The sequence below is a fragment of the Lygodium microphyllum genome, chromosome 30 (assembly GCF_053477565.2).
Source record: "Lygodium microphyllum isolate KBCC chromosome 30, Lygodium_microphyllum_v1.1.10, whole genome shotgun sequence".
NCBI lineage: Eukaryota > Viridiplantae > Streptophyta > Polypodiopsida > Schizaeales > Lygodiaceae > Lygodium > Lygodium microphyllum.
Window position 1 is genome coordinate 42,465,406 of NC_141164.1, and position 288,358 is coordinate 42,753,763.

Genomic DNA, 288,358 nt, shown 5'->3' on the forward strand with positions numbered 1-288,358 from the left:
AAGGATCTATCAGTTGAGGAGAAGGCAGCCTACATGGAAGTGGTAATAAAACACTCTGCACTTTTTATTTCTGATTATGAACACATCACAGGTGTGACAGCAATAAAACATCACATTAATCTAAAAGAGGGAGCACGGCCAGTGGTGCAGCGACTACGACGATTGGGAGTAGTTCAACAAAACGCTCTACTCACTGAGGTGCAACGACTTTTGAAGGCAGGCTTCATCTATCCAATAGGGGACTCAGAGTGGGTTTCACCTGTGGTGGTGATACCCAAGAAGAATGGAAAATGGAGGATTTGTGTGGATTACAAGCCGCTAAATGCCGCAACTAAGAGAGATCACTTTCCTCTTCCCTTTCAGGATGAAATACTCAACGAGGTGGCCGGGCATGAGAGATACACTGTTTGTGATGGGTATTCAGGTTATTTCCAGATACGAATAGCTGAGGAGGATCAACAGAAGACCACCTTCATTACACCTTGGGGTTGTTTTGCTTACAAAGTAATGCCATTTGGATTAACAAATGCCCCAGCTACCTTCCAACGATTCATGAATTATGTCTTCCAGCCATATTTTGGGAAATCCATCAGGGTCTTTATTGATGATTTTTGTATTTATAGTTCTAAGGCTCTACATCTAGGGAAGGTGGATGAAGCTTTCAACCGACTCGCACAAATGGGGGGGCAATTAAACCATGAGAAGTGTCGAATTGGCGAAAGCAGTGTAACTTTGTTAGGGCATGTCGTAAGTGAGAGGGGCATTGAAGCAGATCCAAACAAAGTTAAGGCCCTATTGGCGGTGCCATCACCATCTTCTGTGAAGCAACTAACCTCTTTCATTCAGAAGGTGCGATATATGGGGCGGTTCATTCATCTCCTCTCCCAATTAATATTTCCACTGCAACAGTTAACCCACTCCAAGGAGCTCCTATGGAGTGACGACAATGAAAGGTGCTTTCACGAGGTGAAGAAGGCTCTTAGCACCCTTCCTATAATTTTACAGCCTTGTTGGGATCAGGAGTTTTTTGTCAATCCGAGTTTTGGGGAAGATGCTCTAGGGGCAGCACTAATACAAAAGGATGCTAAAACTGGACTAATGAGACCGGTTTACTTTTCTAGTAGAGTAATGACAGCATCAGAACGAGGGTACAAGATGGTCGAGGTGATGGTTTTGTCTCTAATGTTTGCTATAAGAAAGTTTCGTCCTTATCTTCTCCCTAGGCCATTCACAGTGATCACGACAGAAGAGCATTTTCCCTATGCCTTACAGCACATGGATGTTTCAGCTAGAATCGCTAAGCGGGTGATACAACTCCAAGAGTTTGACTACACCTTCAAGGTGGAGGATTCTACTCGAGCTTGCCTAGCTGATTTGTTGACCCATAGATGCCATCAAAAGAAGGAAAAGGAGAAGGGAAAGGTAAAAGAGGAGACACCTCCTCTTGAGGAGCCGCTACGGGTGGAGAATGCCCATGCCCTCTACTTCGATGGGGCCTACAAGCGTATTAAAGACAGAGCGGCAGCAGGAATAGTGGTGTTCAGTCCCGAAGGTGACAAACTTTATGGAGAAGGTATCAGCTTGGAGGATGTCCATTCTAACAATGAGGCAGAATATCAAGCCTTGCTTTTAGGTTTGAGGTGGTGTCTCTCACATGGTATCACTCGGCTTAATGTTTTTGGGGATTCTATGCTCATTGTTAAGCAAATGAAAGGAATTTGGGCTTGTAAAAATGATAACTTAGCAGTGAAAATGAGGGAAGCTAAAACTCTCATGAGAAAGCTACAGAAAGCCCAAATCTATTTTGTGCCAAGGCGCACAAATGGCGACGCAGATGCTCTAGCAGCTGAAAAATTGAAAGAGGTAATGGTGGGCATCATTACAGTAAAGCTTCCCTTGTTTCAGGGTAAGTTTCAATTACAAGATGTGCTTTATTTTCTCGAGCAAGGTGAGGCACCTACACATATGAGTAAAAGTGAGAAAAGGTGGCTGGCTACTAAGGCCACTAAATACCGCTTGATAAATGATGTGTTGTATTGCAAAGGAAAGGATACAGTGCTTAGAAGGGTGCCAACAGCAAAGGAGATTATAGATGTGATTAAGAGCTGCCATGAAGGGGTTTGTGGCGGGCATTTTGCTCAAGAAATAACCAGGAAGAAGATTCTCCAAGCCGGTTTTGTGTGGCCTAGTCTACATCGAGATGTGCAACATTGGTGCCGCACTTGTGACAATTTCCAAAAGGCCGGACCAAGGAAGCTAGTGCATGAGGAACAAAATCCCATAACTACATATGGCCCATTTGAGAAATGGGGGATTGATGCAATAGGGCCACTCCCACGAACTCAATCTGGCAAGGAATACATCATAATGGGAGTGGACTACATGACGAGGTGGGCAGAGGCTTCAGTAACTAGTAGGATCACAGCCCAAGAAGTGGGAAAATTTGTGTTTGAAAATATTTGTTGCAGGTTTGGCACACCTTTGGAAATTATCTCTGATCGGGGTCCTGGTTTTAGGGCAAACCTAGTAGGGGAGCTAATGGAAAGGCTAAAAATCAAGCACAGGCATTCTACTCCCTACTATCCACAGTGTAATGGTTTGGTCGAAAAAGTGAATGGGCTGATTTGTAAGATAATTACCAAGCAGGTACACATGCACCCCAAGCACTGGGATAAAAAATTGAATGCAGCTCTTTGGGCCTACAGGACTTCATTTAGAACCTCGCTTGGCTATACTCCATTTCACCTCGTCTATGGCCAAGAAGCTTTGCTTCCTATAGAGGTGGAACTGGCCAGTTTGCGTGTTTTAGTAGCCAGTCAAGAGAAGAATCAAGATAAGAAGTTAGAGGAAAGGATCTTGGATCTAGAGAGGCTGGAGTTAGATAGAGAAGCAGCAGTCCAACACTATTCCATGCAGGCTGAAGAGAGGAGGAAGACCTTTAATAAGAAGCTGGCTAGCAAACACATAAGGGAAGGATCACTTGTGCTACGCTATGATAACCGCTTCGATAACCGAAAGGATGCTAAACTTGTGTTCAAGTGGGAAGGGCCATTCATGGTCATAAGGAGATATCCAAATGGCAGCTATAAGCTAGGTGACATGGATGGGAAGGTTCACAAGACAAGGGTAAATGGATGGCGACTGAAGCCTTATTTTCAAAGAAATATGAACACTTTGGAGCAGTCATTCAATGAAGAGCCACCAATGAGGGGGTGCAGTCCTCCTTGCTCTATTGGACCATCATTATCAAGCTAGAGGCATGAATACCTCTAGCCTAAGGGGAGGGCTAATGATCCGGGTTTTTTACAACCCGGATTACTACCACAAAATTTTGGCCAAAGCCCCTATCAAGAGCCTACCATATCACTCTGGGTTTACTCTTCAAGCACTAGGTATGCTACATTGCTTCTCGATTACGATAACTCTAGCAAATGGGGGGAACAAGTTCTTAGGAGGCATGTCAATGTAAAGGGTAAAAGGGATGGTTATCTTAGTGAAGATGAAAATGGATTACACCTAGGAGTTGAGTGAATGCATGGATTTTTCAAAGGACTAGCCTCCAACTACACATGGGCCCCGTCTGCATCACTAAGATTTGGAATCTATCACCATCATTAGAGGACACCTCACCCTTGCACACAAGTCAATATCCACATCATGGTGTCATTTGGATCTTGCACAAAAGCTTACAAGCATGGACCCCTTTTGTCACATGCTTATATGTATTTATATACATATGAGGAACTAAAGTCAAAGCAGCTTTTAGAAGCCATTTTTTATAATCTCAATAATTCCCAAGAAAAAGCGAATTTCAAGAAAATTCTCGCGCGGGCCGATTGGTTTCGACCTGGTCTACAAAGTTGCAGAAGAAACTTTTTTCAAATTCCTCACGGATTTGAAGTTACGAAGGCGCAGACTGCTGGCTACATGCAATTTTCTTCTCTCTTTTACCACACCAACTTTCCACTCTATCCTTCTTGTAAATATATTATAATAATGTGCTTTGGGCACCCACCTCTTGTAATCTAGCTCCATTTCTCTATTTTGTCTACCACCACCCTTGGCTTCTTGCATGATGACCAAGGTGGGGACTTGTCCCATTCACTATGCTCCATATTTTCAAAGATGCCATACATCATCTAGGATTATGTTAATCAAGAAGATTAGCTTAATCTAATCCCTCATGGAGGCTATATAAAGAGCCCATGGAGAATGAAGAGGGGGGACAATGACAAGTCCATGAGAGCACTCTACAATATCCTCATCTCTTTGAGGTAAGCTATGAGTAAGTTCTTTTATTATGTAGTATAATGGCAAGCTTCCTCTACCTCTTCTCCTATTATCTCCCTCTCTTCTCATCTTCTCATTCCATGTAGCATAATGGCAAGCTTCCTCTACCTCTTCTCCTATTATCTCCCTCTCTTTTCATCTTCTCATTCCATGTAGCATAATGGTAAGCTTCCTTTACCTCTTCTCCTCTTGTCTCCCTCTCCTCTCATCTCTTTCTCTTCTATTCCAATATGGTGTCTAGTACATATATTCTCTCTTGTAAATTTGTGTCTTGGTTCTCTTGATTCTCTTTGAGAAAAGGGATGTCCTAGCCCATCCTCCCTTTGGCTAGGTGGTGCCCCTCTTTAGTTCGCTTAGTGAGGATTGGAGGTTGGATGGGTAAGAGGCAACCTGTTCATCATTTCAGCCCTCAATATGAAAAAGGGGCTTAAGGAAAGGGGCTATGTGACTTTTAAAAGCACGGGGGGGCGGGGGGGGGAAGGGCCTAAGAGAGCCCTTAGGGAGGAATTTTTAAAGGGGTGGGAGGAAGGCTTAAGGGTCGTGTGAAGGCCTTTTTAAGATAAAGCTTTCTTAAGGGGGGGAAAGGGGCTTATAAATCCCCCCCTTAGAAGCTTTAGAAGCTTCTAGATATCACGTGGGGGGCCTTGATTGTGTGAAGGCGGCCGTGACGTGTCGAATGGCAGCCTGACGACAGCTGCTGGGACTGCGCGGCGTGAGCAACTGCTTCTTCGCAGTGAGGGTGTCTTCAATCTCTCCCTCTCTCACAGAGCCTCCCTCTCTCCCTCTCTAAAATGTTGACGGCGTCCCCTTAAGGCTTCATAGCAGTGCCTCTGTCCTCCTTCAGCAGCACCGTGACGATCCTTCTCTCTCCCTCCAGCAGCACAAGCAAGCTTCTCTCCTTATGGCGGCAGCACTGTACCGCGTTCAAGCCACCTTACACCCTCCTCTCTTATTTTTTTTTATAGGGGGGAAAGAATCCCTCCCACCTTACCTGTCATTATGCATGGCAAGGGAGCCAAGCAAGCTCCAAGGAGCTTGCTGGCTCCTCCGTTCCACCTTACAAGCTCCTGCTCGACACGCCGCCGTGAAGGCGATTTTTTTTTTCCCCTTTTAATATATTACAGTAGCAGTTTTCCCTCTCTATGCATATGGGATTCAATCTGCCTGCATGTCCTAAGCCTAAAACTACCTCATACAAAGAGGCTACATTAGGTGTGATTGCAAATATCTCAACACTTTTTAGCATCTCTGATGCCGAAGATGTGGTGCAATTCATCATTAGATAGTCCCCAGTCAATGATGCCTAAAGCATTGTTCATCTTTTTCCACTACTTTTTCTTAAGGTGGTCTCCTTCAACGATCCCATCTTCATCATCTTCCTTCTTGCTATCTGCATCATCCTCAAACAGGTCACACAAGTCCTTTCGCATACGGTGGTACATGGTCTTCTCCTTCTAAGCATGAAAGCCTTCTCCATTGAACTTGGCTATTTGTTCGAGTTCTGCCATGTTGATAAGCTTCAAATAGTTGAGATAATACCAAAAAGTGAGTTGTCTAATAACACAAGTAGATTAGTGCCAAATAATACTAGTTGAGTATCAATAGATACTATGCTTGAAGATTTGAGATCTTTATGTTGAGCTTGATGTTGTCACTGATTTCTCCCCTTCTTTCTAGAAAAGAACTTATTGGAAACTGAGTGAATCACCAAATCAAAGTTGCAGGAACTTCCTTGAGCTTAGAGAGGCATGAAAATGAAGTGAAAAAAAAGCTTGAGGTGAAATGGATATGTTCTTGGTCTTCTCTTGAATATTTGTGGATGACTTCTCAGCTTACTCGGGCACTTCCAGAGCTGTAGTGAACTTCAGAGAGTGTAGCTTAGTGATTAAAATCACTGTTGATAGCTTCAGTGAGAAGAACCTGAAAAATGTCAAGCTTTGAAGGTTTGGCTATGGATTCTTTAGGGTTTTTGATAGACCCGACTGGTTTTTTGGTCATAGCAGCCTATAGAGGCAACCATTTGATGAATCCTTTGATGGGGAATAAACTCATTAGCCAATCTTCAATTTCCCTATGGTCACAGGGAGGATCACGGCCCATACGCACAACAACAATGATACGACTAGAGGAGGTGTAGATTTGAACAATGAGTTGGAAAATTTGTAATGTCGAGTAGGGAAGAGGCCAATGTTGCAGTATAATGTGTTGGTCTGAGGCGTCTTGAGCAGGATAAGATTTTCCCAGTTCAATGCATGAACTATCTCCTCTTCTTTAGCTAGATCCATGGCCTCCAAGTAGGCAGGGTGATGCTGGCTATGGATGCCATAGAAGATCAAGTGAGGATAAAGGTGAAAGATGAGACCTTCAGCTAGAATTGAGTTGAGCAATGATGAACAGGAGCTCGCAGAGCAGAGAAGGGAGCTGGGAAAAGCTAATCAATGCTCACCATGGCTCTAATACCATGTTGAAATGCATGGATCTAGATCATGGCTATGGTGGATGGAACACAAAGACAATGTTCATGATAACATAGATTAGATAGACCAACTGGTACTCAAGTGAATTAGGTTCCAAGATGGAAGCTTGGACTCATAAACACAATCTTGAGTATGACACTGACTATGAGTGAATGGACAAAGTACATTTGTATTCCATCCTTGAATGATAAGAAGATACATCACTTTATAGGCTCATGATGGTTCCTTTTTTCTCCACTATGCATATGGGATTCAGGACATCTCTTTTTGGAGCATACATTATTTGTAATTTCTCAACATATTGGTGTCGAACAATAAGGTGGACATGGTTGTGGCATGTATATATGTAGCATAAATGCAAGGCGCAAGAAACTCAGGTCAATTGGGATTATTTCAACACTTATCAAGATGCCATTAAGATTATTACTTATAATCTTACACTTGATAAATGTGGGGATGGGTCTACATTGATCAAAAAGGAAAAATCAAAGCTAGTGGATATTGTGGAAATATTTGATTAGTATTGGGTATTTTTGAGAGTTGGAAATATAAAGATGCATGTCACTCTATATAAATACTACTAGAATCGATAGGAGGTGATAAAAAAACATGGACTTTGCAAGATTATCCCCATACCAATTGAGAATCATATCCATTTTGCTTATATAAAGTAAAGATAGAACTGAAAAAAACTCCATTTTCATGCTTAGGATGGACTACATTGTTCTAAGCTACATGATTTCTATAATATTGCCACAAAGTTTAACTAAATTTTCATTTGTGGTATGTGCATGCTGTCATGATGCTGTGCATGTCCACCACTGCCGAAGCCACTTTGGAGTGTCCTCATTCTGTCACTTTTCTTTTGAGCTTAAATGAGGTTTGGAAAGAGAGCTTTTTGTGGCCAACACACTTGTGGATAGCCTTATGGATATTGACGACCGCTTCAAGGAATATGTATGATGATAGTAAAGGCTGCCATACACTTCAAAGGAGGGCTTGTTAGACTGCTACAATAGTGAACATGCAGGCCAACAATTATTGTGAGCATTCCACATAGGAGCAAATCAATCGTCGAGGGTTCCAGAGGTTCATGCATTTCTTGGTGAGAAATGAACAACTGGCAATCGTGATGGCATTGACTTTGCCACAGGACATCACACTTGTGAGGGTAGCCTCTTGTGTTATTCACACCATTCTAATGGCAGAATGGGTACCATTGGAAGAGTCATTAGACTAGTTCATGAGGTAATAGCCTTGAATATAATTGCATCTATGACAATAGAAAATAAGTACTCATAATCAAGTAGGTTTGAAGAGAAAGAAAAAATGAGAGCATTGATGGAGAGTAGATGCTTGAAGAAGGAGCTAGTAAGTTGAAGTCGCATTGAGCTCCAAGGTCAACTATTCACATTTTTGGTGGATGATCATTCCCATCCAAGAGATAAGGAAATTCGTAAGGAGCTTCAAAGGCTTTTGGTATTGATGAAGGATGCTGGTTATACTACAGACATTTGTTGTGTCCTGCATGACATTCTACATTGGAGAAGGGTTGCAAGCTTTAGAAAAGAAAACTAAAATTAGCTATCTCACATAGAAAAAGATATATGATTTTGCGACGACTCAAAAAAGAAAGGCACGTCATGTGAAAAATACACTATCAACCTCCTTCTTCACGAGTTCTTCCAAGGGCTAACATGATTGCTAATGCAGGTTGAAGTATTCACTGTTATACTCGAATAGAAAGCTATACGAACACATGCAAAAGGCCTGAGATGGAGAGTATTTGCTAGATCCATGAAGCAAACAAAGTAAATCTGACAAAGAGGGGCGCATGAATAGCATGACTACCACTAGCTTACGTGCTCATATGGCTGTGATGATAGCATAACTAGCAACTACTTTTGCCATACTATTCATGCTGGCAATGAGCAAGGTGAATGACTGAGAATGGACCATCGTCAGCACCTGCAAGGAAAGTCAACGACCTTGATTTGTTGCAGATGCAAATGAGAGGAGGAGAAAGACAACGTTCCAGGAGAGGTGTAGTGGGCAATGCAAAAAGCCACTACTGGAAGACACATCCATAACAAAGCCACTGCTAGAAGGCACAAAAGGTGAGAGGAAAGAAAGAGCAATTTATTTCTTATGAAAATCAGGGTCGTATATTTTCTTGAAAGCTCCATGTTAAACTAGTGATGAGAGTTATTTTTGGCACCAATGAAGTGTCAAAGAGGCTTGACAAGAGTATGTGTGGTGTATTTTGGCTCAGCAGTGGCATACCTAGGGAATCAATTTGATGGCATAAGGACATATTAGACTTGCAATCTTTTGGTGTAGGTTTCTGGCATAAACAGAGGAAGCATGAATTGCTAAGATGGCATCTGCCAAGGGAGGAAGTTGATGGTGATGCAAGCATTCATGTTGATGAATTGAAAGATAGCACATGCTATAATGAGGGTGATTTGCAAGAAAATGTAGAGAATGCAAGTCAAACATTCAAAAAAGAAATGTGGGGTAAGCACATGTTGGGATGAGCTATGATTCGGTCCTAACAGAACTGAAGCTTTGGTGCATCATCACTTCGGCATTCTCTTACATAAGTATTTTTCGTCTTGTCTTTAACATGAATGCACTCTGAAGTCTTGGTATTGTTGAGGGTCTTTAGCATATTGGATTTGTAACAGATTTTTACATCCAATACACACACTGGTTCTGATTGTATTGGCAACTATACTGGTTATGAGTGCCTTGATTCATGGCTTCAAGTTGGAGCACTATGAGCGTGTGACTGCAGTGGACTACCATGTTATGTGCACTGAAGTCAAAGAGTTGGAGCGAGCATCATGGAGTATGAGGACAGTTCTGAAATGTGTTTAGAATTTGTTGTGAGCACTGAATAGTTGAACAAATTTGATTTTGTGTAAATAACTTTTGTGATTCAATAAATAAAATTGTTTTGAGTTCTCTAAGTGTTTGCTTTCTTCGTGCTTGTGATCTCAAGTAAATAGAGACCCGACGTCTTCGGTAATCAAACTTTGAGATGAGAATTCTCAATCCATCTCACATTTGGCAAACCCGACATGAAGGCTAGAACTCGGATTGCAAGTGATGGATGAAGTAGCGGAAGATGCACTAGATGCAATATATGAGGAAAGGTGTGTATTTGATGGTTATGATGCTAAAGTTTATCTTACATGCTGCAAGTAAGAGATGAAACTGAGGTATCCCAGATGAATGCATGATCAAAAAATTTAAACAACTAGTGATTTGGGATTTGCATGAGCAAATACATGAATTGGACGGCATATATGAAGACAATTGGACAAATTTTGAAGATGTTGTTACACAAATGGGTGATTGTTATTTGGAATAAAAAATAGGGGAAACTTTTGGTGATATAGTTGTTCCAAAAGAATAAGAAGATCAGGGTCTATGGCAACACTCAAGGTATGACGAATATTGGGAGAAAATTTGTGCAAATCTTAAAGCAAAGAAAGATGCATGCCTTATCAAAGATGTTGATGTTCTAGAACCTCATGATGATGAGGACAAAGTTCGAGTTCTCCATGCACAATTGGAAAACTAGGTTTTAGACAATTCTACACATGTCAAAGATATAAACCAAATTGAAGTTGAACAAAATTTTTCATAGGTGATGAATGTCATAACTACCTCCAAGATCAGTTCTAATGAGGATGGAGATGGTGTAGATTGTCTTATGACTAGCTCGAAGGAAAATACTATCTACATGGACTATTCTTAGGTTTTTGATTATGGTTCATATGATTGTGATTTTACTATGGAGGATGATGTGCAATCTCTTGGTGCATTCAGTGAGAAGGTTTGCTATGATGATGCTATGGAAAGGGAAATTAATGTTATTTTTATGATGCATGCTGAGTCTTGTGATGCTGCAATTCACAAAAATCTTACGGAGGGTAACAAGGAGGAAGAGTTTTTTACAAGTCATAATACCCCTATGTATTATATATGTGATGAGGTTTCTTTTGGTCATCATAGAGGTGATTTACATGATTCTTTGGCAATGAAGGAAGACATGGAACTTTTGGCTCTTCTTGATGAAACTTTAGAGGGGTTTTTCATTCTATATGGTAAGAGTAACAATCAGTGTAAAGACAAACTAGATTTAATGCAATAGGGACAAGAGGATAATGAAGAGTTAATGCATTTGCTCGCAAAGGTTCTAAAGGATTTTTCACCTAGCACAAATGTTGTACAAGCAGTTATTCATATTCCAAGTGTGGTTATCGTATCAAATGTGCTACTTATGGATGATGAGACCTCTTACGTTAGAGGGGGTGATGATGATTTGCCAATGTTTATGCCATTTATGGAGATGGATATGGATATAAACGCCAATGTGGTCAAGGCACAAACAAGACTTGTTCCATTGAAGGAGCAAAGAGAATTTGGAGTCACAAGATTGTCTGATGATGACCAACCAACCAAAGAAGATCTTGATGCTGTGATAATCTATGAAATAATACCTACTTTGATTTGTCCATATGATCCAAGAGGATATAGTGATAGCCTATGTCAACTTACCTACTTGTCATATTATCCAGATGATTACCCATATGATCTTGGTGGGAACAATGTTGCAAGTGGTAAATAAGTTGGCCCATCTAGAGGATGTACAGGTTTGGAGGGGGCGAATGTCGTGACGTTGCATGTCCACCACTACGGAGCCACTTTGGAGTGTCCTAATTTTGTTACTTTTCTTTTGAGCTTAAAAGTTGTTGCTGTTACAAAAGATTTAGAGACAAGTCATCTTTTACATGCTGAAATAATTAAATAGGGTTTGAAAAGAGAGCTTTTTAAGGCCAACACACTTGTGGATAGCCTTATGGATACTGATGACCAATTCAAGGAACTTGTATGATGATAGTAAAGGCCACCATGCACTTCAAAGGAGGGATTTTCAGACTGTTGCAATAATATAGTGAACATGCAGGCCAACAATTATTGTGAGAGTTCCACATAGGAGCAAATAAATTGTCGAGGGTTCTAGAGGTTCATGCATTTCTTGGTGAGAAACGAACAACTGGCAATCGTAATGGCATTGAATTTGCCACAGGACATCACACTTGTGGGGGTACCCTCCTGTGCTATTCACACCATTCGAATGGAAAAATGGGTACCATTGGAAGAGTCATTAGACCAATTCATGAGGTAATAGCCTTGAATACAATTGCATCTATGACAATAGAAAATAAGTACTCATCATCAAGTAGGTTTGAAGAGAAAGCAAAAATAAGAGCATTGATGGAGAGTAGAGGCTTGAAGAAGGAGACAAGTTGGAGTCATATTGAGCTCCAAGGTCAACTATTCACATTTTTGGTCGACGATTATTCCCATCCAAGAGACAAGGAAATCCGTAAGGAGCTTCAAAGACTTTTGGTGTTGATGAAGGATGTTGGTTATATTGCAAACATTCTCTATGTCTTGCATGACATTCCAGATTGGAAAAGGGTCGCAAGCTTTAGAAAAGCAAAACTAAAATTAGCTATCTCACATAGAAAAAACTATGTACTTTCGAGGCCCGACTCGAAAAAGAAATGCGCATAATGTGAAAACACACTATCAACCTCCTTCTTCATGAGTTCTTCTGGGGGCTAACATGATCATCAATGCAGGTTGTAGTCTTCACTGTTATACTTGAACAATAAGCTATATGAACACATGTAGAAGGCCTGAGATGGAGAGTATTTGCTGGAGCCATGAAGCAGATGGAGTAAATCTGACAAAGAGGGGTGGAGGAACATTATACCTACCACTAGATTACGTACTTGTATGACTGTGATGATGGCGTAACTAGCAACTGCTTTTTCCATACTGTTCATGCTAGCGATGAGCAAGGTGAACGATTGAGCATGGACCACTGTGAGCACCTGTAAGGAAATTCAACGACCTTGATTTGTTGCAGATGGGAATGAGAGGAGGAGAAAATGTCGTTCTAGGAGAGGTGTAGTGGGCAATGCAAAAATCCACTGTTGGAAGGCATGAAACGTGAGAGGAAAGAAAGCACAATTTATTCCTTATGAAAATTAGGGTCGTATATTTTCTTAAAAGCTCCATATTAAGCTAGTGATGACATTTATTTTTTGGCACCAATGGAGTGTCAAAGAGGCTTGACAAGAGTATGTGTGGTGTACTCTAGCTAAGCATAGCGGCATACCTAGGGAATCAATTTGATTGCATAAGGATATATCAGACGTGCAATCTTCTGGCATAGGTTTTTGGCATAAGAAAAGGAAGCCTGACTGCTAAGATGGCCTTTGCCAAGGGAGGAAGTTGATGGTGATGCAAGCGCTCATGTTGATGAATTGAAAGGTAGCACATGCTATAATGAGGGTTATTTGCAAGGAAAATGTAGAGAATGCAAGTTAAACATTCAGAAAAGAAATGTGGGGTAAGTAGATGTTGGAATGAGCTATGATTCAGTCCTAACAGAAGGGTAGCTTTGGTACATCATCACTTCAGCATTCTCTTACATAAGTATTTTCGTATTGTCATTAACATGAATGCACTATGAATTCTTGGTATTATTGAGGGTCTTCAGCATATTGGATTTGGAATAGAGTTTTACCTCCAATACACATTGGTTCTAATTGTATTGATAGCTATATTGGTTCTGAGTGCCTATCATGTGTTGATTCATGGCTTCAAGTTGGAGTTTTATAAGCGTGTGACTGCAGTGGACTACCATGTTATGTGCACTGAAGTCAAAGAGTTGGACCAAGCATCATGGAGTGTGAGCACACCTCTGAAATGTGTTTAGAATTTGTTGTGAGCATTGAATAGTCAAATGAATTTGAGTTTGTGTAAACAACTTTTGTGATTCAATACATCAATTTTTTTTGAGTTCTTTGTGTTTACTTTCTTCATCCTTGTGATCTTGAGTAAACAGAGGTCCGACTCTTTCCGGCAATCGAACAATGAGACGAAAATTCTCGATCCGTCTCACAACACTTTGTGGGCTAGGTTTTTAAAGGGAGTCATTGAATGTTGTGCTTACTCTATGTTCATGTACATACCGTTTCTAGTGTGCTACTATCCACCTTTAGGATACCTTAAATGTATTACTTCATTTTGTGAAATCAAGGATGTCACTGAGACATGGATACCTCCACTTTAGTTCAATACTAGCTACAATTGGGTTTAACGATTGGTACTAATGAGTACTTACATTATGCTAAATTGTATATTAGTACTAAGTAGGTGTAATGCTAATTAGTGTAATAAATTGTTATTTACTTCTTATATTCACAAGTATTTTCTTAATATTATTTAATGTTCAAATGTTGGGAATATATTCTTAGTATAAAATGGCATTATTGGCTATAAGTGATAGTAGTATTATGGTAGTATTAATGATATCTTTGTACAGTTATAGTATTGTCTTACTAATATACACATTTCTTATTTAGGAGTATAATATATGTAGTAATGTGTTTATGATTGAAACTAAGGTAGTACTAAATTAGGGAGAAGGGCAAGAAGTGAGTTTTTTGAGCAAGCTCTTAAGCGAGTTTCTTTTGTCAATCCCTCTATTCTTATTCCACATAGTTCACTTATTCCAACCTTAGATGTACCCAGCTCCACTTCCACTTCCACCACCACCACCACTATTGCCGCCGCCACTACCGCCCGCGCTTGCTAGCTCTACTACCACTACCACCACCGCCATCATTACCTTGACCACCACCTTCACACACACACACACTCTCTCTCTACATGTAAGTAGCTCATTCTCTTTCTCTCTCTCTCTCTCTCTCTCTCTCTCTCTTTGTCTTTTCCAACTCAAAAATAATTTGTGCTAGTACTTTGAATTCATAGAATCTATATTATATTATATTACGAAAGATGTTTCAACAAATAGTTTTTCTCTCTCTCTCTCTCTCATGTTTGCAATATGAAAAAATTTGTAAAAGTACTCTAGATCAATAGAACTTGTATTACATTGGATTGTGACATGTGTTGCAACGGACAATTCTCCCTTACTAATATATAGATCTCTCTCTCTCTCTCTCTCTCTCTCTCTCTCTCTCTCTCTCTCTCTCTCTCTCTCTCTCTCTCTCTCTCTCTCTCGCAATACAAAAGTATTTGCGCGAGTACTCTTGTCATCCTTTCAAGAAATCAAATTCTTTCTTAAAGCATCTCTGTATGACTTGCAGTCTTGGCGGTCATGATCTATACTTTAGACTATATGCAACAATGAATAAAATCTTCCCTAGGCACTGTCTTCAAAGTAGAAGCTCTCCCTACATCTTCAAGGTTTGCAAGATTGATCTATAAATCCCATATACATTTGATAAAATCATCCATGGATTGTCTTTTGAATAATTTGAAAAAGGCATGAGAGATGGTTGTTTAATCATTTGCACTAACATCCTAATTGACTAGGAATAGATACAACATCTTGCACCTCTTTCTTGCTAGTCTTTATTCCTTACTGGATAGTATCATATTTTAAATTCTCTAGCTCTAGCTATACTGAAGGGTCCATGCCTATAAAATAACTTTCTTTATAAATAAAGAAGATTTCTTTACATTATCTAATTGATCAAACTTCATCTCAAAATCTCCTTATAACTCTGAAGTAGAAAGGCCTTTTGTGAGTTTATGAACCCACTCTAGAAATTCCGGTTGGTTACTTTGTCCAGCATCCTCAATGATTAAGGAGTCACTACAAGGGAATGGGACAATAGCGACGGCCATTTGCAAAGCAAAAAAGCGGTGTCAATATTTGCGTTGCTAATTGTATTAGCAACGCAAATAGCGACGCTTTTAGCGAAACAAATAGCGATGCCGGTCTGAGGAAAAAGTTTCGAAAATCTGAGCGTAACATTTGTCTAGAAAACATTTGCGAGAAAGAATGAAAGAGAGATCGAGAGCGCTTAAAGCTTTGAGGGGGAGAGAGAGAGAGAGAGAGAGCTCATCACCATCATCACCGCCGCTGCCGCTATACACGAAGAAGAAAGAGAAGTGTGTAAGAGAGAAGGGAGGGAAGGTGCAAAGAGAAGGTACAAAGGATTTCATCTTCAGGCCTTTGAGGTAGGTACATTGCCTCTTCTTGCTTTATTTTTGTGTTCTCTTGTTTTCTTTTTTTGTTTTTCTTTGTAAAGAGATACATGGAAAGAGAGGGAGGGAGGAAGGGAGGGAGAAGAATAAAGGGAGAGGAAGAGAGAAAGAGGGAGAGAAAGGAAACAAAGAGAAAGAGGAAGAGAGAAATGAGAGATGAAGGGAGGGAGAGATGAGGATGAGTGAGAGAAACAACAAGAGAGAGAGGGGGAGAAACAAAGAGAGAGAAAACAAAGAAAGGGAGATAGAGAGAGAAAGAGAGGGGGAGAGAAATAGAGAGAGAGAGGGAAGGAAAAAAGGAGGAGGAGGTAGAAAAGAAGGGTGAGGTAAAGAGAGAAAGGAGAGTGAAAAGAAGAGAGAGAGAGGGAGAAAGAGAGATAGAGAGAAAAAATAGAGAGCGAGAGAGAGGAAGAGAGAAATAGGAAAACAATGAGAGAATGAGAGAGAAGGTTAAGAAAAAAAAGTAAAGGGAGAGGGGGGAGAGAGAGATAAAGAGAGGTGGGGTGACATTTCTTTCAATATCTTTGTTTCTTAAGATTTTTATTTTCTATCTTTGATTGTCTTTGCAATGAGATGAGTTGAGTGAGAGCGGGGAGGGAAGGAGGGAGAGAAATAGAGAGAAGAAGGGAGGGGAAGAAATAGAGAGATGGAGAGAAATAAAAAACGAGAGAGAGAGGGGCTTCATAAAAAAGTGTTAAAACCCGAGCATGGGGAGAGAGAGAGAGATATATATAGAGAGAGAGAGGCCACTGCCACTACCGCCATCCATGAAGAGGGAGGAGACAAGTGTAAAGGAGAAGGAAGGAACTCCTGAAGGAGAAAAAAAATGAGAGAAGTATGAAGGGATTCTTCTTTAAGCTTTGAGGTAACTGCATTATCTCTTCTCTCTTTGTTTTTCTCTTTTCTTTACTTCTCTCTTTCTTTTTGTTAATGAAGAGGATATAGAGAGAAGAAGTGAGAGAGATTAAGGTGCACAAGGGAGATTGAGAGAGAGAGAGAGAGAGAGAGAGAGAGAGAGGTTTGCCACCGCCAATCCACCACAAAAAGAGAAGGGACAATTGCAAAGAAGGAGGGAACCTATGAAGGAGAAGAAGAAGAAGAAGGAGAGAAGTGCGAAAGGATTCTTCTTCAAGCATTGAGGTAAATGCATTATCTCCTCTCTTTGTTTTTCTATTTTCTTTACTTCTCTCTTTCTTTTTGTTTGATGAAGAGTGTATAGAGAGAAGAAGTGAGAGAGATCAACATGAGCAAGGGAGATTAGAGAGAGAGAGAGAGAGAGAGAGAGAGAGAGAGAGAGAGAGAGGTCGCTGCCACCGCCAATCCACCACAAAAAGAGAGGGGACAATTGCAAAGAAGAAGGAGGAAACCTGTGAAGGAGAAGAAGAAGGAGAGAAGCACGAAAGGATTCTTCTTCAAGCTTTGATGTAAATGCATTATACCTTCTCTCTTTGTTTTTCTCTTTTCTTTACTTCTCTCTTTCTTTTTGTTGATAAGGAGATGTATAGAGAGAAGAAGGGAGAGAGATCAACACAAGGGAAATTGAGAGAAAGAGAGAGAGAGAGAGAGAGAGGCTGCCACTGCCACTGCCACTACTATTGCCACTGCATCCACTAAAAGAGAGGGGACAACTACAAAGGAGGAGGGAACCCCCAATCTCTGTCTCTTCTCCATCTTGCCCTCCTCGAGCTTGCATGGCAGACACCAAGCAAGCATGTCCCCGTTTTTTGGCCATGGAAAGGCCTCATGCCAAAGCCAGCCACTTGGAGCACAAGGTGGAGCCTCCTCTAGTGCAGCAACAAGTGCTCCCCATAGAGCACAACGACCACCAGAGAAGAAGAGGAGATGGAAACTAGGTACCATTGCCCTTTAGGAGATAAGGAGAATGCAGTGCAGATACGAGCTTCTCATCCTGAAAAGATCTTTTCATGAGGACGTTGTTCGGGAAGTCATGCAAGACTTGGAGCTGAAAGGGATGGAAAGATTTTGGGCACTAGTGCAGGAAGGCCCACCAGTAGGAAGGTAGACTGTTGCAGCTATGATGACAGAAAGAAGAGCCTACATGACGTGATACATGTACCTTCTATTACCAAGAATCTATTGTCGATTGGATAGATGACATAACAAAATTTGCAAGAATCTACTGTCGGTTGGATAGATGATTTTAATTGATACACATGGCTGTACATTTGGAAGTACAAGGATGAGGTACTCGATGTCTTTAAGAAAATGGGATTATAAAGAGAAATGCAAGTCAGATGGTTTGTTGGAAAGGTATAAAGCACGGCTCGTTGCAAAGGGATATGCACAGCAATATGGCCGAGATTATGAGGAGACTTTCAGCTCGGTTGCCAAGATGGAAATGGTGAGAATAGTCATTGCATTAGCGGCTTCTAAGGGCTGAAAATTATGAAAAATGGATGTCAAAAATGCATTCTTGAATGGTGGCTTTCTTGAAGAGGTATGCATGGAGTAGCGTGAGGGTTATGTACACAACTTGAGGTGTATATGGATGCTAGCTAGCAACCCCGTCTATCATGCTAGATCCAAACACATAGAGATTCATTACAATTTCATCAGAGAAATGGTACTTGCAGGATAGATTGATCTACTTCATGTGAAGATAGACGACCAGGTAGCCGTATCTTTACCAAATCACTTGGTAAAGAGAAATTCGTTCATTTTAGGGATCTACTTGGAGTACAACAACTAGTCTGAGCTCAAGAAATGGAGTTTGAGAAGGGGGAAGATGAGCTTGATTCTTTTGCTCTTAAAACACCTCCATCCATTGAGATTGAGGGTGAATACAAGAAAGAAGAGATAGAAGATGGCTTAGACGTAGGTAAAAACAAGAAGGAAGAAGTAAAGCTTAGAGATACTACCACTCCATATATAAGTGTTTCTCGCTCCAACACCATGGTATAACTCTTACAGATGTCCAAATGCTCCCCCAAAAAGACTTGAACAAGTTTGGAATAAGCTGGAGTGAGCAGAAGATCAATGGGACTTATTCATACCTCAGGGTCCTGACTATAATGAAAGCTTGAAGTGAAGCTCTTCTTCTTGGGCCTAACAAGTGATAAAAAAGCTCATTGAGGAATATTTTTTTGAATTGATTATATCTAGCTTTTGCAATCACAAGCTCTTTTTTTTCTCGGGCCTAAGCAAGTGATGAAAAAGCTCCTTGCGAAACATCTTTTCGAATTGATTATATCTAGCTTTTGCAATCAAAGGATTTAGTTTTTTTTTGAAAATCTGATACACAATTTTTAGACATTAGGTGTAGGTGACATTGGCAAATGAATTATGCAAGAATATTTATTGCATATAGCTAGAAGGGTGGCAGGGCTGCATGCCTTGCCACCTAAATTTTTTCCCCTCTGTAACCGTCGCTATTTGCGTCGGAAATTTACTCTGTAACCGTTGCTATAAGCATCGCTATTTGCGTCATTAACCCAATTAGCGATGCTAATAGTGACAAATCGATTGTGTCGTTAATAGCGAGGCGAATAGCGATGACGGGGGTAATTTTTTCCATGAATAATTCTGTCGCTTTAAATGTCGCTATTGGGTCTATATGTTGTAGTAAGTACTTCGCTTATTCGTTTAATAAAATTTTCTCACCCGTGTCCTCTCTCCTGGTTCATTACAACCACCCCTTTTTATATTGCATTGGGTTCTTCTTGGAGTTACCACCCACCTCAAGGAGGTCACTCATGAATATATGTGTGTATCACATGGGTTCAAAATAAGGTATTTTTAAATTACCATTTTTATACATTTTTAACATACAGAAGGGCGTAATATAAAGGGGTCATTTAGAAATTGAACTAAAGAGGGTTATGTTTTATTTAGAGAAAATTCATAGATAAGGATATTTATAAAAAGGTCTTGAATGCATGTGATGTTTTAAGAAACACACACCTTAGCTTTTTTGGGGGGACCTTGCTTTTGAAGACTATAATGTGTTTTTTATGGATATACTACATTTCCTCATGAATCTCAAAACAAGGGGATCTTTTCAAATGGAGAAGCTCATAAGATGCATATAAAACTCTTGTTGCTTCAAAAGAGCAAGCTCCCATGAACTTGCAAGCTCAAATTCTTGCAAAAATTTGTAGCCCTTTGATATCATAGAAGCATGCATTTTTGTCTCTTTCAATGGTGCTTGGAAGGCACATAAGTGATCTTGAGTTCTTATGCTAGTAGGAGATTCCCCAAGCTTCTTGGATCTTCCAAAAAATTTGTGCCAAAGCAATTAGGTAGAAGATGTAGTACACCTAGAGAAAAAAATGCTTTGAAAAAATGTATTCTCAAACTCACATGATTTATCGATTAATACAATTGAAAAGTGATGTTATGTATGCAAGATAATCTATGTAAGAATGAAGGCTACGCATGCATTGAAAAATGTGCCTAGCCTATCTATGTGTATAAATATTATGCAATATGAAAATATATGTTCTTATTTACAATTCCTTAGCCGTTCCCTTGGTTCCTCATAGAAAAATTGAAAGTGCTCCACACTTAGAAATGTGCCAACCGCTCAAAAGAAATAGAGCAATTGGTGCGGGCCAAGAAAAACACATAGCTCACAATTGACTAAGACCCAAACGACCCTTAAGCTCTAATTGTCACCTTTCCCTCTACCCCATGGTCCCTAACTTATACTATAATATCTCAAAATGTGTGTGTAAGGAATACTACATGCATAATTAAAGGTGCTCTCTCTTTTTTATGCATGTGTATATAATGGTATTACATATATCTACAACATGCCTCATATTGTGCAATGCACAATTGAAGTGTGAATGTTCATGATCCCCACTCTTTGGCATGGAAATGTAAAGAAAAGATAGGAGACAACCCATAGGCGAGGTAAAAAGAGTGCGACTATGGGTGCATGTGAACCCTTTACCATGAATGTGCTAGAGTGAGGGTAGGAGAAGATATTTACAATTGTGGCTCTTGATCACATGGAAAAAATATCAGTGCATCCTCAGCCATGAATTACATAGTGTGCTATGAAAGAAACTCATAAAAGTTACAAAAATCATCATAACATAATTTCAAAAAAAAAGGTAAGTTTATTAGAAATCAAAAGAACCTAAAATTCATGCATTCAAGTAATGAAAACTTGTCTCTTTTATACATGGCTAGGGCTCTTTTTTATTTCTTGTAGACATGTGACAATGTTTATATGCATACTTAATAGAATGCTAGATTCTAATGTTTATGTGCATTTATTTATGTACTTAAGTTGGCATTAGAACCGAATGCATTATGAGAGTCACAGTCATACCAAATTTTGCAACTAGATAGCCTAACCATAGGGCCTCCTTGCAAGCCTTAGTGGCTACAATGTACTCAACCTTAGTAATAGACAAGGTCATGCATTTCTACACCTTGGACATCCAAGAGATAACACCTCTAGCAAAGGTAAAGACACACCTAGAGATGGAATTCCTACTATCTACATGTCCTACATAATCTAAGTCAGTGTAATCTACGACTCTTGTATCTTGGCTACCATAGCAAATGCACATATCTGTAATGCCTTTACGGCATCTCATGATATCCTTCATGGTATTGCAATGTTACCTATTAGGTGTCACAATATAACATGCAACAACTCCAACTACAAAGGCTATATCAATTCAAGTGGCTATCATAGCATACATCAAACTATCCACTACAGATGGATATGAGACCTTTGCTATCTCAACCTTCTCATCGTCTGGCAAGGGACAAATTTGAACCAATATGCTTACCATCCAGTGTATGAAACTACTCAAGTACTCTATGAATATACCCCTTCTGGGACAAGAAGAGAAATCCGTTAGAATGATTGCGCATAATGTGCATACCAAGCATGTGTGAGGCCTACCTCATGTTGTTCATCTCACAACTCTTTTTAAGTTAAGTCTTTAAAGTGCCCAGCTCAGTATGAGCACTCCCATCAATAAGCATTTCATCAATATAAAGCACTAAGATAATAAGACTATTATCACAAACCTTCTTCATATATGGATAGGGATCTATATTACTACATGAATATCCGTGTGAATGGATGAAAGCATCAAACTTATAGTACCATTCCCTACGTGTCGGCTTAAATCTATAAAGACTCTTCTTCAATTACACACTAGGTCTTCATTGCCTTTCCTCAAAAGCCCTTAGGCTGATGCATATAGATATCCTCATGTAGGTCCCCATGTAAGAAAGTCATCTTAACATCCATTTGATAAAGATCCAAATCCAATTGAATAACCAAGGCCAATACTAAGCATAGGATAGTCATCTTGACCACATGGGGGAATATCTTGTCAAAGTCAACTCCATTTTCTTGCTTAAAACCCTTAGCAACCAATATGGTCTATATGGTAGCTTAGGGCCACCAAGGGTACTCTTCAACATGTATACCGACTTGCATGGCAATGTATGCTTTCCATCTAGCAAGGAAACTAAGTCCCATGTATGATTTTTCTATAGTGAATTAAACTCTGACAGCATGGCTCTCTCCCAAGAATGAGATTCCCATTCGCGTATAGCCTCCTCATAGGTAAGTGGCTTAGTAGAGTCCGTCACCATGACATAATCCATAGAGAGCTCATAATGGCCAAGAGGATGTAAAGCCCTAGTGGAGCTTCTTAAGACTAACATTGGGGCCTTTATAGCATATTCTCTCTGTCCAATATCATGATCCTACACAATATCAAGTAGATCCTAGGCCACTACATCATCAGTAGTTGTAGCAAGCTATCTCACTAGGACTCCCTAAATTATAAGAGGAGGCTCCTCCTAAGAGATCACCTTGTGTATGACAATCACCTACTTTGATCTCATATGCATATTTTACTCAAGGAAGATAACATCATGACTGTGGATAATATTTCAAGACCATCTCATGTGCATCACAATATCTAAAAAATATATGATCCAACTTATTACTCTTATCTTTCAAAATATGGCAAAAAGTCTCATATCTAAAGACTTGCAAGTGTGCATACAAGGGAGGTTTACCAAACCATACCTCCTATGCAACTCTAGCACCAAAAGCAGTACATGGAGACCTATTAATGAGATGCACAATAGTAGTAAGTACTGTCAAGATTGTGGGAGAGAAGGAAGGAGTCTCACTTGTAGCTTTCTTGCTTGCACAATGGGGGAATACACACAGAGGTGGAGGCTGAAAACAGTTTTTCCTCTTCTTAGTTGTGGAAGCAAAAAGAACTCACATACAAAGAAATAGAAAAACCCTATATATGGGTCTCAAACCAAAGACAACTAACTAAGGTGGCATACTAACTGAGCCACGAAATAGAGTAGATAAGGATAGCTGCCATCTAGCTATTATTCATGGGCGGTGTACCAACCGCATCTACAACTGACAAGTCGGTGACATAAATGCACAACGGTCACCCTGGCATATCACGAGTGGAGCTCGATATCTCAACACTCCCCCTCGAGCTCAATCCCAATTCCTGCACACCAAGCAGGTCTCTGAACTTGCGCAGCTTCTCTGCGCCCAATGCCTTCGTAAATATGTCAGCTACCTGATCCTCTGTGCTGACATAAACTAGATCAATAAGACCTAGTAAAACCCTCTCCCACACATAGTGATAATGCACCTCAATGTGCTTTGTTCTAGCATGATAGACTGGGTTATTTGCCAAGTGTATACTACTCATGTTGTCACAAAAAATGACAACTGGCCCATTTGTAAACTGATGCATATCATAAAGTAGCTTATGCAACCAAGCTACCTCACATGCAGCCATTGCTGCACCCCTGTACTCAGCCTCTGTGCTCGAGAAGGCAACTGTAGGCTGTTTCTTGCTGCTCCAAGTGACTGTATCTGAACCCCAGTCTCATAAAATAGTCCATACTGCAATGTGGACTTCACATACCTGAGTATGCGTCTAGCCGCATCCAAATGCAGTTTCCTTGGAGCCTGCATAAACTGACTTACCAATCCAACAGCATAGCTCAAATCTGGCCTGGTAATAGTCATATAAATCAAACTTCCTACTATGCATCTGTACATAGTAGGGTCTTCCGGAAGCTCACCTGCATCTGTGCTCAGCTTCACATTCTGCTCCAAAGGAACTGAAATAGGCTTACAGCCTGTCATCCCATATTTGGACAGCATGTCCAATCCATACTGCCTCTGCAAGAGCTGTATCCCACTTGGTGATCTAATCACCTCAATGCCCAAGAAATAATGCAGCTCTCCCAAATCCTTCATCTCAAACTTCTGCTTCAATAGCATTTTCACATGAAGGATATCTTCATCACTGTCACCTGTCATAATCAAGTCATCAACATAAATGACAAGCAGCATAATACCTTTCTCTGTTTTTCTCACATAAAGTGAGAAGTCTGCCTTGGAAATCTGAAATCCAATAGTGACAAGATATTGTCCTATCTTGTGAGACCATGCTCTAGGTGCTTGCTTCAAGCCATACAATGCTTTCTTCAACCTGCAAACAAACTCAGGATGAACAGCATGCACATAACCTGGTGGCTGCTCCATATAGACTTCTTCTTGCAAATCACCATGCAAGAAGGCATTCTTTACATCCATATGATGTAAAGACCATCCCTTTGATGCAGCCATAGCAATGACTGCTCTTACGGTTGCCATCCTTGCAACCGGACTGAATGTTTCTTCATAGTCAATGCCATATGTTTGTACATACCCCTTGACTACTAATCTTGCCTTGTATCTGTTCACAGAACCATCTGCATTGTGCTTCACCTTATAAACCCACTTACAGCCAATTGCATTCTTACCTTTAGGCAAAGGTACCAATTCCCATGTAGCATTTGCTTCCAAGGCATCCATTTCTTCATCCATGGCTTTCTCCCATTTTTCTTTTCCCATGGCTTGCTCAAAAGAAGTGGGTTCTAGTTCCTGTATCACCTTGACCATATATGCATAGTGAATGGCTGTAAATCCATCATATTTCAGCCTATCCACAGGATACCTAACTCTGGTAGACCTGCGCAAAGTGGGTTCACTCCCAGGTGCTCTCAAAACATCCCTAGTCTTCCTTACTCCAGGTGTAACAATAGAAGGAATACCCAACTCATCATCAATGCTCTGTTCTGAGCCACTGGATTCACCATCCACATAAGAGTGACCTGCATTCACATCAAACATGGGCTGATCAACCTTCTCTTTTCCTTTTCGTGATACTTGCATACCACTATCTGCATTGCTTTGAGAAGATTCTCCTGATCTCAATCTGCGTGTCCATGGCGAAGAATGTGAACCAGTGCTAGAGGACGCTCTAGGTCCACTAATATTTTGTGACTGCTGCTGTGAATTCTGTGCAGCATTACCATTTTGTGCATCTACATCATCAATCACATTTACTGGTTTATACCAGCTACTCATCTCATCAAAAACAACATCTCTGCTCACTGTAAACTTACGAGTAGAAGGGTTATAGCATCTATACCCTTTTTGCTGTAGAGAGTAACCAATAAAGATGCACTTCTCAGCTTTTGGATCCAACTTGGATCTCAACTCATCTGGCACATGTACATAGGCAATGCAGCCAAAAATTTTCAAATGAGAAATATCTAGTTTCCTACCAGTATACCTCTCCTCTAGATTCATTCCATGTATTGCTACAGTGGGAGTCCTGTTCATTATGTAGACTGCTGTAGCAACTGCTTCAGCCCAATAAAAATCTGGCAGGTCTTTTTCATTGAGCATGGCACGAGATACCTCTCCAATATGCCTGTTTTTTCTTTCTGCAATTCCATTTTGCTGTGGGGTATGACTGCATGAATATTGCTGCTTTATGCCATGCTCCTGCAAGAACCTTGAAAACTCATTTAAGAGGTACTCTCCCCCTCCATCTGACCTTAGGCATTTTATTTGCAGGCCTGTTTCTTTTTCAACCATAGCTTTAAGAGTTTTGAAATGCCCAAAAACTTCACTTTTCTTTTTCATAAAATACACCCAAACTTTTCTGCTATAGTCATCAATAAAAGTGACAAAATAATGACAACCTCCAAGAGATGCAGCTTTAGTAGTCCACACATCAGAGTGGATTAATTCCAATGGCTTCTTACTCTCTTGAACATGTCTAGGAAATGGTTTCCTTGCCTATTTTCCAAACTGACAGGCTTCACATACCTTATGCATTTCTGCAACCTTGAATTTAGGCAATCCTGCAACAATATTTTGGGCCTGCATTGATTTAAGTCGCTGTACATTAACATGACCAATGCGTTTATGCCATATATCAATATCTGCAACTACACCGGTCCCATATGCAAACATTGCTGCACTCAATTCAGACATGTCTGCATCCAACGTAAACATTCTGCCCTTCTTCTTTCCTTTTGCTATCAAGCGACCTTTATTTTTCATATCCTCAACAAAGCATCCATGAGGATTAAATCTGACCTGCAAGCCCTGCTCAACCATTTGACCAACAGAAACCAGATTCTTGGTGATATTCGGGACATGAAATACATCGGACAGACATTTCTTTTTCCCATCCTGCATAGAAAAAGGAATTTTTCCAATCTGCACAATAGGATGTGCAGTATCATCACCAGTCTCCACAAATCCTGGTTTTTCCATTTTCCTTGCATCCTCCATCCATTCTGCATGACCTGCCATGTGGTTTGATGCACCTGAGTCAACATACCATACATCATTGCTTTCTTCTGCACTTATCACAGAATTGTTCATGTGCTGTACCATGAACAAATGCTCATTTCTGTCATCACCCTGTCTACTAGAAGATGCATAATTCCCTTGTTGCAGTTTTCCATTCATGATGTCGTTCTGCTTTTTATAGCAGTCTTTAGCCATATGACCCATTTTACCACAATAGTAGCATTCAACATTACTGTTTGCATTTTGACCTCTTTGCCATCCACCACGACCTCTTTGGCTCCCCCTGCCTCTAGAGTTACCACGTCCTCCTCCATAGGACTGGTTTTCTTGAGTTTGCTGCATATTCTGATTTCTACCACGGCCTCCAAATCGGCCTCCTCTACCTCTGCCTCTACCTCTTCCAGCATTTGAGTAGAAGACAGCTTCTTTTGAAGTTCCTCCTGAAGAAGATGAAACACCATTTCTCTGCTCCTCAGAAATTAGAAGAGCAATCAACTCCTCAAAATCAGGAAATCTTTCACGGACGGAAATGGATGTTCGAAAATGTGCATAATCCTTTCCTAGACCATTCAAGGTCACATAAACTAAATCATCATCTTCCACTGGCGACCCAATGGAAGCAAGTGCATCTACAATCTTCTTCACCTTCATGTGGTAGTCATTGATGCTCATATTTTCTCTTTGCACATTATGCAACTCTTGTTTGAGCTGCATTTTCCTGTCTTGCGTATTTGTGCTATACATTTTTGACAAAGTATCCCATGCCTCCTTTGGCGTACTTGCATCCTGAATATGCACAATCATAGAGTCTGAAATACTGATAGACAGCCAGTACATAACTTTCCTGGCTCTCTCATGCCATGCTTTGAATGCTTTCATTTGCTGTTGATTGGGAACATAAGGAAGAACTGGTTCTTCTTCATTTCCTGCAACAAATTCCCAATATCCTTTTCCCATAAGGAAATTCATCATTCTAAACTTCCATGCTTGGAAGTTGTTCTTGTCAAGCTTTTCAGTGACAATCTGTGAAAGAGAATCAGATGCCATTACAGAACACTGCAAAAAGGTCTGTCACTGCAAAAAACACAGCTTCACCCTCACAACGGCAAATCTGCAAAACTGGCGAAAGTGGTATTTGACCATACAGTCACTTCCTAGTGACGATTTTGCATAAACAGGAACCAAGGATGATTTTGTAACTCCCAATGTCTCTGCACACAAGCATACGATGCAATTTCTGTGGTAACTTTTCACCGACCTGTAGAACAGTGGTCGCACAGCATAAAATTGGGCCTTTTCCTGAGTGCGTGCAGAAAACTTCCGCCTCCAAAACAGGCCCCGAAATGGCCTCAAATCAAAAAAACAAGGTCGCCCAGGGCTAAAGCCCTTCCCCGCAGCATATATTGCCCTCTTGCTTCACCGCGAAGGGCGTCTCAACCTGAGACAATGCACTCTTGCAATTTCCAGCTGTGCTACCTGCAGAGATCTGCTCCCAAAACAGAAAATGAAAGCAACACTGCTCCTCTTACCAGAACACCGCGAGCTTGGCTTGCTTTCTTGAGCTCCTTACCACGAACAAGGCTTTGATACCATGTCAAGATTGTGGGAGAGAAGGAAGGAGTCTCACTTGTAGCTTTCTTGCTTGCACAATGGGGGAATACACACAGAGGTGGAGGCTGAAAACAGTTTTTCCTCTTCTTAGTTGTGGAAGCAAAAAGAACTCACATACAAAGAAATAGAAGAACCCTATATATGGGTCTCAAACCAAAGACAACTAACTAAGGTGGCATATTAACTGAGCCACGAACTAGAGTAGATAAGGATAGCTGTCATCTAGCTATTATTCATGGGCGGTGTACCAACCGCATCTACAACTGACAAGTCGGTGACATAAATGCACAACGGTCACCCTGGCATATCACGAGTGGAACAAACCCAGAGATAAGCAAGGGATAGAGGCTACCAACCTTGGCACCTCTAGTAAAAACAAGACTACCATGAGTGATCTTCCATGAAGAATTACCAAAAGATACATGATACCTATCATCATCCAATTTTCCAACTAAAATAGGACTTTTAGTCAAAGCCAAGACACGAGGTACATCATGAAGAAGCACAAAAGAAGCACCTATAGCAAACTACACTCTAACATCACCTATTCTAATGATATCCAATGTAGTGTCATTTTCCAATTTATTAGAACCCATAACAATATGGTAGTTATGATACCAATATAGTGAGAACTAACATGAAATGAAGCCCTCGGATCAATAAGCCAACACTGAGAACAAGAAGATGGAGCATTGGTCAACTAAGTAGCATCAAGTGATAAAGTAGCAAAAACATAGTCATTAGAACTATACTCTAAGGTATTTATCTTCTATATCTTCATGCTAGACTTAGGCACAAACTTAGTGGACTTTGCATTTTTCCACACTTTCCCCTTGCAATTCTCATTGCATATTATATGGCATTGTAGCCAAATGTGACACTACTACCCATAATAATGGCATGTCAAAGAGGACTTACAACTGCGAGATGTATTATGAGATTTCCTATGAGACTAAGACTTTCCCCTATTGGGATGTGAGCCTCTACCACAATTATTATTGCCATTTGCACCATTTTTGTTTCTAAATGTAAGTGCATGAGAAATAAGGGCTACATTAATGTTCCTCTTGTTTACTTCTTCTTATCTAAAGCACTCTATATATCATTGCATTTAAAATGATATTGTAGAGTATTAGCACTCATAATAGTATGCTATGTATTCCATGACTTTGGTAGTGTAATAAGCAAGAATAAGGAATGTATGATATCCTCAAATGGAATGTCCTACGAAACAAGTTGGCTGAAAATAGAGTTGAACTCATTCAAATGAGTAGACATAGGGGTGCCCTCCTTTATGAAAAGATCCACGACTTCTTCAACCAATATAACTAATATGCTCACTATATGATGCTACTTATCATAAAGATTGTATATCTTCTTCCATAAATCATATGCACTACCATCAATATAGAGATAACATTGAAATATACCCACTTAGAAAAAGATAGCATGATAGTGGACTTGTAAGACTCATCAAGCTCATCCCAATCATCTCTATCCAACCTTGTGCCTTTATGCCCTTAGATTTGTGCCATCATGTGTCGACATACAGTGCGAGAAGGAAGGCTAGGAAGCCTTATAGTGTCGCGCACATGAACAATTGTGTGCCTTGTGCATTGAGAGGCCCATCTCGTGCATGCAATGCTCCATTCACACATCTCACCTCTCTGTTGGATATAAAGGGAAAGGATTGGTCAACAAGGCCACGTTCTTGCCATCATCCCCCTTCAGAGCTTTGACTTCACACCACTTGGTTATGTAATCTGTATAGACCAAGATATATTTTTTCTATTTCCTTCTAGTTGGCGGATCATGGCACGAGATTTGGTAGGGTTTTCCATTCTTTGACAGGCTTCACAACGTTTGAAATAGTCATAGGCTTGTGGAGGGTCTCGACTACGAATATCTTGCGAGTAAGGCCTTTTTGGCTATTGCTTCTCCTGCAAAGTGTCCACCATAGGGCTCATCATGGCATGTTTTAGCATGATTCCAATCACTTCTCCTACCACACATCTTCCCAAGACTTCTTTTTTTCCTTTCTTGTATAGAGCACCACCTAACAAGGTGTAGGGGACTGATTCCAACATAAGCTTCTTCTTCTCACTGTTAGAGATACCAAGGGATACTATTGGGTTACCAAGAGGTTGGCTATATCTGCGTACCATGGGGTAACAGTTTTGACTAGAAACAAGGAAGCATCAAGAAGGTCTAGATCATCCTACTCTTCTTCATTATCACTCTAAGGGATTCATGATAGATGGTCAACTAGGACATGAGAGCGACTATGTTTGGTAACCACTTCAAAGTCAAACTCCTAAAATAAAAGGAGCCATCTCATCATTCTTCCCTTCACATCAGCCTTGTTCATCAGGAAGGATAGGGCTTTATGGTCCACGTGGAAGTTGAAGTGCATCGATAGTAGGTAGTATCAAAACTTCTCAAGGCAAACACCATTGCTAGGCACTCAAGCTTTGTCTCATTGTGTAGTTTCGTTCTCTCTATCGGTTACTTTCTGGCTTGCATAATAGATCACTTGATCTAACTTCGAGGGGCCGTTTTTGCATAATATTGCACCTAGGCATTCAACTGACGCATGAGTATGCACATGGAATTCTTTCGTCCAATCATCAGGAGGCTGCAGGATGGGTGCCTCAATCACACACTGCTTTAAGGTGTTGAATGCCTCATCATAATCAGTGGTCCACGTAAACTCTACATCTTTTCTAAGGAGTTTATGCAAAGGGGTTTCCTTCATTGCAAAGTGTGCAGTGAATATTCTGTAATAGCCCACATGGCCATGGAATCCCCTTAATTGTTTAAGGTTGGTTGGCACTTTCAAGGCTACAATCTTCTCAATCTTTGCATGGATTTGTTGTTATTCCTTGTGAAAAGACAATGTGACCTAGAAGAACTCCTAAGATGATACACTAAAGACACATTTTTTGGGGTTGAGAGAAATCCCATACTCTCGATATCTATCAAAACATTACTCTAGGTGTCCCTAATGCTCATGGACTAGGCTATAGACACAGAAGTCATCTAGGTACACCTCAATGAAGTCATGCAAATGGTTTGAAAATGCAGCCATCATTACTCGTTGGAAGTTAGCAGGAGCATTACAAAGCCCAAACGACATCACTCTATAAGCATAGGTTCCCCATTCTATTGTGAAGATTATTTTGGATTGATTTTCTTCTGCGATTTGGACTTGATTGTATCCACCGAATCCATCCAAGAGAGAATAGAGCTCATGGCTTGCTATTGTGTCCAATAGTTGATCTATGAAAGGGATAGGGAAATGATCCTTCTTTATTTTGGAGTTTAACTTTCGAAAGTCCACACATATTCACAGCTTTCCATTCTTCTTGGGCACTACCACAGTGGGCGAAATCCATTCACTATTGGCCACTGGATAAATAATTCGGCTTCAGGGAGCTTCAATAATTTGGCTTTCACTAGGGCAGAGTAATTCAGATTCATTCGCCTATGGCTTTGCCTCACAGGTTTGGCATCAAGCTTTATATCAATGTGATGTTGACATACTATGGAATCAATCCCCTTCATACCTTTGTACAACCATGCAAACACGTCCAAGTTCTCCTTCATAAGGTCTCATAGGACTAATAGTTCTTCTTCTGGAAGATTTATACCCACCTTCAGGTGACGTTCAATACCTTTAGCATCCACAAATGTTAGTTTCTTTTCACCTTCCACTTCACGGATGAATGTCCCACAGACTGCTTCTGGGTATAGATTCGCGACTCCTTCAAGGGAGTAGTCTCCTCTTTTGATGATTCATTGGAACCAACTTCCTCTTTCAATGGAGGCTTAGCTTGCTCTTTGGGAAGCTGTAAGGGTATTAGAGTGGATTTGGGTTTGGTTTGGGGATGAGTTACTTCTTGGCTTGAGGGATCATCTTTCGAGGATGCATCCAAGAATGCCACATAATAGGGCCCTTCTGAGTTTTGTTTAAGTTGCCGAACTGTTGGCAAGGCATATTGTCATCATCTTCTCGTGAGATATCATGATTATTAGAGGACCAATGTTATGAATACCCCACTTTTCAAACTTCATATGCTAGGATGGAAATTTGCAATTTACACTTGAGAAGCTACTTCCCCACTTTCTGACACTGTAAGAAGTAAGATTTATATAATGGTTTATATTATTTTGTAGACTTAGACATACATAGGGATATTTTGAATATGATGTGACTTATTAATCAGTCCAAAGGGTACTAGAGTCATTCTATTAAGCAGCAAGGAATCTTTTGCTTTTGAGGCTCCTCGAACTTCTTCCTCATCTCTGCCTTCTGCGGAGTGGAAAAGACTCTTCTAGCTCACTTCCATACTCTTCTTTTGCATTATCACCTTTTTCCTCTTCAGATTCTATTTTTGCCTTTGTGGAGGCTCTTTAAGAGAAGAACAAACTCTTTGTTATATTCCTTGCTTCTACTTCTGTCTCTGTCTCTGCTACTGCCATGTAATAGCGGGAATGGTATATCCATGCTTCTATCTGTTTTGTCAGAGGTGATTTCAGAAGTCAATTTGGATTCAAGCGTAGGAGGTATTCACCCATTGACAAAGACTTTGCTTTCTTTGGCAGTTGGCTCCCCACTGTGAGGGAGGAATGTACCTCTATTTTCTTAGGAAAGATTTGTTTGACAACTTCTTCGTCTCCTAATGTACCGTTTGTTACTTCATTGGAAGAGTCTGTTACAACTTCGATGGACATGGATCCATTGCCTTTTTGTGATCCATACAAATTTAACACCACTTTATTGGGTCCTATGCCTAGGGTTAGGGTTCCTTTGAACCAATCCATCCTTGCTTTTGCTTTAAAGAGCCAAGGTCTTCCCATCATAGCAAAGGGTATGAGGTCGCGTAGGAATTTGGTTAGACCACCAAGTATGTGAGCCAATAATCCCTACCTACAAGGGTTGTATTCACGTATGGGAGAATACCCAAAGGCTTTATTTTACTTTGGTCTACCAACCGGATAAGCCACTATGTAGGCTGGATTCCTTGCAAGCCTAGATCCTTCATTATCAAATCCGTCATTATGTTCACTGATGAGCCTCCATCAATCAATGCATTTACAATAAAGCATCCTTCAATCCATATGCCAATCTCTGGTGTTCCCAGATCGAGGAAGGCGTTAGCTATATCTACTTCCTTCATAGGCTATGGGGCTTTGTTGGACTTGGTTGCTGCAGAGGGAGAAATCCTTAAGACTTGTCTTCTTATCAATATGCTTTTGAATTTATTTCAATAGCTATGAGACAACATCAACAAACTGTTGGAATGTTAGGTTAGGTTTAAAGGTGTTAAGGTCTTTGATCAAGTCATATTTTTGATAGGATCCAAAAGCTTCTCAAATCGGTTAGGCAATGCAGAAACACTCACTTTTATCTTCCCTTTTTCTTCAAGGAGTAGCAATATTTGCACTTCTCCTTGAGGAGGTACTTCGGCATCCTCTATCTCGTGGACCTTTTGTCCTGTCTTTGAAATTGTCTCTATGGCTCTTTGTGGCTTTGTAGTACACTATACTACACTGTTCTGTGGTGCACTGGTCTGTTTCTCCCTAGGAAGCTTGAACTTCATTGTCTTGGCAGAGGGAACGTTCAATTTTGGAATTGTGGTGTCCTGCCACTATACGCACACAGTGTGAAAAACTTTAGAGTGCATCATTATCTGACTTTCTTATTGATGTAGAGAGTCAATGTGATCAGAGTCATTAGTGCTAGTGTCTGTGGCGTAGATGGTCCAAAAAAAAAAACTATATTTTTGGATAATTTTAGCATATTTTTTATATTATTTATTGTAAAAAAATCCTAAAAAGCTAGAAAAGTTTCTAGATTAGGATGGCATACAAAAAGCAAGTTTCTTTTTTAGCTAGTTTTGGGATTTTTCATAAAAAAGAAGGATGGGCATCGCGTCACAATTGACAGCTAGAAAACAACACTTCAAACTCAATGAAGAAGAAGAAGTGATTTGGAGATCCCTGACTAGGTGTCCTAGGTGTCTTGGGGTTTTACCCCCTTTCAAAGCCAACGGAGCCATAAGATTTGGATTCTCATTAGTAGAGAGCAAGCTATTGTTTGATACACATTTTTCGTCTACGAGGGAGCTCCAAGAGATCTAATGCTTGGAGATTGCTTCTGAGTAGTGCTAGACAAGGGATTTCAAGTTCACGTATTGATTCGATTCATTATGCTTTGTCTTTATCATGCTTACCTCTTCTCTATTCTTTTTCTTCTCTTCCATCTCCTATCTCTACTTCCTTCTACCTCTGATCCCCAGTGGATATGACCTTTCGACAAAAACCCCTCCGACATTGATGAACCTGATGTGAAAGGTTGTCAAAAGAAGGAAATACAAGATGAGAGAACCTTTGAACACAATCTCTAGTGATATTTTGCAGTAGTTGGTGCTGAATATGAATATGCTTATATAGGTACAACAAAAACAATAGGTGATGCGTGCTTCTGCTCAAACATAAAGTGTTGTGATGAATACTCTACAAGCAGTTGAATGTGAGATGAAGTTATTCAATGGGGCAGGAATGTATCTCCATATGTATATACCTATGCTCAAAAGATGGAATTCTTTGGAGTGGCTCAACTTGCATCGAGCTGGTATTTTGTACGTGTTACTGTACATGAATTGAAAGCATGAATTACTGAATTATACATGCGGAATGCTGACTGGGTAGCTTTCAAGAAGACACTTACGGAAGAATTTTACATTGAGGATACCAGTTTGATTATGCGCAAGACTTTTTAGGAGTGGGTTTTACAACCCAATAAGGATCTTGTGGCTAGAGAATTGTTAAGAGAATTTGAAAGTCGATTTGAGCAATTGGAACTTCCAAAACAACAAGCTCTTGCAATGTTCCCGTTGTTGAGAATCAGCAATCACACCTAATGTAGCCTCTTTGTATGAGGCAGTCTAGGCTTAGGACATGCAGGCTGCAGTAATCCCATATGCACAGAGAGGGAAGATTGCTACCCATCCAACAACTATATAAGCATTGTACTTGACTACCACTTTTCATGTAGAATGAATACAATGTCATGATGCCTTGTACTTTCAGTTAAGTGTCTTGTCATTGTCAGTCATACACAAGATTGTGTTTATGAGTCCAAGCTTCCATCTTGGAACCTAATTCACTTGTGTAACAAACAGTGTCCTTGTCTTCTCCATCATGAGTTCACTCTATGCCTACAAGCCGCCATAGCCATGCTCTAGATCCCGCATTCAAACATGGTATCAGAGCTCAGCTGAGCATGGCTTAGCATGTTTCAGGTCCTCTCTCTGCTCCCTCAGTCTCTCATAATCTCTATCCAGTTCAACTCATTGTATGACTTCTTTTCTCAACTTCATCTTCAGCCAAACTTGTGGCAGCCATAGCCAAACAGCACATAGCTCTGATTGAGCCCCTGGATCTCACACTACAAGCCGTTTCATCCCACGATTCCTTCTAGAAAAACGTTCCTCTACTCGTGGCGCAGCTTCCTATCACATCGCAGCTCAACATCGTGCGCATCAAAAAGCAGCATTGTGTGAATTCGAGATCTCTGTCAGATCTGCGCCTCTGCCTGGTCGTACGCTTTGTGTGATCAGCACCATCCGCGAACAGTCCTGCGACCATAGGGCTTTTGAAGAACCATATCTAAACCTTCTTCCACTCAGAGGGATCGTCAAATGCCTGCTTCTGCGCACTGCTACGTTGAAAAAACCAGTCAGGTTCAAAACCCTACTGTGGAAGCCATAGCTTTTCTACTTCAAGCTTTCATTTCACTTCAATTTCTCACTCCTTTGGGCTCAACCAACCCTCTGCAGTTCTAATTCACTCTGATCTACTGAGTTTCCAATTCAAATCAGTAAGGGAATTAAGAAATCAAACTCAGTTTCAACACCAAGCTTCAAGATAGTATCTTTTTGATACTCATTCAGTGCTAATAAACACTAGTCTTTTTGTGTCTATTGACACATTAAAGTGTAACTCTTCTACGGTGCAAACTCAAAATTTGAAGCTCATTCTCAGTTATGGGAATGACCAAAATGAATTCCTTTATGAAGATGCTTGTTATGAAAAGTGATACAATTCTCCTTGCCAAAATACACTACATAGAAGATGTTACTCTCCCTACAAGAAGACAAGGAGCTGACTATATCCAAATGCCATCAGTGCATCCATTTGAAGACCTTGAAGACATGAAAGTGCAAAAGTTTGAAGACATTCACGCTATCTCAAAGACTGTACCTTTGCTTGAGGGGGACCTTAAAGACAAGAACCAGATGACCAATGCAAGCAAAGTCCATGAAAATGATGACCATGAAGGAAAGATCAAAGAGAAAAAGAAGAAGAAGAAGAAGCAGAAAAATCATGAAGACTCTGAAGCAGCAAGCAAAGTGAACAGCAAGTACATGATCAAAAAGGGCAAGCTGAACTACTCCGACAAGAAGACCTACAATAAATTGAATGCTGAAAACTGCAAGGACCTCCCGGTCCTTGACCCAATTTTTTACTGACTTCTTTAGCCTTGTAATGTCTAGCCCAAATGTCTTTATCATAAGCTTTGTAAACTCCTCATGTAACTTGGCATTACAGTCCCTGTACACTTTGTGAGGCCCCTGTTACAGCCTCTGGATGTCCACCATGTTTATGGTACCCACACTTAGCCTTTTCTGCGACAGCCTCTGGTGTTTTGCCATGTCTGTGGTGTGCCCACACTTTGCAGGTGGTTTTCACTACAGCCTCTACACACTTTGTGCCTTTTCCAGTTGTGATTGAGGAGGGGTGTTGAGAATCAGCAATCACACCTAATGTAGCCTCTTTGTATGAGGCAGTCTAGGCTTAGGACATGCAGGCTGCAGTAATCCCATATGCACAGAGAGGGAAGATTGCTACCCATCCAACAACTATATAAGCATTGTACTTGACTACCACTTTTCATGTAGAATGAATACAATGTCATGATGCCTTGTACTTTCAGTTAAGTGTCTTGTCATTGTCAGTCATACACAAGATTGTGTTTATGAGTCCAAGCTTCCATCTTGGAACCTAATTCACTTGTGTAACAAACAGTGTCCTTGTCTTCTCCATCATGAGTTCACTCTATGCCTACAAGCCGCCATAGCCATGCTCTAGATCCCGCATTCAAACACCCGTTGTTAGGAAAGATGTATTAGATGAATTGGTCAAACACATGTGGGATCATCAATTGAACGTTGGGAAATTGGATGAAAAAGGACAAGAGGAAAGGGGACCGACAGTAGCCCCTAAGCTAGGAAAAAGATGTATGTGGTGTAATAGTTTGCAGCATGAGAGAAAGGATTGTGCTACCTATCAAGAGGCTTGGCACGACAACTCATGTTTTGGAAAGATGGCAAGATCCATGCACAAGAAATGGGATTGCCTCTTGCTTTGAATTTTGGAAAGGGAGGTATACAGAAGTTGTTGGAAGACTTGGCAATCAAACTTCCTACTATCCTCTTGAACATAGTAGGGTCTTCTATCTCATCCCTAACCTCAGCACTTAACTTGACATTTTTCTCCGATGGCACTAAAAGAGGCTTACATACTATCATGCAATCTTGGATAACATACCCAAACCATATTAACTTGGTGACAACCATATACCATCATCACATCTTATCACCTCAATACTAATAAAGTACCTTAGCTCACCCAATTTAACGTGTCCGCTTGTCCACTTGTGAGACACGTCTTAGTAGGCCATCGGGAGGAGAGTCTAGAAAGTGCCACCTAGCACTTGCAAGGAATGTCACAGGGTTTGCAATCTAGGCCTTTCCGAGTCTACCCCGAAGCAGAAGTATTCAGCCGTTCCCACTTAGAACCGACCTGAAGTCAGGGTTTCTTTCCTATCAGCCAAGTCTCTAAGAAGTAGCTAGTGTTAAGCTCGAGATGAACCACTTTGCGTAGGAACAACAGAGTCGAAGCGGATTAATACTGCACTTGGTTCATGGAGAATGGAAAACGAGAGGAATGCGAAGCTCAACCTCTCTGCCCATAAGGCGTAGTCCCATTCCGCTCCCCTAAAACAACATAAATTGGGATTCTAACTCTACTGACTCTAGGTCTTCACAGTTTCGTTATTACTTCTTTTGAGAAAAGTTCCCAGCTAATCGGGACCATCCTTCCGTAGGATGGATCCAAGTCACGTCCACCGCACTTTCCTCGATAGCTTTAGTTGCCTAATTAGGTCCTACCACATTTATGTGCGACATTTAAAATGAGCTTCATTAATTAAGCCTTTTAGGGCACAGAGTTCATTCACATAATTTACAATACATACACAAAAACAAAACAAGCAGTCCTTTTATTAAACAAGTTACTTAACTTATGTTTAAGTTAATCTTTGTCTCCTACCCATACAGGAGAATTATGTATCCCTTCTATCCAAGCAAGATACATTACTCCGAGACAGTGGTTCAGAGGAGTGTTCAGGCCATGGCAAAACTTGGATACTTGCTGTGCAATATCCATAGGTGACACATATTTTAGTAGGATTACAAACTTTGAGTAGTAAGCTTCCAGAGTTAATTCTAGTTGCTTGAGCTTGAAGAATTCATTCATCTTCAAGGTCTGGTAGGTTTGCGGAAGGTATCGTCCACGTGCAGCATCTTTCAACTGAGTCCACGTAACAGCGGCGTCAGAAATACCTTGATCTTTGCACTATTTCTTCCACCATAACCGAGCCTAGCCAACTAACTTCAATTTTCCAATCATTGCTTGATTCATAGAGGCAGTTTTCGAAGTAGAGAAATAGTCATCCATCATCTCAATCCATATCTCTGCTTCTGTTGTGACGTCTAACCCTTCTCCATCAAACTCGGGTGCCTTAATTTGCTTGAGAAGAAATTTATTCTCTTGCATGTTAGCATTCGTGGGTGCAGAAGATGCTTGACAATCAAGCCATACCACTCAGGTTATTTCTGTTTAGGATATGTCTATGAACTGAACATTAATCAATCATGTATCATCATGAAGTTTCGCTTTGATACCAATTGTAACCTGTCTGCTTGTCCACTTGTGGGACTTAGTAGCCCATCCGGAGGGGAGTCTAGAAAGCGCCACCTAGCACTCGCAAGGAATGTCACAGGGTTTGCGATCTAGGTCTTCCCGAGTCTACCCTGAAGCGGAAGTATCCGGCTGTTCCCACTTAGGACCAGGGTTTCTTTCCTATCAGCCAAGTCTCTAGGAAGTAGCTAGCATCGAGCTCTAGATGAACCACTTTGCATAGGAACAACAGAGTCGAAGCGGATTTATGCTGCACTTGGTTCATGAAGAATGGAAAAAGAGAGGGATGTGAAGCTCAACCTCTCTGCCCATAAGGAATAGTACCATTCCGCTCCCCTAAAACAACATAAATCTGGATTCTAATTCTACTGATTCTAGGTATTCATAGTTTTGTTATTGCGTCCTTTGAGAAAAGTTCCCAGCTAACCAGGACCACCCTTCCGTAGGATGGACCCAAGTCACATCCACCGCACTTTTCTCGATAGCTTTAGTTGTCTAATTACGTCCTGCCACATTTATGTGTGACATTTAAAATCAGCTTCATTAATTAAGCCTTTTAGGGCATAGAGTTAGTTCACGTAATTTACAACACATACACAAAAACAAAACAAACAGTCCTTTTATGAAACAAGTTACTTATCTTTAAGTTAATCTTTGTCTCCTGCCCATACAGGAGAATTATGTATCCCTTCTGTCCAAGCAAGATGCATTACTCCGAGACGGTGGTTGAGAGGAGTGTTCAGTCCATGGCAAAACTTGGATACTTGCTGTGTAATATTCCTCTCGATAGCTTTAGTTGTCTAATTAGGTCCTACCACATTTATGTGTGACATTTAAAATCAGCTTCATTAATTAAGCCTTTTAGGACACAGAGTTCATTCATGTAATTTACAACACATACATAAAAACAAAACAAGCAGTCCTTTTATCAAACAAGTTCCTTAACTTATCTTTAAGTTAATCTTTGTCTCCTGCCCATAGAGGAGAATTATGTATCTCTTCTGTCCAACAGAAGTACCCAGTCCAAATCTCATGGCACCGAAATTTCCATTCTTTATCTAGAATAGGATCTTCCAACGTCCCAGATGTTGGGCTCACGGGGATCTCCAACTCCATTCTGGACAAGCAAGGGGTGTCCAGAGCTCTACCTGACCCTGCTATCCATGGCAATGCTTTCCACGCCTTACCCCCCACGGAGAGACAGCGCCTCTTGGAGGACTGGTGGCATGGAGACCTCACTTGGCCCGGCCATCGTCTCTGTTGCATCATATCCCCACCGACGCGAGGTTTGCAACATATGGGACACTAAAGTATTGAGCATTGATGAGTCTTTGATTAATCTTACCGAGGATAATATTGTTTAAAGTTTGCAAATGCATATACACGGTACATACATGGGAGAGATTATGTAAAGTTCACATCGATGACATGTGACTCCTTGCCTCAGGAGAAAGGAAGATGAAGCCAAGAAAAAATGTTGGATAGTAGGAAAATGCTAAAAGATAATTGTCACTTAGAGAAGAGGCATAAATGCTCTTGCTAGATTGATTAATTTGCATTGGAATGATAGGACTTATGTCCTGTATAGTATTGGAACCTTTAGCATATGCCTTAGGTTAAAGGAAAGAATATTAAGTAAATTCTACTCTTTGGCCCCAAGGGAGAGAGTGAATATGCGATGGAATTATTATCGCGTCTATTATTGTATTGTTTGGAAAAAATACAATTAGTTTTGTTGGTTGATTGAACAACACCCTAAATGTTTTTCTTTCAATCAAGGGATTAATGCATTGTGATTTGGATAAATATTCCAAGGATTTTGTTGATGTCAAATGCATGGCAGGGGTCTGTAATGACAAGTTGCCATGGGAATAAATAAATGTTTTTCTAGAATATGATATTAGGGTTGATTGCTTTGATTGTGCTTGAATTTTAATTGGATTAATTACGGAAGGATATTTTGTATGCGTGGATAATCTCCAAGATCACATCGCGGATTATCCTGAGAGGGCACCGCTCGATTCACAGGCCGATGGTCGAGTGGTGAAAAGGCCAACCACGGAAATGTCATCTCACTCCTAGACCGCTTGTGGGTTAGGTGGAGCTCTGGACACCCCTTGCCTATCTAGAATGGAGTTGGAGATCCCCGTGAGCCCAACGTCTGGGATGTTAGAAGATCCTATTCTAGAGAAAGGATGGAAATTTCGGTGCCATGAGATTTGGACCTGGTACTTCTGTTGGATAGAGGGGATACATAATTCTCCTGTATGGGTAGGAGACAAAGATTAACTTAAAGATAAGTTAAGTAACTTATTTGATAAAAGGACTGCTTGTTTTATTTTTGTGTATGTGTTGTAAAATACATGAATGAACTCTGTGCCCTAAAAGGTTTAATTAATGAAGCTGATTTTAAATGTCGTACATAAATGTGGTAGGATCTAATTAGACAACTAAAGCTATCGAGGAAAGTGTGATGGACGTGATTTGGGTCCATCTCACGAAAGGGTCGTCCCAATTAGATGGAAACTTTTCTCAAAAAACGTAATAACGAAACTGTGAAGACCTAGAGTTAGTAGAGTTACAATCCCGATTTATGTTGTTTTAGGGGAGCGAAATGGGACTATGCCTTATGGACAGAGAGGTTGAGCTTCGCATCCCTCTCATTTCCCATTCTCCATGAACCAAGTGTAGCATAAATTCGCTTCAACTCTGTTGTTCCTACGCAAAGTGGTTCATCTGGAGCTCGACGCTAGCTACTTCCTAGAGACTTGGCTGATAGGAAAGAAATCTTGACTTCAGGTTGGTCCTAAGTGGGAACGGCCGGATACTTCCGCTTCCGGGCAGACTCGGGAAGACCTAGATCGCAAACCCTATGACATTCCTTGCGAGTGCTAGGTGGCGCTTTCTAGACTCCCCTCCCGATGGACTACTAAGATGTGTCCCACAAGTGGACAAGCGAACACGTTACACCCAAGTCCTTCATCTCAAACTTCTTTTTCAACAAGTCCTTAACTTCAACAATCCCATTATCACTGTCACTTGTAATAATCAAGTCATCCACATGGATGACTATGATGACCAATCATGGATCTCTCTTTCTCACATAAAGTGAGTGGTCAGCATGGGTAATATAAATGCCAATGTTGCTAAGATACTCTCTGATCTTATCAGACCATGCTCTAGATGCTTGCTTCAATCCATAAAGCACTTTCTTTATCTTACACACATACGTGGGGATGCTGTGAATCCTCATAACCTATTGGCTAATTCATATACACATCTTCTTGCAAATCACCATGTAAGAAGGCATTCTTGATATCCATTTGCTACAAAATTCAACCTTTGGCTACTAAGAAAGCAATCGGTCACAAAGGAAAGTAGAGTTGACTGCATGTTCACTTTAGATGCTAGAATTCTTGCTATAAATGTTGTTATGTATACTAAAGGAAAATGAGTGGTTGAAATGTATTGAACATTCAAATGTGCAAAGGTTGAAATTAATACAATCTAAAGGATTGATTAGTGTGTGAAGTATGTCAATTTGGTAAGTATGCAAGATGGCCTTTTTAATATGATAGAGATGTGAGTAGAAACATACTTGATGTTATGCATATAGATGTTAGGGAGCCTGCATAGAACATATCACTTGGTGGCGGAAAATATTTGGTTATGTTTACTGATGATTGTTTAAGAAAGCTATGGATATATTTCATAAAGAAAAAGAGTGATCTATTTGAATACTTCACAACTTTCAAGGCTACTATTGAAATAGAAATAGGCTTGAAATTTAAATACTTGAGATTAGAGGGGGGGAGGAGAGTACCTCTCTAATTAGTTTAATGACCTATTGAAGTATCATGGGATAAAGACATAGCTCACTTGTAGGTATACCCCACAACAATGTGGGGTTGCAAAAAGAAAAAATAGGCATATTGCAAAAGTTGCATAGGCATTGATGGATGAAAACAATATACCAAAATATTTTTAATTTTTTTTTAAATACTGCTCTCTATATTATGAACAGAACTTCCACAGTTGCAGTTCATGGGATAACCCCCAAAGAATATTGTACAAGTAAGAAGCCCGATGTGTCACGCTTGAAAATGTTTGGCTATATTACATACGTTCATGTGTCATATGAGCTACAAAAGAAGCTTGATCCAAGGGATAAAGAATGTAATTTTATAAGATACTATTTGATGTTGAGGGCTAAAATGATGAACGGGTTGCCTCTTACCCATCCAACCTCCAATCCTCACTAAGAGAACTAAAGAGGGGCACCACCTAGCCAAAGGGAGGATGGGCTAGGACATCCCTATTCTCAAAGAGAATCAAGAGAGCCAAGACACAAATTTACAAGAGAGAATATATGTGCTAGACACCACATTGGAATATAAGAGAGAGAGATGAGAGGAGAGGGAGACAAGAGGAGAAGAGGTAGAGGAAGCTTGCCATTATGCTACATGGAATGAGAAGATGAGAAGAGAGGGAGATAATAGGAGAAGAGGTAGAGGAAGCTTGCCATTATGCTACATGGAATGAGAAGATGAGAAGAGAGGGAGATAATAGGAGAAGAGATAGAGGAAGCTTGCCATTATGCTACATAATAAAAGAACTCACTCATAGGTTCCCTCAAAGAGATGAGGGTATTCTAGAATGCTCTCATGGACTTGTCATTGTCCTTCTTCCCCTTCCCCTTCTTCATTCTCCATGGGCTCTTTATATAGCCTTCATGAGGGATTAGATTAAGCTAATCTTCTTGATTAACATAATCCTAGATGATGTATGGCATCTTTGAAAATATGGAGCTTGCTAGAAAACTTGCCAAATCTCGAATCATAGGCCAGGATAAGATCACCTTCTTTGAACTCCTTGTGCTTGATGAAACTATCATGATAGGGTTTGTGTTGCGCTTGAGTGGTTTCCATGCACTGTAGGGCCATCCTCTGTATCTCATCCAAGCATTCCAAGTGAAGGAGATGGCGTTGCAGTGACTCAGCATCTCCCAAGCGTTTTTTAATTGCCACTCTCGCAAAGAGAGCAATTCCAATTCAACAGGAAAGACGACTTCTATACCATACACTAGCTAGAAAGGGGTCTGTCCTGTAGCTGCCTTATGGAAAGTTCTGTATGCCCAGAGGGCCTCTGTAAGTTGATCATCCGGTCGCGATGATGTGCTGCAATCGTTCTTGTTAGGATCAAGCAGAGGATGCGATTGGTGACTTCAACTTGGCCGTTGGCTCTGGGGTAATAAGGGGTGGACTTGTGATGGCGGATCTTATACAGTTCCGTCAGCTCCTCCATGATTTTGTTGATAAAATGAGTACCTCTGTCACTTACCAATTCAAGGGGACTGCCAAAACGGGTGATAATATTCTCATACATGAACAGGGCTACGCTGTTACTATCGTCCCGCTTCAGGGCTTTAGCTTCACACCACTTTGTAACATAATCTGTACATACTAGGATGTATCTGTTCTATTTACATCTGGTAGGTGGATCAATGGGACCCACAAAATCAATCCCCCACTTCTTGAATGACTTTAGGGGAAGAATGGGTTGCAATGGCATGGCACTTGTTTTGGTGGGCTTCCCCATTCGCTGACAAGCATCACATCTCTTGCAGTAATCATATGCATCCTTGTGGGGGGTCGGCCACCAGTATCCTGCTAACAGAGCCTTCCTGGCTGTCGCTTCTCCTACGAAGTGTTCACCACATGGTTCATCATGGCATGCTTTCAATACTATGCCGATTTCATCCCCTGCAACACATCTTCGCAGTACTTCATCTTTGCCTCCCTTGTACAGTGCACCGCCTAGCAAGGTATAGGGGGCTGATTCTAACAGAAGCTTCTTCTTCTCACAACTTGAGATGCCAGGAGGATACTGTTGAGTTGCCAGGAGGTTGGCTATGTCTGTGTACTAGGGAGCAACTGTTTCAACTAGAAACAAGGAAGCATTAGGAAGGTCTGGATCATCATGTTCCTCTTCTTCTGTTTGAGGGATCCATGATAGATGATCGCCTAGGACATGGGAATGGCCAAGCTTAGTGACCACTTTAAAATAGAACTCCTAGAATAGGAGCAACCATCTCATCAATCGTCCTTAACATTTTCTTTGTTCATTAGGAAGGACAGGGCTTGATGATCTACATAGAACTTGAAATGCATTGACAGTAGATAGTGTCGAAACTTCTCCAGTGCAAACACCATTTCCAAGCACTCAAGCTCTGTCATTGTGTAGTTATGTTCCCTATCAGCAGTGACCTTTCGGCTTTCATAATACATCGGTTGATCTAATTTAGAGGGGCCCTTTTGACATAAGACATCACCTAGCCCTTCGACTGAAGCATCTGTGTGCACATGGAACTCCTTCATCCAATCAGGAGGTTGTAAGATAGGTGCTTGGATATGGCACTATTTAAGGGTATTAAAGGCTTCTTCACAGTCATCGGTCCAAAGGAAATCTGCATCTTTCCTTAGGAGCTTGTGCAAAGGGGCTGCCTTGGTACAAAATGTGCAGTAAATCTTGTGTAGTAGTCCACATGGCCAAGAAATCCTCTCAATTGCTTGAGGTTTGTTGGTGCTATCAAGACGACAATCTTTGTAGGGTCTGTTGCAATCCCTTGTGCAGAGACAATATGACCCAAAAGAACTCCTGAGGAGACGCCAAAGACACATTTGTCGGGGTTGAGAGAAATCCCATACTCTCGGCATCTGTCAAAACATTGCTCTAGGTGTCCCCAATGCTAGCAGATTAAGCTATAGACACAAAAGTCATCAAGATACACCTCAATGAAATCATGCAAATGATTCTGGAAAACAACCATCATTACTCATTGGAAGGTGGCAGGAGCATTACAGAGCCCAAATGGCATCACTCTATAGGCATAGATCCCCCATTCTGTGGTGAAGGTTGTTTTGGATTGGTCCTCTTCTACCTTTTGGACTTGGTTATATCCGCTGAATCCATCCAATAGGGAATACAGCTCATGGCTTGCCACTGTGTCCAACAGTTGGTCTGTAAAAGGGATGGGGAAATGAAGGGCGCATGTTCGTGTCTTAGGAGACGAAAAGACGCAAAGACAGGTCATGCAAGAATTTCATGAAAGCCTATTGGCTGGTCATAGAGGCATATGGGGCACTTTTGCCAAAATAAAAGAGAAATTTTGGTGGCAAAACATGTATAAAGACATTGAGCATTTTGTTGAGTCTTGTCATGTTTGTCAAATGTACTCTATGGTTAAGCATAGAGATGGGCTTCAGCCTACCTATCCTTTATCCATTCACTATAGATGGGTTATTGATTTAGTAACCATGCCTACAGGCCGAATTTGGAACATGAGATATCTAGTACTTGCTAGCGAAGATCTCACAAATCAAGTGGAAGGAAAAGCCTTGACAACAAAGTCTACTCAAGCTGTTTGTAGATTTTTACTTGAAGAAGTATTTTGCAGGTATGGATGTGTTGCCAAAGTAACTGCTGATAAAGGAGAATTGGATGCTGATGAGGCTCGCCATTTCTTTGCTCAATTGGGAATTAAGCTATCTCTTACTTCAGCCTACAACCTTGAAGGCAATGGTAAGAGCGAAAGAGGTCATCAACTAATTCTTAAAGCTTTAGCAAAATCTTGCAAAGGAAAGATGAGGGAATGGCCTAGAATGCTACCATTCGCATTATGGGCTGATAGAACTACCCATAGTGCAGTAACAAGTTATATGCCAGCTGAACTAATATATAGACAGCCACCTATTATGCCTATTGAAGAGTCCATTGTTACATGGAGTATCTTACCATGGGATGAAGGCATGAATAGAGAAGAGTTGCTGACTCTGCGCATAAAGCAACTTGAAAGAAGGCCAGAAGATGTTAAGACAGCCATTGAAAGGCTGAAAACAGCAAGATTAAAGAATAAGAAGAGGTTTGACAAGCATCATCGACTCCGTCCAAGAGCTATTCAAGAGAATGATTGGGTACTTGTCTATGATAGCAGCCTGGACAATCAATATAGTGCTCATAGAAAGTTAGCCAAGCGATGGTTTGGACCATATGTTGTAAAAGTAATACATAATAATGCTACTTAGGTTAGAACTCAAGAAAAATGCCAAAAGTCCACTAGGTTCACAGGGGACCTGAAGTAATAGACTAATGTAACCAGCAAGTGACCTGAGTAGGTCAAAAAGTAACTTGGGCCTGAGCAGGAAGCAGCCCGCATTTTTTGACGCAAAATGCAGGCTGCACAACATGAGTGCAAACTGGAGAGAGCTGAAGCCATGGTGCATGCTTTGGAGCGTGCAAACTAGAGATTAACAAGAGCTGAAGATGAACATGCAAACACGGTGAGAGCTCCACTTATCTATCCATTTGGTCTGACGAAAATGCATGGTATGACAATCTATAAAAGGGGAAAATCTGAGAGAAAAGTATCCAGCCTGCTCTTATGTACATCTTCTCTCATTTTGTCTACCTTATTCATGGTCCAATGAAGCCCGACTTGTACCCAAGTACTTGAGTGACTCTGGGGCAAGCAAAGGGTGAGGATTTTGAAGATGTATGGGCTGTTATAGGCTGAAATAACCAGTCATAAACACGACAACCCACTGTTCTTGTCCATTTTTATGAGCAAACAAGAGATTTATGTGGTTGTAATAGAAGAAAATGACCTCTTTTCATCAGGACCTTACTCATTAATGATTAGAGGAGCTTATTCATGAGTTTACGCACTCTGTTTTAGCTTGATTATGGGCTGGAATTTTCTATTTTAAAACAGGGCTGAAGTTAAAATTATGCTCCTTCAATGCATTTCATGTTCCATTGGCCCAAATCTTGAATGTATTTGAAGTCTACCAACATAATACTTGTTTCCTAGAGTTGAAATACATCTATGAACTTGAGGTAAAAGCAATTAGTACTTGCATTTGATATTCATATTTGGATTAAGAATCTGAGTATATCCTTTATGTTATGGATTATGTATCCAAAGGCATTTGATATAATCAAGCTAGAGTTATTTATCCCATTCATATATGCTAAATACATAGAAAAATCTTGAATTCTTCTTCCACGTCTAAACGGTTTCTAAAACCCAGGTCTTGTTAAATCCCAATCTTTTTCCCTTTCCCAAACTTTGAATCCCATACTCCTCTTCCGCACTAAGCCTCGGTGGTAGACCTTCAACCCTTAACACGACGACAACGTTTTACATCCTCAGTAAGTATTTCTTGAAGGAAAAGAGGATATTTGTGGTGACAGTGTGTGCAATTACAAGAACAATAGGCCAAGGAAGGGAATAAGTCATTCAAGATAAAATATGGAGAAAAAATGATGCGATTTACAAAAATCAATATTTTTCTTAGTTTTGATGGATTTTCGTAATTCTGTCCACGTTGGCTTGTCGACCTAATGCGTTCCAATCGTTTTAAGTACCCAAATGGCTATATTTGGAGTTCAAATGACAAAGTTATGATCCAAACAAGTTGCAAACAGGCATAGAGCAAAAAAAACGAAAATAGTGAAAAGCAGTAGAAAAGCAAATGCCAAAAGCTAAAAGCAAGAAGCCTAATGTGTATGAGTGTGGATAGAAAACTATATAAGGAGATGAGAAGGGAGAGTTAAGGGCCTTCCCCCTTGATTACAATTGTATTTTGTGAGAGAGGAGAGTGGAGGGTCGCATGCTAGAGTGAGCTCTTGTCACGCGGATTTGGAAGTTGGAGATTTTGGGTGTCAAAGAACCGAGCATTGGCTCAAGGTTGTTAAGGTATGAAAATATATCTTACTTGGTTTGTTTTCGAATTGTTGGTATTTTCGTTGTGTTGTGGTTGTGTGATGCTCTACCCACATTCGGGTTTTTGGTTGTTTTGAGCTTCAAGAGGCATTGTATTTTGTTTTGTTTTTCGTGGTATATTATCAAATATTTAAATTTTTCAAGTTGTGTTGTGCATTCAATAAAGTCAATTACCCCAACCAGCACTCCTTATCGTCTCGTTATCAGGTTGTGAGTGAGGCTTGCTCTCGATCACCGCTCGCGTAACAACGCAATCTGGCATTAATACAAGAGGTTTGAGTGTCTTTTCTTACAATGACAAGAATCCTAGATTAAAGATTAGCAAGCTAGGACAGCTTCCATCCGGGAACTATCGGATATAGATCCAATTGTGTAATTTCTTACTCCTATCCCATAGGAGCGGGGTTGAAAATAAGGTATTCCCTAACCCTCGGAGGATATTGGAAATTGCCGCCAAGGCAAGAAGATCAAACACTAAGTGTTAAGATAGGGATCCCCACCTTAGCAGATGTCTCGAGCACTCACCTGCACCTTTGTTTGTGCTCGTAAATTTAGGAACACTAGTTCAAAAAAAAGATTGTGCAACCCCAAAACTCATAAATGAGAATAATGAATCAGGTTGGACTTTTGGAGGGTGCGTCAAACCACCCCCAGCTAGCCACCAACCTTAGCCAAGGGGGTTCTAAATAGTCGTGATGGGAACTGGACCAAACCCGCCACGAGAGGTCTCACCGCAGGTTAGTTTGAATGTAGGAGGATGCTTGGATACCAAGGGGGCTCAGTTGTAAATTCCCTGCCTCCGAGTCCTACTCAAATGATCTATGTGACTCGGGATAGATTCTCGAGGGACCCTTGTTACTAATGCAAGGTGGAAACTTGGTGGAAATAAAATGCATCCTTATGGATTATAGATACTGTCCCTTATGAACAAGACTTGTATCTCTAATAAATTGCTAATATTAAGTTTACTTCCAGAGAACCTATTTGAATTTGTTTTCATGTCAGTGCCATAAGATTATGTGAACCAACCATGTCCTTTAAGAGGCTAATTAAGAAAGTTGCTTTCACATGTCATACCTAAAAGTGCTAGGGCTAATTAGATAACTAAAGTACGCCGAATGAGGGAAGCGGAAGGGCGGAACCCCGTGGCGGGTCTGTCCTACAATAGGGTGGTCCTAGAAAACTGGGAGGCTTCTCACAAGATGTTACCATCATTAGACCTTTGGGCAGCGCTGGTTAATTTCCAAATTCATACTATTTTTGGGGACGGGAAGAGGATTATGCCCTGCGGATAGAGAGGTGGAGCAACGCATCCCTCTCATTCCTACTTCTTCTTGAACCCAAAGGGATATGGACTTGCTTCAGATTGGGTAACTCCACATATAGTAGAGTGACGAAGAAACCTTGACTACCATGGATTCAAGATTCAGGTCGATCCTAGTGGGTTCGATCGCGAACATTCCGTTGCAAGGTGAACTCGGGAAAACCTAGGTGACAAACTCCATGACATTCTGTGGGAGTGCCGAGCGGTGACGCTGTCGTGCTGCTACGCATCCAAGCCGTAAACACCTCCATTTTTTTTGTGCATCTGTGTTATCTTTTCGCATGTGTTTCATTGTGTGTGATTGCTGCATTATCTTCCTATCCTTTCAGTACTCGCATCCAATGTACATACTCCACTTGTGTGTTTGTGTTTGTGTGTGTTTCAATTTGTATGCATGTTGTGTGTGTGTCATGAAAATATGAAAAACTGATGCCAAAGAGTAATATTATGTTGTCAATTACAATGATGAATTCCAAGAAAAGTGCAGGATATCGTGGAACTGAAGGAAGGCTCGGGAATTCGCTATGGATGCTGCGATGAAGTGGTTAGCTGTCATCATTTGAAGCTCATGTTGAATGTGGAGAAGGTTGAGGCAGGAGAATTTTGAAACTCTCTCACCTCAGGAGTGTTCGAGAAATGGTTTTGGAGTATGGAGTGGATACATTGGCTGAGGATCTACTTGAAGGTTTCTCGCGCGTCAAGAAATGTACTAATGACGGTCGTACTCTAATGTCATTAGACCTTCATGTTTTGATAAATGGATTGAGGCATCTAGCTCCACACAGGCTTGTCGTAAATTTGCATGTCGTTGAGGCTTTATTAAGGCATTTTATCTTCCTGAGACAGAATACATTCATTGGATTCGTGCTCATCCGGAGTACACGAAGACCCAAGTGACAAATCTAATAAACTTAGTTGCTCTTTCAAATAACTGGAAGAGGGAAAAACGAGAGCTGGCTTGTTGGAATTTCGGAGGGAAAAGCGAGAGGGATAAGCGCTGGTTGTCATTGTTGATGTCATCGACCAGAGCAAGTCAGACACCAGAAATATTTAGTTTATTGGTTTTTTTTTAGAAGAATGGGTCTCTCCCGCCCCCGGTTCAAAGCTCCTGCTGTCACAAAAACCCCCGGTTGGAAGTTTCTGCTATGAAAAAAAAGAGCCCCAACCATTCCTTTGTGGCTGATATCTCCACCCTGTTGCCATAGCCCATCGCTCCTTATCTCATCGCCAGCCGTTGTACACGTTCGATCATCCTGACATCCCCGCCTCCATCAGCCACCTCCGATCAACCTCTAACAGACGCACTGCATAGCTGCATCTTCTCTCTCCCCCTAAGTCAGCAAGAAACAAGAAAAAAAGAGCAAGCCACGGGTTCCACCATAGCTTTCAAGTGTAGCCAAAGATCTCCTTCTTTCAGGAGGAGGTTGCGAGCCAGGCAAGCTCCTTTAAGGAGGATGCTCAAAGATGACCTCTTGATGCCAGTCCCTGAAGAGATTCTTGGTGCTTGACCTGAAAGTCGCATGGCAGTGCAGAGGATCTACAACGAGGCTTCTTTTGGTCTCACAGAGCCTTCGTCTATTCCTCGCGCTTCCCATATCACACTCTCCAGCGATTCCATGCTGCCCTGTCGGGATCCCTTGACTCCTGGAATACAGGCTTGCCCCTCGATCCATACAAGGTCCGTGTCAAGAAAACTCCAGTGGTGAAGAAGAAGAAGATTGCTGACATCGATCAAGACAAGCTTGTTAATCCGTGGCATCTCGCTGATCCGGATAGTCGTTTTGCAGAGTTCCACAGAGCCCAAATACATTACAAACGTGCCAACCTGTGGATAAAGCAGAGGGACATGAAGAAAAGCAGCCTAGGCCCCATGCTTCAGTCAACATTCCTGCAATTCTTCTTCATGGATTTGGAGCCTCATTATTTTCGTGGGAGAGAGTCGTGAAGCACTTGGCCCAGATTCTCAAAGCAAAAGTTGTTGCTTTTGACCGTCCTGCATTTGGTCTAACTTCTCGAGTGAAGATACCCTCAGCAAATCCAAGCAACGGAGTGCTTTTGATTCATTCAAATCTTTATACCATTGATTTTTCTGCTGCTGCTACTATAGCATTTATAGATTTTTTTTGTAATCCAACAAGGCTATACTAAGTGGCCATTCTACAGGCTGCCTTGTGGCACTTGATGCATATTTAAAGATACCAAAAAGAACAGCTGCTATTGTGATGGTGGCTCCTGCAGTGATGGCTCTTCTTTTGTTGCCAAGCAAGGTTCAAGTATCAAATGATCAGGATCAGAAAAAGCATCAGCATCTTAAACAGGCCAGTACTACTAGCACTGTGAGCAGTGCTGCCTACAGAACTCCATTGTTTTGACATTGTATGGATTTCTGAAAATTGTTTATAGGGATTACTACCCAACAGATTTTAACAAGTCTATGTGCCAATGACAAAACTGATCTTGAACACCTGAATGCAAAGCTGGTTATGAGATACTACAGATTTTTCTGAACATGGACTTCATGTATTTTACTTGACAAACAATATAGAGTACTTTGGCATCAAAAATTTGACTTCTTCTTGTTAGCCTCTTTCCTTGCTATATCGTGAACCCCATGTTCTGCAACTCTTGCATGAACTCTACGACAACGCTTAGATTCGTTTCTCGATGGACTACCAAAAATGTGCTTGGATAGCCAATAGACGGGCACGTCACAAGATAAAAACTCCTCATGAGTGTTGACATGGCAAGCTCAACACATGTGGACATTGATGATGGACCACCTGGCTAGATGGGTCTGTATGTCTACACTAAGCACTTCAATGGTCATTATGCTTTTCACATGGAAACTAACTTATCACTTATTATATCTAGTTTGTTGTACCTACCTAAAGCTCACATAGTTATAGCACCAATCAATTAGTATAGTCAGTTATGCATTATTTGACTTGGTAGGCCACTTTCCTTTATGTTTATCTTATCTATACTTTGTGTACATTATATTGTGTGTGGAAGAAGAAGAAAAACCTAGCAAGACAACGTTTTGGCCTCCATCTCTCTTCTTATATTCTTGAGTGAGCTTCCTCTTATGTATAGGGTGTGTTTGGCACAGCAACTCAAGCAAGTCCCCCTGCTACTTGATCCTTGATATGGTATCAGAGTGCCACCACTGAGAGAGCTGGTTTTTAAGGTTGAAGTGAAGGAGAAGAAGCAAGGATTTGAGAAAGCAAGCAATTGATAAAAATCTCTTTCATTCTTCTACTCTTTCTCTTGGATAGTACATATGGATGCACTGAAATCAAGACAAAATGAAAATCTCAAATTGATGTGAGATTTGATGTGTGAGCAGAGCACTCTATATTATGCAAATAGTTTCTTTAGGGATTTTTTGCTACTTTTTTAGACATCTAAGGCCATTTTAGGGTATGTTATAGATAGACAAGGTTATGGATAGTAGTTTCAGGACATACTGTAATTTTAGCTATGTTAGTTGAAAGTGGGAGCACATGTTACAAATTTAAATATGTAAGTTTTGAGGTGTTTTCTAGGAGGCAAACATAAGTTTTATTTGCAAATAGGTTGTGGATTATATATACTATTAAGCATTCTCAGTTGATGAGAAAAGGCTACTTGGTGTATTGATGTGCACTTTTTGTGAAAGGTTGCAGAAGACTTGCTTGCTGTTTTGTATCATTTTTGTGACAATGGTAGAGAATAGTGAAAATCCCATCATTAAGAAGCTGGATAAAAACAACAATCCATTATGACTCTAGATATTGGAATTGCTACTATGTATGCTAAAGGAAAATGAGTGGTCGTTTGTAGACATTGAAATATGACATACACTTATTGGACATGGAAATCTACAAAGGTTGAAATTAATGTAATCTAAATGATTAGTTACAAGGTTGCTTGCTTTTAGAGTTCTAAAATTTCACAAAGCGTGTGAAGAATGTCAGCTTGGTAAGCAAGCATGCAAGACAACCTTTTTTGCATGACAAAGATGTGAAAAGAAATATACTTAATGTTATGCACACAGATGTTTAGGGGTCTACACAAAATGTATCTCTTAGTGGCACCAAATACTTTGTCACATTTATAAATGATTGTTCAAGGAAGCTGTGGGTATATTTCATGAAGAAAAAGAGTGATATATTTGAGATTTCAAACTTTTAAGATTGTTACTTAAATAGAAATAGGCTTGAAAGTTAAGTGCTTGAGATCAAATGAAGGGAAAGACTACCTTTCTAATGAGTTGATTGGCTTCTTGAGGTCTCATGGGATAAAGAGACAATTTACTTGTTCAAGTATATCCCATAGCAAAATGGGGTTGCAGAAAGAAAAAATAGGCATATTGCAGAAGTTGCATGGGCATTGATGACTGAAAAGAATAACCCAAATTTTTTTTTGGTCTGAAGCTATTCATACCACTGTTTATATTATGAACAAAACTCCTATAGAGCTGCAGTTCATGGGATGATCCCCGAAGAATGCATTCCAGGTAAGAAGTTTGATGGCCCACACTTGAAAGTGTTTGGTTGTATTGCATATGGTCATGTGTCAAATGAGCTGCAAAAGTAGCTTGATCCAAAGGCTAGAAAATGTATTTTTATTGGATACTCTTTAGAGCAAAAAGGGTATTATTGTTATAACCCTATCACAGGTGAGTTTAGAGTGAGCATGAATGTTATTTTTTATGAGATGAGTCGTTGATATGCATCTAGTAGTGATGCATTAAATGATGATCATGATAGTTATGTGCAAAAAGAAAAGCAAGAATCACAGAGTCTTAGTGGACTAGATACATCATCTTATACAACATCTATAGTTAGCCCTTGGTCTGGGAGACTAAGGAGTAGCTCCACATCTTCAAGTGGATCTACAAGTGTTGCAGGTAAAGACAAAGGGAAGAAGAAAGTGTTTGATGGTAATGATGCATCTACTAGTCATTTGGGATTTGATGGAGATTCCTATAGTTCAGAGAGTTTGGATGATGAGCTTGGTATTCCTTCAGTCAGGATGCTAGGTGTACATAGAGCACATGGTAATGTAAAGGCCCCACTAAGTGATATAGTGGTATGTAGATCAAGTAGGGTTAGATACCCTGTTAGAAGATTTAGTTTTTAAGGTTATCCAACTCATCATTATGCTTATATGAAAAAGGTGGTTGAGGATGTTGAGCCTACTTGTTTTAAGGATGCTTTTGTTCATGGTCATTGGGATGCAACAATGGATGAGAAGATAGTTGCAGTAGAAGCCAGTAAGACTTGGGATTTGGTATCATTGACTAAGGATAAGAAAGTTATTTGCTATAAGTGGGTTTAAAAAATCAAGCATAATGCAAATGGTTCCATTAATATGTATAAGGGTAGGCTAGTTACAAAAGGCTATGCACAAACTTATGGCATAGATTATGAAGAGACATTCAGTCCATTTGCTAGGATGGCAACTGTTAGATGCATGATTGTGCTTTGGTAGTAGCCAAAGGTTGGAGTTTGCAAAAAATGGATATCAAGAATGTCTTCTTGCATGGATGAATTATAAGAAGAGGTGTATATGGAGTGGTTAGTAGATTATAAGGATTTAGATCATCCTACATATGTACATGGGCTAAAGAAGATGCTCTATGGATTGAAGTAAGCACCTAGAGTATGGTCTCAAAAGATTAGAGAGCCTCTTGTCAACGTTCGCTTTTATATTTTATGGTGTTGATCACTCACTTTATGGAAGAAAGGGAGATGCAGGTTTGGTCATCATAGTCATCTATACGAGTGACTTGATTATTAGAGATGAGAGTGACACATTGGGATTGCTAAAGCTAAGGACTTTTTGAAGAAGAAGTTTGAGATGAAGGATTTGGGTGAGTTGAGGTACTTTCTTGGCATTGAGATAAGTAGATATGATGATGTATATGGTTATATCCCAAAGACAATATGGCTTGGATATATTATCCAAGTATAGTATGATAGCATGTAAGCCTCTTTCAGTGCCATTAGAGAAAAATGTGAAGCTGAATACTGATCTTGGGGATGAGATAGAAGACCCTATTTTGATTAGGATAATAGTGAAAGTTTGATTTACATAATCACAAGGCCAACTTGAGCTATGATATTGGCCTTGTCAGTTTATGCAGATGCCTAGAAAGCCTCACTTGGGTGCAATTAGATGCATATTGAGGTATGTGAAGTCCACTTTGCATTATGAAACTTTTCATGAAGCAGGTAAGGGTGTAGGGGTGTTCGGATACATATATGTAGATTGGGTTGAAAGCATGTCCTAAGAGAAGATCTACTAGTGGATTCATGTTTTCCCTTGGTAGTCCAACAGTTACATGGAGTAGTAAAAGAAACCTACATTTAATTTATTGGGTAGTACACAAAGGCTGAGTATAGAGGTGCTACTATGGCAGCATGTGAGGTGGTATAGTTGAAAAAGTTATTGGTTGATTTGGATGTATAGGGAGATGTCCAATTACCATTCACTATGACAACATGAGCAGCATATAGCTAGCTAAGAACCCAATGCATCATGCTAGAACAAAACACATTGAGGTGCATTATCACTTTATGAGAGAAAAGGTATTTGTAAGAGAGATTGACTTAGTATATGTCAGCATATAGGATCATATAGCTGACATTTTCACAAAGGCATTGGGTGCAGAGAAGCTTTGAAAGTTTCAAAGCTTACTTGGAGCTGTAGAGTTACATTTGAGCTTGAGAGGAAGTGTTGAAATATCAAGCTTAGCATGTGCAGAAATTGACGATGGACCCACCTAGCTAAGTGGATCCACATCTCTATACTTAGCACATCAATGGTCATTATGATTATCACATGGCCACTAACTTATCACTTACTACATTTGATTTGTTGCACCTACCCACAACTTGCATAGTTATAGCACCATTCAATTAGTATAGTTAGTTATGAATAGTTTGAATTAGTGGCCCACTTTCTTTTATATTGCATCTTATCTATACTTTGTGTATATTGTATTATGTGTGGAAGAATAAAAAGAAACCAGTAAGAAAACATTTTGGCCTCCATCTCTCTTCTTGTATTCTTGAGCGAGCAACAAGTCCTTTGTTGGGATGATAAACCCACTCTCTGAATATCTTTCGCATAGCAATATCATCATCGTCTAGAAAATATTCATCTTTAAGTGCTTTCTTGAAAGTATCCCAACTAGAGTCCTATACAAACAAATCTGTCACTCTAACCTGCAAAGTAGGTGTGACAAGCCATAAGAAATACTTGCTCCAGTTAGTCGAAACTCTGAAGAAGCGCATCTAGCTTTCAAAGCCTTTAATGTAGCCAAAAACATTCCAACCCATCAAATAATTTTCACTTACTATAACCACAGCCTCGATTGCCTTGGTCGCACCATGCGTATGCTCATGTTCTTGATGCAACAGTCGTTGTTGATCCAACTGCTACTACTGCTGCATAGATAATTGCATCTACTGATTTTGCATCATAATGGTTGAAGAAAGACTTTGTAACAAGGTCTTCATCTCATCGGTCAAAAAATAAGAAGCAGTTAATGTTAAAGGTAGGTCTCCCATCTTGATGATCAAAAGCGATGCTTTTCACATCAGGTTCACCAGATGTTGCACGGAATATGTGCAAGAGTTCGTGAAAGTCACTCGTCGTGGGGATGGTGTGCGAGATGGAAGCCCTCCTTTACGAGAATTACTTGTTGCGAGAACACTCTTTGGAGTATGATACACAAAACTTCAATTTTCCAACATCAAATTGTCACAAGGTTTGACCACCATACACAAATATCCATATACAAGTATGGGACTCTCTACTCACTTCTTTCCCAAGACACAAAGTTGGGTAGCAAAGGAAGGGACCCCTAAAAACTCCTCTCACCTACTTTATATAGTTTTTCCACAAGTACTCACACGTGTTTGCTTTTGAAAAGCATAAGCTTTTCAAACGTTCTTGCTTTTCATAAAAGCTTATTAAATCTTTCCCATTTAAGGTACCTTTTGAAAAGCTTCGTGGCATCTACACTTGAAAGATTTAGGCTTCAAAAATAAAAAAACCTTATGCCCTGAGGACTTCAGCTTTTAAAAAAAAAAACCTTATGCTCTTAAGACTTAAGCTTTTTTAAAGCTTAACAAAGCCTTTATTATGTTGCTTTCGAGATACATCATCATCCTGTGTTCATGAATGCCACCATTCAAAATGTTGCCAACTTGCTCGCTGTGATAATGCCGTCCCATGTGTCTATGGAATATTATGTGTACGTTCATTGTGCCCTGAATATACCATTGTCTCTCTGCTTGCATCATCGATCTATTTGCTCAGCTTTCAGGGTGAGGTTGCCATCAGAGCCTGTAATATATCAAAATTAATTAACCAAAGGGGAATTTTTTTTCCCTTATCGGCTCCACTAGCATGCTGATTGACACATAGGAGGGGGAGGATTCCCTCCCCCCTATATAAATGAGGGAGTATGCCGTGAGAGGGAGGACGAAGCCATGGCCGGGATGGTGTTGCTGCCAAGCTGTAGGAGGGAGGACCATGACGAGGAGGATGCCGCCTGATGCTGCCGAGCTGCGGCCTGCCGCCTGCCGCCTCTATACTCTCTCCCCACATGCGCCATCACCGCCGCCTGCAGACTACCCCCCCCGTCGTCGCCATCTCCAATTACTGCCGCCATCGGATGGCTGGTTACCCCCCCTCCTGCCACGTGGGATATGGAAGCTTCCTTGAGAAAGCTTCCTAAGGGGGGGCTAATTAAGCCCCCTTTCACACCCCCCAATATCCCTTTTTACACTAAACCCCCCCTCCCCGGTCTTTTATCCCCTTAGAATCCTTTCACCCCCCTTATATCTTTTTTTTTTCTCACCCTTTTCTTTCCCCCGGGTTTTAATCCCTTAAGCCTTTTTTTTTTTCCCTTAAAGCACCTCCCTGTGGAGGCATTAACCCCTTTCCGAGGAACCCTTAAGTCTTCCTGTGGAGCCCCCATAAAACCCTTCCCATGGATGGAATCCCCAAAATGAACTAAGGCTTGAAAAGCCTTATTACCTTCCCCCCCCCCCCCCCCCCCCGTGTTGCACCCCCTCATATTCCTTTGTAACACACCTCCTAGGCCCCTTTTTAACCCCCGTGTCCCCTTTTTCTTTACACATCTTTTTCACCCGTGCTATAATCCCTTGTGTTACCCTTCAAATTTCCCCCCTGGGTTTGAAAACCCTAAGTCCTTTCACTCCCGTGCCCAAAAATCTCCCAAGGTTCATATGTTGCGAAGCCACACTCACGCACAACCTTTTTGCCGTGTATATACCCTATAGGGCCTTTTTAGGCTTTATAAACCTTTCCCTCTTCGAAGAAGCTAAGACTTTAAAGGTCTTATTATCCCTTCTCGTGGTTAATCTTTTGAACGGCTCCTTGCCTCGAAAGAGAGACGGTGGAAATCCGAAAAGGAGAGTAAAAGCTGCCTTCACATCCGAAGGATTACAACTGTGATGCCGCCTAAGAAAGTCCAAGGAGTAGCTACGGGAGGGTCATCTCCTGGTATCCATGTGGATATCTCTCCCCAAAACCAGGTTTTTCCTTCTTGGTTTTATATCGGTTTTAGTTCAATCATGCAAAGATGAATTGTTAGGGATAAGATATATTTTGTCCTAGTTATTTACGATGAAGGAGTTTAGTTTAACTGAACATGCAAAAATGATAATGTATAAAACATAGTTTCCTTCAAATAGCATCATGCATTGAAACGAATTACTAGCAAGATTAGCTAGCTACTGTAGTAGTATATTTTGGTTAAATCTTGAAGGTATAAAAATTGCATCTTGCACCATTAACTCCTATTCTTTTTTTTGCAACGAATCATCATAGAAGATGAAATTCATGAAAGGTTTCTTATGTTGCTTGAACTCTAGGAAGTTATCATTGCTAACTGCATATCTTAGCAAGGGAAAGATTGTTTATTTGGCATGAGTTTTGTTCGCAAGGAAAAAAGGAAGATTAAGTGAATTTACCTAATCTCAAAGCAATAAAGTTTAAGAATAAAAAATCAATTGTCACATAGATAACAAATCGTGCCGAGGTGATCTCGATATTACCTTCTAAACGTTAACCGAACTAATGTAAACTTAGAAATACCTAAGCTGCGAAATATGCATTGGGAATGATTTAAAATCCAAGAAAGGTTTATACCTTAATTACTTGCCCACCTTCCCTGATTGTAGGGTCAATAAATCATAAATGTAAAAGAACTAGGGTTTGTCCCTGAGGTTCTTAGAGAAAATATTAAAAAGGAGACCCTAGGTCTGACAAATGTCAGCTTAAAGAAACTGAAACGGATTGTTTCATCGCATATTACAATGCAGGACTTGCGCAGCAAGTACGAAGTCATATGGTCTTGTGATTGATTCACAAGAAGAAAGGTTAAATACCCTCAACAAGGATGGCGGATCCTTATGAAAGTTATCTTGCAAAAGGATGTATTCTCTGATATCCTTCTAAATAAGGAAGGTTAAAAACCGAAAACTAAAGTATCCAATGAACTTTAGGGTTGACCAAGTTGGGTTAATAGGGTACGTCCTAACCCAGAATATAAAGGATCTTGCCAAGTTGCAAGGTACTCCGGATTGAGTGCTAGATGCCTTCAAAAGGAAAGGTTCCTTCCTTAGCAGTTTGCCAACAACAAGATCGATTAATGGAAATGTTTGTGCTTGCTAGAGATTTTAGAGCACTGTTTGATTTATGAATTACAAATTAAATGAATATCTATACTTCAGATTGAAGGCCTGAAGGGAGAGGCAGCTTCAGTTACCCCTGACTGCCTGCCTAACCCTAACCAAGGGGGTTGTTGACCGCGCCGAGAACGTGGACCGAACCCATTGTGAGAGGTCTCTCCATTGAGCTCTACTTGGAGCAGGAGGACGCTTGGGTGCCAGGGGGGCTCTGGCCATAAATCCCTCGCCTTCCAGGTCCTTCACAAGAGGCTAACGTGACTCGGGATTGGATCTCGAGGCCCGCATACTAGTCTACGGGCGGAAGCTTGGAATAGTGATCTCCGTGGATTACTGGATAGCCTTCGGGTGGTGGACAAGCCTATGGGCGAAACTCCTTGTATTTCAAAGATAAATATGATGATATGTTAATAAAGAACTTGTTTGATATTGTTTTTCTATGTCACGTGATAAGATTACGTGAAGGAACCAATGCTTAACGGTTTAATTAAAGAAGCTGATTGTTACATGTCCAATTAATGTGTTAGATAATTACATAACTAAAACAAACCAAGGAAAGTACGGAGGATGGGCCATGGGTCTCTCCTATGGTTGGGTGGTCCCGGTTGGCCGGGAACTTTTCTCAAATCTAGAAGAACAATGGGATGATCGTCAAAGGACACCAACAACAAAAGCGTTGACCTAGAGTTATGTCTTAACCGATTTATGCTATTTTAGGGGAACGGAATGGGACTATGCCTTATGGCAGAGAGGTTGAGCTTTGCATCCCTCTCGTTTCCCATTCTCCTTGAACCAAGTGCAGCGTGAATCTACTTCGGACCTGGTGTTTCTGCGTAAAGTAGTTTTCTTGGGTCCAACGCTAGTTGCTGTTAGGTAATGACCAATCAGAAAAACCCTAATTCTGGTCGATCCTAAGTGGGAACGGCCAGAATACTTCTGCTACGTGGTAGACATGGGAAGCCCTAGATCGCAAATCCCGTAACATTCCATGGGAGTGCCGGACGGAGCTTTCTAGACATCCTTCCTGATGGATTGCTAAGATGTGTCCTGGATGATGCTAGTGGACACATTACAGTTGGTATCAGAGCCGACAAACAATGGGATTTTTTTTAAAAATGAGATCTCAATAAAATGAAGTAAAGAAATTGTTGTTGTCCAAACATTTCCTTACCTTCAATGTTGTCTTGCAGAATTACGAAGCATGGAACAAGTTTTTGGTATTTCGGGTCATGTTTATGACTGCAATGCATTCTCCGCTTTATAGACAAAGAATTGGGATGATGAACATCCTGGAGGAGATCTATAATCCATCACCTTTGTACATGGAACGAAGATGGACGGGTGCTTCAGGAATCTACTATATAGCCACCCACCGGTTTGCTTATCTACAGACCAACCTAAAGAGGATCAAGTGGCTGGAAGACTTGAAAGTCGTAAAGCTATTCATTTTTGTGGAAGCTCACGTAAATTCGACTTTACATATTCAAGGTCGGAGGGTTGAGATGAACTCATATGTATATGAGGAAGTAATTTGTGTAATCCTCGCCGACAGGATTAAAGTGTTGGACTGCCATGTGAAGTATGGATTCCAACGGAAAGGATATCCTGAACTTCCAATGACTTATCGATTCCTAAAGATCCATGACCCAAAACCCTACTATTACACAGTTCCTGTAGATAAATGCAATACAATGTTGTTCTCCCCAAACTAAATGTAACAATTGGCTTATCATCACATGAAACGTTGTATTCGAAAGGGCTATACCCATATAAATACAAATAAAGACTTCTTTTTATCAATGTATGGCTGTGCATAAGAGTTGACAAAAAGTTAAGTAGCTACATTGTTTACAAGATAGCTGAATTAAAGATGTAATATAAGCTAACATCGATTATCGTATAATAACATTAAGAAAACCTTTATTCAGGCACAACCCCAGGTACAGGTTCCAAATTCGCCTCCTACATCAAGTACTGCTGTGATCCAGGAGAAGAAGTTCCTTCTCAAGCAGATTAAGCCACCCGAGTTTGATGGGAGAGGCAGATTCGTCCAAGCTGATGCTGAAATTTGGATTGAATCCATGGAGGATTACTTCGAAGCAGCCGGTATTGCACCCGCCAATCAGGCGATGCTCGCCAAGTTAAAACTCACCGGCAAAGCTAGACTTTGGTGGAAGCAATGGTGCAAGGATCAAAGGATCGCAGAGGGATCCGTTACCTGGGAGAAGCTGAAGAAAGCTGTGCAGGGTAGATACTTACCACCTGCATATCATACACAGAAAATGAACGAGTTCTATGAGCTAAAACAGCTAGTACTCACTCTTGATTCATACTACTCTAAATTCGTCTCACTTTTAAAGTATGCGCCACAGATGGACATGACACAGCAGGTGTCCAAGTTTTGTGCGAGTTTAAATCCACCAGTAAATACCCGTCTCAAATCTATGCATCCATTAGATCTTCAGGATGCACTCATTCGAGCGGCGCCTATAATTCAGGAGGTACAAGCTAGACCAAGGGGTAACAAAACTTGGTTCTATAATGACCCGAACAGAGGAGCATTCAGACCTCAAATGAAGAGAGTTCAAGGTCATAATCAAAGACAAAGAAAGAAAGCAAGGAGGAATAATGTCAACAAATTTGTTCTTACTCAAACTAATGGTCGAAACCTCCGTTGTTTCCACTGCAACGAACCCGGTCACTTTTAGAGGCAATGTCCCAAGCTTGGTGGAGGACATCGCCAAGCGCCTTTCCAAGGAACAGGCCGTGGTCAAGGAGCCACTACCCAAGGAAGAGCAAGAACCGCCTGCATTGCCAATAGGCAAAGAGGTGAAGAAGAAGAGGAAGAAGATCCAGCCATGGAAGCAGAATTCGAAAGAGTGACAGTCCATGCCGCTTTACACAAGAAAGGGCCGAATCACCAGTTCTCCGTGATTCACACACCGTTGGACTATCAAGGTAAAGTTTTTAAAACCTTGATTGATTGTGGTAGTACACATTCCTTTATCTCACCGGCATGTGCAAAAAGATTAGGAATAGCCACAGTAGAAGCACCTACCCTGCTTGTGGAATTGGCAAATGGTCGTGAGGTTACTTGTACCAGGAAAACTGCTAAGGTGGAATTATTTCTGGGAGGAAAGAAGACTTCGGTTAAATTCAGAGTCATGAATTTAGGTATCCATGAGTGTCTACTCGGAATGGATTGGCTTAAGCCCAACGACGCCCACATTCACTGTGGAAAGGGTCAAGTTTCCTTTCGAAACTCTGAAAGGGAATTAGTCACAACTCAAGGTGAGGCAGGCGTGCCAAGAATCCAATTGGCCAAAGTATCTCGGATCATAAAAGGAGTTAGAAAAGGATTACCCATTTACTTGATCAAACTCAACAAGTTAGATCAAAAGCAAGAGTCTCATGAAGGACCTTCTTGGCTAAAGGAATACATGGACGTATTCCCTGAAGAGTTGACTGAGCTTCCGCCTCAAAAAGAAGTGGATCATGAGATTAGGTTAGTGCCTAGAGCTGCACCAATTGCCAAAAGACCTTATAGAATGTCCATACCAGAAGCAATTGAGTTGAAGGAACAACTCAAGCAACTGTTAGATCAGGGCTACATCCGGCCTAGCAATTCATCGTGGGGAGCTCCAGTACTATTCTAGAAAAAGAAAGATGGGACACTTCGACTATGTATTGATTACTGAGGGTTGAATCAATCAATAGTCAAGAACAAGTATCCTATTCCTAGAATAGATGAGCTTCTTGATCGTCTTCAGGGTGCAAAGATCTTCTCCAAGATTGATCTTGGGTCAGGTTACTATCAGATAAGGATCAAGGAAGAAGATATCCCAAAGACGGCCTTCAATACAAGATATGGGCACTTTGAGTTCCTGGTTATGTCATTCGGGCTTACAAATGCACCTGTCACCTTCAATAGATTAATGCAGGACATCTTTAGGCCATATCTTGATGATTTCGTGCTTGTCTTCTTCGATGACACTTTAGTCTATTCTAAACAGGAAGAAGATCATGAACCTCAACTGCAGATTGTCCTTGAGACAATGAGGTCACATAAGCTATATGCAAAAATAAAAAAGTGTGCATTCTTCAAGCGTCAGATTGAATATATGGGATTCATAGTATCATCAAAGGAATATCAGTAGACCCAGCCAAGGTCAGAGATGTGCTTGAATGGCCAACACCAGTATCTGTCAAAGAAATACACAACTTTCTTGGATTGACAGGATGGTATAGGGTCTTCATCAAAAACTATGCTTTGATTGCAGCACCTCTGAAGGATTTACTGAAGAAGCAGACTTCCATTACATGGTCAACTCCCGAACAAAATAGCTTCGACAGATTGAAGCAAAGTTTGGTATCAGCACCTATTCTAAAACTTCCAGATCTCAATAAGGAGTTTGAGGTAGTAACTGATGGTACTATTCTTGCCTTGGGGTGTGTACTTATGTAGGAAGGTCATCCAGTAGCATACTCTTCAAGGAAACTGAAGAACCATGAAAAGAATTATACTACGCATGATTTGGAATTACTAGCTATCATCCATGCCCTAAAGCTTTGGAGACACTACCTGTTAGGTAACACGTTTACTCTAGTAACCGACCATAAGAGTCTCAAATGGATATTTACCCAGAACGAGCTCAACATGAGGCAACGTCGGTGGATTGAAGTGTTGGAGGAATATGATTGTGAAATCAAGTACCGACCAGGGAAAGAGAATGTAGTTGCCGATGAACTTAGTCGCAAGGCATTCCTAAATTCCCTAATCTTGTAGAATCCATCAACGGGCAGATCTCTAGCTACAAAAGTATCTATGCCAAACAACCCTATACTTGAGTTAGCTAGAGAGGAAGCATGCCATGATTTGGCCTACCAAACAATGCTAAAGGAGATCTTTATCAAGGATCAGAATCAAAAGTTGCAAGCTAAGTATCAGGAATTTTCCATTGATAATGGACTTGTCTACTATAGAACAAGACTGTGTATACCAGCAAGCCAGTCACTTAAGCAGAAGATAATGTGGGAAGCTCATGATTCCCCTTTTGCAGGACATCCTGGCTATGCTAAGGCTCTTAATGCAGTTAGGAAGAGCTACCATTGGGAGAGGCTCAAAGGTGATGTTCTCAAATATGTCACTGAGTGTTTGTCTTGCCAACGTATCAAAGCCGAACATGTCATGATGCCAGGGAAACTGTAACCGCTTGACATCCCCCAAATGAAATGGGAATTCATCAGTATGGATTCTGTTGTAGGCTTACCCCAAGTCCAGGGAGGATACAACTCCATCATGGTTGTGGTTGACATGCTTACCAAGGTTGCACACCTTATTCCAGTAAAGACAAACTATAAAGCCTCCAACATTGCAAGATTATTTATCAAAGAGATATTCAAGCTACATGGTTTACCCAGAAGAATCATTAGTGACCGTGATTCTCTCTTCACATCACACTTTTGGAGAGCTATCTTTGAAGCTATTGGGACTCAACTCTGTTTTAGCACCGCCTACCATCCCCAAACGGATGGCCAAACAGAGCGAGTAAATCAAGTTATCGAGGATATGCTTAGGGCATATTGCTCTCGAGAACCAAAGAGGTGGATTCAATACTTATCTTTGGTAGAATTTGCATACAATGCTTCTTATCAGCAGAGCATTCAGATGACTCCTTTCCAAGCATTGTATGGTCATGACTGTCAAAGTCCTCTAAATTTTTCCGATCCAACCTTAAGGGTTGAAGCTTCAAGACAGATGTTGGAAGACATGGATGATCAAATAAAGTCAATAAGATAGGACATCCAAGCGGCCAAGGATAGACAAAAGGCATACGCGGATTTGAAGCGTCAAGAAAGAGTCTTCGAAGAAGGAGACATGGTCTTCATTCGCGTACGCCCTAAAAAGAGTTCCCTATCCTTAGGAGATTGCAAGAAGCTAAGTCCAAGGTATTGTGGGCCGTACAAAATCCTCAAATGCCTAGGACCCAATGCTTATAGATTGCAACTCCCTGAGAACTTAAAGGTTCACAATGTATTCCATATCAGCCTATTGACAAAATATGTACCCAACCCTAACCATGTACTTGATGACCAACAAATTGTAATGCCTAGTCAAGGAGTCCTTGAACTAAGGCCGGATAGGATCTTAAAAGTTAGGGAGAGACAGTAAAGATCCAGAACCTTGAGAGAATGCCTCGTCCAGTGGAAAGATTATCCCGAAGAGGATGCCACTTGGCTAGATGAAGGCACTCTCAACCATCAATATCCCTAGTTTATCTCGAGATGAGGACATCTCAATTCCTCTAAGGGGGAGAGAATGTAATAAATTAAAATTAATTAACCAAAGGGGAATTTTTTTTTCCCTTATCCTCCTATCCGCAGCGCGTCATGTTGGAAGGAGGGAAAGGGATAGAGGAGCCAGCAAGCTCCTCGCTGGAGCTTGCTCGACTCCACTAGCATGTTGATTGACACATAGGAAGGGGAGGATTCCCTCCCCCCCTATATAAATGAGGGAGTAGGCCGTGAGAGGGAGGACGCGAAGCCATGGCCGGGCTGGTATTGCTACCGAGTTGTAGGAGGGACGTCCATGACGAGGAGGACGCCGCCTGATGCCGTCGCCTGCCGCCTGCCGCCTGCCGCCTGCCGCTTGCCGCCTCTATCCTCTCTCCCCACGTGCGCCATCACCGCCTCCTGCAGACTACCCCCCCCCCCCCCCCCCGTCATCACCATCTGCAATTACTGCCACCGTCAGATGGTTGGTTACCCCCCCTCCTGCCACGTGAGATCTGGAAGCTTCCTTGAAGAAGCTTCCTAAGGGGGGGCTAATTAAGCCCCCTTTCACACCCCCCCATCTCCCTTTTTACACTACCCTCCCGTCCCTGATTTTTTATCCCCTTAAAACCCTTTCACCCCCCTTATATCTTTTTTTTTAAAACTCACCCTTTTCTTTCCCTCGGGTTTTAATCCCTTGAGCCTTTTTTTTTCCCTTAAAGCACCTTCCCGTGGAGGCCTCAACCCCTTTCCGAGGAACCCTTAAGCCTTCCCGTGGAGCCCCCATAAAACCCTTCCCATGGATGGAATCCCCAAAATGAACTAAGGCTTGAAAAGCCTTACTACCTTCCCTCCCCCCCCCCCCCCCCCCCCGTGTTGCATCCCCTCATATTCCTTTCTAAAACACCCCCTAGGCCCCTGTTTAACGCCTGTGTCTCCTTTTTCTTTACACACCTTTTTTGCCCTTGCTATAATCCCTTGTGTTACCCTTCAAATTTCCCCCCTCGGTTTGAAAACTCTAAGTCCTTTCACTCCCGTGCCCAAAAATCTCCCAAGGTTCATATGTTGCGAAGCCACACTCACGCACAACCTTTTTGCCGTGTATATACCCTATAGGGCCTTTTTAGGCTTTATAAACCTTTCCCTCTCCGAAGAAGCTAAGACTTTAAAGGTCTTATTATCCCTTCTCGTGGTCAATCTTTTGAATGGCTCCTTGCCTCGAAAGAGAGACGGTGGAAATCCGAAAAGGAGAGTAAAAGCTGCCTTCACATCCGAAGGATTACAACTGCGATGCCGCCTAAGAAAGTCCAAGGAGTAGCTACGGGAGGGTCATCTCCCGGTATCCATGTGGATATCTCTCCCCAAAACCAGGTTTTTCCTTCTTGGTTTTATATCGGTTTTAGTTCAATCATGCAAAGATGAATTGTTAGGGATGATATATTTTGTCCTAGTTATTTACGATGAAGGAGTTTAGCTTAACTAAACATGCAAAAATGATAATGTATGAAACATAGTTTCCTTCAAATAGCATCATGCATTGAAACGAATTACTAGCAAGATTAGCTACCTACTATAGTAGTATATTTTGGTTAAATCTTGAAGGTATAAAAATTGCATCTTGCACCATTAACTCCTATTCTTTTTTTTGCAACGAATCATCATAGAATATGAAATTCATGAAAGGTTTCTTACGTTGCTTGAACTCTAGGAAGTTATCATTGCTAACTGCATATCTTAGCAAGGGAAAGATTGTTTATTTGGAATGAGTTTTGTTCACAAGGAAAAAAGGAAGATTAACTGAATTTACCTAACCTCAAAGCAATGAAGTTTAAGACTGAAAAATCAATTGTCACATAGATAACAAATCGTGTCAAGGTGATCTCGATATTACCTTCTAAAAGTTAACCAAACTAATGTAAACTTAGAAATACCTATGCTGCGAAATATGCATTGAGAATAATTTAAAATCCAAGAAACGTTTATACCTTAATTACTTGCCCACCTTCCCTGATTGTAGGATCAATAAATTGTAAACGTAAAAGAACTAGGGTTTTTCCCTGAGGTTCTTAAAGAAAATATTAAAAAGGAGACCCTAGGTCTGACAAATGTTAGCTTAAAGAAACTAAAACGGATTGTTTCATCGCATATTACAATGCAGGACTTGCGCAGCAAGTACGAAGTCATATGGTCTTGTGATTGATTCACAAGAAGAAAGGTTAAATACCCTCAACAAGGATGGTGGATCCTTACGCAAGTTATCTTGCAAAAGGATGTATTCTCTGATATCCTTCTAAATAAGGAAGGCTAAAAACCAAAAACTAAAGTATCCAATGAACTTTAGGGTTGATCAAGTTGGGTTAATAGGGTACGTCCTAACCCAGAATATAAAGGATCTTGCCAAGTTGCAAGGTACTCCGGATCGAGTGCTAGATGCATTCAAAAGGAAAGGTTCCTTCCTTAGCAGTTTGCCAACAACAAGATCGATTAATGGAAATGTTTGTGCTTGCTAGAGATTTTAGAGCACTGTTTGATTTATGAATTACAAATTAAATGAATATCTATACTTCAGGTTGAAGGCCTGAAGGGAGAGGCAGCTTCAGTTACCCCTGACTGTCTGCCTAACCCTAACCAAGGGGGTTGTTGGCCGCGTCGGGAACGTGGACCGAACCCACCATGAGAGGTCTCTCCATTGAGCTCTACTTGGAGCAGGAGGACACTTGGGTGCCAGGGGGCTCTGGCCATAAATCCCTCGCCTTCCAAGTCCTGCACAAGAGGCTAACGTGACTCGGGATTGGATCTCGAGGCTCGCATACTAGTCTACGAGCGGAAGCTTGGAATAGTGATCCCTATGGATTACTGGATAGCCTTCGGGCGAATTATGGACAAGACTACGGGCGGAACTCCTTGTATTTCAAAGATAAATATGATGATATGTTAATAAAGAACTTGTTTGATATTGTTTTTCTATGTCACGTGATAAGATTACGTGAAGGAACCAATGCTTAACGGTTTAATTAAAGAAGCTGATTGTTACATGTCCAATTAATGTGTTAGATAATTACATAACTAAAACAAAGTGAGGAAAGTGCGGAGGATGGGCCATGGGTCTGTCCTACGGTTGGGTGGTCCCGGTTGGCCAGGAACTTTTCTCAAATCTCGAAGAATAGCGGGATGATCGTCAAAGGACAGAACAACAAAAGCGTTGACCTAGAGTTATGTCTTAACCGATTTACGTTGTTTTAGGGGAATGGAATGGGACTAAACCTTATGGCAAAGAGTTTGAGCTTTGCATCCCTCTCATTTCCCATTCTCCTTGAACCAAGTGCAGCGTGAATCCGCTTCGGACCTGGCGTTTCTACGTAAAGTAGTTCGCTTGGGTCGGACGCTAGTTGCTGTTAGGTAATGACCAATCAGGAAAACCCTAATTCCGGTCGATCCTAAGTGGGAACGGCCAGAATACTTCCGCTACATGGCAGACGTGGGAAGCCCTAGATCGCCGTGTTTTGACCAGTGTACCCTGCACATAGATGTTCATTTTTGTCTCTAAAGACGTGACTTCTAAAAAAGTATGGAGAGAGTAATCTAAAGGAACCTCTCTCGTCATTTGTGCTAGCTGTGAGCACACATGACAAAAGTGCATTGTGATGTTAGACCTAAACTTATGTCCACCTTCTCTTTTCACTTTGGAATCCCATTGCAAGCTATAAATTGAACCCCAGTGGTCAAGATTACATATTTACACAGTTGTTCTTGTGCCTTCATCACCAAAAACTAATTACCCATGAGTAGGTCACCTTCATCAGCAATTCCATTATCCATGCACTAATAGGAGCTTTCTCCAAAATTTGGATCTGAATACATAAGTACTTGCCTTCCCTCTTGATCGGTAATACTAATTCCAACAAGTGTCTTTTGTGATATGGGCACATCTTTTGCTCCTCTTGACATGTGTATAGTTAAAACCAACAATGTCCATATACTGGGATCACCTCTATTAGCTTATCATTGATACTTTCTTCAACTTTTCTCCTTTATAGCATTTGCCAATGCTCTCTTGATAATAATATCCATTTATCCTCCTACTATGCAATGTGACCTAGTAGAAATTTGCTATTGAAGATAACCTCCTCTAAGCTCCTAAATTGCCTTACCATGTCAAAGAGATCCAACTCTAACATGTTAAGAGAGAGATTTTGTGTGCTTGAATCATTTACATACAAGGGACTTGATGACAATCATCAAAACACTCCAAAGTGACTTTGCAATGGTGGACGTGCAGCGTGACAACAACATTGGTTTTAACAGTTCAAGTGAAGTAGAAGAAGTAAGGATCCTAGCAAGCAAGCAATGAGTAAGAAGCTCTCCTATTCTTCCACTGTTTCTGAATGGATAGTACTTGTGAGACACCAAAAGTACAGGGGCTTTCGTAAACCACATGTACTAGAATTAACAGAACATTTATTGTTTCAAACATTTTGAGTAGCGCAGCTATAGCTACCTCTCACCTAACCATTGCAACCTCTCCACATAAATGTAGCAAAATCACTGAATTACCTTTCTGGTGTAGTCTATCAATCGCGCAAGGCTCATTAATGGATCCATGATCCTTGCAATGTGCCTCAAGCATACTCTACCTCCTTTGCTTCAATCACCGTGCAAGATATAAAGAAGTAGAAGAGAAAAAAGAAGAAAAAGAGAAAGCAAGAGCTTCTCCAATTAATCTCTCTCTCTCTCTCTCTCTCTCTCTCTCTCTCTCTCTCTCTCTCTCTCTCTCTTGGAAGAACTAAACAAGAATCAAGAAGAAAATTCTAAAGATTACATGCCACAAGAATGAGCTTATCCATTCACTTTTCAATTTTTATATATACCCGTATGGAAGGTATATGTACTTTAGTATATGTACGAAAGCCATTTCCAGATTTTGATGAGCTGGTCTCTCTCATGATTATTGAAGATATCAATATGCAGGGTGAATCATTTGAAAGAAATGGTGAACATTTCCAAGCATTTTACTCAAGTTCAGGAAGGGGACGTGGTAGATCCTCTTTGAGAGGCCGTGCCACGTATGGGATGTGCTGGCGATAACTAGAAAAACATGTTCAATCAGCAATTTGTGAAATGCAGGTTTCAAGAGGGCGAGGAAACTTTAGAGGTAGGGGGAGCTCTAGAGAAAGAGGTGGACGGCAAAAAAGAGGTTCTAGAAATTCAGCTATTGTTTGACATTATTGTGGAAAAACAAGTCATATTGTAGCCCATTGTTATGCTAAGAATGATGATATTCGCAGTGATAAATTACAACAAGGAAACTATGCATTGTCTTTACCATAGAATGAAGACAAAAATCAGTGTTTGTTTGTTATGCAACACATGATGAATGCAGCTCTCATGCAGTTACAGGAAAGGGGACACATGATGATGTATGGTATATGGATTCAGGTGCATCTAGTCATATGACCAGTCATGTTGAATGGTTTGGAGAGATGCAAGACTTACAAAATCCAGGTTATGTGTAGACAGGTGATGATTCATGCCATCCACATATTGGAAATGTTCCTTTGTCCTTGCATGAAGGCCAGACAAAGAGTCTGACAAATGTATTACATGTGTCTTCAATCACAAAAAATCTAGTGTGTCTGTTGGCCAAATGGTAGAGCAAGGGTTGCACGTCCGATTCAATGCAAAATGTTACTTTGTGAAGACTTTAATGATAAGTGCAAGTTGGTCACAAAAGGAAGTAGAGTTGGCTGCATGTTCACTTTAAATCCTGGAATTCCTGCAATGGATACTGCTATGTATGCTAAAGGAAAAGGAGTGGTTGTAGACATTGAAATATGGAATAAATGTATTGGACATGCAAATTTGCTAAAATTAATGCAATCTAGAGGATTGGTTACAGGGTTGTCTTTCTTTAGAGTTGTAAAATTTCAAAAAGTCTATGAAGCATGCCAATTTGGTAAGCAGGCAAGACAACCCTTCTCTCATGATAGAGAAGTGAGCAAAAAAATACTTGATGTAGTGCATACAAATGTTTGGGGGCCTACATAGAATGTATCTCTTGATGGTAGAAAATACTTTGTCACATTTATTGATGACTATTCAAGGAAGCTATGGGTATATTTCATGAAGGAAAATAGTGATGTATTTGAGCACTTCAAATCTTTCAAGGCAGTTGTTGAAACAGAAACAGGTTGAAAAGTGAAGTGCTTGAGACTAGATGGAGGGGAAGAGTACCTCTCTAATGAGTTTAGTAGCCTCTTGAGGACTCATGGGATAAAGAGGTGATTTACTTGCAGGTATATCCCACATCAAATTGGGGTTGCAAAAAGAAAAAACAAGCATATTGCAGAAGTTGCACTAGCATTAATGGCTGAAAAGAATATGTCAAAACATTTTTGGTCTAAAGCTATTCATATTGATGTCTATATTATGAACACAACCCCCACAGCAATTCATGGGATGACTCCCAAAGAATGCTTTATTGGAAAAAATCCCGATGTATCACACTTGAAGGTATTTGGCTATATTGTATATGTTCATGTGCTAGATGAGCTACGAAAGAAGCTTGATCCAAAAGGATGAAAACTGTATTTTTATTGTATACTCTTTAGAGCAGAAAGGGTATCATTGTTATAACCCTGTCACATGTGAGTTCAGAGTGAGCAGGGATGTTATTTTTTATGAGATGATCAGTTGGTATGCACCTGCTAGTGATGTATTAGATGATGATAATGATCATGATAGCTATATGCAAAAAGAAAAGCAAGAATCACGGATTCTTAGTGGACCAAAAACATCATCTGTTACTACACCTAGAGAGAGCCCTTGGTCTGGGAGACTAAGGGGTAGCCCCACATCTTCAAGTGGATTTATAAGTGTTGCATGCAAAGACAAAGGAAAGAAGAAAGTGTTGGATGGTAATGACATATCTACTAGTCATTTGGGATTTGATGGAGATTCTAGTGGTTTAGAGAGTTTGCATGATGAGCTTGGTACTCCTTCAATCAGACACCAGGTATACAGAGAGCTCATAGTAATGTAAAGGCTCCATTATGTGATCCAGTGGTATGCAGGTCTAGTAGGTTCAGATACCTTCTTAAAAGATTTGGCTTTGAAGGTTATGCAACTCACCATTATGCTTATATGGTGAAACTACTTGAGGATGTTGAGCCCACTTTTTTTACGGTGATGTTGTTCATGCTCATTGGGATATGAAACAATGGATAAGAAGATAGCTGCATTGGAAGCCAATAAGACTTGGGATTTGGTACCCTTTCCTAAGTGTAAGAAAGCTATTGACTGTAAGTGGGTTTACAAAGTTATGTATAATGCAGATGGTTCAGTTAGCATGTATAAGGCTAGGTTGGTTGCAAAAGGCTATGCTCAAATATATAGCATATATTATGAAGAGACATTCACTCTAGTGGCTAGGATGGAAACTATTAGGTGTGTGATTAGCTTGGCAGTAGCCAAAGTTTGGAGTTTGCAAAAAATGGACATTAAGAATTCCTTCTTCCATGGTGAATTGCAAGAACAATTGTATATGGAGCAACCAGCAGGTTATGAGGATTTAGAGCATCCCACATATGTGTGTAGGTTAAAGAAGGCACTCTATGGGCTGAAGCAAGCACCTAGAGCATGGTCTGACAAGCTTGGACAGTATATTTTATATTTTTGATGCTAATCACTCACTTTATGTGAGAAAGGGAGATGCAGCTTTGGTCATCATAGTCATCTATGTGGATGACTTGATTATTACAGGTGACAGTGACAATGGGATCGCTGAAGTTAAGGACTTATTGAAGAAGAGATTTGAGATGAAGAATTTGGGTGAGTTGAGATACTTTCTTGGTATCAAGGTTATCAAATGTGATAATGGTATATGGCTATCACAAAGGTAGTATGGCTTGGATATGTTATCCAAGTATGGTATGATAGCATGTAAGCCTCTTTCAATACCATTAGAGCAAAATGTGAAGTTGAGTGCCAACGTTGGGGATGAGATAGAAGACCCTACTATGTTCAAGAGGATAGTAGGGAGTTTGATTTACATGACTATCACAAAGCCAAACTTGAGCTATGTTGTCGGCCTTGTTAGTCAGTTTATGCAGATGCCTAGAAAGCCTCATTTGGATGCAATTAGACGTATATTGAGATATATGAAGTCCACTTTACATTATGAACTTTTTTATGAGGTAGGTAAGGATATACAAGTCTTTGGATACACAGATGCAGATTGGGCTAGTAGCATGTCAGACAGAATATCTACTACTAGATTCATGTTTTCCCTTAGTAGTGCAGCAGTTACATGGAGCAGCAAAAAGCAACCTATAATTGCTTTATTGAGTACGAAGGCTGAGTATAGAGGTGCTGCTATGGCAGCATGTGAGTGGTATGGCTACAAAATTTATTAGATGATTTGGATGTGCAAGGAGATTTCCAGTTATCATTCATTGTGACAACATGAGCAACATACAGTTAGCTAGGAATCCAGTGTTCCATGCTAGGACAAAACATATTGAGGTATACTACCACTTTATGAGAGAGAAGTTACTTGCCAGCGGGATTGACTTAGTATATGTCAGCACACAAGATCAGATAGCTGACATTTTCACAAAGGCATTGGGTGCAGAGAAGCTTTGAAAGTTTCGAAGCTTACTTGGATTTGCAAAGATAGAGTTGAGCTTGAGGGGGAGTGTTGAGATGGCAAGCTCAACACGTGCGGACATTGATGATGGACCGCCTGGCTAGATGGGTCTGCACATCTACACTTAGCACATTAGTAGTCATTATGATACTCACATGGCCACTGACTTATCACTTATTATATTTAGTTTGTTACACCTATCTACAGCTAGCAAAGATATAGCGCCAGTCAATTAGTGTAGTCTATTATGCACTATGTGACTTAATAGGCCATTTTCCTTTATGTTGTACGTTATCTATACTTTGTATACATTGTATAGAGTGTGGAAGAAGAAGATGAAATCAGCAAGGAAACGATTTGGTCTCTATCTCTCTTCTTATGTTCTTGAGCGAGCTTCCTCTTGCATATACAACCTGTGTTTGGCACAGCAGCTCAAGCAAGTCCCCCCACCATGTGATTCTTAACATCGGGGTGCTTAACAGAGGAAGCAACTCAATCAGGCATCAAGGTAAGCTCACTACACTTGTAGGGAGGGATAGTGCATCGGCTATGTGAGAGATAGCCATTAGCGCTCGCTTGAAACGCTTGAAGGAATAAGCAGTGCGTGGGTCTTGGCAGTTGAGCGAGAGCTCCCATTACATTTTAGTTCCGTCTTGTCGGGAAAAGGATTCAAGCTTGAGTGCTTGCATGCTTCAAATCAAGGATCAAAGTAAGGGTTTCATCCTCAGAGCTTAAGATAAATAGGAGGTTTTAGTTTTTTATGATTAGTTGAGTAGGAGAAATCAGTTTAGTACTTTACTTTTGATTTTTGTTGCATTTGGTGTAGGTTAGGATTGAGAAATCGAAGCGAAAAACTTAGGGTTTGCTACTGTAAAACAAGCCCAAACAAGGTATAAACAAAGAAAAAATGAAAAAAATGAGTGATTAGATGTGTTGGAATAGCAAGGGGAGTATCGATGAGATTAAGATTGTGCCCGTAGCAAGGGTTTAAGACCCCCTGAGGCAAGGGAAATCCTCATTTGTCACTTGACATTGTGTGTATGTGTGTGTGTGTGTGTGTGTGAGAGAGAGAGAGAGAGAGAGAGAGAGAGAGAGAGAGAGAAAGAGAGAGAGAGAGAGAGAGCTTGGAGGCCTTACTTGTTGGCAACGGATTGATTGAGCTAGATCAGAGGTTTTTGTGACATCCAGGTATATGAGACCCTTCCTCCACATCCCTAGTTTTATTCTGGAGAATCTAGAGTGTTAGCATTTCTTGTATCAGTAGCTTTTGATTAAATCATACGTGAATATGTCATTTGGGTCATCGGAATCGAACAGCGATAGTAGTGTCCGATTCCTAGAATCGGACACTTCGACCACCTTGTCCAATTTTCAAAATCAGACACTTAGGATCGACCAAACCTGCCACTTCACCACTCCGACAACTCACCCCTGTCATCCAATTCTGAATCAGACATGTGGGAATCGGACACACCACCCAGTCCACAATTGAACACTCAACACGTTGGATCATGAGACAATTGGACCATAGAATCAGACCTAGTGACTTGTCCGATCAGACACCAACCTGAATCAGACCAAGCACTTTTGTCCAATTCCTAGAATTGGACATATCCAAATTGGACCACCCCCCATGCTGTTCGATCAGACGTACCCTGTCTGATCAAGACAATCGGACCTGACCCTGTCCAATTCCTAGAATCAAACACACCCTAAATTGGACACTCATAAATCCAACGTTTGATTCTCAAAATTGGACTCTGGTAAATCGGACATAGCCTGAGAGACAAAATCTAGAAATTTGACAAACCCCGACCGACGTAGAGCGTGACCCACACCAAAAGAACTCACCAAATGCCTTAGAGACAATTACAGACCTAGAAGTCGAATAGCCAAGAATCGTGCTGATGTACATTTCAACAAACTTGACATGCTTAGTGTTGTAGGTTGATTGTAAAACCCCGAATTGACCCTGAACAGGCTAAACAACACATTCTAGACCCTAACAAGCAGCAAAGGAAGGCTAGGAATCGAGCTTAGAGCCCCATCAGGCCATGAGAACAAGTAGGAGTGCGAAAGCTAAATAGTCATCTTGTCTTCACACTTTTACTGTGGTGCAACACCACCTGAAGTACACTTGATAAGAGCTGAAAGCCTGATTGCGCACAGTGCATGAAAAAGAGTACACATGTACACACTAAGTGATTGTAAATTGAGAATTACTTGTAAGTAACAAGGAACACACTCAGACGTAATAACCTAAAGGAACCCACCATTAGGAGAAGACCCTAAGACTTGGTTGGGTGATTGAAACCCTAAGTGTAGGATCCATCTAAAAATACAACAGAGAATCTAGGCGCAGCAAGGATAGACCCCATTGGAGAAGTGCATATATCCAACCTAATAAATCTCATCGACAACTTAGTGGAGCACGAGACTAAAAACATGGCAAAGACAAGCACTAACCATGAGGAGCTCAACCTAGAAAGTCTCCTGACCGAAATCCCAATGGCGGTTGGTTGCCAATTACGACCTAGAGGCCCAAAAAAACCACCACGGTAGGACATCTGAGGGTATCATAGCAGACCTAGGAGAGGAGAGAAAACTAGCATCATGCAAAGCTTTGCGCAACCTAGTGACCTACAATTAGGAACATCAAGCTAGGAACTTGCACGACAGAACATGGAAGTGCAAGAAATATGGCGGTGTCGTACTGCTGCGCATCCGAGGTGTGGAATCCACCAAAAAGTTGTGTGTGTGGGATTTGATACTTTGTACATACTTAGTCATTATGTTTGCACTTTTATTCTGCATGGGTAATAAAGTGAAGAGGGGTTTGGTGCAAGAGGAACTTATCTGTAACACTCTGGTTGGCATACAAGGTATGGAAACTCAATAGGAAGTTCATGCGGTTGGTGTGGCCATCCTCACTTCTGTGATCTTATTTGGACTATCATGGGTGGCCACATGTATGCCTTGCCCTTCTGACCTCACTGGTGACAGTGAAGAGTGTCCCTCGACCAAAGCTCTTTAGCTATTTCTTTTTTCCTGCAACCTTCCTCCTAGCTCTGATTACCTATGGCACTGCAATTCCTTTGGGTCTATTTATACCAGAAATTATAGCAGGGGCAGCTTATGGTCGACTTATTGGCAAATTTATGAGATCATTCAGTGGGTTAGAGCATGAAGATGAGGGCTTGTATTCTTTTCTAGGGGCCGCTTTTCTAGAGCCTATTGTGAAGGATCAAATGCTTGGGGAAAGAAAGAAATAAAGCCATGGATGGCTATTTTGAAAAAGGAGGCTTTTTGGGGGGGAACAGAAAAAGCGGTTTCAGATGGCGGATGAGGAGGATAGCTTCAGCAGGTCCGGGACAACGTGCTAGAGATCAGAGGATCGAAAGGGGGGAGCCAGGAATAGGAAAGACAACAAACTCTGAAGGGCTGGCTCAACGAATAGTTCAAGGAGATGTATCACAAGCATATGGGAAGGACTTAACAGAGATGGCCAGGTAAGGGAAGCTAGATCCTGTAATTGGCAGAGATGATGAGATTAGGCGTTACATTCAAACCCTTTCTAGGAGGACTAAGAACAATCCAGTTTTGATAGGGAAGCCGAAGTCGATGAGGGTGCTGAAGAAGTTGAAGATGGAATAGATAAGAAGGAACATTTAGAAAAAGAGCTGATGGAGGAGACGGAGAGAGATCTTCGGCGACAATCAGAGGATGCTGCGGCAACTGTTGTTAAAGACGTCAGCCGAAGATGTAATGGGAGGAGACTGAAGACGGCGGATCGAGTTGCAGCTACGACGGGAGAGCCTATTATTCCTGCAATTTTCCCTCCTTCTCCTTGTTTTCTACTACCCCTGATTGTCCTCATCTTCCTTCTTCGACATCAACAAATATGTGGTCTACGTTTATCCTTATCTTGTTGACCTTGTGCAGTTCTTCTTTCAGACGGGGCCACGGGTACTGATTGATTAGCTCTACTAATTCAAGCCGAGGTATTAGCTGAAGGAGCATCGAAATAAAATACAAGGAAGGTGACAAGAAGGCGAACGATGAAGGAATCGACCAATGTGAAAGCTGAGATAAAGCTGTAGATGCAATCAGGTGACGCTAATCTGAGATCGAAGGAAGGAATGGGAGGCTATCTCCGTGCGACGATAAAGAGAAGTGACGAGAGACCAAAAGAAGTTGTTGAAGGCTAAAAAGATGGTTGGTTTGGTGCAAGACCATCAAGTTGAGTACCTTGCAGAGTTGGGTGGAGTTGGAGGCATTGCCTACAGGCTTCAAACCAATCTGAGTAAGGATATAAAGGATGACCCTTAGGAAGTGGAGTCACGAAAGACAGTTTTTGGGCCCAATTCTTATACCAAGAATCTTCCGAAAGGCTTCTTTGCTTTTTTTGTGGATGCCTTCAAGGACCTGACCTTGATCATTTTGATTTTGTGTGTAGCCCTTTCTTTAGGCCTATGTATCAAGAGCCATGGTGTGCAGTCTCTCCATTTCAGGGCTTTAAGTGAAAAAAGTTCAGGTTCAAATTATCAGAGGTGGAAGAACGAAAGTAGTGTCTATCTTTGATGTGGTAATGGGTGATATTGTTCTCCATAACATTGGGAATCAAGTTCCCTGTGGATTTATTGTTAAGTCTATGGGTCCATGGATCCATCCTTTGGTTGATGCTGCTGAAAGTACAACGCTAAAATTTCTGTCTGTAGTTGATAACCAGATTTATACTGTAGGTATCTATGTTGAAGGATGGATTCTATGCTCAGCTGAAAGCTTTCTTTCGATCTTGTCATTGCTGCATAGATGAGGTCTCGTTGGGAGCTTGGCAGATCTATTGCTGCTCACAAATCCTCTCATCTTGCTTATTTGTATGATTGATCTTCTATCCTGAAATTAGTCAAGGTCCTCTGTGGTCGCGACTTTGCTTTCGAGAGTCCTTCGACATCTTTGGTGGACCCGACGTGAAAGCGTTGCATTTAAATTTCAGGATGGGAGATACTTCAGCATCCATTTCAGCCTCTTCTACAATTCTTGATTGGCCCTCTACTTCAGCTCCATCATTGACTGCGGCTTCAAGTACTTCAACGGATGATTTAAAGTAGATTTTATAGAATAGGTCTATGTATATGCAGCTTTAAAATCAGTAGACACAATTGTATATGCAGCAGTAGCAGTAATTGCATCAACAACAGTTGTCTTAGCAAAGGCAACTATATTCGGAGTAGGAGAATGCAATCAGCACGGCGATTGAAGCAGTTGAGAATGAGAAGAAGCTATTTTATGGCCGTAATGTTTCAGCTTACTTGAAGATGTATGAGATCAAGATGGGATTTTTTGGAGTACCAGCTGGACTTATGAGTAAGTATTTTCTTCGTCTTGTCACACCTGCCTTGAGGGCCCTGAAAGAAGAGTATTTCCTTGAGGACTTTGGGATGGCTACACAGCGGTCATTCTGAGAGTGGGTCTACATGCCAAACAAAGGTCTGGCTGCTTCAGAGTTGATACGAGAATTTGAAGAGAGGTATAGTCGGCTTGATGCCATTGAACAAAGAGCATTGGATGTTGAGAAAGTTGAGCTTTTCTTGCAAGCTGCAGATCCTGCTTTTTAGGAAGAATTAGAGAGCTTCTTGAGGATCGCACGAAGCCTATGGGTCTTAAAACGGATTGGCAAGATGCCCAGGATGCAGTCTCGATTTTGACCAAGAAGAGGATATGGAAGACCCGCCTACAGAATGGATCTATGACACCGACGCCGTCTTCTGCTCCTATGCCTGCTTCTATCCCTGTTAGTTCTTCTCTTCCTCAGCCAGTTTCTTGGCCTATGCCAGTGCCTACTATTTCTACTCCTCCCGTTCCTCTTGTTCCAAGACCGATGCCAGCTCCTTCTGCTCCAAAACCATCCGCTCCATCGGTGCCTTCCTCTCTTGATGACATAATCAAAGGCATAATGGATTTGACACTAGAGCCAGTTAAAGCAGAATTGGTGGGAAAATTGAAACAGCAGTTTGCTTCGACTGCATCTACTATTTCTTCTAGTGCTCCTACTGCACCTAGGAGAGACCGAAGATGTATTTGGTGTGATAGTACGGACCATCAGCATTGCAGGGATTGTGAATCTTTTCAAGATGCAAGGAGTAAGAATTTGGTATTTTGGGGACAAGATAGTAAGATTTGGTTGACTGAAACAGGAGCTCCGTTTGCTACCAATTTTGGGAAAGGCGGAATGAAGAAATTAGTGGAGGACATGGCTGCATGTACTTCTTATGTGGCAGCTAGAGGAGATGCTTCTGCATATGGAGTCCAGATTGAGAAAGGATCAGAGAATCAGTCAGCATTATGGACTTATGCTATGGAGAGGACAAATAAGGGAAAAATTCAGCAAACTGTTTTGACTAGTGCAGGCTCTAGTATCAGATTTGAGACAGGTTGGGATTCGCCTATTGACAGGTACACTATTTATGCCTACTTGGCTAAATCTCAGGGAGCAGATGTACTTGTTGAGGAGAAGCGTAAGAGGGATGAAGAAAATCCAAGTGCAGCTAAAAAGACTAGAGGGGGTGAGTTTGTTACTCCACCTACTGCAGGACCGTCTTTGAGACCAGGGCTAGAACGACAGATGGAAGATGCTCAAAAGAAAGACAAGAGGCAAGAGCCTAGAGAGAGAAAGCAGCCAGGGTTTAGATTGATGTCCGATATTGAGACATCTATGGACATGAAGAAAATCTTTAATGACAAGATACTTGGCAGTGAGGTGTTTTTTACTATTTCTGAGGTTTTGGGCATCTCAAAAAGAGAGTTTCAATATCAGTTCCATGAGGTCCTGAAGAGGAAAAGACATGCATTGCCTACTACTGATACACATGGAGTTTTGATTGGGAAGTTGGATGAGGATGAGGATGAGGTTATGGTTGAGAATGCTTTTGTTTTTCCATAGATAGAGAAGAGGGTTCAGCCTATGCATTATGCTAAAACTGATGAGCCTGTCTTGATACCATGTAGTCACTTTTCGCGGAGTCATTGGGTTAGGGCAACTACAGAAACGATGGTAAAAATTGGAGAGAAATAGGTGCCTTATGTTTCTTTGGTGGATCATGGTTTAGAGATTAATCTCATAGTTTGTGGAGTTTATGAAAGTAATAGATGGCCTATGGATGTAGAGCATGGGTGGCGTATGAGAGCCACCAACAACACTGGAGGTGATTTGTATGCTGCATGTCCCAGTGTCAGGGTTTCTATTGGAGATGTAGAGGAGGATTTTCATTTATTTGTGCAGGATTCATGCTCTTATCCCATAATTCTTGGACAGCCATTCATTACAGAGATGCGCATGGAAACAAAAGTAATGGATGATGGATCTTCTTATGCACGGATTTGCAGTAAAGATGGCATGAGAGTAGTTCAGTTTATGACTGTGTGTGTGAACCATGTTAGAAACAGGGATACTCTTAGAGATGCACCTTTGCCCACTGTGAGGGATTCGCGTTTTCATTAGGTACCGCTGTTTCGCGAGACGACGGTGGTACAGAGCAGAGAAGATTGGAGTTCTCGCCTCCTTGCAGCAGTGTTTTCTCCTCCAGTTTTGTTGGAATTTCAGCAAACAGTTCGATGAGTTATCAGAAGATTTCTAAGTTGCCTAGAGCTGCCAAGCAATACATATGCAAGAAGGAGAAAAATTTGAAAAATGCAGGTATTTTAAAGGATGATGAGCATATAGATGGGATGTATGATAGTATGATTTATGCAGATACGATGACAGAGATGAAAAATATGCTGAAAACTGATATGCAGAGTTGTCACAGTAATGTATTAATGCAATCCCTGGACATGTTTCATGAAATTGCAGATTTTGTGTCACAGATAGAGTCAGAGGCTGAGGTGACTCAGCAAAAAGTATTGAATGCTGAAGAAATTCAGCAAACAGAGTTTCCGGCTGATTATGATGAGCTTACAGAGACACAGAGGGTTGAAAACTTTCAGCCAACAGAGTTTACTGCTGAAATATTTCAGCATCCAGAGTTTAGGGCTGTTCCTATGCAGTCCATAGAGCAGAGGACTGAGGATATTCAGCCGCCGCTAGAGTGCAGAATTGCTGATTTACAGCAATATTTGAGTAATGCAGAGGATCATAATGAAGCCAGGGTTGACACGAAATATAAAACTGTGGATAAGAAGGTGAAGCCGGTAGTTGTACCGCTTCCACCTAACAGTGATCAACAAATAGAGAGGGCTGCGAAACAGCCAATTTTGAGGAATCCAGAGCATATAGGCCATAAATTTTCAGCAGAGACTCTTGCTGAATTAAAAATTGGAAATTGTGATTTCTTGCTATCCATAGAGAAGCAATGCTTTCAGGAGATGCTTGAGCGACATGGAAGGAGGTTTGCTTTTTTCCCGCATGAGATTGGATGTGTGAACCCGGATATCGTTGCTCCTATGGTGATCTTTACTATTCCTCATATTCCATGGAACCTCCGACCTATTCCAGTGCCTAAGGCACACCTGCCAAAGCTAATTGACTTGTTGAATGAGAAAATCAGGATGGGAATCCTAGAGCCATCATCTGCACCATACGCAAATAGGTGGTTTACGGTTCCAAAGAAGAATGGTACTCTCCGATTTATATAGGACATGGAGCCAGTAAACAGAGTTACTATTAGGAATGTTGGTATAGGTCCAGTTGTGGATGAGTTTGCAGAAGCATTTGCTGGACGTGCCATCTATTCTTTAGGTGATTTGTATTCGCGATATGATCAGTTCCAGCTGGCTTTGGAAAGCAGGGACATAACCACTATGAGAACTCTTATTGGGTTTGTCAGGATGTGTAACTTGCCTCAAGGTGCCACTAATTCTGTTGCGCATATGATGAATGCCATGCATAAGGTCCTTCGTGATTACATACCTCAGCTTACCATGCCTTTCTTGGATGATGTGCCCATTAAGGGGTGTGCACAAGAAGAGAAGAATGAGAGTCTGAATGAGCAGGGATGCAGATACTTTGTGGCTGATCATATTTCAGCTTGTGAGAAGATTTTGGCCAAGCTAGAAGAAGTGAACTTGACACTATCAGGGCAAAAATCTGTTTTTGGAGATGAGGTTGTCATTGTTGGACATATGTGTGGGCGCTATTGCAGGAAACCCTCACCTGAGAAGGTGGATGCTATAGGCAAGATTACGGAGTATTGTTCTACCACTTCAGAGGTACGGAGATTCATTGGAGCTTGTGTGTTTTACATGATTTGGATACCCCATTTTGCACACAAAGCAGATTGTTTATATCAGCTGCTTCGAAAGGGGCAGAAATTTTATTGGGATGAGAGCCACACTAGAGCCATGCGGACATTGAAGAAGTTATTGCAGATTGCTCCTACTCTAAGGAAAGCGAATTATAATTGCGGAAGACCTATTGTATTGACAGTTGACACTAGTCCAATTGGCATAGGTTGGGCTGTGGGTCAAGATGATGCAGATGGAAACAAGTATACTATTCGGTTTGGGGCGAAAGTCCTAAATGAGAGACAGAGGAGATATCCGCAAATCAAGAGGGAGTTACTGGGGATTGTTACGGCTCTCAAATGCGACAAGGAGTACTTTATTGGGGCCTCAATTGTGGTAGAGACAAATTGCTTGCCATTGATAGGTATGATTATGAGTTGCTCTACTCTGGATATAGCCATGCTGAGATGGATTGCATACATGAAGTCATTAAATCCAGAATTTAAACACATAGCAGGAAAGGATAATCCAGTGGCAGATATGATGTCTAGAGCCAGATATGATGATGAGGAGACACTACTTGCAGAAGAGGATGATGCAGATGGTTGATCATGTTTGCCATGTCTATGATATTGTGGCTTTCATATAAGAACTCTATGTTGGAGATTGGTTGCAGATTGGCAAGTACCTTAGTACACTAAGCAAAAGAGATGAATGGACAGATAAAGAGTTCAAGAAGATCAGAAGAAAAGCCTATGGTTATTTTCTCAAGGACGGATTTCTTTGGAAGCATCCGAAGAAAAGAGGTGGATTACCCTTGCGGGTTGTCTGCGATAAAGAGACACAGTTACAGGTGATGAGGGAGTTTCATGAGAGTCCTTGGGCTGGTCATAAAGGAGTGTGGGCTACTTATGAGAAAATCAAGGAGAAATATTGGTGGAAAAGCATGTATAGAGAGATGTTTCTCACTTTGTAGAGACTTGTAGAGACTGCCAGATGTATTCAGTAATACATCATCGAGATGAGCTTCATCCGACCTATCCGCTATGCATTCATTATAAGTGGGTAGTTGACTTGGTTACTATGCCTATGGGTCTATGGCAGATGAGGTATATTGTTTTGGCTAGAGAGGATCTTACCAATCATGTTGAGGGCAGACCTTTGAGAACGAAGACCACTAGTGGAGTGTGTAAGTTCTTATTGGAAGAAATTTTCTGCAGGTATGGCTGTGTGGGTAAGATCACTGCAGATCGCGGTGAATTGGATGCAGATGAAGCTAGGGAGTTTTTCTCTCAACTAGGAATCAAGTTGGCTCTAACCACAGCATACAATCTAGAGGGAAATGGGAAGAGTGAAAGAGGACATTTGCCGATAGTGAAAGCATTAGCCAAAGCATGTAGAGGATGGATTGGAGAATGGCTGAGACTTCTACCATTTGCTTTGTGGGCTGATCGTACGACTCACAGTGTTACCACAGGATATATGCCTGCAGAGTTGATGTATGGTCCGAAACCGGTTATGCCGACTGAGACTTGTACTTTGACTTGGTCAGTTTTACCTTGGCAGGAGGATTTGACGAGAGAGGAGCTCTTAGCTCTTCGGATTCGGCAGTTGGAGAGAAGACCAGAGGATATTCAGCTAGCTATTGACAGGTTGAAGGTTGCTAGACTAAGAAATAAGGATAGGTTTGACAGCAAGCATCGCTTGCGGCCTAGAGCAATAGAAGAGGGAGACTGGGTATTAGTCTTTGATAGCAGTCTTGAAAATCAGCATACTGCACTTCGGAAGATGGTGAAAAGATGGTTTGGACCATACATAGTCAGACATGTCTTTGACAATGCAACATATGAGCTGACAGAATTGGATGGGACAGTGCTTAAAGTGCCGATTGCAGGGAAAAGAATCAAGATTTTCAAGAAAAGAGGTGATGAGGATTATGTATTGGAAGAATTTGCAAGAGAAGAGCAACGAGAGGAAACTCCAGTAGAAGAGACTGATGATATGACAGATAATCTTGCTAATAACCCGAAAATACACAATGAAGAGATTGATCTATTCGTGGATTTTGATGATAATGATCATGGATAGTTGGCCCATCCGAAGGATGCGCATGATTAGAGGGGGTGGATGTCGTACTGCTGCGCATCCGAGGTGTGGAATCCACCAAAAAGTTGTGTGTGGGATTTGATACTTTGTACATACTTAGTGGTTATGTTTGCACTTTTATTCTGCATGGGTAATAAAGTGAAGAGGGGTTTGGTGCAAGAGGAACTTATCGGTAATACTCTGGTTGGCATACAAGGTATGGAAACTCAGTAGGAAGTTCATGCGGTTGGTGTGGCCATGCTCACTTTTGTGATCTTATTTGGACTACCATGGGTGGCCACATGTATGCCTTGCCCTTCTGACCTCACTGGTGACAGTGAGGAGTGTCCCTCGACCAAAGCTCTTTAGCTATTTCTTTTTTCCTGCAACCTTCCTCCTAGCTCTCATTACCTATGGCACTGTAATTCCTTTGGGTCTGTTTATACCAGAAATTATAGCAGGGGCAGCTTATGGTCGACTTATTGGCAAATTTATGAGATCATTTAGTGGGTTAGAGCATGAAGATGAGGGCTTGTATTCTTTTCTAGGGGCCGCTTTTCTAGAGCCTATTGTGAAGGATCAAATGCCTGGGGAAAGAAAGAAATAAAGCCACGGATGGCTATTTTGAAAAAGGAGGCTTTTTGGGGGGAAAGAAAAGTAGTTTCAGATGGCATATGAGGAGGGTAGCTTCAGCAGGTCTGGAACAACGTGTTGGAGATCAGAGGATCGAAAGGGGGGAGCCTGGAATAGGAAAGACAGCAAACTCTGAAGGGATGGCTCAACGAATAGTTCAAGGAGATGTATCACAAGCATATGGGAAGGACTTAACAAAGATGGCCAGATAAGGGAAGCTAGATCCTGTAATTGGCAGAGATGATGAGATTCGGCGTTACATTCAAATCCTTTCTAGGAGGACTAAGAACAATCAAGTTTTGATAGGGAAGCCGAAGTCGACGAGGGTGCTGAAGAAGTTGAAGATGGAATAGAAAAGAAGGAACATTTAGAAAAAGAGCTGATGGAGGAGACAGAGAGAGATCTTCGGCGACAATCGAAGGATGCTGCGACAACTGTTGTTAAAGACGTCATCCGAAGATGTAACGGGAGGAGACTGAAGATGGTGGATCAAGTTACAACTACGACGGGAGAGCCTATTATTCCTGCAATTATTGATTTTTTTTCCCTCCTCCTTGTTTTCTACTACCCTTGATTGTCCTCATCTTCCTTCTTTGACATCAACAAATATGTGGTCTACGTTTATCCTTATCTTGTTGACCTTGTGCAGTTCTTCTTTCAGACGGGGCCACGGGTACTGATCAATTAGCTCTACTAATTCAAGCCGAGGTATTAGCTGAAGGAGTAGGGAAATAAAATACAAGGAAGGTGATGAGGAAGGTGACAAGAAGGCGAATGATGAAGGAATCGACAAATGCGAAAGCTGAGATAAAGCTATAGATGCAATCAGGTGACGCTAATTTGAGATCGAAGGAAGGAATGGGAGGCTATCTCCGTGCAAGGATAAAGAGAAGTGACGAGAGACCGAAAGAAGCTGCTGAAGGCTAAAAAGATGGTTGGTTTGGTGCAAGACCATCAAGTTGAGTACCTCGCAGAGTTGGGTGGAGTTGGAGGCATTGCCTACAGGCTTCAAACCAATCTCAGTAAGGATATAAAGGATGACCCTTAGGAAGTGGAGTCACGAAAGACAGTTTTCGGGCCCAATTCTTATACCAGGCATCTTCCGAAAGGCTTCTTTGCTTTTTTTGTTTATGCCTTCAAGGACCTGACCTTGATCATTTTGATTTTGTGTGTAGCCCTTTCTTTAGGCCTATGTATCAAGAGCCATGGTGTGGGGAAAGGCTGATATGATGGTGTGAGCATTACTGTTGCTGTTCTCCTTATTATTCTTGCAACAGCCACAGTGACTACAAGCAGTCTCTCCATTTCAGGGCTTTAAGTGAAAAAAGTTCAGGTTCAAATTATCAGAGGTGGAAGAACGAAAGTAGTGTCTACCTTTGATGTGGTAATGGGTGATATTGTTCTCCATAACATTGGGAATCAAGTTCCCTGTGGATTTATTGTTAAGTCTATGGGTCCATAGATCCATCCTTTGGTTGATGCTGCTGAAAGGACAACGCTGAAATTTTTGTCTGTAGTTGAGAACCAGATTTATACTGTAGGTACCTATGTTGAAGGATGGATTCTATGCTCAGCTGAAAGCTTGCTTTCGATCTTGTCATTGCTGCATAGATGAGGTCTCGTTGGGAGCTTGGCAGATCTATTGCTGCTCACAAATCCTCTCATCTTGCTTATTTGTATGATTGATCTTCTATCCTGAAATTAGTCAAGGTTCTCTATGGTCGCGACTTTGCTTTCGAGAGTCCTTCGACAACGTGGGACAGCAGACCCCCTCCAGCCAGCTCACCTTTTTTTTGTGCATGTTTCAGAATCTGGCCCAAAAATCACTCTTTTTGTTATATCTCGGGTATTCAGAACCTGATTCAAGCAAGGTAAGAGTCTAAGTTGGGGTTTTGGCACACTCCGGATGCGCAATGGTGATGTCAGATTTGCCAAATTTTGATGACAGAATCTTCCGCAAAAAATTTCAGGTCTGAGACAGCATGTATTTGTATGCCTATGCTTGTTTGGGCATGACTACATAACCGATTTGATGCCTATTGCATCCCGATTGATTGGGGGATTGAAGCTACATGTAATGCTATGATTTTGACCTGATTTTGGGACTGGAAATATATAGTTTATAATAGTAAATTCATGCTGAATACTCTTGGGCTGAAGCTATCTTTCATGCTTTGACATATGCCTATTGGTTCCGGATGTATGTCTTGGGTTATGCTATGATGTATTGATCATCGAGGGACGACTTTGAGCTTGTCATTGAATGCGAATGCTTTTGGAAGCCTGAGCTTATTTTAGCCCGCACTTATTGACATTGATATATGCTTTGACAGTGATGCTTCTTGGATTTATGCATACCTGTTGCCTACGGCTTGATGCTCATATCACGGTTGATTACCCTATGCATACGTTGAGCTTGAGTGCTCATTGAAGCTTCACCTTGGATGCATTTTGGATTATTTGGAGTAGTCTTGGTTACTTGGCTTGTCAGAGTTTGGATTGGGATGTACTTGATGTCTTACATGCTTACGGATGCTGCATATGGATGCTCTACCGCCTACATATTCGGGATGCACTATTGATATATTGTCTTGGACTTATGTCATTGGCACTGTGTCTTGCCTTGGCTTAAGCTCTTGAGCTCGTACATACGACTTTTGTGCCAATGGGAGCATTCTTGAATGCTTATCAGACATTGAGCAGGCGGTACTTTTATACATTGAGCCGTTACATGCCATTGAGCAGTTACAAACACTTGAGACTTTGGGACTTCTTATCTTTTGGGATGATACATCATATGTCTTGGTTAACTGTATGCTTATGAGCTAAGTCTCTGTTCTGGATCCGTATCTTTGTGAACTGATACCTACTTGTGTCAAGTTTTGGTAGTGGCAGGAACATGTTGCCCCGTTGATTGCGGGGTGTGTCTATTCACTGGGCAGATGTTTGTATGACATACTTGGGTGTTGGATTCATGCTTATCGACCATCATATGCTTATGTTATGCCCGCATGATGCCGGCTTTGGTCTTGGCAATATCTGATTGCCTTGGGATCCGATTTTGGCATTGTTAGCTCTCTTTTACTGAAATCTGAAATTTATTATAGCAAGCATATATATATGGAATGATATGGATTTTTCATGCTCAAACACTCTGAAATGATGTACTTTCACTAGTACTTGGTGGGCAGCAGCTTTGGTTCCACTTTCCTCGCCATTTTCCCTCAATTTTGGTGATTTTTTGGTCATTTTCTGCAGTAAACAGCAAGCAATTTTGAACTGTCTACAGTCTTCCAGCCTACATTATGGCGAGTTTGTCCACTGATCATGCCATTTTCAACATCACTAAGCTTGATGGTATGAATTGCTCTTATTAGAAGAGCCAAATTTGGCAGGTGTTGGTGTAGAAATGGTAGATCAAACCTTTGAGGTTAAGCGGGCATCTGCCTGCAACTATGCCAGATGAAAAATGGCTTGAGCTTGATGAGTTATGCAAGTCCACCATTGTATTGTCTCTCACAAAACAAGTTCACTACAATGTATTTGAGGAAGAACAGAGTTTATGACAGTTGTGGGATAAAATCAAGAATCTCTATGACAAGAAAAGTCCAGCGAGTCAAATGTATTGGCTGAAGCAGCTTATGGATCTGCGCATGAAGGAGAATGTGACTATGTCTGCTCACTTGAGCCAGTTCCATGCTATACTCAAGAACTTGACTTCTCAGGACATCACTTTTGTAGAGGATGTCACGCCTCTTTTCTTGCTTGGTACTCTTAATGAGTCATGGGATGTATTCCGCACTGCATTATGTGCCTCTACTGCTACTTTGAAATTATCTGATGTTGAGAGTGCTCTTCTGTATAAGAAGAGGTTAACTGTAAGAATTTGGATGCCTCTTCTATGTCGCATGCTATGACAGTTAGAGGCAGAAATGATGGATATGGAAAGCATGGCAGTGGCAATGGCCGTGGACGGGATTCTCAAAAATTTTGGTCCAAGTCTTGTGGGAAGTCACATAGCAAATCCTGTGGCAGGAATGCAGATGTTACTTGTCACCATTGTGGGAAAAAGGGCCATATTAGGCCACAATGCCATGAATTGTGTAATGAAAGGCACAAAGATAAGGGGAAAGACAAAGTGCAGGATAAGTCTTCTAATCGCAGCATAGTGCCTGCAAAGTCCAGTGTTAAAATTGAAGAGATCAATGTTATGCAACCTGAGGATGTTGATGATGATGATTATATCCTTGCAGCTTCTTCTAATGCTTTGCAGATGATAGAGATACACTCTATGTATGCACAGTGTCGGCTCTTGGACTCAGGTACATCCTTTCATGTGACACCTTGCCGAGAGTGGTTTCATTCATACCATACTGTTTCGGGTACTGTGCGCTTGGGTGATGACAGCTCTCTTGATATTGTGGGCATTGGTGATGTTAGGCTATAGTTTCCTTCTGGCAGCAGTTTTGTTATGCAAGATGTATGTCATGTACCTGCTTTGACGCGCAGTCTCATGTCAGTTGGATAGCTTGATGATGCAGGATATCATGTATGTTTTGGAGACTCTACATGGAAGATCACTCGTGGCAGACTTGTGATTGCGAGAGGTGCCAAGGCTGGCAGTCTCTACCCCTTGATTGTATGAGCTTCTTCCCTTGATCATGTTTTATCTGTGGGTTCTATCCCACATGTATCTCTTTGGCATGCCCGTTTGGGCCATATGTCTTTGAAGGGAATGAAAATGCTTTCTGGTTTGCAGTACTTACCGCCCCTTGATTATGCATGTTTTGATTCATGTGAGCATTGTCTTTATGGCAGGCAGACTAGGTCTACGCATAAGAAGTTTGGTAGGCCACACATGAGTGAGCCCTTGGCATTGGTACATTCGGATGTCTGTGGGCCTATGCCTTGTCAGTCTATGGGTGGTGCAAAGTATTTTGTTACGTTCATAGATGATTTTTTACGGAAAGTTTGGGCTTATCCCATTAAGAGCTTTGAGATGAAAGATCTAGGACAGACCGCTCACATACTTGGTATGCGCATTACATACGACAGGCATCAGGGACTCCTCTACTTGTCACAGAGGGAGTATATTCATAAAATCCTTGAGCGCTTCCGCATGCAGGACGTAAAGCCTATTGGCTGTCCATTGCCTTCTTATGTGAAGGTATCACAGGCTGATTGTCCACAGACAGAAGAGCAGAAGGCCGAGATGGCCAAGATTCCCTATGCATTCGCAATGGGCAGTCTTATGTATGCCATGATAGCTACTCATCCAGATATTGCCTTTGCAGTTGGTGTTTATACACGCTATATGACTACACCTGGCAAGAAGCATTGGGATGCCATGAAAGATATCATGAGGTACCTGAAGGGCACTGTAGATATGTGTATATGCTATGGTAGCCAGGATACAAGAGTCATGGGGTACACTGACTCTGATTATGCAGGACATGCAGATAGTAGGAAGTCCACTTCCAGCTATGTATTCACCTATGCTGGAGGTGTTGTTTCTTGGATGTCCAGGGTGCAGAAATGCACGGCCCTTTCTACTAGAGAGGCCGAGTATGTTGTAGTCTCACTGCGTCTTGCAAGGAGGCCATTTGGTTGGGTCATTTAGTTGCTAACCTTGGTATTGATGCTATCCCTACACTGCATTTAAATTCTATGAGTGCTATTCAATTAGCCAAGAATCCGGTCTTCCATGTGAAGACGAAACACATTGAGGTGAGGTATCACTTCATATGTGGGGTTGTTGAGGACAAGTCTGTTGATCTTGTCAAGATCTCGAATGACCAGAATCTTGCAAATCTGCTCACAAAAAGCTTCTCTACAGAGCACTTTGCCTTCCTCAGGAGGTTGATGGGCGTGTGATGACGTCTTTCCTCATCCTATTGTACATGTGTACATGTTGTACTGTCTTTTTTCTTTTTCTTTTCACTCCTCACTGGGGCAGATTCGCCTTTAAGTGGGAGGTTGTTGGGGGTAAAGGTGCCTCTGCCTAGCTGCCCGTGTATTACTACATTGACAATCTGATGCCAGGAGTATATTTCACGGTGGATTCTGTGCCATGGTGGATTCCGTGAGGTTTTACGGTGGATTCCGTAAACTTTGATGACCGGGGCTCATACACAAAGTGGATTCTTTGTGCGAGAAATTGATGGGGACGCCTATCCTTTTCGGGCGTTTCATTAATTTAGTGTGTACATGGGTGATTCCATAGCGGGTGATTCCGCAAAATGCATATTAAATTAATAAACATTTATGAGTTTAGAGTGCGCACTCATAATAAATTAAGGTTAGGATTGATTTCTAACTAGTTGATTTATTTATGTAGCTGAAGACTGCTAGGTATTCACTTTTGTCGGTTTAATTGTATTATTTTACTAACGATTGTGAATGCTTCAGTTGATGTGTAGAGATAGCAGCAGTGGCGGAGGAAAGCATTGGAGGATATCGAGTATTCGATTTATCATTTATATTTTGACGGGCGCATACCTTAGGCATGGCGCCTATATTTTGTCACGCCTATTTATTGAGGCGTTGGATATTTATTTATTATTTTGTATATGCATGGGCGCACGATTATGTTATTTGTTCTTGGACATTGTATTGGGCATGCTAGACTCTTTGGGCACCGCCCACTAGCTTTATTTCTATTTTGTGCTAAAGCAAACTCAAAAGCTAAAAGCTTGCTATTTTGTAATTTGGGCTATTATTTGAGCTTGAAGATGATTAATACATAAAATACATGCTTTGTGGAGCGCTCACACAAGGCATGGGGGGAGATTGCACCCAATTGGTCTCTTGTTCATGTCGTTCATGCTTTTTACCTTGAATTTTGTGCAAAAAGTAGAGTTCTATTGTTCTTGGGGGACCTTCTGGCATTCACTACGTGAGCCTACATCATCCGATCTGTGCACCAGTGGTATCAAAGCGAAGCTGAGATCAAGAGCTTCCAATCGCTACCCATCTTGTGCGAAGGCAGAGCTCCTAGAACGATCGAGCTCTACGGTCAATCTTGTCGCGAACGGTCGATACGGGTGGATTTCTGGCGATCAAGAACCCCTGTTTCCATCATCAGATCGCGAAGGACCGGCCTGTAGTAGTAGAGGACCACTCTTACATCCTCACATACAAGTCGTCAAGAACCAGAGATAAGTTTCAATGTCTATAAGCTTAAAAGCTTAAAACCTAAAGACTACAAAGCTTAGTATTAAGCTTTAATAAGCTTAATATCCTAAATTTCATCTCGGGCGACGTCAGTATCTTCTCGCCGTGATCAAATGCGTCGACAGCATGCCGCGTTACTTCAAAATCGATTAGGCTTATTAAAGCCTTAAACTACACTACTAAGCTAAGTCACTTAAGCCATAGGTCACACAAAAGCTCCCAAGTACTGCAAATCTTTCAAGTCGAAGTTCTACAAGTCAGATAAAGCAAGTTCTGCAAGTCTTGGAACTCTGCAAGTCACATAAGTCTGCAACTTTGCAAGTCAGACAAGTCATCTGAAGTCAAAACTGACTTCTGTTCAAAACTCATAGAAGGGCTGTTCCTGCGCAGAAACTCCGAACTGCAAAGTCGTTCATTGGAAGGTACTCTACACATACGCAGGTATGTTGAAGAATTTTCAGCATATGAAGAATGATAAAACATAGATTTCTCAAAAATTACAAATCCCGCAATAGTCGAAGACGAAGATTGTGAAAGCCACATTAAAAAAACATAAAATTTGTATACTCGATCTTGAGCTACGCTCATCCCGCTAGCTTGATTTTGAGAGTGAGAGGTCTTTTGAGTTTTGCAAGATGATGGAACCACATATGGATGATTTAATGGCTGAAGGCGATCTACCTGAACCTACGATGGAGCAAAAGCTGGACTTAATTATGATGCAGTTGGATGAAGAACGATGAGCTAGGCAAGCATTGCAAGTTCAATTGGCTAATTTACAAAGATCGACTACCGACAAAGAGGAACCTCAATTTGAAGACCTTATTCGACGTACCATCGATGCGACTCTCGAAGCTCAATCCATCCGCAAGGAAGCAAAGGCATGCTTGAAGACGTACTTGAAGCGACACACAAGCGCAAGTATATGTCTGGACTACTTGGGCATTACTACGCTAAAGTTAATATGTTCAAGCCTGCAACTCTTGAAAACGCAATTTCATTAGCTCATGACATTGAAGACAAGCTGCGAGGAAGAGACAAGCGTCCACAACAATTCCAAGCCAATGGTAACTATGGATCTAAGCAATTCAACTCAAATTTTAGAAGATTTAATCAAGGTCATTTTCCTTCATCATCTTTCCGTAAGAATTGGGCAAAACCATCTGCTTTACCATCCAATACCAACCAAAACCCCAAGCCTATTCCACAGCCAAATCCTACTATCCCTAGACTTCCTGCCATTCTAAACATTGTAACCAAAGCCAAGCCTATAGTGTGTTATAAATGCCACCAACCTAGACATCTAGCAGTAAATTGCCATTCGAAGAAGCCACCTGTCCATATCAACTACCTTGGAGCAATGGAAGATGAAGAACATGAAGAAATGCCTGATTTCACGGAAGATGAAGACAACATTACCACTCCTTCGGATACTTTACCAGGTATGCCAACTCCACATTCTTTATTGACAATGAAATGTTTAGTGCATGGAAAGGATAAGATTATTTTGCATGATGATGGTAGTACTCATGATTTTATTTCTGCAAAGCTAGTAAAAGAATTGAAGTTACAGACTATGCCTACGCATTATCGCATCAAAGCAGCATTCTTAGGCACTAGGTATAATGGTACACAGGAAGTGCATGACTTAGAAATTCAAATTGGTGAATACATTGAAAGAAGAAATTTTCTAGTTGTACCATTACAGTCTAGTGATATTATTTTAGGTATGCCTTGGCGTCATCAGCATAATCCAGATATAGATTACTCCACACATTCAATTAATATTCAATTTCAAGGAAAACATATTACATTGTATGGTATGCATGCATCTAATGCTTTTCCATTGCTTTCGCATACTCAAGCTAAACGTGCATTACGCAAAAGTAGTAAATATTATCTTATTTGGGTGAATGAACTGCAAGTTAAAGAAAATCATATGCATCCTAGCCATAAAGAATTTCTTGCACATTTTAAAGGCTGTTTTGCCGAAGATCTACCACCTGGTTTACCTCCTTCATGTCCAGAAGACCATAAAATAGATTTGATTCCTGGTACCCAGCCATCTTGTAAAGCACCATATAGGCATAACCAGATAGAGCAAAAAGAAATTCAAAGTCAAGTTGAGGAATTACTAAATAGAGGATTGATTAGACCTAGTAGTTCTCCATTTGGTGCACCTATTCTGTTAGTAAAGAAGAAAAATAATACCTATCGTATGTGCATTGACTATCGAGCTTTAAATCAGATCACTGTAAAGAATAGGTATCCAATTCCTAGAGTCAATGACCTTATGGATAAACTGCAAGGTTCTACCATATTTAGTAAAATAGACCTTAAATCTGGTTATCATCAGGTAAGACTAGATAAGTCAGACATATTCAAGACTGCATTTAGGACACAATTCGGTCATTATGAATTTTTAGTGATGCCTTTCGGATTGACTAATGCACCTGCTACATTTAGTAGAATGATGAATCGTATATTTCTGAAATATCAGTATTGTGTTATTGTCTTCTTTGATGATATTTTGCTGTTTAGTCAAAATGAGAAAGAACATTATGAGCATTTGTCCTTGGTTTTCCAGTTATTAAAAGATAATCAACTGTATGCAAATCCGAAAAAGAGTGAGTTCTTTAAAACAGAAATTGAGTATTTAGGTCATATTGTATCATCTGATGGAATTAAAGTTGACCCTAAGAAAATAGAAGCAATATTGAATTGGCCTATACCTAAAAATGTGCATGAGTTACGATCATTCCTAGGTCTTGCTAGTTTCTATAGGAAGTTTGTGCGTAATTTTTCATTACTTGCTTTGCCTTTGACCAAACTTTTGAAGAAAGGTATTGTTTATCATTGGTCCGATAATCAACAGAAATCCTTTGACTTATTGAAACATGCATTAACCCATGCTCCTGTCTTACAGTTGCCTGATTTTAATAGACCATTCTTTTTAGTAGTGACCGATACTAGTGGATCAGGAATAGGAGCCGTACTTATGCAGGACAATCATCCTATAGCATATTCTAGTTGTAAGATGAAACCCTCCGAACTTAAATATTCCACATATGACAAAGAATTATTAGCTGTGGTACAAGCCTTAAGACAGTGGAAACACTACTTAATGGATTCAAAATTTATGATTAAGACCGATCAACAAAGTATTAGACATTTACTTAGCCAACCCCAAATATCTAACCGACATATCAAATGGGCATCCTTTATTCAGAGTTTTCATCCTATCATTCAATATCAACCCGGTAAAGAAAATGTAGTGGCTGATGCATTAAGTAGAAGACCTGCCATTCATAATATTTATGTTATATCTTTTGATTCTTTGATTGCTATGAAAGATACTTATCATCAAGATATTACTTTTCATGCTGATTGGAATAAATTAGTTCAAAATAACTTGATTCCTATTGATTCACTATCTTATAATGATGGATTTATGTTTTATGAAAAGAGATTATGTGTTACAGTTCCATTCCGATCTTTTGTTTTGAATGAGATTCATTGTCCTCCATAACAAGGTCATAGAGGTATCATATCTACTTTACGTACATTAACTGAAGATTTTTATTGGCCGCATATGGATACTGATGTATCTAACTTTGTTTCTGAATGTTTGATTTGTCAAAGAGTTAAGAGACATCATGGTAAACAGTATGGATTACTTATGCCTTTGTCTATTCCGTCAAGACCATGGGAACAAATTTCTATGGATTTTATTACTGGTTTACCTAATACTAAATCTAGCCATGATATGATCTGGACAGTAGTAGACAGGTTTAGTAAACAAGCATATTTCATTCCATGTAAGAAAACTTTAACAGCATCACAGGCAGCACAATTGTTTTTGAAAACTGTTTTCACTAACCATGGATTACCAAAAGTTATTACTTTCGATCGTGATTCTAGATTTTGTAACAACTTTTGGATTACTTTGTTTGCTAACCTAGGCACAAAAATTGATTTCTCATCTGCATTTCATCCTGAAACTAATGGACAAACAGAAGCTACTAACAGTACTATACTAGATCTTTTATGTGCTTATACTATTTCTAAACCACAGACATGGGATACACATTTGCATTTATTACAGTTTGCATATAACAATACACCACACATATCTACAAAGAAAGCACCGTTTGAAGTGATTTATGGTTATAGATTATCTACACCTGTTGCATCTTTGTCAAATAGAATTTAGAGTGTTGATGATATTGCTAGTATGCACAATACTATTTTTGATGAAGTTAAAGACATGATTGCCAAAGCCCAACAATCATATATACCAAATAAGCCAATAAGAAAAGACAAGCAATGAATTTCAAAGTTGATGACTATGTTTGGTTGAGAATACAAAAACGTAGACTCCAAAGTGTAGATAGACACCCAGTTGTTAAATTAGCCCCTAGATTCTATGGACCATTTACGATCATTCATAAAATTAATGACAATGCATTCAAGTTAGAATTACCACCTCACTGGAAAATTCACAACACATTTCACATTAGTTTATTAAGACCATTTAGAGGCCAATTACCTGTACATCCTGTTTATGAAAACCCACCTTTGTTAGAGGAAGAGAGTGAAATACTTGAACCTGAAGCTATCATAGACATTGATTTTATGACCACTAGAACTGGCCGAAGATATTCTAGATATCTAGTCAAATTTAAGAACCATCCTGTAGAAGAAGCCCAATGGATGCACGCTAGAGACTTAAATGCTTTCCCCACTCTGTTAGATCTACATTGAGCTAATAGCAATTGAGGTCAATTGCTATCCCACCCCGGGGGTATGATGCCAGGAGGCATATTTCACGGTGGATTCCGTGCCACGGTGGATTCTGTGAGGTTTTACGGTGGATTCCGTGAGGTTTTACGGTGGATTCCGTAAACTTTGATGACCGGGGCTCATACACAAAGTGGATTCTTTGTGCGAGAAGTTGATGGGGACACCTATCCTTTTCGGGCGTTTCATGAATTTAGTGTGTACATGGGTGATTCCATAGCGGGTGATTCCGCAAAATGCATATTAAATTAATAAACATTTATGAGTTTAGAGTGCCCACTCGTAATAAATTAAGGTTAGGATTGATTTCTAACCAGTTGATTTATTTATGTAGCTGAAGACAGCTAGCTATTCACTTTTGTCGATTTAATTGTATTATTTTACTAACGATTGTGAATGCTTCAGTTGATGTGTAGAGATAGCAGCAGTGGCGGAGGAAAGCATTGGAGGATAGCGAGTATTCGATTTATCATTTATATTTTGATAGGCGCATACCTTAGGCATGGCGCCTATATCTTGTCACGCCTATTTATTGAGGCGTTGGATATTTATTTATTATTTTGTAAGCGCATGGGCGCACGATTATGTTATTTTCCTTCATTTTTATGGTTTTTCGTGTCTCGGTTTTCTATTTTCTGCTATCCCGCACATGTTTTTCTGATTTTTAAATGATGAACAGCCAGAAAACAACTCAAAGCACGACATACTCAAAACTCAATCCATATGAACACATTTTTATGAACCGAATTTGCATCAAAAGACCATTTTCTTTGTAAAAATAATTATTACCGTGTCTTGTGGGTTTTCCCATTAAATTTGGCACGTCCCACGATTGATTTCCAGCCATGAATTTTGCTTGGAATCAGCAATCTACAATGATTTGGCATTGCCCTTCAATCTCGTCAAGAATCGGCATCCATCCGGCCATCCATTTCCATTCTACTCTTCCACGCACGAACGGGGGTTAAGAGGAGAGAGAGGGAGGAGAGAGAAAGACTGATTTTCTCAAAGGCAGATAAAACTCCCTCAGTACTTCCTTCAGTCACAGTTCCTGCTACTTCTGGCAGTGACCTCCCTACTTACCTCACATGAACAATTTATTCAGGGCACATAGAGAGGGTTCTTTGGAAATATCAATCCCTTCACTGAACAGTTTAGTGTTAGGAGATATTATTCCATTCCTTTGTAATGACATCCAGAGTTCGATTGAACTTTTAGTGAGACAGCTTGTGTTCAACAGCTGTATGCTTCTTTCTATGAAGAACTGATGCAGTCCAAAGACCAGTTGCATAAGGCAACTACAGAGTTAGTCTCTACTAAAGACACACTTTCAGATCTATTTAAGCAGATGGAGCAGTAGACCCAAATGATTGAGGCCCAGAGAGAAGAAATATCTTCTTTGAAGATTCAATTAACAAAAGCTCAGCCAGAGGTCACTAGAGTCTCAGAGGAGAAAGAGAGAATGTCCAAAGAAGCTCAAGAGTTTAAGTCTTTTAGATGCAAAACTGTAAGCCTTACAGACTGCTCATAATATAGTGGAATTACAAGCTTCCCAGATTAAGCAGTTGCAAGACCAATTGGCACAGTCACGGTCCATTCCTCCAAGCCCCAATGTTCCTATTATTCCTTCTATCTCTAAGCAGGACTTAGAAGTTCTCCAGAGACAGGCCACATTGTGTCCATTGTTTCAAGATAAAGTGAAAAGATTGCAGTCCAGGATGGATTGGTTATGGTCTAGATTTGAGCACTTTCACGAGTATGTTCCTCCGGACCATTCTTTCTTTGTCCACTATCAACAGAAGCTGGCCTTCTATATGAACCTTTCAACGATGGATCTTTCTCTTCCAGAGGATGGTTGGAGTGGGGCTTCATCTTCTAATTTGCTGATAGAAGTGGTCCGTATGGTTTTTGAAGATTCTGTGATGATAGATATCATATTGCTATCTTACATGTATCTACGAGGAGATTTGTTGATTTCAGATGGCGGATACCCATTTAGTAGCTATCTTACATCTTCTTTTCCAACCTCAAGGTTTTCCTCAAATTCCTATATTTACCTATTGTTCTTTCATCGAACATCGAGTTTTTTCCCCTTCTCCACCATGTCCTTCACCATCTATCCATATACCTTCTACTTTTCCTGCTTATCAATTGACACCTTTCCTAACTGATTCACTTAAAATTTCAGCCACTCCTTCTTTAGCTTATTCCTCGTTTTATGATTTTTCCTACCCATCTCTTCATCCTCTTTTACTTATTCCACTTCCATCTCCTGCCACTTCTATTTCTCAACCCCCTCAGTTGGTTAGTGACACTACAACATATAGACCCAATAGCGACGTTTAAAGCGACGGAATTATTCATGGAAAAAATTATCCTCGTCATCGCTATTCGCGTTGCGTCGCTATATGCGTCGCTATTAGCGTCGCTATTTGCATTAGCGAACGCAAATAGCGACGCTAATAGCGACGCATATAGCGACGCATATAGCGACGCAAATAGCGACGCATATAGCGACGCATATAGCGACGCAAATAGCGACGGTTGCAGAGTAAATTTGCGACGCAAATAGCGATGGTTACAGAGGGGGAAAAAAATAGGTAGCAGGGCATACAGCCCTACCACCCTTCGAGCTATATGCACTAAATATTCTTGCATAATTCATTTGCCAATGTCAGCTACGTCTAATGTCTAAAAATTGTGTATCATATTATTTAAAAAAAACTGAATCCTTTGATTGCAAAAGCAAGATATAATTAATTCGAAAAGGTATTTCGCAAGGAGCTTTTTCATCACTTGCTTAGGCCCGAGAAGAAAAAGAGATTGTGATTACAAAAGCTAGATATAATCAATTCAAAAAAGTATTAATCAAGGAGCTTTTTTATCACTTGTTAGGCCCAAGAAGAAGAGCTTCACTTCAAGCTTTCATTATAGTCAGAACCCTGAGGTATGAATAAGTCCCATTGATCTTTTGCTTACTCCAGCTTATTCTCCCCCTTCTCAAACTCCATTTCTTGAGCTCAGATTAGTTACTGTACTCCAAGTAGATCCATGAAACAAACAAATTTCTCTTTACCAAGTGATTTGGTAAAGATATCAGCTACCTGGTCTTGTGTCTTCACATGAAGTATATCAATCTATCCTACAAGTACCATTTCTCTGATGAAATCGTAATGAATCTCTATGTGTTTGGATCTAGCATGATAGACAGGGTTGCTAGTTAGTATCCATATACACCTCAGGTTGTATACATAACCCTCATGCTACTCCATATATACCTCTTCAAGCAAGTCACCATTCATGAATGCATTTTTGACATCCACTTTTCATAATTTTTAGCCCTTAGAAGCCACTAATGCAATGACTATTCTCACCATTTCCATCTTAGCAACCGAGCTGAAAGTCTCCTCATAATCTAGGCTGTATTGATGTGCATATCCGTTTGTAACGAGCCGGGCTTTATACATTTCCAACGAACCATTTGAATTGCATTTCTCTTTATAAACCCATTTGCATAAAGACATCGAGTACCTCATCCTTGTACTTCCGAATGTACAGCCATGTGTATCAGTTGAAATCATCTATCCAACCGACACTAGATTCTTGCAAATTTCGTTCTGCCATCTGTCCAATCGACAATAGATTCTTGGTAATAGAAGGTACATGTAGTACATCATGTAGGCTCTTCTTTCTATCGTCATAGCTGTAGCAGTCTACCTTTCTACTGGTGGGCTGTCTCACACTCGTGCCTGGTTTCCATCTCCTCTTCTTCTCTAGTGGTCATTGTACTCTATGGGGAGTACCTGTTGCTGCACTAGAGGAGGCTCCACCTTGTACTCCAGGTAGTGGGATTTGGCATGAGGCCTCTCCATGGCCGAGAAACGGGGACATACTTGCTTGGTGCCTGCCATGCAAGCTCGAGGAGGGCAAGATGGAGAAGAGACAGAGGTTGGCTTCTCCTTTGTAGTTGTCCCCTCTCTTTTAGTGGATGTGGTGGCAATGGTAGTGGCAATGGCAGCTTCTCTCTCTCTCTCCCTCTCTCTCAATCTCCCTTGTGTTGATTTGTCTCTCTTCTTCTCTCTATACATCTCTTCATCAACAAAAATAAAAAGAGAAGTAAATAAAAGAGAAAAACAAAGAGAGAAGATATAATACATTTACCTCAAAGCTTGAAGAAGAATCCTTTCGCGCTTCTCTCCTTCTTCTTCTTCTCCTTCACGGGTTCCCTCCTTCTTCTTTGCAGTTGTCCCCTCTCTTTTTGTGGTGGATTGGTGGTGGCAGTGACCTCTCTCTCTCTCTCTCTCTCAATCTCCCTTGCGCATGTTGATCTCTCTCACTTCTTCTCTCTATACACTCTTCATCAACAAAAAGAAAGAGAGAAGTAAAGAAAAGAGAAAAACAAAGAGAGAAGAGATAATGCACTTACCTCAAAGCTTGAAGAACAAAGAGAAAAACAAAGAGAGAATAGATAATGCACTTACCTCAAAGAGAAAAACAAAGAGAGAATAGATAATGCACTTACCTCAAAGCTTGAAGAAGAATCCCTTCGCGGTTCTCTCCTTCTTCTTCTTCTCCTTCATGGGCTCCCTCCTTCTTCTTTGCAGTTGTCCCCTCTCTTTTTGTGGTGGATTGGCGGTGGCAGCGACCTCTCTCTCTCTCTCTCTCTCTCTCTCTCTCTCTCTCAATCTCCCTTGTACATGTTGATCTCTCTCACTTCTTCTCTCAATACACTCATAAAAAAAAAGAAAGAGAGAAGTAAAGAAAAGATAAAAATAAAGAGAGAATAGATAATGCACTTACCTCAAAGCTTGAAGAAGAATCCATTCGTACTTCTCTCATTTTTTCCTCATTCGGGAGTTCCTTCCTTCTCCTTTAGACTTGTCTCCTCCCTCTTCATGGATGGTGGCAGTGGCAACGGCCTCTCTCTCTCTCTCTCTCTCTCTTGCTTGTTTAAAAACCTGTAAAATGCCATGCTCGGGTTTTGACAAATTTTTATGAAGCCCCTCTCTCTCATGTTTTTTATTTCTCTCCATCTCTCTCTTCCTTCCCCTCCCTTCTTCTCTCTATTTCTCTCTTCCTCTTTCTCTTTATTTCCTTTCTCTACCTTTTTCTCTCTTTCTCTCCCTTCATTCTTCTCCCTTATTTCCTCCCTCCCTCTCTTTCCATGTATCTCTTTGCAAAGAAAAACAAAAAAAAGAAAACAAGATAACACAAAAATAAAGCAAGAAGAGGCAATGTACCTACCTCAAAGGCTTGAAGATGAAACCCTTTGTACCTTCTCTTTGCACCTTCCCTCCCTTCTCCATTGCACACTTCTCTTTCTTCTTCATATATAGCGGCGGCGGCATGGTGATGATCTCCCTCTCTCTCTCTCTCTCTCCCTCTCTCTCTCTCTCTCTCTCTCTCCCCCTCGCAAAGCTTTAAGCTCTCTCGCTCTCTCTTTCATTCTTTCTTGCAAATGTTCTCTCGGCGAATGTTACGCTCGGGTTTTCAAAAATTTTTTCCCAGACCGGCATCGCTATTTGCGTCGCTATATACGTCGCTATTTGCGTCGCTATTTGCGTCGCTAATATTAGCGACGCAAATAGCGACGCATATAGCGGCGTATAATATTAGCGACGCAAATAGCGACGCATATAGCGGCGTCGCTATTTGCATCTCTATTTTTCGCTATTAGCGTCGCTATATGCATCGCTATTTGCATCGCTAATATTAGCGACGCAAATAGCGACGCAAATAGCGACGCAAATAGCGACGCAAATAGCAACGCAAATAGCGACGCAAATAGCAACGCATATAGCGATGCTAATAGCGACGCAAATAGAGACGCTTTTAGCGATACCGCCTTTTTGCGTCGCAAATGGCCGTCGCTATTGCCCCATTCCCTTGTAGTGTGAGTATGATAGATTTGATCAGCAGATTTTCAGAAGAAGAGGATGGAGCTCGACTGATTCTCTCACGGGACCACAGATTAACTGGCCATTAATTCCAGGGGACTAGACTACTGCTAGTCAAGCATACCGGAATTACCTCCATTTTGCTCATCAATATTCACAATCTCTAGATCCTTCAGTGAGAATGACAGCTCATTTTGCTTGCTATCTAGCATACATGCATGGGCATTCCCATAACAATCAAAAGGCCATTCCAAAGCTTTGTATGAATGTCAATGTGAACATTGATTTCCAATAGTTGGATATCCTATATTTTTATGCCCTATGTCTACCTAGCAGATACCTTGTTTTGCTAGAAAGGATGTGCTGCCTGCAGTTTTTCAAAATCCTCCCAAGACATTTGTGGATGAGTCCTTTTCCATGGATTGTTTTCGAAACCACCAAGCCTTCAAAAGGGATCACCTTCATTGATGCCTTTGCAATGTATTTTGGATGATTCTTAATGATATATATATCTCTTTTTGGAGGTGTCATTCAGATGTTTGTGTTAGTGTTTGAGTGTGTGTTGTCATTAATTGTATGTGATGAGTTCGTGTTGGTTGAATAATTTGTTCGCGAGCTCTTTTTAAATTATTGATGGTGGATGGAAAGCCTATGGTGGAAAGATGAAGAAGAACCTCTTATATCCTTTACAAATTTGTTATGACTTTTAAATGTTTATCAGATGAGTTAATGAATAACGAAGTTTTCCTTTAGTGGGTTTTTCTAGAGATACAGGTAATAAGTTGGGGTCGTGGTTTGGCGAGATCTGGTGCGCAGATCGGACGCAGATAGCTCACGTGGTGAATCCCGGAAGGTCCCCAAGAACAAAGTACTCTACTTTTTAGCACAAAAACCAATGTAAAAGCAAGCACGACACGAGACAAGAGACAAATTGGGTTCAATCTCCCCCATGCCTTGTGTGAGCGCTTCACAAAGCATGTATTTAATGTATATTTCCAATCTTTATGCTCAAAAATAGCCCAATTACAAAAATATGACAAGCTTTTAGCTTTTGAGTTTGCTTTCTACCAAAAATAGGAAAATAAAGCTAATGGACGGTGCCCATAGAGTTTGGCACGCCCATTCTCAATGTCCGAATAGAAATAACATATCCAGGCGCATAAGCGCATACAAAATAATAATAAATAATCGATGTCTCAATAAACATAACAAAATATAGGCGTGGCGCCTATCAAAATATAGTCCAAAGATCGAAAACTCGCTAGTCTCCAATGCTTTCCTCCGCCACTGCTGCTATCTCTACACATCAACTGAAGCATTCACAATCGTTAGTAAAATAACACAATTAAACCGACAAAAGTGAATACCTAGCAGTCTTCAGCTACATAAATAAATCAACTGGTTAGAAATAAATCCTAACCTTAATTTATTACGAGTGCGCACTCTAAACTCATAAACGTTTATTAATTTAATATGCATTTTGCGGAATCACCCGCTATGGAATCACCCATGTACACACTAAATTAATGAAACGCCCGAAAAGGACAGGCGTCCCCATCAACTTCTCGCACAAAGAATCCTCTTTGCGTATGAGCCCCGGTCGGAATCCACCGTAAAACCTCACGGAATCCACCGTGGAATATGCCTCCTGGCATCATACCCCCGGGGTGGTATACCTCAATTGCTATTAGCTCAATGTGGAGCTAACAGAGTGGGGAAAGCATTTAAGTCTCTAGCGTGCATCCATTGTGCTTCCTCTACAGGATGGTTCTTAAATTTTAGTAGATATCTAGAATACCTTCGGCCAGTTCTAGTGGTCATGTAGTCAGTGTCTATAATGGCTTCTGGTTCAAGTATTTCAGTCTCTTCTTCTAGTAAAGGTGGGTTTTCATAGACAGGGTGGATAGGTAATTGTCCTCTAAATGGTCTCAATAAACTAATATGAAATGTATTATGAATTTTCCAATGTGATGGCAGTTCTAACTTGAATGCATTGTCATTAATCTTATGAATGATTCTAAATGGTCCGTAGAATCTAGGGGCTAATTTGACAACTGGATGTCTATCTACACTTTGCAGTCTACGCTTTTCTATTCTAAGCCAAACATAATCATCAACTTTGAAATTCATGGCTTGTCTTTTCTTGTTGGCTTGTTTAGTATATGATTGTTGGGCTTTAGCAATCATATCCTTTACCTCATCAAAAATAGTGTTATGCATAACAGCAATATCATCGGCAGTCTGTATTCTATTAGACAAAGATGCAACAGGGGTAGATAGTCTATAGCCATAAATAACTTCAAAAGGTGCTTTCTTTGTTGATGTGTGCGGTGTATTGTTGTATGCAAACTGTAATAAATGCAAATGAGTGTCCCATGTTTGAGGTTTAGAGATAGTGTATGCACGTAAAAGATCTAGAATGGTGCTATTTGTGGCTTCTGTTTGTCCATTTGTTTCTGGATGAAATGCAGATGAAAAATCAATCTTTGTGCCTAGATTTGCAAACAGTGTAATCCAAAAATTATTACAAAATCTAGAATCTCGATCTGAAATAATCACTTTCGACAATCCATGGTTAGTAAAAATAGTTTTCAAAAATAACTGTGCTGCTTGTGATGCTGTTAAAGTTTTCTTACATGCAATGAAATATGCTTGCTTACTAAATCTATCTACAATTGTCCAAATCATGTCATGGTTAGATTTAGTATTTGGTAAGCCAGTAATGAAATCCATAGATATATGTTCCCAAGGTTTAGATGGAATGGATAAAGGCATTAATAGTCCATACTGTTTACCATGATGTCTTTTTATTCTTTGACAAATCAAACATTCAGAAACGAAATTAGATACATCTGCATCCATATGCGGCCAATAAAAATCTTCAGTTAACATGCGTAATGTAGAGATGATACCTCTATGACCTTGATATGGGGGACAATGAATTTCATTCAAAACAAAAGATCGGAATGGAATAGTAACACACAGTCTCTTTTCAAAGAACATGAATCCATCATTATATGACAATGAATCAACAGGAATGAAATTATTTTGAACTAATTTTTGCCAATCAGAATGAAAAGTAATATCTTGGTGATATGTGTCTTTCATAGCAATCAAAGAATCAAAAGATATGATAGAGATTGTTGAGATATCGAGCTCCACTCATGATACGCCAGGGTGACCGTTGTGTATTTATGTCACCGACTTGTCAGTTGCAGATGCGGTTGGTACACCGCCCCTGAATAATAGCTACATGATAGCTATCCTTATCTACTCTAGTTCGTGGCTCAGTTAGTATGCCACCTTAGTTAGTTGAGTTTGGTTTGAGACCCATATCTAGGGTTCTTCTATTTCTTTGTACTTGAGTTCTTTTGGCTTACACAACTAAGAAGAGGAAAACTGTTTGCAGCCTCCACCTTTGTGTGTATTCCCCCATTGTGCAAGCAAGAAATCTACAAGTGAGACTCCTTCCTTCTCTCCCACAATCTTGACATGGTATCAGAGCCTTGTTCGTGGTAAGGAGCTCAAGAAAGCAAGCCAAGCTCGCGGTGGTCTGGTAAGAGGAGCAGTGTTGCTTTCATTTTCTGTTTTGGGAGCAGATCTCTGCAGGTAGCACAGCCGGAAATTGCAGGAGTGCATTGTCTCAGGTTGAGACGCCCTTCGCGGTGAAGCAAAAGGGCAGTATATGGTGCGGGTGAGGGCTTTAGCCCTTGGCAACCTTATTTTTTTTATTTGAGGCCATTTCGGGGCCTGTTTTGGAGGCGGAAGTTTTCTGCACGCACTCAGGAAAAGGCCCAGTTTTATGCTGTGCAGCCACCGTTATACAGGTCGGTGAATAGTTACTGTAAAAATTGCTTTGTATGCTTGTACGCAGAGACATTGGGAGTTACAGAATCATCCCTGTTGCCTGTTGATGCAAAATCGTCACTAGGAAGTGACTGTGTGGTCAAATACCACTTTCGCCAGTTTTGCAGATTTTCCCTTGTGAGGGTGAAGCTGTGGTTTTTGCAGTGACAGAATTTTTTGCAGTCTTCTGTAATGGCATCTGATTCTCTTTCACAGATTGTCACTGAAAAGCTTGACAAGAACAACTTCCAAGCATGGAAGTTTAGAATGACGAATTTCCTTATGGGAAAAGGATATTGGGAATTTGTTGCAGGAAATGAAGAAGAACCAGTTCTTCCTGATGTTCCCAATCAACAGCAAATGCAGGCATTTAAAGCATGGCATGAGAGAGCCAGGAAAGTTATGTATTGGCTGTCTATCAGCATTTCAGACTCTATGATTGTGCATATTCAGGATGCAAGTACGCCAAAGGAGGCATGGGATACTTTGTCAAAAATGTATAGCACAAATACGCAAGCCAGGAAAATGCAGCTCAAGCAAGAGTTGCACAATGTGCAAAGAGAAAATATGAGCATCAACGACTACCATATGAAGGTGAAGAAGATTGCAGATGCACTTGCTTCCATTGGGTCACCAGTGGAAGATGATGATTTAGTTTCTGTGACCTTGAATGGTCTAGGAAAGGATTATGCACAGTTTCGGACTTCCATTTCAGTTCGTGAAAGATTTCCTGATTTTGAGGAGTTGATTGCTCTTCTAATTTCTGAGGAACAGAGAAATGGTGGTGCATCTTCTTCAGGAGGAACTTCAAAAGAAGCTGTCTTCTACTCAAATGCTGGAAGAGGTAGAAGCAGAGGTAGAGGAGGCCGATTTGGAGGCCGTGGTAGAAATCAGAATATGCAGCAAACTCAAGAAAACCAGTCCTATGGAGGAGGACGTGGTAACTCTAGAGGCAGGGGGAGCCAAAGAGGTCGTGGTGGATGGCAAAGAGGTCAAAATGCAAACAGTAATGTTGAATGCTACTATTGTGGTAAAATGGGTCATATGGCTAAAGACTGCTATAAAAAGCAGAATGACATCATGAATGGAAAACTGCAACAAGGGAATTATGCATCTTCTAGCAGACAGGGTGATGACAGAAATGAGCATTTGTTCATGGTGCAGCACATGAACAATTCTGTGACAAGTGCAGAAGAAAGCAATGATGTATGGTATGTTGACTCAGGTGCATCAAACCACATGACAGGTCATGCAGAATGGATGGAGGATGCAAGGAGAATGGAAAAACCAGGATTTGTGGAGACTGGTGATGATACTGCACATCCTATTGTGCAGATTGGAAAAATTCCTTTGTCTATGCAGGATGGGAAAAAGAAATACCTGTCCGATGTATTTCATGTCCCAAATATCACCAAGAATCTGGTTTCTGTTGGTCAAATGGTTGAACAGGGCTTGCAGGTCAGATTTAATCCTCATGGATGCTTTGTTGAGGATATGAAAAATAAAGGTCGCTTGATAGCAAAAGGAAAGAAGAAGGGCAGAATGTTTACATTGGATGCAGACATGTCTGAATTGAGTGTAGCAATGTTTGCACATGGGACCGGTGTAGTTGCAGATATTGATATCTGGCATAAACGCATTGGTCATGTTAATGTACAGCGACTTAAATCAATGCAGGCCCAAAATATTGTTGCAGGATTGCCAAAATTCAAGGTTGCAGAAATGCATAAGGTATGTGAAGCCTGTCAGTTTGGAAAACAGGCACGGAAACCATTTCCTAGACATGTTCAAGAGAGTGAGAAGCCATTGGAATTAATCCACTCTGATGTGTGGACTACTAAAGCTGCATCTCTTGGAGGCTGTCATTATTTTGTCACTTTTATTGATGACTATAGCAGAAAAGTTTGGGTGTATTTTATGAAAAAGAAAAGTGAAGTTTTTGGGCATTTCAAAACCCTTAAAGCTATGACTGAAAAAGAAACAGGTCTGGAAATAAAATGCCTAAGGTCAGATGGAGGGGGAGAGTACCTCTCAAATGAGTTTGCAAAGTTCTTGCAGGAGCATGGCATAAAGCAGCAATATTCATGCAGTTATACCCCACAACAAAATGGAATTGCAGAAAGGAAAAACAGGCATATTGGAGAGGTATCTCGTGCCATGCTCAATGAAAAAGACTTGCCAGATTTTTATTGGGCTGAAGCAGTTGCTACAGCAGTCTATATAATGAACAGGACTCCCACTGCAGCAATACATGGAATGACTCCAGAGGAGAGGTATACTGGTAGGAAACCAGATATTTCTCATTTGAAAATTTTTGGTTGCATTGCCTATGTACATGTGCCAGATGAGCTGAGATCCAAGTTGGATCCAAAAGCTGAGAAGTGCATCTTTATTGGTTACTCTCTGCAGCAAAAAGGGTATAGATGCTATAACCCTTCTACTCGTAAGTTTACAGTGAGCAGAGATGTTGTTTTTGATGAGATGAGTAGCTGGTATAAACCAGTAAATGTGATTGATGATATAGATGCACAAAATGGTAATGCTGCACAGAATTCACAGCAGCAGTCACAAAATATTAGTGGACCTGGAGCATCCTCTAGCAGTGGTTCACATTCTTCGCCATGGACAGGCAGATTGAGATCAGGAGAATCTTCTCAAAGCAATGCAGATAGTGGTATGCAGGTATCACGAAAAGGAAAAGAGAAGGTTGATCAGCCCATGTTTGATGTGAATGCAGGTCACTCTTATGTGGATGGTGAATCCAGTGGCTCAGAACAAAGCACATTGAGGTGCATTATCACTATGTGCGAGAGAGGGTTTTACTAGGTCTTATTGATCTAGTTTATGTCAGCACAGAGGATCAGATAGCTGACATATTCACGAAGGCATTGGGCGCAGAGAAGCTGCGCAAGTTCAGAGACCTGCTTGGTGTGCAGGAATTGGGATTGAGCTCGAGGGGGAGTGTTGAGATATCGAGCTCCACTCATGATACGCCAGGGTGACCATTGTGTATTTATGTCACCGACTTGTCAGTTGCAGATGCGGTTGGTACACCACCCCTGAATAATAGCTACATGATAGCTATCCTTATCTACTCTAGTTCGTGGCTCAGTTAGTATGCCACCTTAGTTAGTTGAGTTTGGTTTGAGACCCATATCTAGGGTTCTTCTATTTCTTTGTACTTGAGTTCTTTTGGCTTACACAACTAAGAAGAGGAAAACTGTTTGCAGCCTCCACCTTTGTGTGTATTCCCCCATTGTGCAAGCAAGAAAGCTACAAGTGAGACTCCTTCCTTCTCTCCCACAATCTTGACAGAGATGTTATGAATTGCAGGTCTTCTACTTAATGCATCAGCAACTACATTTTCTTTTCCAGGTTGGTATTGAATGATAGGATGGAAACTTTGAATGAATGAAGCCCATTTGATATGACGGTCAGAAATTTGGGGTTGGCTAAGTAGATGTCTAATGCTTTGCTGGTCGGTCTTTATCATGAATTCTGAACCCATTAAATAATGCTTCCATTGTTTTAATGCTTGGACAACTGCTAAGAGTTCCTTGTCATAAGTGGAATATTTAAGCTCAGAGGGTTTCAGCTTAGAACTAGAATATGCTATTGGATGGTTGTCTTGCATTAGCACGGTTCCTATTCCTGATCCGCTAGCATCGGTCACAACTAAAAAGAATGGTCTGTTAAAGTCAGGCAATTGTAGAACAGGGGCATTGGTCAATGCACGTTTAAGTAAATCAAAGGATTTCTGCTGGTTTTCAGTCCATTGATAAACAATGCCTTTCTTAAGAAGTTTGGTCAATGGTAAAGCAAGTAATGAGAAATTACGTACAAACTTCCTATAGAAACTAGCAAGACCAAGGAATGAGCGTAATTCATGTACATTTTTAGGAATAGGCCAATGCAATATTGCATCAATTTTCTTAGGATCAACTTTTATTCCTTCTTTTGACACAATATGACCTAGATATTCTATTTCTGTCTTAAAGAATTCACTCTTGTCAGGATTTGCAAACAATTGATTATCTTTCAGTAATTGAAAAACTAATGATAAATGCTCATAATGCTCTTTTTCACTTTGACTGAACACTAAAATATCATCAAAGAAAACAATCACACAATATTGATATTTTAGAAAAATACGGTTCATCATTCTACTGAAAGTGGCAGGTGCATTAGTTAATCCGAATGGCATGACTAAGAATTCGTAATGGCCAAACTGTGTCCTGAATGCAGTCTTAAATATGTCGGATCTATCTAACCTCACCTGATGATATCCAGATTTAAGGTCAATTTTACTAAATATAGAAGATCCTTGCAGTTTGTCCATAAGGTCATCAACTCCAGGTATAGGATACCTATTCTTTACAGTGATCTTGTTTAATGCTCGGTAGTCAATACACATCCGATAAGTATTATTCTTTTTCTTGACTAAGAGCACAGGTGCACCGAATGGGGAACTGCTAGGTCGAATTAAGCCTCTATTTAGTAATTCTTCTACTTGACTCTGGATTTCTTTTTGCTCTATTTGATTGTGCCTATATGGGGCTTTGCAAGGTGGTTGTGTGCCAGGTATTAGGTCAATCTTATGGTCTTCTGGTCGTGATGGAGGTAAACCTGGTGGTAGGTCTTCTGCAAAACAATCCTTAAAATATGCAAGAAATTCCTTATGGCTAGGGTGCATATGAGTTTCTTTTGCGTGCAATTCATTTACCCAAATGTGATATGATTTAGTATTCTTGCGTAGTGCACGTTTTGCTTGAGTATGCGAAAGCAGTGGAAACATATGAGATGCATGCATACCAAATAATGTAATAGATTTTCCTTGAAAATTAATATTCATTGTGTGTGTGGAATAATCTATATTGGGATTATGTTGGTGTCTCCATGGCATTCCTAGAATAATGTCGCTAGACTGTAATGGGACAACTAAGAAATTTCTTCTTTCAATATATGGACCAATTTGAATTTCTAAATCTTGAACTTCTTGTGTGCCATTGTACCTAGTGCCTAAAAATGCAGCTTTTATGCGATAGTGCGTAGGTACAGTATGCAGTTTCAATTCCTTTACCAATTTTGCTGAAATAAAGTCATGGGTACTACCGTCATCATGCAATACAGTTCTTTCTTTTCCATGCACCATACATTTCATAGTCAACAATGAATGTAAAGTAGGCATACCTGGTAAAGCGTCGGAAGTAGTAGTAGGATCATCTTCTTCTTCAGTGAAATCCGGCATATCCTCATGCTCGTCTTCATCCATAGCTCCAAGGTAGTTGATATGTGCTGATGGCTTCTTTGAATGACAATTTGCTGCGAGATGGCCTGGCTGGTGACACTTGTAGCATACGATGGGCTTGGCTTTGGTCACATTATTTGCAATGGCTGGGAGTCTGGGTATATTTGGATTTGCTTGAGGAATAGGTTTAGAATTTGGATTGGCAGTGGATGGTAATGCAGGTGGTTTAGGCCAATTCTTGCGGAAAGATGGTGATGAAAAACGACCTGGATTAAACCTTCTGAAATTGGAATTGAATTGTTTAGATCCATAATTACCGTTTGCTTGAAATGGCTGTGGTCGTCGATCTCTTCCGCGTAACTTATCTTCAGTGTCGTGAGCTAAGGAGATGGCATCTTCAAGGGTAGCAGGCTTGAACATGTTCACTTCAGCGTAGTAATGTCCAAGAAGTCCAGACATATACTTCCGCTTATGTGTCGTCTCTGGTACGTCTTCAAGCATGCGTAGCTGTAGGAGTGCATTCCAAAAACGCTCTGTATACTGTGGAATAGGCTCACGATCGCGCTGTTGAAGTAAATCCCATTGCTTGATAGCCTTCTCATGAAATTGCGGTGGTAGGAAATTTTGCATGAACTTCTTCTTGAAATCTTCCCATGTAGCAGGACATTCTATGCTCTTGCGGACTACAGTCCACCAAAGTGATGCTCTCTCTATCAGATGATTAGTAACACACTTGATTTTATCTTTCTCGGTATAAGTTTCCTCATGGAAATAGTCATCAAACTGGCTAATGAATGATAAAACAGTCTTTCCTTCTCTTATGCCATTGAAAGTGCGAAACTTGAAACTTCGTTTACTTATCTTGGATTCCTTGCGAATGGTTTGTGCTTCAAGAGTGGCGTCGATGGTACGGCGAATCAAATCTTCAGCTCGAGGTTCTTCTTTGTCAGTGGACGCTCCTTGTAGTTTTGTCAATTGCGCTTGCAAGGCTTGCCTAGCTCTTCGCTCTTCTTCCAATTGCAGCATGATAAGATCCAGCTTTTGCTCCATGGTAGGCTCGGGTAGGTCGTCTTCAGCCATAGGATCATCCATATGTGGGGTAGTCATCCTGTAAAACTCAACAAACCTTTCTCACTCAAAATCAGTTAGCGGGATGAGCGTAGCTCAAATTTGGGATTACAAGGCTATGTATTTTTGGGTATTTTCTTCTTCAATTTTTAGAAATTCTGAAATATTTCTGTCTCCGTTTGCTGAAAGTACTTCAACGAACTTGCAGATAGGTAAAACAGCTTGCTGCGAACAACTTTCCAGTTCTGAGTTTTTGCATACGAACAAGTCTTCTATGAGTTTTAAGCACTAATCAGTTCTGATTTAGTCTGACTTGCAGAGTTGCAGACTTAGCAGACTTGCAGGATTGTTGACTTGCTGGACTTAGCCGACTTGCAGAACTTGCAGGACTTGATTCCAAGTAACTTGCTGAACTTGACTTCTGTAGTGCGAGACCCGGAGTATTTTGACTTTGTTTGGCTTAACTGACTTGCAGAGTATGGAGGGACTTAAGCTTAATGAGTTAAGCTTAAGCTTAATAAGCTTAAGTATGGAAGAAGCAGCACGTCGACAATTTTCGTGAGGGGGGAGGGGGGTCCGTTTTTTCCGCCCGTGATTTTCGGGGCCCTCCTCTTGCCAGTCGACTGATGATTATGAAGCTTATAAAGCTTCTTAAGCTTAAGACTAAGCTTTAAGGTATTAATAAGCTTGATTAGGAAAGATCTTATCTCTGTTTGCAACGACTTGATGAAGAGAATTGATGAGTGGTCCTCCGCCGACAGAGAGTGGTCCTTCGCGATCTGACAGTGGAAATAGGGGTTCTTGATCGCCAGAAGTCTGCCTGTATCGACGGTTCGCGACGAGATTGACTGTAGAGGCCGTTTGTTCCTGGAGCTCCGCCTTCGCCCGAGATTGGTAGCGATTGGAAGCCCTTGATCTCTGCTCCGCTCTGATACCACTGGTGGACAGATCGGACGCAGATAGCTCACGTGGTGAATCCCGGAAGGTCCCCAAGAACAAAGTACTCTACTTTTTAGCACAAAAACCAATGTAAAAGCAAGCACGACACGAGACAAGAGACAAATTGGGTTCAATCTCCCCCATGCCTTGTGTGAGCGCTTCACAAAGCATGTATTTAATGTATATTTCCAATCTTTATGCTCAAAAATAGCCCAATTACAAAAATATGACAAGCTTTTAGCTTTTGAGTTTGCTTTCTACCAAAAATAGGAAAATAAAGCTAATGGACGGTGCCCATAGAGTTTGGCACGCCCATTCTCAATGTCCGAATAGAAATAACATATCCAGGCGCATAAGCGCATACAAAATAATAATAAATAATCGATGTCTCAATAAACATAACAAAATATAGGCGTGGCGCCTATCAAAATATAGTCCAAAGATCGAAAACTCGCTAGTCTCCAATGCTTTCCTCCGCCACTGCTGCTATCTCTACACATCAACTGAAGCATTCACAATCGTTAGTAAAATAACACAATTAAACCGACAAAAGTGAATACCTAGCAGTCTTCAGCTACATAAATAAATCAACTGGTTAGAAATAAATCCTAACCTTAATTTATTACGAGTGCGCACTCTAAACTCATAAACGTTTATTAATTTAATATGCATTTTGCGGAATCACCCGCTATGGAATCACCCATGTACACACTAAATTAATGAAACGCCCGAAAAGGACAGGCGTCCCCATCAACTTCTCGCACAAAGAATCCTCTTTGCGTATGAGCCCCGGTCATCTAAGTTTACGGAATCCACCGTAAAACCTCACGGAATCCACCGTGGAATATGCCTCTTGGCATCAAGATTATTGAAGATCCTACGGAAGATAAAATTGAGCTCTTTTGTGAGCTTATATTCTTCTTTTCCTTAGGTTGCAAGGATGCTTCCTTTCTAAGTGTGGGGATATGTTGAGAGTGGAAAAAGATTGAATTTTTGACTGATTTTTGTTGTTTTTGAGGACTGAATGATTGATTTTTGATGAATTTAGAGTGATGTATGGTTGATAATGGAAGTGTTTGAGAGTGTTTTGAATGATATTGATTATGCTTTGGAAGTTCATGATGATTCTCAGTAGAGATATGAAGCTCTATGATGTTCTGATAGGTTATGTTGAGGTTTTGATTGGTTCTATATACCTTCTGTATAGCTTCTGTTTTGTTCTGATTTTCTTCTATATGAAGCATGGATTGATGATTGATGAAGATTGAGATATTTTGGAAGCTTATTGAATAGTTTTTGATAGTTTGGAATGGTTTTAGTATGAGTTATGAGGTTCTGATGACCTTCTGTAACCCTCTCTAAACCTTTTGTAGAGCCTCTGTCTCTACTCTATCTCTGCTCTGTAACTGTTCTGTATCTGCTCTGGTACTGTACTGTACTGTTCTGTAGATCTTCTGTAAGTGTTATGTAGAAAGTATGTGTGACTTTGGAAAAGTTTTCTAAATTTTGGAAAGGATGAATCTAAGTTTAAAAGAGCTAAAACAAATGGAAGAAGCAACTGCTGAAGACTGAAGTAACAGTGACAGTAGTGAGCTGTGAAGAGACATTGTAGTGGCTCTGGTGACCTTTCACATCAGACATACCTCTTGGGAGGTGCATCCACGATCTAAGAAGGATTATTAAGAGTTATTATGAGAGTATTGTAGTGATGATATAATGTACTATTGAGAGAGAGAGAGAGAGAGAGAGAGAGAGAGAGAGAGAAAGAAAGAGAGTCAGAGATAGACAATTCTATCAAAACATTGTAACTGCATATGAGAGATTGAGAGAGAGAACTATGAAGACATTGAAGATGAATACTATATGATTGATTTCCATTCAAAGATGGTGTATTCTTCTATGTTCTTTGTTCTATTGATGGATTCTATGAAGATATTGAAGATTATGGTTGATTCTATCGAATCCGTGGGAGACACCTACTATAATACTGTGTGAGGATTTGCTGTTTTCTTTGTTTTGATGATCAAAAGAATGAAATAAAAGCTTGTTGATGTTACAATATAGATTTTCTTACAGTAGAATTCCCTTTTCCTTGGTGTTCCTCTTGGGGCTCCAGTGTCATAAAAGTCTACATGAAAAGCTATTGTCCTATTTGTTTTCCTGAATCTACCTGAAATGACATAACTTTTGACAAAAAACTCCAAATTGAGCATAGATTTGATAGGAAGAAAGTTGGTGAGTCCTATCACATGACAAGAATTGGTTTTCTTGAGAAAGTCATTTCCCTAAGAGTTTCCCAAATAGAAACTTTTAGGGTGTCCAAGCAAGGCATATCTACAATTCAACATATCTGCAATCTAAATGATGATCAATGATGATCGAGTGAACTTCTTCTATACTTAAAATTCATAACATAAGATGCTCATAACATACACAATACATCAAATTTTAGCATGAAAAGAACATGAATGAATGATCGAAGAGATACTACATATATATACTTCCTAATTATCTTCTTCAAGGAATTGGTTATAGTTAATCATGATAGCTTTGATACCATGTTGAGATGTAGAGAGAGAAGATATGTAGAGACACGATAGGGAGAGAGGAGACACACCATATACACTCCCAAAGATTACATCATATTGATCACAATCTACATATATATAGGTGAGACCTAGTCTAGATTGGGTGAGCTATATATAGAACCAATAACTAGAGCCTCAAAGACAATGTTGTCGGGCCCATTTTTGGTCCCAAACAACAAGTGGTGCATTTATCAAGAGCTACTAATAAGTAATAGTTTCCAAATCTTAATCAATAGGGACCAATTAATTTAGTATATGCCAAAAGGTAATGAAATAGACCCAAAGTACCGTCAAGCTGAGCTTTAGAAGCAAGAAAGAGTTGAAAGGGCTAGATGGTGAGCCAAAATTATTAGGAGGTATTCTCCTTAACATAGTAGTCTAATATCCTTTACAAGGGAGGGGTCTTAGAAACCCTAGTTCTACAAGCAGTTTAGGAGGAGGAAGTTCTAGTACTTTCCCTCTCCCAATCAATCAGTCCACTTCAAGTGGGGTAATAGTCCCAACAATTCAGAGACCCTTAGAAAATCTGGTCGTCATCATGGCGCAACCCATTGCAATCCTTTTAGGGACGTCATATCTACCAGTCTTATGATTCCCTCTACCCATTTTTAATAGGTTAGCAGATGAAGATGCGAAACTCCATATTAATGAGTTCCAAAAGTTAATGTTCAACTGACGAATCTAAGATGAGGGACATATGATGTTCTTTAATATGACTCTAAAAGGACGGGTTGTAGTATGGTATCACAATCTAAAAGCTAGAACTATAACTATGATTGATTTATTTTTTGTCGCCTTCCGAAGAGAGTTTGCCCCTAAAAGAGGAGGTCAATATTGGCTATGTGTTCTTGGAGCCCCGAGAGGAACACCAAGGAAAAGGGAATTCTCTTGCAAGAAAATCTATCTTGTAACATCAACAAGCTTGTTTATCATGTTTCATATTATCGCAATGAAGAAAAGAACACCAGGCACAACAAATCTTCATGCAGCATCATATAAATCTCCCACGGTTTTAATAGAATCAACCATATTCTTCAATATCTTCATAAAATCCATCAATATCACAAAGAAAGCAAAGGAATACACCATCTTTGAATGGAAATACATCACATAGTATTCATCTTCAATATCTTCATAGTCTTCTCTCTCAATCTCTCATATACAATCACTCTGTTTGAGTAGAATTGGCTATCTCTGACTCTCTCTCTCTCACTCCATCAATAATACATCATATCCTCACTACAATCTCTCAAAATCACACTCAATAATCACTCTTAGGTCGTGGATACCCCTCCCAAGAGGTATGTCTGATATGAAGGGTCACCAGAGCCACTACAGTGTCTCTTCACAGCTCACTACTGTCACTTCACTCTAGTCTTCTCTTGAGTCTTCAGCAGCTACTTCTTCCACTTCTTTCAGCTCTTTTGCACTTGTATTCACCTCTTTCCAAGGCTAGAAAACTTTCCCAAAATCACCCATACATTCCACAGAACACTTACAGAAGCATACAGAACAGTCTACAGAACAGTACCAGAACAGCTACAGTACAGAACAGAAACAGAACAGAACAGAAGCAGAAGCTCTACAGAAGACCTACAGAAGGTTACAGAAGGTCATCAAAACCTCATAACTCACTCTCAAACCATTTCAAACTCTCACAAACCATTCAATAATCTTTCACAATATCTCATTCTTCATCAATCAATACTCCATCCCTCCTTACAGAAGATAATCAGAACAAAACAGAAGGTATACAGAACCATTCAGAACCTATCAGAACATCACAGAACCACCAACAAACATCACGAACTTCCAAAACACAATCAATATCATCCAAAACACTCTCAAACCACTTCCAAATCAATCAATCATCTCATAAAATTAACAATTCATCTCTCAAAAACAACAAAAATCAGCCAAAAAACAAGTCATTTCAACACTCAACAGTTCTCAATATAACACGTCAAGAATCTTACAAGAATGTTTGAGAGTATGCCAAAAAACTGAAAGAATTATTTCATAAATTGTAGACTTATATTCCCATTCCAGTGCTGCTCAATTACAGTACTTTTTGCATGGACTGCACTTTAATATCCAGGTGCAGTTGAGTAGTGTTTCTCTTGCCGACATTGATATGGCTATTACATGAGTAGACGAGGTAGAGTCGCAATTGCAAGCACCCTACGCTTCTAGGGCAAACCTAAATTTGAGTTTAGGGCTTGGAAATAATGGTGTGGTGGGAGGAGAGAACCATTGCTAATTATCATGAATTCAATTTATCAAGTTCTCTTTGTGAGGTGAAGCCTAATGTGAATGTCCTACAGTTGATCAAGTTATCTCCAAGAGAGCATAAACAGTTCAAGAAGATTCTTTCCATTGGGTATATTACTGAGTCCTTGGGACTAGCTTGGGTGGGAGATGATTGGATTGAACATGTTGAAAAGCATTGACCAAGGATAGCAACGTATGTTGACAACATATTAGTGGAACATGCCATTGTGGCTACGGCATCCTCCATCAATATCATGAGCTTAGAATTGATGGAAAGATTAGGACTAGAAATCCAAAAATTTTCCTCCAAATTCTCCAAATGGATTATGACAATTTAAGACAACCTAAAGGTTGCATTACCAAAGTCTACATGACTATTGCTAATGTGGAATGCATTGTGGAATTTAGGGTTATTATATTTTTAGGGTGGCCAAGCTAAGTATTTCTAGGAAGGCCATGGAGGTTGCAATTCGGTTGTCAAGTTGATATACGAGTAGGTCATTTAATTTTTGGTAGAGGTTCCTAACATCTAATACTGGATGCATATCCTAAGTCTCCTCAAAGTGAGAGAGTGTCTTTACCTTTGTCACAAATCAGATACATTAGATGATCCATCTGGTAGTGAGAATTCATCAACTGACAAATCAAAAGAGGGTTCCACTACATAGAGGATGTCCACTAGGTGACTCTAAATGAGCTGATATAAGCTCAAGATAGAATAAGAGACATGGATGTGATCGAGCTGGACATCGGTACATTGAATGATCCATGATCGATTAAATTAGGGTCTATGCACAATCTCTGAAAGAAAGGAGGATGTGTACTTGATCCAGGAATTCCATGACATCTTTGCCTAGAGTTATGATGAGCTGGGTATTCCTCCCAGTTTAGCTATGCATACCATTCCCTTGAAGGAAGGTAGCTGCCTTGTGTGACAAAAAGTGAGACATATGCCTTTTGAGCTAAGGGATGGACTATTTGACGAGTTGCAAAAATTGCATAAGGCTAGCTTGATATTTCTTGTATAACACACGCAGTGGTGCTTTCCAGTAATTATCGAGAAAAAGAAGAATAATTAAATTCAACTTTGCATCAATTTTAGGGAGCTCAATAAGCAGATGATCAAGGATTACTATCTACTACCATTTATTTACCAAATTCTGGATCAGTTAGCGAGTAGAGATATCTATTCATTTATGGATTGTTTCGCTGGATATAACCAAATGGCTATTGCAGAGGAAGACAAGTTGAAAACAATATTTATTACTATATTTAAAACCTTTGCATAACATATCCACCATGTACTCCTAAATAAGCACATAGCTTTTTGTCATCATCAGTGGGATACTATTGAAGATTAGTAATGCACCGGTAGAGAGAACATTGCCATTGATGAATCTATTATCCTTTAATTATCTGTTTGTTTGGAGTAACCCATGTGTCGAGTTAGTGAAAGAACCAATCTTGAATGCACCCAAATGAGGTGAGGTCTTCTATATATTTTCGATAGCCACAATGCATAGCACCAGTTGTTTTTTAGCCCAAATTTGGTAGGAGAAGTGGTATTGTCCAATTGCATTTGCAAATCATAATTTGGGGATATCTGAGGTTAATTATACCTACATGGAGAATTTGTGCCTTGGGATGGTATTTGCAATGAAGAAATTTAGGCATTACACTCTTTATGAAAAGGAAGTATTTTATATGAAGGCAGAGGGGTTGAGGCTATTGATAAATAAGTTGTAGCTACCTGACTGCCTAGTAAAGTGGTTAATCACTTTACGAGAGTTTAATTATGAAATCAAGGTTAAGCCACAAAATTTGTAGAGTATTGTTGAATATCTTGTGGATTTTGGGGAGCCGAAGGAAATTTTGGCTAAACACAATGACCTTGATGAGGGTCTACTCAAAATTGACATGGCTTCCATTTCATCTCGGTATGCTGCCACAACGCACTATCTATCGATAGGAGAGACTGGAGCCACTTTTTCAAAGGACGAGAAGAGAAAAATTAAACAATAGGCTTTGAAATTTACCTTGATTGTAGCAACATTATATCAATAGGGGGTTGATGATGTTTATTGGCAATGTGTTATGCCTAACGAGGTTCCATTTAACTTGGAAGAGTGTTATAACTTCGCTTGTGGAGGACACTTTTCTAGACAATGAATTGCACAAAAACCTTTAAGAGCCAAATATTGTTGGCCGTCCATTTTCTAAGATGCATTTTCATATGTTAAGATATGTGATATATGTCAAATACATGATAGTAGGGAGAATAGGAAACGCCACGTAACTCCTATTATGGCTATACTACCATTGGAGAAGTGCAGCATCAATTTCGTGGATCCTATTACCGTATCATTCTATGCACATAAGAGGTATATCATAGTGGCAACTAATTATTTTACAAAGTGGCCAAAAGCACAAGCAACAATGAAGGACAATGCAAAGGAGATTGCTAGCTTCCTGCTTGAGCAGATTATCTGTTGATTTAGTCTGCCAAAGGAGTTAATGTTAGACTGTGAAACCCATTTTTAGATTAAGGTGATTAAGAAACTAACTAAAGAATGGAAAATTAAACAAAATAAAATGACACCTTATAATCCACATGTGAATGGGCAGGTTGAAAGTACCAATAAACAACTTGTGGGTATTTTATCAAAGATAGTATCAGAAAAGAAATGAGATTGGGATAAGAAGCTATATGTGACTGTGTGGGCATATAATACAACCTTTAAGCAAGTTACTGGACACACCCCATTCGAGTTAGTTTATGGTAAGGAGTGCATACTGCCCCTAGAGATCGAGTTACCAACTATAAGATTTACAATTAACCATTCTTTAGGGAATGAGGATACACACTTTGAGCACTTTACGACTTTAGCACACCTTGATGAGCTCAAATTGCAAAGTTTGTTATATCAAGAGGTAGCTAACTGAGGAATGAAGTAGCTTCATGACTTAAAGCAAAGAAGTATACCTTCAAGAAAAGGTAGTCAGTTTTATACTATGATGCAAGTAGGGAGCTATTTCTTGGAAAACTAGAACCTAAATGGGATGGTCCCTACAAAATAGTTAGAATCGAGAAAAATAAGTCCACAACATTACTAGTAGATTTGCAAGGAGAAGTGGAGTTTAAAAATAAGATTAATCTAAATAATATTAAACCTTATTATCTTTAGACATCCTGATGAGATAATTGTCTTGCAGGTCAAGGCTGGACTGATTTGAAACTTACAAGAGAGGCTGAAAGTTGGTTGATGGGGTTGCTAATTCCCTACTTAGGACACCCATACTTGGAACAAAGATACCATCAAGGAAGACTTGTATGGTGGAGCAAGGGTTATAATGTGATTGAGTAAGAGGATGGGACATTTTTCTAGGAGATCAAAGTTTTTTACCATTGTTGTTTAGGGATTTTGACGAGTATCCCTACTGGATTCAATGAAGAAGGTGGAATAGAGCCTTTGGTTCATCCTCTGAATAAGCTAAATTTTGACTATCATACTTATGAGAATAAAAGAGTCAACGATGGACGGATGCATGAATCCTTTATGGACATATACACTATAATTTGATGGAGCATCTAGGGATCCCAATAAGAAAGGGAGTATTGGGGTAGTCATTAGAGATCCCTAACATACAATCAAGATGAAATTCGCTACCTACCTTGGGTTAGGGTTTAGTAATAATATGGTGGAATAGAAAGCCTTGATCATGGGATTGAATATTGCTAAGAAAGGTAGTATTTACCTATTACTAGTAAAATAGGATTCCTGGTTGGTTTTGAATCAATTCAATAAGATGTACACACTACAAAATCCCATTCTTTGTATGTATAATTATGCTGCTATGAACCTGATTGATGAGTTTGAGAGAGTGTCTCTTCTACTGGTTCCATGATATTGGAATCAGCTTGGTGATTCATTAGCAAATTATGCTAAAGAAGAAGACCTATTTTTCAACTGTGGTCCTAGTTTAGATCTCTTCATCAATGATGAAATAGGACCTGGTTGATTATGGGGCTTTTATATAAAACATGCTTTATATGGTAGGCAAACCCATTTACCATTGTTGTTATCTTGGATCTATAGGGTGGTTAGATGATATTTTATGCATACATCTCTTGCTACATATGAAGAAGGTATGGGTCATAATCTAATGTATCTTGTTTAGGGCTATGAGCCCTGTTTTCTCCTTGGAATGGAGCATCTTGTTGTATATTAGTACTACTCCAAGGAGGGATGTCTATAAGATGTATTGGTTTTTTACTTTAGGGTAAGAGGGTCAATTGTTTTAGTTGCCTAATATTATATTTCATTAGGACAAGAGGGCCATGTATTTGTTTGGTGCGGGTACATTTAATGGTTTTCAGTTCTAGTGTTGTACCAAACAGGTCTGATGGAGTACTTGGAGTGACCCTTTTGCTATGCCGAAGCTTCTTGTGGCCAAGTCTAGGTGATATCCTTCTTGTATGATTTCTTTCCCTTTATGCTGAATTATTATGTCTATCTATGGGGACTTTTCATTTCTTGTATTGGGGACCGATAGTCAATGCATGAAGTTCCGAAGGCTAGGTTATGTGTGTCTAGAGAGGTTTAAGTAGTCATCTGCCTCCTGTGAAGGCATTGTCAAGAACTCTAAGAACTATTTTAGAAGGTAGTCCTAGTGATTGTGCCCTGCTAGCCTGCTATTTTAGCTATTTCTAGTAGTTTTTATTAGTTGTGAGGCAATTAGAGAAGCCTACCAAGTGAAAAAAAGAGAAAAAACAATGCATCTATTTGATGACTATAGTATATGCAAGTGTGTAAAAAGGGGTTCTAACCCTTGAAAAAAAGAAAAAGAAATGAAAGAAAAGAAAAATCAAAGAGCAGATAGTTATTGCCTTGCGAAGGGTTTGTAGGTTTCTGGGGACGAGTCGACCTAGGATCCCAATGCCTTGTTTTCCAAGGGGTGATGTCTAGCTAGGAAAAATAAATAAGGCTAGTTGGAGTGAAAATAAATAAGTCTTAGTAGGTTCTTGGGTATGAGTCAGGATGACCTAAGGCTAATGCCCTGTTCTCCTTGGGTCATTATGCTCAGGTCCCTCTTTTTTACATGCACAAGTATCAAGTATAGAAGTATTAAAAAGTGGTAAATTAAAGGGATGTGAAAATATAAGACTAGGCTATAGGAGTCCTTGCCTAGTAGGAGTTCCTAGTCTAGTTTTCCTAGGGTTATAGGTAGGTAGTTCAGACCACCACTTAGGATGATTTCTTGGTAGTTCTTTTTATCTTGTTTGTAGTATTGGAGTAGTTAGTCAACGACTAGCTTTGGATCTCTATTAGGTTATATCTGGCCTATGCCTTGAGGATTTTCATACATTGATCTTGTTAAGGGGTAGGGTGAGTTGTTTTGTATGGTTTGTTGTGTATTCCATTTTGTGTCAACTTGATGCATTTTATGGTTATTGCATGTGTAGATTAGTTCATAGATTCGATGGGCTGAGTCACCCTATTTCATGGTTGCCAATGAGAGCGGGATTTAAACACCCATGAAATGCCAGATAAGTGTCAAATGATGTAAATTTAAAGTGAAAATGGAAAGTCAATGAAATTGTAAGATGTGGATTGGATAATTTTAAGTTGTTGTGGAAGACAGGAATTCAAATTACTTCAAGAAGGTCTTCAAGATGACAGACACACAAAAAATTTTGGATCACAAATCGAGTGTCGAAGAAGCAGAAGGCCAAACATTTGAAGGATCAAAATTTGACCAAGATTAGAGGAGTCATGACTCTTAGGATCAAAGGCCCAAAAATTTTCACATGATATAGGGGGAGGGGGCGTTTTTGATGGATGAGTAGTAGGATCATGATGCCATCATAGTGATTTTGGTGAGATGGAGGTTGGGACTGCAAAGCAAGCCTAAGAATCAATCATACCAGCCTTCTTCTCCAATTTTTCTCTTCCTATTGCTTGACTCCACATGGAGAATGGTTGACCAGTTGAAGAGATGGAAATTCAATCTTTCTCTCTCCTCCCTCTCTCTCCTCGAAGAGGCAATTCATGCGGGGGAAAGAAAGAGAAGAATCGGATGAAGAATGCTTGTTTGGCATGTAGTACCGGATTGTTGCAAGATGCTGAGAATTGATGTTTCTTGCTACGTGGAGATCAATGGCAGGTCTGGTGGCTATCCATGCGTTTAATTTGTGTAACCCAAAACACATAATTTAGTGGTATATCCATTTTATGAAGTAAATTTGCTTGTTTTTATAGTTTATGATTCAAATGAAGTGTATATGCAATGAAATTTTTTATGAAGCTTGTTTGATATGTCTTTGAGAGCTGTAAGTGATAATATACAAAATATTTAATTAAACATGATTGTTATTAATAATTAAAAGCTCACATGTGGTATTTAAGTGAAAAATAGGGATTTTTTTATTTTTTGGACGAAAAAGTCATACTTTTATGGAATAAAATAAAAGATAATGGTGATTCTCAGTAATACTAATCAAGTTGAATCAAAAATTTAGAAAATAACATCAAATTTTTAATAAATTAATTAATAAAAATAAAAAAAGGTTTTATGTACCAAAAATTTATAGAAGATTATGAATGTGTTTATGGATGTATGATGGGTGTAAGGCATGAGTTTTAGCCTTAATTTAGCCCCGTTTTCATGTTATAGCGCATGATTTATTGCTTTTTGAACAAGAAAATGACATGGAAACATTCTCTACACCTATCACCACAAGCATAACATTAAACGGTAGGGAGAGGGGGATTATCAGTGGTGAGTATAGCTTGAAACCTAATCAAGTGACGATTGAATTGTCTCCTGGAATGAATATTAAAATAGTAGACTATGTTTCGCATTTGCTTTATGTCTGAACAGCACATCTTGGGGCCAATCCTCGAGGTGTAGGAGAGCAAAAGTGGGCTGCGACAATCAACCAAGGAGGGGAGCCCTATGTATGTGATACGATTTGTTTGAATACTCCTTATGAGGAGTTGGTAAAGAACTCATTGGACTATAAATGATACAAACACATCTAAGATAGATCAGTGTATGTAGCCTCCGAACACTCCTGGCCATGTCGTGGGGTGTTTTGGTTGAGCATAGAGGTCTCTGACTAGAGCCTTAGAGCCAGTGTCGGGCCCATTTTTTATCCCAACAAATACATTTAAAATATTCTTGAGTTCACCATTTGCAACAACAAAGAAAATAGTATCGTGCCCTTAGTAGGGCATCTTGTATCATTCCCAGCTGTTATAATGATCGATTCTTGCAAAGGCTTTATAGAACTATATAGACATTTCTTATTGATCATGTGACAAGAAGTGTCACTATCATGGATTCTTGCATCAAGAAACACACTTCCTCAATGGTCACCATGAACAACTGCCACTTTGCTTCAGCTATACTGGTTGTCTCCTTCCCTTTAGTCTTCAGGCTACCATTCTTTTCATCTACCTTCTTAACATGACAAGTTGCAATTTTATGCAAATATTGATGATAGATCGCCTAGTTAGATGGGTGTGCATATCTAAACTTAGCATGTTAGTGGTCATTTATGATCCTCACATAGCCACTACCTTATCACTTACTAAATTTGGTGAGTTGCACCTATCTATAGCTAGCTTAGTTATAGTGCTGGTTGATTAGTGAGTTTGTTATGTACTACTTGAATTAATAGACCACTTTTTTTAATATTGTATATTAAGTATACTTTGTGTACATTGTATTGTGTATGAAAGTAGAAGAAGAAACTAGCAATAAAATTTTTTGACCTCTATTTCTCTTTTTATATTTTGGAGTGAGCTTCCTCTTGTGTGTGGTGTGTGTTTGGCATAGTAGCTTAAGTAAGTCCCCCCTTAACACATGATTTGTGACATGGTATCGAAGCGGTACCACTAAGAGACATTGTTGCATGGAATACGTGCAGGAGTTTGTGAAAGTCGCTCATCATTAGGGACACTTTGTGATATGGAAGCCCTCCTTTACGAGAATCGCTTGTCACAACAAGAACACTCTTTGGGGTATGATACACAAAACTTTGATTTTCCAACATCAATTTGTCACAAGGTTTGACCACCATACACAAATATCCATACACAAGTATGGGACCCTCTACTCACTTCTTTCCCAAGACACAAAGTTGGGTAACAAGGGAAGGAAGCTTTTCAAATGTTCTTGCTTTTCATAAAAGCTTAATAAATCTTTCATGTTTAAGATACCTTTTGAAAAGCTTCCTGGCATCTACGCTTAAAAGCTTTAGGCTTTAAAAATTAAAAACATTATGCCCTTAAGACTTAAGCTTTTTTAAAGCTTAACAAATCCTTTATTGCCCTACATTCAAGATACATTGTCAACCTGCATTCATGAATGCCGTCATTCAAAATGTTGCCAACTTGCTCGCTGCGATAATGCCATCTCTTGTGTCTATGGAATATTCTGTGTACATTCCAAGAATATGCCATCGACTGTGTTGAGAGTATAGGCATATAAACTCTCCTTATGCAGGAGTGGATAAGGGCGGGCAGGTGTGAATGGTCCCAAGGGAAAGGGAAAACCCTAACCCTAGTCACTTGGGGCTATATAAATAGGTCAGGGGTCTACATCAACCTTTGAGTGAGAGTTACCCAAGTTGTACTTTCATGAGCAACTGAATAAGAAAGACTTGTTCTTGTACTTGGGAGCTCTACTCTCCCTCTTATACACACTTCAATCTTGGCATCCACTCTGATTATTCACATCGTATCAGATCCACGTCTGATCCTTTATCTTCCCTCAGCCTCATTACACCACTAAGTGCACATGTGCCTTCATATTCTTCTTCTTGTCTCTTGACCTCCATAGCCAAAGCTTGACCCACCTCTGTTGGAGGACCTGGGGAGAGCAAAGGAGAGCATTTCAGCTCAAGGATTCTTATGAATATCTCCTCTCTAGCTCAATGCACAGCAGTGTGCCACAAGAAACCCCAACATTGTGGGCGCAGAAGGGTAGCATTGCTGAAAGAGCAGGAAAAGATGCAGTCTGGGCAGTGTGACATCTCTGAGTATGGCATAATCTGGCACAATCTTCTCGACCACCATAGGGCTTTCATAGCCCCCCTAGTGGGCCATCTCCCTCTAAGAGGGTTTGCCCCATTCCCTCTCTATTGCCCACAATCAACAAAACCCTAACTATGGGTTTCTTGGCAGCCATAGCCAGGAAGCTTCAAGCTTTCTTATTCTCATTGTTTTCAATCTAGGCATTATCCAACAATGATTCTAATCATAGAAAAACCCTTTTCAAGATTTGGTACTACCCTATGAAGCTTAAATGCAAAGTCTCTTCTCATTCCATTGGCACTACTAAGCTCGTAAAGATCAACCTTTATTATGAGTAAAAGAATGGAAGTTGGTACAAGTGCTTCTTAGCACTAGCAATGTATTCAGCTAATGTTTCTTATAGTGTTTTCTGCTAGTAAATAAGATAAATGAGTATTATTGTACTCTCCTCTAATTCATCCCATAGCATAGAGTTGATTAATCAACCTTGTTCCACCAAGAACTATTCTAATAGGCCACATTATCAGGAGGAGCCAAAAGTGCAGTCTAATTTTACCTCACTAAAGCCAAGGAAAACAGTCAAGCACAAAAAAAGGGTTGGTCAAAGGCAAGGACCACCTAAGTCTTATTTCAAAATACTTTATATGTATGATTTTCAACCATTCTCAACCTTGAAGTTTTAATTGTAAAATCTACATTACTGTCATCCTTGCACTAGTGACCCCTTGTAAAGGATTAGACACTGCTACTTGCACTAAGAAACTACTAAGACCCTCCTATGGCCTCAACCTACATCGACCCTCATCCTCAGATTCGTAAATTTGATGGCAAAGAATTTCACCGTTGACAAGTACTCATTAAGTACAAAATGATGGAGAGAGGTTATTGGCATCTCATTCAAGGTACTAGAGTTGTTGATCCTACAAATATTTTTGATGTGGAAGGTGATCAACGTGCTCAAGCAATAATTACTTTACACTTAGATGAATCCTTGATTCATCATGTTGATCAGCTCTCCACTGCGAAGGAAAAATGGGATGATCTTGAAAAGCTCTATGGTGCTACACAAAAAAACACTAAGATTTTCCTTAAGATTGAATTCTTCAACTTGGAATATAGACAAGGACAAGACTTGGAAAATTTTATTTCTCATATGAAAGGCCTCATGAAACAACTTTCTTCAGTGCAAGCACTAATCCATGATGAGGATGCTATTGTCATTCTTTTAAAAGCAGTCAAAAAGGTACTTCCCACACTTGTAACAACCCTTACTAATATTCCCAATCCTACCTTAGCAAGTACCATCCAATCCTATTTGGATGAAGAAAAAAGGAATCAGAAAGAAGGAAACACCAGTCAGCAGACATCTACTCCAACATCCCGTGACCAAGCCTTGGTGCATACAGTTGTCAATAAGTGTACTTTTTGTAAAAAGAAGGGGCATATTGCAAACAACTGTTGGAAAAAATACCCACAAAAGATGAAATGTAATAAATGCAAGAAGACAAAACATATTATAAGTAAATGTCCTAACCATCCTAAAGTACCTAGGGAATTCGAGGCCAATTTTGCCTCCCAATCCACAGATGATCGACTCTCCTAAGTCATGTATCCCTTCAGCCTATAACTAGGTCCCTTGTAAGCCTATTCTATAAAGGCATCCTAATTCGGGTTAAGGGAGGACATTCTCTTATGCTTCGTATTCCAATGCCACCTGGCATTGGGGGGGGTATTGAGAGTATAGGCATATGAACTCTCCTTATGCAGGAGTGGATAAGGCAGGCCGGTGTGAATGGTCCTGAGGGGAAGGGAAAACCCTAACCCTAGCCAATTTTGGGGCTATATAAATAGCCCAAGGATTAATTAAACCTTTGAGTGAGAGTGACCCAAGTTGTACTTTCATGAGCAATTGAATAAGCAAAACTTGTTCTTGTACTTGTGATCTCTTCTCTCCCTCTTGTGCACACTTCAATCTTGGCTTCCACTCTGATTATTCACAGGCTTTGCCCTAAATATACCACTGTCTCTCTACCTACATCATCAATCTGGTCATCTTTCAGGGTGAGGTTGCCATCAGAGCCACAAGTCTTGATGAAAAAATAAGCTGCTACTGCAAGCAATCATATCCAGCACCAGTAATGGCTCACAAAATATTTGCTCCTGCACTTTTGAACAAAGACTTAACACCCTCATTCTAAACTATGTGAGAGAAGCAATTAGGTGAGCCTGAGTATTTAACTGCTCTCTAGATGTCATCATCATATGACCCCTCTCTGCCATCATTATCATATCCTACAACTACTAAGGATCTGTGCCATAGATTATCAGTTGTCGCCACCCTTCAATTCAAGAAACCTGTCGAATCTTTTGCCATAAAAATTTGTCGCCATTGTTTCCCGAAATCAAGAAATTTTGCTATTATTGCTCATCAAATAATGCAGCCTCCTCATTTTCAAGCCTCATTATTTCAATTACATCAATGACACCAATCACTCCATGTCCCATATGAGCACTATGCACCATGCCTCCCACATGTTTATATGCCTCAATCAACCATCCGTGCCAGTAGAGAAAAATCCCACAATTCCATTGGTCTCTTTAAGCTTGGCTACATCCAAGTGTTATTTCAACACTTCTTCCAAGTAGTGTATGCTTATAAACCCTTGCTTTTATTCAAAATTTTATGAAGCATGTTTTGACCAGTGTACCCTGCACATAGATATTCATTTTTGTCTCTAAAAACATGACTTGTAAATAAGTATTGAGTGAGTAATCTAAATGAACCTCTCTCTCATTTGTGCTAGCTGTGACCGCACACGACAAAAGTGCATTGTGATGTCTGACCTAGACTTATGTCCACCTTCTCTTTTCACTTTGGAACCCCACTACAAGCTATAAATTGAACCCCAATGGTCAAGATTACATATTTACACAGTTGTTCTTGTGCCTTCATCACCAAAAGCTAATTACCCATGAGTAGTTCACCTTCATCAGCAATTCTATTGTCTATGCACTAATAGGAGCTTTCTCCAAATTTTGGATCTGAATACATAAGTACTTGCCTTCCCTCTTGATCGGTAATACTAATTCCAACAAGTGCCTTCTATGATATCGGCACATCTTTTGCTCCTCTTGACATGTGTATAGTTAAAACCAACAATGTCCATAATGGGATCACCTCCATTAGCTTATCATTGATAGTTCCTTCAACTTTTCTCCTTTACAGCACTTGCGAATGCTCTCTTGATAATAATCTCCATTTAGCCTCCTACTATGCGATGTGACCTAGTAGAAATTTGCTATTGAAGATAACCTCCTCCAAGCCACTAAATGGCCTTATCATGTCTGAGAGTCCAACTCTGACATGTTAAGAGAGAGATTTTGTGTGCTTGAATCATTTACATGCAAGGGACTTGATGATAGTCATCAGAATACTCCAAAGTGACTTCGCAATGGTGGATGCATAGTGTCATGACAATCGCCCCCTTCAAACCTGTGCATCCTCCAGTATGTGCCAACTTGTTTACCACTTGCAGCATTGTTCCCACCATGATCATATGGGTAATCATCTAGGTAATATGACAAGTAGGTAAGTTGATATGGGTTATCACAGCATCCTCCTGGATCATATGGACAAATCAAAGTAGGTATATTTTCATAGATCATCACTGCATCCAATGGCTTGGTCTTCTCTCCTACAAAAATCTTCTCCATAGCATCCACCTCTTCTTTGGCTGGTTATCTCATGACTCAAAACTCTCTTTCCTCCTTCAATGGAACAAGTCTTGTTTGTGCCTTGATCACATTGACGTTTATATCCATATCCATCTCCATAAATGGCATTGGAAAGTCCTCTTCCCTATCCAAAGGTAATCTGACCTTCTTGTCAACAACTAGCATATATTTTGTTTGTACTCTAGCTTCTTTACTACAACAACCTGTAAATTTCAGCACTTGATGTAAATACCCTGGTAAACACAACTTTTGCTGTGTGTAAACAACACCCTATAAATCTTTTTGCTGAAATATTTCAACAAATAACACTTTTTGCTGAGAATTCTCAGCACCCAAATTTTCTTACAGTATGAAATCAACAATTTCACAAGTCATCGTTAGAGAATGAACCTATAAGACATATGATAGCTCTTGATTTTTAGCTTTCAACAATGTTGAAAGATCCTTCATAGTATCCGAGCATGACAACCCATCATAAAGACCATCAATAATCTTCTCATTGGAATTATTCTCCTCAATCTTCAAGTCCGTAGTCATTTCAATGTCGGAAAGCAGCTTGAATCCAGGTTGCTTTTTCAGCTTTGAATCCTTTGTCTTTGGGGCTTTCTGATATTCCTGTACTTTCGACTTTTGAACATCAGTCTTATCTATTGTGAAGAAGAAAGCTGAAAAATCGGATCGCTCCTTCTAGTACCTGAGATTTTTCCATCCTAGAAGATTTTGTAGGGGTAGATGAAGTTGGGGCTGAAACTGGGGCTAGACTAAGCGGCTACTACTCCATTCTAGTCATCTTGATTTGTAAGTCTTTTAAGTTCTTTAAAATCTCCTCCATCATATCTTCAACAATCGGATTTGTAATTGGTCCATCAATCGCAACAGGAATAGGCATAGGCATGGACACATGTTGAGAAATAGAAGAAGTAGTGGATGGTGCAATAGGAGAAGTAGGAGAAGCCATGGAAGGAGAAGACATCAATGTTGGTGGGTGCATCCCATTCTGCAAGCAAGCCTTCCATCTCCGCCTCTTTGTCAGTGTAGAAACAGCCATCAACAGCATCCTACCAATCCATCTTCAATCCCATAGGCTATGTACGGTCCTCTAATAGCTCTCCCAACTCATCCTGAAGTGCAGGATCAGTCCCCTGTAAGAATAACTCCACTTTCTCTTAGTTCAGTAGTGCATCCAATTGGTTATATTGCTCTTCAAACTCCTACAACAATTTAGAAGCAACAAGTCCTTTGTTGGGATGGTAAACTGATGCCAGGAGGCATATTCCACGGTGGATTCCGTGAGGTTTTACGGTGGATTCCGTAAACTTAGATGACCGGGGCTCATACACAAAGAGGATTCTTTGTGCGAGAAGTTGATGGGGATGCCTGTCCTTTTCGGGCGTTTCATTAATTTAGTGTGTACATGGGTGATTCCATAGCGGGTGATTCCGCAAAATGCATATTAAATTAATAAACGTTTATGAGTTTAGAGTGCGCACTCGTAATAAATTAAGGTTAGGATTTATTTCTAACTAGTTGATTTATTTATGTAGCTGAAGACTGCTAGGTATTCACTTTTGTCGGTTTAATTGTATTATTTTACTAACGATTGTGAATGCTTCAGTTGATGTGTAGAGATAGCAGCACAGTGGCGGAGGAAAGTATTGGAGTCTAGCGAGTATTCGACCTTTGGACTATATTTTGATAGGCGCCACGCCTATATTTTGTTATGTCTATCGAGACATTGATTATTGATTATTATTTTGTATGCACCTATGCGCACGGATATGTTATTTCTATTTGGACATTGAGATTGGGCGTGCCAAACTCTATGGGCACCGTCCATTAGCTTTACTTTCCTATTTTTGTAGAAAGCAAACTCAAAAGCTAAAAGCTTGTCATATTTTTGTAAATTGGGCTATTATTGAGCATGAAGATGGAAATATACATAAAATACATGCTTTGTGAAGCGCTCACACAAGGCATGGGGGGAGATTGAACCCAATTGGTCTCTTGCTTCTTGTCGTTCATGCTTTTACATTGTTTTTTGTGCAAAAAGGTAGAGTTCATTGTTCTTGGGGACCTTCCGGGATTCACTACGTGAGCATACTGCGACCGATCTGCGCACCATAAACCCACTCTCTGAATGTCTTTCTCATAGCAATATCATAATCGTCTAGAAAATATTCATCTTTAAGCGCTTTCTTGAAAGCATCCCAACTAGAGTCCTATACAAACAAATCTGTCACTCTAACCTACAAAGTAGGTGTGACAAGCCATAAGAAATACTTGCTCCAGTTGGTTGGAACTCTGAAGAAGCACATCTGGCTTTCAAATCCTTTAATATAGCCAAAAACATTCCAGCCCCCATCAAATAATTTTCGCTTACTATAACCACAGTCTCAATTGCCTTGGTCGCACCATGCGTATGCGCATGTTCTTGATGCAATAGTCATTGTTGATCCAATTGCTACTGTTGCTGCATAGATAATTGCATCTACTGATTTTGCATCATAATGGTTGAAGAAAGACTTTGTAACAAAGTCTTCATCTCATCGGTCAAAAAAGAAGAAGCAGTCAATGTTAAAGGTGGGTCTCCCATCTTGATGATCAAAAGCGATGCTTTTCACATCGGGTTCACCAGATGTTGCACGGAATATGTGCAAGAGTTTGTGAAAGTCACTCGTCGTGGGGATGCTTTGCGAGATGGAAGCCCTCCTTCACGAGAATTACTTGTTACGAGAACACTCTTTGGGGTATGATACACAAAACTTCAATTTTCCAACATCAAATTGTCACAAGATTTGACCACCATATACAAATATCCATACACAAGTATGGGACTCTCTACTCACTTCTTTCCCAAGACACAAAGTTGGGTAGCAAAGGAAGGAACCCCTAGAAACTCCTCTCACCTACTTTATATAGTTTTTCCACAAGTACTCACACGTGTTTGCTTTTGATGAAAAGCTCAAAAGCATAAGCTTTTCAAACGTTTTTGCTTTTCATAAAAGCTTATTAAATCTTTCCCATTTAAGGTACCTTTTGAAAAGCTTCGTGGCATCTACACTTAAAAGATTTAGGCTTCAAAAATAAGAAACCTTATGCCCTGAGGACTTCAGCTTAAAAAATAAAAAACCTTATGCTCTTAAGACTTAAGCTTTTTTAAAGCTTAACAAAGTCTTTATTACCTTGCTTTCGAGATACATCATCATCCTGCATTCATGAATGCCGCCATTCAAAATGTTGCCAACTTGCTCGCTGCGATAATGCCGTCCCATGTGTCTATGGAATATTCTGTGTATGTTCATTGTGCCCTGAATATACCACCATCTCTCTGCTTGCATCATCGATCTGCTTGCTCAGCTTTCAAGGTGAGGTTGCCATCAGAGCCATAAGTCTTGAGGAAAAAAATCCTGCTGCAAGGAATCGTATCCAGCCCCAATACATCAGCACCAGCAATGGCGCGCAGAATATATGCTCCTGAACTTTTGATGAAAGGCTTAACACCCTCATTTTGAATGACGTGAGAGAAGCAGTCAGGTGAGCCTGAGTATTTAACTTCTCCCCAGATGTCATCATTATAGGACCCCTCTTTGTCGTCATTATCATATCCTGCAACTACTAAGGATCTGCGCTAGAGGTTATCAGTTGTTGCCACCCTTCAATTCAGGAAACCTGCCGTATCTTCTACCATTAAAAAATGTCACCATTGTTGCCCGAAATCAATGAACTTCGCTATTATTGCTCATCAAATAATGCTGCCTCCTCATTTTCAAGCCTCATTATGTCAATTACATCAATGACACCAATCACTCCACGTCCCATATCAACAGTATGCACCATGCCTCCCACATGTTTATATGCCTCAATCAACCATCCATGCCAATAGAGAAAAATTCCACAATTCCACTGGTCTCTTTTAGCTTGGCTACATCCAAGTGTAAGTTCAACAGTTCTTCCAAGTAGTGTATGTTTATAAACACTCTTTTTTTTTCAAAAATTTATGAAGCCGCCGTGTTTTGACTAGTGTACCCTGCACTTAGATATTCATTTTTGTCTCTAAAGATGTGACCTCTAAATAAGTATGAAGCCAGTAATCTAAAGGAACCTCTCTCGTCATTTGTGCTAGCTGTGAGCACACACGACAAAAGTGCATTGTGATGTCAGACCTAGACTTATGTCCACCTTCTCTTTTCACTTTGGAATCCCACTGCAAGCTATAAAGTGAACCATAGTGGTCAAGATTACATATTTACACAGTTGTTCTTGTGCCTTCATCACTGAAAACTAATTACCCATGAGTAGGTCACCTTCATCAGCAATTCCATTATCCATGCACTAATAGGATCAAATTTCTCCAAAATTTGGATCCGAATACATAAGTACTTGCCTTCCCTCTTGATCGGTAATACTAATTCCAACAAGTGTCTTTTGTGATATGGGCACATCTTTTGCTCTTCTTGACATGTGTATAGTTAAAACCAACAATGTCCATATACTGGGATCACCTCTATTAGCTTATCATTGATACTTCCTTCAACTTTTCTCCTTTATAGCACTTGCCAATGCTCTCTTGATAATAATCTCCATTTATCCTCCTACTATGCAATGTGACCTAGTAGAAATTTGCTATTGAAGATAACCTCCTCTAAGCTCCTAAATTGCCTTACCATGTCCGAGAGATCCAACTCTAACATGTTAAGAGAGATTTTTTGTGCTTGAATCATTTACATGCAAGGGACTTGATGATAGTCGTCAGAACACTCCAAAGTGGCTTCCAATGGTGGACGTACAGTGTGACAACAACGTTGGCTTTAAAAGTTCAAGTGAAGTAGAAGAAGTAAGGATCCTAGCAAGCAAGCAATGAGTAAGAAGCTCTCCTATTCTTCCACTATTTCTCAATGGATAGTACTTGTGAGGCACCAAAAGTACGGGGGCTTTTATAAACCACATGTACTAGACTTAATGGAACATTTATTGTTTCAAACATTTCGAGCAATGCAACTATAGCTACCTCTCACCTAACCATTACAACCTCTCCACATAAATATAGCAAACTCACTGATTTACCTTTTTGGTGTAGTCTATCCATCGCGCAAGGCTCATTAATGGATCCATGATCCTTGCAATGTGCCTCAAGCATACTTTACCTCCTTTGCTTCAATCACCGTACAAGATATGAAGAAGTAGAAGAGAAAAAAGAAGAAAAAGAGAAAGCAAGAGCTTCTCCAATTAATTTCTCTCTCTCTCTGTAGATCCTCTTTGAGAGGCCATGCCACATATGGGACGTGCTGGCGATAACCAGAAAAACATGTTCAATTAGCAATTTGGTGAAATGCAGGTTTCAGAAGGGCGAGGAAACTTTAGAGGCAAGGGGAGCTCTAGAGAAAGAGGTGGATGGCAGAACAGAGGTTTTGGAAATTATGCTATTGTTTGCCATTATTGTGGCAAAATAAGTCATATTGTAGCCCATTGTAATGCTAAGAAGGATGATATTTGCAGTGGTAAATTACAGCAAGGAAAGACAAAAATGAGTATTTGTTTGTTATGCAGCACATGATGAATGCAGTTACAGGAAAGGGGACACATGATGATATATGGTATGTGGATTTAGGTGCATCTAATCATATGACCAGTCATGTTGACTGGTTTGGAGAGATGCAAGACTTACAAAATCCAGGCTATGTGCATATAGGTGATGATCCATGCCACCCACATATTGGAAAGGTTCATTTGTTCTTGCATGAAGGCCAAACAAAGAGTTTGACTAATGTATTGCATGTGCCTTAAATCATGAAGAATCTAGAGTCTGTTGGCCAAATGGTAGAGTAAGGGTTGCATGTCCGATTCAATGCAAAAGGTTGTTTTGTAGAATACTTTAATGATAAGTGGAGGTTGGTCGCAAAAGGAAGTAGAGTTGGCTGCATGTTCACTTTAGATGCTGGAATTCCTACAATGGATGCTGCTATGTATGCTAAAGGAAAAGGAGTGGTTGCAGACATTGAAATATGGCATAAATGTATTGGACATGCAAATGTGCTAAAATTAATGCAATCCAGAGGATTGGTTACAGGGTTGCCTTTCTTTAGAGTTGCAAAAATTCAAAAAGTCTGTGAAGCATGCTAGTTTGGTAAGTAGGCAATACAACCCTTCTCACATGATAGAGAAGTGAGCAAAAAAATACTTGATGTAGTGCATACAAATGTTTGGGGGCCTACATAGAATGTATCTCTTGGTGGTAGCAAATAATTTGTCACATTTATTGATGACTATTCAAGGAAGCTATGGGTATATTTCATGAAGGAAAAGAGTGATATATTTGAGCACTTCAAATCTTTCAAGGCAGTTGTTGAAACAGAAACAAGCTAGAAAGTGAAGTGCTTGAGATCAGATGGAGGGGGAGAGTACCTCTCTAATGAGTTTAATAGCTTCTTGAGGACTCATGGGATAAAGAGGCAATTTACTTGCAGGTATATCCCACATCAAAATGGGATTACAAAAAGAAAAAAGAGACATATTGCAGAAGTTGCACGGGTATTAATGGCTGAAAAGAATATGCCAAAACATTTTTGGTTTGAAGCTATTCATATTGATGTCTATATTATGAACACAACCCCCACAACTGCAGTTCATGGGATGACTCTTGAAGAATTCTTTATTGGCAAGAAGCCTGATGTATTACACTTGAAGGTATTTGGCTATATTGCATATGTTCATGTGCCAGATGAGCTATGGAAGAAGCTTGATTCAAAAGGATGAAAAATGTATTTTTATTGGATACTCTTTAGAGTAGAAAGGGTATTGTTGTTATAACCCTATCACATGTGAGTTCAAAGTGAGTAGGAATGTTATTTTTTATGAGATGATCAATTGGTATGCACCTGCTAGTGATGTATTAGACGATGATCATGATCATGACAGCTATGTGCCCTTGGTCTGGGAGACTAAGGGGTAGCCCCACATCTTCAAGTGGATCTATAAGTGTTGCATGCAAAGATAAACGAGAGAAGAAAGTGATGGATGGTAATGATGCATCTACCAGTCATTTGGGATTTGATAGAGATTCTAGTGGTTCAGAAAGTTTGGATGTGATGAGCTTGGTATTCCTTCAGTTAGTAGGACACCAAGCGTACAGAGAGCTCATAGTAATGTAAAGGCGCCATTAAGTGATCCAGTGGTATGCACGTCTAGTAGGTTCAGATACCCTATTAAAAGATTTGGTTTTTAAGGTTATGCAGCTCAGTATTGTGCTTATATGGTGAAACTAGTTGAGGATATTGAGCCCACTTGTTTTGCGGATGTTGTTGTTCATGCTCATTGGGATATGGAGCAATGGATAAGGAGATGGCTGCATTGGAAGCCAATAAGACTTGGGATTCAGTACCCTTTCCTAAGTTTAAGAAAGCTATTGAGTGTAAGTGGGTTTATAAAGCTAAGCATAATGCAGATGATTCAGTTAGCATGTATAAGGCTAGGTTGGTTGCAAAAGGCTATGCTCAAATATATAGCATAGATTATGAAGAGACATTCAATCCAGTTGCTAGGATGGCAACTGTTAGTGTGTGATTAGCTTGGCAGTAGCCAAAGGTTGGATTTTGCAGCAAATGGATGTTAAGAATGCCTTCTTGCATGGTGAATTGCAAGAAGAACTGTATATGGAGCAACCAGCAAGTTATGAGGATTTAGAGCATCCCACATATGTGTGCAGGTTAAAGAAGGCACTCTATGGGCTGAAGCAAGTACCTAGAGCATGGTCTGACAAGATTGAACAGTATCTTTTATATTTTTGATGCTAATCACTCACTTTATGTGAGAAAGGGAGATGCAGGTTTGGTCATCGTAGTCATCTATGTGGATGACTTGATTATTATAGATGACAGTGACAATGGGATTGCTGAAGTTAAGGACTTCTTGAAGAAGAAGTTTGAGATGAAATATTTGGGTGAGTTGAGATACTTTCTTGGTATTGAGGTGATCAAATGTGATAATGATATATGGCTATCACAAAGGTAGTATGGCTTGGATGTGTTATCCAAGTATGGTATGACTACATGTAAGCCTCTTTCAATACCATTGGAGAAAAATGTGAAGTCGAGTGCCAACATTGGGGATGAGATAGAAAACCCTACTATGTTCAAGAGGATAGTAGGGAGTTTGATTTACATGACTATCACAAGGCCAAACTTGAGCTATGTTGTTGCCCTTGTCAGTCAGTTTATGCAGATGCCTAAAAAGCCTCATTTGGATGGAGTTAGATGTATATTGAGATATGTGAAGTCCACTTTACATTATGGACTTTTTTATGAGGTAGGTAAGGATATACAAGTCTTTGAATACACAGATGCAGATTGGGCTAGTAACATGTCAGATAGAAGATCTACTAGTGGATTCATGTTTTCCCTTAGTAGTGCAGCAATTATGTGGAGCAACAAAAAGCAGCCTACAATTGCTTTATCGAGTATGGAGGTTGAGTATAGAGGTGTTGCTATGGCAGCATGTGAGTGGTATGGCTGCAAAAGTTATTAGGTGATTTGGACGTGCAAGGAGATGGTCCAGTTATCATTCATTATGACAACATGAGCAATATATAGTTAGGTAGGAATCTAGTGTTCTATACTAGGACAAAACACATTGAGGTGCACTACCACTTTGTGAGAGAGAAGGTACTTGCAAGAGAGATTAACTTAGTATATGTCAGCACATATGATCAAATAGCAGACATTTTCACAAAGGAATTGGGTGTAGAGAAGCTTTGAAAGTTCCGAAGCTTACTTGGAGTTGCAAAGATAGAGTTGAGCTTGAGGGGGAGTGTTGAGATGGCAAGCTCAACACGTGCAGTCATTGATGATGGACTGCCTGGCTAGATGGGTCCACACATCTACACTTAGCACGTTGGTGGTCATTATGATACTCACATGGCTACTGACTTATCACTTATTATATTTAGTTTGTTACACCTATCTATAGCTAGCAAAGATATAGCACTAGTCAACTAGTGTAGTCTGTTATGCACTGTTTGACTTAGTAGGCCATTTTCCTTTATGTTGTATGTTATCTATACATTGTGTACATTATATAGTGTGTGGAAGAAGAAGATGAAATCACCAAGAAAACGTTTTGGTCTCCATCTCTCTTCTTGTATTCTTAAGTGAGCTTCCTCTTGCATATACAGTGTGTGTTTGGCACAGCAGCTCAAGCAAGTCCCCCCACCACGTGATTCTTGACATCGGGGTGCTTGAGAGAAAAAGCAACTCAATCAGGCATCAAGGTAAGCTCACTACACTCATAGAGAGAGATAGTGCGTCGGCTATGTGAGAGGTAGCCATTAGCGCTCGCTTGAAACGCTTGAAGGAATAAGTAGTGTGTGGGTCTTGGCAGTTGAGCAAGAGCTCCCATTACATTTTGGTTCCGTCTTGTTAGGATCAAGGATTCAAGCTTGAGAGCTTGCATACTTCAAATCGAGCATCAAAGTAACGGTTTCATCCCCAAACCAGAGCTTGAGATAAATAGGAGGTTTTGTATTTTTAATCCATGCTACAATTAAGTATTTTTGGTTTTTGATGATTAGTTGAGTAGGAGAAATCATTTTAGTACTTTACTTTTGATTTTTGTTGCATTTAGAGTAGGATAGTATCGAGAAATCGAAGCGAAAAGCTTAGGGTTTGCTACTGTAAAACAAGCCCAAACAAGGTATAAACAGAGAAAAAATGAAAAGAATAAGTGATTAGATGTGTTGGAATAGCAAGGGGAGTATCGATGAGATTAAGATTGTGCCCCCAGCAAGGGTTTAAGACCCCGTGAGGCAAGGGAAAGCCTTGTTTGTCACTTGAAATTGTGTGAGAGAGAGAGAGAGAGAGAGCTTGGAGGCCCTTACTTTTTAGCAACGGATTGATTGAGCTAGATCAGAGGTTTTCATGACATCCTGGTATATGAGACCCTTCCTCTACATCCCTAGTTTTATTTTGGAGAATCTAGAGTATGAGCATTGCTATCAATAGCTTTTGATAAAATCATACTTGAATATGTCATTTCGGTCGTCGGAATCAAATAGTGATAGCAGTGTCCGATTCCCAGAATCGGACACTTAGACCACCTTGTCCAATTTTCAAAATTAGACACTTTGGATTGACCGAACCTACCACTTCACCACTTGGACAACTCACCCCTATCGTCCAATTCATAGAATCAGACATGTGGGAATCGGACACACCACCTCGTCCACGATTGAACACTCAACACGTCCGATCGTGAGACAATTGGACCATAGAATCAGACCCAGTGACCTATCCGATCGGACACCAACCCGAATCGGACCAAGCACCCTTATCCAATTCCTAGAATTGAACATATCCAAATCGGACCCATCCCATGCTGTTCTATCGGACGTATCCTGTCTGATCATAACAATCAGTGTCCAATTTCTAGAATCAAACACACCCTAAATTGGACACTGGTAAATCCAAGGTTTGATTCTCAAAATTGGACTCTGATAAATTGAACATAGCCTGAGAGACAAAATCTAGAAATTTGACAAACCCCAACCGACGAAGAGCGTGACCCACACCAAGAGAACTCACCAAGTGCCTTAGAGACAATTACAGACCTAGAAATTGTAGCTGAATAGCCAAGAAACTTGTTGATGCACATTTCAACAAACTTGACACGCTTAGTGTTGTATGTTGATTGTAAGACCCCGAATTGACCCTGAACAAGCTAAACGACACACTATAAACCCTAACAAGCGGCAAGGAAGGCCAGGAACCGAGCTTAGAGCCCCATTAGGCCATGAGCACAAGCAGGAGTGCGAAAGCAAAATAGTCATCTTGTCTTCACACTCGTACTGTTTTCCAACACCTGAAGTACACTTGATAAGAGCTGAAAGCCTGATTGCACACAATGCATGGAAAAGAGTACACATATACACACTAAGTGACTATAAATTGAGAATTACTTGTAAGTAACAAGGAACACACTAAGACGTAATAACCTAAAGGAACCCACCAGTAGGAGAAGATCTTGAGACTTGGTTGGGTGATTGAAACCCTCAGTGTAGGATCCAGCTGAAAATACAACAGAGAATCCAGACGCAGCAAGGATAGAAGCCATCGAAGAAGTGAATCGACGCGACCTAATCAATCTCATCGACAACTTGGTGGAGCACGAGACTACAGACATGGGAGAGACAAGTACTAACCACGAGGAGCTCAACCTAGAAAGTCTCTCCACTGAAATCCCAGTGGCAGTTGGTTGCCCATTACGACCTAGAGGCCCAAACAGACCACCACGGTAGGACATCTGAGAATATCATAGCAGACCTAGGAGAGGAGAGGAAACTAGCATGCAAAGCTTTGCGCAGCCTAGTGACCTACAATCAGGAACATCAAGCTAGGAACTTGCATGACAGAACATGGAAGTGCGTTAAATACAGTGGGTGCTAGCGCTAGTAGCAGAAATAGGATGGGTCTTGGTGCCAAGAGAGAAAGTGCGCTAGAGAGAGATCTTATGCTGAGTGAGCTTCTCATGAAGTGACTATTAGACCACACTTCCATTGAGTGAAGTGCCACTGCAATGGCAACCTCGTTTCTTGCAGGATTAGGAGTTACTCAGGGCTCCAAGAGCCAGTCTAAAATCTCGATAGTTGCAAAGCAGCTAGACAAGTACCGGCCTAACGATGACCCATATAGCTTCATGGAGTAGTTTGAGCAAGTCTGCGAGGCCAACGGCCTCATCGATCTTACTTTGCGCTCGCAAGATTTTGGTCTGTGCTTAGGAAATAAGGGTAGGACTTGGTACACGAGTCTAGACACTGCCAAGCAAACCGACTTTAATAACCTCAAGAGTCTCTTCATTAAGAGATTTTTTCAAGCCAAGATACTCTGACAACTTGTTAGTGCAACTCATGAACATCAAACAGAGAGAAAAGGAAGATATCCGAGATAGATGTGAGGAGTCTCTTCAAGAGAATCCCAACTGGTGAGCGACCAACCAAAAGAGCGGTATCCATGGTATTCATTAATGGGATACGAAGTGAAGAGCTCTACAAGTCCTTAGCAGGCAACTCAAACTTGCAGCAAGACGTGCTGACGAGGGTCTTTGAAGAGGCAATTAGAGTGGATGACCATCTTAAGGAACAAAGCTCCAGGAGCTTGAATCCAGATGAGCCTAACGCTAGCACTTCAGAAAGAGCTCCAGCATTGAGTGAGAGATCAGGCATGAGTACTCAGGATAAAGGAAAGGGCATGGACTCAAGTCAAGAGCTAGCAGAGATGAAGATGGAGCTAACCAAATGACAGGCTATGAGGAGACGACCAACACATCCTCATGTCCAATGCATGTATTACGGTGGAAACCACTTGCGAGCTAAGTGTCAGGACCCTAGGTCCTGACCTTGCACAAATTGTGGTAGGTTTGGCCACGATGGCATGCATTGCAGACTATCGAGGAGACTCCCGTACTTGTAACCATATAATCAACCATACCTAGCAAATAGGCTGCCAAACTTCTTTGAAAGGGGAGCCCTCTCGGCACCCACCAATTATGCCAAGCCAGCCATTCCTAGGATGGAGATAAATCCTACGGCATAACTAAACCATGTGGACCCTATGTGACCCATCCACCAAGTGACGCTCCAAATCCACTACGTGGAAGAGCCAAACGACGAAGAGCCTTACATACACCCTTATGTCTTGTATGACGAAGAGATCAATGTAGTCCTTATGGACTACCGACTAGTACCAGTGATGGAGTTAGGTAGAGGGAGAGGTAGAGGTAGAGGCTTAGGAGGGTAGACCCAAGAACCAATCATATGCTAGACTTGCGATCACCCAGGACATATCTCTTCGCACTGCCCTGAAACGGGAGCAAGCGAGTTGAGACAAGGCTGATCTTAGATGCATTGAATGCGGAATTACTCATCTCTTTGTTGATTTCCCTAGACGGAAGTCATCTTCTAGTTTGGCAAATGAGCCACTAGTTCCATTAGAGTTATTCGGTGTTGAGATGCTCAATGGGGAGGCTATGCCTATCCCATTGCATGTCATGTGACCCATTGTAGAGACCAAGCATGTTGGCATATCATTGCCAAGGCCTAGCAACTTAGATGCAGTCTCAATAGGAAAAAAGAGCCGAAGATGAAGAAAGAAGAGACTAGATGCAAAGATCACGCTAAAAACTGAGAGTGCCACAACGTTGCCTGCTGGAAAGAAAGTGACTGACAAAAATATCAGTTCCAAAGATGGCTGAGAAAGGAACTTCCCCAACCCAAAGCGCCAACTCAAAACCATCAAAAAGTGGAGTGGGTGAAGGAAGTCCAAGAACACCTAAAAGACACCGAGCCCATATTGGAGGATGAGATCAATGATCTCTCAAGCATAAGCATGCCAGTGTTACCTCTATGACTAAAGTTGAGAGATGTGGCGGCACCACAAATAATGCCGCATAAACAAAGCCCAAATGCTATGGGCCAGCAAATTAGCCAAGGCCATCTCCTCACCTCACTAGTAACCACCCCTATGATGCTATGCCTAGGAGATCTGCTTAGGCAGCATCGCCCCGCTATGGCAGGAGCTAAAACACTGGGTTGAAGGACCAATAGGACAAAGTATTGCTGACTTGAATGAACACAATGTAGAAATGTAGATACCGAGTCAAATGCTGCACTCAATGTCAAAATCCTTACACATCAACACTTTCTGGGAGGGCATTAAAACACATGTTTTCTTGTTAGTCTTAGCTCTAGGAAACACCTGAAGGAGAGGGATCGTGGACACGAGAGCGAGAATCATTGTACTAATCCATGCAGTGCTCCAAATCTAGGCAACCCACCAATCGAGACTGCTAGGCTTAATGTCACTCTGGCCAATGGAATGAAAGTGAAGCCATTCGGTGTGTTAAAGAATTGTCGAATAAAAATTGCAGGAGTCCAATTCTTGATTGATTTTATAGTCATAAAGGAAGTGGACTATGATATCCTGTTAGGCCGACCTTGGATGCGCAATGGGAGAGCAAGCTAGTCTTCTGCAGTCTTTCACAACAAGTGCACAGCAATACACCAAGCAATCTTTTTCACTGATTGCTCAATAGTACATGTAATCTACAACCTATTTGCAAATAAACCTTATGTTTTCTTCCTGGAAAACACCTCAAAATTTACAGATTCAAAATCTGTAACTAGTGCACCCACTTTTGATCAATACAGTCGAAATCGCAATGTACCCTAAAACTGATGTCCACAACCTTACAGCTCTAAAACGAGGTTGAAACAGCCTCAGATACCCAAAAAAACTGCGATGAAATGACTGACCTAGCATATGAGCCTCCATTAGTCAACCAGGGAATATTTCCTTTACCGTCGGGCTGAGGGTGCTACCCCCAGATCCCTGTCAGGGGGGCTACTGGCCCCCCCTGGGACCCCCTAGCTAGGGGCCTCTTCCTTGGCCCCTGAAACCCAAAATAGGGGCCCTTTTTATTTTCCTTACCCCACAACTCGATGCAATGTGCCTCAAGTTGCTACCAGCTTAACTACTCAGTCCAACCCAAAGATTAGACCCACAGTGGTCACCTTTTTTCCATCCCATCACATAGACCTCATCTAATATACAAGTCAAGACTCAACCAATATCTAGGCTCACATTTGGCTTCTCCTCATAATGGGGACCTTACAACTTTGAGCACCATGGATCATTGGTGGCACATTATGAGGGTGGGGCATCGAGCATATCTAACAACCACTAAGATCACCTCCTCAACAAGAGCAGCGACACAAACAAGTGAAGAGACAAAGACCAATGATGAAGATGAAAGAGAGCTGGAGACTAGTTAACAGAGGCATGGGTAGAAAAGGAGGAAGGCTACATAGGGAATGACGGAAGAAGAAAGGAGGAAAAAAGAAAAAGCAGATTTACAGAGGGCTCACAAGGAGTCCAAAAAGATTGAAGAAGAGAGTCAAAAGAAAGTAGAAGAAGAGATAGAAAAGTTGAGAGAAGAATCAAGAAGGTCCGACAATGAGAGAAAAAGAAAGGCACTTGAAGAAGAGGAAGAGCTGAAAAGAAAGGAGGATGAGAATCTGGCTCTAGTGAGGCGCTGATCAATAGAGCATCAGAGCAGGAGAGATGAATTGAACACCATGAGCCCGCCAAGAGAGGAAGGGCCAAGCTCGAGCACCCATGTGCTGGAAATCACGTTGCCTCCTCCAAAATAAGGCAAGGGCAAGGAACCAATCATGCCCAAGGACTAAGAGACCATCGGCTGTAGAGCTAATGTTGAGTCCAAGCGAGATCCGAAGATGTAGAAGGTGGAAGCCTCTACCACCTCCGTACCTAGACAGAGCTACCAGCTAAGGATTATGATGAATATGTAAAACAGATGCTATCGCAGTTGGAAAAAGCCAAGGAAGAAAAGAAAATAGCAGCAGCATAGCTCAAAGCTGAAAAGGAGGCGATGGTTGTATTCCAGTTGGAGAAAACATGCCAAATAGCCATGGCCCAAAGGGAAATTAATGAGCTGAAAGAGCAGCTACATGCTAAAGAGGAGATGTTGGCCCAGAGGTAGGGGAAAGCCTCAAAGACATGAAGAAGAGAGTGGAAGAATGGGTCAATCAGAATAAAAGAATAGTTAAAACCTTGGCGTGCCATCTAGCTGAAGTGGAGAAAGACAAAGTATTGACTGAAAGCAGAGCAGCAACCGTCCACATGAGTTTTGAGGCCCAGCAATGCGCCTTTCTCAATACACTACTTGACATCACTTAGACAGAGGAAAGGGATGCTGTTGAAACAATCAAGAAGAAGCTTGGGATTGCACGTAGGGCCCTGAAGCAGGCCTATAGATGCTAGTGCAACTAGTGGGAGTCCGCCTAATCTCCGAAAAAGAACAAAGAAAGTATCTGTTGCAAGCAGGTGTGACCCCACAAGAGGTGGACGCATTAGGGTTCTCGTGGAAGCGGCGCAATAAGAAGCCCAGCAAGAGGAAGATGCCAAAGTGAACTTCGAGATGGGACCTCATGAAGAGGAATTAGTCCCAACGTCTCTTTCTCCACCCCCAGAAGACCAACCAACCAATGGACACCTCCGCCGAGAGGAGAGTAGCACTAAAAGAAAGGAAGAAGAAAATGGTGGAGGAAGTTAGGAGAAAATTGAATGCTAGACTAGTAATAGGGCCAACTGCACCCATTCCACCAATCTCAGATGAAATCCCAACAAGCTTCCACACAAATCTCATCGCCTGGCAGTAACAGAAGAATGCACGATAGCCCTTTGATCTTAATTTCCACTTCCCCACCAACTTGCACCGAGTCCTTTTCATTAAGGTGGTGGAAGAGGTGATTGCCATTGGAAGCAGGCTAGGAGAAAAATGGCTAAAGGAGAGAGAGAAAAACCCCACCCTTTGGGGCACTGAGGATGCAGAATTTTAGCAAAACAAGGTTTTTGAAGTCCCAAGATCAATGCCAAGCTATGAGTGCCCGCCTACGTGGAGGAGGCATATCTGTGATGTAAATATGGACACTTGGATAACTTTTTGTAACATCATGCCCTACGAGTGAAATAATCCTATATTCATGCCATAACCTCAAAGGATAGGAGTGGATTTTGACCCCAATGTCTACGGCCGATATGACTTCCCTGTAATCTACAATGCGCATTGCACTAAGCCTGAAGATGCCCTTGCCTTCACCTCAAAAGAACTCTATGATTCCTTAGTCTCCTTCTGAATACTGCTTAGGCAAGTCCCCCACCCCACAAGAGAGCAGCCTTTAGACCCTCTATTCTGACCCTTATGCTATAGATAGTTGCACAATGGCTCGACTAATGATGTGAGCCACACTACTTCCTTCATTTTGCTTAGCTCTCTTGGAGGACATAAAGGATAGCCAGTTCACCCACTACAATCATCCATTCCTCTCCACCACCACTCTCCAAGTCTGCCTCAATGTGAAGGGATATATCCAAGGCCACCTGTTCCTCAATAAATCTCTTAGACCCCCTCCTCCACCTCATCTCATGACTCTGAGGATGAAGCTTAGCTTTCTTCTTGTCATAACTATGTAAATCCAGAACAAAGAAAGAATCAAAGAGAGAGAGAAAAGAAGAGAAAAGAAAGAAAAGGAAGAAACAAATCTAGATGAAAGAAAAGCAAACACAATAAAAGTACTTAACTCCACATAGGTCACAGTCACTGCACCTAGGGGTTCTCAAGTTGGGTGCGTCCGATGGATTTGGTTGTTCGATTCGGTCCCTAACCCCCTAGCCTCATTTTGATTCCCCACTTCACGCTTAGGGCACATTAAGGGCAGGACATACCTAGGGAGGTAACACTCACCTATGATTAGACATATCACCCCAAGCTACACGCACCGCACCTTCCTTATGCACAAATTGGGTCCTCAAATGGGGGACAACACCCAGGCTTGCCTATGGTTTCGACCCACCTCCTAGTTCCACTAGCACAAGCACAATGCACCACGCGGCAAAGCAGACACACCCCCAAGTAGTGCACTTTCTTTTCTTTTCAGGTACAAACAAGGCGAACCACTAATGTCAAATGCCCCATCATCCATGCAATGCGCTCCCAACCTCCACCACCTTAACCGATTGATCAGCTACTTTCCAAGACCAATAGCCCTGAGACCCCATCATCATCGACTCACATGAGCACACTTTTCAATCAACAAACCTTCATTAGCTCCAAACTGCAAGTGTCCTGGAACTAGCACCCGTCTAGGAGGGGGTTCTCTTACACAACATGTCACCATGTAGACAAAATACATCAGATATAGACCAAGTAGCCCCAAATAAAAAGTTAATGAAGAAGCTCATTTGGAACAACATAGGACAAGGCAAGCTCAGAAAAAGAGGGAGCTCCACCTACTATGACAAGGTCCTCTCAAGGATGATGGAGGCCTTGTCTAGGATGAAGGATGCTCTCTCAAGGATGACAGTAAGCACCAAATATTCTAGCAAGGCTCTCTCAAGAATGAAGGAGAACCTCCAAAGGCCCTCACAAGGAAAGCGCAAGGCGCAATGTAATTCATTTTATGAGGAATACAAGTTTCCTCCTATGCAAATGGTGAACTCTGAACAGACATAGGCAAAGAGATAAGGCAACTTGAAGGGGATTGGGAAAAGCTAGGTTTTGCTCATGTCATTGCAACCTCAATTGGCTAGAGGGAGATCCGGTCCAACACCATATTCAAGGGATAGATCCACTCCATGTCAATGGTGGTGGGGCAGGGAAGGGCCCGCACCAACTATATCTTCAATTTCAAAGCCCATCCATCCAACACCATCCCCCGCAAGGACTTGTATACAAACTCAAAAAAGCCACTTGGCTACACCCATCCCACCTTCCAAATACTACCCAATCAGTGCCATGGGACTATCATTGAAGTAGGAGGGGGGTAATGTTAACTTCAGCACAAAAAGAAAGCAAAAAAGTGGAAAAGTGTAAGGTAAGTCAAAGGAAAAAGCGCATTCTTAAACGCAAGGCGCCCCTAAAATTTTTTGTAAAAGAGCACCAAGCTCCCTCTTATACAAATTGTAAAGGTAGATGGATAGTAGAAAGGAAGGAAAATAGAAGGCACACAAAAGGAAATGGAAAAAGGACCTTGCCACAATGGCCGGTCATGTAAAAAAGGAAATAAGGGGATAATCGCCCAAAAGGGATTTAGGGTTTTGTATATAAAGTTGAGAAGTGAATGAAGAGTGCATTCTTTGGTATGTGGCAAAGTGGACTCTTCTTCTTCTCTCCTTCTCTTCTCTTGCTTGCTTGCTTGCTTGCTTGCTTGTGAGTGCTTGAGGGAGGAAATGTGAGTGAGTGAGGGAGTGAGTGTGTGAGGTGAGGGATCTTGGAGGTGAAGCCCTCCACCATGTCCTCTCTTCTTCTTCTCTTCTCTTATTTTCTCTCGTCTCGCACGTAGCTATGGAGAATGGAGCTTGGAGGAAGAGGCTTGAGGATGCTTGAGCTTGCATCACGAATTGTGGAGCTATTAGGGTGTTTAAGAAAGGAAGTAACTCAATCGAGCATCAAGGTAAGCTCACTACACTCGTTTTCATGTATCTTACAGGCCATCTACAAATTCCTGATGAGGAGGACTTGAATGTTTATGTGGGGGATGTGATCTTATAAGCAGTGATATATGTGCACTTAGTTGAGCTCCTGCTAGTAGATAGTTTGAAGCATTATCATGAGCAGACATCTTGGTGTAAGGGACATGCTTGGCATCTACCTTTGGAGGATGTTTCTTTGGAACCTCGTCGTCTTCGGAATGTATTCCATAAGTCTGATATCCAGCCTCTACAATCTCAGCTATTGAGCTTTATTGCTTATCACCCGTTATTTACAAAATCCTTTTTTCAAGACCTTAATTTTTGTTGTTCTATTTATCCCTTAGATATTGTAGATCTTCTTTCTTATTCCCTCATGTCTTATCATTTCCCTCTTTATGTTTCTCTTCTTTCATCTAGTCCTGACACATTCCTCTCTTATCCTTTACCCCTTCAGGATTTCCTCATATTCCTATTTTTACTACATGTCCTTTCATTTGCTGATCCGGCATTATCTCCTACTCCTTTTGAACCTCCACCTACCGTTACTCTTATTCCTTCTGTTTTTCTAGCAGAATCCCTTCATACCTTTTTTATCTATTCTCCATCTTTTCCACTTCTTTATCCCTTCATTTACCTTCCTTTTATGATCTATCCTATCCTCCATTACAATGTTCCCCTTTTATTCCATTGCCCTCTCCATGTGATTACATTAAACTTCCTCCCCAAACAATGTTGTATACACCAAAGTATGAAAGTGACATACTTCATCGATGAAAATGGACACTACATGATTCTGTGAGATAGGACCCATGTTTAACTAGCCTTTTATTCTAGGGTCTTGGGATACCTCTGCAACATGCTCAAACTCTTACCTCCATTTTGATAGAATACATGTTACTTCTGGGGATACCACAGTTTGCCTTGCAACTCATTTTTGCTAGTATCTTACTTTCATGCATCAGCAGTCCACCCTGAATACTCGAAAGAGTATCACACAGTTGTTGATTAATCCAAATGAGGATGTAGCTATTGCTCACATGGATGTTCTCTATTACTTTGCACAGGCCTTCCCTACCAGGTTCATAATTTTACTAGAAAGGATGTATTGTCTATAGTTCCTTCAAAATTTACCTCAGTACTTTGTAGATGAGAACAAAGCCTTAGACCTTCTTAAATTTAGTATGCACTTTAAGAAGAAATACCTTCATCCTACTTCGTAGGAGGGTTTTCATGATTGTATCCTCTCTTTTTGAATGGAAACTTCTTCTTTCTCTCCAATTTTTTGGGGATTTGTGCCATTCATACTATATTTGTATATGGATATTTTTTGTGTTGGGTTTTATTTGCTTTTTTATATTGTGGGAAGCTGATGAAGATGAAGCTGTGAAGATTGCTGATGATGGTTATATCATGGTTGCAGTTGAAGATTTGGATGCTGAACTCTTGTATCCTTTAATAGTTTGAATTATTTTGATTTTATGGTATTGGAATGGTTTTTGGTATTATTGTTTTCCCTCTCATATGTGTTTTAGATACATGTTCTATGAAGCTAATTTTTTGGGGTCGTGATAGTAGCTGGTGATTTGAGTTGGATTGAATATTATTTTTAGTAGATATTAGAGCTTCTTCTTTTTTTGAGGTCGCGAGGACGCTTCCTTTCTAAGTGTGGGGATATGTTGAGTGCTGAAATGATATGTTTTTTTGGGCAGATTTTTTGTTGTTTTTGTTACTGAATGGTTATTTTTTGTAATGAATTGTTTGAATTTGAAGATGTTTGAAGTGTTTGGAATGTTTGAGTATGTTTGAAGGGTTTATGTTGGTTTTTGATGAGGATATGATTTTCTGAAGGGTTCTGTTGATTTTTATGTTTGGTTCGGTAAGGTCTGTTTTGTTATGTTTTGTTTCTGTTTTGGTAGTTGAGATGGTTGAATGAATGATTTGAGAGATGGTTAAGGTTTTGTTAAAAGGTTTATGGAAGATTAAATTGGTTTTGGTTTGGTTTTTGTGGGTTTTATGGTTTCTGTTGATCTTCTGTAAGGTTCTGTAGCTTCTGTAGTCCTGTTCTTCTATTGTTATGTTGCTTTGTGGTCTGTTCTGTTTGTTTCTGTTGAGTGTTATGTTGGATGTTTTGGTAAGTGTTTTTGTCTTAGGAAAAGGATGAATGGAAGCTCTATTCAAGCTAATTGAAGTGAAGAAGTAGCTGATGAAGATTCATAGAAGGTTACAGAAGAACAGTGAGACAGAAGCCAGATCTCACAGGACACTATGATGGCTCTGGTGCCTCTTCGCATCAGACATACCTTTTGGGAGGTGTATCCAAGACCTAATGAGGATAATTGAGAGTGATTATTGAGTATTGTAGAGAGGAGATGATATACTATTGAGAGAGAGAGAGAGAGCCAATTCTATCAAAACAATGTGTCTATCTATGAGAGATTGAGAGACAAAACTGTGAAGACATTGAAGATGAATACTATGTGATTGTTTTCCATTCAAAAGTGATGTATTCCTCTGTGTTACTTGTTCTATTGATGGATTCTATGAAGATTTTGAAGAATATGGTTGATTCTATCAAATCTGTGGGAGATATCTACTATGATGTTGCATGAAGATTTGTTGTTTTCCTTGTTTTGGTCATCAAAAGAATGAAATAAAATCTTGTTGATGTTATAATATATATTTTCTTACAGTAGAATCCCCTTTTCCTTGGTGTTCCTCTTGGGGCTCCACTAGTGTAATGGGAGCTCTCACTCAATTGCCAAGACCCACGGTGTCGTGCCGCTATGTGCACACTATGTAAAAAAAATCTAGAGTGTGGCTTCCTTTTAGATTTACAGAGCTAATGCCACTTTAGGCATTAGTATTAATGTCCATGGTTCAAAATATTAGATTTTTTTTGGAAAATTTTTTAGTCAATTATTTATATTCTAGATATTATCTCTTGTAAAAATCCATAAAACTATAGATAACTTCTAGATTAGGAGGACATGTAAAAGAAAGCATGTAGCTTTCAGCCAATTCGAGAGGATTTTATGTAAAAAAAGAGATTAGCAAAATCGCGTGACACGCGATCATTGTTTTCAGGCAGTGAACAACACTTCGAAAGTGGGAGATGAAGAAGGAATGATCCGATATGATTTTGGCCAGGTGTCCTGGTATTTAATCCCCCTTTTGGAGCCATTGGAAGCATCAAATTGGCGATCTAAGTAGTATAGAGGAAGGTATTATTTTGTACACGTTTTTGTCTAAACCAACTCATCCACAAATCTATCAAAAATGGCTCTCAAGAGATCCATAGGCCAGAGACTTGACCATCCATCCTCTGGAGGCTCCAAGTCAACATTGCTTAAGGAGATATATAAAGCGAATCTCTGCTGGTTATACTTAACCCAAAAGGAAGGAGGAGGTGATACCAATTCAGTATAATGGACAAAATCATTCTGCATGCGATCCATATGCTGTTGAAGGTGTTCAACCTTAGTTGAGAACTTATCACATAGTTTAGCTTTTTGTTGCAACTCATCAAGCTCCTCTTTGGAAGACAAAGCAGAAGATATAGGAGCGGGAGGAGAAACTGAAAGAACAACCACTCTTTGGTTAAGTTCTTCAATAATATGCTTTTGGAACTCTACAGTTGCCTGAGAGTGTTGCAACTATTCCTAACTAGTAGCAAGTTTACTAGCCAAAGTGACCATTTCCTCAAGGGCAAAATTTTTCTCAATCATCAAAGATGCATTCTCCTCCTCTAATTCAACAACCTTAGATTCCAACTTTTGAATAGTTACCTTATGTGAATCCATTAAGATTGTGGTAGTAGTCATTTGGTTATGGATATCACTGAGTGTAACCCTTTCAGAAGACAGATCCTCCACTGCCTTACTCAACTGACTAGTTAAGGAATCCACCTTGTCTTGCATGGAAGTGTAAACACTTGTGTACATTGTCTGAAGGCAAGAGGTAAGGGAGGTTTCCAGAGTAGCCTGGACATTTGAAACCATCTATGGAAGCATGGGTCCAAATAATATGGTTTGTAAAAATGAAGGAATCTGAAAATCTAACTGGCCTTCCTTTTGGGCTGCAAATAGGTTGGTAAAGGAGAAGAATGAAGGGCACTGCCAGACACAACAGGAGTGGATGTTTGTACCAGGGAATCTAGCACAGGAGGATTGGAAGGACCCTTCGTGCGAAGGCGTTTCTTGCGAGAAAACACAATAGGGGACTCTTCATCTTCTGAACTAGGTTGTGTAGGCCGAGGAGAAGGAACTGAAGATGTAGGCTGCACTGGTAAAGGAGTAGGATCGGGCACTGGAACACCACCAGGAGGAGGTGCAAAAGTGAGGATTCTCTGTAATAAGGCACCATAGGAGACATTACTATTGTGACCCTTCCGTACTCGCTGGAAATATTGATCCATCTTGGATAAGAGGAAGCCTGCCCAATTAAACTTAGCACCCTCTAGAATCTTCACAGAAGGTGTGAACAGTTCTTTCAACAAATACTTGGATACAGACTTGACATAAACCGGTTGTGGAGGAATTGACATAGCTGCTTCCATATGGGAGAAGAGATATGGGCAACAGATACCCATGAACTATTAATGAGCTAGTTAAGGAGCAAGGGGGTAGAAGTTTCCTTCTTCATTAGTGTAATAATCTCTTCAGCAGTGAGTAACTGGTTACCGCTGGGCACAAATGAAGCAGAAATGGGTAAGCACAGTGCTTCACCAATATTAGCTACAGATAAACAGAAGATGCGGCTATAAACCATACCAGACTAGTTTTTGTAAGAAGCCAAGAAGGAGTAACAAAGTTTCTCACCCACAGACGGCAATGTGAGGGCAACAAATGGTCAGAGGCGTGCATGTCAGATGCAATCCACCTCTAAAAGGAGGGAATAATTATGGACTGCGAGGGAAACATGTTGTACCACAATCGAAGGGGTAGAAGTAGGTGCCATTCAGACTATAGCAAAAGCACACACACACAAAACCATGAATAAAAAGAGAAAACCTGCAAAACCCACAAACAAAACCACTACTGAGACCATCGATAAGAAATAGACTAAGAACCAGATTGACTGGACCAAACCACCCCAAGAAAACCATATCCTATGAAAAATTTGACATGACCTACGCACATATGCGACCGAAAGCTTCATGCTATGCAACAAACATGCACCCTATATCCCCGTAGACAAGCACTCAAAAAGAACAAAACTCAACCACACCGTATTCCGGACAGGACTCAAAAAAACATGACTAAACCAAAGACTCTGACTGAAACTATAATGAGCACCAATCAGCAGACTCATAATCCCAAATCCCATGTAAAGTTCAACGTTCTACAGTGCGGTGAAGTGGACGGGTGAAACTAACAACTCATTTTCTATTAGATGATTAATTAAGTGCAGTTCATTGTTAATTCAATCCGTTAATGCATGGTGAGTCGAAAGTGTAGCCCAATCCCTCTCACACTTGACACGACCTGACTGAACTCGGTCTCTACTAATGCACTTCATTGTTACAATTACATGATGTGTGGCACTTGAGTGCATGCATGCGTGACTTCGGGGGGTTTATTTTAAGTACAATTTAATGTGTATGTAACACATGTGCACATGCACTTGTGAATTAATTTTTAGAAAATTAAGTGGATTATTGTGCCAAAGTGCTCGTGCAATGGTGGGGTTCCTTTTACAATTAACATCTGGTTCATTTTATTTACAATGTTATGATGTGCATTATGTTAATTTGGTGTGTGCAACGGTCAGTTGATTTTTATTACAATGAAATGTGTGTTATGGTGCAACGTGAGAGAGGGAAAAAGAAAAAAAAACATGGCAATGTGTGGGTCTGTTTGCAAAGTCTGATACCATGTTCTTGAAAAAGGAAAGGTGCAATCCACAAATATTCCACACAACGGACAAAAGGTCGAGTAAAACTAGTCATCATGTCGTACAGAAAAACAAAAAAACAACTAACACACTGACCAAAAAGAATAAAACAAATGATACGCATGACCAAAATAAAATAAAACGATGGATATGTTGGGATTTTGTTTTGGTTGGGTTTTATTGTTATGGTTTTGTTGTTTTTTTTTTTGTTTAAAGGACAAAAATGCATAAAATAAAATGAAGGGCAATATGGTGGTTCATGTTGATGTGTATGGAAACAACAAACCAAATGAGGAAACATGTCGGGGTTGAAATATCAATGTGTAGAAAGTTTGTGGTTTTGTTTTTTTTTTAAATAAATAGTGTCTTTTGGTTTTTTTAAAAACATAATATAAAAATGAGATTTCAGCAATCAAACATGATCATCAAGTGTTAATAAGGTAATTAGATTTAATTCACATTTTTCAACTCATTGTTGAGATTTAAAATAAATTTTGCATGAATTTTGGCAAAAAATTAGGGTTTTGTGTCTTCAAATAAAACTTTTGCCAACTAAGGAAGCATTTTCAATTGAGAAAATTATTGGCAAAAGGGACAAGGAAGTTTGTAGAATTTTCTTTTAAAAAATTGAAATTATATTGGTATTTTTATTAATTGTTAATGAATTTTATCCATTTTTACATATTTTTTAAAAGAATTTTGAATTTTTGAACCTTTTGTAATTTATTTTGTGAGATTTTCAGTTTGGAAAAATGTTGAATTGTTGGTAGAAATATTAGAGATTTTTCAAGAATGTTTCTGCAATTTTTAAAATTTTAATAGAATTTTAATGGAATTTTTAGTTTTTTTAAATGTGTTTTTAGAGGTTTCGGGATTTGAAGTACCGATGACTGCATAGGAACAGCTCCTAATGACTGTGACTACATCTGAACGGCTGCAACACCCCACCGCACGAACAAGTTAGACGCGCGTCCCCACGCGTAAATACCCACAAAGACCACGGACACACCAACCACGCACGCACGACTGCGTGTGAGCAATCGCTACGATCCCACAAGCACGGCCACCCGTGTACGCACATGAATCACCACGCATGCATGTGCATAGGGTGAAGGCACACAGCGGGACGAAGGAAATGCTTGCGAGTTGAGGGAAGGAGCTGTGGTGGGACAGGGGGCTTGTGGGGGTGGTGTTGTTTTTTTGGTTTTGGTGAAGTAAGAGAAAGGGAGAAAAAAAAATGTATGGCTTTTGTTTTTTTTCTTTCAAAAAAAAAGAAAAAGAGGGGGTTGGCGGGCGGCCATTGCAAGGAGGTGGGGATTGGAGGAGGGTGACGGGAGGCGATGGGAAGGAGGGAGAGGAAGAGAGGGAGGCGATGGAGGTTGGAGGGGTGGAGGGAGACGATGGGGAGGAGGGAGAGGAAGAGAGGGAGGAGGAGTGGGAGGTAGGCGATGGGGAGGAGGATGACAGGAGGCGATGGGAAGGAGGGAGAGGAAGAGAGGGAGGCAATGGAGGTTGGAGGGGTGGAGGGAGACAATGGGGAGGAGGGAGAGGAAGAGAGGGAGGCGGGAGGCGGTGGACGGTGGAGGGGTGGAGGGAGACGATGGGGAGGAAGAGAGGGAGGCGGGAGGCGATGGAGGGTGGAGGGAGGTGCAGAAGACGGCAGGAAAGAGGGGGAGGAGGGAGGGGAGGAGGAAGATGGTGGTGGGGAGGGAAGAGGGAGAAGAAGGGAAGAAGAGAGGGAAGAAGGTGGGGGGAGGGAAGGAAGGTCGCATAGAGAGAGAGGGTGGGGGTAGAGGAAGGTAGGGAGAGGGAGAGGTCAGGGAGAGAGAAAGAGAGAAAGAGAGAAAGAAAAGAAAGAAAGAGAGAGAAGAGGGAAAGGGGAAATGGGGGACGCGGGTGGTTGGGGAGGGAATTTTTGTCGTGGTGTTTTGTTTTAAAAAAATAAAAAGTAGGGCGTCCAGGATCAAAGTAGGGCATTCCCATGAGAAAAAATTAAAAAATAGGTGCGAAAATCCATACGACAATTAATATCAAAGAATCCATTCGCTGAAATGAAACATGGAAAAAAGGAAAAATGTGAGAAAAGTTATATCGGACTGTCTATCATGTTAGAACACAGTTTCGATGGAGATAAAACTCAGTCACATGGAAAAAACCCAAAAATCAACCCCGATAAGGGAGACAAAAATTAATAGAAAAAAAATTGGTCACCAGAACGAATAGCAGTAAAAAGGAAAAATGTTCGGGGGAAGGGGACTGACAGGCCAGGCACATTAAAATGCATATCCAAGGGAATGAGGAGGGGTTCGCATGTGGAAAAGGCAAAAATCGACCCTCAAAACACATATGGGAATTAATATCGAAAAATCCATTAGCCGGAACGAAGTGAGGGAAGAAGGAAAAATGTGCAAAAAATTGTGCCTGACAAGCCTATCTCATCAGAACATAAGGCCGAGCAAAAGAAACCCCGATCGCATGGAAAAAACCCAAAAATCGGATCCAAAGTAGGATTCATAAATAAATACGGAATGATCCGTCCATCGGAAGGGAGGGCGGAAAAAGGAAAAAATGTCAAGACATATACAATTGTCAAGGCTATCACATCAAATTTCAGTTGGATGGGTTTAGGAGGTGTTCACATGGAAAAAACAATAAAATAGAGCTCAAAAACACAAAGAAAAATTAATAACAAAAAATTTGAGAGGTCGAAACAGGGTGGAGGAAAAAGGATAATTGGGCAGAAAGGGTGGCTGGACAAGGCTATCCAGTCAGAAGTGATTTCGGAGGAAAATAGGGTAGGTTTACATGGAAAAAGATAAAAAACATACACGAAAAATGCATGAAATTACCACCCAAAATTTAATTATGGACAAATTGTACATCAAAATGATAGGTGGGTAAAAGAAAAAATATCTGAGGGATGGCGTAGGAGAGGACTAGTACGTTAGATCACTATTCTGAAGTGATAAGGGCGCGTTCGCATGGAAATACATCCAATTGAGCAAGAAAAGCTTCAAAAATTAATAATGCAAAAATGGTAAACCAGAACAGGAGGATGTAAAATGGAAAAGTGTGTCAGTCAAAGGGACGAACAGGGCTATAAGGTTGGACCGGGAGTTTGGTGGACGTAGGATGCGTGCACATGGAAAAACATCACAACAAGGGATAAAGGGAAAAGGAGAAGGAACGGCCCCAAGGGTGGGGTAAACATGGACGGGTAGGTGGGGAAGGACCCCATCAGGGTAAAATCAGGTCATGGCATACATGCAAGATTAAACTGAGATATATGCAGGGGGTATACATCATAGACGTGCAAGGACACATCCCCACACTTAAAACGTTAACAGACAGGGTTAGATGCATCAACATAGCCTAGGACTCGTCAACCGACTAGACTCTGATGTCCCCACACTTAACACATAACATACACTTGCAATCATAAGGATAGGGTTAGAAAAGCTTGGCTCGCTTTGCGTATGGTCGAAGGAACCGTCATTGCTATACAGAAGGGTTGGAGTTAGCTACAGGAGGTATCACGGCTCGCTCTAGGGTTCAGCTAGCATGGCAGGGACCATGCAGCAGCACCCAGAGAGGTAGCTGGTTGATAAAGCCCATCGAGGTAGGTGTCGTTGATGAAGGATAGTCAGTCAACTCACGGGCACTCAGATGGGATGAGAGAATAGTCACTCGCCCCATAACTTACATCATGCGAGTGAATATTGATGGAAACCCAGATCTCACACCCGGTTTAGGAATCGACAAGGGAATAGTGCAGAGGGAGTATGCTAGGGTACATAGTTGATAGTGCATTAGTGTGTCCAAACCCATCTGGCATAAGTGCAAGCAGAAAGGCCAGGAAGCCTTGCAGTACAATGTACAGAACAGAGTGACGTGTCTTGTGCTGATGGCAGAGACCCATCCCATGTGTGCATACGAAAACGAAAACATATCTAACTCCAAGTGTCGTAACATCCCTCAATCTCACCTCTCAAAATGGATTGAGGAGAAACACCAATCACACTCAGCCCACCCTCTGTCTCACACTCGATTGAAAGATACAGAGGACAACCCATTCCTTACACCCATTGATGTAATCCTCACATTCACTTGTGCAGAAGTTGTATGCCTTGTGAGCATTAGATGGTGGAACAATGCATCCCTCCGTGTACTGGCATACAATGCAAGAAGGAAGGCCAAGGAGCCTTATGGTGCAATGCACAAGAACGGATCGTGCGTTGTGCATTGAGAGACCCAACCCGTGCGTGCAACACTCCATCCACACATCTTGCCTCTCATTTGATTTGAAGGGAAAGGCTGGTCACTCACCCCACCCTCTGTCTCAAACTCTGTTAATAGATACAGAGGGAAACCCCATACTCACATCCCCATCTTGTTAAGATGAAAGCTTACGTCACTCAGGGGGTTGGTGATGAAGATCATTTTATCTATTGTTGTCATCAGGATGTTGAATATGGGGCGTACCCAGGGAGGCAGCCAACAAGTCTAGTACTTTAATGATTTGTATGAAAGGTCATTTGTTAAGGAGGGTAGACTAACTGATATTGCAAAGACAGCGCACCAAGGAAGGTGGCTTCAACTTGCTTGCAAAAAGGTTCTGTTGATGAATCGACTATCCTGAACGGTGGGGTGTTAACACCTTTTCCAAAGTCAGCTTTCCGCCCAAGGTTGTTTTCACCTTTTCTTGGAATGAGGCCTACTATGACAGGGAATTTCTTCCTTTTCTCCCATAATAGTTTATTTGTTTTTTTTGTTTTCTTTTCTTTTCTTTTCTTTTCTTTTTCTTTTTTTTCTTTCATTAATAAAGAGAATGGTAGAAATACCATGTGCCAGGACCAACCTCGCCACCGTTATTTGATCAGACGAGAAGAGAACAAGGTAGGGTTGAGAGTTATCTGTGAGGGGCTAGTAGAATGAGACCGCCTCATGAGGAAGGTTATAAGGGCTATCAGGAGCACGAAGAGAAGGACAGTGCGACGCCCAAAAGGAAAAGGGTGAGTCAATTGTGATTGTCAAGATCCCCAGGGAGGGAAATACATGGAAATACTTCTTCAATCGATAGCCATTGATCAGAAAAGGATCATCAGAGGATCAATGGTTTGCACCTGAATAGAGCCATTAGGGTTGATAGCAAGTACCTTGTACGGGCCCATCCACCATTGTTGAAGCTTTCCAGGAAACTTGCCAAATCTTGAATCATAGGGCAAGACAAGATCACCTTTTTGAACTCGTTGTGCTTGATGAAACTATCATGCTAGGCCTTGCGTCGCGCTTGAGTGGTTTCCATGCACTGTAGGGCCATCCGCCGAATCTCATCTAAACATTCCAAGTGTAGGAGGAAACGTTGCAGTGACTCATCATCTCCCAAGCGTTCTTTAACTGCCGCTCACAAAGAGGGCAATTCTGGTTCAACAGGGAAGACGTCTTCAATACCATACACCAACTGGAAAGGGGTCTGTTCTGTAGCTGCCTTATGGGAGATTCTGTATGCCCAGAGGGCCTCTATAAGTCAATCGTCCCAGTCGCGATGATGCGTGGCAATCGTTCTTGTCAAGATCGAGGAGAGGATGTGGTTGGTGACTTCAATTTGGCCGTTGTCTCTGGGGTACTAAGGAGTGGACTTGCAATGGTAGATCTTATACAGTTCCGTCAAATCTTCCATGATCTTGTTAAGGAAATGAGTTCCTTTGTCACTTACCAACTCGAGGGGACTACCAAAACGGGTGATAATATTTTTGTACATGAACAGGGCTATGCTGTTACCATCATCCCACTTCATAGCTTTAGCTTCACACCACTTTGTGACATAATCTGTATATATTAAGATGTATCTGTTCTGCTTCTGTCTGGTGGGTGGATCAATGGGACCCACGAAATCAATTCCCCACTTCTCGAACGGCTTTAGGAGAAGAATAGGTTGCAGTGGCATGGCACTTGTTTTGGTGGGTTTCTCCATTCACTAACAAGCGTCACATCTCTTACAATAGTCATATGCATCCTTGGGGAGGGTTGGCCCACCAGTATCCTGCTAACAGAGCCTTTCTAGCTGTCGTTTCTCCTGCAAAGTGTCCATCACATGGTTCATCATGGCATGTTTCAATACTATGTTGATTTCCTCTCCTGCAACACATCTTCTCAGCACTTCATCTTCGCCCTTCTTGTACACTGCACCGCCTAGCAAGGTGTAGGGAGCTAATTATAACAGAAGCTTCTTCTTCTCACGGCTTGAGATGCCAGGAGGATACTGTTGAGTTGCCAGGAGGTTGGCTATGTCTGCATACCATGGAGTAACTATTTCAACGAGAAACAAAGAAGCATCAGGAAGGTCTAGATCATCCTATTCCTCTTCTGCAGTTTGAGGGATCCGTGACATATGATCGGCTAGGACATGAGAACACCCAGGCTTAGTGAACACTTCAAAATTGAACTCTTGGAATAGGAGAAATCATCTCATCATTCGTCCTTTAACATCTGCTTTGTTCATCAGGAAGGACAGGGCTTCATGATCCAGGTAGAACTTGAAATGCGTTGACAGTAGATAGTGTCGAAACTTCTCCAGTGCAAACACCATTGCCAAGCACTCAAGATCTGTCATTGTGTAGTTTCATTCTCTATTAGTGACCTTGCAGCTTGCATAATATATTGGTTGATCTAATTTAGAGGGCCCTTTTGACATGGGATAGCCATGTCCAGTCAGGAGGTTGCAAAATAGGTGCTTGGATAAGGCACTATTTTAAGGTATTAAAGGCTTTTTCACAGTCATCAGTCCAAAGGAAATCCGCATTAGGAGCTTGTGCAGAGGGACTGCCTTGGTTGCAAAATGTGCAATAAATCTTCTGTAGTAGCCCACATGGCCAAGAAATCCTCTCAGTTGCTTGAGGTTTGTTGGTGGTGTCAAGGCGGCAATCTTCTCAATCTTCATTGGGTCTATTGCAATCCCTTGTGCAGAGACAATATGGCCCAAAAGGACTTCTAATGAGATGCCAAAGACACATTTGTCGGGGTTGAGAGAGATCCCATACTCTCGACATCTATCAAAGCATTGCTCTAGGTGTCCCCAATGCTCATGTATTAAGCTATAGACATAGAAGTCATCAAGATACACCTCAATGAAATCATGCAGATGATTCTAGAAAGCAGCCATCATTACTCGTTGGAAAGTGGTAGGAGCATTACAGATCCCAAACGGCATCACTCTATAGGCATAGATTCCCCATTCTGTTGTGAAGTTTGTTTTGGATTGGTCCTCTTCTGCAATTTGGACTTGGCTATATCCGCTAAATCCATCCAAGAGGGAATAGAGCTCATGGCGTGGCACTATGTCTAACAGTTGGTTTGTGAAAGGGATAGGGAAATGATCCTTCTTTGTCTTTAAGTTCAGCTTTCGAAAGTCAACACATATTCAAAGTTTCCCATTCTTCTTGGGTACTACCACAATGGGTGAAACCCATTCACTGTTAGCCACGAGATAAATGAACTTTGCTTCAAGGAGCTTCAATAATTCAGCCTTCACCAAAGTAGAATAATTAGGATTTATACACCTTTGTCTTTGCCTCATAGGTTTGGCATCAGGGTTTAGGTCAATGTGATGTTGGCATACTGTGGACCAATCCCCTTTAGGTCTTTGTACGACCAAGCAAACATGTCTAAGTTCTCCTTTAGTAGATCTCGCATGATCACTAGTTCTTCTTCTAGAAGATTGAGACCCACTTTCAGGTGACGTTCAGTACTGTCAGAATCAAGGAACATCATTTGACTTTCACCTTCCACTTCGCGGATGAATGTCCCACGAATTGCCTTTGAATAGAGGTTTAACTCTTTCAAGGGAGTAGTGTCATCGTATGATGTGTCAAGAATCGTGTGGTGGGGGGACTTGCTCAAGATGCTGAGCCGATCACACATAGAATGCACAAGGAGAAGCTCACTCAAGAGACAAGAAGAGACATGGAGGCCAAAACGTTTTCTTGCTAATTTCTTCTTCTTCTTCCACACACTTTTCAATGTACACAAAGTATAGATAAGATACAACATAAAGGAAAGTGGCCTACTAAGTCAAACAATGCATAACTGACTACACTAGTCGACTGGCGCTATAACTATGCCAGCTGTAAATAGGTGTAACAGCCTGAATATAATAAGTAATGAGTCAGTGGCCATGTGTGAGTCATAATGAACACCGATGTGCTAAGTGTAGACGTGTGGACCCATCTGACCAGGCGGTCCGTCATCATCAATGTCCACATGTATTGAGCTTGTCATCTCAACACTCCCCCTCAAGCTCAACTGCATCTCTGCAACTCCAAGTAAGCTTTGAAACTTTTGAAGCTCATCAATGTCCACATGTATTGAGCTTGTCATCTCAACACTCCCCCTCAAGCTCAACTGCATCTCTGCAACTCTAAGTAAGCTTTGAAACTTTTGAAGCTTCTTTGTACCCAATGCCTTCATGAAGATGTCAGCTATCTGATCCAGTGTGCTGACATACACCAATTCAATCTCACCTGCTAGTACCTTTTCTCTCACAAAGCGATAGTGTACCTCAATATGTTTTGTCCTGGCATGGAACACAGGGTTTCTAGCCAACTGTATACTGCTCATGTTGTCACAATGAATGACAATTGGACCTTCCACCTGCACATCCAAATCAACCAATAACTTTTGTAGCCATACTACCTCACATGCTACAACAACAGCACCTCTATACTCAGTCTTTGTACTCGACAAAGCAACTCTATATTGCTTTTTGCTGCTCCAAGCAACTGCTGCACTACCAAGAGAGAACATGTATCCGCTGGTAGATCTTCTATCAGATATACTACCAGTCCAATCTACATCTGTGTATCCAAACACCTATGCATCTGTACCTGCCTCATAGAAAAGTCCATAATGTAATGTGGACTTCACATATCTCAATATGCGTCTGACTGCATCCAAATGTGGCTTTCTAGGTACTTGCATAAACTGACTCACAAGACCAACAGCGTAGCTCAAGTCTGGCCTTGTAATGGTCATGTAGATTAAACTCCCCACTATCCTACTGAACATAGTAGGGTCTTCTATCTCATCTCCAACATCAGCACTCAACTTTACATTCTGCTCCAACAGGACTGAAAGTGGTTTGCATGCTGTCATACCATACTTGGACAACATATCCAAGCCATACTGTCTTTGGGACAGCCATATACCATCATCACATCTGATCACCTCAATGCCAAGGAAGTATCTTAGCTCACCTAAATCCTTCATCTCAAACTTCTTCTTAAAAAATTCCTTGACTTCAGCAATCCCGCTATCACTATCACCTGTAATAATCAAGTCATCCACATAGATGACTATGATGACCAAACCTGCATCTCCCTTTCTCACATAGAGTGAGTGATCAGCATCAGAAACATAAAAGCCAATATTGACAAGATACTCTCTGATCTTGTCAGACCATGCTCTAGGTGCTTGCTTGAGCCCATAGAGTGCCTTCTTCAACCTGCACACATACGTGGGATGCTCTAAATCTTCATAACCTGCTGGCTGATCCATATGCACTTCTTCCTATAAATCACCATGCAAGAAGGCATTCTTCACATCCATTTGCTGCAACCTCCAACCTTTGGCTGCTGCCAAAGCAATCACACATCTGACAGTTGCCATCCTAGCAACTGGACTGAAGGTTTCATCATAATCTATGCCATATGTCTGGGCATAGCCTTTTGCAACCAGCCTAGCTCTGTACCTACTAATAGAACTATCTACATTGTGCTTAATCTTATAAACCCACTTACATCCAATAGCTTTCTTGCCCTTCGGCAATGATACTAGATCCCAAGTCTTATTGGCCTCTAATGCAGCCATCTCCTCATCCATTGGTGCATCCCAATGAGCATGACCAACAGCCTCCTCAAAACATGTGGGCTCAACATCCTCAACTAGTTTCACCATATAAGCATAATGGTGAGCTGCATAACCTTCAAAACCAAATCTTTTAACAGGGTATCTCACCCTGCTAGACCTGCGTACCACTGGATCACTCAATGGAGTCTTTGCATTAACGCGTGCTCTTTGCACACCTGGAGTCCTCACTGAAGGAATGCCAAGCTCATCATCCAAGCTCTCTGAGCCACTGGAGTCTCCATCAATAACTGCATCAATGCCTTCTAACACTTTATTCTTTCCTTTGTCTTTACATGTAGTGCTACTAGATGCACCCGAAGATGTAGAGGTACTCCTTAGTCTCCCAGACCAAGGACTACTAGATGATGTCTCTGGTCCATTAAGAGTTCATGATTCTTGCTTTTCAGCCTGCACATGAGTGTCATGATCATCATCATCATCCAATGCATCACCACTAGATGCATACCAACTGCTCATTTCATCAAAGATGACATCCCTGCTCACTCTGAACTTACATGTGCCAGGGTTGTAACAGTGATACCCTTTCTGCTCTAAAGAGTATCCAATAAAGACACACTTTTTAGGCTTTGGATCCAGTTTCTTCCGCAACTCATCTTGCACATGAACATACGCAATGCAGCCAAACACTTTCAAGTGTGAGACATCAGGCTTCTTACCTGTAAAACATTCTTTCGGGAGTCATCCCATGGACTGCAGCTGTGGGAGTTCTGTTCATAATATAAACAGCGGTATGAACAGCCTCAGACCAGAAAAGCTTAGGCATATTCTTTTCAGCCATCAAGGCATGTGCAACTTCTATAATATGCTTGTTTTTCCTTTCTGCAACCCCATTTTGCTGTGGGGTATATCTGCATATGTGAACTGTCTCTTTATCCCATGAGACCTTAGAAAATCACTGAACTCATTCGAGAGGTACTCTCCCCCTCCATCTGACCTCAAGCACTTTACTTTCAAGCCTGTTTCTCTTTCAACTGCAGCCTTGAAAGTTCTAAAGTGCTTAAAAGCTTCACTCTTTTTCTTCATAAAATATACCCATAGCTTTCTAGAACAATCATCAATGCCTCCAAGAGATACATTTTGTGTAGGCCCCCAAATGTCTGTATGCATAACATCAAGGATATTTCTTCTTACATCTGTGTCATGTGAAAAGGGTTGTCTTGCCTGCTTACCAAACTGACATGCTTCGCATACCTTATGAAATTTTGCAACTCTAAATGTAGGCAAACCTGTAACCAACCCTTTGGACTACATTAATTTCAGCCTTTGTACATTTGCATGTCCAATGCGTTTGTGCCAAATTTCAATGTCTGCAACAACAACTTTTCCTTTAGCATACATAGCAGCATTCATAGTAGGAATTTCAGCATCCAGAGTAAACATACGTCCAACTCTACTTTCCTTTGCAACTAACCTACACTTGTCATTGAAGCCTTCTACAAAGCAGCCCTTTGCATTAAATCTGACTTGCAGCCCTTGCTCTACCATTTGACCGACTGACACCAAGTTCTTTGTAATAGATGGCACATGTAATACATCTGAAAGACTCTTTGTCTTACCATCATGCAAGGACAAGGGAAATTTTCCAATGTGTGAAATTGGGTGGCATGAATTATCACCCGTCTGCACATAGCCTACATTTTGCAAATCTTGCATCTCTCCAAACCATTCTGCATGCCTGGTCATATGATTGGATGTACCTGAATCAACATACCAAACATCATCATGTGTTCCCTTTCCTGTTACAGCATTCAGTATATGCTGCATAATAAACAGATGTTCATTTTTATCTTCATTCTGTCGTGAAGACGATGCATAGTTTCCTTGCTGCAACTTACCACTGCGGATATCATCTTTCTTAGCATAACATTGGGCTGCGATATGACCTATTTTGCCACAGTAGTGGCACACAATACCAGAGTTGTTAGAACCTCTGTTCTGCCATCCACCTCTTCCTCTAAAGCTCCCGCTGCCTCTGAAGTTACCACGACCTCCTGAAACCTGCATATCACCAAATTGCTGATTCAATCTGTTTTGCTGGTTGTCACTACCACGTCCTGTACCACGGCCTCTTGAAGAGAACCTGCCACGTCCCCTTCCTGAACTGGAGTAAAAAGCTTGGACCTATTCACCACTTCTTTCAGATGTCTCACTCTGCATGTTGATCTCTTCAGTGATCATAAGGGAGATCAACTCATCAAAATCTGGAAATGGCTTTCTGACATATACGGAAGTTACAAAAGACTTCCAAGCCTTTTCATTGTTAAGTCCACCCAAGGTAGACGACACCAAATCATCATCATTGGGCATTGCATCAATTACTGCCAATGCATCTGCAATGCTCCTTACCTTCAGTGCATACTCATTGATAGACATATTCCCTTTCTTCAATGTATTCAACTCTTGCTTGAGTTGAATCTTTTGTGCCTTTGTATTTATAGAAAACATACTTTCAAGTATGGTCCAAGCTACGTATGAATTCTCTGCATTTCTAATATGTCCCAGCATATTATTGTCAATTACTGCAGACAACCAATACATGACCTTTTTATCTTTTGCATTCCATTCTTTCTATGGCTTTGTCTCTTCTGCAGTTGGAGGATCACTCACCTCCGGCTCCTTTTCTTCACCTGAAACAAACTCGTAGAGGCCTTTTCCAATAAGGAAGTTTGTGACACGGAACTTCCATAATGGGTGGTTGTTCTTGTCGAGCTTCTCAATGATGGAGCTTCCACTGTTCTCTGTCATTATCACAAAACTAATACCAAATAGCAAACAAATCTTTTGCAACCCTCGACCTATAGTGCACAGCAATACACCAGATAGCCTTTTTCACTGTCTGCTCAACAATGCATGCAATCTGCAACCTGTTTGCAGATAAACCTTGTGTTTACTCACTGGTAAACACCTTTGAACTTACAGATCTGAAATCTGTAACCTGTGCACCCACTTTTGGTCAATACAGTCGAAGTCACAGTGTACCTTGAAATTGTTGTGTGCAACCTTGCGGCTCTAAAACGGGCCTTGAAACGGCCTCAGATGCCCAAAATAACTGCGGGAATGCCCTAAAGGACTCGTCTACAGAATATACAATGCTCTTCATGCACATCAAATCTCATTGCAATTTGAGATTTTTGCTCTGCCTTGCTTCCGGTGCCTCCACAAGCACTATCCAAGAGAGAAAGTGGAAGAATGGAAGAGCTTCTTACCCGTGGCTTGCTTGCTCGAACCTTGCTTCTTCTCCTTCGCTTTAACCTTGGAAATCAGCCTCTCTCAATGGCACGGCTCTGATACCATATCAAGAATCATGTGATGGGGGGACTTGCTCAAGATGCTGAGCCGATCACACACAGAATGCACAAGGAGAAGCTCACTCAAGAGACAAGAAGAGAGATGGAGGCCAAAACGTTTTCTTGCTGATTTCTTCTTCTTCTTCCACACACTTTTCAATGTACACAAAGTATAGATAAGATACAACATAAAGGAAAGTGGCCTACTAAGTCAAACAATGCATAACTGACTACACTAGTCGACTGGCGCTATAACTATGCTAGCTGTAAATAGGTGTAATAACCTGAATATAATAAGTAATGAGTCAGTGGCCATGTGTGAGTCATAATGAACACCGACGTGCTAATTGTAGACGTGTGGACCCATCTAACCAGGCGGTCTATCATCAATGTCCACATGTGTTGAGCTTATCATCTCAACATGATGTTCCATTAGAACCAGTGTCTTCCTTCTGAATATATGACTCATTTGTTTGTTGAAATTGCTGGAAGGGTATCAGATCTTTGTTTGCTTTTGTATGAGTGGTGATTTCTTCTAGACTTAGGGATTCATCTTCAGAAAAATACATCTAGGAATGTCACATAGCAAGGACCTTCTATATGACGTGGCTTTGATGGCTCTGACAAGGGGCATCATCATCCTCTTTTCTCTAGAATGACTAGTTAGGGCGACAAGAGCCACTGGTGAACTTAATTTCTATATCTTTGATCCATTTCTTATGCAGATTCTGCATAATTTGTGGTCCATTGGTCAACCCGAATGGAACCATGGTCATTCCATCCAACACCCTGAGATCTTCGGCCTTTGAGGTCTCTGTAGGGGCATCAACAAGATCGTCTGCTATCAGAGGAACGTCTTCGTCTGCACTTTCATAACCTGCTTCATTTTCTTCCTCATCATTTTCATCAACTACCTCTACAGGCTCTGTCTTTGCTTTTGTAGAGGCTCTATAGGAGAAGAACAGATCTTCCACCTCTAAGTCTGCTTCTTCTTTTCCTTTTGTCTCCGGCTCTGTCTCTGCTACTATCTCAGATTCTGACTCTGTGACTACCATATAACATAGAGAACAATACATCCATGCTTCTATCTCACTGTCAGATGTGATTTCAGAGGTCAATTCTAGTTGAGGCAGGAGGTATTCTCCCATGGACAAAGACTTGGCTTCCTTTGGTAGTTGGCTTACAGTGCCCACTGTTAGTGCCTCTGTTTTCTCGGGAAAGATCTATTTAACAACCTCTTCATCTCCCGATGTACCATCTCTTACTCCATTTCAGGATTTTGTTATGACTTTGATGGATGTGGATCCATTACCTTTTTGCGATCCATACAATTTCAACACCACTTTATTGGGTCCTCTGCCTAAGGGTAGGGTTCCTTTGAACCAATCCATCCTAGCTCTTGCTTCAAAAAGCCAAGGTCTTCCCAACAAAAGAGGGTATGAGGTCCCATAAGAATTTGGTTTAACCACCAAATATGTCAACCAATAGTCTCTTCCTACAAGGGTTTTTTTAACGTATGGGAGGATACCCAACGGTTTAATTTTGCTTTGGTCTACCAATCTGATAAGCCACTGTGTAGGTTGAATTCCTTGCAAATCTAAGTCCTTCATTGTCACATCCATCATTATGTTTACTGGTGAGCCTCCATCAATCAATGCATCTAAAATAAATCATCCTTCTATCCATACACAAATCTCTGGGATTCGAGGATCTAGGAAGGCGTTAGTCACATCTACTTCCTTTACAGGCTCTAGGGCCTTATTAGTCTTGGTCCATATTGAAGGAGCAATCCTTAATCCACATCTTTGAGTCAAGATGCTTTTTAATTTCTTTCGGCAACTGGGGGACAACATTAGCAACTTTCGAAACGTTAAGTTTGGTTTAAAAGTGTCTAGGTCTTTTACCAAGTCATATTCTTTGATAGGATCCACGGGCTTCTCCAACCTACTAGGGAATGGGGCTACACCCATTTTCATCTTTCCTTTTTCTTCTAGTAATGGCACAATCGACACTTTCTCTGTTTGTGGAGGTGCTTCTATACCGTCTATCTCCTAGACCTCTGGTTCTGTTTCTGGGACTGTCTCTGTGATTCTCTGTGGCACTGCAGTGCTCTGTACTGCACTATTCTGTCCTATACTGCTTTATCCCTCTATTGGAAGGTTGAACTTCACAGTCTTCGCAAGGGAATCCTTCTCTTTCTAGACAACTAGTTCATTCTTCTTGGCACGCGTGATAGCAACAACTTCCAACTCTATCAAATTGGAGGCATGCTCTTGTGCCTTCTGTTGCCTATCAGTGGCATTGGCCTTGAGAAGGGTTGGACTTGGATTGGAGCCCCGAGAGGAACACCAAGGAAAAGAGAATTCTCTTGCAAGAAAATCTATCTTGTAACATCAACAAGCTTGTTTATCATGTTTCATATGATCACAATGAAGAAAAGAACACCAGGCACAACAAAGCTTCATACAGCATCATGTAGATCTCCCACGGTTTTAATAGAATCAACCATATTCTTCAATATCTTCACAAAATCCATCAATAGAACAAAGAAAGCAAAGAAATACACCATCTTTGAATGGAAATACATCACATAGTATTCATCTTCAATATCTTCATAGTCTTCTCTCTCAATCTCTCATATACAATCACTCTGTTTGAGTAGAATTGGCTATCTCTGACTCTCTCTCTCTCTCTATCAATAATACATCATCTCCTCACTACAATCTCTCAAAAATCACTCTCAATAATCACTCTTAGGTCGTGGATACCCCTCCCAACAGGTATGTCTGATATGAAGAGTCACCAGAGCCTCTACAGTGTCCTTTCATAGCTCACTACTGTCACTTCACTCTAGTCTTCACTTGAATCTTCAGCAGCTACTTCTTCCACTTCCTTCAGCTCTTTTGCACTTGTATTCACCTCTTTCCAAGGCTAGAAAACTTTCCCAAAGTCACACATACATTCCACAGAACACTTACAGAAGCATACAGAACAGTCTACAGAACAGTACCAGAACAGCTACAGTACAGAACAGAACAGAAACAGAACAGAAGCAGAAGCTCTACAGAAGACCTACAGAAGGTTACAGAAGGTCATCAAAACCTCATAACTCATTCTCAAATCATTCCAAACTCTTACAAACCATTCAATAAACTTTCACAATATCTCAATCTTCATCAATCAATACTCCATCCCTCTTTACAGAAGACAATCAGAACAAAACAGACCAAAACAGAGCAAAACAGAAGGTATACAGAACCATTCAGAATCTATCAGAACATCACAGAACCACCAACAAACATCATGATCTTCCAAAACACAATCAATATCATCCAAAACATTCTCAAACCACTTCTAAATCAATCAATCATCTCATAAAATCAACCATTCAGCTCTCAAAAACAACAAAAATCAGCCAAAAAACAAGTCATTTCAACACTCAACATATCCCCACACTTAATAAGGAAGCGTCCTCGCGACCCAGGAAAAAGGGAATACAAGTTCATTGAAAAAAAATCTCAACTTTGATCTTCAATATCTCCTCAAAAAGAATCCATCCACCACGACCCCAACTTATAACCTGTTTCTGATAGAAAAATACAAAGAAAGGAAAACTCTTTATTCATTAATACCTCTTATCAAACTAAAAATCACAACAAATTTGTAAAGGATATAAGAGTTTGCTTCTTCTTTATCTGCATCTGCTTCAACTCTACATCCACGACCCCATCACCACAATTCTCCAAAACGTAGCTCGTGCACGAAATTCAATAGGAAACCACCACATTCGTATTACATAAATGAACTCACAACACAAACACTAATACACAACACAACCATCTGAATGACTCCTGAAAAAGAGAGTTGTTCATTAAAAGCTTCCACCATACATTGGAAAGGTATCAATGAAGATGATCCCTCTTAAAAGATTGATGTTGTCGGAATCGATCCATAGATAAGGATTCATCTACAAAGTTTTTAGGAGGAGTTTGAAAAAATTGGAGACAGCACATCCTTTCCAACAGGACCAAGTATCTACTAGGCAAACAGAGGGCATGAAAATACAATATCTCCAGTTGTTGGGAATCAATGCTAACATTGACATTCATGCACAACTTTGGAATAGGCTTTGAATCATTATGAGAGTGCCTATGCATATACGCCAGGTACCAAGCAAAGTGAGCAGTTAATCTCACTGAGGGATCTGCAGACTGTGAATACTGCTGGGCAAAATGAACATAATTCTGATAAGCTTGACTGGAAGCTGTCCATTCTCCTGGAATTACTGGCCAATTGATCTGCGGTCCTGTAAGGCAATCATCCGAACTCCATCCCCTTCTTCTGGAAATCTGATTATCAAACCCATCACAGTCACTAACCAACTGAGGTAGTTGAGATATGGAAGTGTTAGGAGAGGGTAATGGAATAAGGGAAAGTGGATGAAGGGAAGGATAGGAAAAATCATAAAAGGAAGAAAAGGTTAAAGAAGGAGTGGCAGAAATTTGTAAGGAATCACTAAGGAACGGTGTTAACTGATAAATAGGAAATGTGGAGGGTACATTAATGGAGGGAGAAGGACAGGGTGGAGAAGGGGAAAATACCCTATCCTCAATAAAGGAACAGTAAGTGAAAATAGGAATTTGAGGGAAAGATGAAGGTTGGAAAAGAAGGGGTAAAATAATTGTGGAATTAGACTGACAAAGGAAAAGATATATAGCATAGCGGTGAGCCATTTGTTGGTAATAGAGGAGGGTAGGAACAGAAGGTCCCAGAAGAGATCGTCTATGATAAGCATCAAAGAAGGGAGCATCAAATGGATTATGTTTGGAAAGATAGGTTAAAAGATCCATCCTCAGTTGATTAGTACTCTAGGCAAAGGTAGGAGCTGTGTTTTGTCTTTGATTTAGGACCACCGAATCAATCATGGGATGCCACGAATTATCCTGACAATCAGCTACTTTGGAGGAATAACTCTGGAACATATCAGCTATGCGCAACTCCAAATGATTGACATACAAAACAGCCTGTAAGATCACATTCCCCACATACCATGCCATATCTACCTCATCTGGAATTAACATATCTCCTCGGAGATACATGTATGACATCAACATGGTATCTGGCATGACAGAATCGTCAAAGACCATTCTGACTACCTCTGTCAACAACTCAGCAGACCAAGCCCCACTCCAGCCATCCTCTGGAAAAGGTAAATCCATCGTGGAAAGCTTCATATAGAAGACCATCTTCTGTAAGTGGTAGTGGACAAAGAAAGAATGGTCTGGTAAGACATATTCCTGAAACTGCTCAAAGGTAGACCATAACAAGTCCATTCTGGACTGCAATCTTTCCACTTTATCTTGGAATAGAGGGCACAAAGTAGCCTGTCTCTGAAGAGCAGCCAAGTCCTGCTGTGAAAGAGAAGGAATCAATGGAACAGGAGGGCTTGGAGGAACAGAGCGGGACTTTGCAAGCTGATCTTGCAACTGCTGGATTTGGGAGGCTTGGTTGGCCACTGTGTCATTAGCAGTCTGTAAAGCTGAAAGCTTGTCATCTAAGATAGCGTGGAATTCCGTCGCTTCACTGGACATCCTCTCCTTCTCTGCTGAAAGGCTAGTAACCTGGGATTGAGCCTCGAGTAATTGGGTCTTCAATGAAGAAATCTCATCGCTTTGGGTGGCAACCAGTTGGGTTTGCTGTTCCATTTGCTTAAATAAATCTGCTAGGGTATCCTTAGCAGAAGCTAACTCAGATGTTGCCTTATGCAACTGGTCTTTGGACTGCATGAGCTCTTCATAGAAAGATGCGTACAGCTGTTGAACACACGCTGTCACTGACAACTCAATGGAACTTTGAATATCCTTGCAGAGGAAAGGAATGGCATCTCCTGAGACGAGACTATGCAAGGAAGGAACTGAGATCTCCAAAGAGCCTTCTCGATGTGCTCTGAACAGGTTATTACAAGTGAGATACCCAGGGAGTTCACTGCCAGAGGTAGCAGGGATAGGTACTGAGGGAAGTACAGAAGGGGCTTTATCCGCTACCCGCTTCAAGCGTTTGCGCTGGATGACCAGGGGAGGCGGAGAATCATCATCCTCTATGTCAATGGGTGCTGACTCTTCTGAAGGTGGAGGAGGAGGTACTGGATCTGATAAAGGAGGTGGAGGCACAGTCTTTTGTAAACCCGAATAGGTCAAGAAGGCAGACAAATATGATCCATATATAAAATTGGTAACATTAGCCCTGGTGACTTTAACAAAATGCTGATCCATTTTAGTTAGGAGGTATGTGCTCCAATCAATAGCAACTCCTTTCAGCACCATCCTGGAAGTTGTGAAAAGCTCTTTGGACAAATAGTGGGATGGCGTTTTGGCAGGCATAAACCTGTCCTGAAGGAACTGACACATCGTCTTCCATACGGAATCAGTGATCATAGAAAAGGAAACTCTTGAAGAGTTTATCACCTTCTTAACATCAAGGATTTCCCTTGTCTGCTTCTGCAACAGCTTGAGAATCTCTTCATTAGAGAAGAGCTGACGAGTGGTCACAAAAGGTTCTCCTTTGAAGGGTAAAGACAGAGCCTTCCCTAAGCCTCGAGATGTCAAAGTCATAGACACCTTGGACTACGCCTGTCTTCTTGCTGTAAGAGGCCAGGAACTCATCACATAACGACGGATCCTCTGGAAGCAATGGAAAAGGAGTGGCCACAAAAGCAGCAAGTCTCGCCTTCGTGAGAGGCTCAAAAGTAAGTAGGGAAGAGTAATCCCTACTAACTAATGGGACGTACTGGATAGGGGGAGGAGCATGAGAAGGCGCCATTCAGATGGTTACACACACACCACAAACACAGACAATCGAGGAGAATGCCTGCAAAGCAACAGACAAAAACCAAGGATAAGAGAATAACCAAACAATAAAACGTGACACAACCAATGAACCCCAAGCAAACCACATCCTAGAAAAAATTTGACATGACCTTGAGACATATGCGACCGAAAGCTTCATGCGATGCATCAGACAAACACCCAGAACCCCGTATCAGGCAATTAAAAAAAACTGCATACCGTATCCGTAACCGTAACAAAGACAGGAAACCAAAATAAGACCACATCCGACACATATCAAAACTATATCTGTGATAAACCAAGACTGGACCATGGAAAATAACTCTAATGACTGCGCATACCCATCCCACGAAACAGTTCATTAAAAAGGGGAATTAAGTGCAGTGAGGGGGGAATTAACTTAATGAAGGGTTGATTTTAATAAATTATTAAAAATTGGTGAATTTTTATTAGGTGATAAACCTTAGCAAGAAAACGGCGGTTCCTTATTATAAATTAAATTACCAATTATTAGGTGAAGCGGTGCAGTTATTCGATTCCCGGACTTCGATACCCGACTGGGCCTCTAAATGCAATTCATTGATTACAAATTAAGGTGATGTGGAGCGCTTTTTTGCCAGCGCGTGCTCATGTGACGGCTGGTTCTTTTTAATTAAAAAGAATGTGTGTATAGCGCGAATGCACGTGGAAACTGTGGGTGAATTAAAGGGTTCATTTTAACAATTAATTTGTGATTAAGGGGGAAATGAAAATAAATAAAGCACATAAAATAAATACCTGGAAGGGGTGTGTATGTAATGCAGAAATGCGCACGGAAGAGTCCCCCAAAAGAAGTGAATCCAGTAAAGGAAAAGTAAAGATCACTGATGAAACAACAACGACAACACCTTAACAGATGTGTGGATTGGGTTTGTGTTGGTTGTTTATGTTTATTTTTTTTATTTTATTTTTTTTATTTTATTGTATTTTTTTTTCTTTTTTCTTTTTGTTGGTATTAAGTTGTGATTATTTATGGTTGAATAAATGGAAAATGAGCAAGGGAGGTGAGGGGAATTTTTGAGAATTGTTTAGAATTTTTTGAGAATTTTGTACTATTTTTAAATGAATTTTCTACATTTATTGGCAATTTAGGGGTTAAATGAGGAAATATTTAATTTTCAAAAATTTTAGGGTGATTAATTTCCAGCGGAAAATTTCCCAAAAATGGGCAAAAAGCAAAAGGAATTTTTAGAAATTTTTTTGAATTTTTTTAATGGAAAAATTAAGTGAGAAATTAATTAAATCACATAAATCATTTTAATCAAATAAGTCAGTTAGAAAGAAGTCAGTTAAGTCTGGTTAGTGTGGGTAAGTCATGTTAGTCTACCTAAATCAAGTCAGGTTAAGTTAGTCAGCTAGGTTAGTCAACTAGGTTAGTCAACTAGGTTAGGGTAGCTAACTAGGGTTAGGTGGTTAGTGGGTGGGGTTAGGTTAGTTAACCTAACTAAGGTTAGTGGGAACTAACTAGGGTGAGTAGACTAATCTAACTAGGGTTAGTAACAACTAACTAAGGTTAGGTTAGTTAGCTAGGGTTAGTTAGGCCAACTAACCTGAGTTAGTGAGGAAGGAGGTGGTGGAAGAGTAGGAGGAGGAGGAAGGGGAGGAGGGCGGCGGCGGCAGGCGGCGGGAGGAGGAACCAGGGCGGCGGCGAGCGAGGAGGAGGCGGTGGCGGCGTGCGTCAGCAGCGCGCACAGGCGGGGAGGGAGGACGTCCGTCGGCAGCGGCGCGTGCAGGCGTCTTCGGCAAGGAGGTCGACGGCGGGCAGGAGGCGGCGTGCGTCAGCAGCGCGCACAGGTGGGGAGGGAGGACGTCCGTCGGCAGCGAGGAGGAACCAGGGCGGCGGCTGGAGCACGACGGCGGCGAGGAGGTCGTGGGGCACAAAGAGGGGAGACGGCGGTGGGCGAGGAGAAGAGGGGGAGGGCGCAAGCAGGCAACAGCGAGGAGGGGAGGTAGGAGGAAAGAGGGAGGGGAAAGGCGTGGGGGTGGGAGAAGAAGGGAGGGAGCAGGCGTAAGGAGGAGAGAGGGAGGAATAAGGGGAAGAAGAAGGGGAAGGAGGAGTAGGAGGAGGGGAGGAAAGGAGCAGGAGGAGAGGGAGGAGGAGGAAAGGAGGAAGAAAGGGAGGGAGGGAATGGAGGAAGGAGATGGAGGAGGAGGGAGAGGGAGGAGAACGCAGAAAGAAGAGGGAGAGGGAGGGGGTTGGAGGGAAGAGGTCGGGCGGTTGGGGGGAAGGGGTGGGCAGTTGGGGGGAAGGGGTGGGTAGTTGGGGGTAATAGGGGAGGGGGCCCATGGGGGGCCATGGGTTGGGTAGGGGCCAAGAGGGTAAGGGGTGGGTAGGGACAAGGAAAATAGGGGGGTAAGGGACAAGGGCGCGTACCCCCGTCCCGCGCACGTGCGCGGGGCGGGATAAAAAAATTTGCCATGACGGGATTGAAATGGCACCGGGATGACGATATGGGTCATGCGGACACGACCGGGGCGCGTGGAGATACGTAAAATCGAAAAAAGGGCGCGTTCACGCGCAAGACGGACGCGCGAATACACGTAAAAATAAAGAAAAATTAATAACTCCCAATCCGGACGTCAAAACGAAATAGCGTAAAAACAAAAAGTGGGCAGGACGGCAGGCGGAAAATAGGGAAAATACGGGACGGGGGTTCCGGGGGGGGAAAAGGGCAGTCACGTGCAAAAAACCCAAAAAACGAACCAAAAAACGCAATTAAAAATTAATATCGAAACATCCGTGCATCGGAATGAGGTGCAGAAAAAAGGAAAACTGTGCAAAAAGATGTGTCCGACAATCCTATCACATCAAAACATAATTCCGATGGAGATAAGACGCGTTCATATGGGAAAAACCCAAAAAAAACCCGAAAATGGGATCGGAAATTAATATCGGACAAACCGGTCACCGGAATGACATGTAGTAAGAAGGAAAAATGTCCGCAGGGAGGAGTGGCACAGGGTTATCACGTGAAAACGCAGTTTTGGTGGAAATAGGAGGGGTTCCTATGCGAAAAACTCCAAAAATACGCCCGAAAACTCATTTAAAAATTAATAAGTAAAAATCCGGAAGTCGAAAAAGGGTGGAGGAAAAAGGAAAAAGGTAGGGGAAGGCACAGGGGACACGGCTGTCAAATCAAATTGGAATTCCGATGCAAATAGGGCAGGTTCACATGGAAAAATGTCAAAAATACGCATGAAAAAGTCTTAAAAAACCGGAAAATTAATAATGGACAAATCGTGTATCGGAATGATGTGGAGGAAAAAGGAAAAATGTCAGGGAAAAGTGGTGGTCAGGGCTATGACATCAGAGCATGGTTCCGAAGCAAGAAAAGTGCGTTCATATGGAAAACCGACTAATTTGTGCAAAATGCTTCAAAAATTAATAACGCAAAAACCGTGCACCGGAACAAAGGTAGGTAAAAAGGAAAAATGGTCAGTTCAATGGGGGGAAGAGGGCTATAAGGTTGGATTGGGACTTTGGTGAACGTAGGGTGCATTCACATGACAGGATCTCAAAATCAGGGAATAACGAGAAACGGCAAAGGAACAACCCCAAAGGTGGGTGGAACATAACCGGGTGGGTGGGAAGGGATCCCATTAGGGTAAAAGCAAGTCATGGTATACATGCATGAGCAGGGTAAGGCATATGCAGAGGATATGCAATGTAGACGCGTAGGGACGTGTCCCCACACTTAAGACCTCAATGGATAGGGTTAACCGAGCAACAGGGATCTAGGACCACGCCATAGACCATCCACTAACGTCCCCACACTTAAAACATGAACGTCACGAAGAACCCGAAGTGTAGGGTTAGAAAAACTTGGCCCGTTTCGTCAAGAATCAAGGTTGAGTGTCGACGGCACGTCCAGTGTGGTTGTCGGTGCTGGAGGGACCAAGGCATCTTCTCGGCACACGTCCGTCATGGCAGGGACCACGCGGCAGTGCCCAGGGAGGTAGCTTTTTGAAGGAATCGCAGGAAATCCGTTGTCGATGATGAGGGACGCAGTCACTCAATTGGAATGAAAGAACAGTCACTCGCCCCATGACTAATATCACTCGAGGAAAAAGGATTGAAACCCATATCTCATACCCGGTTGAGGAATCGACAAGGGGGGAATGGTGCAGAAGGAGTATGCCAGGGTGCACAGTTGATGGTGCATTAGTGCGTCCAACCCGTCTGGCATAAGTGCAAGGAGGAAGGCAGGGGAGCCTTATGGTGCAATGTACAGAACAAGGTGGCGTGTCTTGTGTTGACGGTAAAGACCCATCCCGTGGGTGCACAGGGAAACGGGAACATACCTGACTCCAAGTGTCGTAACGTCCCTCAATCTCACCTCTCGGTAATTGATTGAAGAAACTCCAGTCACACTCAGCCCACCCTCTGTCTCACGCTCTGTTGATAAATACAGAAGGGCAGCCTTGTCCTGAAACCCATTGATGTAATCCTCACAGGCACTTGTGCAAAGATTGTATGCCTTGTGCGCATTTGATGGTGCAACAGTGCATCCCGCCCTGTGCCGGCATACGGTGCAAGAAGGAAGGCAAGGGAGCCTTATGGTGCAGTGCATAGAAACAAATTGTGCTTTGTGCATTGAGAGGCCCATCCCGTGTGTGCAACACTTCATTCACACTTCTCGCCTCGCATTTGATTTGAAGGGAAAAGATTGGTCACTCGCCCCACCCTCTGTCTCACTCGTTGTTGATAGATACAGAGGGCAACCATACTCACTTCCCCATCCGGTTAGGATGAAAGCTCACATCACTCGATCGTTTGTCGATGAAGATCGCGTCATCAGTTGTTGAAGAGGCGTACCCCGGGGAGGTAGCCATCACATCGAATATTGTATTGGACAGGAACATGTCGTCTGTAAGAGGACAAGTAGACGCTTTGCAGAGAGACCCAGGACACAGCGTACCAAGGGAGGCAGCTTCGGAATTGGATCCTAGGGATATCAATTAATGAATCCACTTTCTGGACTGCTGGGTGTTACCACCTTTTCCACAGCCAGCTTCTCGCCCAAGGGTGTTTATCACCTTTTCTTGGAACGAGGCCTGCTATGACAGGGAATTGCTTCCTTTTCTCTCATAACAGATTTGTTTTGTTTTTTTTTTATTTTTCTTGTTTTCTCCTATTCCCGAGGGTGTTTCCACCTTTTCTCGAAGAATAGGTCGGCATGACAGGGACCTAAGTCCTTTTCTCCCATGACCGATATGTTTTGTTTTTTTTTTTCCTCTTTTTTTTTCTGCAAATTGAGCAAGGGAATGGTAGAAAAACCATGTGTCAAGACCAACCTCGCCACTGTCACTGGTGGAAAATAGAGGATAAGAGATCAAGGTCAGAAGGGGGGTTTGAGGGGACAGAGGGTTGCGTCCACTTCATCAGGAGTGATTGAAGAACGGCTATCAGAAGTAGCATCATAAGAAGTACAGTGCCGCGCCAACGAGGGAAAGGATCAAGTGTCCGTAATTGTCAGGATCCCCAAGGAGGGAAGTACTTCTTTAGGCGATATCCATTGATCAGAAAGGGATCATCAGAGGCATCAACGGTCTGTACTTGGACAGAGCCATTAGGGTTGACTGCAAGTACCTTATAGGGGCCCATCCACCGCTGTTGGAGCTTGCCAGGAAACTTGCCAAAGCGTGAATCATAGGCTAGGACCAAATCACCTTCTTTGAACTCCTTATGCTTGATGAAACTGTCATGGTAAGCCTTACGTCGAGCTTGCGTGGCTTCCATGCATTGTAGAGCCATCCTGCGAATTTCGTCCAAACATTCCAAGTGCAGGAGACAGCGTTGCAGTGAATCATCATCCCCCAAACGCTCTTTGATAGCCACTCTCAAAGAGGGTAGTTCCAATTCAACAGGAAAAACAGCTTCTGTTCCATACACCAACTGGAAAGGTGTCTGTCCCGTTGCTGCTTTATGGGAGGTTCTGTACGCCCAGAGGGCCTCTGTAAGTCGATCATCCCAATCATGACGATGTGCGGCAATTGTTCTTGTCAGAATCGAGCAGAGGATGCGATTGGTGACTTCGACTTGGCCGTTGGCTCTGGGGTAATAAGAAGTGGACTTGCGATGGCGGATCTTATACAACTCTGTCAACTCTTCCATGACTTTGTTGAGGAAATGAGTGCCTCTATCACTTACCAGCTCTAAGAGACTACCAAAACGGGTGATGATATTCTCGTACATGAACAGGGCCACGCTGTTACCATCGTCCCGCTTTAGGGCTTTAGCTTCACACCACTTTGTAACATAATCCGTACATACGAGGATGTATCGGTTCTGTTTCCTTCTAGTGGGAGGGTCGATTGGACCTACGAAGTCAATACCCCACTTCTCAAACGGCTTCAAAGGAAGGATAGGTTGCAGTGGCATGGCACTTGTCTTGGTGGGTTTCCCCATTCTTTGACAAGCATCACATCTTTTACAGTAATCATAGGCATCCTTATGAATGGTAGGCCACCAATATCCTGCTAGCAGAGCCTTCCTGGCTGTAGCTTCTCCTGCAAACTGACCTCCACATGGCTCGTCATGGCAAGCCTTCAGAACAATCCCAATCTCTTCTCCTGCAACACATCTTCTGAGCACTTCATCTTTGCCTTTCTTGTACAGTGCACCGCCTAGCAGGGTGTAGGGGGCTGATTCTAGCATGAGCTTCTTCCTTTCCCGACTAGAAATACCAGGAGGGTACTGTTGGGTTGCCAGCAGATTGGCAATGTCTGCATACTAGGGAGTTACAGTTTCTACCAAGAATAGGGAAGCATCAGGGAGGTCTGGATCATCCTGCTCCTCGTCTGCAGTTTGTGGGATATGCGACAGATGATCAGCCAGAACATGGGACCGACCAGGCTTAGTAATCACCTCAAAGTCGAACTCCTGGAATAAAAGGAGCCATCTCATCATTCGTCCTTTCACATCTGCTTTGTTCATCAGGAAGGACAGGGCCTCATGATCCACATAAAATTTAAAGTGGGTGGATAGAAGGTAATGGCGAAACTTTTCCAGGGCAAACACCATTGCCAAGCACTCCAGCTCTGTCACTGTATAGTTCCGTTCCCTATCAGTGACTTTTCGGCTTGCATAATAGATCGGTTGATCCAACTTCGAGGAGCCCTTTTGGCAGAGGACAGCACCTAACCCTTCAATAGATGCATCCGTGTGTACATGGAACTCTTTCGTCCAATCAGGAGGTTGCAGAATGGGTGCCTCAATCAAACACTGCTTCAGAGTGTGAAAGGCTTTGTTACATTCTTCTGTCCAAGTGAACTCTGCATCTTTCCTCAGAAGCTTGTGCAAGGAAGTTACCTTTGTCGCAAAATGGGCTATAAACCTTCTGTAGTAACCCACATGGCCTAGGAATCCCCTCAACTGTTTGAGGTTGGTGGGTGCTACCAGAGCTGCAATCTTTTCAATCTTTGCAGGGTCTGTTGATATCCCTTGTGCAGAGACAATGTGGCCCAACAGAACTTCAGAAGAGACCCCAAAGATGCATTTGTCGGGGTTGAGGGAAATCCCATACTCCCGGCATCGATCAAAGCATTGCTCCAAATGTCCCCAGTGTTCACTGATCAAACTATAGACACAAAAGTCATCCAAATATACCTCAATGAAGTCGTGCAGATGATTTTGAAATGCGGCTATCATGACTCGCTGGAAAGTAGCAGGGGCATTGCAGAGCCCAAACGGCATCACTCGGTAAGCGTAGGTCCCCCATTCTGTGGTGAAGGTTGTTTTGGATTGGTCTTCTTCTGCGATCTGCACTTGTTGTATCCGCTGAATCCATCCAAAAGGGAATAAAGCTCATGTCCTACCACTGTGTCCAACAGTTGGTCTGTGAAAGGGATAGGAAAATGATCCTTCTTCGTCTTGGAATTAAGCTTTCGGAAATCCACACATATTCACAATTTGCCATTCTTCTTGGGTACAACCACGATGGGTGAAACCCATTCACTATTTGCCACTGGATAGATGAACTCGGCTTCCAGAAGCTTCAGCAGCTCCGCTTTCACCAATGTGGAATAATTCGGGTTCATTCGCCTCTGTCGTTGCCGTACTGGCTTGGCATCAGGCTCCAAGTCAATATGATGTTGACATATTGTGGGATCAATCCCCTTTAGGTCTTTGTAGGACCATGCAAACACGTCCAAATTTTCTTTCAACAAGTTGTTCAAGGTTGACAACTCCTCTTCTGGGAGACTGCTACCCACCTTCAAGTGGCGTTCAGTGCCTTCAGCATCCACAAAGGTTAATTGCCTTTCACCTTCTACTTCACGGATGAAGGTTCCACGGACTGCTTCTGGATACAGATCCGACTCCTTCAAGGGAGTGATGTCCTCTTTTGATGTCCCACTAGAACCAACTTCTTCTTTTGGTGGAGACTTAGGTTGCTCCTTGAGATGTTGAAATGGGATAAGAGCCGTTTTGGGTTTGGTTTCAAAATTAATTACCTCTTGGCTTGAAGACTCGTCTTCTGATGATGACACATCCAGGAACGTCACATAACATGGACCCTCTGATACCTGTTGGGTTGGTAGGATTGGTGCTTGTTGGCACGGTGCATCATCATCATCTTTCTTTGGCAAAGATGGGTTAGGACGGCAGGAGCCACTCTTGAAAGACGGCTTGTTCTTCTTAATCCATTCCTTATAAAGGTTTTGCATATGAGAAGATTCATTTACTAGACCAAATGGTATCATCACCATTCTGTCCCATAGCATGAGCTCGTCTGCTTTTGAAGCTTCTGGAACTTCTTCTTCAAATGTATCCTCTTTAGGTGGGATAGACTCTTCCGTTTCACTTTCATAATCTTCTTCGTCCATATCATATCCATCCTCTTCTGTCTCTGTCTCTGTCTCTGCTTCTGCTTCTGCTTCTGCTTCTGCTTCTATTTCTGTCTCTGCTTCTTCTTCTGCTTCTGTTTCTGTCTCTGCTTCTGCTTCTGTAGGTGCTCTGTAACAGAAGAACAGATTCTCTGTTTCCTCTCCTGCCTCTGTCTCTGGCTCTACTATGGCCATGTAACAGGGAGAGAAGTACATCCATGCTTCTATCTCACTGTCAGAAGTGATTTCAGAAGTCATTTCTGGTTCAGGCAGGAAGTATTCACCCATTGATAATGGCTTTGCATCTTTTGAAAGTCGACTTACAGTATCCACTGTTAAGGAATGTGCCACTGTTTTCTTGGGAAGGATCTGTTTGACAGCATCTTCGTCTGCTGATGTTCCATCTGTAGCCTCATTAGGGGAATCAGAAGATAATTCCAAGGAGGTGGATCCATGTCCTTTTTGAGAACCATACAGTTTCAGCACCACTTTGTTGGGTCCTCTACCCAAGGTCAAAGTTCCTTTAAACCAATCCGTCCTTGCTCGGGCTTCAAAAAGCCATGGTCTGCCCAGTAACAGAGGATAGGATGTACCATAAGAGTTTGGCTTCACCACCAAATAGGTCAGCCAATAATCTTTTCCAGCCACTGTAGTCTTCACATATGGAAGAATGCCCAAAGGCTTGATTCTACTTTGATCCGCCAGTCTGATGAGCCATTGGGTGGGTTGCACACCTTGTAGGCCTAGATCCTTCATTGTCACATCCGTCATAATGTTCACTGATGAGCCTCCATCAATCAATGCATTTGCAATAAAGCAACCTTCTATCCATACGCCGGTCTCTGGAGTACCTCGATCTAGGAAAGCATTAGCCACATCCACTTCTTTGACAGGCTCTGGAGCCTTGTTGGACTTTGTTGCTATTGAGGGAGCAATCCTTAAACCACGTCTTCTTGTCAGTATACTTTTGAACCTTTTCCGGCAACTAGGAGACAACATCAATAATTATCGGAATGTGAGATTTGGTCTAAAGGTATCTAGATCTCTGACCAGATCGTATTCCTTAATAGGATCCACTGGCTTCTCTAACCGGTTAGGGAATGGGGCAACACCCATTTTCATTTTCCCTCTTTCTTCCATCAGAGGAATCATGGGAACTTCTTCTGCCACCTGTGGCACTTCCTCCTCTTCTGTCTCCTGGACCTCTGGTCCTGCCTCTGTAACTGTCTATGTAACTATCTGTGGCACTGTAGGGCTCTGTACGGCACTGTTAGGCTCTGTTCTGTTCTGTTCTTCTGGTGGAAGATTGAACTTCACTGTTCTGGCAGGAGGGTTATTTTCTTTCTAGACAGGTGGTTCCTTCTGCTTTGCACGCGTGATGGCAGCCACTTCCAATTCCACTAAATTGGAGGTAGGCTCTTGGGCCTTGGACGGACTATCAGTAGCACTGTTTTTCACTGGGGCTGGACTTGGACAGTCTTTTGCAGTGTGGCCTTCTCCTTTGCATCTACTGCATAAGGGCTTGTAATCCACTGACCTTCGAGGATTTGGACAATTTGGTGAGATGTGTCCCTTTTCTCCGCATCTGTAACACTCCACTTCTGATCTCTGACCACCGCCAGACTGTCTTCCTCTGTAACTTTGGGAGGGAAATCTTCTGGGTCCGAAATTAGGACCAAACTCTCTAGGCTTGGGTCCAATATCCTGTGTTGTCATTTTGGATTCCAGCAGGTTGAATCTTGCGTCTTCTTCCTTCCTTCTCCTATCATGCATCTCCTTTAGAGAGCAAATGTCCTCTGTATGGTTCTTCCGCAAACAGTAGGAACAGAAGGCTCCAGGGATGGTTGGTTTTCATGTACATTCAGTGGCTAAATGGCCTGCTTGATGACACTTACCACACCAAGTATTTGACCGCATCACATCTCTTCCTGCTCCTGCAACGTTGGATATGCTTGCTGTATTCACTTTCAACGTATGTAGTTGCTCTGTGATCACATCCATCAACTCCTTTTTGATGTTTGCAACTGAATTGGATAAATAATCCTTCAAGCTTTCTCCTCCTGACGTACCGGCAGGAGGGTTTTGAGGAGTCTCTGTAATCACTGCATAAACGGGTTGGGCTGGTACAGAGGGGTCTCTGTTCTGGTTCTGATTCAGAGCTCCTGTTTGAACTGTTGGCTGTTGGCTCCAGTTGGTAGGATTCCACTGTTGCTGCTGATTTGGCATTGAGGAAATTGGTTGGGACCATTGTTGTTGTGGTTGAACCATCATTTGAGGCATGGATTGTGGCCACTGTGGATTTGGTGCACTGTACTGTGATACTGGGGGCATCTGTTGGTAAGGGTAGGGAACAGTCCCTGGAACTGCATTTGGTGGGTACATCATTCCTGGCATCAGAGGAGGTAGGACTCCTCTTCCTGTATTCATTGCTAATCGAGCTTCCACTTCATCGTACAGTCTTGCTCCTTCTGTTGCAGCTTGCAGGGTGGCTGGTCTTTGTAGCTCCACAAACTTATGGACTTCCGGTTGTAATCCTCTGAGAAACACCCCCTTCTGAATGCCATCATCTAGATTATGGTTAGTCCATCTCTTCAGGATGGATTCCATTCGTGAAACATAGGCTTCTACTCTTTCTCCAGAGGACTGACTTGGGTTCATGAATTCCTCTCGCATTCGCTCTTCAAAACCTTCACGCCTGAATTTAGTGAGGAAGGCCAACTTCAGGTCGTCCCATGTGCCAAAAGTTCCTGCTGCTTGTCTCTCATACCACTGAAACGCCGCGCCCTTGAAAGTGGCGGGGAATATTGCTAACCAATGCTCAGGGGTTCTGGCATTGTTAGCCACACATGCTACCATAAATTCTGCTACATGAAGATCGGGGTCTTCATTGTACTCTCCCTTAAAAATCGGCAATGGGACTACATTCGCTGGCCTGTCATCAATATTTCCAGGACGGATCTGGCTTGGAAGTGGACCTCCAGCAGGAGGAGGAAGGGCTTGATGTGCCATTGGGACTTCTGTAAAGAGTTCCGCAAGGGCTTCAAAGGCGGCTTCTGCTGCGAGCTTGCTCTCGGCTCTGATTCTTGCTTTCTCTCTTCTCACGTACCTCTGGACTCGTTCTAACGCTTGCCTCTTTATTGCGTCATTCATCAGGGGTGTGGCTCCACTATGTTATTAGTGCTCCACAGAGGGTTAACAGAAGGCTTCAGTCTCTGGAGGACTCTCTGGCCAACATTTCTTCTACTTCTTTCTTTTCAACGTCCCTGAATTCTGCTTTCATGCCACTGCACAGGGGAAGGTATTCGATTCTGAAGGTGTCAAAATGCATACGTCTGAGCATGGTGGTGGTGCCATCATCATAGTAATGCCAGCTTCTGATGGTTTCAACAGTGTATGTTGTGAAAAACACTCTGTCTACCAACTTCCAGTGGGTTGCTAATTGAACAAACAGAAGATTATCAGTACACCAAGCATCCCATGTATCTTGCTGTTGAGCGTCCACGAACAAATTCCAACTCTTTTCCTTCTTGTCTTTGTGAACCTCTACAGACCAAGACTCCTAAAGCTTCTTCACAATCTCCCACTTGATGTTGTCTGGAAACTTCTCAATGAATGCCAAATCTTCCATGGATGGTCATTCTCTCTGTTTCTGCTCTTCAGTTTATTCCCAAACAGTTTGCCACCAAGGTGCAAGTTTTTGCTGCTTCAACAGGAAGAGGAAACTGTCCACCACATAGAGCATGCATCATGATGGTGATGTGTTTCCGCCATTGTGGGATGAACTTCTTGTGGAAAGTGGCTTTGATTATGAGAAATTCCAACTCTTCAGTGGAAGAAGGAACTTTACAAACATCCATTGAATTCTTCTCTTCTTGGCAATGCCATTTCCTTCATTTTCAGCCTCTTCTGGTGCTTGTTGTTGGCAAGTTTCCCCGGCTGCGCACCAAAAACATGGAGCCCCAAGAGGAACACCAAGGAAAAGGGAATTCTCTTGCAAGAAAATCTATCTTGTAACATCAACAAGCTTGTTTATCATGTTTCATATGATCACAATGAAGAAAAGAACACCAGGCACAACAAAGCTTCATACAGCATCATGTAGATCTCCCACGGTTTTAATAGAATCAACCATATTCTTCAATATCTTCACAAAATCCATCAATAGAACAAAGAAAGCAAAGAAATACACCATCTTTGAATGGAAATACATCACATAGTATTCATCTTCAATATCTTCATAGTCTTCTCTCTCAATCTCTCATATACAATCACTCTGTTTGAGTAGAATTGGCTATCTCTGACTCTCTCTCTCTCTCTATCAATAATACATCATCTCCTCACTACAATCTCTCAAAAATCACTCTCAATAATCACTCTTAGGTCGTGGATACCCCTCCCAACAGGTATGTCTGATATGAAGAGTCACCAGAGCCTCTACAGTGTCCTTTCATAGCTCACTACTGTCACTTCACTCTAGTCTTCACTTGAATCTTCAGCAGCTACTTCTTTCACTTCCTTCAGCTCTTTTGCACTTGTATTCACCTCTTTCCAAGGCTAGAAAACTTTCCCAAAGTCACACATACATTCCACAGAACACTTACAGAAGCATACAGAACAGTCTACAGAATAGTACCAGAACAGCTACAGTACAGAACAGAACAGAAACAGAACAGAAGCAGAAGCTCTACAGAAGACCTACAGAAGGTTACAGAAGGTCATCAAAACCTCATAACTCATTCTCAAATCATTCCAAACTCTTACAAACCATTCAATAAACTTTCACAATATCTCAATCTTCATCAATCAATACTCCATCCCTCTTTACAGAAGACAATCAGAACAAAACAGACCAAAACAGAGCAAAACAGAAGGTATACAGAACCATTCAGAATCTATCAGAACATCACAGAACCACCAACAAACATCATGATCTTCCAAAACACAATCAATATCATCCAAAACATTCTCAAACCACTTCTAAATCAATCAATCATCTCATAAAATCAACCATTCAGCTCTCAAAAACAATAAAAATCAGCCAAAAAACAAGTCATTTCAACACTCAACATGGATAGTCCTTTGTAGTGTGGCCTTCTCCTTTGCATCAGCTGCATAAGGGCTTGTAATTCCATAGATCTTCTAGGGTTTGGACAATTTGGGGAGATATGATCCTTTTCTCCACACCTGTAACATTCCACCTCTAATCTCTGACCACCACCAGCCTGTCGTCCTCTGTAACTTGGAGAGGGAAACGTGTTTGGACCGAAATTAGGACCAAACTTCCTAGGCTTTGGTCCAATGTCCTGTGTTGTCATTTTGGATTCTAGAAAGTTGAATCTTGCATTTTCTGTCAAGAATCGCGTGGTGGGGGGACTTGCTTGAGCTGATGCGCTAAACACACACTGTATACACAAGAGGAAGCTCACTCAAGAACACAAGAAGAGCAATGGAGGCCAAAACGTTTTCTTGCTGATTTTTTCTTCTTCTTCCACACACTATACACCGTACACAAAGTATAGATAATATACAACATAAAGGAAAGTGGCCTACTAAGTCAAACAGTGCATAACCGACTACACTAATCGACTGGCGCTATGTCTTTGCCAATTGTAGATAGGTGTAACAAACTAAATATAATAAGTGATAAGTCAGTGGCCATATGAGTATCATAATGACCAACAATGTGTTAAGTGTAGACGTGCGGACCCATCTAGCCAAGCGGTCCATCATCAATGTCCGCACCTGTTGAGCTTGCCATCTCAACACTCCCCCTCAAGCTCAACTCTATCTCTGTAACTCCAAGTAAGCTTCGAAACTTTCGAAGCTTCTCTGCATCCAATGCCTTTGTGAAAATGTCAGCTATCTGATCCTGTGTGCTGACATATGCCAAGTCAATCTCTCTTGCAAGTACCTTCTCTCTCACAAAGTGATAGTGCACCTCAATGTGTTTTGTCCTAGCATGGAACACTGGATTCCTAGCTAGCTGTATGCTGCTCATGTTGTCACAATGAATGATAACTGGACCATCTCCCTGCACATCCAAATCACCTAATAACTTTTGCAGCCATACCACCTCACATGCTGCCATAGCAGTATCTCTATACTCAGCCGCCATACTCGATAAAGCAACTGTAGGTTACTTTTTGCTGCTCCATGTAACTGTTGCACTACCAAGAAAAAACATGAATCAACTTATAGATCTTCTATCTGACATGCTACCAGCCCAATTTGCATCTGTGTATCCAAAGACCTGTACGTCCTTACCTGCCTCATACAAAATTCCATAATGTAAAGTGGACTTCACATACCTCAATATACGTTTAACTGCATCCAAATGAGGCTTTCTAGGCATCTACATAAACTGACTAATAAGGCCAACAGCATAGCTCAAGTCTAGCCTTGTGATAGTCGTGTAAATCAAACTCCCTACTATCCTCCTGAACATAGTAGGGTCTTCTATCTCATCCCCAACATCAGCACTCAACTTCACATTTCTCCAGTGGTACTAAAAGAGGCTTACATGCTATCATACCATACTTGGATAACATATCCGAGCCATACTGCCTTTGGGATAGCCATATACCATCATCACATCTGATCATCTCAATACCAAGAAAGTATCTCAGCTCACCCAAATCTTTCATCTCAAACTTCTTCTTCAAGAAGTCCTTAACTTCAGCAATCCCATTATCATTGTCACCTGTAATAATCAAGTCATCCACATAGATGACTATGATGACCAAATCTGCATCTCCCTTTCTCACATAAAGTGAGTGATCAGCATCAGAAATACAAAATCCAATATTGACAAGATACTCTCTAATCTTGTCAGACCACGCTCTAGGTGCTTGCTTGAGCTCGTAAAGCATCTTCTTTAACCTGCACACATATGTAGGATACTCTAAATCCTCATAACCTGCTAGCTACTCCATGTACACTTCTTCTTGCAATTCACCATGCAAGAAGGCATTCTTAACATCCATTTACTAAAAACTCCAACCTTTGGCTACTGCCAAGGAAATCACACACCTAATAATTGCCATCCTAGCAACTGGACTGAATGCTCTTCATAATCTATGCCATATATTTGAGCATAGCCTTTTGCAACTAGTCTAGCCTTATACCTACTAATGGAGCCATCTGCATTATGCTTGACTTTCTAAACCCACTTACAGCCAATAGCTTTTTTACCCTTAGGCAAGGGTACCAAATCCCAAGTCTTGTTGGCTTCTAATGCAGCTGTCGCCTCATCCATTGCTACATCCCAATGAGCATGACCAACAGCATCCTCAAAACAAGTGGGCTCAATATCTTCAACTAGTTTCACCATATAAGCATAATGGTGAGCTGCATAACCTTCAAAACCAAATCTTTTAATAGGGTAGCTGACCCTACTAGATCTACGTACCACCGGATCACTCAATGGAGCCTTTACATTACTATGAGCTCTCTGTACACCTGGCGTCCTGACTAAAGGAATGCCAGGCTCATCATCCAAACTCTCCGAACCACTAGAATCTCCATTCAATCCCAAATGGCTGGTAGATGCATCATTACCATCCAGCACTTTCTTCTTTCCTTTGTCATTCCCTACAACACTTATAGATCCACCTAAAGATATGGGGCTGCTCCTTAGTCTCCCAGACCAAGGGCTCACTATAGGTGTAGTACCAGCTGATGTTTCTAGTCCACTAAGACTCTGTGATTCTTGTTTATCTTTTTTCACATAGTTGTCATTATCATTATCATCATCCAAAACATCACTAGCAGGTGTATACCAACTTCCCATCTCATCAAAGATAACATCCCTGCTCACTCTAAACTCACCTGTGACAAGGTTATAAGAGCGATACCCTTTCTGCTCTAAAGAGTATCCAATAAAAACACATTTTTCTGCCTTGGGATCAAGCTTCTTCCATAGCTCATTTGGCACATGAACATAGGCAACACAGTCAAATACCTTCAAGTGTGATGCATTGGGCTTCTTGCCAGTAAAGCATTCTTCAGGAGACATCCCATGAACTGCAGCTGTGGGAGTTCTGTTCATAATGTAAACAACAGTATGGACACTCTCAAACCAAAAATGTTTGGGCATATTCTTTTCAGCCACCATCAATGCCCGTGCAACTTCTGGAATATGCCTGTTTTTTCTTTCTGCAACACCATTTTGCTGTGGGATATACCTACAAGTAAATTTCCTCTTTATCCCATGAGTCCTCAAGAAGCCACTGAACTCATTAGAGAGGTACTCTCCCCCTCTATTTGATCTCAAGCACTTCACTTTTAAGCCTGTTTTTGTTTCAACAGCTGCCTTAAAAGATTTGAAGTGCTCAAACACATCACTCTTTTCCTTCATGAAGTATACCCATAGCTTCCTTGAACAGTCATCAATAAATGTGACAAAGTATTTGCTGCCACCAAGAGATACATTCTGTGTAGGCCCTCAAACATCTGTATGTACTACATCAAGTATGTTTCTGCTCACTTCTCTATCATGCGAGAAGGGTTGTCTCACCTGCTTACCAAACTGGCATGCTTCACAAACTTTATGCTTCACAAACTCTAAAAGGAGGCAACCCTGTAACCAATCCTCTAAACTACATTAATTTCAGCCTTTGCACATTTGCATGTCCAATATGTTTATACCATATTTCAATATCTGCAACTACTCACTTTTCTTTAGCATACATAGCAGCATCCATTGCAGGAATTTCAACATCTAAATTGAACATTCGGCCAACTCTACTTCCTTTTGCGACTAACCTGCACTTATCATTAAAGACTTCTACAAAACAACCTTTTGCATTGAATCAGACCTGCAACCCCTGCTCTACCATTTGACCAACAGATACTAGATTCTTTGTAATTGATGGCACATATAATACATCTGTCAAACTCTTTGCCTGGCTATCATACAAGGACAAGGGAACCTTTCCAATGTGTGAAATTGGGTGGCATGAATCATCACTCATCTGCACACAACCTGGGTTTTGTAAGTCCTGCATCTCTCCAAACCATTCAATATGACTAGTCATATGATTAGATGCACCTGAATCGACATAACATACATCATCATGTGTCCTCTTTCCTGTAACTGCATTCATCATATGTTGCATAACAAACAGATGCTCATTTTTGTCTTCATTCTGTCGTGAAGACGATGCATAGTTTCCTTGCTGCAATTTACCACTAGGATTTGCTTTTGTCATTTTGTTTGATTTGTTGAGTGTGAAACTTGATAGCCTCGGTCGAGCTTGGTATTTTTTTGGACAGGATGAAGCTTGTGTTTGTCAATAGCTGCTGAACATTGAAGAATAAGGTATGCTTTCTTGTCGAGACTCTTGCACATCATAGGGATTATGGGTTCACGAGCACTTCACGTTGCACTTGTTGATGCATTGCACTCGGGGGTCATCTCCTATTCTTATCAAATACTTCCATGCCATGGGTTGGGATTATGCACATTTTGCACCATCGTTGAGCACTAGCACGGCATGAGGTCCGCTGCAACCATATGCAGTAAATTTTAGATGCACAAGCACATGAGAGAGCACATGTCATTGAGCATGCACATTTCTTGCACGCACCATTTGGGATGTTCATCACAAAGTTAGGAACCTCTAGTTGAGAGTGCAAGGTGGTTGGGAGAGTTAGAGGGTCATGAAGGATGCCATCAATTGTGAGAAGGGTTATTCATATTTGGACAACATCTTGAGGACCATCATTCTCTAGAGTGATTGTGAGATTTTTGGATGGGTGGAGCGGAGTATATCATATCTTTTTTATGAGAGTTGAGAGGTGAGGATAAGGAATTTTAAATTAATAAGGAATTTTGTTTGCATTTTGCATGACGCACGATCACATGTAGATAGACTAGCACAATCTCTTCAATGTAGCATCGATTGATTGGTTGCATATCATGGATTCAACATTGCATATTTTTCTAAAATCATGTATGGTTATGCACGGAGTTCTCTTTCATAGCATATTCCTATTAGGGCGCACTGCATAAAAAAAACAGGTTCATATCCAGAGAATATTTATTTTGAAGACTCGAGGATCAAAGGAAAAGATCGTACATTGTCAAAGAGTTTATTGTTCATAATATAAATCATGGGATTCTTATGAACATAGAAGAACTTCACTGGGAGTTATATGAGGAATTTGCACATAAAATTCAGTCATTGTTACCCAATAACCAACTTAGTTACATAAGTTCTCTTGTATTTAGCATATAATTTTCAGTTGTACGATGTATATTGATGAAAAATAAGTCTACGGGAACCTACAACTTGGTCAGCTGGAAGTAATTGACAGTCTGCAGGATAAATCACATTGATTCAAGTGCAAAAATATGGTTAGAACTCAAGAAAAATGCCAAAAGTCCACTAGGTTCACACGGAACCTGAAGTAATAGACTAATGTGACCAGCAAAGTGACCTGAGTAGGTCAAAAAGTGACCTATGCTTGAGCAAGAAGCAACTCGCATTTTTTGGCACAAAATGTGAGCTGCACAGCCTGACTGCAATTGGAGAGAGCTGAAGCCATGGTGCATGCGTTGGAGCATGCAAACTGTAGATTAACAGGAGCTGAAGATGAAGATGCAAACATGGTGAGAGCTCCACTTATCTGTCCATTTGGTCTGACAAAAATGCATGGTATGACAGTCTATAAAAGGGGAAAATATGAGAGAAAAGTATTCAGCCTGCTCTTATGTACATCTTCTCTCATTTTGTCTACCTTATTCATGGTCCAATGAAGCCCGACTTGTACTCAAGTACTTGAGTGACTTTGGGGCAAGCAAAGGTTGAGGATTTTGAAGATGTATGGGCTATTATGGGCTGAAATAACCAGTCACATAAACAGGGCAGCCCACTGTTCTTGTCCATTTTTATGAGCAAACAAGAGATTTATGTGGTTGTAATAGAAGAAAATGACCTCTTTTCATCAGGACCTTACTCATTAATGATTAGAGGATCTTATTCATGAGTTTATGCACTCTTTTTTAGCTTGATTATGGGCTGGAATTTTCTGTTTTAAAACAGGGCTGAAGTTAAATTTATGCTCCTTCAATGCATTTCATGTTCCATTGGCCCAAATCTTGAATGTATTTGAAGTCTACCAACATAATACTTGTTTCCTAGAGTTGAAATCCATCTATGAAATTGAGGTAAAAGAAATTAGTACTTGCATTTGATATTCCTATTTGGATTAATAATCTGAGTATATCCTTTATGTTATGGATTATGTATCCAAAGGCATTATGTAATCAAGCTAGAGTTATTTATTCCATTCATGTATGCTAAATACATAGAAAAAGATTGAATTCTTCTTCCACGTCTAAACTATTTCTAAAACCCGGGTCTTGTTAAACCCCAATCTTTTTCCCTTTCCCGAACTTTGAATCCCATACTCCTCTTCCGTACTAAGCCCCGGTGGTAGATCTTCAACCCTTAACACGACGACAGTGGTGAACACGACATGAAAGTCCGCAGAAGAAGAAGTCCAATGGGAGAGTCATCAAGTTTGGGAGGAGATGCCTTGCAACAATTGGTTCGTCTGATGCAAGAAAGACAACAACAACAATTGCAATTTCAGAAGCAGTTGCAATTGCAACAACAACGGAGACAAGAAGAAGAGCGGATTGATGCTGCTGCCATTAAAGTTGGGCAAGAGCTCTCAAGCAATTTAATGGGCAAAATGTGTCCTCTGTTATCTGCCTCTATACTGACAAGATGGTCTTCTTTGGAGTTCCTCAACATGCCTGGAGCCATTATTTTTCCCGTCTGGCTGTGCATGGTATCCAAGACTGAATTCATGGTCTTTTTCAAAAAGACGCAGGATGATTCGTGTTCAAGAAGGCTCTTCGAGAAGAAAATTTTCTTGAAGATTCTGGCCTTATGACAAAGAAAGTTTTCACTGAATGGGTCGAAAGGCCCAATAAGGGTCTAATCGCCACTCCTCTTCATCGAGAATTTGAAAGCAAATTTGCGCAACTAGATCCTGACGATCAACAAGGTATGGAAAGCCAGAAGATTGAATTATTTCTAAAAGCTGCAGATTCTTCTCTTCAAGAGAAACTAACTGATCGACTTGAAGATCCTGGCTCTGAGACGGTGTCGTAGATTTCGTGTAAGGGGGCTGCTGAACACGGGGTTCAAGTAGTTGCACCAAGTGAAGAGACTAACAAGAAGAAATTGAATTTTTGATGCCAAAGTTCACTATATTCCTTGTCAAGTGAGTTACATGAAGTTCATGTTCAGAAAAATCTGAAGTATCTCATATACTATTTACATTCAGGTGTATGATGACAGTTACATTGAACAGAATAATGGGCATTAACTAATAATCCAGTCAAGCATGCCCTTTAGTGCAGAGAACCATCTGTTGTACAACACATCTGATTTCTGATGCTCTCAGAGGTTTCTATCAAATACGGATCACATCAGCATGTACATTCTGTAACTTGACAGTTGCCTGATCAGCAGAATATTTCAGAAGATTCAGAGAGCTGAAAGGATCTATGAGCTAGAATCTGTAACCCAACTCCGTTCTAGAGTATCAAGTGTCCACAACTGGTATTGTGTATGCATAAGAATAGATGTTCTCTGTTTGCCAGCACGACCTGTTCTTCCTGAACGATGCACGAATGTCCCATAGCATGTATATGTGGAGGATTTAGACACTCCAGATCAGCCACGCACCCTCAGTCACAATCTTTGCTTCTGCTGCTATTTCATGGTGCACATGTTCACATACTTCATGATCATTACAACCCAATAATTTGTTCAAGATGATTGAAATTTGTACTCTTGTCTCTGATGAGGCCTTTGCTGTAAAACAGAAGTTGTTAATAGACTATAAAATGCCTGCAGAACAGGAGCTGTTCATGGAGTTATTAAACCAGGTCATCAAAATATCTGTCATCAACAGAAGATTGTATTGCCGCTACGTTGCTATTGCTCTACTCCTTCAAGAGGCCTATCTGTTTGAGCCTAGCCCACTCACAGATCAGAATCGCTAACAGGATATAATACTGTCTCTAGCTTGATATTTCCCCATCAAGTGGCACATCTATCAATTATCCGTCACACGTTATCCATCCCACAGGCACATACGGCCGCCATGGCAGCTAGAAAGCTAGTCTGGCGGATCCCCTTCCTTCCTCTGATTGCTTCGGATTTATACTTAGTTCACGCAAATTTGTTTTTGTCAACTCTCTCTCCTGCTTGATGGACGAGACTGGTCCGAGGTCAAACTCCAGGAAGAAATCATCCAGATCCTCGGAGAAGAGAGACTCGGGCTCGTTCAACTGCTCGGAATCGAAACGCTCGGGGAGCCAGTACTCACGGAATGCAGGGCAAGTGCGGACAAGATGCCACCATTGAGGTCCAGAGGAGGAGCTTATCATCCCAGGATCCAAAGAGCGCGAATTGGCCGTCGGAGGAGATGACGACGTCCTGGACAAAGTCTTCCTTCAGCTCCTTTGCTCTCCTGAAATTCTGAGAACCTTTTGAAAAACTCGAATCATCATCTGAACAAGAGCTTCAAGGTTGTTCCACACTAACTTCATCATCTTGACTTTATGACGTGCTACCCTCACCAAAAGTCAGGGAGCTTCCACTGCTGTCGGAACTTCCATCTACAATAAAGCCCCTTAGGCTAGAGTCTTCAGAACTGTCACTATCTTCATCACCCTCTTCACCCTCACACACATTCGCTCCTTTCAGCCAAGTCCTACTTTTTTTTTGTCTGTCGGAATTCTCCTCTGCAATACCCTCACGATCCACTTTTTCCATTTCAAACGTGCCAATCTCAATTAGTTTTTCCTTCTCTTTTAGCTGAGCGACCAAAAACTCCTCTTTGGCAAAAATAACTCTAGTTTCTTTACACCCCATAGGAGATCTATGCACCAACTTTAATTTTGACCTTAAGGACTAACGTAGGGTATCTTTGGAGTCATGAATTGCCCCATTAACAGTCAGCTTTACGATGATCTGCGCACAAACTTCGACTTCAGCTTTGAGGATTAGGTGGCAAAATGCTCCCTCGGTGCTTCACTAGTGTTGTCAATAGCCCATTGAAGGATTCCTTTACTCGCTTAAGCAGCTTTTGAGAGACTTCCTTCAACTCTATTTCATTATATGATCAGCTTCCACAAAGCTTCCTTTGATTCCACAATTCCCTGCACTTTTCTTAGAGATCATCATTGAAATTATCAGCTTGATAATGTCCTTTGGCATCAGGTTTTTCATATTTTTCTAACACACACACATCATGCATCCAAACAGAATCACACACACACACAAACGGAATATATACATTGGATGCGGGTTATCGTAATGCATCAATCACACACAATGAATCACACACGGAAAAATAACACAAATGCACAACAAAAGAAATGGAGGTGTATACGGCTCGGATGCGCAGCAGCACGACATCCACCCCCTCTAAACCTGTGCATCCTCCGGATGAGCCAACTATCCAGGATCATTCAAGTCCACAAATAGGTCGAGTCCTTCATCGGTTTCTAGTAGACCTGTTTCTCCATCAGCTTCCATATTTTCTGCTTCTTCTGCTTGACTTTTTTCTACCTGCTCTTCTTCTGCCAATGCTTCAAGTGAATATTCTTCATCTTCTCTTCTCTTGAAAATCTTGACTCGTTTTCTAGCAATGGGCACCCTCAATACTATTCCATCTAATTCAGCCAATTCATAGGTACCATTACCAAAAACCTGTTTCACCTCATACGGTCCAAACCATCTTTGAACCATTTTTCTTATGCTACTATGCTGATTCTCTAGACTACTGTCGTAGACTAGAACCCAATCTCCTTCTTTTATGGCTCTAGGCCTCAAGCGATGCCTCAAATCAAACCTGTCCTTGTTTCTGAGTTGGGCTGCCTTCAAACGATCAACTGCTAACTGCACATCTTCTGTCCTTCTCTCTAGTTGACGAATCCGAAGAGCTAGAAGCTCCTCCCTTGATAAATTCTCATGCCATGGAAGAACACTCCACGTGAGAGCACATACTTCTGTAGGCATGATAGGCTTTTTCCCATACATCAACTCTGCAGGCATGTATCCAGTAGTCACGCTATGTGTAGAGCGATCTGCCCACAATGCAAAAGGTAGTAATCTCGGCCAATCTCCAATCCGTCCTCTACAAGCTTTTGCCAATGCTTTAACTATTGGTCGATGTCCTCTTTCGCTCTTGCCATTTCCCTCTGGATTATAGGCAGTAGTAAGAGCCAATTTAATCCCAAGCTGTGAGAAAAATTCTCTAGCTTTGTCTGCATCTAGCTCTCCATGATTAGCTGTAATCTTGCCTATACATCCATACCTGCAAAATATTTCTTCCAACAAGAATTTACATACTGTAGTGGTGGTCTTCGTCCGCAAAGATCTGCCTTCAACATAGTTTGTAAGATCCTCCCTAGCCAAGATAAGATATCTCATCTACCAAAGTCCCACTGGCAAAGTAACTAAGTCTACCACCCACTTATAATGCATACATAGTGGATAGGTCGGATGCAACTCATCACGATGCTGCACTAAAGAGTAAAGCTGGCAGTCCCTGCAAGTCTCCACAAAGTGAGAAACAACTTTATACATCCCTTTCCACCAGTATCTTTCTTTGATTTTCTCATAGGTTGCCCACACACCTCTATGACCAGCCCATGAGCTCTCATGAAACTCTCGCATAATCTGTATCTGCATCGCTACATCACAAACTACTCTCAAGGGCAAGCCGCCTCTCTTCTTTGGATGCTTCCAAAGAAAACCATCTTTCAAGAAATACCCATAAGCCTTCCTTGTGATTTTCTTGAATTCATCATCTGTCCAATAAGCTCTTCGAGTCAATGAACTTAGATACTGTCCAATTTGCAGCCACTCATCAACATAAAGTTCTTCAATAAAGGCTTCAAGAGTAGATACATGACAATCATGAACAAGAACAGAAGCTGCAAACTCTGTCTCATCATCTTCTGCAAGCATTGACTCCTCATCCTCATATCTCGCTCTAGATAGCATATCAGCAACTGGATTATCTTTCCCTGCTATGTGTCGAAATTCTGGATTCAATGATTTGATATAGGCAATCCACCGAAGCATCGCTATATCTGGAGTCGAGCAGCTAGTAATCATGCCAAGCAAAGGCAAACAATCTGTTTCCACAACAACTGAAGCTCCAATAAAATACCCTTTGTCACACTTCAGTGCAGTAACTACTCCCCACAACTCTCTTTTAATCTGCGGATATCTCCTCTGCCGCTCATTAAGAACATTAGCTCCAAAACGGATTGCATATCTATTTCCATCAGCATCATCTTGTCCCACTGCCCACCCTATGCCAATAGGGCTAGTATCAACTATCAACATGATTGGTCGTCCACACTGATAATCCGCCTTGCGAAGAGTAGGAGCTGACTGCAACAGCTTCTTGAGTTTACGCATGGCTTTCGAATGCTTCTCATCCCAATGAAATTTCTGCCCTTTTCGAAGCAACTGATTAAGAACATCTGCTATGTGAGCAAAATGAGGAATCCAAATCATGTAAAATACACAAGCTCCCACAAATCTCCGCACCTCTGAAATAGTCGAACAATACTCTGCAATTCTGCTTATGGCATCCACCTTTGCAGGTGAAGGCTTCCTGCCATAATAACCAACCATATGCCCAACTATGATGACTTCATTAACACCAAAGACAGATTTCAGCCCTGAAAGAGTCAAGTTTACCTCCTCTAATCGTGTCAATATTTGCTCACAAGCAACCAAGTGTTCAGCCACAAACTGTCTACATCCTCGCAAATCAAGACTTTCATTCTTTTCTTCTTCTGCACAACCCTTAATAGGCACATCATCTAGGAAAGGCATGGTATACTGCGGAATATAGTCTCGTAGAACTCTATGCATAGCATTCATCATATGAGCAACTGAGTTGGTGTCACCTTGAGGCAAGGTACACATCCTCACAAGACCAATAGGTGTCCGCATAGTAGTAATATCCCTGCTTTCCAAGGCAAGCTGAAACTGATCATAACCTGAATACAAGTCACCTAGAGAATAGATGGCTCGTCCTGCAAAAGCCTCAGCAAATTCATCCACAACTGAACCTATTCCCACATTCCTAATTGTCACTTTGTTCACGGGCGGCATATCCTGAATAAATCTCAAAGTACCATTCTTCTTTGGTACAGTAAACCACCTGTTAGAATAGGGCACAGAAGAGGGTTTCAAAATCCCCATCTTAATCTTCTCATTCAGCAACTCTATCAGCTTTGGCAAGTGTGCTTTAGGCACAGGTATAGGACGTATATTCCATGGTACATGAGGGACAATGAAGATGACCATAGGCGCAACCAATTCGGGACTAATGCAGCCAATTGAACTATCTGAAGATAAACCAACAAAATTAGTGGAGAAAGACTGGCTGCCAGGAGGCGAGATCTCCTCTTTTCTCCGCTCCGTACCACTGGCGTCTCGCAAGACAGCGGTACCTAATGAAAATCCAACTCCTTCGCAGGTAGTGGTGCCTCACGCAAGGAGTCCCTGTTTCTCGGATGATTTACCCCAACAATCATAAACTGAACAGCTCACATGCCATCCTTATTGTGTATCCGTGCATAAGGTGAGCCGTCATCCATCACTTTTGTCTCCATTCTTGCTTCTGTAATGAAAGGCTGTCCAAGAATAATCGGATAAGAGCAAGAATCCCGAACAAAGCAATGATAATCCTCTTCAACATTACCAATAGAAATTTTGATACTCGGACAAGCAGCATACATATCACCAGAAGTATTATTGGCGGCTCTCATGCGCCAGCCATGCTCTGCATCCATAGGCCACTTGCCACTCTCATAAACACCTCGAGCAATAAGATTAATCTCGGAACCATGATCGACTAAAGCGACCAAAGGAATCTGTTTCTGTCCAATCCTTACCACCATCTCAGTGGTTGCTCTAGCCCAATGACTTCGTGAAAAATGGCTGCGAGGAATGAGAATAGGGGTATCATCATCTTCATACTGCATAGGCTGAACTATTTTCTCCAAGTGCGGATTAACAGAAGCATTCTCAACCATCACTGCATCATCATGCTCTTCCCCAAGAGCTCCATGCCATAATCCCTGTAAAGCAGGTCCTTCCATCGCATGTCGTTTCCTCCGCAAAAGATCCTGCATCTGATCCTTTATTTCTCTTCTAGCAATCCCAAGAGCTTCTCCAACAGTAAAAGTGACTTCACTATTCAAAATTCGTTCATGAAAAATCTTACTCATATCCGTCTGCATATCAAGGTCTGACAAGAGCTTGAATCCTGGCTCCTTTCTTGGTTGCCTGTTCTCTTTCATCTACTTGTTTCCCATAGGTTGTTCAGGACCTGATTGAGCTGGAGAACTTGACATAGGTGGAGCTGTAATAGGTGGTGAAACAAAGTCACCCCCTCTAGTCTTTTTGGAGGTGTTGGGACCCTCCTCATCTCTTCTTCTCTTTTTCTCAACCATGGCATCTAAACCCTGTGTTTTCGCCATATAAGCAAAAATAGAATACCTGTCAATAGGCGAATCCCATCCCGTTTCTCCTTGAATGCTGGAGCCCACACAAGTCATAGTAGATGCCTAAACTTTCCCTCTTCTCGCTATCTCCAAGGTAGAGGACCATAAAGTAGAGTCTCCATCTGATTTCTGCTCAAGCTGGACTCCATAAGCTGAAGCATCTCCTCTAACACTCACATAAGCTGATCGTGCAGCCATATCATCAACAAGCTTCTTCATGCCTCCCTTACCAAAGTTCGTGTCAAGAGGAGTGCCAGTCTTTGTCAGCCATATCTTCCCATCTTGTCCCCAGAACACTACATTCTTCTTACGCGCTTCCTGAAAAGCATCACAATCCCTGCAGTGTTGGTGCTCTGTACTATCGCACCAAATACATCGTCTCCCTTTTCTTTGACCAGCTGGAAAAGTAATCACTGGAGTAGGTGCTACAGAAGGAACTGACATAAGTTGCTCTTTTAACTTACCAACTTCAGCTTTGACTGCTTCAATCGTCAAATCTGCCAAGCCTTTAATAACATCATCTATAGATAAGGGCACTGGAGCAGCAAGAACTGGTGGATTTACAACAGGAGGTGTAGGTTTAGGCATAGAACTTGTAGCAGGGGTAGAAGAAGAAGTCTCCAAGGATTTTTCAGAAGCAAATCCTGTATTATGATGCAATCGTACTCTCCTGCGCTGCTTCTTAACAAGAGCATTCACAGCATCAATGACATGTCTCCACTCGGTCTTTAAACCTGAATCAGTAGCTTGATCTTCCAAAAGATCATCCAACTTTTCTTGTAAAATAGCATCAGGGGCCTGTAAAAATAATTCCACTTTCTGCATCTCCAAAGCTTGCTGCTCAGTTCCATCCAACTGATCATAGCGGCTCTCAAACTCTCGCAGAAGGGCGATAACTGAAAGTCCCTTATTAGGCATAGAAACCCATGCTAAGAAATTCCTGCGGTTCATAAGACCTGTATCCTCCAGGAAATATTCATCTTTTAATGCCTTCTTAAACTCTGCCCAACCTGCATGTGTTTCTTGAATTTCTGAAATTCGGACTTCAAGAGCGCGCACCACGATCTGCAAGAAGTAGCGGCTCCAAACATCTTGAGAAACCCCAAAAAACTTCATCTTTTCTTCATAAAAATGCAAGTAAGTTGACACTTGTTGGCCATTAAACTGCTTCATCTCCTATTGGACAGCTTTCAAGGCATCCATGGCATCACTATCACGTTTCGCGTGAGCTTGCTGCTGCATATAAGTGGTAAATGACTGAAACAGGTTCTTCATGACATTGTCATCTGTCATCTCTTCTTGCGAGTCTCCCATCTTGCTGAAAAGTGACGCAGCACTTTCACGTCGGGTTCACCAGAAATATCGTAGATTTCGTGTAAGGGCTGCTGAACACGGGGTTCAAGTAGTTGCACCAAGTGAAGAGACTAACAAGAAGAAATTGAATTTTTTATGCCAAAGTTCACTATATTCCTTGTCAAGTGAGTTACATGAAGTTCATGTTCAGAAAAATCTGAAGTATCTCATATACTGTTTACATTCAGGTGTATGACAACAGTTACATTGAACAGAATAATGGGCATTAACTAATAATCCAGTCAAGCATGTCCTTTAGTGCAGAGAACCATCTGTTGTACAACACATCTAATTTTTGATGCTTTCAGAGGTTTCTATCAAATACGGATCACATCAGCATGTACATTCTGTAACTTGACAGTTGCCTGATCAGCAGAATATTTCAGAAGATTCAGAGAGCTGAAAGGATCTATGAGCTAGAATCTGTAACCCAACTCCGTTCTAGAGTATCAAGTGTCCACAACTGGTATTGTGTATGCATAAGAATAGATGTTCTCTGTTTGCCAGCACGACCTGTTCTTCCTGAACGATGCACGAATGTCCCATAGCATGTATATGTGGAGGATTTAGACACTCCAGATCAGCCACGCACCCTCAGTCACAATCTTTGCTTCTGCTGCTATTTCATGGTGCACATGTTCACATACTTCATGATCATTACAACCCAATAATTTGTTCAAGATGATTGAAATTTGTACTCTTGTCTCTGATGAGGCCTTTGCTGTAAAACAGAAGTTGTTAATAGACTATAAAATGCCTGCAGAACAGGAGCTGTTCATGGAGTTATTAAACCAGGTCATCAAAATATCTGTCATCAACAGAAGATTGTATTGCCGCTACGTTGCTATTGCTCTACTCCTTCAAGAGGCCTATCTGTTTGAGCCTAGCCCACTCACAGATCAGAATCGCTAACAGGATATAATACTGTCTCTAGCTTGATATTTCCCCATCAAGTGGCACATCTATCAATTATCCGTCACACGTTATCCATCCCACAGGCACATACGGCCGCCATGGCAGCTAGAAAGCTAGTCTGGCGGATCCCCTTCCTTCCTCTGATTGCTTCGGATTTATACTTAGTTCACGCAAATTTGTTTTTGTCAACTCTCTCTCCTGCTTGATGGACGAGACTGGTCCGAGGTCAAACTCCAGGAAGAAATCATCCAGATCCTCGGAGAAGAGAGACTCGGGCTCGTTCAACTGCTCGGAATCGAAACGCTCGGGGAGCCAGTACTCACGGAATGCAGGGCAAGTGTGGACAAGATGCCACCATTGAGGTCCAGAGGCGGAGCTTGTCATCCCAGGATCCTAAGAGCGCAAATTGGCCGTTGGAGGAGATGACGACGTCCTGGACAAAGTCTTCCTTCAGCTCCTTTGCTCTCCTGAAATTCTGAGAACCTTCTGAAGAACTCGAATCATCATCTAATCAAGAGCTTCGAGGTTGTTCCACACTAACTTCATCATCTTGACTTTATGACGTGCTACCCTCACCAGAAGTCAGGGAGCTTCCACTGCTGTCGGAACTTCCATCTACAATAAAGCCCCTTAGGCTAGAGTCTTCAAAACTGTCACTATCTTCATCACCCTCTTCACCCTCACACACATTCGCTCCTTTCAGCCAAGTCCTGCTTTTTTTTAGTCTGTCTGAATTCTCCTCTACAATACCCTCACGATCCGCTTTTTCCATTTCAGACGTGCCAATCTCAATTAGTTTTTCCTTCTATTCTTTTAGCTGAGCGACCAAAAACTCCTCTTTGGCAAAAATAACTCTAGTTTCTTTACACCCCATAGGAGATCTATGCACCAACTTTAATTTTGACCTTAAGGACTAACGTAGGGTATCTTTGGAGTCATGAATTGCCCCATTAACAGTCAGCTTTACAATGATCTGCGCACAAACTTCGAATTCAGCTTTGAGGATTAGGTGGCAAAATGCTCCCTCGCTGCTTCACTAGTGCTGTCAATAGCCCATTGAAGGATTCCTTTACTCGCTTAAGCAGCTTTTGAGAGACTTCCTTCAACTCTATTTCATTATATGATCAGCTTCCACAAAGCTTCCTTTGATTCCACAATTCCCTGCACTTTTCTTAGAGATCATCATTGAAATTATCAGCTTGATAATGTCCTTTGGCATCAGTTTTTTCATATTTTTCTAACACACACACATCATGCATCCAAACAGAATCACACACACACACTAACGGAATATATACATTGGATGCGGGTTATCGTAATGCATCAATCACACACAATGAATCACACACGGAAAAATAACACAAATGCACAACAAAAGAAATGGAGGTGTATACGGCTCGGATGCGCAGCAGCACGACAACGGGATTGAAGACTGCTTGGAGTGATGTCACTGAAGCAGTTAATATGATTGCTCGAAGAGAGCGGTTGCGCCTAAGATGGGGATCAACCCCTGCATCAACTGAATCCATGAAGGAGCCTGTTCTAGTTCCTCGACCTCCTGTCTCTATGGCCGAGCAACCAAGAAATTCTGCTATTCCATCTCCAAAGAAGGATGTCATGGACGAGCTAATTAAAAGCATGCAGGATCTCCATCTTAATCTAACAGAGATTAATTATAAAGTGGAAAGGCTTGATGTAAAAGTGGAAGAAAGGGGACAATCAACTGTCCAAAGGCCTGTAGGAGAAGGCTTCAAAAGACGTTGTATCTAGTATGATAGCCTACAGCATGACAAGAGGGAGTGGGGTGCATTCTGTGAAGCTGAAGCACAAAAACTAGTCTTTTGGAAGGATGGTAAAATTCATGCAATCGAAACCAGACTTTCTCTTGAGCCAAACTTCGGCAACGGTGGCATGAAGAAAAGATTGGAGGATTTGGCAACAAGAACAGCTTATGCAGTTGTTGATGCAGCAACCTATGGGCTGCAAATTGAGCCAACTAATGAAATTGTTAAAGCATGTAAAACTAATGCAAAATCTAAAGTGTGGATGTAGGCCTTGGATTGCATGGAGCAAGGTAAGGCAACCAAAGATGATTTAACCACTGCCAGTCAATGCATCCGAGGAAGAACCGGTTGGATCGAGCCTGTTGATTCATTTTCACCGATTAGTTGAAATTAATAATCATGAAGCCATGATAGAAGAAAAGAGAAGAAGAGATGAAGATGTTTCCGGTCCTTCTTCTTCAGGGCCAACTAAACGCATGACAAGAAGTAAACCAGACCAGCAAAAGGCTACTGAAAATCCTTCATCGCTGGAGCTTGATATGGGAGATGTCCCTCAAGCAAAGAAGACAGAAGGAGAAAGAAAAAGCAAACATCCGAGTTACAAGTTACAGTCAGACATAGAGACCGCAACGGATCTTAAACAAATCCTAGAAGAAAGGATTCTTGGAAGTAGAATTGAATTTACATTAGGTGAAATTCTCGGAATTGCAAAACGAGGATTTCATGATGTAATAATTGATGTAATTAAACGAAAAAGACAATATGTTGGTGAGGAAACAGAAGAATCTGTGCATGCTTTTTTGCAAGCACTTCATGTGTATTTGCAGGATGCAGAGAAGCTGAAAACTCAAGGGATTCGATTGGAGGCAATCAAAGAATTGATTGCAGCCATAGAAGCCAAAGATGAAGACATTTATGAAGCAAAAACTGAAGAAGCCATTATGGTGGGGTCTTCTCAATCTAAAGTGCAGCCCATGCTTAAGAAAGAAGCTCATCTTCACAACATGCAAGAAGAAAGTGATGCTCACTTTATTCCTAGTAGTTACTATTCCCGTACCCATTGGGCAAGGGCGACTACTGAAACCATTTTTAAGATCGGAGAAATAGAGACTCCATGCATTGCCCTTATAGACCATGGCTCGGAGATTAATGTCATGTCAAGAAGTCTCTACGAGAATGGCGGATGGCCCATTGATGTGGACCCAGGATGGCGCATGAAGGCAGCCAATAACTCTTTTGGCGATCTTTATGCAGCATGTCCTTATGTACAAGTTACTATTGGTAATGTAAAAGATGAATTTCATTTCTTTATTCAAGATTCCTGCAGCTATCCTATCATTCTTGGACAACCGTTTATTTCTGAGTCTCGTTTAGAGACAAAGGCCCTTGATGATGGTTCATCATATGCTCGGATAAGAAGTAAGGATAATGACAAAGTTGTCCAATTCTTGACTATATGTGTAAATCATCACCGGAATAGGGATCGGTTGAGAGATCATCCTGTTCCTCCTAATGCTCGATAATTTAAGGGCTTTCGGGTAGCACTGCTATAAGTGGAGGCTATGGCAGTGCATCATATCATAAAAAATTGCCTCCACATATAAAGGAGGCAAGGCCAAAAGCTGACTTGCAGGTTTTTTCAGCCAATAGTGTGGGATGTTATAAACGGTTTTCAGGCATGAATAGGGCTGAAAGAAAGTATTTGTGTCATATGGAACAAGAGCTGAAGCAAGTTGATGTTTTACCTAGAGATGAAGAAATTTCAGGGCTATTTTATGGGCTGAATTATAATGATACAATGGCTGAAATTTATACAGATGTTTATGCAGAAAATCAAGTTGAAAATTAGTCCATACAGGTATGTACATTGGATATGTATGACATAATTCAGGAATTTGCAGATTATGAAGCTTTTGAACAGCCAAACAAGGATGAAGTAAGAGTAGAAACAAAGTATAAAATAGCTGATAAAAAGGTCAAGTCGATGGCTACTCCTCTACCACCTAAAAGCGAAGGACTGGCAGAAAGGGTATCCAAATAGCCAAGCCTTCGAGATCCTAAAGATATTGGTCACCAATTTACAGCAGAAAGTCTACAAAAGCTGAAAATTTGTGAAGACTCTTTTCTCTTGCTAGGTAGCTGAAAAGCAAATCTTCATGCAGATGTTAAAGAATCATGGCAAAGCTTTTTCATTTCAGCCACATGAAATTGGCTATGTGGATCCAAGCATTGTGGCACCAATGGTGATTTTTATGGTCCCACATGTTCCTTGGAATCTTAAACTAATTCCGGTACCAAGGGCTCATTTGCCTAAGTTATTGGAACTTCTAAATGAAAATATAAAAATGTGAATATCGGAGCCATCCTCAGCTCCATATTCCAACCGATGGTTTACCGTTCCTAAGAAGAATGGATCTTTGCGATTCATTCAAGATCTACATCCTGTCAATAAAGTCACAATTGGAAATGTTGGATCAGGGCCAATTGTTGATGAATTTGTTGAAGCTTTTGTAGGTAGAGCAATCTATTCCATGGGAGATTTATATTTAGGCTATGACCAATTTCAGCTTGCTTTGGAAAGCCGAGACATCACCACAATGAAGACGCCTCTTGGCTTTGTCCGCATGTGTACTCTACCTCAAGGGGCTAAGAATTCAGTAGCTCACATGATGAATGCGATGCATAAAGTATTGAGGGATTATATTCCTCAATTAACTCTTCCTTTCCTTGATGATGTTCCAATCAAAGGATGTGAAGTACATGAGAAGAATGAAGAACTCAATGAACTTGGATGTCGCAAGTTTGTTTATGATCATATTAATGATTGTGCTCAAATCTTGTCTAAATTAGAAGAAGTCCATCTTACTCTTTCAGGTGCTAAATCTGTTTTTGGAATTGAAGAAGTTCTTGTGGTAGGGCATATGTGTGGTCCATATGGCCGAAAGCCTTCTCCATCCAAAATTGATGCTATCAGCAAAATGCAGGAAATATGTACAAATGTTTCAGAGGTGAGAAGATTTCTTGGTGCATGTGTCTTCTACCTTATTTGAATACCACATTTTGCTCATGTTGCTGAAAATCTTTATCAACTGCTAAGAAAAGGCCAAAGGTTTATATGGGAGAAAGAACATACTCAAGATATTGGGAAACTAAAGAAATTGCTGGTTTCAGCCCCCACCTTAAAAAGGGCTAATTACTCTAATGGACAGTCTATTATACTCACAGTGGACACAAGTCCTGTTAAAATAGGATGGGCAGTTGGTCAAGACGACCTTGAAGGCAACAGATATACAATTCGCTTTGGAGAGAAGGTTCTTAATAAACGACAAAGAAGGTATGCTCAAATTAAAAGGGAGCTTTGGGGAGTAGTAACTGCATTGAAATGTGACCGAGAGTACTTCATGGGTATACATGTAATAGGTGAAACAGATTGCCTTCCACTTTTGGGCATGATTGCCAATTGTTCCACTCCCGACATAGCTATGCTAAGATGGATAGCTTATATTAAATCCTTAAATCCTGATTTGAAACATATTGTAGGAAGAGATAATCCAGTTGCTAACATGCTTTCGCGTGCCAGATATAAGGATGAAGAAGAAATGATGGATGAAGAAGAATCTGAGTTTATAAATGATGCTGTAAATGCAGGTACAAATCTGAAAATAGCAAGTACAGCTGAATCTAATGATGATTTAGCGGTCAAAAATGCAGGTACAACAATAATTACAGTAAGTACAACAGGTTCAGCTGCTAGAACAAATTTTACATCAGCAAGGAAGGATGAAACAACCAAAGAAGGATAGTGGGCAGCTAGTAGACAACATGCTCAATGTTTTGTTATGGTTTGTTCACACTTTAAAGAGGAATATTATGTAGATGATTGGCTAAAAATTAGCCAATTTTTTAGCACTATGACAAAGAAGGAAGATTGGTCCAATGAAGAGTTCAAGAGAATTAAGAGAAAAGCTTATAGCTTTTTCCTTAAAGATGTTTACCTTTGGAGGCATGCGAACTTCAAATTAAGCTTTCAAAAGTCCACACATATTCGAAGTTTTCCATTCTTCTTGGGTATAACCACAATGGGCGAAACCCATTCACTATTAGCCAAGGGATAGATGAACTCTTCTTCAAGAAGTTTCAATAATTCAGCGTTCACCAGAGCAGAGTAATTAGGATTCATATGCCTTTATCTTTGCCTTACAGGTTTGGCATCAGGCTCTAGGTCAATGTGATGTTGACATACTGTGGGATCAATCCCCTTTAGGTCTTTATATGACCAAGCAAACACATCTAAGTTCTCCTTTAATAAGTCTCGCAGGACCACTAGTTCTTCTTCTCGAAGATTGAGGCCCACTTTCAGGCGACGTTCGGTACCATCAGTATCCAAGAACGTCACTTGTCTTTCACCTTTCACTTCGCGGATGAATGTCCCACGAATCGCTTCTGGATAGAGTTCTGACTCTTTCAAGAGAGTAGTATCCTCGTCTAATGTTCCACTAGAACCAGTGTCCTCCTTCTGAACAGATGACTCATTTGTCTGTTGAGATTGCTAGAAGGATATCAGAGTTTTGTTTGCTTCTATGTAAGTGGTAATTTCTTCTGGACTTAGATATTCATCTTCAGAGGATGCATCCAGGAATGTCACATAGCACGGACCTTCTAGAGGCCGTGGCTCTGAGGGCTTTGGCTTCTGTTGATAAGGAGCATCATCATCATCTTTTCTCTGGACTGGAAAATTAGGGCGATAGGAGCCACTGGTGAACTTAATTTTTATGCTTTTAATCCATTGCTTATACAGATTCTGCATACTTTGTGGTCCATTAATTAATCCAAATGGAACCATGGTCATTCCATCCAGTACCCTGAGATCTTTGGCCTCTGAGGTCTCTGTAGAGACATCAGCAAGATCATCCACTATCAGAGGAAATTCTTCATCTGCACTTTCATAACCTGCTTCATTTTCTTTTTCATCATTTTCATACTCTTCCTCTCGAGGCTCAGTCTCTACTTTTGTAGAGGCTCTGTTGGAGAAGAACAGATCTTCTACCTCTGCATCTGCTTCTGCTTGTGACTTTGCTTCTGCCTCTGTCTCTGGCTCTATGTCTGTTACTGTCTCTGTGACTATCTCTATATCCGCTCTATCTTTGTTCTGCCTCTGCTCTGTCTCTGTATCTATTATTGCTTTGTATCTGCTCTGTCTCTGTTCTATCTCTGCGACTATCATGTAACAGGGAGAACAGTACATCCATGCTTCTATTTCACTGTCAGAGGTGATTTCAGAAGTTAATTCTAGTTGAGACAAGAGGTATTCTCCCATGGACAAGGATTTTGCTTCCCTTGGTAGTTGGCTTACAATGCCAACTGTTAGAGACTGTGCCTCTGTTTTCTTAGGAAAGATCTATTTGACAGCCTCTTCGTCTCCTGATGTACCATCTGTTACCTCATTGGAGGAGTCAGTTATGACTTCGATGGATGTGGATCCATTGCCTTTTTGCGATCCATACAACTTTAACACCGCTTTGTTGGGTCCTCTGTCTAGGGTTATGGTTCCTTTGAACCAGTCCATCCTGGCTCTTGCTTAAAAAAGCCAAGGTCTTCTCAATAGCAGAGGGTATGAGGTCCCATAAGAATTTGGTTTGACCACCAGATATGTCAGCCAATAGTCTCTTCCTACAAGGTTTGTTTTTACATATGGGAGGATGCCCAACGGTTTGATTCTGCCCGCCAATCTGATAAGCCACTATATAGGTTGAATTCCTTGCAACCCTAAATCCTTCATTGTTACATCCGTCATTATGTTTACTGATGAGCCTCCATCAATCAATGCATATGAGATTAAGCATCCTTCTATCCATACACTAATCTCTGGGGTTCGAGGATCTAGGAAGGCGTTAGCCACATCTACTTCCTTTACAGGCTCCGGGGCCTTATTGGTCTTGGTTGTCGTTGTTGAAGGAGCGGTCCTTAGTCCACGTCTTCTTGTCAAGATGCTTTTGAATCTCTTTTGATAGCTGGGAGATAGCATCAGCAAACTGTCGGAATGTTAGGTTTGGTTTAAAAGTGTCTAAGTCTTTGACTAAGTCATAATCTTTGATAGGATCCACAGGCTTCTCCAGCCGATTGGGGAATGGGGCTACACCCATTTTCATCTTTCCTTTTTCTTCTTATAATTGCAGCATCGGCACTTCTTTTGATTCTGGTAGTGCTTTTGTCTCATCTATCTTCTGGATCCCTGGTCTTGTCTCTGGGACAGTCTCTGTAACACTCTGTGGCACTGCAGTGCTCTGTACTGCACTGTCCCTTCCTGTACAACTCTATCCCTCTGTTGGTAGGTTGAACTTCATAGTCTTGGCAGGAGAGTTATTTTCGTTCTAAACAATTGGTTTGCTCTTCTTGGTGCGTGTGACAGCGGCAACTTCCAACTCTACCAAATTGCAGGCAAGCTCTTGTACCTTCTGTTGGCTATCAGTGGAATTGGCCTTTACAAGGGCTAGACTTGGATAGTCCTTTGCAGTGCGGCCTTCTCCTTTGCATCGGCTGTATAAGGGCTTGTAATCCACAGATCGTCTAGGGTTTGGACAATTTGGAGAGATATGACCCTTTTTTCCACACCTGTAACATTCCACCTCTGATCTCTAACCTTCGCCAAACTGTCCTCCTCTGTAACTTTGAGAGGGAAACCTCCTTGGACCGAAATCGAGACCAAACTCCCTACACTTTGGTCCAATATCTTGTGTTGTCATTTTGGATTCTAGCAAGTTGAATCTTGCATTTTCATCCTTTTGTCTTCGTTCATGCATCTCTTTTAGAGAGCAAATATCCTCTGTATGGTTCTTCCGCAAAGAGTAGGAACAGAAGACTCCAAGAATGGTTGGTTTTCGGGTACATTCAATGGCTAAATGTCCCGCTTGATGACACTTTCTACACCATGTATTAGAGCACATCACATCTCTTCCAGCCCTTGCAGGAGTGGATATATTGGCAGTATTCACCTTCAACGTTTGTAGCTGCTCTGTGATCACATCCAAAAGCGCTTTCTTGATATTTGAAACTAAGTTGGATAGGTAGTCCTTCAGATTTTCACCTCCTGAAGTACTTGTAGTAGGGTTTTGGGAAGCTTCTATAATTACCACATACACTGGTTGGGTCGATCCAGAAGGTCCTCTGTTTTGGTTTTGATTCAAAGCTCCTGTTGAGACTTGGGGTTGTTGATTCCAGTTGGTAGGATTCCACTATTGTTGAGTTGCCATTGGAGGAACTGTTTGAGGCCACTGTTGTTGTGGTTGAACCATCATTTGAGGCACTGTCGTCTGTGGTGACCACAGTGGATTAGGTGCATTATACTGCGGCATTGTTTGCATCTGGGGATAGGGGTAGGGAACTATCCCTGGGACTGCATTTGGTGGGTATACCATACCTGGCATAGGAGGTGGAGCCGCAAGAGGAACACCAAGGAAAAGGGAATTCTCTCGCAAGAAAATCTATATTGTAACATCAACAAGCTTTTATTTCATTCTTTTGATCATCAAAACAAAAAAAACAGCAAATCTTCACGCAACATCATAGTAAATATCTCCCACAGATTATACAATTACACTGTTTTGATAGAATTGGCTATCTCTAGCTCTCTCTCTCTCTCTCTCTCTCTCTCTTTCTCCATCAATAGTACATCATCTCCTCACTACAATGCTCTCATAATAACTCTCAATAATCCTTCTTAGGTCGTGGATGCACCTCCCAAGAGGTATGTCTGATATAAAGAGTCAACAAAGTTACTACAGTATCTTTTCACAGCTCACTACTGTCACTGTCACTTAGTCTTCTCTTCAGTCTTCAAGAGCTGCTTATTCCACTTGTTTTAGCTCTTTTGAACTTAGATTCATCCTTTCCAAAGGTTAGAAAACTTTCCCAAATTCACACATACATTCTACATAGCACTTATAGAAGGTCTACAGAACAGTTACAGTATAGTACCAAAGCAGCTACAATACAGTTATAGTACAGAGATAGAGCAGAGACAGAGCAGAGACAGAGGCTCTACAGAAGGTTTACAGAGGGTTACAGAAGGTCATCAGAACCTCATAACTCATACTCAAACCATTCCATACTATCAAAAACTATTCAATAGGCTTCCAAAAGATCTTAATCTTCATCAATCATCAATCCATAATTCATACAGAAGAAAATCAGAACAAAACAGAAGGTATACACAACCAATCAGAATATCAACAGAACATCATAGAGCTTCATATCTCCACTGAGAATTATCATGAATTTTCAAAACATAATCAATATCATCCAAAACACTCTCAAACACTTCCATTATCAACCATACATCAATCTAAATCCATCAAAAATCAATCATTCAATCCTCAAAAACAACAAAATTCAGTCAAAAATTCAGTCTTTTTCCACTCTCAACATATCCCCACACTTAGAAAGGAAGCATCCTTGCGACCTAAGGAAAAGAAGAATATAAGTTCAATAAAGAGCTCAATTTTATCTTCCATCGGATATTCAATAATCTCTTCAAAACACAACCCCAACTTATTACCTGTATCTGATAGAAAATACTACTAAAGAAAAACTTCGTTATTCATTAACTCATCTGATTAATCATTTAAAAGTCATAACAAATTTGTAAAGGATATAAGAGGTTCTTCTTCATCTTTCCACCATAGGCTTTCCATCCACCATCACCATCAATAGTTTGAAAAGAGCTCTCGAACAAGTTATTCTCAATCAGCACGAACTCATCACATACAATTATTACAACACATACACAAACACTAACAAAATAATCTGAATGACACCTCAAAAAAGAAAGATATATATCATTAAGAATCATCCAAAATACATTGCAAAGGCATCAATGAAGATGATCCCTTTTGAAGGCTTGGTGGTTTCGAAACCGATCCATGGAGAAGGATTCATCTACAAATGTCTTTGGAGGATTTTGAAAGAACTGCAGGCTGTACATCCTTTCTAGCAAAACATGGTATCTGCTAGGTAGACATAGGGCATGAAAATACAGGACATCCAACTGGTGGGAGTAAATGTTCACATTGACATTCATAGAAAGCTTTGGAATGGCCTTTTGATCATTATGGGAATACCTATGCATGCATGCTAGATACCAAGCAAAATGAGTTGTCAATCTCACTGAAGGATCTAGAGATTGTGAATATTGGTGAGGAAAATGAAGATAGTTGTAGTATGCTTGACTGGCAGTTGTCCAATCTCGTGGAATTATTGGCCAGTTTATCTGAGGTCCTGTAAGAGAATCAATCGAGCTCCATCCTCTTCTTCTAGGAATCTGCTGATCAAACCCGTCATATTCACTAACCAACTGAGGGGGTTGAGAAATAGAAGTGGCAAGAGATGGAAGTGGAATAAGTAAAAGAGGATGAAGAGATGGGTAGGCAAAATCATAAAATGAGGAATAAGTTAAAGAATGAGTGGCTAAAAATTTAAGGGAATCAGTTAGGAAATATATTAATTGATAAACAACAAAAGTAGAAGGTATATGGATGGATGGAGAAAGGCATGGTGGAGAAGGGGAAAATACTCTATCTTCGATAAAAGAGCAATATGTAAATATGGGAATTTGAGGAAAAGATTGAGGTTGGAAAGGAAGAGGTAAGATTGTTGTTTAATTGGTTTGATAAAGGGAAAGATAGGTAGCATAGCGATGAGCCATTTGTTGATAGTACAATAGGCTAGGAACAGAGGGACCTAAGACAGATCTTCTCTGATAGGCATTAAAAAAGGTTGAATCGAATGGATGGTTTTTTGAAAGGTGAGCTAAGAGATCCACCCTCAGTTAGTTAGTGCTCTGCACATAGGTAGAAGTTGTGTTCTGACGTCAATTTAGGACCACAAAATCAATCATTGAGTGCCAGGAATTATCAGGGTAAGTAGCCACTTTTGAGGAGTAACACTAAAACATGTCATCTATCCATAAATATCTACTTCATCTGGAATCAACAGTTCATCACATAGATACATATATGACAGCAACATGGCGTTCGTTGTCACAAAATCTTCAAACACCATATGGACCACTTCTGTCAGTAACTCAAGAGACCAAGCCCCACTCCAACCATCCTCTGGAAGAGGAAGATCCATCGTTGAAAGCTTCATGTAAAAGGCTAACTTCTGCAATTGATAGTGGACAAAGAAAGAATGGTCCGAAGGAACATACTCCTAGAAATTCTCAAATGTTGACCATAACAAATCCATCTTGGACTGCAATCTTTCCACTTTATCTTGGAACAAAGGACATAATGTGGCCTGTCTTTGGAGAACTTCCAAGTCCTGCTTAGAGATAGAAGGAATCAGAGGAACATTGGGGCTTGGAGGAACAAACCGTGGAGTTTTGCATCTAAAAGAGTTTGAAACTCTTGAGCTTCTTTGGACATCCTCTCTTTCTCCTCTGAGACTTTAGTGACCTCTGACCGAGCCTCTGTTAGTTGAATCTTCAAAGAAGATATCTCTTCTCTTTGAGTCTCAATCATTTGGGTTTGCTGCTCCATCTGCTTAAACAGATCTGCCAGTCTGTCTTTAGCAGAGGCTAACTCTGAGGTTTCCTTATGCAACTGGTATTTGGACTGCATCAGTTCTTCATAAAAGGAAGCATACAGCTATTGAGCATAAGCTGTCATTGAAAGTTCAATCAAACTCTGAATGTCTTTACTACAGAGGAATGGAATGGCATCTCCCGACACTATACTGTTCAATGACGGGACTGATATGTCCAAGGAACCCTCTCGATGTACTCTGAACAAGTTGTTACATGTGAGGTAAGCAGGGAGGTCACTACCAGATGTAGCAAGAATTGTGACTGAAGGAAGAACTGAAGGAGTTTTATCTGCCACACGCTTCAAGCATTTTCGCTGAATGACCAGTGGAGGAGGAGAATCAAGATCCTCTATGTCAATAGGTTCTGAGTCTTTTGAAGGTGGTGGAGGAGGTACTGGATCAGATGGAGGAGGTGGCAACACATCCTTCTTTAGACCTAAGTACATCAAGAAAGCATACAGGTAGGAACCATAGGTAACATTTGTGACATTTCCTCTGGTTACTTTGACGAAATGTTGGTCCATCTTTGTAAGCAAGTAAGTACTCCAATCAATGGCCACTCCTTTTAATACCATCCTGGAAGATGTAAAGAGCTCTTTGGACAAGTAATGGGATGGTGTTTTGGCAGGCATAAACATGTCTTGGAGAAACTGGCAGACTAACTTCCAAAGAGGACCAGTGATCATAGAAAAAGATACTCCTGGAGTGTTTATCACTTTCTTGACATCCAGAATTTCCTTAGTCTGCTTCTGTAAAACAGCTTGAAAATCTCATCGTTGGAGAATAATTGTCTAGCTATAACAAAGGGCTCTCCTTTGTAGGGAAGAGACAAAGCCTTCCCTAACCCTCGGGGTGTCAATATCATGGAGGCACCATGAACCAGGCTCGACTTCTTACTGTATGAGGCAAGGAACTCATCACACAAGGATGGATCATCTAGAATCAAGGGGAATGAGGCAACCACGAAAGTCGCAAATCCTGCTTTCGCTATAGGCTCAAAAGCGAGTAGGGAAGAATAATCCCTACTGACCAGCAAGACATACTGGATAGGAGGAGGAGTGTGAGGCGCCATGTAGATGGAAAACACACACACCACAACACAGACAATTACAAAGAATGCTTGCAAAACAACCAAAGGGCTATTAAAAAGAAATCAATCAAAAAGAAGGACACACATACATAGACGTAACTAACCCATTTACCACCCCAAACAACCCACATCCTAGAAAAAATTCGGCATGAACTCTACATATATGCAATCGAAAACTTCATGCGATACAACAAACAGACACCCAAATCCGTGTATCAGGCAAGAAAGAAAGAAAACTACAAACCGTTACCCGTAATCATAACACATAGACAAACCATAATACCAGAAAAATGTACATCAAGACCTGACCATAACCTTGACCATCAAGTTCAACTAAGAGAACTTCACGCGCCCATCCCACAAAGCGTGTTTATTAAAAAGGGGAAAAAAGAAGTGCAGTGAGGGGGAATTATTTTAATGAAGTGTTCATTTTAAGAAATTATTAACAATAGGTGACATTTTATTAGGTTATAAACCTTAATAAGAAACAGCGGTTCCTTCTTAAAACTTTAATTACAAATTATTAAGGTGAAATGGTGCTTTATTGAAACCCGGACTACGATTTCCAGACTGGGTCTCTAAATGCAAATTCATTAATTAGAAATTAATAGTGATGTGGAGCACTTTTTTTTTGCTAGCACGTGCTTTTTTGTGATGGTTGGTTCATTTTTATTACACATTAAGGTGCCTCTTGAGCACACGTAGCGCGTGCAAAGTGAACGACTAGTTGATTTTTAAATTATTAAATTGTGTGTTTAGCGCGAATGCATATGAAAAAGTTGGTGAATAAAGTTCATTTTAGCAATTAATTGTGGTTAAGGGAGTAATGAAAATGAATAAAGCTCACAAAATAAATACCTGGTAGGGGTGTGTATGCAATGGACCGAAGGCGCACGGAGTAATCCCCCAAATGTAATGAATTGAGTCAAACAAAAACAAAGACCACTGATGACTGAAAAAAATAAAGCACCTTAGTGTTTTTGTTGATTTTTATTTTATTTTAATTTTTATTTTCTATTTTATTTGTTTACGGTTTTTTTTTCATTTGTATTTTGGGTGTTTTTGTTTTGTGTATATTATTTGGTTTTGTTTATTTGTTTTGTTATTTTTTTATTTTTTTAAAAAATAATTAAATCAGAATATATAACACATGAATATGTTATGAGTGTAAGAGTGAATTTCGAGCTATCTAGCAAGTGTCCACAATGTATGTTAATTCATCCATGATTTTCAACTGATTTTTAGGATTTAAAATGAATTTTTATAAAGTGTATTATTAAAATTAGGATTTGTTGGCTTCAAATAATATTTTTGACTTTTATGGAAACATTTTTAATTGAGAAATTAGTGAGAAAAGGGGCAAGAAAGTTTCTGGATTTTTTTGGAATTGTTTTGAATTTATTTCTGTATTTTTACCAATTTTTAATGAATTTTACTCATTTTCCATGTAATTTTGAATGAATTTTCAGATTTTGAATTTTTTGCAATTTATTTGTTGAAATTTTCCCTTTTAAAAATATTCTGAATAATTTCAGTAATATTTGTAAATTTTCAAAAAAATGCATTTTTAAAAAAAAATTAAATGAATGTTTGAAATTTTTATTTGTTTTTTGTTTATTTTTATGTATTTTTATATATTTTGCGGGTTGGAAAATACAAGGCGGTACCCGGGCTACGTGTGAACAGCGAAGGATGAGTGCGTGTGAATGGTGGACTGCAATACTCCACCGTACGGACAAGTCGGAAGCGCGTCCTCGCGCGTGAACGCATGCTAGCACACCCGTACTCACCGGGAAAAGAACATAAGAGAAAAGGCAGGAACGGGGGATAACTGAGTAGATTAGGTGAATTAGGTTAGCTTAGTCTGATAAAGTCAATGAAGTTAATTTAGTTGAGTAAATCAATGAAGTTAGTTAAATTAGGTTAGTCTAGTTCGGTAAGTTAGGTCAAGTCAGGTCAAGTAGGTCAGGTCAAGTAGGTGGAGGTGGAGGTGGAGGTGGAGGAGGTAGTGGTGGAGGAGGAGGAGGAGGGAGGGGGAGGAGATGGTGGTGGAGGAGGAGGGAGGGGGAGGAGGAGGAGGTGGTGCTAGCAGGTGGCAGTGGAGGAGGAGGAGGTGGTGGTGGTGCTGGCAGGTGGCAGTGGTGGTGGTGAAGACTAGAGGCGGACAGCGAGGGCGTCGCACAGGGCGAGGAGCGGCACAGGCGTCAACGACCGAGGCTGGAGGCGGACGGCAAGGGCGCTGCGGGGTAGCAAACGAGGCGGCACAGTTGGCAGGCACTGGCAGGAACGCGGTTGGAGCGGCGTCACGAGGCATTGACGGGAGTAGCAACAACAGCGGGGGGGAGAACAGAAGAGGGAGGAGGAGGAAGAAGAGGAGGGACAGAAGGGAAGAAGAGGAAGGGGAAAAAGAAGATGGAGAAGGAGGGGAGGAGGAAGAGGCAGGGACGAGGGATCTCAACGGTCAACAAGTAAGGGTTTTTTTTTTCTCTTTCTTTTTGTTTTTTCTTTCTTTCTTTTCTTTTACTTTTTCTTTTTTTCTTTCTTTTTTTTCTTCTCTTTCTCTTTTTTTTTCTTTCTTTTTCTTCGTGTCTTCTTTTTCTTTTTTTTTTCTTTTTCTTGGTTTCTTCTTTTTGTTTTTGCCTTTTTCTTTTTCTTTTTTTCCATTGTTTTGTGTTTTTTGCTCTTTTTTTTTCTTTCTTGTTTGTCTTTCTGTTCGTTTGTGTTTTTTTTGTTTATATATTTATTTATTTATTTATTTATTTATTTATTTATTTATTTATTTGGATTTAAGTATTATTAGGATTATGTATTAAGTTGTTTTTCTAAAAATAAAAAATGGAAAAATAAAATAAAAAATGGAAAATGGAGGGGCAATAAACACACCCCCGGCTCGTGCGCATGCGCAGGCAGGGGTAAAAACATTTTGCAATGACAGGGTCAAACAGGTAGGGACAGTGACGCGCGAGCCACAGACGCCACAGGGCGTCCCGAGGTGCGTGCGCATTCACGCGCGACACGAGAAACGTGGTCACACAGGAAAAAGAAAGAAAAATTAACAAAATCCAAACCGTTCGTTGGATCAAAAATCTATAAAAAGAAAAAATGTAGCGGGAGATGAGGGGAAAAGGATAGAAACATGCAACATCAGGTGCGGGGCAAAATCAGGGTGTTCACATGGGAAAAACACAAAAAATAAACCCGAAAACACGTACGTGCATTAATATCTGAAAATCCGCACATCGGAATGAAGTGCGAAAAAAAGAAAAAGTGTGCAGAACAATGTTTAATAACAATGGAAAATGTCCAAAAGAAAGAGATTCACAGGGCTGGTGCACCAAAACTCAGTGTGGGGGAAATTAGGAGGGGTTCACACGGAAAAAACACAAAAAATGCATTTGAAAACACTCGAAAAAACTAATAACTAAAAATATGACAGTCAGAAGAGGGGAATGAAAAAAAGGAAAAAGGGAAGAAAGACTGGCAGGACACGGCTGTCAAATTAAACTGGAATTCCGATGAAAATAGGACAGGTTCACATAGAAAAATGTGAAAAATAGACACGAAAAGAGCCTAAAACCTATAAAAATTAATAACAGATGAACCATGCATCGGAATGACATGGAATAGAAAGAAAACATGTCAGGGGGAATGGGTAGGACAGGGCTGGCTCATCAGACCAGGGTTCTGAAGCAATAAGGGTGCGTGCACATGGAAAATCGTCCATTTTACGGGAATTGCTTCAAAAATTAATAACTTGAGAACCGTTTGTCAGAAAAAGGGTTGGTAAAAAGGAAAAATAGGCAGTTCAAAGGGACAAATAGGGCTATAAGGTTGGATTGGGATTCTGGTGAACATAAGGTCCGTTCGTATGAAAGAAGCGCAAAACCAAGAATAAGGGCAAATGGTCAAGAAACAACCCTAGAACAGGGTGAAATAGAACGGAAGGGTGGGGAAGGGACACCATCAGGGTAAAATGAAGTCATGGCATAGATGCATGATCAGAACAGGGTATATGCATGGGGGTATGCAACATAGACGCGCAGGGACGCGTCCCCACACTTAAGACGTTAGCAGGAAGGGTAAACCAAACATCAAGGACCTGGTACCTCACATCGGACCATACACGAATATCCCCACACTTAAAACATGACTATCACTGAGAAGTAGAAAGTGTAGGGTTAGAAAAACTTGGCCCATATTGCCAAGGAGGAATGTTGACTATCGAGGTTGCGTCTCGTGTCATTGTCGGCTGCAGGAGGTAACAAGATGTCTTCAGAGCACACGTCCTTCATCCTTTGTGGCAGGGACCATGCGGCAGCACCCAGGGAGGTAGCTCGTTGAAGGAATCATAGGAAATTCATCGATGATGAGGGATGTTGCGCTCAACTCACGAGCACTCAAATGGATTGAAAGAGCAGTCACTCGCCCCATGACTAACATCACTCGAGGAAATAATGATGAAAACCCAAAGCTCACACCCGGTTTAGAAACCGACAAGGGAATGGTGCAGAGAGAGTATGCCAGAGTGTACAATCGATGGTGCATCAGTGCGTCCAACCCGTCTAGCATAGGTGCAAGGAGGAAGGCCAGGGAGCCTTATAGTGCAGTGTATAGAACAGAGTGATGTGTCATGTGCTGATGGCAGAGACCCAGCCCGTGGGTGCATAGGAAAACGGGAACATACCTGACTCCAATGGTCGCAACGTCCCTCAATCCTCACCTCTCGATAATTGATTGAAGAAACACCATTCACACTCAGCCCACCCTTTGTCTCACGCTCTGTTGAAAGATATAGAGGGCAACCTATTCCTGAAACCCATTGATGTAATCCTCACTTCACTTGTGCAAAAGTTGTATGCCTCGTGTGCATTTGATGGTGCAACTGTGCATCCCATCCTGTGCTAGCATACAGTGCAAGAAGGAAGGCCAAGGAGCCTTATAATGCAGTGCACATGAACATATCATGCGCTGTGCATTGAGAGGCCCATCCTGTGCTTGCAACACTCCATTCACACATCTCACCTCTCATTTGATTTAAAGGGAAAGACTGGTCACTCACCCCACCCTCTGTCTCACTCTCTGATAGATACAGAGGGCAGCCCATACTCACGTCCCCATCCTGTTAGGATGAAAGCTCACATCACTCAAGGGGTTGATGATGAAGATCACGTCGGCTATTGTTGTCATCAGGATCTTGAAGACGAGGCATACCCAGGGAGGCAGCCTAAAAATCTCATACTTCAATGACTTCTAAGAAGAGTCGTCTGTTAAGAAGGGCAGACGGACTGATATTGTAGAGACAGCGCACCAAGGGAGATGGCTTCAAATTATTTGCTGAAGAGGTTCTACTAGTGAATCAGCTATCCTGAACTACGGGGTGTTACCACCTTTTCCACAGTTAGCTTCTCGCCCAAGGGTGTTTCCACCTTTTCTTGGAACGAGGCCTGTTATGACAGGGAATTTCTTCCTTTTCTCCCATAACAGTTTTGCTTGTTTTTCTTTTCTTTTCTTTTCTTTTTCCTTTTTTTTTCCTTTTCTTCCTTGTTTTTTTTTCTTTTGTCTTTTTCATTAAGAAAGAGAATGGTAGAAATACCATATGTCAGGACCAACCTTGCCACCGTTGTTGGATCAGACAAGAAGAGAATAAGGTCGAGTTGAGATGTTTCTGCGAGGGGGTAGCAAAACGAGACCGCCTCATGAGGAGAATCATAAGGGCTATCAGAAGCACGACAAGAAGGACAGTGCGCCGCCCAAAAGGGAAAGGGTAGGTTGGCTGTGATTGTCAAGATCCCCAGGGAGGGAAATACTTTTTCAAGTGATAGCCATTGATCAAGAAAGGATCATCAAAGGCATCAACGGTCTGCACCTGAACAAAACCATTAGGATTGATAGCAAGTACCTTGTACGGGCCCATCCACCGTTGTTGAAGCTTACCAGGAAACTTGCCAAATCTCGAATCATAGGCTAAGACAAGATCACCTTCTTTGAACTCCTTGTGCTTGATGATATTGTCATGATAGGCCTTGCATCGTGCTTGAGTGGTTTCCATGCATTGTAGGGCCTTCCGTCGTATCTCATCCAAGCATTCCAAGTGCAGGAGATGGCGTTGCAGTGACTCATTATCTCCCAAGCATTCTTTAACTGCCACTCGCAAAGAGGGCAATTCCAGCTCAACAGGGAAGATGGCTTCTATACCATACACTAGCTGGAAAGGGGTTTGTCATGTAGCTGCCTTATGAGAGGTTCTGTATGCCCAGAGGGCCTCTGTAAGTCGATCGTCCCAGTCGCCACGATGTGCGGCAATTGTTCTTGTCAGAATCAAGCAAAGGATGCGATTGGTGACTTCAACTTGGCCGTTGGCTCTAGGGTAATAGGGAGTGGACTTGCGATGGCGGATCTTATACAACTCAGTCAGCTCCTCCATGATTTTGTTAAGGAAATGAGTACCTCTATCACTTACCATCTCGAGGGGACTGCCAAAACGAATGATAATATTATCGTACATGAACAGGGCTACACTGTTACCATCATCCCGCTTCAAGGCTTTAGCTTCACACCACTTTGTGGCATAATCCGTACATACTAGGATATATCTATTCTCCTTCCCTCTGGTAGGTGGATCAATGGGACCCACAAAATCAATCCCCCACTTCTCGAATGGCTTTAGGGGAAGAATGGGTTGCAATGGCATGGCACTTGTTTTGGTGGGTTTCCCCATTCGTTGGCAAGAATCACATCTCTTGCAGTAATCATATGCATCCTTGTGGAGGGTCGGCCACCAGTATCCTGCTAGTAGAGCTTTCCTGGCTGTCACTTCTCCTGCGAAGTGTCCACCACATGGTTCGTCATGGCATGCTTTCAATACTATGCTGATTTCATCCCTTGCAACACATCTTCGCAGCATGATGGAACCTTGAACGGGCCGGCACTGGCTCGTGCACTAGCCGGACCTCTATCTCACGCGCTCAATAACCCCACGGCCTCGCGGCCAGGAGCGTTGATGACATACACATTGCCTTCCTAAATATCTTGCGTTTGTATTACGTCGTTTATAGTCCACCCTTCTCTCACCCACTACTCCTCAGAGGGAGTCCCTTACACATTGCCTAATGGCACGAAGCACAGACATAGGGGATCCTCCAACGGCTGAATGCCGCCTCCCCTCTGCGACTCTCCTACACCTTGGGGATTGGCCCCTCGGTGCGTCGCTCAACATATAAACATTTCGCACAAAATCCACTCAAGGTACCATTTAATCGTATACAGGAATGTACCATTGTCCTTACTTCTCTTTCCCCAGACCCCACGACTAGCCTATAGCTTAGGGTATCCTGTCTCTCACTCAACGTGGGTCAAGGTCCTAATGAAAGCAATTGCTGTGCATCCAGGATTTCTGATACCTTTAAATATTTCCATGATTTATGCATATTGTGGATGCTAAGTGCTCAAACAATTATGAAATCAATATTGTGCACATGTGGAAAACATCCTTTCAATGATTTTCAGCTACCGTTCTTATGCGGCGTTGCACGAACCTAGCACCGAGGGAACCCTCGTGCTACTAGGCTCTTATCCTATAATTATTCACCGACCTATATGGCATGCAAACAAAAACCAGCAATCTTTTCATCATTTTACTTCACATTTAGACACATTTTAACCACTCTACCCTCCCATCGATCAAATGTTGCATTATTGTATAGATTTATAAGGCATTTGGCCATCATTTTATGTGTAAAAAATGGAAAAAACACACTAGAACAAGGTGGGGCTGAACTGAGGCAAATCCTCATGCTTCAGTTCCCACAAACATTCACGAACATTGTTCTTAATTTTCATTAATTTTCCGCACCCAAAATGCATTTTTTCCCTATTTTTAGTGATTTTTCTCTATTTTCCTTGTATTTTCCCTTATTTTTTGCATTATTCAATTACTAAAAATTCAAAATAGGCTGTGGCCCTTAGTTTTAGTTGGTGTTCCTATTTATTCCTCCATTTTTATGCTCAAAACCATCATTTTCCCTTGATTTTCCATATTTTACATGCTTTAGTGTATTATTTTGAGGCACAAGATGCATGTTTTTCTGATTTTCTAATTATGATCAATAAATACTCATGGAAAACAACAACCTAAACAATTTTTAGCCCACATGAACAACATTTTATCAATCAAAAGCCATGAAATCTCAAATTTCCTTTGAAAAAATTGAATTACCGCTTATTTGCGTGTTTCGGGTTTCATGTCCATGGCTGCAAATCTGAAAATCAGCAGCACTTCATGCTCATGACGATCACAAATCACCATTTCCAGCCCGTGGAGCAATCCGATCGATGCCAGACAAACAAGCCTCCATCATTCTTTCTTCTTCATTTCTCTTCCCACATGAATCCCCCCTTAGAAGAGAGAGAGGGAGGAGAGAGAAAGACTAGATTTCTATCTCAGCATTCAGGCCATCAATTGACGGGCGAAGGGCGGCGATAGAGTCAGCATACAGAGGGTAGGCAAGGGCCATTGTCAAATGGGGGGGTTGTGTGCAGGCAGCATGATGGATCTCCTCATCCCATGGCGCAAATTTCGGACGTGTTGCAGGCGCTTCTTCTTCACGCTTTTCCTCCCCACGATTTGTTACAAATGTCATATGGCATAAAATTTTAGGGGGCTCCCAAAAGGCATGCCCACTTTGGCCACTCCAATGTCCACCTCTTCAAATCTTGCCCAACTTCTTGGCCATTTCCCCGTCCGGACTCGGAATTGAACTCTGAAAAATCCTGGCAACATGTTGCGCAAGTCTTGCGATGGAATAATCTGTTTAGATTCCTTAAGCTGACGTATGTCAGGCCTAGGGTTTCTTAATTAGAACCTTAGGGACAAACCCTAGTTTTTTATCTTTATGAATTTATTGTCCCTACGGTAAGGAAAGTAGTCAAGTGTTTAGGGTATGAATATTTCTATGTTTAGATTGGTTCGGTTATCTTTTGGAAGGTAATCTTACTCGTCTTGTCACGGTTTTACTATCCTTGTGACAATTAACCTTCCTAATCAATACAGTTTAATTTGGCATATAACATAATGCCAAGATGATACAAAGACGACAATACTCCTTGGGACAAAAGGCCTAGCTGAGAAATTGGTGTATACACACTTTATTAGTTCCAAGTCCTCAAATAGCAGGGGAAAAGTATTAATAGAGTGTCATCCAGCAATTCCCCATTGCATTTTCTTTCCAAATGAGTTTGTATATCTAATTTTTATACTTGTTAATTCCTAACATTTAACTTCCGTTTTCTTTAAAGATGAACTCATGCCAAATAACAACAGTTGCCTTGCTAAGATGTGCAACTAGCAAAGATAACTCCCTAGTAATTTGAGCATCGAAAGAAACCTTTCATGAATTTAGCCATTTTACCATGATTCGTTGCGAAAGGAATAAGACTAATGGTGCAAGATATAATTTCTACACTTTAGGAATATATTACTATAGTAAATGGTTAATCTTGCCTATAATTTTATAATGCTTGATGCAATTTGAAGAAAGCTAATTTGTATACATTGTCATTCATAAGCTAACTCCTTCGTTAAAAATAACTCGAACAAATATATCTTTCCTTAACAATTTTTCTTTGCATGATTGACTTAAAACCAAATTAACACCAAGAAGAAAAACCTGGTTTTGAGGTGAGATATCCACATGGATACCAGGAGATGACCCTCCCGCAGCTACATCTTGGACTTTCTTCGGCGGCATCGTAGTTCGAATGTGAGATAGCCTTCTCCTTTTTCTTCTTGGAATTCCACCGTCTTCTCCTTCCTTTTCTTTTACCTTTTTCCCACTCTTCCTCCTTCACTCCCTCTTTTCACTCCCTCTACTTCCCTCCCTATCTTCTATCTCACGGCTATTTCTTCCTTACGGGATATCATACGAGGTCATGATGATGAATTGGATTTTTAGGACATGGGAGTGTGTGGACACCGGTTTGTTTGATAAAACTAAGATCACAGAGCTCAACTAAGGGAGCAATTTCACAAAAAGATCTAAAAAGTGAGTGAAGGAATTAATGCAAGAGAATGGAAGTCCGCAAGGTAACCTAAGGACAAAGTAGGCTTATGGGTGTGACTTGAATAGTCTAAAGAAAAATCCGGAGGGGGGAAAAAAAACAAGGCCCTAGGGGGATTAAAAAACCACGGGAAGGGGGAAAAAACAAGGGGCTTAGGGGGGGAATTTAAAACCCTGAGAGGGGGGGGGGAGAACAAGGGGCTTAGGGGGGGGAATTTAAAACCCCGGGAGGGGGTAATAAGGGCTTAGGGGGGGATTAGTGGGAAGGGGGGCTTAAGGAAGCCCAAGGAAAAGGGGCTTATAGGGGGGTTAAAACCGGGGGGAAAAGGGTTTTAAAGCCTAAGGGACAGGCTTAATGGATTAAACACAGGGGGGGGATGATAAGACCTTTAAAGCCTAAGGGAAAGGCTTAAGGGATAAACACGGAGTTTTTTAAGCCCAAGGAAAAAGGGGCTAAGAAGCCCCCCCCCTTTGGAAGCTTCTAAGCTTCCAAAAGCTTACGGAGGGGGTAAATTTTTGAGCCGTCTGACGGCTTCGTGGCCCAAGCTGGCGGCCTATATGCGGCAGCAGACGGCGTGTTCCTGGTCGAAAGGGAGAGAGAGAGAGACGACGCTCCGCCTTCTTCCTGGTTTCTGCCTTGGATAGCTTTGTGGCGGCCCTCCCCCTATCTTCTGCAGGGCGGCAGCAGGGATAATGATAGCGCCTCCTTCCTTTGTCTTTCATCTGGCATCTCGGCGGCCCTCACTCTTCATGCAGCACGGCAGCCCCTACCTCCTGTACAACGCCCCCCTGGTTAAATAGTGGAAGGGAGGGGGATCTTTCCTCATGGCGTGTCAACACGCATGGTCCCCCTCCCTCCTAAGGCTCCACCAAGGAGCTTACAGCTCCTTCTATTCCCCTCCCCCTCCAGCTCATCAGTCGGCTAGGGGGAATAAGGGGGGAATAAAAAAATTTCCAAAAGTCCGATTTATTTTCTCCACGCGGAATATTATATACATTTTCGTTCATTTTCTTTTCTTTGATAGGGGTTAGAACCCCTTTTTACACACCTTCGTATTTATATTCATCTTTCAGGATGTTTAAGGTTTCTTGGCATCATCATTATTATCTTCTGGCAGGCTTCTCTAACTGCCTCACGACTAACAAGAATCCCTAGAACGGCTGCCTTGCAGGCTAGCAGAACAGGGCCACTAAGACTTCCTTCTAAAACAGGTCTTTCAATGCCTGACAATGTCTTTCAGGAGGCAATGACTACTCCGACCTCCCTCAAACATACTTAGCCTAAATCCGGGACTTCATGCCTTGGTTGCCAGTCCCCAACAAAAAATATCCCCTCGACAAGTACAAATAGACATATAACAGGAAAGAAAGGTACTCGTAAAGGAGAGGTATCACCTGGATCGGCCACAAGAAGCTTCTATCACAGCAAAGGCTCCACCAGGCTCCACCAAATTCCACGAATCACGAAACCTGTCCAGCACAACACTTAAAACAAAAACCCGATTAAACGCACCCGCACTAGACAGGGAAATGGCCCTCTTGGCCTAATGAAATCAAACATGACTTTGCCAATAGATTGGCCCTCTTGGCCTAATGAAATCAAACAATACTACTCATAACATCCTCCTGGAAACAACTATGATAGACATCAAAGCATACCATTCCCAGGGGAACAGAGGCTCGTAGCCCTAAACTAGGTGCATTAGATTATGACCCATCCCTCCTGCGTATATCGCAAGAGGTGTTTGTATCACATGTCGTCTAATCAGTCTGTGGGTCCAAGATAATAAAGGCAGATGAGTCTCGCCTACCCTCTGCATCACCCAGATCAACCATTGTCTGCCAAAGAGGACATGTTCAGAAAGCATACCCACAAACGACCAGGTCCTGTCTCACCATCAATAGATATATCGGGACAAGGGCCACAATTAAAGAAGAGGTCTTCTTCATACGCAAAGTTAGCCAATGAATCGGCAAACTGATTCCAATTCCGTGGAATCAGCTGAAAAGACACTCTATCAAATTCGTCTAGCAGGGCTATGGCAGTATGATGGTACATGCAAAGGATGGGGTTTCGTACCATGTACGTCCCATTGAGTTGATTTAAAACCAACTGAGAGTCCCCTTTCACCAATAACTAGCGGATACCACCCTTCTTTGCAATATTCAAACCCATAATCAGGGCTTTGTATTCTGCCATATTATTGGTAAAATTCACCCCGAGATAAGCAGCTAACTTCATGACAATGCGTCGTCGGGGGTCTCGGATGACAACACCTACACTTCCTTTTTTGCATACACCCCTGGACGCCCCATCAAAGTACAAGGTGTACGTCCATAAAGGGTTTACATATCCCGCCATCCGGGACTCTACTCGTAATTATGGTAATCGAAATTCAGCATATTCAACGGGTGGACTGTAGGCTCCATCCCTCCATCATCATTGAATTCAACAGGGATGCTCGTCAAAATTTATAGGCAGTGATGGCAGAAGACCTTGATCTCCTAAATAAATGTCCCGCCTTCTTGCTCAGTCACCTTGTATCCTTTGCTCCACCAAATGAGCTTTCCCTGATAATACCTCTGTTCTAAATATGGGTGTTCTAAATAAGGGATCAGACGACCCATCAATCTCTATCACAATGTCCTTGCAGATATTTGATCGATCTCTCCTAGACCTGCAAGGCAGTCATAGTATTAGTGCAATCAGAAATAATAAGGTTTAATCTTATTAAGATTAACCTTATTTTTCAATTCTATCCCCTCAAGGTCAGCTAACAAGACTGTGGACTTATTCTTTCCTATTCTAACGATCCTATAGGGCCCGTCCCATTTGGGCTCTGCCTTGCCTGGAAATAATTCACGTCATGCATCATAACATAGAACAAGCTGTCCTTTCTTGAAGGTGTATTTCTTGGCTTTGAGGTCGTGTAGCTGCTTCATTCGGCGCTTTGCCACTTCTTGGTGCAATAAGCTTTGCAGCTTAAGCTCATCTAAATGTGCCAGTGTCGTCAAGCGCTCAAAAAGTGCGTCTTCATCACTCAAAGAATGATTGATGGCAAACCGAATAGTCGGCAGCTCAATCTCTAAAGGCAAGACACACTCCTCCCCATATACTAACTTGAACGGGGTATGGCCAATGGCTCGTTTGAAGGTCGTATTATAGGCCCACACTGCCACGTATAACTTTTTATCCCAATCCCGTTTCTTTTCCGACACAATTTTGGACAGGATGCCCACAAGCTGCTTGTTGGTGCTTTCAACTTGCCCATTGGCTTGCGGGTTATATGGGGTTGTCTTGTTATGCTTGATTTGCCAAGTCTCTGTCAAGCTTTTGATCACCTTATTCAGGAAATGGGTTCCGCAGTCCGACACTAATTCTTTCGGTAGACCAAAACGGCATATTATCTGCTCTAAAAGGAAACTAGCAGTTTCTTTAGCATCATCTTTCCTTGTTGCACGTGCTTCTGACCACTTTGTGAAGTAGTCAGTTGCTACAATGATGTACCTCTTTTGCGTAGTCGACGACGGAGTAATAGGACCCACAAAGTCTATTCCCCACTTCTCGAATGGAAGTATTGCCATAATAGGGGTGAGTGGTCGTTTCCTATTCTCTCAACTATCATGTCGTTGACCAATATCGCATCTCTTAACATATGCAAACGCATCCTGGAAGATGGCAGGCCACCAATAACTTGCTCTTAAAGCCTTTTGTGCTGTAAGCCGTCCAGCAAAATGGCCGCCGCAAGCAGAATCATGGCACTCTTCCAAAATGAATGGCACCTCGTCAGGCATCACACATCGGCGATAGATGTCATCAACCCCTTGCCGATATAATGTACCTGCGATCAAGGCAAACTTTAACGCTTGCTGCTTAATTTTCCTTCTCTCAGCTTTAGATAATTCGGATCCCACCTCTCCCGTCGATAAATAATGTGTTATTGCAGCGTACCAGGAGGGAATAGATGCCGTATCTATTTTAAATAACAACTCTATATCACTACCTTCAACCACAGATTCTTTCGGCTCCCCAAAGTCCACAAGACATTCCACGATGCCTTGCAACCTTGGTGGCTTACTCCTAATTTCATAATCAAATTCCTGCAAAGTGATCAACCACTTTGCTAGACGATCAGGTGGCTGTAGCTTATTCATTAATAATCGAAGTCCCTCTGCCTTCATATAAAGCACGTCTTTCTCATAGAGAATATAATGCCTCAATTTCTTGGTCCCAAAGACCATCGCTAGACACAACTTCTCCATGTAGGTATAATTGATCTCTGAAATGCCCAATTTCTGACTAGCAAAAGCTATCGGATGATACCACTTCTCTTCCCAAATTTGGGCTAAACAGCAGCTGATACTATACATGGTGGCTGCCGAAAATATATAGAACACCTCACCTCTTTTAGGTGCTTTTAAAACGGGCGCTCTTGCTAGCTCCTGTTTCACATCCTCGAATGCTACCTTACAAGGGTCACCCCATTCAAACAAACAGCTAAAGGACAATAAATTTGTAAGCGGCAACATTCTTTCTGCCAAGGCGTTTATGAATCTATGGTAATAACCAACCGAAGACAGAAAGCTATGAACTTCCTTCGGAGTATGTGGTGGACCCATGGCAACTATAACTTTGACCTTCTCGGGGTCTGTCGCAATTCCTACCAAACTGACCACATGACCCAGCAATAGCCCATAAGGTACTCCAAAAACACACTTCTGTGGGTTTAGAGCGATACAAAACTGTCTACAGCGCTCAAAGCATTTTCTTAAAATGATCAACTGCCTTCCTCTCACGGTGGCGGCCCCTAAGTCATCAATAAACACCTTCAACTCTTCAGGGGATATGTCACCGAATGTCTTATCTGCTGTTCGTTGCCACGAACCAGGCGCATTGCATAAACCAAAGGCCATCACATGGTACGCAAAAGTACCAAATACAGTAATAAAAGTTGTTTTCAACTTGTCCTCTTCTGCAATTGCCATCTGGTTATATCCTGCAAAGCAATCCATAAACGAATATATTTCCCTACCTGCTAATTGATCCAAAATCTGGTCAATAAATGGCAACGGGTAGTAGTCCTTAACTGTCTCCTTATTCAGCTCTCTAAAGTCTACACATAATCGGATTTGATTATTCTTCTTCTTTCTGATCACAACTGGCGAACACCATTCCGTGTGTTGCACAGGAAAAATCAAACCCGCTTTCCGAAGCTTCTGTAACTCTTCAAACAACCCGTCCCTCAGTTCGAAAGGCATACGCCTTACTTTCTGTCGTACAGGACGACTGCCCTCTTTCAATGGAATTGTATGAACAGCAAGACTAGGAGGAATGCCTCTCAACTCATCATAACTCCAGGCAAAAATATCACGGAATTCCTGGATCAAGGCCACATAGTCCTCCCTTTCTGCTGTGCTGAGCATAGAACCTAATTTGATTGGCCGCGAATCATCAGGCGTACCAATGTCTAGCTCGATAACATCTGTATCTCTTATACGATCTTGGCCCTCTATCAACTCGTTCAAAGTGATCTGATAGATGTCTTCCGTGGTGGATCCCTCTTTCCCTCTTTGGACTCATCACTCGATGATGTCTCACTGGCAGATAAATCTTCTAATGTCTCCAATTTTGTAGAAGATAGAGGAGCTCTCTCACTCTGCGGGGACTCAGGGTAAGCATCAACCACCACACGCTGGGCACCTCTGCCGAATATTAGTCGACCGGCGGGTATATCTACTTGGCAGTCCGCTTGCAAGATCCAAGGTCGTCCGAGTAATACTTGGTAACTTGGCCGGCCTGCAAAACGAATCACCCTAAAGTCCAACATGCATTCTACATTTGCAATAGTGACATGGACCTTAGTAATACAGCCTTCCGGCTGCCTCAAACTATCATCTGCCATTTTGAGAATTGTGGAGGTATCTTTCTGGATCGCAAGACCCAACCGTTCCATCAGTTCAGAACTCATAATGTTAACAGATGATCCTGTGTCGACAATGGCATAATCTACTAATATCCCATCGACATAGGCTGCAACCCTTGGGCAATGCTTCTCAGCATGCTCGAACCAGTCATCACCAACTCGCGCAATACCCAAAGGTTCTACGATATACCCGGTACAGAGGATCTTTCTAAATTCCTTGCATACTCCCGGAGAAAGCTTAATAAGCTGTAAGAGATTCACATCCGGCTTGACTTCACAAAGAGAGCTCACCAAATCGAATTCATGATAGTTCAATAGAGCTCACTTTTCACGCCAAACCATCCGCTCTTTAGGTCACTGAACCGGGTTTATTGCCTCTTTCTTAACTTTCACCTTCTTCTTTGGTGGTTCCTTATCAGCTTTACTTTCCACGGGCTTCAAAGGTCCCCCTTCCATGGCAGGATCCAAAACTTGCGTTCCTTTATTGCCTTGTTTAGGGTTTCCATCGACAAGCTTATCCTTGTCGGCTTCTCTACCCTTTTGACCTCTTATAAGGACAGCTCGCAGATTAGAGGTTTCAGCATCATTAACGCGTACAGCCTCAATCAAACTAACCCCACTACCACTAGGTAGCTCCTCCACTATAGTCTTTGGTCGTTGAAGTATTTGTTTAGGCCCGTCTTCTCGCTGGGAATCATTTCCTTGCACACGATGATTAACAAGCCCTGGTTGCCGACTACCTCGCTGGAGGGAACTAATCTTACTCTAGCAAGTAGTTGCTAAATGGCCGGATTTTCCACAGATGTCGCACTTAACATTTGGGCAATTTCTTGGATAGTGTTGCCCACCACACCATTTGCAGCTAAACCTCGAAGGTGCACCCTCCTCTAGGTATCTACTTCCTATCAAATTTTGTTTTTTTTTTAAGGAAGTTGACATCAACGGCTATTTGTCGATACTGCTCCGTAATCATGTCGGTATAATGCTTCATCATGTCCTTAACCTCGCCAAGAACATTGGAAGTGCTCGACTCATAGCCTTGGTCATTACCATGTCGTTCCATCGGCCTAACAATTCGATTAGGCACTGGTTGTTGAGCCACAGGCAGGGTTTTAGAATTGACCGCCTGGCCTCCACCGTTTGGAGCCATTTGACTGCCCGTAGGCATCGACATGCTAGGGGGAGCTGGTAATAAAGGGACATTCTGCATCATGTTCCCTCTCCCATTAGGGTTAGCCATCGCTATCCCTTGGCCACTACTGCCATTGGCTATCGCCATATTGTTTCCCAATACTAAACCCATATTCGAATTACCTCGAGAAGCATAGGCTGCTTGTAGTCGGGATTCCACCTCTTCTGCTCGTGTAATGGCAGTATCTATATCCCCCAAGGGGACACTACTCAACTGCAATTGGATATTAAAGTCCAAACCATGTAGGAAATATTGCAATTGGGCAGCTGCGGGGATAGGAATAGAGGTGTCCAACTTACGGAAAACCTCTTTTATTTTCTTCGCATAAGCATGAATATCCTCGTGTGGTTCTTGGCGGGTCACGTTGAGTACATGCAACCAATATTGCCCACCCCTTTCAGGGGCAAACTCCCTTCGAAAAGCTCCATAAAATGAATCAATATTCAATACGGTTCCGGCTTCTAAACCATGATACCATATAGCAGCTCTTCCTTTGAGAGCCATGTTGAAGAACATCATTAAATGTCCTTCTTCTTGAATGCGACAGTTAAACATCAGCTTTTGAAACTCCCTAATGTGGAGTCTCGCATCTTCCTCAACTAGCCCATTAAAAATGGGTAGCGGGTAACCTAGAGCCGGCAAATCCGTCGTTCCTGCTGGAATTGCAATAGGCTGTGCCATGACGAGGATTGGATTTGTACTAAGAATAGGGGACGGTGGGGTTACACCTCCTACACTTGGTATAGACTGGCTTATGGAAGAAAGGGGAGCACTAGAGCTTCCACCTTCTCCTAACTTACTGCTTGTGGCCCCTAGACCACTAGATCCACTCCCTCGTAAGGGTTCAGCACCGCTACGCTTAGGGGAATATCTCCTAAAAATTTCAGCACATCGCCGAGCTCTTTCGTCTCTCTCTTGCTTTTGGATTTCTGCTAGACGATGCTTATCAATAAATAACGGATCAATCTCAGTATCCTTTGGCATAAATTGCAAGTTGGTCCCTAGACAACCAGGATTCGAGGACCGCCACTTTTAAGCGGCTCCCGGCAGACGCACCACTGATGGAACCTGGAACGGGCTGGCACTGGCTCGTGCACTAGCCGGACCTCTATCTCACGCGCTCAACAACCCCACGGCCTCGCAGCTAGGAGCGTTGATGACACACACATTGCCTTCCTAAATATCTTGTGTTTGTATTACGTCGTTTGTAGTCCACTCTTCTCTCACCCACTACTCCTCAGAGGGAGTCCCTTACACATTGCCTAATGGCACGAAGCACAGACATAGGGGGTCCTCCAACAGCGGCTGAATGCCGCCTCCCCTCTGCGACTCTCCTACACCTTGGGGATTGGCCCCTCGGTGTGTCGCTCAACATATAAACATTTCGCACAAAATCCACTCAAGGTACCATTTAATCGTATACAGGAATGTACCATTGTCCTTACTTCTCTTTCCCCAGACCCCACGACTAGCCTATAGCTTAGGGTATCCTGTCTCTCACTCAACGTGGGTCAAGGTCCAATTGAAAGCAATTGCTGTGCATCCAGAATTTCTAATACCTTTAAATATTTCCATGATTTATGCATATTGTGGATGCTAAGTGCTCAAACAATTATGAAATCAATATTGTGCACATGTGGAAAACATCATTTCAATGATTTTCAGCTACCGTTCTTATGCGGTGTTGCACGAACCTAGCACCGAGGGAACCCTCGTGCTACTAGGCTCTTATCCTATAATTATTCACCGACCTATATGGCATGCAAACAAAAACCAGCAATCTTTTCATCATTTTACTCCGTATTTAGACACATTTTAACCACTCTACCCTCCCATCGATCAAATATTGCATTATTGTATAGATTTATAAGGTATTTGGCCATCATTTTATGTGTAAAAAACGGAAAAACACACTAGAACAAGAAGGTGGGTCTGAACTGAGGCAAATCCTCATGCTTCAATTCCCACAAACATTCACGAACATTGTTCTTAATTTTCATTAATTTTCCGCACCCAAAATACATTTTTCCCTTATTTTTAGTGATTTTTCTCTATTTTCCTTGTATTTTTCCTTATTTTCTGTATTATTTAATTACTGAAAACTCAAAATAGGTTATGGGCTGTGGCCCTTAGTTCCTCCTTGCAACAAAAATGAAAATTTAGTTGGTGTTCCTATTTATTCCTCCATTTTATGCTCAAAAGCATCATTTTCCCTTGATTTTCCATATTTTACATGCTTTAGTGTATTATTTTGAGGCACAAGATGCATGTTTTTTTGATTTTCTGATTATGATCAACAAATACTCATGGACAACAGCAACCAAAATAATTTTTAGCCCACATGAACAACATTTTATCAATCAAAAGCCATGAAATCTCAAATTTCCTTTGAAAAAATTGAATTACCGCTTATTTGTGTGTTTCGGGTTTCATGTCCATGGCTGCAAATCTAAAAATCACCAGCACTTCATGCTCATGACGATCACAAATCACCATTTCCAGCCCATGGAGCAATCCGATCGATGCTGGACAAGCCTCCATCATTCTTTCTTCTTCCTTTCTCTTCCCACATGAATCCCCCCTTAGAAGAGAGAGAGGGAGGAGAGAGAAAGACTAGATTTCTAGCTCAGCATTCAGGCCATCAATTGACGGGCGAAGGGCAGCGATAGAGTCAGCATACAGAGGGTAGGCAAGGGCCATTGTCAAATGGGGGGGTTGTGTGCAGGCAGCATGATGGATCTCCTCATCCCATGGCGCAAATTTCGGACGTGTTGCAGGCGCTTCTTCTTCACGCTTTTCCTCCCCACGATTTGTTACAAATGTCATGTGGCATAAAATTTTAGGGGGCTCCCAAAAGGCATGCCCACTTTGGCCACTCCAATATCCACCTCTTCAAATCTTGCCCAACTTCTTGGCCATTTCCCCGTCCGGACTCGGAATTGAACTCTGAAAAATCTTGGCCGTCCGGCTTGGCATCCCGCATTGGCCACTAGGTCGTGTCAACCCGCACGACTGTCTGAAAAATTATGAAAAATCAACAAGTGTCGCTCGGGCACCTTTAAAGCACTTTGGTGCTTAAAATCGTCCTGGATCGAGCCGTTGCCTTTGACGGTGAATATTTTTCCCTTGATATTCATAATTTTTAACTATTTTTAAGCACTTTCCGGCACCAAAATTCCGCTCTCACAGCACTTCATCTTTGCCTCTCTTGTACAGTGCACCGCCTAACAAAGTGTAGGGGGCAGATTCTAACAGAAGTTTCTTTTTCTCATGGCTTGAGATGCCAAGAGGATACTATTGAGTTGCTAGGAGATTGGCTATGTCTGCATACCAGGAAGAAACTATTTCAACTAGAAACAAGGAAGCATCAGGAAGGTCTGGATCATCCTCTTCCACTTCTTTTGTTTGAGGGATCCATGATAGATGATCAGCTAGGACATGGGAACGGCCAGGCTTAGTGACCAGTTCAAAATCGAACTCCTGGAATAGTAGCAACCATCTCATCAGCCATTCTTTAACATCTACTTTGTTCATCATGAAGGACAGGGCTTCATGATCCACATAGAACTTGAAATGTGTTGACAGTAGATAGTGTCGAAACTTCTCTAGTGCAAACACCATTGCTAAGCATTCAAGCTCTCTCACTGTATAGTTCCGTTCCCTATCAGTGACCTTTCGGCTTGCATAATAAATTGGTTGATCTAATTTAGAGGGGCCCTTTTGACATAGAACAACACCTAGCCCTTCAACTGATGCATCTGTGTGCACATGGAACTCCTTCGTCCAATCAGGAGGTTGTAAGATAGGTGCTTGGATAAGGCACTATTTTAGGGTATTAAAGGCCTCTTCAGAGTCATCAGTCCAAAGGAAATTAGCTTCTTTCCTTAGAAGCTTGTGCAAAGGGGCTGCCTTCGTTGCAAAATGTGCAATAAATCTTTTGTAGTAGCCCACATGGCCCAGAAATCCTCTCAATTGCTTGAGGTTTGTTGGTGCTGTCAAGGCGGCAATCTTCTCAATCTTTGCCAGGTCTGTTGCAATCCCTTGTGTCGAGACAATATGGCCCAAAAGAACTCCTGAGGAGACGCCAAAGACACATTTGTTGGGGTTGAGAGAAATCCCATACTCTCGGCATCTGTCAAAACATTGCTCTAGGTGTCCCCAGTGCTCTCGGATCAAACTATAGACACAGAAGTCATCAAGATAGACCTCAATAAAATCATGTAGATGATTCTGGAAGGCAGCCATCATTACTCATTGGAAGGTGGTAGGAGCATTACAGAGCCCAAATGGCATCACTCTGTAGACATAGGTCCCCCATTTTGTAGTGAAGGTTGTTTTGGATTGGTCCTCTTTTGCGATTTGGACTTGGTTATATCTGCTGAATCCATCCAAGAGGGAATACAGCTCATGGTATGTCATTGTGTCCAACAGTTGGTTTGTAAAAGGGATAGGGAAATGATCCTTCTTCGTCTTCGAATTGAGCTTTCAAAAGTCACACATATTTGAAGTTTCCCGTTCTTCTTGGGTACTACCACAATGGGCGAAACCCATTCATTGTTAGCCATGGGATAGATGAACTCTGCTTCAAGAAGTTTCAATAATTCCGCCTTCACTAGAGTAGAGTAATTAGGATTCATTCGTCTTTGTCTTTGCCTTACAGGTTTGGCATCGGGCTCTAGGTCAATGTGATGTTGGCATACTGTGGGATCAATCCCCTTTAGGTCTTTATATGACCAAGCAAACACATCTAAGTAGTAAATCTCGCAGGACCACTAGTTCTTCTTCTGGAATATTGAGGCCCACTTTTAGGTGACGTTCGATACCGTCAGTATCCAAGAATGTTACTTGCCTTTCACCTTCCACTTCGCGGATAAATGTCCCACGGATTGCTTCTGGGTAGAGGTCTGACTCTTTCAAGTGAGTTGTATCCTCATCTGATATTCCACTAGAATCATTGTCCTCCTTCTGAATAGATGCCTCATTTGTCTGTTGAGGTTCTTGGAAGGATATCAGCACTTTGTTTGGTTCTGTGTGAGTGGTGACCTCTTCAGGACTCAAGGCTTCATCTTCAAAGGATGGGTCTAGAAATGTCACATAGCACTGACCTGCTAGAGACCGTGGCTCTGAGGGCTTTTTCTTCTGTTGACAGGGGGTATCATTATCATTTTTTCTCTAGAATGAATGGTCAGGGCGATAGGAGCCACTGGTGAACTTAATTTTTATGCTTTTAATCCATTGCTTATACAGATTCTGCATACTTTGTGGTCCATTGGTCAACCCAAATGGAACCATGGCCATTCCATCCAGCACCCTGAAATCTTCGGCCTCTGAGGTCTCTGTAGGGATATCAACAAGATCATCCATTATCAGAGGAAATTCTTCATCTTCACTTTCATAACCTACTTCATTTTCTTCCTCATCATTTTCATCCTCTTCCTCTTGAGACTCTGTCTCTACTTCAATAGAGGCTCTGTAAGAGAAGAACAGTGTTAACCCCAACACGAAGAAAGCAAAAGGAAGTGGAAGTGGAAAAGATGTTAACCCCAACAGGAAGAAAGCAAAAGGAAGTGGAAGTGGAAAAGACTCAGGGCAAAGGCGGAAAAAGGGTAGCCCGACTGAAGAAAGAAAAGGAGAAAAGGCCAAAAGCGCAAGGGCAACCTTAAAAGTCCAAGGCAAAGGAAAAAGGGGAAAGGCGCATTTTAAAATAAAAAGGCGCACCCTGAAATCTTGTAAAAGAGCGCCGGGCTCTCACCCGTGCAATTTGTAAATGTAGACGGGTGGTGGAAAGGAAGCTAGGAAGATAGAAGGACAATGGGAAAAAGGGCCTAGGCTATGGCCGGCCATGTAAAAAGGGGAAAAGGGGATGACCGCCCAAAAGGGATTTAGGGTTTTGTATACAAAGTTGAAAAGTGAATGAGAAGCTCATTCTTGTGTGTGGCCAAAAGTAGCTCTCCTCTTCTTCTTCTTCTTCTTCTTCTTGCTTGCTTGAGCTTGTGCTTGAGAGAGGGAGTGTGAGAGTGTGAGGGAGTGAGTGTGTGAGGGTGAGGGACCGAGGAGGAGAAGCTCTCCATCTTCTCCTCTCTTCTTCTCTTCTCTTCTCTTCTCTTGTCTTGCTCGCGGACATGGAGCTTGGAGTGTGGAGCTTGAGGATGGAGCTTGCTTAAAGCTTGCACTTGAATCGTGGAGCTACCGGAGTGCGTGGGAGAGGAGGTAACTCGAACGGCATCAAGGTAAGCTCACTACACCCATAGATATGGATGGTGCGTCGGCTATGTGAGAGGTAGCCATTAGTGCTCGGCTTGGAACGCTTGAAACAATAAGCGGTCCGAGGGTCTTGGCGGTTGAGTGAAAGCTCCCACATTTTGGTTCCATTGCTGGGACTAACGGATTCAAGCCTTGAGCACTTGCGCGCTTCGAATCGAGCATTAGAGTAGGGTTTTCCCCGAACCGGTGCTTGAGGTAGATAGGTAGGAAGCAAAGGGGTTGAAGAGGGTATTCGATCTCCTTGGCAAGTAGGTTTTTTGCTTTCTGAGATTTATGTTGTGGAATGGAGTAGTATAGGTATTTATTTTGTGATTTGGATGCATTTAGGGTAGGAAAAAACAAAGAAAAAGAAGAAAAAACAAGCAAACAGTAGGGTTTTCTGTTGCTGTATAACAGGCTAAAACAGGGAAACAGGGGACCAGATTCAAGATTCTGGGTAAGATAGGGACAGGAAACTAGCTGTAAGGTTCTGCAGTACTGGGAAAGGACCTTAAGAGGCCTGGGAGGCCAGGACAGACCTCATTTCCTTGGTTTGCCTTGTGTAAGAGAGAGAGAGAGAGAACTTCTGGTTCACAGGACGAGGAAGCGCTGCCCCGATTTCTAGGCGCCGGTGATTCATGCTGCTCCAGGTGAGTCTGGTGTTTTCCAACAAGTGCCCTGTTCAGATCTAGAAAGTCTGTGGTGATTGTGTGCACCAGACAGTGAGGAGGGGTCAAATGCGCGGAAATCCCGCCCGCCGCCGACGCACTCGGACCAACTCGCTGCGGTCCGATTCCCAGAATCGGACCACCCGAGTTCTAGAGTTGAACCGTCCGATTTTCAGAATCGAACCGTCCGACTGAGAGTGATTCGAACCAATCTGGTTCGATTCCCAGAATCAGACCAGCCCGATCGGACGTGCCACATGGCACTCGGACCAACCCGTCCGATTTTGAGAATCGGACGCTCGTACCAATCCGTCCGACTCGGACACTCGGACGAGTCCATAATCGGACCACTCACAATCGGACCACGCCGTCCGAGTCCTAGAATCAGACCACTCGGACCAGCCAGAATCGGACCAGTCCAGAATCGGACCGTCCGACTACTAGAATCGGACCACCCTGTCCGATCCAATTCCCAGAATCGGACCACTTTTTCGATCCGATTCCCAGAATCGGACGTAAGCAAAATCGGACCACTGGGCCGATCGGACCAACCCAAAATCGGACGTCCGATTCTGATAATCGAACTCCTGAAAATCGGACACCTAAGAATCGGATAGAAAACTGCCAAAATCGGACAGGTATCTAGAACACAAATTTTGACACATCTAAACCCCAAGATTGACCCCAAAGGCTACCTAGAGCTAAAGGCACATGATAGATCCATCACTGGGCTAAAATTTAGAGCACTTAGTTCAAAATTTGGCTATAAACAGTCCTCCAAATTGTGCATGGCTTTTACCATAACGGCCCTGCGGGTGGGGGGGGACTGCCCCCCCGGACCCCCGCAGAGGGGGCTCTGCCCCCTCCGCACCTCCCCCGAGTAGGTTGGAGAGAAAACGCGCGCCGTGACAGGTCTTCCAAATTGGACCCTAGTGAAGTAATGGCTCTACACGAGCATGGATTCTCACGTGCAAAAGAGCAGCCAAAAGCCCATACCCGAACAGAGAGAAACAGAGACCCTAGAACATCAATGGGCCAAACTAGCCATCAAGGGCAAAAAGGCCACACCACTAGAACACAAAGACATTGTGTTCAAACCGTGTCTAGTCAGAGCAAAATGCAACTTCAGCAAGCTACAAATGCGAAGGTGACTAGACGTGACACTCTTGACGAGAGATGTACCTTGAATAGCACTGCACTGACGATCCAAGACAGCAGTGGAGAATCCACATCTGGTCGTGCAGTCGAGAACTCAAGGGCATCTGTCAGAAGGCTTAAATTTACAAGCCAGGACCCAGAAGATGAAGACATAGTACCACCTGCTTATCTTAGGGTCAAACTCACCGCAGAAAGAGAGCATAGTGTTGATGCTCTCATTGATGAAGGAGCAGATTTCAATATCTTGACTTACGAAGCATGGACCCTACTAGGCCAACCAGAGCTCACGCTGATTGATACAATTCTTAATCCTTACATGGAACACCCACAAGCACTTCTAGGGAAGTGCAGAATCCTTGTAACTATTGAAACAGAAAGCTTGCCACTCCTATTTTATGTTCCTCCCAATAGCGAGAATGGTGGAAAGGAAATCCTCCTAGGAAGGCCCTTCAAAAAGGCAACTAAGTGTGAGGCTAACTACGTAGCTTAGAGGATACACTTGACACTACCAGGTGTGAGGATAGTCACGACCTTTAGCAAGGGTGACCTCAACAAACCTCGAGGGAAAGGCAAGGAAGGTGCTGACGTAGCAGTCAAGCCCATTAACAAGAGCAAGGACTTGTTGGAAGAGTTGATACAAGCACAGGTCGAGCAACGAGAACCGGTGAGTGAGGCCATGCTTGAAACAAAAAGGTATGGAGACAAGGCCAAGGATAGGGTTTGGACTCACAAATATCGTAGAAGACCACGAAAGAAGCCCAAGCCTTATCGGCGAAGGCATCGATGGAGGGCTAGCACAATGCCACGATGGATATCCAAGGCATTGCTTTGTGCTCAAGGGTATTATGCAGGCAACCGATGGATTTGGGTACCAAAACCCCCTGCTAAGCCACCTCTATCCGAAGCCCAAATTATGTCCAAAGCAAAGAGGCGTAGGAGGAAAACTAAACGAAAGGCCAAGTTTCGAACCAAAAATATTGGAGTGATTGAGCCCCTCACTACTGAAATCAAGAAACCAAACATGGCCTATCAAAAAGTTGATCCTCAGCCTAGTGTGCTTGACAAGCGGACATCAGATGCAGCCATTGAGCGTGAACAAAAATCATTAGTGCCCAAGGAGCCTTTGCTTTCCCAAGGGGAGAGCAAGCATCATAGGCACAATATTGCTCAAGGCAAGGCTGATCGCTCAACAAAGCAAATGGCACAATCATCTAATAGCCTCGAGCAAATCATTCAGCCAGTGCCAAGTCCACCTAAGAGTCCTGGATCTCCTACATCCTCTTTTTCCAAAAGGACACAGGAAGCACAACAACGGTTGTCAAGGGAAACGGCTCAATTCCAATCTCTATCTCCATTTAAGTGTCCAAATGTCCAAGAGGTGGGACATGACGCCATCTGTAGCTCTCAACCCAAGGATATGCATGAGCAACCTAATGTGGCTAAATCAACTCATGCTCGATCTACACAGATGAGTGCTCAAAGGCCAACAAAAGACACGACCACTTCTGATCGCCCTAGGGACTTGACACCGCAATCCACCAAGGGTAGCCAGCCCACTAAACTAGCTGCTACTACTTCCAATCAGGGATCACAGCAGTCACAGCCCTTTGTTGTGACAATACCCTATGTGGAACGTGTCCTTAGAAGTTCACCTATGGAAGAGGTGTCGCAACCAACTTCCTTGAAAACTCTAGCACTTTCAAAGGGCCTAAAGCCTAGGCTGGAAGAGTTAAATGCAAGGGAGTTGGTTGAAAAGCTAGACTCTTCAAAAAGAGCGGCAGTTGTGCCCTCACAACCGGGCAAGGCTATTCAGCAATCCACGGCTATGTCCCATAAGGACACACCAGAGAATAGAACTACTGAGGCCCGACCAAGCACATCAATGGTCGATATAGCCCAGGGTCCTGAGTCGTTGAGAGAGGCACCTTCATTGCCCAAGGAAAAGAGGAGAAATCAGAGAAAACAGAAACAGATGCATGTGGTTGTGGACCCCAAGACCATTGAGACGAAGGCGTTGGAGAGCAAATAAATAAAGCATCGAGTCCATCCACCAAGGAACCCACTAATGCCTCTCCTAATAGCGGTGAAACCTCAGACACATCTATGTGCTCTGACGAACCAAAGCAACAGTTGCCATCAACATTTGCTTGCAACACTCTATCCATTGACAATAGAACTCGCATTGACCAATCAAGAGTGGATACAATGTCGTCACAATAGGGTGACAAATCTATACCAGTCACATCCGAGAAGAACCATGACAAAATAGCAGCAAAACCTCAGGAGAAACGTGAGAACCCCAAGAGCATAAGAAATTCTAGCGTTGGCCAATCTTGCTCATCTAGGCCTAAGCCCCCAGCCATGCTAAAGCCTAAGGAAACTCTTAGAACGTTGCATGAGATAGCAACCGAGCAAGCCCTCGTTGAACATAGAAGTGTCGCAGAATGCTTAACTGAGTTGGAGGCTAAGCGCAAAGTGGTCGCGCGTGTCTATGTCCTTGAGAACATGGGCACGATCCCCAAGGAGCAGCTGGGAGATTACTTGACCTTTCCTCTATCATGGGAAGAACAAGAACATCTTAACGGGCACTATGACAGGCTCCTGCATGAACATATGTGACTAATCCCTGACGAGGAGGCTGACGAATTGCGCTTAACCGTCACGTTCAATGAAGTGCTCTGCCGACCGAATCTCGTAGACCTAGAGCTACTAAATCGACTGTCAGCAGGCCAGAGTCAATTTGAGCAACGTTAGTGCGAAAGCCGCGTTGTAATGGCCGAACTAGGGGCTTAGATCATGACGGTCTCAGAAGAGCGATTGGCCAAATGGCGGTCTCAAAGAGACCCAACCTACCTAGCACCAACTTCCCTTCGAGTGCTCACTGACATTCGGGGTAGGGACTTAGCTAGGACTAGGCTACAGGGCCCTTTGATTGATAAGGTTCTCACTGAGGAGGAGTTACATATTGCCAGTAGACTCGGTCAAGGTTCCATGCTACTCGACGTGGCAAAATATCTATCAGTATTAAGTCAGCTGCCACAAATACTAGATGCGTGTGCTACGCTCCGGTACAATCCCGAGTTCTACACTTGGTTCTTATCCTCGTGAAGTGACATGGATTTATAAATATGTATATAAATAAACACTGATTCTTGTGTCACCGTGTATAAACAATATTAACACACACAAGCAATGATAGTCAAGCATAGGCAGAAGAGTTGGGTCCGACAGGCTGAGCCCCTCAAGTCCTCTTCTCATCACACATTTAAAAGCTGTGTGACCATTCCCACCTCCAAGTGAAGGGCATGCAACCCACATTACCGCCATAGAAGGCCTTGACCAACAACACTGATGTTGTAGACAGGGTGCAGTCCCTTTCTATACACCTTTTTTCCGTTTTGGTCTACCCTTCCGAGGATGTGCCCTATCCCACTCCATAATAACCAGTCCACACAACTTAGAATAAGCCAATATCGGCTAATGGCTGGAGGCAAACCAAACATCATCATGGGGGCCATCCCTTTACGACGAAACACGCCATGCCTCACCCCTCCCCTTCTTGTCATATGCGCTTCATAAACCACACTAAAATCCCTTCCATGCAAACAGTTGTACCCTGTATCAAGGTTTAACCCTTGAAGTGCGTCTTGCAGGTTTTTCTTTTGCGGTGGAACGCATGGAGGATCATGGAGATCTAGCATGCAAAGACGCTCTACGCAGAAGGCGGGAGCATGTGGCATGCGCCCCTCCACCGGAGCGCTATGTGCCCACCATCAAGAGGTATGCCAAGAAGCGAGGCCCTAAGCGACATTGCCCAGGGCGAAGGCCGAAGAATCCTCGAGTCAAGAAAGTTGAGACTCGAAACACACAACAGGTGGCAGCACTAGTGGTACGCACTCCCAGCTCCCGCTCGGGCCCCAGATGCTCAAAGGCAGAAAGGGCAGCTCGAGAAAGAGAAGAATTTAATTAATTATTTAAAGATATTCTGGAGACAGTAGCGAGCCGGGATTACACCATTCATGTCCTGGCCGACATGTTCCCTACTCACCCCCACGGGAGTCCCGCACCAGCAGAGCCCCAATCACCCGGCCATCCAGACTCGCCCCGCCTCGTACAAATCGAGTAGCCCATAATGCATAAGGGGCTTATCAAATGAGAACTGGCCATGACTTTTTGTTTTTAAATGGTTAAGTGTTCCCGACTTGTTAAGTGTTGACATGTTCCTGACTTGTATGAACTTATTATATCTGCGTTTAATATATGCTACGCCTTTAGTAAAAGAAAAAGCTAATCAAGCGCAGGTGATAAATGTCTAGTCAACACCATAGAATTCAAATAAGTGATGTCTCCTTGCATTGCACTGGTTTATTATAGTTGCGGCATACACATTGCATATGCTCTCATGAAGCGACAAGTGGATGCAGGATAATACAGGTCCTTGTGTGAAAATGTTCGATGCCCAATCACCGCAACACCCACAACCCCACAACGAGCCACGGCAAAGCCACATTGCCGAAAGCACCCTTGCCAATCGCCCACATTGCATGGCCCACAAAACATTCCTGGGCCACGCCCCCTTTCTGAGTCAAGCTCTATAGTTGGCTCACGGCAGTCGTTACCTCAATTGTACCCACATCGCATGTGCCGCCTGGAGGGTTGCAATATCTCAAGTGTATCTCCCCCTTTGCAAAACTGCTTCTCTAACAATGAGGCCAGGGCACCATCATCATTGTACTATTCATTTTCTGAGCCTTCGAAGCTTGACATTTCCCAACCCATTGAAAGACTGATAGCCTCAACATATTGTAATGGTTGTACTCAGGTTAAAAAAAAACAAAAACAAAAACAAAAAAAAAAACAAAAAAATAAAAAAAAGTAAAAAAAAGCAAAAAAAGCAAGAAAAAGAGAATAGAAAAGAAAAAGAAATGAAGGGAAAGATAAGAAGCACCCACGATCACAGCACAGCACCTAGGGGTCCTCAAATTAGGTACGTCTGGTGACCTTGGTCGACCGGCTTCGTCCCTAGTCCCCTAGCCCCTTACAATCACCCACAATTGTTCAGGGCACATCAAGGGCAGGACATACCTGGGGAGCTTGTCTCGCCTAGGGTTAGACCTGTCACCCTGACCCACTTGCACAATTTTCTTTTGCACTCTGCCTTAGTACCCTTGCAATCAGTGGTGATAAGCACCGCACAATTGGCCATGAAAAGTACACCGTACGCATTAAGCAAGTCCAATGGGTTCCAGCTACTAAAAGTGCGGTGTCCTTGTATTCAATTATGCTACATCGTGCAGTCACAATGCAAAGGATGTCTCATATACTTTCACGTGTATTCCTTCTCCACATGGACAACTTTGCTTCATCCACGCATTGTTATGAGAAACTAGCCCACGGCCTTCTAACTATGTAATAGCTAAGTATGCACGAGCACTCACATAATATATGCACCGAAATATGTCCACAGTTTGGGTCCTCAAGTACAAGACAATACTCTAGGCTTGCTTAGAGTTCGACCTGTCTCCCAAACTAATCAAAATATATCTTGTGCACGATGAGAAGCCTAGCACTACCCCTTAAGGAGAGACCACATGTGAGGTTTTCCAATTGCACGTATAAGGTGTTGTTCGCTCTTCATCAACACTCAACTCTGAATGCTTATCCCTTACTATCCGACAAGCCCGCAAAAGATCATCATGTGTCGAATCCCCAACAAACCAACCCCTGTACTGGCCATCAATGCAATCCCCAATACAAAATAGCCCTATCGCCAACTCCAACAACCTTCCACTAGCCACCTTGGCCACCACCAGGCCCCCAAAATCTTCTACCACACCACCACCAGCACTCCTCCATGGAAACCATCAGCGTCCTTGTCACCCACGTCTTCGTTGCCTGCTACAGCCTGCTACCTACGACGGTGAGTGCCATGGGACTGGCACTCGTCTAAGAGGGGGTTAATGTTAACCCCAACACGAAGAAAGTAAAAGGAAGTGGAAGTGGAAAAGATGTTAACCCCAACACGAAGAAAGCAAAAGGAAGTGGAAGTGGAAAAGACGTAGGGCAAAGGCGAAAAAAAGGTAGCCCGATTGAAGAAAGAAAAGGAGAAAAGGCCAAAAGCGCAAGGGCAACCTTAAAAGTCCAAGGCAAAGGAAAAAGGAGAAAGGCGCATTTTAAAATAAAAAGGCGCACCCTAAAATCTTGTAAAAGAGCGCCGGGCTCTCACCCGGGGCTCTCACCCGTGCAATTTGTAAATGTAGACGGGCGGTGGAAAGGAAGCTAAGAAGATAGAAGGACAATGGGAAAAAGGGGCCGGCCATGTAAAAAGGGGAAAAGGGGATGACCGCCCAAAAGGGATTTAGGGTTTTGTATATAAAGTTGAAAAGTGAATGAGAAGCTCATTCTTGTGTGTGGCCAAAAGTAGCTCTCCTCTTCTTCTTATTCTTCTTCTTGTTCTTGCTTGCTTGAGCTTGTGCTTGAGAGAGGGAGTGTGAGAGTGTGAGGGAGTGAGTGTGTGAGGGTGAGAGACCAAGGAGGAGAAGCTCTCCATCTTCTCCTCTCTTCTTCTCTTCTCTTCTCTTCTCTTGTCTTACTCGCGGACATGGAGCTTGGAGTGTGGAGCTTGAGGATGGGAGCTTGCTTGAAGCTTGCACTTGAATCGTGGAGCTACCGAAGTGTGCGGGAGAGGAGGTAACTCGAACGGCATCAAGGTAAGCTCACTACACCCATAGATATGGATGGCGCGTCGGCTATGTGAGAGGTAGCCATTAGTGCTCGGCTTGGAACGCTTGAAACAATAAGCGGTCCGAGGTCTTGGCGGTTGAGTGAAAGCTTTCACAAACAGATCTTCTGCCTCTGCATCTGCTTCTACTTCTATCACAACTTCTGACTCTGCTTCTGCCTCTCTGCTTCTGCCTCTGGCTCTGTGTCTATTATTGTCTTTGTGACTGTCTCTATATCTGATTTGTCTCTGTACTATCTCTGCTTTGTATCTGCTCTGCTTTTGTTTTGTATCTGCTCTATAGCTGCGTTGTCTCTGTACTATCTCTGTGACTGTCATGTAACAGGGAAAATCATACATCCATCCTTCTATTTCACTGTCAAAGGTGATTTTAGAAATTAATTCTAGTTGAGGCAGGAGGCATTCACCCATGGACAAGGATTTTGCTTCCCTTGGCAGTTGGCTTACAATGCCCACTGTTAGGGACTGTGCCTTTGTTTTCTTAGGAAAGATCTGCTTAATAGCCTCTTCATCTCCTGATGTACCATCTGTTACCTCATTGGAGGAGTCAGTTATGACTTCAATGGATATGGATCCATTGCCTTTTTGCGATCCATACAACTTTAACACCGCTTTGTTGGGTCCTCTGCCTAGGGTTAGGGTTCCTTTGAACCAGTCCGCCGTCCTGGCTCTTGCTTCAAAAAGTCAAGGTCTTCCCAACAGCTGAGGGTATGAGGTCCCATAAGAATTTGATTTGACCACCAGATATGTTAGCCAATAGTCTCTTCCTGCAAGGGTTGTTTTTACGTATGGAAAGATACCCAACGGTTTGACTCTGCTTTGGTCTGTCAATCTGATAAGCCACTGTGTAGGTTGAATTCCTTGCAACCCTAAGTCCTTCATTGTCACATCCGTCATTATGTTTCTTGATGAGCCTCCATCAATTAATGCATCTGAAATAAAGCATCCTTCTATCCATACACTAATCTCTGGGGTTCCAGGATCTAGGAAGGCATTAGCCACATCGACTTCCTTTACAGGATCCGGGGCCTTATTGGTCTTGGTCACTGTTGAAGGAGCGATCCTTAGTCCATGTCTTCTTGTCAAGATGCTTTTGAATTTCTTTCGACAGCTAGGAGATAGCATTAGCAACTGCCAGAATGTTAAGTTTGGTTTAAAAGTATCTAGGTCTTTGACTAAATCATAATCTTTGATAGGATCCATAGGCTTCTCCAGCCTGCTAGGGAAGGGAGACTATACCCATTTTCATCTTTCCGTTTTCTTCTAATAATTGCAGCATCGGTACTTCCTCTGTTTCTGGAGGTGCTTCTGTATCATCTATCTCCTGGACCTCTGGTCCTGTTTCTGGGACTCTCTGTAGCTCTCTGTGGCACTACAATGCTCTGTACTACACTGTTGTGTTTTGTACTGCTTTGTCCCTCTATTGGCAGGTTGAACTTCACAGTCTTGGTAGGAGAGTTATTTTTGTTCTGAACAACTGGTTCCTTCTTCTTGGTGCGCGTAACAGCAGCAACTTCCAACTCTATCAAATTGGAGGTAGGCTCTTGTGCCTTCTGTTGGCTACTATCAGTGCCATTGGCCTTTATAGGGGCTGGACTTGGACAGTCCTTTGTAGTGTGGCCTTCACCTTTACATTGACTGCATAAGGGCTTGTAATCCACAGATCATCTAGGGTTTGGACAATTTGGGAAGATATGTCCTTTTTCTCCACACTTATAACATTCCACCTCTGATCTCTGACCACCGCCAGACTGTCGTCCTCTGTAACTTTGAGAGGGAAACCTCCTTGGACCAAAATTAGGACCAAACTCCCTAGGCTTTGGTCCAATATCCTGTGTTGTCATTTTGGATTCCAGCAAGTTAGATCTTGTATTTTCATCCTTCTGTCTTCGTTCATGCATCTCTTTCAAAGAGCAAATATCCTTTGTATGGTTCTTCTGCAAACAGTAGGAATAGAAGGCTCCAAGAATGGTTGGTTTTTGGGTACATTGAGTGGCTAAATGTCCCACTTGATGACACTTTCTGCACCATGTATTAGATCGCATCACATCTCTTCCAGCTCCCACAGGAGTGGATATATTGGCGGTATTCACCTTCAATATCTATAGCTGCTCTGTAATCACATCCAGAATCTATTTCTTTATACTTGCAACTGAGTTGGATAAGTAGTCCTTCAGATTTTCACCTCCTGAAGTACTTGTAGTGGGATTTTGGAAAGCTTCTGTAATTACTGCATAAACTGGTTGGGTCGATCCAGAGGGTCCTCTATTCTGGTTCTGATTCAGAGCTCCTATTGAGACTTGGGACTGTTGATTCCACTTGGTAGGGTTCCACTGTTGTTGAGTCGCCATTGGAGGAACTGTTTGAGGCCATTGTTGTTGTGGTTGAACCATCATTTGAGGCGCTTTCATCTGAGGTGACCACAGTGGATTAGGTGCATTATACTGCGACATTGTTTGCATCTGGGGATAGGGGTAGGGAACTGTCCCTGGGACTGCATTTGGTGGGTATACCATTCCTGGCATGGGAGGAGGTAAGACTCCTCTTCCTGGAGTCATTGATAGCCTTGCTTCAACTTCGTCATACAATCTTGCACCTTCCACTGCAACTTGCAGATTGATTGGTCTTCTCAATTTCACGAACTTGTGAACTTCTGGTTGTAGGACAGGTATGACCGTGGTAATGGTCGCGGCCGTGACTCGCAGAAGGGTCGGTCTAAATCTCGTGGCAAGTCGCGTAGTAAGTCGCGTGGGCGCAATGCAGATGTCACTTGTCATCATTGTGGGAAAAAGGGCCATATTAGACCACAGTGTCATGAGTTGCGCAATGAGAAGTGCAAGGATAAGGGGAAAGATAAAGTGCAGGAGAAGTCCTCTGATCGCAGCATAGTACCTGCGAAGTCCAGCGTCAAGATTGAAGAAATTAATGTCATGCAGACCAAGGATTCCGATGGTAGTGATGAGTTCATACTTGCAGCTAGTTCTTCTGATGCTTCACACTTGACTGAGACACCTAGTATGTATGCACAGTGCTGGTTATTGGATTCAGGAGCATCCTTCCATGTGACGCCTTACCGTGAGTGGTTCCACTCTTACCGCACTATATCTGGTTCAGTCAGACTTGGAGACGACAGGTCTCTTGACATTGTGGGCATGGGTGATATTCATTGCAGTTTTCCACTGGCAGTTCATTTTTGCTTAGGGATGTACGTCATGTACCTGCGCTTACGCGCAGTCTTATGTCTGCAGGACAGTTGGATGATGCAGGGTTTCATGTCTGTTTTGGGGATTCTGCCTGGAAGATTACCAAAGGCAGACTTGTGCTTGCTAGAGGCGCCAAGGCTGGCAGCCTCTATCCTCTTGTTGTATCTGGGTCTTCTGTAGACCATGTTTTGGCAGTGGGCTCTATCCCACATGTATCACTTTGGCATGCCCGTTTGGGGCATATGTCTTTGAAAGGAATGAAAATGTTATCTGGTTTACAATATCTTCCGCCTTTGGATTATGCATGTTTTGACTCATGTGATCATTGTCTTTATGGTAAGCAGAATAGGTCTACGCATAAGAAATCGGGTAGGCCACGCATGAGTGAGCCCTTGGCATTGGTGCATTCCGATGTTTGTGGGCCTATGCCTTGCATGTCTATGGGTGGCGCAAAGTACTTCGCTACCTTCATTGATGATTTTTCTAGGAAAGTGTGGGCTTATCCCATAAAGCAAAAGTCCGATGTCTTGGCAGTTTTTCAGAGATGGCTTGCTCTTGTTGAGAACCAGACTGGGTATAGGCTGAAATGCCTTAGGACAGATAATGGGGGAGAATATGTCTCGCATGCTTTTGAGCAGTTTTGTGATGACAGGGGTATTAAGCGTCAGTTGACCGCCCCTTACACCCCACCCCAAAATGGTTTGGTTGAGCGCATGAACAGGACTATTCAGGAGCGTGTGCACTCTATGCTTAGCCATGCAGGCCTACCCCAGAGTTTTTGGGCTGAGGCAGTTAGTACGGCAGTGCATGTCATAAATCGATCGCCTTCCAGTGGATTGGATTTCCAGGTTGCAGAGGAAGTTTGGGCTGGTAAGCCACCCTCTTATGCGCATCTCTGTGTCTTTGGATGTGAGGCATTCTGCCATGTGCCCAAGGACAAGAGGAGTAAATTGGATCCAAAGAGCATTAAATGCATATTCTTTGGCTATGGTGAGTCAGGAGAGATGGGCTATCGCCTATGGGATCCGCAGGCGCGGAAAATAGTACGCAGCCATGATGTCGTCTTCCATGAAGACAAGATGCACAGGCAGCCTGAGAAGGTGGTTGAGATCCGTAGAGTGATCTTTCAGGAGGAGCCTAGAGCTCCAGCACAGCCAGTCGTACAGCCTGCAGCAGTTCCTCCACAGGGCCAGGGTGTTGGACAGGCAGTTAGACAGGCAGCAGAGCCTGCGGTGAGACCAAGACGGCTTTTCTACATGGGGACTTGCATGATGAGATCTATATGGATCAGCCTAAGGGCTTTGCAGAACCTGGCAGGGAGCACCTAGTGTGCAAGTTGAAGAAGAGCTTGTATGGCTTGAAGCAGGCACCTAGGGAATGGTATCATAAGTTTGATGCCTTTATGTAGTCACAGGGCTACAGCAGGAGTGCTATGGATCCGTGTCTTTACACGAAGAAAGCTCGTGATGGCAGTTTGCTTATCTTGGTACTCTATGTTGATGATATGCTGATAGCAGGGAAAGCTCATGATGAGCTAGATGCTCTTAAATCTCAACTGAAGAAGAGCTTTGAGATGAAGGATTTGGGACAGGCCTCACATATACTTGGGATGCGCATTAAGCGCGATAGGCATCAGGGGCTTTTGTATCTCTCACAGCAGGAGTACATTCATAAAGTCCTTGAGCGCTTCCGCATGCAGGACGTAAAGCCTATTGGCTGTCCATTACCTTCTTATGTGAAGGTATCACAGGTCGATTGTTCGCAAACAGATGAGCAGAGGGCTGAGATGGCCAAGATCCCTTATGCTTCAGCCGTGGGCAGTTTGATGTATGCCATGATAGCCACTCGTCCAGATATTGCGCATGCAGTTGGTGTTGTGGCACGCTATATGGCTACACCTGGCAGCAGGCATTGGGATGCCGTGAAGGGTATCATGAGGTACCTGAAGGGCACAGCAGATATGTGTATTTGCTATGGCAGCCAGGATACAGGGGTCGTGGGGTACACTGACTCCGATTATGCAGGACATGCAGATAGTAGGAAGTCCACTTCTGGCTATGTATTCACCTATGCTGGAGGGGCTGTCTCTTGGATGTCCAGGGTTCAGAAGTGTACGGCTTTGTCTACCACTGAGGCCGAGTATGTTGCAGCCACTGAGGCTTGCAAGGAGGCCATATGGTTAGGCCGTCTAGTTGCTGACCTTGGGATTGATGCTACACCTACACTGCATTCGAATTCTATGAGTGCCATTCAGTTGGCTAAGAATCCGGTCTTCCATGCAAAGACGAAACACATTGAGGTGAGGTATCACTTCATACGTGGCGTCGTGGAGGACAGGTCTGTTGACCTTGTCAAGATCTCCACTGACGAGAATCCTGCAGATCTGCTCACGAAGAGCCTCACTACTGAGCGCTTTGCCTTCCTCAGGAGGTTGATGGGCGTTGGATGAGATGTCGCCTTTCCTCATCCCTTGTACCTATGTACATTTGTACTGTCTTTTCTTTTTCTTTTCTCTCTCACTAGGGCAGATTCGCCTTTAAGTGGGAGGTTGTTGGGGGTAAAGGCGCCTCCACCGTGCCGCCCCATGTATTACTACAGCTGGGGGTAAAGGCGCCTCCGCCGTGCCGCCCCATGTATTACTACACTGACAGTACCCGCCACTGCACACTGCAGGTGGTGGGCGCCCGTCATGTCACTTTATTATTTATTCTTTTAGTGACAGTTTGAATAAAGGAAGGCCCGGTCACACATTGTGACTGTTGGAGTTCCCATTTCTTGTCTCTCTCTTTCTTGCTCTTGCTCTCCCGCCATAGCTCGCGTGCAAGCTTCGATCCTTCTCACCTTTCACCCTATAACCATCATTAATATTACATGAATTCTACATATTTTAGAATGGCCTATCGGATCTCCAAATATACATTTGAATGAATAATTATAAAAAATTTAAAGACCATTAACTTAAAGGTCTTCTAGCTCAGTAATTAAAGGCCGCAAAAAGCATCACTAGTTTTTCGTATGGCTTTTACCAGCATTAAAAGGTAGAAACAAGATGAGAAGGACACCTATAGTAGAATCTTTTCCAACATTTAGAACCTTTATTTCTACCACTCCACAATCACGCTGAGTTGTTCGAGATGCTTAGAACCCATCCCAATGGAGAAGAAGAGCCAAGTTTTGAGGATCACTTTTCAACATATGTTTTTTATGTTGGTTTCGAGAACGACATTGTTTACGTACAAAGTTATAATCTTGATTTGTTTCATTATAGCTCCTTTCTAGGACTTCGAAAAAACAAGATATAGGGAATGCAGTGTATACTTTCTTACATGATATATTTTTGCACACAACAGCCATCTCATATTCAATACTTGGATTCCAAACTTTTTGAACTTCTCTGCATTTTGACCCATCCCAAAATTCATTTATATATTCAGGGTACTCATCTATCTCTTTACCTAACCATCTATCTTTTTGACGCCACATTGTTTACATGTCATGACAAAAAGTTTTACTTCGAGCTAGAAGTTTGATTTGTTTTTCTATTGGTAAATAATCAAAAGCTATAGTATTCTTTCTAGGCTTTAAACATTTTTTACACTTCTCACAGCAAGTCAAACAATCACATTTAAGCTTACAATTTTCTCTGCCATCTTTACATCCACATGGGATAACATTTCCATAGTACAAGTACTCATTACTAGGTAAAAAGTACTCAACTTCATGGGGATTTGTTTCATCACCTATGCATAGCCTATAACGTTGTGGTTGAACCATTCCAAGTTCATGAAACATCGTGTTTAATTGTTCCGAACATGCTGGAACTCTCACACCATCTAAATCACCATCCCATGTCTCTAGCAATTGGCTCAATAGCTTACATAAGCTCGGCATTGCTTTTTTTACACTATGTTTTCCAACTCTTTTTCCACCCAAACCCCTAAATAAGAGTTGAAGCATATTATCTCGAGTTGTAATTGGGATTCGGTGTTTGTTCCAAAGTAATTGAAGCTCAATGAGTCTCTCTATAATTTAATGAGCAATGATTGCATAGTATGGTTATTCTCACGATTAGATTCACCCTCATCATCTTCACTATGGTAGCTATAGTTACTCTCCTTGTGTTCCTCTTGACAAAGGCCATTGTTATTCTTATTAAGATTCTCGATAAAAGAGTCACATGGTGGGGTTTCATTTGCATTATTATTATCACTTCTATCAGTAAGGCAATTGTTATTATTATCATTATTACATTGTGTAATGAAACTATTATCCCTACTATATGAACATGACTCATCACCACTTAGAAGACCTAAGTTTCTACCCAACCCATTATATGCAACTTTGAATTGTTGATGTTTGAAATATGTGGAAGGGGCCACATAGTGTCCACCACCACAATATGCGACACAATCACACCACATCTGTTTTTTTTAAATAGAAGACAACTCCACTTTGTTTGTTTGATCTTCCAATATATTGTCAACACCTTCCTCAATATGAGGATATAAGTTACCAACAAAATCATGATTATTGTGTCTAAATTAGGTGCTTCTATTTACTAATTGCCATCCTTGAGGTGTGCGTGCACACTTGTAATTGCAAGTACATTTGCATAAATTACCTATTGAAGACATGATTTGCCCTTGATGCAAAGACTAAAGTTATTGTATTTATGAAATGTCAAGATAGTATAAATGAAAGTATGTAAATTTGGTTCTACAGATAACTTGCCTTGAAAGATGCGATAGAAGACAACCTCAATGCGATGGAAGACACGTAGAATGACCTTCCAAGTTCCCTTTGTGGACACTATTCATTAATATAAAGACTACATATAAAGACTACTATAATTACAATACAATGGATCAAAAGTAAATATTCAAAGTGAAAATTTATAATGATAAATATTTATATCTTTTTTAAAAAATCTTTTTACTTTAAAAAAAATAGAAGTTCTATTACTAACGCTTTACTCCTATTGGTTTAGAGCACTCTCTTCCTTAATTATCATATTATAAGAAGTTCATTGAACATCCTTTAGATACAACTTAAAAAGAATTAAAAACAAGCAATCTTTCCCAAACAATTCTTTATTAAAGTGATGGCGTCAAACTTTGTAAACATTGGCATTATTTGATGAGCACATAAGTGGGTATGAGGGCAAGATAAGGGATTGTAAAGTTGAGGAAAAATGAGAAAAAACAAAAGGATAGGAAGAGTGAGGAAGGCTAATGGCTTGGAGCTAGGTGTAAGCTTGCTCTTTCTTGTGATAAAGAGTCCAAGTGGGGGTCTAGAGCAACATACTTGTCAAAAGTATTGGTGGCTGTCATAGAGGAAGGATGTATGGGGGAAGGGTATGAGTGTAAAGGAGGTGGTTGAGAGGTTCCTAGATTAGTGGAGGATATAGAAGGTATATTGTGACTCATGAGGAGAGTGTAGTGAGTTGTATATAGAAGTTGATGGGAGGATCAAGATAGGCAAGGGGAGTTCAAGGTGCTATTGCTATTGACATTTATCTAGCACCAAAGTTCCTATCATGATTAGAGGAATCACTAGAGCTATCTGAGGGAAATAAGCCATGTGAGTTGTATACAAGATGAGTCGTGTTTGTGCACTTAGTGGATGATATGATCCCCCAAGGGAATATGGATGAGCATGAAGTCCATGCCATTGATATAGATGGATGTGAGGTTGGATGTTGACAATGTCTCTTTTCCTTAGTAGGCACGGTGGATTCATTTCTAGTAAGGGGGGGAGATTGCTTTGCATCGTGAGGGTAGGGACGGGAAGACTGACAAGGTAAGACATGTTACCACAATGAACATATAGCAATAAGCTTGGAGAATGGTAAGTTCAGCATATGAGACATATTGAAGAGGGTCAACATTGTTGGAGACCTCAAGACAGTTGCAATATAGAGGAGGAGAGGTATGTCCTATGGATGAATCATGGTGTAATAGAGGAGTTGCATCCATGTATATGCCTAAGAAAATGTTGCATCCACATTGGTTGGTATATGCCATGAGCAAAATCATACATCTCTTAATAAGTAGCATGGTTCTTTACCAACCAATCATAGGGCTTGAGAAGGGGTTAGCACTAGAATGTGGTGTTGTTCATAGGGCTTGAGAAGAGGCTTCAATTCTAGTAGCACCATGGTTTGCATTGTTGGTTTCATGATGATCTATTCACACTTAAAAAACACACGTGGCTCTAATAATCTGTTCACATGCACACTGTCAGTGTGCTGCCAGTAGACTGGGACCGATCAGTGTCCCCCAGGCAAGCTTGCTTGCGCGGGGCACAAGAAGGATTGAGAGTTCATGAGACTGGGACCGATCAGTGCCCCCCAGGCAAGCTGCTTGCTTGGTTGTGCATCAAGAACAGCGCGAGGCATCGCTCTCATGCTGGAGAGGCTAGGAGGAGCGATCAGGCATCTTGCAGGAGTGCAGGCACAAGAAGGATGGAGTTCATGAGACTGGGACCGATCAGTGTTCCCCAGGCAAGCTGCTTGCTTGGTTTTGCATCAGGAAGTACATCACGGGGCATCGCTCTCATGCAGGAGAGGCCAGGAGGAGCTACATGCCCACATTGGAATGGTGCGTGCGCAGGAAGAGGCAGTGGTGCAGCAAAGGAGCCTGATTGGCATCTTGCAGGAGTGCACGCACGTCAAGAAGGATGGAGTTGCAGCGAAGTGCGTGCATGTCTACATGTGCAATCGCCACCTAGAATCGGACCCGATCCTCTACGACTAACACATCCCCCATGCTCGCAGATTGTGGGTGCTTGTCTGATGTGCAGCATGTGCTTGATGGAGTCCCTCCGGCCCTTCCTTCTAAAGGAGCACTCCTAGACCTCCATCATCACCTGCTTCAATGACCAAGGGAACCTTGTCCATGCCCTGCACCTCTTCCACCCAATGCAGAAGGAGAATTTCGTACAACCCTCGAAATCCACCTATGTTACTGCAATCATGGCTTGCAGTAGGCTCATGGATGTACGATGCGGTGCGGTCGCATGCTACATGCTGAAACAACAAAATGAGGGCTGGAGAAAGAAGCTTTCATTGGCAGCTCATTGGTTGATATGTACACCAAATGTGGCTCCCTTCAAGAATGTTGTCTCACATTTGATGTGCTGCCTTGTAGAAATCGAGTCTCATGGACGGCTTTGATGTCTGGATATGCTGATTGTGGGCTTGGTCAGGAAGTTCTTGACTGTTTTGAACAGATGGTGCAGGAAGGTTTGCATGTGGATGCTAGCACTTTTGTTTGTGTTTTAAAAGCTTGTGGCATTATAGGATCTTCAGAAAACGGCCAATTGATACATGCAGCCGTAACCAAAAGAGGACTTGATGCAAAAATCTACGTGGGCAGCACCCTTGTGGATATGTATGTTAAGTGTGGCTCATTTGGAGAAGCAAGCCTAGTATTTGACCACTAGCTTCCACTTCAAAATGTGGTCTCATGGAATGCAATGATTGCAGGATATGTGGAAAATGAGATGGCTGACAAAGTGCTGACTTGCTTCACATAGATGGATTTGGAAGGCATATCTTCCGACTGTGCCACATTTCTATTGGGTTAGAAAGCATGTGGTCTTTCAGCAGGTGCAGAATCAGGGCTTGAAGTACATGCTAAAATAACAGAAAGGGGTTGGGAAATCGAGGTAGAAATGATCGACAACCTCATGGATATGTATGGTAAATGCAGTCTTCTTGTAGAAGCACACCGAATATTAGACTTAATGCCGAAACAAGGCGCAGCCTCATGGAATGCTTTTACTGTAGGGTATACTGAACTCCCTCTGCATGCAGGAGAGGGAGGAGCTACATGCCCACATTGCAATGGCAATTAATCGAGTCTCACCATGCAACAGGTGAGGCCCAATTATTGCTTCCATACTTGTATCCACCAGCTTGAGTTTTTTGTTTTGGGGTTTAACTTAAAAGAATGATTGATAGGCGTGAGATGTTTTCATATCTTTCATGATTGACAGCCTACATTATAAGAAGAATTCCATTGGTTTGGTATTTTACCACTATGAGAAGTTGAAGTTGCAGCACTCTCATAATTCCTGTCCTGATTTATCTCTAACATCATCATTTTACTGGTTTTGAACTTGGGTAGTAGATGATTGAACTTGGGTTTTGAACTTGGAAGCTTTATTAGGAGCAAGTTCAAAAGTTATGGGTCACCATGGTAGATTCCTTAGGGATCACCAACCTACTCTTCCCCAACCAATCTGAAAGTACATGATTTTTATCAAGGGTAGTACTTCTTGCCTTCTTACTGCTAAGCCTCTTTCTGATCATGTTGCAATGCAGGGAATGCAAAATCTGGCATTGGACGAGTAAGTAAAGTACATGATTATTATCAAGGGAATGCAAAATCTAGCATTGGAGCCTTTAAATTCCCAGTTGATATGCTCGTGTGTGAAGCATTTTCAATTGCAGCAGGTCCTCCAATGTAATGGGGAAAGGCCACAGATCCTGTCCTAGATCACTTGCTTGGTATGACAGGACTGAAAGCTATTTCTGCTCTGATGATCGTTGTATACAATTGCAAACTTCTAATATTTAGCAATTTGACCAATTATTCTTTTGAAGTACTAGATGCAATGGACTCGACTGGTCATGGAGATAGCAATGGATTACATGTCTATATTATATCATTGTCATGTCCATCTTGCATAATGCCCATGACTGTCCATCTTGCCATTAATGTATAAGGTATTGACCATTTTTTTGTTGTTGTTGGTGCTGCTGATACCTGCAGGATGTTAAAGTGGTACTGTTGCCACCATGACACTATTTTCCATTCTGTCACTCCACAGATCCATCAGACCTGGTAGCTCTTGATGCAGCAAGGCAAGTAATAGCTGGTGGTGATGAATATGGTCAGGCAAGTAATAACAGAATTTCTCTCCCATGAAGCCATTCTTGGTTTCATGGCTGGTATAACTAGCTATCTCTATTGGCCTTAAATAGCTTCAAAAGCCTACTCAGGATCTCTATTGCATCTTTCACTTGGATGACAGATGTTTCTGTTTTACAGATATGTAACAGATGATACAAGCTTAAGGACCTCAACAGCTTGGTTAGCTCCATCTTATGACCTATGAATAGTTACCCTAACTTCAGCTTATAATCATCCCCCATCAAGTTACAGGAGACTAAGCAATCCCTGGCTACTAGGATAGTTCGTATCAAGGCCCCTAAAGTGGTCAAGATTGATGTGTCCAACTTCAGATCATTAGTGACAAAGCTTCCCGGGCAACGTCCTTCCTCAAGACTCAGCTATAAACTCAGCTATAATAGAAAGAATAGAAGTATCATCAATGTACAGGAGAGCAGTAAGCTATCGCAACCAAAGGAAGAGAAAGTTAGTGTTGTCTCTGTAGGAGAACAACAACCCGAAATGGCCATTACTGCTCTGATGCAGTTGATCTGATGCTCTGATGCCGTGATGCTCTGATGCATGGTTTGGTGCCGTGCTCTGATGCGATTAAAAGCCTACTCAGGATCTCTATTACATCTTTCACTTGGATCACGGATGCTGTTTCTGTTTTACAGATATGTAACAGATGATACAAGCTTAAGGACCTCAACGGATTGGTTAGCTCCATCTTACAACCTATGAATAGTTACCCTTAATTCAGCTTATAACCATCCCCCATCAAGTAGGAGACTACGCAGTCCCTAGCTACTAGAATAGTTCATATCTATCAGGGCCCCTAAAGTGGTCAAGTTTGATGTGGCCAACTTCAGATCATTAGTGTCAAAGCTTCCTGGGCAACGTCGTTTCTCAAGACTCAGCTATAATAGAAAGAATAGGAGCATCATCAATGTACAGGAGAGTAGTAAACTATTGAGGAAGAGAAAGTTAGTGTTGTCTCTCTAGGAGAACAGCCCAAAATGGACATTACTACTCTGATGCATGGTTTGGTGCCATGGTCAACAAATCAGAAACCTATAGCAATAGTTTATCCTAGACATTGTTAAGCAAGGGTGTGGTTCATTCCACATACAACCATACTATGTTAAAAAAAGGTATTACAAAGAAGCTTATAATACATTGCAAAATTGTACCTGGACTGGAGCTTAGTGATGGTGAGCGATACTGAAATCTATGATGTCTCTATATTTCACACCGTATCATGCTGTAGGTGAAAAAATTTAAATGCACCAATGAGTCGATGAGAGTCGAGCAGATTAGAAATATTAACACTTCTTAGGATGAACTACAATTAATATTATATTATAGGAGATGATGATGGGTACGTGCTATTCAACTTATTAGATAACCCTTCAATCAAGAGATCTACTTTTGAGTACCTGTGCGCGTACTTGGAGATCGCATAATATTACTAAGCTGCGTCGATCGATGATATGGTACAATAGTGTAAAACTCCAGAAAGCTCGACAGCTAGCTGAGTACTGCTGATTCTTTGACTCAGGTGTCTTTTCTTTCTCTAGCATGAAAGTCTGTGCACCTCCGCTCAAATCACAGAGTACGGTTTGCTATGTTGTAGAATGGAAAAAGGGGAAAAGAAGAGAAGGTGGGAGTTTTAAAACGTAATAGAGGGAAAATATATTAAGGTTAGTGTTTCAACGGTAGGATGAGAACTTTATTTAAAATTTTTAGTTTATCAATATTTATTTCTCTATTTCTTTTTTGAAGAATTCTAGAAAAAGATAAGTCACATGATCATACTGATAGCATCACCAATTTGTTATAAAATCTTATCCCCCCCCCCCAATTACTCAACTCTTGGGGATTTTTGCTGTATGCACCGCATCAATTATCTCTGTGATTACACTGAGTAAACTTTGTCAATCATCATCATTCCAAATGTAAGTCTTGTAGAGATTTTTGATGTCTCATCAAAATCGGAAGACTTAAAGGGATCTTGGTAACATTCAAGATTCTTTAAATTAAAATTGTTTTGTCTCATTAGTGATAATATTAGCTACCAAGACTTGTGGAATTATTTGCATATCTAATAGAGTCTACATATTTAATAGACCCATTTCCAACATCTAGTGTCCAATTGGATCTTATATATCCTTTAATATTCCTATCTACCTCACAGCATTCGAGACTCATCCTATTAGATTAGTTTGGGATGCCTGAAATCAATAACAAGAACTCATTTGAAACTCATCCTATTAGATTAGTTTGGGATGCCTTATTAGAAGTACTCACATAGTTCCATCAATGATGATTGAGCATGGCATAGGATAGATAAGAGCAAGCATTAAGGAGTGTCTTTAACTCACTAGCATATGTTGTCGAACCCAAACTCATGCAAACTCTCTTGATAAATGCATGCCTTGGCATATGTTGTTGACATTGGCACCTTAAAATCTCAACAAATATCCCAATGACTTGTAGTTGGTATATTATCATAGACAAGGGCTCTTAAAAATAATCCTAATTGTTATCCCAAAAATATATTTGTAATATAGACTATATCTCTATAATAGTCTACATCTTTGGCTCAACAAACAAAATTTTGTTGATGTTGATTATTTAGCCTTAAGAGAGAATTAGGTTTGTCTCTACTAGTCATGGGATGGTTTTGCTTTGGAGATCTTTAAAAAAAATAAAACACAAATTGGATAAGAATATGAAAGGTCATTAGATGATGTAAAAGTAGTCGACCTTTTATTTTGATTTGTAAAATTTCTTACTTTCTGTTTTTAAGTTTTGAATTTCGTTAGAGGACATAGTTTCGCGTGCATATTGTGGGAGCTATACATGTGTATATGTGGAATTAAAGTCATATGCTCTTACTTAGCAATGTGCACGAGGGAGGGAGCCTCTCTCTATACAAATATCCTTTTTGAATTTTGTAGATAGACTCCTTGGTAGACAAATTGTGTTTGGGGTTCGACTCCCCTTGAGTTTATCTTTACTTGTTTCATTCACTCTCACATTGATGTTAATTATCACTTGTCTACATGACAGGTGAAATGTCCAAACAGAATTGGAAAAACAACACTTTGATGAAGGTTATGATTGAAATCAACTCTGAAGGTATAATCCTAATTTGTGTTAGGCCCCTCTCACTAGTGTGTAATAGTGTCTGATTTCCATTACTGTAGGCTCATAGAGTGATGGCATAAGCATGGCTTAGATATCTCCAAAAATAAAAATAACCATTATATTTATCTCTAAAAATAAAAATTTTGAGGAGCAAAAGCAGTTTTGCTAGTTATAAGTAGGAAGTAAGGAATTGACTACTTCGGATTAATATCACTACACAGTAAATGCGGTCTTCTTGTAGAAGCACACCGAGTATTAGACTTAATGCCGAAACAAGGCGCGGCCTCATGGAATGCTTTTACTGTAGGGTATACTGAACTCCCTTTGCATGCAGGAGAGGGAGGAGCTACATGCCCACATTGCAATGGCAATTAATCGAGTGTTTTTTGTTTTGGGGTTTAACTTAAAAGAATGATTGATAGGTGTGAGATGTTTTCATATCTTTAATGATTGACAGCCTACATTATAAGAAGAATTCCATTGGTTTGGTATTTTACCCACTCTGAGAAGTTGAAGTTGCAACACTCTCATAATTCCTGTTCTGATTTATCTCTAACATCATCATTTTGCTGGTTCTGAACAGTAGATGATTGAACTTGGGTTTTGAACTTGGAAGCTTTATTAGGAGCAAGTTCAAAAGTTATGGGTCATCATGGTAGATTCCTTAGGGATCACCAAACTACTCTTCCCCAACCAATTTGAAAGTACATAATTTTTATGAAGGGTAGTACTTGTTGCCTTCTTACTACTAAGCCTTTTTCTGATCATGTTGCAATGCAGGGAATGCAAAATCTGGCATTGGATGAGTAAGTAAAGTACATGATTATTGTGTGAAGCATTTTCAATTGCAGAAGGTCCTCCAATGTAATAGGAAAAGGCCACAGATCCTGTCCTAGATCACTTGCTTGGTATGACAGGACTGAAAGCTATTCCTGCTCTGATGATCGTTGTATACAATTGCAAACTTCTAATATTTAGCAATTTGACCAATTATTCTTTTGAAGTACTAGATGCAATGGACTCGACTGGTCATGGAGATAGCAATGGATTACATGTCTATATTATATCATTGTCATGTCCATCTTGCATAATGCCCATGACTGTCCATCTTGCCATTAATGTATAAGGTATTGACCATTTTTTTGTTGTTGTTGGTGCTGATGATACCCGCAGGATGTTAAAGTGGTATTGTTGCCACCATGACACTATTTTCCATTCTGTCGCTCTACATATCCATCAGACCTGGTAGCTCTTGATGCAGCAAGGCAAGTAATAGCTGGTGGTGATGAATATGGTCAGGCAAGTAATAACAGAATTTCTCTCCCATGAAGCCATTCTTGGTTTCATGGCTGGTATAACTAGCTATCTCTATTGGCCTTAAATAGCTTCAAAAGCCTACTCAGGATCTCTATTGCATCTTTCACTTGGATGACAGATGTTTCTGTTTTACAGATATGTAACAGATGATACAAGCTTAAGGACCTCAACAGCTTGGTTAGCTCCATCTTATGACCTATGAATAGTTACCCTAACTTCAGCTTATAACCATCCCCCATCAAGTTACAGGAGACTAAGCAATCCCTGGCTACTAGGATAGTTCATATCAAGGCCCCTAAAGTGGTCAAGATTGATGTGTCCAACTTCAGATCATTAGTGACAAAGCTTCCCGGGCAACGTCCTTCCTCAAGACTCAGCTATAAACTCAGCTATAATAGAAAGAATAGAAGTATCATCAATGTACAGGAGAGCAGTAAGCTATCGCAACCAAAGGAAGAGAAAGTTAGTGTTGTCTCTGTAGGAGAACAACAACCCGAAATGGCCATTACTGCTCTGATGCAGTTGATCTGATGCTCTGATGCCGTGATGCTCTGATGCATGGTTTGGTGCCGTGCTCTGATGCGATTAAAAGCCTACTCAGGATCTCTATTACGTCTTTCACTTGGATCACAGATGTTGTTTCTATTTTACAGATATGTAACAGATGATACAAGCTTAAGGACCTCAACGGCTTGGTTAGCTCCATCTTACAACCTATGAATAGTTACCCTAACTTCAGCTTATAATCGTCCCCCATCAAGTAGGAGACTAAGCAGTCCCTAGCTACTAGAATGGTTCATATGAGGGCCCCTAAAGTGGTCAAGATTGATGTGGCCAACTTCAGATCATTAGTGTCAAAGCTTTCTGGGCAACGTCGTTTCTCAAGACTCAGCTATAATAGAAATAATAGGAGCATCATCAATGTACAAGAGAGCAGTAAACTATTGCAACCAGAGGAAGAGAAAGTTAGTGTTGTCTCTGTAGGAGAACAACCCAAAATGGACATTACTACTCTAATGCATGGTTTGGTGCCATGGTCAACAAATCAGAGACCTATATCAATAGTTTATTCTAGACATTGTCAAGCAAGGGTGTGGTTCATTCCACATACAACCATACTATGTTAAAAAAAGGTATTACAAAGAAACTTATAATACATTGCAAAATTGTACCTGGACTGGAGCTTAGTGATGGTGAGTGATACTGAAATCTATGATGTCTCTATATTTCACAGTCTACATCTTTAATAGACCCATTTCCAACATCTAGTGTCCACTTGGATCTTATATATCCTTTAATATTCCTATCTACCCACAGCATTTGAGACTCATCCTATTAGATTAGTTTGGGATGCCTTATTAGAAGTACTTACATAGTTCTTTCAATGATGATTGAGCATGGCATAGGATAGATAAGAGAGAGCATTAAGGAGTGTCTTTAACTCGCTAGCATGTGTTGTCGAACCCAAACTCATGCAAGCTCTCTTGATAAATGCATGCCTTGGCATATGTTGTTGACATTGGCACCTTAAAATCTCAACAAATACCCCAATGACTCGTAGTTGGTATATTATTATAGACAAGGGCTCTTAAAAATAATCCTAATTGTTATCCCAAAAATATATTTGTAATGTAGACTATATCTATGTAATAGTCTACATCTTTGCCTCAACAAACAAAATTTTATTGATGTTGATTATTCAACCTTAAGAGAGAAGTAGGTTTGTCTCTACTAGTCATGGGATGGTTTTGCTTTGGAGATCTTAAAAAAAAAAAACACAAATTGGATAAGAATATTAAAGGTCATTAGATGATGTAAAAGTAGTTGACCTTTTATTTTGATTTGTAAATTCACTTACTTTTTGTTTTTAAGTTTTGAATTTCATTAGATGACATAGTTTCGCATGCATATTGTGGGAGCTATACATCTGTATATGTGGAATTAAAGTCATATGCTCTTACTTAGCAATGTGCTTGAGGGAGGGAGAGAGAGAGTGTGTGTGAGTGAGAGAGAGGCATGATTGCCTTAGAGGCAATCATGCCTCTCTCTATACAAATATCCTTTTTGAATTTTGCAGGTGGACTCCTTGGTAGACACAAATTGTGTTTGGGGTTCGACTCCCCTTGAGTTTATCTTTATTTGTTTCATTCACTCTCACATTGATGCTAATTATCACTTGTCTACATGACAGGTGAAATGTCCAAACAGAATTGGAAAAACAACACTTTGATGAAGGTTATGATTGAAATCAACTCTGAATGTATAATCCTAATTTGTTTCAAGTATAATCCTGATTTGTTTTAGGCCCCTCTCAGTAGTGTGTAATAATGTTTGATTTCCATTACTGTAGGCTCATAGAGTGATGGCATAAGCATGGCTTAGATATCTCCAAAAATAAAAATAACCATTATATTTATTTTCATTCAGTCTCACATTCATGATGCTTATCACTTGTCTACATGACGGGTGAACTATAGGTCAATAACCATTATTTGTTTCAATTTTAGTTTTAGTTTCAACCTCACATTGAACTATAGGACAATAACCATTATTTGTTTTAGCCTAAGCATTGTATTAAGTTGAGAGCAAAGACTGATCCCCAGCTAGCTGTAGGGATAGTGCTTATCAATGCTCCTGAAGTCATCATGTCTAATGTGGCCAATTCCATGGCATTAGTGCCAAAGCTTCCTAGGCACTGCTGGGGTTTCATTCAGTCTCACATTGATGTTGATTTTCACTTGTCTACATGATAGGTGAACGATGTCTGAACAGATTTTGAAAACAAACACTTTGATGAAGCATATCCAATCTATAGAACTAAACATTGGATTAATCATATACAATCTATAGAACTAAGAATTGACTAATAGTATTGATATTACCCACCATTACTAGTATTAGTAGCTCTACTTTTGTTGTAGCTACTAATGTAATGCGGGACATTCAAAAGGCATTTAGTGGTTGTTGCCTCAAAACAACACATTTCTGTAGCTACCAATAAAATGTGGGGTTGTGCCTTAAGATAGCACATTGCAAGGTTAGCTGCTCTGTAGCAAAATTTGGGGCATTCAGTGTGTTGCCTCAAGACAACACTTTGCAAGGTAAACCAAAAGGACAACACCTTGTATCCTAGCATCAATTGCAACACATTATGATGATACCCACCATTGCAAAACATTGAAAAGACGATCACTATAATATATTGATAATACAACCATACTATGTTATCAAATCATAGTGAAAAGAAACTTGTAATACATAACAAAATTGTACCTAGATAGCTAAGGAGAAATGTTGATGGTGACCGATAATGAAATCTATGATGTCTCTATATTTTCGTGCCTTATCAATACAATATTAGTGAGTTTGGGAATCTCCCAATTCCCATTTTTTAAGTACTAAAAATGTGGTACCCAGATAACATGCCCATAAGTTTCTCAAAACCATATGACCTATCATTGGAAAGCGCTTGAAAAATGGAATCTATTGAGCTATAGAGCACTCGATTTGGAGTTATAATGTACAAGTTATGATCAATCCAAAGATTTGACCACGTGTCCCAAACTTATGGAAAATTCCCATATTCCCTAATATGGTGGTTATCACACTAGGGGAATTATAATTGCACCACTGATATGAGATTCTAGCAGAGTAGCACTACAAGGAAAGAGAGGTATAGTGACGGCAGGTAGCGACGCAGGAATAGTGGCGTCGCTATCTACGTCGCTATTTGCGACTCAAATAGCGATGTCCCACAGGGAAAAAAACAGGCCGAAACCCAAGCGCGTTTCATTTCCTATATTTTCGTGAAACATTTCGAGAGGGAGAGTGAGAGAGAGCGACTATCTTGCATAGGGTGAGAGAGGGAGAGGAAGAAGGCTTGCTTTCGCCGCTGCCGCCGCCGTTCGCAAAAGAGAGGAGGAGCCTTCATCGCAAAGAGGAGCTGCCAAACCCTCGCCATATCTCATCGGTGAGTCCATTCTCTCCTTCTTTTGCTTGTTTAGGGTTTAATTCTCTCCTTCTTTTGCTTGTTTAGGAGTGAAAATGACAGAGAAATAGAGGGAGATTGAGAGGGAGGGAGAGAGAGAAAGAGAGGGAGAGGGAGAGGGAGGGGGGAAGAAATGAGAGAGGGAGAGAAAGAGAAAGAGAAAGAGAGGGAGAGGGAGAGGGATGGGGAGGAAATGAGAGAGGGAGAGGGAGGGAGAGCACATTCTCTCTCTCTTTTACTTTTTCTTGTATGATTTGTGTATATATATTGAGAGAGGGAGAGGAAATGAGAGAGAAAGAGAGGGAGAGGGAGGGGGAGGGAGGGAGAGAGAGAGAGAGAAAGAGAGGGAGAGGGAGGAAATGGAAGAGGGAGGGGGATGAAATGAGAGAACGAGAGGGAGGGAGAGTGTATTCTCTCTCTTTTTTATTTATTTTTTGTATAATTTGTATATAATGAGAGAGGGAGAAGAAATGAGGGAGAGGGAGAGGGAGAAAGAGAGGGAGAGGGAGGAAATGGGAGAGGGAGAGGGAATGAGAGAGGGAGAGAGAAAGAGAAAGAGAAAGAGAAAGAGAGGGAGAGGGAGGGGGGAGGAAATGAGAGAGGGTGTTGAGTGTTGAAATGACTTGTTTTTTGGCTGATTTTTGTTGTTTTTGAGAGCTGAATGGTTGATTTTATGAGATGATTGATTGGTTTGGAAGTGGATTGAGAGTGTTTTGGATGATATTGAGAGTGTTTTGGAAGATCATGATGTTTGTTGATGGTTTTGTAATGTTCTGATAGGTTCTGAATGGTTCTGTATACCTTCTGTTTTGTTCTGTTTTGGTCTGTTTTGTTCTGATTGTCTTCTGTAAGGAGGGATGGAGTATGGATTGATGCAGAATGAGATATTGTGAAAGCTTAGTGAATGTTTTGTGAGAGTTTGAAATGGTTTGAGAGTGAGTTATGAGGTTTTGATAACCTTCTGTAGGTCTTCTGTAGAGCTTCTGCTTCTGTTCTGTTTCTGTTCTGCTTCTGTTCTGTTTCTGTTCTGCTTCTGTACTGTAACTGTTCTGGTACTGTTCTGTAGACTGTTCTGTAAGTGTTCTGTGGAATGTATGTGTGACTTTGGGGAAAGTTTTCTAGCCTTGGAAAGAGGTGAATACAAGTGCAAAAGAGCTGAAGGAAGTGGAAGAAGTAGCTGCTGAAGACTCAAGAGAAGACTAGAGTGAAGTGACAGTAGTGAGCTGTGAAGAGACACTGTAGTGGCTCTGGTGACTCTTCATATCAGACATACCTCTTGGGAGGGGTATCCACGACCTAAGAGTGATTATTGAGAGTAATTTTTGAGAGATTGTAGTGAGGATATGATGTATTATTGATGGAGTGTGTGAGAGAGAGTCAGAGATAGCCAATTCTACTGAAACAAAGTGATTGTATATGAGAGATTGAGAGAGAAGACTATGAAGATATTGAAGATGAATACTATGTGATGTATTTCCATTCAAGGATGGTGTACTTCTTTGCTTTCTTTGTTCTATTGATGGATTTTATGAGGATGTTGAAGAATATGGTTGATTCTATTAAAAACCGTGGGAAATTTACATGATGCTGCATGAAGATTTGTTGTGCCTGGTGTTCTTTTCTTCATTGTGACAATATGAAACATGATAAACAAGCTTGTTGATGTTACAAGATAGATTTTCTTGCAAGAGAATTCCCTTTTCCTTGGTGTTCCTCTCGGGGCTCCATGTTTTTGGTGCGCAGCCGGGGAAACTTGCCATCAACAAGCACCAAAAGAGGCTGAAAATGAAGGAATTGGCATTGCCAAGAAGAGAAGAATTCAATGGATGTTTGTAAAATTCCTTCTTCCACTGAAGAGTTGGAATTTCTCATAATCAAAGCCACTTTTCATAAGAAGTTCATCCCACAATGGCGGAAACACATCACCATCATGATGCATGCTCTATGTGGTGGACAGTTTCCTCTTCCTATTGAAGCAGCAGAAACTTGCATCTTGGTGGCAAACTGTTTGGGAACAAACTGAAGAGAAGAAACAGAGAGAATGAACATCCATGGAAGATTTGGCATTCATTGAGAAGTTTCCAGACAACATCAAGTGGGAGATTGTGAAGAAGCTACAGGAGTCTTGGTCTGTAGAGGTTCACAGGGACAAGAAGGAAAAGAGTTGGAATTTGTTCGTGGATGCTCAACAGCAAGATACATGGGATGCTTGGTGTACTGATAATCTTCTGTTTGTTCAATTAGCAACCCACTGGAAGTTGGTAGACAGAGTGTTTTTCACAACATACACTATTGAAACCATCAGAAGCTGGCATTACTATGATGATGGCACCACCACGATGCTCAGACGTATGCATTTTGACACCTTCAGAACCGAATACCTTCCTCTGTGCAGTGGCATGAAAGTAGAATTTAGGGACGTTGAAAAGAAAGAAGTAGAAGAAATGTTGGCAAGAGAGTCCTCCAGAGACTGAAGCCTTCTGTTAACCCTCTGTGGAGCACTAACAACATAGTGGAGTCAACCCCCTGATGAATGACGCAATAAAAAGGCAAGCGTTAGAACGAGTCCAGAGGTACGTAAGAAGAGAGAAAGCAAGAATCAAAGCTGAGAGCGAGCTCGCAGCAGAAGCCGCCTTGGACGCCCTTGCGGAACTCTTTACAGAAGTCCCAATGGCACATCAAGCCCTTCCTCCTCCTGCTGGAGGTCCACTTCCAAGCCAGATCCGTCCTGGAAATATTGATGATAGACCAGCGAATGTAGTCCCATTGCCAGTTTTTAAGGGAGAGTACAATGAAGACCCCGATCTTCATGTAGCAGAGTTTATGGTAGCGTGTGTGGCTAACAATGCCAGAACCCCTGAGCATTGGTTAGCAATATTCCCCGCCACTTTCAAGGGCGCGGCGTTTCAATGGTATGAGAGACAAGCAGCAGGAACTTTTGGCACATGGGACGACCTGAAGTTGGCCTTCCTCACTAAATTCAGGCCGGAAGGTTTTGAAGAGCGGATGAGAGAGGAATTCATGAACCTAAGTCAGTCCTCTGGAGAAAGAGTAGAAGCCTATGTCTCACGAATGGAATCCATCTTGAAGAGATGGACTAACCATAATCTAGATGATGGCATTCAGAAGGGAGTGTTTCTCAGAGGATTACAACCAGAAGTCCGTAAGTTTGTGGAGCTACAAAGACCAGCCACCCTGCAAGCTGCAACAGAAGGTGCAAGACTGTACGATGAAGTGGAAGCTAGATTAGCAATGAATACAGGAAGAGGAGTCCTACCTCCTCTGGTGCCAGGAATGATGTATCCACCAAATGCAGTCCCAGGGATTGTTCCCTATCCCTACCAACAGATGCCCCCGGTATCACAGTACAGTGCACCAAATCCACAGTGGCCACAATCCATGCCTCAAATGATGGTTCAACCGCAACAACAATGGTCCCAACCAATCTCCTCAATGCCAAATCAGCAGCAACAGTGGAACCCTACCAACTGGAGTCAACAGCCAACAGTTCAAACAGGAGCTCTGAATCAGAACCAGAACAGAGACCCCTCTGTACCAGCCCAACCCGTTTATGCAGTGATTACAGAGACTCCTCAAAACCCTCCTGTCAGTACGTCTGGAGGAGAAAGCTTGAAGGATTATTTATCCAACTCAGTTGCAAACATAAAAAAGGAGTTGATGGATGTGATTACAGAGCAACTACAGACGCTGAAAGTGAACACAGCGAGCATATCCAACGTTGCAGGAGCAGGAAGAGATGTGATGCGGTCAAATACTTGGTGTGGTAAGTGTCATCAAGCAGGCCATTTAGCCACTGAATGTACACGGAAACCAACCATCCCTGGAGCCTTCTGTTCCTACTGTTTGCGGAAGAACCATACAGAGGACATTTGCTCCCTGAAGGAGATGCATGATAGGAGAAGGAAGGAAGAAGACACAAGATTTAACTTGCTGGAATCCAAAATGACAACACAAGATATTGGACCCAAGCCTAGAGAATTTGGTCCTAATTTCGGACCCAGAAGATTTCCTTCTCAAAGTTACAGAGGAAGACAGTCTGGCGGTGGTCAGAGATCAGAAGTGGAGTGTTACAGATGCGGAGAAAAGGGCCACATCTCACCAAATTGTCCAAATCCTCGAAGGTCAGTGGATTACAAGCCCTTATGCAGTCGATGCAAAGGAGAAGGCCACACTGCAAAAGACTGTCCAAGCCCAGCCCCAGCGAAAAACAGTGCTATTGATAGTCCGGTCAAGGCCCAAGAGCCTACTTCCAATTTAGTGGAATTGGAAGTTGCTGCCATCACTCGTGCAAAGCAGAAGGAACCACCTATCCAGAAAGAACATAACCCTCCTGCCAGAAGAGTGAAGTTCAATCTTCCACCAGAAGAACAGAACAGAACAGAGCCTAACAGTGCCGTACAGAGCCCTACAGAGCCACAGAGAGTTACAGAGACAGTTACGGAGACAGGACCAGAGGTCCAGGAGGCAGAAGAGGAGGAAGTGCCACAAGTGGCAGAAGAAGTTTCTGTAATGCCTCTGTTGGAAGAAAGAGGAAAAATGAAAATGGGTGTTGCCCCATTCCCTAACCGATTAGAGAAGCCAGTGGATCCTATTAAGGAATACGATCTAGTTAGAGATCTAGATACCTTTAAACCAAACCTCACATTCCGACAATTATTGATGTTGTCCCCCAGTTGCCGGAAAAGATTCAAAAATATACTGACAAAAAGACGTGGCTTAAGGATTGCTTCCTCAACAGTGACAAAGTCCAACAAGGCTCCAGAGCCTGTAAAAGAAGTGGATGTGGCTAATGCTTTTCTAGATCCGGGTACTCCAGAGACTGGCATGTGGATAGAAGGCTGCTTCATTGCAAATGCACTGATTGATGGTGGTTCATCAGTAAACATTATGACGGATATTACAATGAAGGATCTAGGCCTACAAGGTGTGCAACCAACCCAATGGCTCATCAGACTGGCGGATCAGAGTAGAATCAAGCCTTTGGGCATTCTTCCATATGTGAAGACTACAGTGGCTGGAAAAGATTATTGGCTAACCTATCTGGTGGTGAAGCCAAACTCTTATGGTACATCCTATCCTCTGTTACTAGGCAGACCATGGCTTTTTGAAGCCCGAGCAAGGACGGATTGGTTCAAAGGAACCTTGACCTTGGGCAGAGGACCCAACAAAGTGGTGCTGAAACTGTATGGTTCTCAAAAAGGACATGGTTCCACCTCCTTGGAATTATCTTCTGATTCCCCTAACGAGGCTACAGATGGAACGTCAGCAGACGAAGATGCTGTCAAACAGATCCTTCCTAAGAAAACAGTGGCACATTCCTTAACAGTGGATACAGCAAGCCGACTTCCAAAAGATGCAAAGCCATTATCAATGGGTGAATACTTCCTGCCTGAACCAGGAATGCCTTCTGAAATCACTTCTGACAGTGAGATAGAAGCATGGATGTACTGCTCTCCCTGTTACATGGCCACAACAGAGACAGAAGCAGAGCCAGAGACAGAAGCAGGAGAGGAAACAGAGAATCTGTTCTTCTGTTACAGAGCTCCTACAGAAGCAGAAGCAGAAGCAGAAGCAGAAGCAGAAGCAGAGACAGAAGCAGAGACAGAAGCAGAAGCAGAGACAGAGACCGAAGAGGATGAATATGATATGGACGAAGAGAATGATGAAAGTGAGCCAGAAGAGTCTATCCCCCTTGAAGAGGATACATTTGGGGAAGAAGTTCCAGAAGCATCAGAAGCCGATGAGCTCATGCTATGGGACAGAATTGCAATGGTACCATTTGGTCTGGTAAATGGATCTTCTCATATGCAAAACCTTTATAAGACGTGGATTAAGAAGAACAAGCCGTCTTTCAGTAGTGGCTCCTGCCGTCCTAACCTATCTTTGCCAAAGAAAGATGATGATGATGCACCGTGCCAACAAGCACCAATCCCACCAACCCAACAGGCATCAGAGGGTCCCTGTTATGTGACGTTCCTGGATGTATCATCAGAAGATGAGTCTTCAAGCCAAGACGTAATTAATCTTGAAACCAAACCCGAAACGGCGCTTATCCCATTCCAACGTCTTAAGGAGCAACCTAAGTCTCCACCAAAAGACGAAGTTGGTTCTAGTGGGACATCAGAAGAGGACATCACTCCCTTGAAGGAGTCAGATCTCTACCCAGAAGCAGTCCGCGGGACCTTCATCCGTGAAGTAGAAGGTGAAAGGCAGTTAACCTTTGTGGATGCAGAAGGCACTGAACGCCACTTGAAGGTGGGTAGCAGTCTCCCAGAAGAGGAGTTGTCAACCTTGTACAATTTGTTGAAAGAAAATTTGGACGTGTTTGCATGGTCTTACAAAGACCTAAAGGGGATTGATCCCACAATATGTCAGCATCATATTGACTTGGATCCTGATGCCAAGCCAGTACGGCAACGACAGAGGCGAATGAACCCGAATTATTCCACATTGGTGAAAGCGGAGTTGCTGAAGCTTCTGGAAGCCGAGTTCATTTATCCAGTGGCAAACAGTGAATGGGTTTCACCCATCGTGGTTGTACCCAAGAAGAATGGAAAATTGCGAATATGTGTGGATTTCCGAAAGCTTAATTCCAAGACGAAGAAGGATCACTTTCCTATCCCTTTCACAGACCAACTGTTGGACACAGTGGCAGGACATGAGCTTTATTCCCTTCTGGATGGATTCAGTGGATACAATCAAGTCCAAATCGCAGAAGAAGACCAATCCAAAACAACCTTCACCACAGAATGGGGGACCTACGCTTATCGAGTGATGCCATTTGGACTCTGCAATGCCCCTGCTACTTTCCAACGAGTCATGATGGCTGCATTTCAAAATCATCTGCACGACTTTATTGAGGTATATTTGGATGACTTTTGTGTCTATAGTTTGATCCGTGAACACTGGGACCACCTGGAGCAATGCTTTGATCGATGCCGGGAGTATGGGATTTCCCTCAACCCCGACAAATGCATCTTTGGGGTCTCTTCTGGAGTCCTGTTGGGCCACATTGTCTCTGCACAAGGGATATCAACAGACCCTGCAAAGATCGAAAAGATTGCAGCTCTGAAAGCACCCACCAACCTCAAACAGTTGAGGGGATTCCTAGGCCATGTGGGTTACTACAGAAGGTTCATAGCCCATTTTGCGACAAAGGCAACTTCCTTGCACAAGCTTCTGAGGAAAGATGCAGAGTTTACTTGGACAGAAGAATGTGACAAAGCCTTCCACACTCTGAAGCAGTGTCTGATAGAGGCACCCATTCTGCAACCTCCTGATTGGACGAAAGAGTTCCATGTACACACTGATGCATCAATTGAAGGCTTAGGTGCTGTCCTCTGCCAAAAGGGCTCCTCGAAGTTGGATCAACCGATCTATTATGCAAGCCGAAAAGTCACTGATAGGGAACGGAACTATACAGTGACCGAGCTGGAGTGCTTGGCAATGGTGTTTGCCCTGGAGAAGTTTCGCCATTACCTCCTATCCACCCACTTTAAATTTTATGTGGATCATGAGGCCCTATCCTTCTTGATGAACAAAGCAGATGTGAAAGGACGATTGATGAGATGGCTCCTTTTATTCCAGGAGTTCGACTTTGAGGTGATTACCAAGCCTGGTCGTTCCCATGTTCTGGCTGATCATCTGTCGCGTATCCCACAAACTGCAGACGAGGAGCAGGATGATCCAGACCTCCCTGATGCTTCCCTATTCTTGGTAGAAACTGTAACTCCCTGGTATGCAGACATTGCCAATATGCTGGCAACCCAACAATACCCTCCTGGTATCTCCAGTCGGGAAAGGAAGAAGCTCATGCTAGAATCAGCCCCATACACCCTGCTAGGTGGTGCACTGTACAAGAAAGGCAAAGATGAAATGCTCAGAAGATGTGTTGCAGGAGACGAGATTGGGATTGTTCTGAAGGCTTGCCACGACGAGCCATGTGGAGGTCACTTTGCAGGAGAAGCTACGGCCAGGAAGGCTCTGCTAGCGGGATATTGGTGGCCTACCATTCATAAGGATGCCTATGATTACTGTAAAAGATGTGATGCTTGTCAAAGAATGGGGAAACCCACGAAGACAAGTGCCATGCCATTGCAACCTATCCTTCCGTTGAAGCCGTTTGAGAAGTGGGGCATTGACTTCGTAGGTCCGATCGATCCTCCCACCAGAAGGAAACAGAACAGATACATCCTCGTATGTACGGATTATGTCACAAAGTGGTGTGAAGCTAAAGCCCTCAAGCGGGACGATGGTAACAGCGTGGCCCTGTTCATGTATGAGAATATCATCACCCGGTTTGGCAGTCCCTTAGAGCTGGTAAGTGACAGAGGCACTCATTTCCTTAACAAAGTCATGGGAGAGTTGACAGAATTGTATAAGATCCGCCATCGCAAGTCCACTCCTTATTACCCCAGAGCCAACGGCCAAGTCGAAGTCACCAATCGAATCCTCTGCTCGATTCTGACAAGAACGATTGCCGCACATCGTCGTGATTGGGACGATCGACTTACAGAGGCCCTCTGGGCGTACAGAACCTCCCATAAAGCAGCAACAGGACAGACACCTTTCCAGTTGGTGTATGGTACAGAAGCTGTTTTTCCTGTTGAACTGGAACTACCCTCTTTGAGAGTGGCGATCAAAGAGCGGTTGGGGGATGACGATTCACTGCAACGCCGTCTCCTGCACTTGGAATGTTTGGACGAAATTCGTAGGATGGCTCTACAGTGCATGGAAGCCACGCAAGCTCGACGCAAGGCTTACCATGACAGCTTCATCAAGCACAAGGAGTTCAAAGAAGGTGATTTGGTCCTAGCCTATGATTCACGATTTGGCAAGTTTCCTGGCAAGCTCCAACAGCGATGGATGGGCCCCTATAAGGTACTTGCAGTCAACCCTAATGGCTCTGTCCAAATACAGACCCTGGATGCCTCTGATGATCCCTTTTTGATCAATGGTTATCGCCTGAAGAAGTACTTTCCTCCTTGGGGATCTTGACAATTACGGACACTGGATCTTTTCCCTCGTTGGCGCGGCACTGTACTTCTTATGATGCTACTTCTGATAGCCGTTCTTCAATCACTCCTGCTGAAGTGGATGCAACCCTCTGTTCCCTCAAAACCTCCTTTCAGCCTTGATCTCTTATCTTCTATTTTCCACCAGCGACAGTGGCGAGGTGGGTTCTGACACATGGTCTTTCTACCATTCCCTTGTTCAATTTGAAGAAAAAAAAAACCAAACAAAATATATCGGTCATGGGAGAAAAGGATTTAGGTCCCTGTCATGACGACCTATTCTTCGAGAAAAGGTGGAAACACCCTCGGGAATAGGGGAAAATAAGAAAAAGAAAGAAAGAAAAAAAAAAACAAAGAAGAAACAAAAGAAAAAAAAAAAAACCAAAACAAATCTGTTATGAGAGAAAAGGAAACAATTCCCTGTCATAGCAGGCCTCGTTCCAAGAAAAGGTGATAAACACCCTTGGGCGGGAAGCTGGCTGTGGAAAAGGTGGTAACACCCAGCAGTCCAGAAAGTGGATTCATTGATTGATATCCCTCGGATCCAATTCCGAAGCTGCCTCCCTTGGTACGCTGTGTCATGGGTCTCTTTGCAAAGTAACTAACTGTCCTCTAGCAGACGACATGTTCCTATCCAACACAATGTTCGAATTTGATGGCTACCTCCCTGGGTACGCCTCCTCAACAACTGATGACGCGATCTTCATCGACAACCCCTTGAGTGATGTGAGCTTTCATCCTAACCGGATGGGGACGTGAGTATGGTTGCCCTCTGTATCTATCAACAGAGAGTGAGACAGAGGGTGGGGCGAGAGACCAGTCTTTTCCCTTCCAATCGAATGAGAGGTGAGAAGTATGAATGAAGTGTTGCACGCACGGGATGGGCCTCTCAATGCACAAAGCACGATTTGTTTCTGTGCACTGCACCATAAGGCTCCCTGGCCTTCCTTCTCGCACCGTATGCCGGCACAGGGCGGGATGCACAGTTGCACCATCAAATGCGCACAAGGCATACATTTTTGCACAAGTGACTGTGAGGATTACATCAATGGGTTTCAGGAAAAGGCTGCCCTCCTGTAACTATCAACAGAGAGTGAGACAGAGGGTGGGTTGAGTGTGACTGGAGTTTCTTCAATGAATTACCGAGAGGTGAGATTGAGGGACGTTACGACACTTGGAGTCAGGTATGTTCCCGTTTCCCTATGCACCCACGGGATGGGTCTTTACTGTCAACACAAGACACATCACCCTGTTCTGTACACTGCACTGTAAGGCTCCCTTGCCTTCCTCCTTGCACCTATGCCAGACGGGTTGGACGCACTAATGCACCGTCAATTGTGCACCCTGGCATACTCCTTCTGTACCATTTCCCCCCTTGTTGATTCCTCAACCGGGTATGAGATATGGGTTTTAATCATTCTTTCTCGTGTGATATTAGTCATGGGGCGAGTGACTGTTCTTTCATTTCGTTTGAGTGACTGTGAGTTGAGTGCAATATCCCTCCTCGACAACGAATTTCCTACGATTCCTTCCATCAGTTACCTCCCTGGGTGCTGCTGCGTGGTCCCTGCCATGACGAATGTGTGCCGAGAAGATGCCTTGGTCCCTCCAGCGCCGACAACAACATTGGACGTGCCGTCGACATTCAACCTTGATTTTTGACGAAATGGGCCAAGTTTTTCTAACCCTCCCATTTCTGTTTCTTCGTGACGATCATGTTTTAAGTGTGGGGAAGTTAGTGGATGGTCTGTGGCATGGTCCTGGGTCCCTAATGCTCGGTTAACCCTATCCGTTAAGGTCTTAAGTGTGGGGACGCGTCCCTGCGCGTCTACATTGCATACTCATCTGCATATGCCTTATCTTGCTCATGCATGTATACCATGACTTGCTTTTACCCTCCTGGGGTCCCTTCCCACCCGCCCGGTTATGTTTCACCCACCCTTGGGGCTGTTCCTTTGCAGTTTTCCTTCATTCCCTGATTTTGAGGTTTTTCCATGTGAATGCACCCTACGTTCACTTAAATCCAAATCCAACCTTATAGCCCTGTTCCTCTCTTTGAACGAACCATTTTTCCTTTTTACCTACCCCTGTTCCGGTGCACGGTTTTTGAGTTATTAATTTTTGAAGCATTTTACGCAATTTAGCCGGTTTCCCATGTGAACGCGCTTTTCTTGCTTTGGAACCGTGATTTGACATCATAGTCCTACCAACCACTTTTCCCCTGACATTTTTCCTTTTTATTCCGCATCATTCCGATACATGGTTTGTCCGTTATTAATTTTCCAGGTTTTCACGACTTTTTCGTGCGTATTTTTGACATTTTTCCATGTGAACCTGCCCTATTTGCATCGGAATTCCAATTTGATTTGACAGCCATGTCCCCTGTGCCTTCCCCTACCTTTTTCCTTTTTTCTCCACCCTTTTTCGACTTCTGGATTTTTACTTATTCATTTTTAACTGAGTTTTTGGGAGTCTTTTTGGAGTTTTTCACATGTGCACCCCTCCTATTTCCGCCGGAACTACAGTTTAACGTGATAACCCGGTGCCACTCCTTTCTGCGGACATTTTTCCTTCTTACTGCATGTCATTCCGGTAAACGGTTCGTCCGATATTAATTTTCGATCCCATTTTCGGGTTTGTTTTTTGGGTTTTTCCCATGTGAACGCGTCTTACCTCAGTCGGAATTCTGTTTTGATGTGATAGGATTGTCGGGCACATCTTTTTACCTAGTTTTCCTTTTTGCTGCACCTCATTCCGATGCACGGATCTTTCGATATTAATTTTTAAATTGCGTTTTTGGTTCGTTTTTTGTGTGTTTTGCACGTGACCGCCCTTTACCCCTCCCGGAACCCCCGTTCCGTATTTTTCCTGTTTCCCCCCTGTCGTCCTGCCCACTTTTCGTTTTTACGTTATTTCGTTTTGACATCCGGATTGGGAGTTATTAATTTTTCTTTCTTTTTCCGGTTTTTCTCGCGCTCGTTTTGCGCGTGAACGCGCCCTTTTTCGATTTTACGAATCTCCACGCGCCCCGGTCGTGTCCGCGCAACCCGTACCGTCTTCCCAGCGCCATTCTCATCCCGTCACGGCAAATTTTTTTACCCCGCCCCGCGCACGTGCGCGGGACGGGGATACGTCCGCCATTGCCCCTGCCCATCCATATTACCCCCCGCCCATTGCCCTTACCTCCTTTTTTTTAAAAAAAAAAACAAAAAAAAAAGATGAAAAAAAAATAAAAAAAATAAATCGAAAAATTTTTCACCAACGGCCACCTTTCCCCCCCGCCTCTCAACCGCTTTCTCTCTCTTCTCTCTCTTGTTCTTGCTCACTCTCTCTCTCTCTCTCTCTCTCTCTGCGTAATTTCTTCTCTCTCTCTCTTCCATTCCTGCTTCTTCTCTCTCCTCCTTCTCCTCTCCCCACGCCTGCTCCTTCCCTCTCCCTCCTTCTCTCCTCCCTCACGCTGCCCTCCTTCCCCTCCTACTCCTTGCTCCTTCCCTCTCCCTCCTTCTCTCCTCCCTCCACTTCTCTCTCCCCTCTGCGACTCCTGCCGGCGACCTCCTCCTCCCCTGCACGTCCTCACTCTCTCCACCCACTCCGTCTCCTCCACTCCCTCCTTCCCCCAGTCCGCCACCTCCTCCACCTCTCCTACCCTTCTTCCCCTCCTTCCGCCGCCGCGCCTCCCCCTGCCGTCGGTTCCACCTGCAGCGCCCGCGCCACCTCTCCTTCGCCCGCGCCACGACCGCCGCCCTGTCCGCCGTCGTCCGCTGCCCGGCCTGCTCGTCATTGCCGCCACGCCGCGCCACCTTGTCGCCGCGTTCGCCGCCATCAGCCGCCACCGTCGCTGCCGGCCTGCTCGTCATTGCCGCCACGCCGCGCCACCTCGCCGCCACGTCGCCGCCGCAGCGCCGCCGTCGCCGACTCCCCCTTCTCCTTCACCTCCAACCTCCACCTCCACTTAGGTTAGCCCCTAACTAACCTAAGTTAACACCTAACTAAACTCACTTAGTTAACACCTAATTAAACTAACTTAGTTAAAACCTAATTACACTAACTTAGTCACAACTTAACTTAACTAACTTAGTTAGACTTAATTAACTAACTTAGTTAGTCAGAACTAACCTAGGTAGTTTTCCCTGACTAACATGACTAACCTAACTTAAGTGACTTAAGTGATTAATGTGACTTGTGCTAATG